This window comes from Oryzias latipes, chromosome 22 (assembly GCF_053564925.1).
Source record: "Oryzias latipes strain Hd-rR chromosome 22, Olatipes_Hd-rR_3.1".
Taxonomy (NCBI): Eukaryota; Metazoa; Chordata; class Actinopteri; order Beloniformes; family Adrianichthyidae; genus Oryzias; species Oryzias latipes.
Window position 1 is genome coordinate 8,823,330 of NC_136258.1, and position 279,248 is coordinate 9,102,577.

General features: G+C 42.7%; 5 protein-coding genes and 1 long non-coding RNA gene across 16 annotated transcripts; 4 read left to right on the forward strand and 2 right to left on the reverse strand.

Annotated features, from left to right (window-relative positions):
* Window positions 1-6,340: 6,340 nt before the first annotated feature.
* LOC105356969 (uncharacterized) lies at window positions 6,341-6,742 on the forward strand. The gene is made up of 2 exons (XR_911006.2): window positions 6,341-6,481; window positions 6,563-6,742. It is a non-coding gene; the product is annotated as an uncharacterized LOC105356969 (long non-coding RNA).
* A 75,712-nt stretch (window positions 6,743-82,454) lies between these two features.
* LOC101163046 (protein jagged-2) lies at window positions 82,455-151,469 on the forward strand. Of its 4 annotated transcripts, none has more exons than XM_020713456.3 (26): window positions 82,455-82,717; window positions 83,196-83,519; window positions 106,414-106,471; window positions 118,172-118,426; window positions 119,090-119,150; window positions 130,388-130,518; window positions 132,208-132,327; window positions 132,397-132,510; window positions 134,805-134,918; window positions 137,356-137,469; window positions 138,059-138,105; window positions 138,441-138,614; window positions 138,715-138,865; window positions 138,955-139,119; window positions 139,627-139,740; window positions 140,210-140,323; window positions 140,575-140,688; window positions 140,800-140,916; window positions 140,992-141,019; window positions 141,789-141,874; window positions 143,174-143,314; window positions 144,337-144,452; window positions 144,543-144,803; window positions 145,304-145,435; window positions 147,605-147,764; window positions 148,774-151,469. In XM_020713456.3, exons 1-26 carry the CDS (start codon window positions 82,649-82,651, stop codon window positions 149,274-149,276), a joined length of 3,783 nt encoding a protein of 1,260 aa, XP_020569115.1. In that variant the 5' UTR covers window positions 82,455-82,648; the 3' UTR covers window positions 149,277-151,469. The 4 variants fall into 4 exon arrangements, with proteins under 4 accessions (XP_020569115.1, XP_011488966.1, XP_020569116.1 ...); XM_011490664.4 differs by having other exon boundaries at window positions 143,201-143,314; XM_020713457.3 differs by lacking the exon at window positions 137,356-137,469.
* An 8,131-nt stretch (window positions 151,470-159,600) lies between these two features.
* tedc1 (tubulin epsilon and delta complex 1) lies at window positions 159,601-171,639 on the forward strand. 2 transcript variants are annotated; one of them, XM_023951394.2, is made up of 8 exons: window positions 159,601-159,901; window positions 160,097-160,181; window positions 162,898-163,100; window positions 163,758-163,895; window positions 165,949-166,011; window positions 166,698-166,784; window positions 168,566-168,703; window positions 170,253-171,639. In XM_023951394.2, the coding sequence occupies exons 1-8, from the start codon at window positions 159,770-159,772 to the stop codon at window positions 170,559-170,561; spliced, it is 1,155 nt and encodes a 384-aa protein (XP_023807162.1). In that variant the 5' UTR covers window positions 159,601-159,769; the 3' UTR covers window positions 170,562-171,639. The 2 variants fall into 2 exon arrangements, with proteins under 2 accessions (XP_023807162.1, XP_023807163.1); XM_023951395.2 differs by lacking the exon at window positions 170,253-171,639 and adding an exon at window positions 169,207-169,440.
* Window positions 170,834-173,564, reverse strand: pth2 (parathyroid hormone 2). Of its 2 annotated transcripts, none has more exons than XM_011490661.3 (4): window positions 173,346-173,564; window positions 172,756-172,860; window positions 172,424-172,597; window positions 170,834-171,292 (listed from the first exon to the last, which is right to left on the reverse strand). In XM_011490661.3, exons 1-4 carry the CDS (start codon window positions 173,465-173,467, stop codon window positions 171,118-171,120), a joined length of 576 nt encoding a protein of 191 aa, XP_011488963.1. In that variant the 5' UTR covers window positions 173,468-173,564; the 3' UTR covers window positions 170,834-171,117. The 2 variants fall into 2 exon arrangements, with proteins under 2 accessions (XP_011488963.1, XP_011488962.1); XM_011490660.4 differs by having other exon boundaries at window positions 172,424-172,600; window positions 173,346-173,553.
* A 1,392-nt stretch (window positions 173,565-174,956) lies between these two features.
* Window positions 174,957-198,932, reverse strand: rin3 (Ras and Rab interactor 3). 2 transcript variants are annotated; one of them, XM_011490658.4, is made up of 15 exons: window positions 198,654-198,785; window positions 196,047-196,136; window positions 188,611-189,127; window positions 186,773-186,884; window positions 186,565-186,637; window positions 185,893-185,984; window positions 183,215-184,181; window positions 181,198-181,375; window positions 180,945-181,113; window positions 180,592-180,713; window positions 180,321-180,507; window positions 179,989-180,120; window positions 179,460-179,626; window positions 177,631-177,745; window positions 174,957-175,706 (listed from the first exon to the last, which is right to left on the reverse strand). In XM_011490658.4, exons 3-15 carry the CDS (start codon window positions 189,004-189,006, stop codon window positions 175,456-175,458), a joined length of 2,961 nt encoding a protein of 986 aa, XP_011488960.1. In that variant the 5' UTR covers window positions 189,007-189,127; window positions 196,047-196,136; window positions 198,654-198,785; the 3' UTR covers window positions 174,957-175,455. The 2 variants fall into 2 exon arrangements, with proteins under 2 accessions (XP_011488960.1, XP_011488959.1); XM_011490657.4 differs by lacking the exon at window positions 196,047-196,136 and having other exon boundaries at window positions 198,654-198,932.
* A 39,096-nt stretch (window positions 198,933-238,028) lies between these two features.
* On the forward strand, window positions 238,029-270,317 carry LOC105356979 (uncharacterized). 5 transcript variants are annotated; one of them, XR_002872614.2, is made up of 6 exons: window positions 238,029-243,950; window positions 246,416-250,328; window positions 259,028-259,151; window positions 260,454-261,326; window positions 261,412-261,545; window positions 265,349-265,488. XR_002872614.2 is itself a non-coding variant. In XM_023951546.2 (5 exons), exons 2-5 carry the CDS (start codon window positions 246,809-246,811, stop codon window positions 265,902-265,904), a joined length of 5,073 nt encoding a protein of 1,690 aa, XP_023807314.1. In that variant the 5' UTR covers window positions 238,029-243,950; window positions 246,416-246,808; the 3' UTR covers window positions 265,905-270,317. The 5 variants fall into 5 exon arrangements, 4 of the variants coding, with proteins under 4 accessions (XP_023807314.1, XP_023807315.1, XP_078797014.1 ...); XM_023951546.2 differs by lacking the exon at window positions 261,412-261,545 and having other exon boundaries at window positions 265,349-270,317; XM_023951547.2 differs by lacking the exon at window positions 261,412-261,545 and having other exon boundaries at window positions 243,658-243,950; window positions 259,028-259,112; window positions 265,349-270,317.
* The last annotated feature ends 8,931 nt before the right edge of the window (window positions 270,318-279,248 follow it).

Genomic DNA, 279,248 nt, shown 5'->3' on the forward strand with positions numbered 1-279,248 from the left:
ATTGGCCATCAGTTCTGTCGCTCAGCCTGTTTAAAGGGAGTTTGGACCAATGGGGTTCAGCTATGGGCCGAATAAGGAAATGTGAGGGCTGATGCGGCAGTGAGAGAATATAAAGTTGGGAGAAGCGCTCTCTCGTCTTGGCGGGAGAGATTCAGGAGTTGCTGAATTAATTGTACGGCGTTTGTTGCGGTCTGCAGTAACCAGAATAAAGAACCTTAAGAGAGGTTAAGTCTCCGTGCCTTAGTGTGGGAAAGGGACACTACATTATTGTATGGCTCTTTGGAAATTACATTTAAAAATATGTGGCGTTTATGGCTCTCTTGGCCAAAAAGGTTCCCGACCCCTGGACTAGCCGGTACTAGCCGGTACACAAATTTCCATCCACCCTGCCACCCACCCTCCCACCCATCCAACAAAGCCAGCCAGCCGTACGTCCCTCCCTCCGTCCGTCCATCCCTCCCGAAAAGGTCCCGGGACAGCAGTCTAAGCAGAGATGTCCAGACTCAATGGGCTCCTTTCAATGTGGAGGACACATTTCCTTTTTTTTAATGCAAAAACGACAGTAGACAATAGCGCTAGGTGAGATTTTGAAACCAATCTTAGGGCAAATTGACCTCTCTGGTTGAAATTTATCAAAGACAAATGTTCCTGTTGTCACACAGCAGACCTCAGAGTGAGAAACAACCTGTTGACTCATCTGTCTGAGGTTAGTGGTTGTGGTTTTTGTCTCAGTCATTCTTCAAAGGTAAGGCAGTTTATTAAAGCAGGCCCCTGCTGTGTGCCGGCAGTGAGGACCCAGCATGAACTTGGTAAAGGACGATGTTGCATGTCAGAGGAAGATGAAGAAAAAGTCTGGGAAATGAATGAGGAGGGGGAGCAGAATGAGAGAGTCGGAGATGAGCTAACGCTCTGAAAGTCAATCCCACTGCAGCTGCAGGATTTAGTATACGAGCAAATGTCCTTAAAACGTGAAAAGAGCTGAAGCAGCAGCTCTGATGGATGTTACATATGGGGAAAAATGACACGACCAGTTGTCCATCCCTGACGGTCCTCAGGGATGGACAACTGTTTTCCAACATGCCCTGCTCTGGCATATTCTAATTGGCTGGACACACCTGAAGCAGGTAATCAGTCATGAGTGGTGCTTGGACATCAGGAAAGGAAATCAAGCGGCCTTCGAGGCCTGGAGTGGCCCATCCCTGCAGGAAAAAGGGCTCTGCATGTGAAGATGTAAACAATGAAGCACAAACATGGATGCTGCTGCATTTCATTCTAAAGACGAAATGAACAACCTCATCCAGTCATGTGACCTGCTTTGGTCCGGATTGGAGCACCAGCAGGTCATGTTTGCTGGCCTCCTCCAGAGATGATGCTCCTCCTGATGAGACGTGCTGCTGCATCTATTAAGCTCACACCAGTTGATCATGAAGCTGACGGCACAAAGTCAAGCTCCTCTGTCCTCAGTGAGCAACACAGCCACGTCCAAGCTCTAAAACGGGAGTCCATCAAATAAAACCAAACGCATCATGTTTTGGAAAAACGCTGACCTGATCACCATATTTTAATCAGCCAACAATGAACCTCCAAGCAGGTTTTGATGCTGTGAAGGAAGCGTGACGGCTGAGAGTCTGTGGGGGTAACGACCTCAGATCAACCTGGATGGCGTTCTCTCAGAGGCCGAGAAGAAAGCTGGAGGTCCGTTCTAACTCTGGAAACGCACAGTTCCCCTCTTTGCAGAACTAAAATGTATGCTGTGTGTCACATCGGGGAAAGTTTCAAACAAGTAGAAATTACTGCCAGGACCGTTTTAACATTTAGATTTGATCTAAATCTATTCCCTCTCTCCTAAATGTTTGTCTGATAAACGGTTGAGTCAAACTCGCGACTTTGGCTGTGAAAGTGGAAAGAGAGGTGTTTTCTTCTCCACAGAGACGCCATGTTTTGTCTCTTGTTTCTTTCATGTTCCACCTGCAGTAATGAATATTCAGACAGAGAACTGCAGTGGCTGCTAATGAATATTCTCTGCAAAGTCTAGGAAATAATTTAGTGAGAGGAGGGAATTGGGTCTCCCCTAAGTGCCTCCTCCCAAGCACCAAAGATTTACTCATCCTGCTTCTGAATGGGACTTTCATTTAATCATGTCATATAAGCAAATAATGAAGTTATTTTACTTTTTCATCACAGGATCTGACCTAATTTTATCAGCATCCCTTCAAATTAGGATTACAGGAAAGGATTCCGATGAGTTCATGGATGTGCATGTTTGCATCTTTGTTTGAATGTAATTTGATGTCAGTTCAGGTCATAAGATTCTCTTTCCGTGGCAGAGAAGGATGCTTCTTATCAATGAGAACAACATTTTGACACAGGAAATCTTGGATTTGCCTCTATGAGCACTTTCACCTGGAGATCCTGATCCTTTCTTTGTCTAGGACGGTTTCTTCAGGCAGCTCTCTGCAGCAGCCAAACATCTACAGATCTATTTATGACAGTGAGTCAGTCCGGCTCTAATGTGCAGCCTGGAGTGGGGGGATGGGGGGGGGGGGGGGGGGGGGGCAAGGCTCCAGAGATTGACTCTGGATGTGTGCATTTTCAATGTGCAACTCCAGCATCACTGATGACGACTTGTCCCATTACTGACAGCAGAGGAGAGGTCCCAAAAAAATCCTAAAACAGAACTTTTCAGGAGCTGCAGATTTGGGATTTTTGTGCTGATGTTTGCAAAAGAAAATCAAACGGATCAAAGTCAACAGAGAGAAACCTGTGAGGATTAGAAAAAACTGTTTTCAAAAGTTTCAAAGCTAACCGGAACCGGCACAAAATCATTTAAAATGTGATGTAATAGTTATTTATAATGAGTTCTATAGACTAGAGTGGCTACACGCTAGCTTCTTGTGTACGCAAATTTGGACGCCATACTGGATAGGTCAAATGCCCACCGCTGTGCTACAACTACAGAAACAGCTGGAAAAACAAGGAAGTGACTTTCCACAAATAAATTCTAACTGCAGCTAATGAAGAAGAAGTTCTAGAAAACATTTTAGGGAGATTGAGTGAGTTTCCTCTCAGAATAGTGAACATTTAGGCTGATCTTGTAGTTTATTCAAATTCAATGGTAGCATTACACTTTTCATTATTTCTACATATTCTGGCAGAACCACTGATATTTTTCTAAGTTTCCATCTGCTGGTCTCAAACCCTGATGAATAAAAAAGGTCTGGTCAGGAGAGACATCCGTTGTAGGTATCATAACCGTTCATAACTACACCGTCAGAGAGGTAAGTCACCTGTGCGAGTCGTCTGGTGTTGTTGTGGGACCACCGTTTCACTTTGTGTCAGACCGTTAGATCACCAGAGCTGATCACCAGAGCTGATCTCCAAGAGCGCTGCAGTGCCATGAAAGTTTCTGAGCGTGGAAACGTGTGGGAGGTTACGCGCTGTTGCTAATTCTCAAAGTCAATCTATTCAATAAAATTCTTCCCTTTTAATTTAAAAGTCTTTCTTTTGAGCTGGACTTTTCCAGCCTCCTTTCTGTCCATCTTCACCTTGTTCCAGCTGTCTGCTGTTCTCTGCCGCTCCACAGGCCCCATCATCAAAGACCCTTTCTTTGTGCCCGTTCTTCATTTAATTACAAAGCTGGAATAATCTGAGGTCCAATCGTTCCTCTTTGAATTCTGCTTGTTTCATAGATTTCTAATTCCATGTTAGGCTGACTGGTTAAGATTCACATCCTGCTTTCCTCCTAAAGTAGCCGTTTCCTGTTGTGCTTCAGCAACACCTGGACTGAGTTTCCGTTTTGGTGAGTCATTCTGACCCAGATGGTACAGAACCACGACTGCCGTGTGTCTCTCACCTGGCTGCTCACAGCATGTGCAGCACAGGGAATTCTATCCCATGTTTTTGTTATTAAGGAAATCAAACCAAACTCCACAGACGCTGAAAGCAAGCAGACAGAAGAAACGAAACGAAGCCGGTCCTGACCTTCTCTGGAGGTGTGTCATGGAGAACAGGCACATCTGTGTGTATCTTTGAAAATAAACCACTCAGTTCTCAGGAGGAACTCCTCAAGTCCTGAGTGGCCTTGCTCTCCGTATCCTCCTCCCGTTGAGCAAAGCTTTGGTGTCATGCTGATTGGAAACGAGTAGCAGCTCTGCCGGCATCTGCTCGTTTTGTTAGGAGCCGCGCAGAAGTAAACACTTTCCATTTGTGACCATCTGTCCATGCTCAGATCTGCATGACAGTTGGTAAACTTGTCTGGAAGAGGAAGTGGGGGAAGAAGCAGAGCAGGCAGACGAGAGGAGGAGGAGGCGTAGGGAGGTCCAAAGGGTGTGACAGTCAAATTTCAGGTACAAATGAACAAAAATAACTACACAAGTGCTTCATGAAAATGTTGCTAGATGTCATACTAAGATGCATATTGCTCGTTTTCTCACACAATCACACCAGCAGCTGTTTTTCTGATGCATTTAGTAAAGAAAAAACTTCAGAGGATATTTGCTGCAAAAGATTTCAAAGTGAATAATTTATAAAACAAAAACAAAAACCTAAAGGTCCAGAAGAGATAAAGTGTCATGGAAAGGCCCGTCTCCTGTTCTCCGCTGTGATCTGTCCTGGAGGCCCTCCCCTTCCTGAGGTCTCCTGCGAGAGTCACAGGTGTTCTGCATCAGGTGTGTTATGTTTTTTCTACCAAGTTTCTTTTTATTTGAGTATTCAGCAACATATACAGTGTAAAAGACATTCAAACTTTTTTTTTTTTTTTCCTTAATACCCCAAACAAACAAACAAACCCCCCCTGTTGCACCCTAAAGAAAAATAATTAAATACAATAAAAAAGGATTTTGCTGAATGGAGTAACAGTGTTACCCCTCAGAAAGAAGCGATGGATCAATATCTTTGATCTTGCTCAGAACTGGCTGCCAGACATTAAAAAACCCTGCAGTACAACCCTTCATTGAATATCTGATTTTTTCTACGGTAAGATGGTACATAAGATCCACAAGATATTTCCTAAAAGTAGGGGGTTGTTTGTTTTTCCAGTGTAGGAGGATTAGCCTCCTGGCCAGAAGTGTAGTGAAAGCGATCACACTTTTGGATTTACTTGGAAGCCGCAGAGAGAACTCTGATACACCAAAAATTGCAATTGAGGCCTCAGGAGCCATGTGCGTCCCCAATGCGTCAGAGAGAAGTTGAAAGATGTTGTGCCAGAAGGCCCTTAGTGTCGGACAAAACCAAAACATATGCAAAAGTGTACCTGGTACCCTATCACAACGATCACAATTAGCATTAAGGTCTGGTTTGATTTTAGCTAACTTTACTTTGGACCAATGCAGTCTGTGAACCACCTTGAATTGTATAACCCTTTGTCTTAAGCATATAGAGGATGAATAAATATTCTGAAGAGCAGTCTGCCATACATCCTCTGATAGGTCCGTAGCCAAATCTTCTTCCCACTTTCTTTTGGTATGAGTCAGTGGATCTGTGTTTGATGAGTTGATTGCAGAGTATATTTTGCTGATGAGTCCTTTTGACTGTGGATTAAAGGTCAAGATGTTTTCAAGAAGTGAGTCTGGTGGTCGCGAAGGGAAATGGGTGAATGTGGTAGATAGAAAACTTCGAAGTTGAAGGTATCTGAAGAAGTGAACATCAGGAATTCTAAATTCACTTTTTAGTCTCTGAAATGAAACAAATTGACCTTCGATGAACAGATCCTTCAGGGTTCTCAGACCATTTGCGGACCAATATGTAAAAGAGTTATCAGTTATGGAAGGGAGAAACATAATATTTTTCACAACTGGGGCATAGATTGACATATTTTTAAGGTGCAGGCTTCTCCTAAATTGTGCCCAGATTTTAAGTGAATGTTTAACTACTGGGTTCTGTGAAATTTTGTCGAGAGATTGTGACAGTGGTATTGTTGAACAAAGTAGAGAGTGTAAAGAGGCAGATTGACATGACATTCGTTCAAAATTTAACCATTTAAGATCCTTATGACTTGATGTCTCTAGCCAATAAAGTAATGTACGGATATTTGCTGCCCAGTAATAGTATTGGAAATTGGGAAGTGACATTCCCCCATAATCTTTGTGGTATTGTAAAATATTTTTGCGAATGCGGGCAGTCTTCCCATTCCATATAAATGATGAAATCAGTTTGTCTAGGTTAGAAAAGAATGTTTTTGTTAAAAATAAAGGTATAGACTGAAAAAGATATAGAAACTTAGGTAGGATGTTCATTTTAACAACATTAATTCTGCCTCCTAAATAAATTGGTAAGGATTGCCAGCGTTGCAGATCTTGTTTTACACTATCTAACAATGGAATAAAGTTTGTTTTGTACATATGTGTCATGGTACCCCCTGCTGGCCCCGCCTCCTCATCAGGTTCACCTGAGGACTCCAGCTGCGCTTCATCATCTTCATCAGCCGGGGGACTCTTAAGGAGAACCAGGACCCTTACTCGACGCTAGTTCGTTGTACTCCACGGTGCACTCTCTGGCCTTGCTCGCTATTCTAGTCCATGTATCATCTGCCTCGCCTAACCTTGTCTTGTCTCTGCCTGCCTAGGATCACGATCACGCCTGTCACGTTCTGGACTCCGACTCACCTTCGCTCTGGTCCCTCCTCGTCGCCCCTCTGGACATCCTTCTGGAAACGCGGTGTTCGCCGCCAAGACCCTCCAACCATCCACAAAACATCCTCTCTTGGAACTCTGTCATTCCTCCATTAAATCCTTTACTACTCGTCTGCCTCGCCTGCCGAGTATTCCTTCCGGGTTTCAGCATCTGGGTCTGCCACAGTCTCGTCAGCCATGACAATATGTTTATAATTGCTTGTGATCCAAATCCCTAGATACTTGAATTTATGCTGGCTTAATTTAAATGGTATGGAATTTGACACATCTTTACGTGCAACAGGATTTATGGGCATCAGTTCACTTTTGTGCATATTTATTTTATAACCTGATATTTTTCCAAACTCACGCAAAAGTGTGAATAAATGAGGAAGGCTGTATAGGGGATCAGATATATATAGTAATGTGTCATCCGCGTACAGAGATACTTTGTGTTCAGAATCCCCTCTCTGAATACCTTTAATAGAATCATCACCTCGAAGAGTAATTGCTAGAGGTTCAATGACCAAAGCGAATAATAAAGGTGATAAGGGGCATCCTTGCCTTGTTCCACGTCCCAGCTTAAAAAAAGGTGAAAGATTATTATTGGTACGAATTGCTGAGACTGGGGAAGAGTAGAGAATACGTATCCATGAGATACACCTTGGGCCAAAGCCAAATTTTTTAAGTGTATAAAAAAGGTAGTCCCACTCCACACGGTCGAACGCTTTCTCAGCATCAAGCGAGAGAACTATTTCAGATGTATCTGGTGGAGAGGGATGATGAAGAATATTTAAGAGTCTTCGAACATTATGAAAAGAATGACGATCTTTGATAAACCCTGTTTGATCATCAGATACGATAGAGGGCAAAACAGTTTCCAAGCGATGTGCTAGTATCTTAGCAAAGATTTTACTATCTACATTTAATAACGAGATAGGCCGGTAAGAACTGCACTCTAAGTGACTTTTACCTTTTTTATGTATCAAAGAGATAACAGCCTGTCTCATAGTCTCTGGGAGAGAACCTGAGAGGGAGGAGTCATCATAGACTGAGAGTAATATAGGGGACAAATCTTTTGCAAAGGTTTTGAAAAATTCACTTGGGAAGCCATCTGGTCCTGGTGATTTCCCACTTTGCATAGAATTTATGGCCTTCTGAATATCTTCTGTTTTAAAAGGTCTCTCCAGATTTTGAGATACTTCCTCATCTACTCTAGGCAGATTAAGCTTGCTAAAAAACTTGTCAAAAAGTACTTGATCCTTTTTAGATTCTGAGGTGTATAACTGTGTATAATATGTATGAAACCTTTGATTAATCTCTAAAGGGTCAGTTAACTTCACATTCTGTTCAGTGTTGATGGCTATAATAGCCTGAGCCACTTGCTGATGACGAAGCTGATGGGCGAGTGTTTTACCTATCTTTTCCCCATGTTCATATGATTTATATCGACATTTATTTAAAAGATTTTCAATCTGCCGTGTAGTCGACAGATTATATTCGGTCTGAAGAGCTAGGCGCTTTTTGAACAGGTCAGATGAAGGGGAGTTAGCTAGCATATCATCTAATTGGAGAATATCATTTTCAATCCTCTTAATCTTTTCAGTTAGAAGTCTTTTCGTTCTAGCACTATAAGATATAATTTGGCCTCTAAGGTATGCTTTTAATGATTCCCAAATTAAGCTAGAGGATATTCCAGGGGTGCTATTACGTGTGATATATTCCTTTATTTCCTTTGAAATAAATTTAACAAACTCTCTATCTGAAAGCAGTAGAGTATTAAATCGCCATGGTCGATATTTATTACCTGGACTTGGCATTTTCAATGTCATTAACAATGGTGCATGGTCAGATATAACTATTGCTTGATATTCACACTTATTGACTAGAGAAAGTAGGTTGCTATCAAGGAAAAAATAATCAATTCGTGAGAAAGTTTTGTGTACTGGTGAGTAGAAAGAGTAACTTCTGCTATTGGGATTCTGGAATCTCCAGACATCAAACATTCCATATGTTTTAAGAAGCTGGTTGATCACTTGAGAGGCCTGTGATGGTTGTGTGGATTTAGGCGAACTACGGTCAAGGGAAGGAGTTAGTACACAATTTATATCACCACCAAGGATGAGATGGTGCGAATCTATGTTTGGTATTCGGGAAAAAATTTCAGTAAAAAAAACACCATTGTCCTAATTAGGAGCATAAATGTTTGCCAGTATAACAGGAGTATTATTCAATCTTCCCACTACTATTATATATCTTCCAGACGGGTCACCTTCTACTTTTGTCATGTTAAAATAAATTGATGTTTTAATGAGAATGGCTGTTCCTCTGGATTTAGAATGAAAGGTAGAATGAAAAATATGTCCCACCCATCCCCCTCTAAGTCTGGAGTGATCAAAGGTGTTTAGATCAGTGTTTTTCAACCTTTTTTGAGCCACGGCACACTTTAACCTTGACAAAAATCCCGTGTCACACCAGCACCCCCCCCCCCCCCCCCCCCCCAAAAAAAGGCAGAAACTCATAGTCTGTTTTGATCTACAGCCCCCCCCCCCCCCCCCCCCCGGCAATCTGACGTGCATTTTTGTGATGATTGTGGCAGAAAAAGCAGGAAGTTGCAGATGTTTTTTCTAAAAGATGTAATAAAAGTTAAGTTACATACAAACTGTATGTTCGTTGTGGTTTCAATCCGTGTAACAAGGACGACTCATTGTACGCTAAGGCGCTGTCCCTTTAAGCCAATGCATCATGGGAGATGTAGTGTGAATACGGCGAGAAAACGGCAGAAACACTTGCGTCTCTGAGTTTCATGGTTTTGTTCACTTGTTCCACGGTCTGATACCGGATTCTGTGGAAAGCTACACCGCTAAAGACGAGCTTTAGCTGGTGTTTTTGTTGGAAATGAGTGAGTTATGAGCTAAATTGGAACAAGGAAGTTTAGACTTTAAACACTTCTGATTGGTCAGACTGATGACATGTGATTAAGCCTTCAAGAATGATTGGTGGAGTCGTGGAGACAGTAAAAGCTGCGGGACTTTTCAGAAAACAGTTATAGCTGCAGGTAAATCGCGGTGCCGTCATTCTTATCAAAATGTCTTTAATAGAATCAGTTAAACACAGAGAAATAAGTATTTTATGATCTTTCATATTCCTAACTACTCAGTGTTTTATCAGGACCTGTTTGGATGAACAAAGAGCTGATTTCTTGGAGATGGTTAATGTTTTTAGATCAGTTAATGAGGGCAATTTTCCACGGCACACTTGACCATCTCCCACGGCACACTAGTGTGCCGCGGCACACTGGTTGAAAAACACTGGTTTAGATGAGTTTCTTGGAGGAAGGCAATGTCAGTATTCAGCTGCTCCAAATGTGAGAGCACCTTCCTACGTTTTAATGGATGATTTAGTGATTTGACATTCCAGCTAACAAAATTAACTGGGCAACAGCCATACTGATTATTGAATAACTGAACTATATAACTAGCCATTTGCTATGAAAAACAGTATTTTTAAGGTATTAATCTGGGCAAGTAAATACAACCTGTAAGACATGAGATCTCATCACTTTAACAGAAATAGATGCAACAGATGAAAATAAAATAACTTTAGGTGCAACAGGTAACCCACCCCACCCATCACCAACAAGAACATGGTGATCATACACAACCCTCTTACAACAAAATCCACACATTATGTGATTGTTAGAACTTTAGCGTCCAGTTTGCTCTGCAAAAATATTTAAGAGTAGAAATACCAAAAAGCCTTTTAACATCTGACATTCAGATTAAATGTCCAAAAATGGTGCAGGTGAAGAGGTCACACAAAAAAAAATATATATATATATATATATATATTGAATTAAAAAAGTTTAATAATAAAAAAAGGGAGGAAAAGGTATGGTTCATTCCGATCATAGTTTACCTATTTATTCAGATTACCATCCTTTTAGTAGTCATATAGAGTGGAAGTATAATTTGTGTGTGACAGATGAGCATTTCCGTCAGTCTCCCGGTGTGACAAAAAAACCCCCACAGGAATAACGTAGATGAGTAAAAAATAGAGGAAAAAAAGAATAAGAGAAAAAACTCAAAATAATCACTCCTCAAAGAATATTTCCCTTCACATACGTCATGGCTTGTGCTGCATCCTTAAATCGTTTTTCAATTCCATTGTGTGTAATCCGCAGCTGTGCCGGGTGAAGCAGCCCATAACGCACGTTCTCCCGTCCACGCAGAAGCTTTTTTACCTCATTGAAGGCCGCCCTGGCGCTGGCTACACTCGGTGGATAATCGGGAAAAATGAGGACGGTGGCACCTTTGTAGAGGAGAGGACCCGCAGCTCGGGCACGGCGGAAGACCTCAGAGTAATCCTGATCGTAGTGCATCTTCGCGATGATCGCTCTGGCTTTCCCATCTGCTTGTCTCGTCTGTAGAGCGCGGTGGCATCTGTCAATCAGCACTTCTTTATTGATTTTCAACACCTCTTTGAGTAGTTTGGAGATTGAATCGGGTGTGGTCGGAACTTCCTCGGGTACATTCAATATGCGAATGTTTGATCTCCGCATGCGTCCTTCCATATCCACACACTTTTCTTGGAGGATCGACATGTTTTTTTCCAGCTGCTGGACAGATTTTTGTAAAGTTGTTATGTCATCTGAACACCCTGAAAGTCCTCGCTCCATCTCTGACACAGTAGATTGAATTGCTTTCAACTCTGACCGCACTGTGGCGGTGTTGTTGGCCAACTCTGTTCGGACCGCTTGCATCTCCATTTTCACCTCCCCGAACTCCTTCGCTATCACTTTTGCGAGCTCCGTCTGGAAGAGCTGGGTGATTTCTGATTTGATCGAGGCCAGTATGTCGCTCTTCAGATCTAGAAGTCCCGTCTCAGACAGTTCACACGGCTCCATTGGTGCTCCTAGCTCTTCAGGTGGTGTGCTAAGTGTGGAGCTAGCTGAGTCTGAGCACGCTTTGCTAGCAGAGGCAGCAGCTTTGCCCGTATATTTATATTTGCGGAGACTACTTGCCATCTCAGCTTGCAGAATAAAATCCAGGCGATGAGGAAAGAGGATAGGTTGCTAAGCCGCACGAGTTTTCTTGGCACTTTTTAGAGTATTATGGCTTTTTTGCTAATTTATGCAGAGCACGCTAAACATGCGACCTACTCCATTGCCTGCTCGCTAGCGCCCCCCCTCAGGTGTGTTATGTTTGTCTATTTAATCTGTGACCATTCTGTGTCGGAGCGTCTTTGCATCTACGCTCCTGGTTTGAGTTATGGTTTTGGCAGTAAAGCCTTATCACTCAGACAACTCATGCAGTAAAGAAGATTTATTCCATATTTCTTTTGGTTTGACAGAAGATTTATTGCATATTTCTTGTAGTTTGGCATAAGGCTCTGTTCAGATACATAAAACAAAGATCTCCATAGAAAACTTTGGGTATTAAACTACCAAATCAAAACCAACAAAATCAACAAAAAACCAACAAAACCAAAAGTGAATGTTAAGATCATTATTATGTGTTTGAGTCAGATGAAGTGTGTTTCGGAGGCATTCCATATTCAACAGACTTACAAGTATGACTGCTATGTGTGACCCGGCACCATTGACCGTAGGGCCGCTCCCGTTCGAGTACAGCGCCACGAAGGGAACACACAATCCAGATAGAAGAGAAAATGAGCCAGGCAAACTGAACGTGGAGCCATGTCCGTAGAGACGCTGTAGGGAACAATAAATTGAAACCTACATGAACCAAACCTGTGAGACAACACAAAGCTCAACATCCAAAAATCCAAGGCTTCCACTGGCACACCATGATACGAGCTTAACATCCATTATTTTGACGCTTCCATCTGAAGTACTAAGATGCGAGCTTAACGGCCATAAATTTGATGCTTCGATCCGCATACTAATAATATGAGCTTAAGTAACATCCAAATTCCAGCTCCATTGGCATACTATAATACAAGCTTAAGAACATCCTAATTTCAAGGCTTCCACCTGGCAAAATATAGTATTTAAACATCCAAAATTTAAGAAATTATTTTCCTTTCTGCTGCTAACATAATGATTTATTTAAGTCTGAAGTCTCTTTGGAACGCGGAGGAGGTCCACTGCCCCATCACTTCCAGTGCAGAAATAGGTACGTGGAGTGCAGTCGTCATTGCAGCACCAGATCAAGGAGTGCAGGGGCAACGATCTGCAGGGAAGCTGCCGGACGAGTAGAGACTGTGGAACCTGGAAGCCAGCCAACTTATCAAGGGTTTTACATCATCCACCAGAAACTTAAGTGCTGACCGGGGAGTAGGGGTCGCAGGCTCAGGAAGCGATGCATAGATAAAGACAAAAGCAGTATTAGTCTTGGCAATGAATATATAAATAACTTAGAACTGATCAGTTTTTAGAATGCTTGAGATGAAGCGAATAAAAGTGCTTCAAAGAACAAATCTGAGAAAGTGAAATCAAGTAATGAGTTTCAAGAGAGGGTGCTATTTGTGTATTCATCGCACCATAAAAAGCCACCAGAAGCAAGGATTCCAACAGAGAATCGACAGTGAAATATGGAACCTGCACGTAATCTTAACACCAACATTTTAAATGCACCAATGGTAAGAGAGAAGTAACACTTTGTCATTTCAGGAGGGACGCACCTCTAGAAGGCCATAGAGGAGCAGGTGAATGGAAAAGTACACGAGGACCAAGGAGATTAATAGATGTAGAAGGTCGACATCTCATGTAGCAATGGACTGCAGCTCGGCTGGATTTGATACTTTGTACTTGATATCAGTGTTTCTCAAATAGGTGGACAACAAGACTTAGACTTAAATAGTAATTGGCAAAGGGGTGTCTGGATACTGGCAAAGGAAGAACAATTTGAGATTGATGAGGGATCGTAGGTTTTGATTGTATTCTAGCTGGACTGAACCTCATGCATTTAGAGGCGGAGTACAACAAGTCTCTAAATGGAGATGCTCTCAGTCGAGTGTCATCTGCTTGAAAGCAGGGAAGACTGAGGATTGGCTTGCAGATACTAAATTTAACTCTTGGAACTGAAGCTAGAGAGCGTCAGTGATATTGTGTCTACGGCCAGGGATAAAATGTACTCGTAGTATAAAGTTATTTAAACACTAAACCATGTCAACCCATGACGCATTAAACTATTCATCATTGCACTTCTTGAAACAACCTTTGTAATAATCTCCACGGCTGAATTCTCTCAGAACCACATGATCCGTTAGGGGACCATTAGAGCTGTGGATTTGGGTTCAACATCCTAAATTTCTGGCGGTCGGACATTCATGAACCACTCTTCATAAAATTCCCCACAAAACCAACGGAGGGCGCAGCCACAGAAAACAAGTGGAGGGAGACTGAAGACAGGAATCAGTCATCGCAAAAACAAAACACCACTCCAAGCATCGATAAGGAGAGACCAGAAACGCAAGACAGAGAAACATCCAGAACAACAGGAACATGGAGGTCCGGGACCGAACTACCTACAACCAGAAAACAAGATGAGGGATAACCGAGGGGAATAACGCACATAGCAAAATTCAGATGGCCCAAAAGCGACAAAAATCCCTTCTCATACATCCAAAGACTGAAAAACCATGCGCGACACGAATGTGAGGGATTTTTATAGTGGGAAGAGAGGCTTGCATCAATGAACCAGAGATCCATGGCAGAAATAAATCCAGATGGGAGGAGGACCATACGTCTTACTTAAATAAAGCGGAAACCCAGATTTGAAATGAGTCGCGACCACAGAGATGAAAAAGACCGGTGATAAAGGAGGAAAATAGAACACAGAGAAAACATCAAGAAGATGCAAAACGAAGGGGAGCCCATAGGATTACACAAAGTCCAGCACACAGCTTCTGACAAATGTAGTCAAAACCATGAAGACTGTTACGAAAGCCGAAAGGTAAACTGATAAACAACACTTTGAGCGCCACCTAACGCCTAGAAGACGCCACTGGGAGGGATGGAGAGGTAGAACAGTGAGAACATCTGCGATATCCGCCTTCCCCAGCCATGCATTGCGTCCGGTGGAATTAATCATGGAGACTACATGGTCAGCCGAGAGCAAAAGCAAACAAAACCGGAAGGATCACGAGGAATTAGGCTGCTGATGCCCAGAATGGATGAACTGCGAGCCGCCGACAGGGCTAATACAAGTCCCGTCAAACCTGAATGCTTCCGAGAGGCCATCCTTAGGGGCTGACTCGAAAACGGGAAAATGGGGCCCTGGAAAGAGCCCATCACATAGCCCACAAAAACCAGCCAGAAACCCCTAAACCAACCAGAGGGAGAAATTAACAAAATATCAGTTAGGAGGAGAAAACGGGGCCGCGTACAAAGTTGACACATTCACAAGGGTGGACTTCCCACTGGGCGAGTAGACGGCTGTTTGGAGCGTGAGGCGGGTCTCCCTTTGGGGCCCTGGTTCATGCCTAGGATTGGGGTAGGGGGGATGATCAGAACTCCCAGCTGCTGTTGGGCTACTTGTCTGGGCTGGGGGCGATTGGATTGAGATTGTACACATTGGAGCTGGTCTGTGACCCCCTGCTCTCTGGTGCTGGGGGCCCTTGTGGTGGTTCTGCTGGTCCTGGTCTGGGTGGCTGACGTTGGGTTGACTGGCAGACGGATTCCCTTGATCTGCCATCCTAAGCAGGTGTCTCAGGATAAATAACTTATAACTTTATTGTGATTGTATATCATACAACCACATTGAGTGCAATGCTGTCCTCTTCCGTTGCATTTGTAAATAAATAAAATCAAATAGACAAATCCGACACACACATCCACACTTCCAGCTCCTGATATCGTGCAAACAAGTAAAAAAATTACAAATCTGTACGACACGCCTGCGTCTCACCCACGTCACCCTTACTTCCCCTCACACAATCTTCAAGTGTTCACTAAAACCTGTCACCCGCTGTGTGCGCCCACAAAAAACATGTTTTCACAGGATTGTCAACAATCGTAGTATTTCCTGCGGGTTCCCTATGTGCTCCACACAGATCTGCCTATTTTTCTGCTGCTGACACATCGACCTATGAGAGCCATTTTAACGAAGGCCTTCAGTTTCAATCTCAAGACGATCCACAAACGGGAAAATGCTTCATTTAGCTTCTTAACAGGAGAATAAAGCTCATTAACTGCTCCGAATGCTGCAATTAGGTGTGAACTGAAGAAGTAAAGATTTCTGAAACGATATGAAAGGCAATCTGCCAAAATCTGAGTGTTAGAGAAAGTCTGTTGTGGCTTTCGTCCATCTGCTCGTCTTCACAGCTGCTGTTGTGTGTCTGTGTGCTGATCACATCCACAGAACAAAGAGAAGAAACAAAAGCATGGAAATGAACGCCACACTTATTCAGTGCTTGCCATCCAAAAATGGGATTTTCAATCTCCAAATATAATCCTAACATCTGCTCTGCCTCTGAGCTTTCTCACAAACATACCCCTGAATATTTGTGTCAAACCTTCACCTGTTCCTAGAATTCATGCTGGCTGGTTCAGGTTAAAACATGTCTATGAAGACGCTGTCAGAATATGCGTGTTCTTTTCATTCTCAGTAAATCTGTGGTCTCTCATGATTCCTGTTTTAGAAGTGAGGTTTGCTGCATCAGCAACATAATGCGTCACATTTTTATGAGCTCTAAAAACATGCTGTGAAATCCCTTCCCCTCCTGCTCCTCTTCTGCCTCCTTCTTAATTAATAAATACCCTTTACACTCTCATTTCCCTCATTAGGCAGAACAATGTGTTTGTCGGCGGCGAGCAGGCAGCTTGTTTGGCGTGTGTGCACAGCTGCTGAGGTCAGACGGGGAGGGAAGATGAGTCACTCAGAGACGTCTGGTGCTTCTTTCTGTTCAGAGCTCCATCCCAAAACTGCAAGAAATGTGTGAATCCTGACACCTGGATCCAGTCATGGAGCCCCTCATTGTCATGTGACCAGGAAAACCTTTTCATCTGGAATGCAGTGACTGTCCCTGTGAGGCTCACTGTTTGGAGCTGCCTACTCTTCAGACACCAAACTTCTCTCCTCCAACCATCTGAAACCGCAAAAGAACTTCTGCGTTTCAATAGTCTCTTCTGGTTTAGAAAAGGTCAGGAACTTTGCTGGATGGGCAATTTTCGATGCATCTCCATGCCGACGGGAGCTTTTGTGGAAATGGAATTCATTTTAGTGACTGGATAATGCACTTTTATGTATTTTTTATTATTTTTTTAGACCTGTGTTTGATTGAGGTATGAGGTTGTACCTCAATGTACCTGAGAATGACAAACAAAGATTCTATTCTATTCTATTCTATTCTATTCTATTCTATTCTATTCTATTCTATTCTATTCTATTCTATTCTATTCTATACTAATGTAGTCTGGTCTAGTCTAGTCTGGTCTGGTCTGGTCTGGTCTGGTCCGGTCCGGTCTGTATATAAATGTGTGTCCTCTTGTTAGGTCACTTTGTTTCTGATGGTTGTTTTTTCAGTGAAGTTCATTTACTGAGTTGGTGTTGTTTCTCTTAACCTCTTTAGTACATTTACTATTTTTCTAATAAAGTATAATAAATGTCTCTGGATAGTGTTTACATTCGGCTGCTTGTCCGTCTCATACAGTCACAGCCAGTAAATCCGTGTCAGTGATAGTTCGACAGAAGGGGATTGGTTCATTTCACAGTCTGAGCACTTTTCCTGCAGGAATCTTTTCCACTATAGCCACAGGCAGCATGCCTGATTTGATTTACCAAAGACGATCAGAGAAAGAGAACTTTCCTTTTTTAGGCTCAGCTTCACATCACTTTCACCGCGCTGACTGGATGCTGTGTCTGCCCTTGTTATGCAGATTGGTGGGTTTCCGTGGAAACGCGCCTGCGTCCCTGCTCCTGTAAAGACTAGCTACTGTCGCACTTTGCTGGTGGTTCTGTCTGGCTAATGTGTGGACAGCGGAGCAAGCGGCTGACCTCTGTGACTCTGTGCTGTGAGCTGAGCTGCATGTCAACTCTGTCAGTTAACATCTGCCTCAGCTGGAACCCACAGGCTGGCATCTGGAGGAACCTCATTTGGAGTGGAGGGACTCTCTTATGACGTGTTTTACAGGTTATCCATGTGATTAATACATGTGTGGATGTTTAGTGGGTCAGTCTCATACAGTACTAGGATGACTGGCAAAATCCTTCAGTCCAGATGCCATGACTCATCTTCAAGACGTGGTCAAATGGATGAACATCCACATGGTGATGCAGACACACGCAAAGGAAGAGGCTGAATGGACTATCATCATCATCACCACTATCATCAGTTAAAGACCAATACTAAGCCGTTTCCAAGCCTACAATGATTTTTTTCACTTTTTTAGGGGCAAAGGAAAGAAAAATGAGATGAAGCATCATTTGCTTCCATTGTGAGTAAAGCTTCTCTTGAACTGGATGTGAGTCAACATTCCTTTTCTGACTTCCCACTCGCATTTGTAGTAAAAAAGAAAAAGAACTTTTGTTTAATGAACTTGTGCCAGAACTTTCACAAGGTGAATGGACAAGAAAAAGAGGGAATGTGAAGAGGAGGAGGGGAAACCTCAGAGGAAGGCGCCCCGCAGTTCAGTACGACCGTGAGAAAAGTGGGAAGGATCGAGCTCGGCCGTCCACAGCTAATTGATTTAAGCTGTTTCTGCCGGGGGATTTATGCCGCCAGTAATTAGCGGTGATTTCTGACGATGCAGCAGATTCCTGGACTGAGAATCGAATTTAAGATCAGGTCCAGAAAATGGAAACCTGCCTGCTAAAGAGACATAAAACAAAACATGGAACTTTAAGATCTTCATTAAACCCGGAGAGAAAGGCTGTTTCCCCTCGGCTTAACAAGATTCAGAAGCAACAATAAAGCTTGTCTAACCTCACCAGCAACACTTCCTGTTTTTCCTTTTTTTAACTTCTGAAAACTCTTTTTTTTTTTTTTTTTTTTTTTAGCTTTGGGCAGATAAAAGCTGTGCAGTGAAAGGAGAGTTTTCCACTTCCACATTGTCAGGTACGTCTTCTGCATCCAGCAGGAACTTGACTGCACACAGAAACTAAAGCCAGAAAGTGGAGAAGTCATCAAATAAACATAAATATGTACACAAATATAATGAAGGTTCTACTTTGATACGTATACAGTGAACGTTACATGATTTGGTGCAGCTTTGCAGTGAATTTTAGCATCCCAATACTAAAATGCACAAATTAAAGTTATTTACACAAGTAATATATATATAAAATATATATATATATATATATTTGTTGTAGTTTCCCTTTCGGCTTTTCCCATCAGGGGTCGCCACAGCGAACGAGTCGCATGGTAAACTTGGCAATGTTTTACGCCGGATGCCCTTCCTGACGCAACCCTCTCAAAGCAACTGGGCTTGGGACTGGCACAGAAGTAGCGAAGGGAACAGGGAGCAGCCCGGAGTCGAACCCTGGTTTCCCGGACGGAAGGCGCCGCAAACCAGCACGAGCTAAACCGGCTCCCTATATAAAATATATATTTGTATGTGTATGAAAGTTTACAACATATTTTTAATATAATATAGATCATAAAACAACCAGCAGGATGCAGTAGTCTCAGGATCTGCATTCCTAAAGTAAAGTATTTCTCCCATTCTGCTTTAAAGGGCCTACATCCTGCATTTGTAAAGCCTTTTATATTAAACTGTATCCACATCTATCATCATAGATCACATTTGACACACTAAAGAACCATTTTTATGAAATATTAGTTATTTTTGCAGTTTTTTTTCCAACCAAGAAGACTCAATCTCTGAGGCTCCGCCTTTGTCTCCTTGTGGGTGCCGCCCATTTCATGACATCATCCTAGAGTCGGCCTCAGCAGCATGTCTGAATTTCTCCCACGAAAACATAACATCTGAACTTTTACAAACATGGATGTTCATATTGTTCATATAAATAAAAGCGTTTAGCCGATCACCACTAGCTCCACGGAGAGAGTAGGCGTGTCTGTTAGCCTGGGGGCGGAGCTGGCAGCTCAGACTCTTCCTGGAAAGGGGCGGTTCCTCACTTTGTGATGTCACAAGGTGAGAACCCACTCGTTTCTGTGGATTGGGAGGGGCTGGTGCTTAGAGAGCAGGTTTTTAGAGGAAAACTCAGAGATGAATGGATCAAAATACCACTTTGGGGTTGTTTATAGTGAGGAATGAACATTATGATACACTTAAAGCTCGAAAAAGAAAAATGTCTTTGGTAAAGTCAGAAAAATAACACATTTGAATCATCTTTATCCTTTATCAAACTCTGTTTACAATAATAATAATTACACATTGAAGTAATGAATGTTGGGGTTTTTGCAAGGTGGAAGGGAATTCTGAATTCTGTTTATGTTGCTCTTTGACCGGGAAGCTGACTGTCTCCTCTGAAGGTCACCAGAAGATTAATGAGCCAACAGAGGAAATGTGTCTGACACTGTGGCCCCTCTGCCTCCCCCCATAATGACCAGCGTTTCCTCTTATCTGCACAGCGGCTGTCTCTCACAGCAGGAGAGGATGAACCTGTCCTCCAGCACGTGTCTCACTCTTTGTCCCACTGTCCCCACCCCTTTTCATTTTCTTGTATTTTTTTCAATAAAGGTTCTTTTCTGAAATTCAAGAATAAAAGTCTCATAATTGATTACAGAGGAGCGCAGGGTTTTAGGTTTTTGAACACAACATACGCACGCACACACACATACATACCAAACACACATGGGAAAAAAACACAGACATACAGAAACACAAACAAACACACCACACCACACAGACTATGCTGTCGTTCTTTCAGGTTTGTTATAAACACAATCCCCAGAAAAATTACTTATGCAGAGATGTAAATTATATTCTGAATACCAGTCCCTTCATGAATATTTTAATTATGTCTTAGAATCCTGGTAAAAATATCATATTTCAAATATACATTATTCATTTGTTGTTTACTGTTTTGAAGAAAGACATTTTTTATTCCCTAAAAAAGACTGATGAGACAGATACTTTTCCCAGTCAGATCCTGATCTGCTTTAAAGAGAAAATGTTCACATTTTATTTCTGCTTCATGTTATAGTTCAACCAGCCAAATGTGAACACACACTTGTGACATTGGTCAATGTCCAAAAAAATTTGAGACAAAAACATACTGAACATTTTCTAGAGGACAAATGTTTTAGACTTTGTCCTTATGGGTTAGAATCTGTGCTGTGAAATGGGAAGTGATCAGAAGACCAAACATTTTACCGCAGCATCGCACAATGTTGCTGAGAGTTTCATGAAATTCTCAAGATTTGGCGCCAAATAATCCACCAAGAAACTTTTATCCCTTGTGCTATCTTAGATGACCCCACCCTTACATTGACGTGTTCTCCCTACCATGACAAAGGTGGATAAAGGTGGAAAGATTTCATGTAATCCATGGACACCAGTGAAGATCACAAATCATTGAAGAAAAAAGGTTCATAGCACTGTTTAGTGGGTCTAGATGACACAACTCCCAATGTTAAAGGGCCTAGGATAGAACAAGGGTTAATGATATTTCTTATCATTTTTATGCTGATGATATTTAGCTTTAAGTGTCTTTTAAACCCCAGCATGTTTTTTTAGTACATATTTTACCCTCTGTCTGAATTCAGTCAAGAGTTGGATAGATAACAACTTTCTCCAACTAAATGAAGCCAAAACTGAGGTCCTAGTCTGTGCTCCTGACAGTTGCCTCCCCCAGATAGTCCAGTGGCTCGGTCCACTTGCGTCCTCTATCAAGCTGTCAGTCATGAACCTCGGGTTGACTCTAGACCTGGTTTTATCCCTTGACTCTCATGTCGGGTCACTTGTTCACTCTTGTTTTTATCATCTTAAAAACATTTCCAAACTGAGTCCAACTGTGTCGCGTTCTGAGTTGGAGATGCTTATCCACACTTTTATATCTTCTCGTCTTGATTATTGCAACTCCATCTTGATGTTTAAGCTAGAATGACTCCAGGTTGTCCAAAACGCTGCTGCAAGGCTTTTAAGCAATTCATCCAAGTTTCCCTACGTCACCCCTTTATTAATCCAGCTGCACTGGCTCCCCATCCGCTACAGAGTGCATTTTAAATCCTGGTTTTAACATCTAGAAATCTTAAGAACCAAGCAGCGGTCTATATAAAAGACCTTGTGCAGCCGTACACCCCCAGCAGGTCCCTGAGGTCACGTGACCAGGGTCTGCTGGTTGTTAAGAGAACCTGGTTAAAGACTAAAGCTGACAGAGCCTTTGCAGCAGTGGCTCCATCGCTCTGGAACTCCCCTCCTCTCAGCCTCAGATCTGCAAACTCAGTGTTTTCTTTCAAAGAGCAGCTAAAAACCTTTTAAAATTTGCTTTCTTACAATTCTTTTTACTCCGTGTTTTACCATGTTTTACCCTTTTTTTTAAATGTGTTTTACTATGAAACACTTTGGGATTTTTATATTGATAGGTGCTTTACAATAAAATTTATTATTATTATGGTTATAAAATATTGTAAGTACTTGTAAAACTAGAATTTTGTGTCACACAAAGCCACATAAAGCTTTCAGCCAATCATGGCCTTTCAGGCCTGTTTCGATATCTACCTTCTGTTGGTAAGGAGACAAGTCGTCTGTTACGACTTAAAAGGTTCTTTTTGGTCACAACTGCACAAGAGGTACCATTTTTGTAAAAATCATTGGTGTTTGTCATGTTAGACTTTATAATTGTGCTAAAACGGGGTGTGTGACTGGAGCCATTATAAAGCTCAGCTCTAGTTTGGTCGGAATTTTTTTTCAGTCCATACATAAAATCTGGTTTGGAGGACATTTCCTTAAGTTCTCAGTAGTTTCTCTCTTTCCGTTGGATGTTTTCAGAGAACACGGTCAGCTGACGATCTTGTTTCTACCTCAGTCACAACTGCCCTTAAGGGTGGATAACGGCTTTCTGCGGGTGAAAAACGGGCAAATCTCTACAGGTGGTCCGCACAAAATTATACAATCAGATTGTAGTTTGTGTGGACATCCTGTGGACGAGTTCCCTGCATTTACATTGGTCTGCCTGTGGTGCGTCTCCGTTAGGTTGCGTTTGGACGTCTGTCTCACAACCGTCAGTTAATTTACGTTGACTCCGTTGGGTCTCTGGTCTGTCCACCATCCCCTCTGGATCCTGGAGGAGTGGTTTGTCCTGTCACCCCTGAGTCGAGTAGTTCCTGGAGTCGGAGTAGTACTGTACTGAAAAAAAATATATTTTGGCCTTGTAAATATTATTTCAGTTATCTATGTAAATCCTACAAAATAAAACCAATTCTGTGCTTTTACTTAAAAAAGCTTGTTTTCATGTAGTGCGTTTGTTAGTCTTTTTTTGTAATTATAAGTCCTCTGTTTTGTATGTAAATTTCCTCCTTCAATCCAAGTAATGTTTACTAAACCAGTTCATTGGCTTAATTAGTTGATATTTCCAAATAAAAGTAAATGAGTAACATCAGTAATTCTAACACGCCTCTCTGTACTGGGAGCACAACGTCAAAGCCCCGCCCCTCATTTGAGCGGTCTTTCGTCAGACAGACAGGTGCGCATGCTCCACATTTCAAATGTTGGCGGACTTTGTTGACTGTGATGTGGATCACAAAGGTAACTTTGAAGTGAAACAAACAAACTGCCCATAAGCAACTACTTTGGACAACTACAGGACACCTGGCCATACAAGTAATATTATAAAATAATGTGCACATCATCTGTAATATATGTACATAAAAATAAAGAAATATCAATCTACATCTATGAGTTAGTATGGAGGTGAAAAACATATAGATAACCCCCCCCCAAGAGCATGGTACATTTTGACTGCTAATCTCGTCTCCATGGCTGACAAGGTAAAACCAAATTATTAGGTTTTTACGGTGGCCCAGAAGGGTCACAACACAACACATTAACTTACCTCACAACACATTAACTTAACACACAACACATTAACTTAACACACAACACAACACATTAACTCACAACACAACACATTAACTCACAACACAACACAATAACTCACAACACAACACAATAACTCACAACACAACACAATAACTAACAACACAACACAATAACTCACAACACAACACATTAACTCATGGCCCAGAAGGGTCACAACACAACACATTAACTTACCTCACAACACATTAACTCACAACGGAAGTAAAGCAGCAATTGAGGTGCTTTTATTCTGAAATTTCCACTGGGCTGAGCGGCTAACTACCTAACAGAAAGTAACATCACAGTGAGCTGTGCAGGGAGCATGATTTTTCTACAAGAGAAGCTAGCAGCAGTGTTGCCAGATTGGGCTGTTTTGGTTTTCTAAATTTGCGGGTAAAAATGGCTTTGGCCGGGTTTGCATAATTTGGGCGGTTTTAGGGTCGGTTCGGCGGGTTTATTTTCCCTTCCTCATGAATATATAATAGCGGACTACGTGAGGCCGTGTGGCTGTTGAACTTCTATGTACTGAAGCTCAGTAAACGCACCAGGCAGAGACGCTTAACGGGCTTTGTCATCTAACCAGTTGGTGGGGATGCAACGCCCCGCCTCTCAGAAATTGTGTTCTTTAAAGCCTGACACTGCGGCTGCGTGTGGGAGGAGCCACCAGCTAAAGTTATGGTCTGATCGCTACATGGATCGGTGTCTGTGTTTATCAATCCTTTTATTATTAGTCTGAACTATCTTTTATTTTGAAAAATCATCGGATCGGGTGCTAAATCAGTCCAGTAGGGGGAAAACTCAATGAAAGCTGTGTTTTCTTCTTTCTCCTGATCTAATAAAAGGAGGACAGTATTGAATATTTCTTCAGCGGACCGGCCTTCTTTCATTCATTTTCTTAACCCGCTCTATCCCCTCTATATGCGGCTCTTTCTTCCGTGTGCAAGGCCGGAGCGCCCCGATTATCGTGTCAACCTATGATGACCGTATTTTGCGCTCTCTGTGTAGGATACACTGGAGGAGCGCGGGGGGAAACAACTCTCAGCTGCAGAGGATGTGCACAGGTGAACAGGTAGAGAGGAAAAGCAGGTAGAGAGGCGGGGGAGGGGCATTGGCTTCAAACTCTGTCAGAGAGATGCAAACACGGCGTCAGATTTAGATGCGGCTTTCACTGCAGGAGTTGAAGCAGAGACTTTCTCTGGGATGATCTCAAACATGGAAATAAGATTACCATGCAGAACTCTCCAAAATACTAAACCCCATCTCCACATTCTTGGTGTCTAGTGTTGCGGAGTGTGTGTGTGTGTGTTGGGGACCGCACGTGCCTGTGTGAGAGGAGGGGACCGGAAGAAAGGAGAGGAGAGGAGCACGCGTGCAGCGACAGAGAGGGGTGTGAGAGCGGAGGGATGAGTGTGCGTTCATATTGTGTGTGTTTAGAGGAAGGAGAATCGTAATAAAGAGAAAGTTTCTGGCAACACTGCTGCTAGCTGCTCCTTTAGAAAAATCATGCTCCCTCCACAGCTCACTGTGACATTACTTTCTGTTAGGTAGTTAGCAGCTCAAATTTCAGAAGAAAAGCACTTCAATTGCTGCTTTACTTCCGCTGTGAGTAAAAGTTTTGTGAGGTAAGTTAATGTGTTGTGTTGTGACCCTTCTGAGCCAAGAGTTAATGTGTTGTGTACTTGTGATATTTTATTGAAGGTCAAATAATCTTTACACTTGGGATTTTTTAAAGAGAAAATAGGTGCATATTTTTTTATATTAGACTTTTAACTGATTTCTTATGCATTTTATTCTCTTACCCTTTTTAAATTTATTTGTAGTCGTTCATTAATTATTACTGTTATTTTCGGAGCATAATAATATTTCAGTTGTACCTTTTTTTTACTGATTTGATCCCTCAGTTTCTTTAGCTCCACTGTTTTTCCCCTGTCGGGACCTTTCACACTAGGGAGTTCTGGTCTACCATCACAGTTGCTGTCCCATTGATAGCTCCTGCCTGGTGACCAGAGGCCTCTGCACCACTGTGTGCCCAGGCCAGGGTTATGGTAGCTGACCCCTCTTGGCGTGGATGGCCCCCAAACATGTCTTTGTCTCAGGGTCAGCCCGTGTGAACTATGTTGTATATGAATATTGTTTCAATTACGCTAAATTTAGTATATCTCTTTCTTTTTATTTTAACATTTTTTTCCTCCCTTAGCTGTTTGATTTTCTTGGAGTCTAGCTTATTTATTTTCTCAGGATATCAGCCAAGATGCAGTGAAAAAGGACTGAAGTAATCGCTTCAAGATTGTTGTGGTCCATCCCAACGTAACCCAGGACAACAAAGACCCTGAATGGGTCAGTCATCATTGAGGGGACAGAGGTTCTGGAGGACTGCAGAAGTGTGACAAACGCCTTCTACTCATGGGTGTCATCTACACGGATGCTGTCAACTTAAGTTACCCAGTGAAATTGAGATATGCATTTGAATTCTTTTTAAATTCTACACTGCTTGACTTTTGTGGTTGATGTTGATCTCTGTACTTCCTTCTTTCATCTATTAGACTTATGTATATTTGCACTGTTTTGAAATGTGCTAACAATACATTCTATGGCCGTGTCTGTGTGCAATGTTATGTAGATGTTTTATCTATGCAACTTCTAATGATGATTTAAAATGTCTTTCAAGTATACCTTAAGCTGCAATTACGGTATGTGTTTTGGGACAATATAGAATTATATTTAATAGAATAATAAAAATATGTACTGAATTCAATTACGATTAACTAATATATCATTTAGAAATATTACTTAATAATTACATAGAATATTAAAATAGTAAAAATGAGTAAGATCCAAAGAGAAACATCAGCAACATTTACTTAGGTTTTGTAATTACATGCGAAAGTAACAAGTGAAATTTACTTGTGTATTTTTTTATAAACAAGTGGTTCTAGTAAGTAAATTTTACTTAAAAAATGAAGTAAAAAGTAAAAAAAGTAAATGACACTCCCAGTTTTTTTCACTGTGCACAGGTTGGTGACTTTATTGGGTCAATTCTAGTGAATGTACTTCCATGTCGGGCAGCTATTTGCCACTCAAGTGGTTCAATTCCAGGTCTGACAGTAATTGTGTCCTCGGTCAAAACATCCAGTCAAAATTGTTATCTTTGTGTGCACGTGTGATTGTGCACGTTTGTTTGTGTGTTTTTGGTGGCGTGAAGCTGTCAAAGGTGGAGAGTGAAACTGCAGCCCAAGCTTTCTTGAATATTTTTTGACTGCATCAGTGACGAGTACAGGGTTAGACTCCAACAGACCCCAGACTCACACAAAGAGGCACGCATTCAGTCATTAGTGCGTTTGCATCACACACACAGTTGTCATGCGAGGATGCTTCCATCTGTTCACACTGGTTTCCTGCCTCATTACTGTGGGCTTATTCTTTTCTTCAGAAATCCATTAATTATTCACTAATTAGGATTATTGTAGTTGGCATCGTTTCAGGGATTGTTACAAACTAAATGCTTGACAATTAAAAGATAAGCTGTATTAAAAAATTATCATTTTTTTTCCTTTGACTTTGCAATAACTGTTGAATTAAAAAAAAATGTTTGAATTTTTTAAATCAGTGAAATCATGGTTAAGTTTCACCCTGTTGTCCCGTTTCAGCCCATCAGGTTGATGTTACCAGAAATGTTTTTGTGCTCATAGAAACGGGATGTCACCGTCTCGTCATGTCATCCAAAATCCCGCCCGTGGTTTCAGACCCGACTGAAATCAGATGTTGCATCCTTCATGTTTTCATCCTTTTGATCAGGACTATTTATTTCAAGCTTGGTATTACAGATAAAAATCTGTAGAGGCCTCTAACCTGAATATCAAGTAGACGAACATGAGATCCGTTTGGACGGGATGCACACAGAAGCACGTCTGCTGTGTGGAGACTTTACAGTCCACGAGAAAAACATTGTATGTGGGGCAGCCATGGTGCAGCAGAAGGGTGCGTTGGGAAGATTGCAGAACAGTGGTATGCAAGCACAGTGACCACAAAACACGATTGCCCCGCCGTGCGGCCACCTGCTAAACTTGCAGAAAAACTTGCATTTATGTCGTGGCGCGTTGGCATTTTGGGAAATGTGACCGTAGTCTAACAGAAACTGTGGACTTCTCAGCTCCTCTGAACATGAAATAAAACCCTTTTTTGCAGGTTTACTTGGCAGGAAATAAGAACAGAACTTTACCTCCTGATATAAGGAGAAAAATGTCAAAGTATTATCCCACAAAGCTTCATGGAAGTGTGAGTTTTTAAGCAACAGAGGAAATTACCATTCCTTTTAATCATTTGTATAGAATCTTTGATCTATCATTTCCTTTTTTATATTTTTTTTGCATTCAGTCTTCTTTTCTGACGGAGCCGGTTTAGCTCGTGCTGGTTTGCGGCGCCTTCCGTCCGTGAAACCAGGGTTCGACTCCGGGCTGCTCCCTGTTCCCTTCTCTACTTCTGTGCCGGTCCCAAGCCCAGTTGCTTTGAGAAGGTTGCGTCAGGAAGGGCATCCGGCGTAAAACATTGCCACGTTTACCATGCGACTCGTTCACTGTGGCGACCCCTGATGGGAAAAGCCGAAAGAGAAACAAGTCTTCTTTTCTGACACCTTCTTCCCTTTATGAATTCAGAGCACTTTCCTGTCAGCGTCTCTTCCTCAAAACCTTTCTTCCGTTGTTCAATTCAAATCCAACTTTATTTATAAGCAGTGCTGGGTAAATTACTCCTAAAGAGTAACTGATTGCTTTACTTCAGTTACAGTATTAAAATGTAATTACATTACTTTACTCAATCCCCAATTTAAAAAGTAATTCACTACTTGTTACTTTACCTTTTCCTACTCACATACAAATTGTCAAAAGAATAAAGCCCAAACGAGATCCTCTTGGCCAATCAGGTTTTTTAGCACCACCTCATTAATTTCACAGCATTGTACCCTAGCCCACAAAGTATATAGACACGTTGCTCATTGACACTAGGGCAGTGGAAAGCGGTTCATCTCTGGGACAAACTTTGCACTTAACCCTTGTGCTATCTTAGATGACCCCACCCTTACAGTGACGTGTTCTTCCTACCATGACAAAGGTGGATAAAGGTGGAAAGATTTCATGTAATCCATGGACACCAGTGAAGATCACAAATCATTGAAGAAAAAATGTTCAGAGCACTGTCTAGTGGGTCTAGATGACCCAACTCCCAATGTTAAAGTGCCTAAGATAGCACAAGGGTTACTTAAATTTGTTATCTCCAGTTGGCGAATGACCCAACGAGTTTGTCCACGTCCATACTTCCTCATCTTTGGCCAACCTCCAACTCTGCATTAGCACACATGCAAAGTGTTTACACATGAATCTGTTTGATTTGGTTTCACTGCACCAAAATGTGAGTAATGAAGTAACAAGGGTTCTGTAGTCTTCTTACTGTAATTTAATTACCAAAATATGTTACTCCGCTACTGACAAAAGTAATTCAATCACAGTAATTCATTGCTTCGTAATTCATTCCCCCCAAGGCCCTTTACATGGCATGGTCACACAAAGTGCTTTACTGAATAAAAACATCTTTCAAACATAAAAACCAAAAGCATAACAAAGACTAAAGAATGAAAATAACATTCCTTCTTTCCTTTTCTTATGCCATTCTTCATCCTTGTTCCTCCTCCTCCTCTCCTCTCTGTGACTCTGATCTCCTCTGGGCTTTGGTTATGTAAGAGCTCAGCGTGTGAACGTGATGTGCAGGGAAATGTTCAGGGGGCTCAGCGCTCACAAACAAACATGCACACTCCTGCAAACAAGCTGGCATTTGGAATCCTGATCTCAGCTTTCTGAGTGCCATATGGAAACAATGCAGCCGGGCTGTAACCCTGAGGCACTTTCACAGATCTACCCCGCTCTGGTGCTGACTTCGTCAGAGGACTGTGGTAAACCCACGACCTCCAATGTCTCGTTTTTGAGGACTGTTGGGGATCATAATTAAAATTTACTGGCTGATCATTTTACAGCTTTTACAGCTTAAGTGAAAGCCCAGTATTTTACTTTTATGTATGTTTTATTTGATCATCGGATCAGACAAATCAAGAAAGGCGGAAAAACAGAAAGTGGAATTGTTTTAAGCTTTTTCATTTTGAAATCTGTGCTTGATTTATTCTCACTGTGCTTCCCTCTGGCTTTAGGATTGAGTGCTTAAGTTGTTTTTTCTGTCATCTTCTTTTTCTTTTTCCCTGTCAGTCACACCAGATTTAGGTTGCCAGTCGTACAGCCGTCTTCATTCCGTGTATCTGGTTTTCCGTTCTTCGTTGTCAGCTCGTCTGCTGTGTCGCCTTTTGTTTTTTTTGTCACATGTAAGTTTATTTATTAAATGTGTCTGCCTCCTGCATTTCGGTGCCGCACCTCTGGTTCTGGCCGCTGACTTTGTTTTCTTCAGTTTTAAATGAAAGGTGAGATTCTGGAGAAGTGTGACTGTTTACTGACGTGTGCTGAGGTTTACTGACGTGTACCGACGTGTACCGACGTTTACCATAGTGTACCGACGTTTACTTACGTGTACTGACGTTTACTGACGTGTCCTGACGTTTACTGACATTTACTGACGTGTACTGACGTGTACTGACGCGTACTGACGTGTACTGACGTGTCATGATGTTTACTGGCGTGTACTGACATTTACTGACGTTTACTGACGTGTACTGACGTTTACTGAAGTGTACTGACGTGTACTGACGTTTACTGAAGTGTACTGACGTTTACTGATGTGTACCGACATGTACCGACGTTTAACCACGTGTACCGACGTTTACCCACGTGTACCGACGTTTACTTACGTGTACCGACATTTACTGACATGTACTGACGTTCACTGACGTGTACTGACGCGTCCTGACGCGTCCCGACGTATACTGACGTGTACTGACGCTTACTGACGCGTTCTGACGTGTACTGACGTGTTCTGACGCTTACCGACGCGTTCTGACGTATACTGACGTTTACTGACGTGTATTGACGCGTTCTGATGTGTCCTGACGTGTCCTGACGTTTCCTGATGTTTACTGACGTGTACTGACGTTTACTGACGTGGACTGACGTGGACTGACGCGTTCTGACGTGTACTGACGTGTACTGACGTTTACTGACGTGGACTGACGTGGACTAACGTGTATTGACGCGTACTGACGTGTCCTGACGTTTCCTGATGTTTACTGACGTGTACTGACGTTTACTGACGTGGACTGACGTGGACTGACATGTACTGACGCGTTCTGACGTGTACTGACGTGTACTGACGTTTACTGACGTGTACCGACGTGTACCAACGTTTACCCACGTGTACCGACGTTTACCGACGTGTACCGACGTTTACCCACGTGTACCGACGTTTACTTACGTGTACTGACATTTACTGACATGTACCGATGTGTACTGACGCGTCCTGACGCGTCCTGACGTATACTGACGTGTACTGACGTGGACTAACGTTTACTGACGCGTTCTGATGTGTACTGACGTGTACTGACGTTTACTGACATGGACTGATGTTTACTGACGTGGACTGAAGTTAACTGACGTGGACTGACGTTTACTGACGTGGACTGACGTGGACTAACGTGTACTGACGCGTACTGACGTGTCCTAACGTTTCCTTACGTTTCCTGACGTGTACTGACGTTTACTTACGTGTACCGACGTTTACTGACATGTACTGACGTGTACTGACGCGTCCTGACGCGTCCTGACGTGTACTGACGTGTACTGACGTGTACTGACGTGTACTAACGTTTACTGACGCTTACTGACGTGTACTGACGCGTACTGACGTGTACTGACGTGTACTGACGTTTACTGACATGGACTGACGTGAACTGACGTGTACTGACATTTACTGACGTGTACCGACGTGTACCGACGTTTACCCAGGTGTACCGACGTTTACTTACGTGTACCGACGTTTACTGACGTGGACTGACTTGGACTGATGTCTACTGACGTGTACTGACGTGTACCGACGTGTACCAACGTTTACCCACGTGTACCGACGTTTACCCACGTGTACCGACGTTTACCGACGTGTACCGACGTTTACTTACGTGTACCGACGTTTACTTACGTGTACCGACGTTTACTGACGTGGACTGACGTGTACTGACGCGTCCTGACGTGTACTGACGTGTACCAACGTTTACCCACGTGTACCGACGTTTACCGACGTGTACCAACGTTTACCCACGTGTACCGACGTTTACTTACGTGTACCGACGTTTAGTGACATGTACTGATGTGTACTGACGCGTCCTGACGCGTCCTGACGTGTACTGACGTGGACTAACATGTACTGACGTGTACTGACGTTTACTGACGTGTACTGACGTTTACTGACGTGGACTGACGTTTACTGACGTGGACTGACGTTTACTGACGTGGACTGACGTGTATTGACGCGTACTGACGTGTCCTGACGTGTACTGACGTTTACTGACGTGGACTGACGCGGACTGACGTGTACTGACGCGGACTGACGTGTACTGACGCGGACTGACGTTTACTGACGTGGACTGACGTTTACTGACGTGGACTGACGTGGACTAACGTGTATTGACGCGTACTGATGTGTCCTGACGTGTACTGACGTTTACTGACGTGGACTGACGTGTACTGACGCGTTTTGACGTGTACTGACGTGTACTGACGTGTACTGACGTTTACTGACGTGGACTGACGTGTACTGACATTTACTGACGTGTACCGACGTGTACCAACGTTTATGTCAAGGTGCAGGGGGTGGCTCGAGAGCCAGTTGGACCCAGATGCAGAGACAGGAGGCACACAGTTCCGGGGCAAGGGGTTTAATCACAAACACAAACGAAAAGCGCTGCAGAGCAGGATGTCAGATCAGGAACAAAGAACTCACTGTGGCGTGGCGTGGCGTGGCAAGAAACATGGGACATGGCATGACAAGACATGAACACCAGAACAGGAATAACTAATGGACCAACACAGGAGGAAGGCAGAGACAAGACTTATATACAGACAGGGCAGACAAGACACAGGTGAACACGATCAGGGCAGATGGGGACCAAAGGAAGTAAAACCCAAGAAAACAGACAAGACAGGATACTTTCAAAATAAAACAGGAAACAGAAACAAGACAGAACAAGGACCAAAAACAAGACAACAAGTTCAAATCATGACAGTACCCCCCCCCCTCAAGGAACCGCTCCGAGGTTCCAAAAGTCACATGAGGGGGGGGCCCCGGAGGATAAACCTCGACGGGCACAAGAGTCCAGAGGACGGCCGGGGGTCCGCGCCGTCCGGCGAGGCAGGTCCGGAGGACGGCCGGGGGGCCGAGCGGTCCGGCGAGGCAGGTCCGGAGGACGGCCGGGGGGCCGAGCGGTCCGGCGAGGCAGGTCCGGAGGACGGCCGGGGGGCCGAGCGGTCCGGCGTGGCAGGTCCGGCCAGGTCAGGCTCCGGCGGGTCGGGCCAGCAGTCAGGCTCCGGCGGGTCGGGCCAGCAGTCAGGCTCCGGCGGGTCGGGCCAGCAGTCAGGCTCTGGCGGGTCGGGCGTGGAGCCGAGCTCAGGCGGGTCGGGCGTGGAGCCGAGCTCAGGCGGGTCGGGCGTGGAGCCGAGCTCAGGCGGGTCGGGCGTGGAGCCGAGCTCAGGCGGGTCGGGCGTGGAGCCGAGCTCAGGCGGGTCAGGTGTGGCAGTGGAACCGGGGACCCATCGGGGCGCAGGCGGCACCCCCCTGGGAGCCGGGACGGGTCGGGGCGCAGGCGGCACCCCCCTGGGAGCTGGGACGGGTCGGGGTGCAGGCGGCACCCCCCTGGGAGCCGGGACGGGTCGGGGTGCGTCCGGGACCACCACTGGACATGGCTGTGCTGCGTCCGGGACCACCACTGGGGGAGGTTGTGGTGCATCCGGGACCACCACTGAACGTGGCTGTGGTGCATCCCGGACCACCACTGAACGTGACTGTGGGGGACGGCGGGGACGACGGCGACGTCGACCCCCCCTCATGGCGAGACGGCTCCCAGTGTAGTCCTGCTCTGCTGGGTCCAGAAAATTTGGTTGGTCCATTCTGTCACGGTGAGGAGGTGGCTCGAGAGCCGGTAGGACCCAGAATGCAGAGGCAGGAGGCACAAAGTTCCGGGGCAAGGGGTTTAATTACAAACACAAACAAAAGCGCTGCAGAGCAGGATGACAAAAACCAAACGAAAACTCACTGTGGCGTGGCGAGGGACAAGGAACGAGGAACAGGGCATGACATGGCATGAACACCAGAACAGGAATAACTAATGGACCAACACAGGAGGAAGGCAGAGACAAGACTTATATACAGACAGGGCAGACAAGACACAGGTGAACACGATCAGGGCAGATGGGGACCAAAGGAAGTAAAACCCAAGAAAACAGACAAGACAGGATACTTTCAAAATAAAACAGGAAACAGAAACAAGACAGAACAAGGACCAAAAACAAGACAAGTTCAAATCATGACAGTTTACCCACGTGTACCAACGTTTACCGACGTGTACCGACGTTTACTTACGTGTACCGACATTTACTGACATGTACTGACGTGTACTGACGCGTCCTGACGTGTACTGACGTGTACTGACGAGTACCAACGTTTACTGACGCTTACTGACGTGTACTGACGCGTACTGACGTGTACTGACGTGTACTGACGTTTACTGACATGGACTGACGTGGACTGACGTGTACTGACATTTACTGACGTGTACCGACGTGTACCGACGTTTACCCAGGTGTACCGACGTTTACTTACGTGTACCGACGTTTACTGACATGTACCGACGTTTACTGACGTTTACTGACGTGTACTGACGCGTCCTGACGTGTACTGACGTGTACTGATGCTTACTGACGCGTTCTGACGTGTACTGACGTTTACTGACGTTTACTGACGTGGACTGACGTGGACTAACGTGTACTGACGCGTTCTGACGTGTACTGACGTGTACTGACGTTTACTGACGTGGACTGACGTGGACTGACGTGCATTGACGCGTACTGACGTTTACTGACGTGTACTGACGTTTACTGACGTGGACTGACGTGGACTGACGTGCATTGACGCGTACTGACGCGTACTGACACGTTCTGACGTGTACTGACGTGTACTGACGCGTACTGACGCGTACTGACAACACTTTCACGTTTACTGGGACTGGCATTCGTTTTTTCTGCATTGTGTTTTGACGTGTTCATTGTGGGGATTTTTGTTGTTTCATTACAAGCTGTTCATTTATGCATGTGACTGTTTCAACAAATGTATTTGAATCATGTGACTAATGACTAAAGATTGAATTATTTAATTAGTGTCTGTGACCTTAAACTCAGTTGGACATAATCCTTGAATGACCAATATACTCACTCTTAGCGAAAACCTCAAAACTTCAATCTTTCTCTCCATAGAAAGAACACTTAATATAATTACAATAAGTCAATATAATTTGTACATTTTGAAATATGTGTTCAAGTACAAAAAGCAACTATTTGAATCCCTTGTGATTTTGAAAGTTCTCACGCTTAGAAATCCTGGAGGGGTCTGCCATTTTCATCTTAGGTGCATGTCTACTCTGTGAGACTTCATCTTTAAAAAATCGGCCTCCAGAAACCTTTGGAGGGAGAACAAACTCCGTGTTTTTTCAGCGACAGCCCAGAAACCAGACTGATCTAGAGGAGATCTGTGAGGAGGAGTGGGCCAAAATCCCTCCTGCAGTGTTTGCAAACCTGGTAAAAAAAACTACTGAACCAAATACTTACACTGATTTTCTCAGGGGTTCAAATACGCATTTCCAACAGTAGCATACAAATTATTAAAAAAAAAATCATACAATGTCACTTCCAGATTTGTTTATTTTAAGGTGATGTCTCTCATCGTGCACATGCTTCGAAAATGAAAATGTCAGCCCCCCCATGATTATTACAATTACAGTGTAATAACTGGTGCATAACAGAAGTAAAAGGATAAAATACAGGATCAAATATGTATAAAAAAAGAATACAGCAGATGGTGAGAGTGTATGAACATGGAAAAAAGAAGGAAATGATCTGTGTTTTTAGCCAAACAAAAAGATTCATCTAGTAATTCACTGCAGACACAAATCAAGCACTAAGCAGACAAGCTGTGGGGATGCTCCAAGCAAAATCTAATCAAAGGGGTTGGAGGGGCTGGGCTCACACATCCTGACAGGCTGCACAGCCGAGGCCTCATTTATCAACATCAGGACAGCAGGATGAAACAGATCCATCTCTGACATGTGTCTGTCTGTGCAGGGGCAGGACATGTCACTCCTCACGCCTCCACAGCCGTCAAGGAAGCAAAATGGCTGCGATTTAACCACACATTAAATCAATATTATACCAGGAGCTCCAATGAAATATTTGTTCTACCCATCAGATTTTTTCCTCATCAGTCAAGCTCTAGAATGGGAATCTGTTATCATCCTGTAAACATGCCTGCAATAAACCTGCTGAGCTTCTTTCCAGCCCTGCTTGTTTTCTGCTTCCTCCTCACAGGAGTCATCCTGATCTGATGGTCTACTTCATCTCCCAGTCCTGCACCACTGAGTCCCCCTAACCACAGATCCTCTCGTTCTTCTGTCTGATATGAAACATTCCTCACAAAAGGAGCTCCACTTGGCTTTTCGACACTGAAGAACACATTCACAAGCATGATGCATGAATGGAGGAGGACCCAAGTGCAGAAGACAGGAGCAGGGGGAAAAAAAGATTAAATGATAAATGAATTCTCTGCAACACAACTTAAAAAAACAAACATAACATGGCGTGTCACATTCCCGACATCACATGGTAAGAAAAACGATTTCTTCTTCCTGGCTGAAGACGCCAGGCCCACAGAGGAAGCTGTCACTTGATTGGTAACTGTTGGCGTGGAGTCGCAGCTCAGTTCTGTGTTCCGGAAACAAAGGACATGGTCGTGGTCGTCAACGTGACCGCCTGTTGCTGCAGGAGCAGGATGACAGCAGCTGAGCAAACAGAGCAACTGAGGGTTCTGCTCAGTGGACCTTCCAGGAACATCTTCCTATAAACCTCTTTTGATTTTGAGAATAAACCTCCTTTCTTTTAACGTCACAGTAGGTTTTAACCATCAGAGAAGTCCTGGACGTAAAGGGCGGCACGGAGGAAAAGTGACAAAGTTAGGAAAGCGGGGATGACACACCAACAAAAACTCAGCGAGATGAAAAAAAATAAAAGAAATGAGAAAATCTATGTGTGGTTTACAAAATAACACTATTATTGCGAAGCAAATGCAAACACATATAACAGCAATGACCACCTTTACACATTCACACTGCATCTGATACACAAACACGCACTGAAGCTCATGTCCATCCCGTTTTCTCCATCCACGATCGTATGAACCCATTTTATAGTTGTACTAGCCCATGTTTTATAAAGATACAACTTCTAGTTTTTGTGTTGTGACGTTGTGCAGTTGTGCTGCCTGAGTTTTTTTCACCTTTTGTGTTTTTTTGAGTATTAATAATAGTGTGATGAGATCGACACTTTTGCTGCAGTTTTTCTCTACAGTGAAGTACTCAAACGTACTCACAGAGTCAGTCCGGTGTCTCAGTCTATTCAGAATCAGACCCTCTGCCACCAGCTCTGCCTTAGCAACCTGCAACCCCCTCACACAGATTACTGTGCACCAAGCCAATAAAAGATGTGCACGCACCACTCTTTGTTTCAGTCACAAAAAGAGGCAATACTGTTTGTTTCAGCTCTGTGCTTCTTTTGCTTTATTCATGCAGAGGTCGGCCATGCAAATGTCAGAAACAGCCCAGAATTCAAAGGGAAGCTTGTGTCCAATGCATAGAAAACAAACACACGTTTATCCTAACCTTCATTTGGAGCAACACAACGATGTGCAAAAGGAGCAGAAAACAAAAGTTGTCAGTGTGACTTTGCGATGACTGCGTGTGTTTGTGTCGTACTTCAAGTCATCATTATTATGTGTTGTGTTGTTGTAATGAATGAGCGTGTGTTGTGTCTCGTGGCCTGTGCACTGGTGCGTGAACCCAGCTCGCCCTGCGTTCGGTTTTCTGCCGACAGATGGAATATGTCACGCACAGAGAATGTACAGGGGAGGTCTTCATCACATGAATCAGACCTTCATCATGCAGATGATGTCTGATAGAACCTGAGGGGGTCTGCTTCTAAAGCCGTCATGACTTTTTACCGTTTTCTTTCTCCAACATTCCATCCTTCGTCAAACTGCTTTCCTTCACAGCAGTGATGGTTTTCTAATCCTGTTCTTATGCCAAGCACCAAATAAATATAGTTTAAAAATAAGTTTAGTTTAAATAGTTTATAAATAAATTCGAGCTGTAATTTCTGAAATGACTTAAAAATGTTGAAAATGCATTCAAGTTTTGTCTTTTTTGATGCTTCAAACCTGCACACGTGGATTTCCCTTTTGGATGAAACATGAGGGTCTTGGATGAGATCTTGTTGAAAAGTGGATTATTTCGGACCGAAAGGGTTAAGTAAGGATAATGGCCGACGAAGTGTGCATTATCAGAAATTAACGCACGCCATGAACGGTTGATTCTGTGAAGTGCAGTTATTTCTGATCAAGCACACCTAACCCGCTTATACCACAGGCACTTGATATAAGCGGTCCACCCCCCGCAAAAACAATGTTTCAAAGAAAGATTGTACGATGGAGTTTTACGGCCAGTTTACGAACTATTTTTTTAAATTAAATTACAACTTTTCTGTCGTAAATTTATGAGAAAAAAGTCATGGATTAACGAGCCTATTGTCATGAGGAACCCTGACTTTGCCTCAACTGTGATCTCCTGGAAGCCCTCCCCTTCCTGAGGTCTCCTGCGAGTCACAGGTGTTCTAAATTATGTTGCTTATGTTTGTGTCTATTTATACGGTGTCTGTCCTTGTTTCTGTGTCGGAGCGTCTTCATTTCTATGCTCCTGGTTCGGTGTTGTGGTTTTTGGCAGTAAAGCCTTTCTAGTGAACAATTGGATCTGGGTCGTTCTTGCTGCTCCTGGCTTTTCTCCCTTGGACTGACCGTCACACCTAGCCTATTATTGGAGCCTAGCTTGATGAAAGATGTGGAGCGTTTTCTGCAGCTTTATTTCCAGATATGTTTAAAAAACAAAGACATGTCGGGAACTCAAAACCAGATTCTTGCCAGTGTAGCCGTCTTTCCGGCGTTCGGTGTCGGTAAAACAGAGTGTCATCTGTAAAATAAGGAACTCAGAGACACGTTTGGGTGTAGAGGACCAATGCTTTATTTTCCTTTTTCATTCACACAGCCAGAAGATCATTTGTCTCATTGCGTTTTGAACCTGTCATGCACAGAACACCAATGTGTAAACAGTTCCATATGCCCCCTCCTCCAGAAGAAACGTCCCGTTTCAACATAAAACAACAAAGATGAATGAAAAGAGTCTGTTATATTAGCGTTACAACGTTGAAAATGCCAGAAAGCGCTCCTCGTTAGATGGAAGTGTCACACAGACTTAGAGATCTGGTCTTTGGAGGAAGAAAGGACTGAAGTGGACAGCTGCAGGGACACCGACGTCTTCATCAACGGCTGCAGAGATCCTGCAAACCACCCATCAATAAATAAAACATGAATAAATCGTAAATCAAACATAGGAGCTACCAAACATTTGGAACATTATCAGTAAACAGTCAGCTCACCTGTTCAGCTACGTTTAGTGGGTCTGCTCTGCTGAAGCGCTGCGTTCACTTGCTGCTCTTTAAGATCACTTCCACTTTAATCTTTTTTTTCTCGTAAATTTACGACTTTAAACCTGCTAGTTTTTTTTTCTGATGGCCTTATAATTCAGTCGTAAGATTGAAATATTTAACCCACAAGGTTTTTGTGATGTTTTAGTCAAAAAATTAACTGTTCTGCAAAACTCCACTGCACCATTTACTCTGTGAGAATAGACTTAGAATGAAGTCCATCCACTACTGGATCATTATCTTCTGTCTAGTTCAAAGGAAAAGAAGCCTGATAATATGAATTGTCTGCAGTGATAACTGCTCTTTTCATTTTTTGCCACTTTCTGTTGAATCCAGTCCATCAAAAGCATGTTTATTCTTTCAGACAGAACATGAGGTCCTCTGTGTGTCGTTTGAGTTTGCTGTGTCATTCAGAGCTTTCGCTGGACTCTGACGTTTGTCATTTCTAGTTGCTGTGTCTCACCGCCACTACGTACATTTGGCACATATGTCACAGATGAAAATTGGTCATACATGAATAAACGTGGAAAAAGTGAGAAAACTTGTGGTCTTTATGTTTACGCAGAGAACACAAAAAACTAACGTGCATGAATATTGTGCTGTTTATATGCAATTCATTAGTGATTTCTGAGTCAATTAGATAAATTGAACGTGAAATGTGCGCCGTATGCGTGATATAAAAGTTATACATCAGTGGTTCATGGGTGAAAAGTCTGTTAGACAAATGTGGAAAGACAACAAGTTGTGTATGTTTCTCGCTAAAATCACGTACAATTGCACACGATTTACGTAATAATTGCATATAAACTACGTAAAATTCGCACCAACTGCATAATTATCAACCAACTAAAAGTTCTGAACTGCCCCAAACAGAATTCACGTAAAGACCCGTCGGCTGAAACCATCGATGAATGACTAACGCAAGAATCATGTATGAATGGCGCTTAGCATGCATGTTATACAAAAGACTGACATTTCACACGTGTAAAATGCACAGCGTGTTTGTAGTAGCTGTGTGACACGGCCTAAAGCTTCATCAGAAGGATGCAAAGGAAGGGATCTGCTGGAAGCAGGGACAATAAGCAGCCACCACAGGAAGACTCTCCTTCCTTCTCTCAGAACTAGATAATCCTTAGCTCTGTTTCCTTTGTCTCTGTTCTCTGAGGCGGCAGCTGCTGATTCATTCCTGGATAAAATGTGGCCAAGCTGAATTATGACAACGTTGCTGGAACACATAATCAAAACAATTGTTGTTTTTTTTTAAGAATACATTTTGTTCTCTCTTGAAAATACACACTAAAGCAAACATCTGAACTGATAGGATTTCATTTTTGTAAAAAATACAATTTTTTTGTTACAGCCAATTTGAATATTTGCTGACCTCGTAAACCCAGCTTAGTCTTTCAAAGCAGACTTCATTTTTGCTGTGAGACCAAATGATAAGTGGCCTCTTGTTCTGCAGGTTTCATCCTGCACTAAGAGGGAGCAAAGGCCCTGCCATTTTATCTTCTAGTCTCTATTATGGTCTATTAATAATATCAAGTTAAGACAAATTAGCCTTTTTGGGATGACTTGGACTGAAGTGGAGTTTAACAACCATAATAAATCTAGCTTGGTTTACAGTTTCCTTCCTTTTCTCTTGTGCCTTGAGGAAACTTCAGTAGGGAACCAATTTTTATATACAAAGTAAATCGGAATGAAGCGAAAAATTCTGAAAACCAAACGTTATGAAAAGAACAAGGCTACAAAAGAGGAATGGTTGGACATTTAAATGGAACTGGGTATTTGTTTAGAATTGCGCAGGTTTGAATTAAATTACAATAATACAAACATGACATGTTGCAATCCATTAAATAATGCTGAATGACAGCAAGAACTGGGATTTTGCTGCATCTTTGCAGACAACGCTTTCATTCAGGTGGGAGTGAACTCAACAGACTGCTGCCTAGCACGGAGGTGGCAGGATCAGGTGGGAGCAGATGGGGCAAATGCAGCCCTCGAGACAGCATAGTTGCATGCTAGTTCATGATTGGCCCCATTGGTTTGTGGCCCTGTCAGTCTATATGCGGATGTTGTAATCAAACAGGCCGGTGGGATTTTAAACTGTCTGTATGCTGATGTGTGACTGAATAAGTCAAGATATGCACATTTTTAAGCCTGTAAACACAAACATTAACAATGTGGAGCATGAATGTGACCATTAACATCTAATTGGTATTTCGATACAATTAAAAACCGACAAAGCAAGAAACCAAGACATTCAGCTGTCAACATCTTCACCAGTGTCCAAAACACAAACTCAAGATTCAAATGTCTCAGAAACGTTGATGATTTCAATTTCAAAATGCTGATGGATATCATCAACAGGCACGTCTGACTGCAGGTTTGATAAAGCATGTCACTCTTGCACGTAAGCATGTCAGCTGCGGTCATAAATGGGTAGGCATTGGCAGAATCTTCAAGATTACCTGCTGCCGCAGATTTTTTGAAAAATCCTTTATCCATTCACCTTCGGAACCGTTTTATCCCTTTCGGGGTCACGGGGCTGTTGGAGCCTTTCCCGGCCACTTGTGGGCGTAGGCAGGGGAAATCCTGGACAGGTTGCCAGTCTGTCGAAGGGCCACAATCACACACCCATGGACACTCATCAGACGATTTTGGAGACCTTGGAGACCCTCCTATCAGTAAATTATTGGTCTGCGGCCTTTCTGTCACTTGCCTGTCACTGGACTGCAAATTTGCCCGGGTGGACACTGACCGATGTGAAAAACTCTTTTGGTCGCCATAAAATATGTACCGTATTTTCCGGACTATAAGTCGCACCAGCCCAAAAATGCATTATAAAGTAGAAAAAAACACAGATAAGTCGTACCGGACTATAAGTCGCATTTTGACGGGAAATTTATTTGACAAAATCTGGGACCAAGAACTAATAACTTTCACAACCTCATGACACAATCATAGCAGACTGTTTATCTCATAATTTCACAGTAATTCTTTCTCATACTTGTTTATTTATTCTTTTCATGAAGCATCATTGGCCAACTAATACTCTGTTTTCATCCTGTATTTGTAGAAACAGTTGTCATTTTTATTGCATTTCTGAATCTATGAAATCATTGGAAAATAGAATATTATGTTTTTAGCCTTCAAGATGTTACTGTAAAAAAGGTTTGCTGATTCTCTGAGTCACTTAACATACTCTTAACACTTAACATACCTGATACATCAAATTGACCCAGGAACATCATCTCTGTTCATCACAAATGAACATAACAGGAGGGTTAACAATGTATTTATTTCAATTTATTTTTAATATAAGTCGCTGTGGAGTATAAGTCGCACCACTTGCCAAACTATGAAAAAAAGGGCGACTTATAGTCCGGAAAATACGGGTACTTTTTCTTGAAACATTTTTACACGCCACACATTTTTGGAGGAGAGTAACTGGTTTTCATGCGTGGAACTCTGCTGTAGAACGTCTCCCAACAGTTTTTAATGCTGGAAAAACAGCAACAGAGCCGGTTTGAAGTTAGCAGTATCAGAATTTGACCTCCAACTCAGTCTACTGATGTTTCCAGGCAGACAGTCCTACTGTTCTGTTCCCAGATGTGTTAGTGGAACCCACACAAGTGGAGTCTGAAAGCTCCACTTTGTCCCAGGGAATGCTTTAATCCCATTTTAAAAGTGTTTTTCAGTCACTTTGTTTGGCATAATCCCATAATCACAGCAAAGGGTGCGAAGAAACATGACTGAAACGTTCACGACTGCTGTTAGCAAAGCAGAGATGAACTTGATTTCTAGAAAGATTAGCTGGATTAATTGGGGGAGTTTCCAGTGAAAGTAAATGTTGGGAAGGAAGAAGGTAATGAAGGAACTCCAAAAGAGCACAGTGGAGTTGTTTCCCTTTTCAATATGAACGTGTGTGCCCTGGCTCTGTAATTCTGGATGTTGTTCTTTTCACCTGGGGATGTCTGCTTCGGTTGGAGCTCCTGAGCCCAGACAAAGACATCAGCGCCGTCATTTCACGCCTCAGTCTGACTGACTCATCCGAGCCCAGCGACTCTGTTAGTGTTTGCTTTGTGTGGAGGTGTGGGCTCTTGGCCTGCGTCTCTCCAGGGACCACACAAGCAGGAGCTGAAGACAAATTGACTCTGTCAGGCAGTTCTGTGTCTGGGGGACAAGACAGCCTAGTGCCAACTCTCTGCATGCTGTCAAGAAGCATAACACACAAACACGTGACACTCTAAGAAGAGCAGACTGGCTTCAGGCTTCCAGAGAAGAAGAAAAGCCTTCCTAATCAGGTGTGCTCTGGTTGGGTCAGATTAAATCTATAAGAATTAGTTTTTCTTCCCCTGCGTTAGAGGATGGATGATAATAAAGCAGCTATGTTTCCCACACTTTGGTCATATCTATACTGAGATTGGTCAAACCCAAACCCAAAGGGTGGGTGTTTGTGTTCAGGCTAGTGTTGCACCTCCCTGACTTCATAAGAACTGTGTTAATCTGTGAGTGAGTTCAGAGGTCAGAAAGCCTGGTCAGATGGCCACTTTGCTTTCTCCTGCCTCCTTTATAAGTCTGTGGTGCCGTCGCATCTGTCAGGGCTCCTCTTTGTTGGAGCAGTGGAGCAGAAGGCTGGAAGAAAAGAGGAGGAGGAGGAGCAAGAAAGGAGCTCGTGCCTTCACACAGAACTCCTTCCACACACTCCTGCTGGCATTTACCATAGCAGATGTTCCATTCACACACACACACACACACACACACACACACACACACACACACACACACGCTCACAGGGTTCAGGCAGACCTCCAACATATACAAAGCAGTGTCAAAACAAACGTTTTTTGAATCTGTAAATAAAAGCAGATGAATCAAAATGACGCACAAATTTAAAAAACGCTACAATTTATAGAACCACACATATGCACAGGTGCCCCCCCCCCCAGGCAGCAGGCCCATCCACAAGTCAATTGGCCCCTCCCACTTGGCAAAGGAAAGCAATTAAAGTGCTTCACAGACAGCCTCCTCCCCCCCGTGCCTTTCACCAGTATACCATCACCTCCTCCTCTCATGTCACCCCCCCCCCCCCCCCAGCACGGACATATTATTAGAAACCACCAAAAGGTCATCATACAAAGGCAGGACCTCCAGACACAGCAGAAATGACAGCTTATTGTGGGCCCCGGCTGAAAGACCCGCCCACACGCCCCAGAGAGTCAGGTAACAATCCAAACAGTCAGTCGCTTTCAAATCACTGTTTTCAGCTACCAGACCTTCAGGTTCAACCATAGCGTTCTTCTAGGTCTGGTAATACTGGAGGCTCACCGTACCCAAACCATCATTCGTTCTGATAACATCATTTATTCTTTTTAATTGATTAATTTAAAAGGGACAGGACAAGAATAACCGATGCCGTGTCCACAGGCCATCCCACCAACAGCCAGTTTACAGACCAGGGGCCTGAGACGAAACGGTAACAAAGAAATTATTAAGACATGAACATTAAGTCAGCATTGAAAACAAAGAAATGAATGGAATGGAAAATAGAAGCAGAAATTGTGTGCAGTTACTTTGTGTTTCTGTATTTTGTTTGCAACCTTTGATTTGTCCAATTAGTGTCCACAAACACACAATTCTCCATTCAATGGACTTTTTTTTGACAGACTCTATCATACTTTACTCTTGGAAATGGTTTGTTAATAGTTTATTTTAAGCAATCCATGCAGAAATTATACAAAAACAAGACAAAAAACAGGAATTTATATCTCTACAAAGAACATAGCATAATTGGTCATAAAATCTGATTGGAAAATATGCATATGTTCACTTACACTAGTATTTAATTATTATAATCATAAATACACATGTTAGAGACAATGAAACTATTAAATATTAGGATTGTCAAAAAGCTCTGAGGTTCTAAGCCATTTGGTAAAAAAACACTTGAAAAGAAATTATTGCAATTTATGAACTCATCTCAACCTAATTCTAGCTTTTGTTATTCAGTTCTCTTCCTGTTTATAAAATGAAACCTGTCAGTATTATTTTTATTTATTTATTTTAGAAACGTTTGCCCTTTTGGGGTTGTTAACTAGTTTCATGACTTTCCCGTGTTCTGATTTCTTGTCCCTTTCAGGACAGCGGGGAGGCGTGCATTCACGGTTCATCTCACGTGTTCTTGTCGGCCTCCTGTATGTCGAAGGTTCTTGCTTCTGTTCCTGAACATCTGCCTCTCATGCTACTGAATTATGGTCTGCACTTTGAGTCCCCCACTCAATCAGAGAGCAGTCAGTGATTTCCATCTAGTGGTGAATTTTGGCACTGCACATCTGTTCATATTCAAACTGTATCCATTATGCCTAACTCGGACGATTCTAAATTGCAGTGCCACTCGATTTCCTATTGTGTTTATTTCATTTTTTAAAATCTCATTTCCGTTTCAAGGTTCTATCACAGACGCTGCTCCGTGTGGTCTCATCTCACACCAAGAAGGTTCTGCTTCAAATCCAAGCTGGGATTTCCTCATGCATGTGTGGGTTTTCTCCAGACACCCCAGCTTCCCCCCAACAGTCCAAAAACATTGTGGCCCTGCAATAGACTGGCAACCCGTCCAGGGTGTGCTCTGCCTTTGACCTATAGTAGCTTGGATAGGCTCCAGCAACCCCATGACCCAAATGGGATTAAGCAGGTTTGGAAGATGGATGTGTCTGCTTTGAAGTTTTTAGGATGTGCTGGCACATTACCACACAACCTTTCTTTGTGACTCTTGTTTCGCGAGCAGTCGTGTGTGAGCATGAACACAACGTGTTGATGATGCACAGACGGATTTAGATGTGTGTGGGAGCGAGGTTAATGCAGTTTCTTCAACTTCGTTAGTTTGAATTAGTACTCTGGGCTTTTTCTTCTCTTGTTTTCTGAAGCAAAGATGACCAGATCTCTTCATCCTAAAACAATAATCTATGAAAGTACATAAATATTGAACATGTAGATGTACAGAAAATAAGGAATTGGAATATAAAACAAGTTTATAAAAAAGAAAATCACAATGAATTCAACATTTTAATCAAATCTGCTTTTCATTCTCCTTGTAGAAAAACACGATACATGCATTGGTAACTATTCTCCTGCCTCCAACAGGTGGTGGTGTTTCTGTAGTAATGTTGACCTTTCAGGTCACTGCAGTAAATTACTTTAATCTTGTTATTCAGTTTGTAAATCCACTCATTTCCAACAACGGAGCTTGGAAATTCCCTTCAAGCCTCCAAAGCTATAAATTGGTACCAATCCCCTTTACAATTTTTCTTCATTCACCTCCTTACACATTTCTAGTAAATGACAGCATATAAACTGACTTTCCAATATGTTAGACCAGCTCAGGGGCCCAATGGAAGCGAATCCTCTAAATCCTCTGCCAAGTCAAATCAAAGACTGAAAAGGGACGCACTATACTATACTATACTATACTATACTATACTATACTATACTATACTATACTATACTATACTATACTATACTATACTATACTATACTATACAGCACAAGAGTTAAGCGTCATGATTGTTAGAATCCAGCGAGGCTATACCATTCTAACTGGCCTCTATAAGTTGTTTTAAGACACCTAGAAGCAGAAAACTGCAATACAAATGTGCCATTTTCAAAACAGCAACTCTCCAGCATCAATGTCCATTCTGTTTGTGTGAACTTTAAAACTGAACGTGACATCATTCTAATTGACAACATTTCATTTGTGGTTTGCATACATGCCCGTTTTCATGCATACACATGCTACACGGTGTTTTGTTAACCAGCATAGACAGATCTAAGAACGAGGCTTGAAGGGAGAACACACAATGAGGTAGGAACAGTTCAAGCCAGGATTCAGAGTCAGAAAAGTTCCAGCTAAAAGTCTTACTGCACAGCTGTCCCCACCAGAACAGCTGGACACACATACTGAGGCTACACTCACTAATGCAGAGCAGTTCAGTATTCATACCCGCACTTCAAAGTGACTGTGGCTTCTGTTCAACAGTCATCATGTCCGTATCTAACATACTTTAGGTTTACAGAGGCCGTGAATCGGCCGACTCAAGCTGACTTACATGTTCCCAAAAGCTTAGACCTCTGATCTGCTGGTCACTTCTTTCATGTCAAGGGAACAAGGTTTGCATGATGAGTGGTGTTTGCTGTTGCACCACAAGGTCAGGGAGCGAACACACACTCTGCCAACCCAAAAGACAAACGGGCAGCAACTGTGGTGGACAACAGACTATCAGCCGATGATCTCAGGATTTCCCCTGAATCCCAGTTAGCTCCACGTTTCACCTGCAGCCCTGCTTCAATGTAGCCCAATTAAACTAAAATGGCTGTAAAATGTTCTAAAATCCAATGTATGATCAGTTCATATGTGAAAAATAAATTCATCTTCTATTTGTGACAGGGTACCTTTGGCCAAATGAGATTTTCTTCCTAATTATGTGCAATCGGCCAAATCAGTCAGTGTTCAGAAAGACAATGCACAGCTGAAGTTGTAGTTTTTATAACGCAAGATTTTTAAAATGGCACAAACAATATAGGAGAAGGCTTTTTTGATTGTAAGTGTTGACAGTTAGGACCGTGTCAAACAGCCACTACTTACATTTTGCGCATATTGCAAGTATGACAATTGGTCATATGTGAATCTATGTGGAAAAAGTGAGAAAAGTTGTGGTCTTTCCGGGACATTTTCCCAAATGTATCAGGAATGAACCACATCAACCCTTGTGCCATCTTAGATGACCCCACCCTTACTTTGACTTGTTCTCCCTACCATGACAAAGGTGGATAAAGGTGGAAAGATTTCATGTAATTCATGGACACCAGTGAAGATCACAAATCATTGAAGAAAAAAGGTTCAGCGCACTGTCTAGTGGGTCTAGATGACCCAACTCCCAACGTTAAAGTGCCTAGGATAGCACAAGGGTTAAAACCACAGAAAAAGTTGGAATAAAGCACATAAAGAACACATAAAGCCCTGTAGAACATGAACCGTGTGAATATCGCGCTGTTTGATTATTGTGTTGGTTATATACAATTGGGGTAATCACATTAATGATTCATGCATCAATTTCATAAATTGAACGTGATATAAAAGTTATACATAGGTGGTTCATGTGTGAAAAGTCTACATACATTGAATAGTCGTGGAAAGACATTTTTGCACAAAAATCACGCACAATTGCATGAGATTGTGTGTAGAATACGTAAAATACATGTAAACTGCGTAATTCTCAACCGACCCAAAGTTTTCAATAGCTCAAAACCAAATTCCCTTAACCCTTGTGCTATCTTAGATGACCCCACCCTCACATTGACGTGTTCTCCCTACCATGACAAAGGTGGATAAAGGTGAAAAGATTTCATGTAATCCATGGACACCAGTGAAGATCACAAATCATTGAAGAAAAAAGGTTCATAGCACTGTCTAGTGGGTCTAGATGACCCAAACCCCAATGTTAAATGCCTAGGATAGCACAAGGGTTACAGACCTGTCAGCTGAAACCATTTTCTGCGCAAGAAACACTCATGAATGACGTACTTCACACATGAGTCACGAAAGACATAAATTTCAAACGTGGAAAATGCGCAAAAGGTACCCAGCGGCTTTTGTGGCACAACCTTCAGGCACATTTCCACAGCTGAGATTTCTGCATGCAGCAGGATTAGAGCGAAGGCACAAACCAGATGCCTGTTTTTCCCCCGCTGAGAGCTGGAGTTAAGGGAGCACTCGCTGGTCATTGTAATCCATTACAACGTGGAGGGGGGAGAAGGGGGTGGGTGGGCAGAGAAGATACTTCAGAACAGGATGAAAAAAAGCTAAAACCTGACCCCATCTCTGCAAACAAAGACCGTGGGTATGTGAGGAGTATGGAAGCAATAATACCCCTGCCTAAAAATAAAGGGGACTAAATGACAGTGGAGGATACGGTTACAAAGAGCTCCAATGGACAAATGTGAGGGCTAGTGCTTTGAAGAGTTTCTCACAAAAGCCCCCCCCCACACACACATACCTTTGCCACCCGCTCTGCTCCCTGTGATCAAATTCCCATTATCATTGGAGATGGGTTTGAAGGGCCGTCAGAGGCTGCTCCTCTGAGCGGCTTGTACAGATGAACACGACTCAAGCAGCGACGCTCACGATGCGACGGATTTTCTTTCAAGTATACATTAGCTGAAGCATAAGGGTTAAGGTTTAAAATCACATTTAGCCACAAATGGATAACAAACATTCCTAAAAGCTCTGCAAACCTTTACAAACTGTCAAAAGTAAGGATTATATTAAGGAAATCGACACTAAAACCTAATGTATTTTCTGAGCTAAGTTATGTGTTGCTTGGCAAATTACACGCTACTTAAAAATTTGAGAACAAGATTTCTTTTTGCATAGTTTCTACAGAATGTCACCTAGTTCTTTTGTTTATAAAAAAAATCCAGAATAGGATATGGATTATAGAATCATATTTGAATGGATAGATGGACTTGTTCTAACTTTTAAAAATACATATATTTACATAGCTGACCTTTTGGATGTTTGTCCCATAGTGTCTGAGCTTCTTTCATTATTCCAAAGAGGACTAAGAGGAGAACCCTTCAGCAGAACCAGACCCCCTAGGGTAGAACTTTCAGCAGAACCAGACCCCATAAGAGGAGAACCCTTCAGCAGAACCAGACCCCCAAGGGTAGAACCTTCAGCAGAACCAGACCCCCTAAGAGGAGAACCCTTCAGCAGAACCAGACCCCCTAAGAGGAGAACCCTTCAGCAGAACCAGACCCCCAAGGGTAGAACCTTCAGCAGAACCAGACCCCCTAAGAGGAGAACCCTTCAGCAGAACCAGACCCCCAGTGGGAGAACTTTCAGCAGAACCAGACCCCCAAGGGTAGAACCTTCAGCTGAACCAGACCCCATAAGAGGAGAACCCTTCAGCAGAACCAGACTCCCAAGGGCAGAAACCTTCAGCAGAACCAGACCCCCTAAGAGGAGAACCCTTCAGCAGAACCAGACCCCCTAAGAGGAGAACCCTTCAGCAGAACCAGACCCCCTAAGAGGAGAACCCTTCAGCAGAACCAGACCCCCAAGGGTAGAACCTTCAGCTGAACCAGACCCCATAAGAGGAGAACCCTTCAGCAGAACCAGACTCCCAAGGGCAGAAACCTTCAGCAGAACCAGACCCCCTAAGAGGAGAACCCTTCAGCAGAACCAGACCCCCTAAGAGGAGAACCCTTCAGCAGAACCAGACCCCCTAAGAGGAGAACCCTTCAGCAGAACCAGACCCCCAGGGGGAGAACCTTCAGCAGGACCAGACCCCCTAAGAGGAGAACCCTTCAGCAGAACCAGACCCCCTAAGAGGAGAACCCTTCAGCAGAACCCGACCCCCTAAGAGGAGAACCCTTCAGCAGAACCAGACCCCCTAAGAGGAGAACCCTTCAGCAGAACCAGACCCCCTAAGAGGAGAACCCTTCAGCAGAACCAGACCCCCTAAGAGGATAAACCTTCAGCAGAACCAGACCCCCTAAGAGGAGAACCCTTCAGCAGAACCAGACCCCCAAGGGTAGAACCTTCAGCAGAACCATACCCCCTAAGAGGAGAACCCTTCAGCAGAACCAGACCCCCTAAGAGGAGAACCCTTCAGCAGAACCAGACCCCCAAGGGGAGAACCTTCAGCAGAACCAGAACGCTAAGAGGAGAACCCTTCAGCAGAACCAGACCCCCTAAGAGGAGAACCCTTCAGCAGAACCAGACCCCCAAGGGTAAAACCTTCAGCAGAACCAGACCCCCTAAGAGGAGAACCCTTCAGCAGAACCAGACCCCCAGGGGGAGAACCTTCAGCAGGACCAGACCCCCTAAGAGGAGAACCCTTCAGCAGAACCAGACCCCCAGGGGGAGAACCTTCAGCAGGACCAGACCCCCTAAGAGGAGAACCCTTCAGCAGAACCAGACCCCCAAGGGGAGAACCTTCAGCAGAACCAGACCCCCAGGGGGAGAACCTTCAGCAGGACCAGACCCCCTAAGAGGAAAACCCTTCAACAGAACCAGACCCCCAAGGGGAGAACCTTCAGCAGAACCAGACCCCCAAGGGGAGAAACTTCAGCAGAACCAGAACGCTAAGAGGAGAACCCTTCAGCAGAACCAGACCCCCTAAGAGGAGAACCCTTCAGGAGAACCAGACCCCCAAGGGGAGAACCTTCAGCAGAACCAGAACGCTAAGAGGAGAACCCTTCAGCAGAACCAGACCCCCTAAGAGGAGAACCCTTCAGCACAACCAGACCCCCAGGGGGAGAACCTTCAGCATGACCAGACCCCCTAAGAGGAGAACCCTTCAGCAGAACCAAACCCCCTAAGAGGAGAACCCTTCAGCACAACCAGACCCCCAGGGGGAGAACCTTCAGCATGACCAGACCCCCTAAGAGGAGAACCCTTCAGGAGAACCAGACCCCCAAGGGGAGAACCTTCAGCAGAACCAGACCCCCTAAGAGGAGAACCCTTCAACAGAACCAGACCCCCAAGGGGAGAACCTTCAGCAGAACCAGACCCCCAAGGGGAGAACCTTCAGCAGAACCAGAACGCTAAGAGGAGAACCCTTCAGCAGAACCAGACCCCATAAGAGGAGAACCCTTCAGCAGAACCAGACCCCCTAAGAGGAGAACCCTTCAGCAGAACCAGACTCCCAAGGGCAGAAACCTTCAGCAGAACCAGACCCCCTAAGAGGAGAACCCTTCAGCAGAACCAGACCCCCTAAGAGGAGAACCCTTCAGCAGAACCAGACCCCCTAAGAGGAGAACCCTTCAGCAGAACCAGACCCCCAGGGGGAGAACCTTCAGCAGGACCAGACCCCCTAAGAGGAGAACCCTTCAGCAGAACCAGACCCCCTAAGAGGAGAACCCTTCAGCAGAACCAGACCCCCAAGGGTAGAACCTTCAGCAGAACCAGACCCCCTAAGAGGAGAACCCTTCAGCAGAACCAGACCCCCTAAGAGGAGAACCTTTCAGCAGAACCAGACCCCCTAAGAGGAGAACCCTTCAGCAGAACCAGAACCCCCAAGGGGAGAACCTTCAGCAAAACCAGAACGCTAAGAGGAGAACCCTTCAGCAGAACCAGACCCCCTAAGAGGAGAACCCTTCAGCAGAACCAGACCCCCAAGGGCAGAACCTTCAGCAGAACCAGACCCCCTAAGAGGAGAACCCTTCAGCAGAACCAGACCCCCAGGGGGAGAACCTTCAGCAGGACCAGACCCCCTAAGAGGAGAACCCTTCAACAGAACCAGACCCCCAAGGGGAGAACCTTCAGCAGAACCAGAACGCTAAGAGGAGAACCCTTCAGCAGAACCAGACCCCATAAGAGGAGAACCCTTCAGCAGAACCAGACCCCCTAAGAGGAGAACCTTTCAGCAGAACCAGACCCCCTAAGAGGAGAACCCTTCAGCAGAACCAGAACCCCCAAGGGGAGAACCTTCAGCAAAACCAGAACGCTAAGAGGAGAACCCTTCAGCAGAACCAGACCCCCTAAGAGGAGAACCCTTCAGCAGAACCAGACCCCCAAGGGCAGAACCTTCAGCAGAACCAGACCCCCTAAGAGGAGAACCCTTCAGCAGAACCAGACCCCCAGGGGGAGAACCTTCAGCAGGACCAGACCCCCTAAGAGGAGAACCCTTCAACAGAACCAGACCCCCAAGGGGAGAACCTTCAGCAGAACCAGAACGCTAAGAGGAGAACCCTTCAGCAGAACCAGACCCCATAAGAGGAGAACCCTTCAGCAGAACCATCCAACATAGTAGCCTAATCACTTCAATCCTTATGATTTTTCCTCTTCATGTGTGGGCCGGAGTAAACCACCTGACGGGCCGGATACGGCCCGCACGCCGTATGTTTGACACCCCTGCCCTAAGGGGAGAACCTTCAGCACCAGACCACCTAAGGGTGATGATCTGCTGTGAAAGGTGGAGTCTACGAGTAAAGACGGAGACAGACAGAAACACTGGAAGATCTGTTCAAAGACAAAAGTTAGCAGAGGAGGAACAGGAAGAGAACCAAATTCAAGTTAAAGGACAAAAAGACATGGGGATGTCTGCCATGAGGACAAAAGTAAAGACTGGTCTACTTAAACATCTGTTGTTGCCATGCCAGCGCTCCACCCTCTTCATCAGCATGTGGGGCAAGCAGGTGGGGACATCACCTGTGCCTCTGCCATGTTAAGAGCATGCAGACCTGCTTCAGTGTCAGTTCGTCTTGACTCGTCAAAGTGAGCTGGTTCTCATGATTGTCCTGCCTCTGAGCAAGCTGTGTGAGTTCTGTCAGCCCTGACCAGTTCATCAGCCCTGGTTCTGAAATCTGGATTTTGGACCTGTTCCTGCCTCTGACCCGTCCTACAGCGACAGCTCTGCTGTGTCCTTTCCTGCTGGGATGTTCTCTGCAGTTCTTCGCCCACAAGCCGCCGTTACAAAGTAAAACATTCATAATAGTACTTCTGCCCAGGCTGTCCTCCATTGCTGCCTCTACGCACCCTCTGCTGCTCAGAAGACGGTACTACCTACCACCTCTGGTTCCTCATCCTGCCTTTAGCTCAAACCTTTCTAACTTCCTCAGAGTCTGTATTCTGTTGGGTCCAAACACTAAGCTCTGCATTTACAGGGCAGAAAAATAAAACATTTGTGTCCACTGTCTTTTGTTCATTGCTGAATTGCTCCCCGGGCGAGACCCTCTTCAGGCACCCCGCCCCACTCCAACCCCATTAGAGACTCATGTGATTTTTGTATGTTATTGCCAACTTAGTACAAAAGAATAGTATATAATATATCAATCCCTACTACAGAGAAGAAAAATCAGCTCCCAGTTGTTGTTTTCAATCCTATGATTGACACATTTGTAGTTATGACTGGTTAAATAAGATTTTGTCACCACAGAGTTGTAGTAAATGATAAATATTCACTTTTAAATAATTAGTCAATTCCATTGACTTATTAGAGGACTCAACACGATGGAAAGAAATAAAAAATAAACGTCACACATACAGGCTCAAAATTAACCCACTTTAACTTCAAATCCCCAATTAACTGGTTAAAGAAAATGTTTAGGCTGCCACAAATGATTATGAAAGTAATGACTAATCTGAAGTTATTTGCCCCGTTAGCAGAATGCTGTATAACCATCACAGCTCCTTCAACATTTATTATCCAACTATAGAATAAAATCTTAGTGTCACAGCAGACACACGGGTCATTGTGTTCAGATAATTCTTCCCATTAACTCTTTTGACTATAATTCATTTCATGGACCATCCGAGTCTTAAAAGAGCTTTAAAGTACACGTGTGATTCACAGACTGACTGTCCTGTTCACTGATGTGTTCTCTGCCAACCTGTTGTCTTAATTCAGGGACAAATAGCAGGGATGTCGGCACACATTTGATGCTGCTGCAGAAAGAGATTCTGTATGTTTCACCAAAAAAGAGTTAGAATACAAAAGGAAAACAAATGATTTGATAGGAAAACACCAGTGAGTTTTAATATGAGAACCCCATCACCCATCCACAAATAGTGGCAGAAAAAAGGAAACCAATACTTTTCTGCATGATATATTGCAAGATATATTCTTGAATGTAAATTTAAAGGGAAAACATCAGTTCAGTACTTTTCTTCAACCTCCATCTTGAATAAAGCAGAACAACCAGCATGAGGCTAATTTACTCTCCATGTCATTTGGAAAAGGATTATAAACAAAGATATAAAATGTTTGTCATTCCAGTAATGCATTTACAACAAGATCCTGCCAAACTAGAAGCTGTTTGCAGCGGAAAGTTTCAGTGTGTACGTGACCAACAGGAAGTTTCAGAAAGCTATGATATGAAGGAGCATAAATGCCCAGATTTCTAATCATGCCTCCCTTTGTCATGAGCATGACAGCTAGCAGCTTGCTCTGCAGGTTTTAGCAACATGCACGTTGTCGAGTCACGTGTTGTGCATGTCAAACTCAACAGAGAATGGATGGGTCTTGTTAAAACACCGGCTAGCAGCTGAGCAGACAGTTAATGCTTTGTAGCTCCTCCCACATGCAGGACTGGACTTGGAGAGACATGCTCAAAGGGAGATGCTGCGTAGGTTCAGTGCTCTGAAATATCACTGTAAAGATTTTTAACCACTCATGCAGTAGACAGTGCGTCGACTGCAGTGTTTTGTTGTTGTTTTTTCTGGCTGATGATTATTGCTTTTCAGCCTGAAAACAAATTCTTTTACCATCCTACAACAATCAAATTGAAAGAACGAGGTCAGTATTTGGATGTCTAAAATCTGGCCAGATCAACTAAACAGCCTCCTCCAACCTTTCGATCAACCTGTAACCCCTGACCTGGAAGAAGCCCGTCTTTACGACACGGGTTTATTCCCAACATATGAAAGAAGCTGTTAAAAACATCAACAGTGTTCATGTTTCCATAACTTTGCAACATCAGACAAACTCTCACATAGTCAGTGATGGAACTGCTTTTAGAAACTTGTATTGAAGCGTCACCTTACAGCTGAAGTGACGGCAGACTGTCGTTTAAGGTTAAGGATGGTTCACGTGCTTTAGGTTTACCTGTGGATGAAGTCTATTAATATTCTTCATGTGGTCCTTTTGGAAAGTTTCCGTGACCTGAACTATAAAGTAACTCTCAGAAAATGTAACTTATTTGCTTCTGGAGACTCGGCCGTCACAAGAAACCATTCACAAATAATGAACCGTTTACTTGATCAGAAACTAGTTAGTGAATCTCAGTACAGGTATGAGTTTCTACCACAAAGCTGAAGTGTTTGAAAGCTTCATGTCCAGACGTGTCTCCTCGTCTTTTTCTCCCACTGCTTTCCTCTGTAATTAAGATCTGGGAGTTGCAGGACCTTTGGCGTTCCTTTCCTGACCAGGAGCACAAGGTTTGTTTCAGCATTGGTGAGGCTCAGTTGCAAACTTGATGTAGAAAGATTTTTGAAATATATTTTAGTTTGATTCATTGATTCAAATCGTTAGGATGGTTTAAGTTCTTGTGAACCTTTTATTGGTTTGGTACATTTTCACCATGCTTCAGTCAATGTTAGCCATTCAAATAGCTGTTTGTTCAGCTGGGGCAAGATGTAGGGTTCTGGTTCTGAAAACTATTGTTATTAAAAAAATAAAAGGCAAGATGCCGATGTATGGAAGTGTATTGCATTCAATAAAAAAAAACAATTTCATTGTGTATTAAAAGGAAAATAAAAGAAAACGGGTGATCTTTGTTCAAATTATTTCCGAAATTAATGTTCCAATAATTTTACAAACTACAAAGGCAAAGAACTCCAAACAGGCTGGACTCTAACCTAAGATGATGTGCAATTAAATGTTGAAAAGGCGCAAAGTGTTCGTGTCACAGACATGATCCGTTTAGTTTATGTGCTCGTCACCACATCCCCAGTCTGTTTTGTTCATCCTACTGACTTCATCTACTAATAAAGATCACCTGTTTTTGAAAAATGTAAAAACGCGAAATACACGGGAAAAAAATGTTTGATTGAATGCAATACGCTTCCATACTGATGGTTATTCCACAAAAACGAATGGGAGAAAGACTTTTAGCGTCTACCAACTGCTTTTTTACATAACGAGCATTTTAGATAAACCAGATGGATCAGACGTTCACTTGTCAGCTGTTTTTAATGCTACGTCTGTAAATTCTACGATCTCATCTTTTTGTTTTTTTTATCCCAAATGGGAGATGCCCCTCATCTAGTTTGATATGTTCTTCATGTTTTTCCTGATATCTGTCTTTCATTTATTGAATAAACCTGTTTGTTTCCATTGCTTTTGCACTGATGTGATGTGTTTTTTTTTGTTTTTTACCAAAGTCTTGTTGCTAATTTAGGGTTTTTGGCTGTGCTTCTTTTTTTTTTTATCTTATGAATATTTCTGTTGTCCCCTAACAATTATTTTTCTGCTCCTTTGTGTTGTATGTTTTGTTTTTTGTATTTCTTCTTTTGCTTCTTTTTGTTTTTTGGGGTCAACCGATCCTTTGGTTGCTGTGTACATGTTTGTTATAGATCCTAAAAGAAGCTGCTAATTGTAGATGATGGAGGATCCATTGAAGCCGACTTTTTATCTTTTTTCTTTTTTCTAAGAAGAATGTTGGGAATTTCACAACAAACCTTGATGTCATCTACTGTAAGGTTTGTGTATGTTTTTTTGAATTCTGTAATTTTTGAGATTTTCCTGAATTACTGGTAATGTGATGTCTATCAGGGTTTCAGTGAACATTGAGTTTAAATCATGTGTGTTGACGATTTTAGATTTGTTAGCAGACATGGTTTTGAGTTCTTGTGCCAGCTACGTTTTATACTGTTTGTCTAAGAATAAATTTTATTATCTCCATCAGGTCCTCTAAAGAAGCTGCGTGTGACCTGATTAATATTGTCCACTGTAGGCTCAGGGTTTGAGTTTAGTCATTGTCCATTTGACCCCTTAAGGTCCTTGGAGTTGGTATGTTCCTTTGAACACATTCGAGTTTTGATGAAATTAAATTGAAACCATTCAGGAATGCATACAACTAATGAACAGCTCACGTTAGGCCATAAGCTCCATAAACACCAAACATGATTTAAGTCAATGTAAAGACGCGTTGAAAGGTCATGCGGCGTGATTTGAGCTTCAGGCCCGGCACGATAGCGGCAGCACGTTTTGGGCATTGTGTTGCACCCATGTTTCCAGAGATGAAACACTGGAACTTGCGATGAATTTATGGGCTTTGGCCCAGAATGTGTTGATGTGATCAGTGGGAGTCCAAAACTAGCATGGAGGAGAATCTGATCATTGCAGTTTGTTCTCCTCCTAAACTTTATTGTTATTTTTATTTGTTTGAGACAATAATAATAATAAAAAAGTCTTCTGAATTACACTGAACAAAAATATGAACAGAACTTTTTTGCTCCCATCTTTTGTGAGGTGAACTCAAAGATCTGAACCATTTTGTAAAGCATGATAATGCATGGCTCCATGTTGAAGCATGATGATGCACAGCTCCATGTTGCAGCATGATGATGCACAGCTCCATGTTGAAGCATGATGATGCACAGCTCCATGTTGCAGCATGATGATGCACAGCTCCATGTTGAAGCATGATAATGCACAGCTCCATGTTGAAGCATGATGATGCACAGCTCCATGTTGCAGCATGATGATGCACAGCTCCATGTTGAAGCATGATGATGCACAGCTCCATATTGAAGCATGATGATGCACAGCTCCATATTGAAGCATGATGATGCACAGCTCCATGTTGAAGCATGATGATGCACGGCTCCATTTGTGGGAGGATCTTGCTCAGCTTGCTCCCATTTGTGTTTCAAGTTTGTGTCATTCCTCACAGTCACACCATTGCTCTTTTGTGCTGTTTAGATTGCTGTTATTCTTCTTCTTATTACTCTTATTTTATCTATTTTATTTTATTATTTTATAAGCTGCTGGCACTGTGGGGCGAGAGGAAAGTAATTTCATCTGTGATGTATGTCTTGTGTTTGCAGCATATTTGACAATAAAGCTGACATTGACTTTGAGGTGTATAGATACGAAAAAGAGTAACTTTTTAAAGCTCTTTAGTACCATCAGAACTACTGGGACTTAATTTATTCAACACTTTCAAATTAAAAGTTTGCAACATTCCATAACTGTTGTCACTGCTCAGAGATATTTCCTTGGAAAAATCAAACATCACAATAAGGCTGTGTTTGGTGGGTGGTATAAACTACTTTAGCACAGTTTGGATGCCAAATGCAAATTTCTGTGGTCCCTGATCTAATCTCTGAATTCTGGAAAAATTGGGATTTCAATTGAGTGCAAATCTTAGAGAGTCTCACCTTACAGTGAGGAGGTTCAAATCCCAGCTGGGTCCTTTCTGAGTGGAGTTTGCATGATCTCCTTGTGTATGTGTTGGTTTTCTCCGGTTTCCTCCCACTGTTCAAAAACATGCTTCATGGGGTAACTGGTCCCTCTGATTCATCCTTTAGGTGAGGGTCGTCTGTGTGGCCCAGCGACAGACGGACAAAACTTGGCTGACTTGTGCACTGGCACAGGCCAGAATACTTTTACTCAGTTATGAAATCAGAGAAAAACATCTGGGAAATACAGTGTCCATGGTGTTCATTTGTTTTTGTTTTTTTACACAAACATCTTTGTTCAAAAATACATTATTTTTCATCAAATGAAATATCCATAAACCATAAGTGTCTGCATTCAAGTTTAACCCTTGTACTATCCTTGGCACTTTAACATTGGGAGTTGGGTCATCTAGACCCACTAGACAGTGCTCTGAACCTTTTTTTCTTCAATGATTTGTGATCTTCACTGGTGTCCATGGATTACATGAAATCTTTCCACCTTTATCCACCTTTGTCATGGTAGGGAGAACACGTCAATGGTCATCTTGACCCCATGGGATAGCACAAGGGTTAAACGATTCATTTTAAGTTCATTTGACTTTGATCGTGGATGTCGGTCACACTAGCAACATCTCCAAGTCCCATACGAGTCCTATTGACAGGATTGTTGAAAACATTCATGTACCAACTTGTAGGATTCTAATGAAACGTATGAATAACTCACAGCACACCTGCATTTATTGAATGTATTGCTCATTTTTGTGTTGGGTTTAACCGTTCAGCCAGATCCAGTAACTTTTGTGATTGTTAAAGTAGTGCAGCATCCCTTTCCCACACAGAGACCTAGAATCTTGTCTGTTTTAAGGCTCTGTATTTGGTGGTTAGTAGGCGTGTAACGTTCATTTTTCCAACAATCATATAATTTGTGGCTGACGATACGATTCATAGTCCACATCGGTTCATTCTGATGGGATCTGATTGACCTACAATCCGATCCTGATCATCTTGATCCAAACTTCAAGCAGTGAGACGGCTGGAAGTTTCAGACAGAAATTCCTGCTACTGAACAGTGAAGTTTTCCAGCTTCTTGGATTTCTTCCAGATCATCAAGTTTAAATGAAATATGTGTTCAAACAAACAAGTAAACTAGAATGAATGTCAAATCCATTCACATGTTAGTTTCCTAAAGTTCACCACTGTTGTTTTCCCACATCCAAAGAATCCAAAGGGAACATTCTTAGAACATTCTAGACACTGGATGGTCACATGACTTTATTCAAAGTCTGTCCACACATTGGACTGGAATGATGGACTGATCCATGTTAATGACATCACATGTGTGTTGTTGCTGTGATTGATCGTTTTTACCTACTGTACTTCAATCCAAATGGTATTTTCCAATATGGATATAATAAATACATTTCATTTTTAACCTTTTTTTTAGGGTCTAGGTCAATTCAATTTGCTTTGATGAAAAACTTGGCTTCAGACAGATTGATCTGGTTGGATGAATTGATTCATTGTTTCGATTAATCGTATCACCCCTAGTAAATGATGTCTAACAGGACAATCCCATGGCAGGTGCTTATCAGACCCTCCAGCTGGATTGCTCCTTGGGCTTGGAACCAGGCCGCCTGGAGCAGGACATGTTAGCCAACTCTCAATTTCACCACTACCTTGTTGTAGCTGGCAGGGTGCTCTACCGGGTCGAGCTCTTGCAGGAGAAAATTGTGTAATTTCCTGACGACAAACACACCCCTTCACACTTTCCTAAGAAAGCCAGGAGCATACATTTCCAGCTCCAGTTTGTCACTCAGTGAAACACAAATGACCATTTATTAACAATGCTGCTGCTCCCACTGGAGATTGTGGTGAGTGATAAACCCACTTCCACACCCAAGGTCGCATTGGGTCACACGGTGTTTACTTTTGTGTCCTTCAATTCAAGATACTTTTCAGATGGCTGATTCCTTTAGTGGGTTTGAGGGGAAACACCTCTAAGACAACAACATGAATAACAAAGTAACCCTTGTGCTATCCTAGGCACTTTCACATTGGAAGTTGGGTCATCTAGACCCACTAAACAGTACTCTGAACCTTTTTTTCTTCAATGACTTATGATCTTCACTGGTGTCCATGGTTTACATGAAATCTTTCCACCTTTATCCACCTTTGTCATGGTAGGGAGAAAACGTCAAAGTAAGGACGGGGGTCATCTAAGATAGCACAAGGGTTAAACACCATTTATTGAGAGAATAAAGAAGAGGGGGCCATATGTATAACTACGTGGTATCTGGGCCTGTTTTGTTATGACTTGTCATATTTTTGAAGATCATTTAGAACATTTGTACATAGTGTGTGCCTACCAACCTGCCCAGATCCATCAAAGCAGTATGAAAGACAGTCATCCATTGTTTTTTTTAAAGCTAAGCAGAAACTTCTTTTAATCCAAAGTTGTTGTTTTTCATTGTTGGTACTTTAAATGTGCATGTAGGTGAAGGTGTGGGTTGATAGAGATTCCGCATGCGGAACATGAGGTGGACCACTGTTGAATGATGCTGCTGTCTGATGCTGCTGTGCACAAACTGCCCGACATGAACTATCTTTGACCCCCAGTAGAAAAATGTGCATCGTAGATGTTTATTTTTACCCATGCACCTATGTTTCCATGCAGGTGCCTCTGTTTTGTCTAAATTACAAGCCCAGTGGGAGCTGAAGTGCGGAGCATTTGTGAGTTTGGGGTTTAATTGCCATGCCGCTGTTGACAGTGACACACCCAGCCCTTCCCTCCACGTCTCAGGAGGATATTTTCACAAGAGGTGGGCACCTGCCTCAGCTTCCTCACTGATTGTTTCCAGGAGCAGGGGGCCTCTGTAGTCTTGACATTTTTTGCAGTGAGGCAGCGTTTCCTTGCATTATGGCCGCAGAACAGCCCCCCCTCTCTATTGTGCAACATGTTAAAACGCCGTATGGATTTGTGAACAGCAACAGGGGAAAGTGGAATCGGGGAAGGAGGGGGATTCTGGGGAATTCCTGTGGCATTCCTATCAGATTGCTTCCTTGCCCTTTTTTAGGCAGTCCTATCGTGTCAAGGCCATGTTAGATCTGTGCTTAAGATATATTGACAAGAAACTGCATAAATCATTTAAAGCACCAAGCGTGTTGTCAAATGTGATGACAAGGTTTGATAAGACAAAAAAATGTTTGTTTGTAGCAAAATAAAAACGACTATCAGTGGAAATGAGAAAAAAAAAGACAAATGACTGCCCCTTAAAACAATGCAAGACAATCACATGTGACTGAGCCTGACACACACTGACAGGTTAAGCAAAGTGCAAATAGTTGCTGGGAAATGGGGAAAGGAGGGGGAAAATGCACGGTTCAATTCTGTATTCGGTTTTAAATTGCATAAAAAAGAATAGCGTCCTACTACTCAAACAGGACTTCACAATCCTGAAACCATGATTTCATAATATTGCCAACATAGAAGGTATGAGGGCTTGCAGGTTGCAGAAGACAAAACTATCTCATTTGACAAGCAGCATGAACCCAAAGTAGAGCAAAGTCAAAGCCCTTCATGTGTGAATTGAACCCAAAATTCCCGCCCTGGTGTTCAAGAGACTATAGGATTTGTCACAAGAGCATGGAATTGTGTCCTTCTCTTACAGGATTACTTTGTGATACTTTTAGCAACAGCAACAACTCATCAGTTAAAAAGTGAAACGACTTGCTGTCGGATTTTCAATTCATGCTTAAATTAGGTCCAGTCTTTGTGCGTTCCCAGTGCTCTGTAGAGCACAAAGAAACATTTTCCCACTGCCTTGTGGAGCCATGATCTTGTCGCCGAGCCGCAGCCATGCTGGTCATTGTATTTATGTCCTGCATATCACTTCCTGCATCAGATTGTGGATTGTTAAGGGAACAATGGCAGGTTTTTCCTTGAAAAGTCACCTCAGTCATTTATCATTGTGCTGTAAATGTACAGCAACATGGCTCAGCGACAATATTCATCCATCGTTGGATGATGGTGCTTGAATGCAGCCTCAGCCAAGAGCTGGTTAAATTCCAAGTGAGTTTTTTTTTTTAACTTGTCCTGTCCAATAGCTGAGCAAACCAATGAGAACTGAAGGCCTCTTGTGTTGGACATATTGTACTGTTACCCTAGGGGTTATGAATCTTCACACAAGGTGTATATTTGAATAAACCCCTTTTGTAATTCAGACTAAACTTTATTTATATAAATTATATTTGTAACAGTTTTTTGTTGGACCGGACAGAGAAGAAGAGGAGGGAAGAAGAGAGAGGGATTGTGGGGGGGGGGTGTAAAATCATAAAGCATCGGAAAGCAACAAGCTGCTGGAAGTTTTTAATCATTACTGTCAAGTTAAGATGTTCCAAGTGGGTTTAATGTTCCTTTTCAAGGTCTACTTAATTACTTTAAATGCCCAATTGTGCTTTAGAATGGGCTGTCAGGATAGCGCCAGTCTGTCCTGCTGCATGACGGAGGATACCAGGAGCGTAAAACCGTTCCACTCTTAAGAAAAGATGCAGGATAATTAAAACAAGTACATTTTCAGTGAATAGAAAAAAAATGATATATTGTCCTTTATTTGCAAAAGACCTACTGTTTTCTGAACTAGCATGGGGTATTGACTTCTGTTCTTAACATGAAATGTTTGTGTTAGCCAATGCAAACTTGCCCACCTCCACAAATATGCAGTCATGTACACACTTGTTGCTCATGGTTTAAGGAGCAACGATGGCGGTGAGAGTGAAGCCTTTCCAGCATCCCATCTCACCTCCCACTAGGGATGTTATGTGAGGCAAAAAGAAGTCTAGAAAAACCAATATATGTTGCCCTGGTGCAAATCTAAGAGGGGAAAAAAGCATGTTTGGACTTAATGAAATTCTTGTGCGTCAGAAGGTTGGTTCTTTGTGTGCCCCGGCTTGTTGGTGCTTCTGCTGTTGCATCATAGAGGGCTGCTCTCTAACTCTCCACGTGGTAAACGATAGAGGTTTGGTTTTTAATGTTTAGTATGAAAACAGACTTTTGCTAAAAGGTCTTTGTATTGACCAGAGCTTAAATTTGCAACAATTTGTTTTGCTCAGCACTCTTGTCATTAATCTTTGAACTCTATATTTTTGTGGGTTTACACAGATGTTTCCCCTTTCAGCCTCGTACACCCCCATCCTGAAGCAACATGTAGGGGTTAATGTTTAAAAGTACACAGTGACACTTGTTTGAGATCATGAAAGGCTGGTAATGTATCACTCAAATGTAAATGTATGGTAAGTAACTCAATATATCCAACAATCATTAACAGCTGAATATAAATAATCCATTGAATAATAAGTCATATTATTCAAGTCTGGGTCAGACTACTACCATACCCCTATCATCTGAGTGTGTAGTTTGGGGTGAAGTTGATGGCCCAAGGCCAGAAATATCAGCTTGAATATCTGGAACAACCCAGACATCCTTATAAACAAAAAAATTATACACTGCCCAGTTTGGCAAGCAGGGGGCGTAACATTACTAGAGCATTTAATTATCAATAGAAGATTCATAACATCCCAGGAACATCCCAGTGAAGTCTCCGGTGGCTTGGCCATGCCAGGTGGAGTCAAGTTGGTATTCCCAAAGACATTCTGTACAGTGAGCTCGCCACTGGTGCCAGACCTGCAGGAAGACCTGTCCTATGCTACGAGGATGTCTGCAAGCAAGACATGAGAGCAGGTGATATCGACCCACCAGGATGGGAGCAGGCAGCTGAGGACCGTACCAGCTGGAGAAGGACTATTTGAGAGGTCGTCCAGAGAAGCGAGGAGTAGACACGGCAAAAGTGGGAAGTCAAAAAGGTGCACAGACAGCAGAAAGCAGAATCAGCACCCTCCACAGAGTCAGACGCAACCCATATCTACAGCAAATATAGCAGGGCCTGCCATTCAAGAATTGGCCTGTACAGCCACAGCAAGAACAGTAACTCTACGGAACAGACCGTGGTGTAGATTCCATTGTCTCCCGAGACAGAAGGATGTCAACAATTAGCTCTGGAAGCAAGTACATTTTGACCACACAAATTCACATAGTGGGTTGAGGCATTTCCTCCAAGGTGCTGAAACCTATTCAGGTTATTGGCCGGTAGTTGGATGGGACTGCACCCTTTGAGGGATCCTTCTTGATCAGGACCGTTCGCCCTTCCGTTCGGGGTGAGTCCCATCTCTTAGCAGCTGGTTAATTTGTGCTGCCAGGCGCTCGTGGAGTCCGGTGAGCTTCTTTAGCCAGTAGGCATGTATCATGTCAGGGCCTGGTGCTGTCCAGTTCTTTATACCTGAGACTCTTTCTTGGATGTCTGCCACTTTAATGGTTACTGGATTCTGTTCAGGGAGGTTCCTATGTTCTTTTTTTCTCAGAGAGACCAGCATACATTCCACAGAATTAAATATATATACATATATATCAGTGACGTGCAGTCAGGAGAGGCAGGTGAGGCACAGCCTCACCTGTCATTATGGGATGAAAAGAGAACAAATAAATTCAATTATTATATTTAATCAGTAATTTGTGCTTTGCAGTCATTTTCCATTTAAATGTACCATTTTTGGGTGTTTTTTCTTTTCAAAATCGCTGAATTTCCGCATTTGCCGTTCAGATACTAAGAAGTGACGTGCGATGAGGCACCAGCCCGCTGAGCCTCACCTTGGATTGCGCAATACCTATGCAGTCAGACGGTACTGCTGTCTCTCTGTATGTCGGTTCAATCACTTGTACTATATGAGCTGAGTTTACATAATTTAGCAGATGTATATGATGTACAGTGTTTGTTTTTATAAATAACTGTATGTGAGGGACGTGCTTCTTAAGCTGAGCGCTAAACGCCGGTGAAAAAGCCGCTGGGTGAGGCCAGCAGTTCTCGTGCCTCATGTTAGGGGGCGCCGGTGAGCCCTGAGATTATGACGCTAAAAAATAATAGATAGCAAGCGGCAAGTCATTTTCTTCAGAAGGAGCGGCGTATGGACTTTATTTACAAGTAAAGGTAAGATGATAATAATGTTTGTGCTTTTTTCTATGCTGCAGTTTGTATATGAAAAAAACACATGTAGAAATGATATTTTAAATAAAACATGTTAAATGTTGTCAATCAAATGGTGAATAAGTTACTCAGTATGGTTCATATGTTTGTAAGTCTGACTGATGACGTCAGTGCCTCACCAGCCATTAACCTCTCCGCACGTCACTGATATATATATATATATATATATATATATATATATATATATATATATATATATATATCATTTTATGTTGAGTGTTTGTAATTGTTCAATGAAACCTTCGTCTATTATACTTATCACACTGCAGTACTACATTTTTTATAGACTCATCTACAGCAAAAAAGTCACATTTCCCACTTGTGTGTCCACCTACCATGAGGATCTGCTTGTTGCGACATGTAACCTTAGTCTGGATTTTACTTTTCCTTCCCAACTTTTACTCCCAATATGCATCCTATTCCCCACTGTCTTCAGCAGCCCATACAACAAGTGGTTGTATGTACTTGGTAGGTGCTGATCAATGTTAATTAATGACAGGGCAGGAAAAAAGGTGCAGTACAGCAGCAGGACAGAACACCAGGATAGCACCGCATTGCAATCTGTTCCAAATGAAAGAAAATAAATGCTTGAAGAGATAAGAAGAAAAAACTTTTAGACAAATAATGTTAAAAAAATATCAATCAAGTTCAACGCCTTCTTTCCCTTTTGCATTAAAATCTTTCGAACAGAGCTTAGACCTATTTATAAACTTTCTACAATTTTCAGCCACTGCTAGGAAAATGAACGAAAAAGAAACAAGAAACAAAAATTCTCCTACAAAAGCTGATATTATTAGAAAGATTTCCAACATTTTGTTCCCGCCATTGATGTGTCTTAATTAATTGACCTTTGAAATGACAGGGAACTTCCCAAATTCCTCACTTTTGAACATTGCGTCTACGACACACTTAGCACACAAAACTGCCCGCTTCGTAACACAGAGAAACAGATTTATGAACAAAAACGGACTGTTAAGTCACAAAATCCTGTTGATACATTTTTGGGGTATTTTCCAGTGATCTTAAAGAAATTGTGGGCCATTTTTTTTTGTAAGAAAATAGCTGCATATCACGTAGACCAGTCTATGAACCAACTCTCTGGAAAACTGTTGGATGGGATGCTCTACCTGTCATACTACCTTATTACCTATCATACCTATTGTGCATTGGTGTGAGGTAGGGAGATGGTACATTGAGAAAAATAATCAAATGTGGCATTTTGCTCACCACTGTGTGCACAGCAAGTCAGTGATTGATGTCATTTCTTTGAACAGAAAGAAAACATTTTCCTGACAAAGCATTTTTCCTAAATGACTTTGAATTCATCAGAAAGCGCAGGCGGCCATTGTTCCAGATCCCAAAGACTTAATGCAGGACGGACAGCCCTTCAGAATCAACCCTCCAAAATGCCGCTGTCAGTCTCATAAGCAACATCTCACATCTCTCTTTAGATCTCTGCACTGGCTTTCTGTTGCAGACCAAAACATCAGGAGAAATCAGACCTACAACTTTTCTCCTGAAGACATTCATCCAGGTCTACAATCTGGCTGCACTGTCACCAGTGGTCAATGCATCACACAGCAAACTATCACATCTTATCTCCTCTGTGATCCCACAAAGGTGAAAATGCAAACAATGTTACATTTTTATGTGCTAAAATACAACAAGAAACACCACCAACCAAAATATTATGGTCTTTCAGATTTATTACAGTTGAGATTAAACTTTTTTTTCTTTGTTGCTTAACTTGCCAAGTGTCTCTAAATGTTCTGCTTCTGTAAGTCAGATTTTAATGGAAATATATGCTAACAGAAAAAATTATGATTGTAAATATAATATCCCCTCTCTACATCTGTGATTTGTGAATGTCTAATTCCTTTGTCTTGATCTTATTTTTTTGGATTCTAAATTGTGTTATTTAAGTGAAACTGCTTTTCTTTGTGTTTTGATTTTTCCTTTTTACAGTGCCGGACCGTGCATAACACACCTGGGCCTTCAGTAGTGCTGCGTCAGAACCCCTAAACCCCTCATGAACTGCTTTAAGATGCAGAAACCAGTTGTGCAAATTCCTGTAGCCACAATAAATGCCTCTGAATAAACTGACTAAACAAAACAGTAAACAAATCTCATTATGCAGCCACAGCCCGCAGAAAAACATAGTAAAAAAACCCAAATTTGGAATTTTATTTATTATAGTATTTATCATTTCACTCATCAAAAATCAGATTGTTTGAAGACAAATTCCAACCTCCTTTCTTTCCTCAAAAGCAGGTCAATCACCCTTTCATGTAGATTATGGAGCTTCAGTTCCGTCCAGAAGTCCTGTTCTATTCCATCAAGATCATGAAATGTATATATAAGTATGTAGTTTGATTTAGCTCAATTAACTACTTGCATCCGACACATCAATCTGTTTGGATAAATAAATAAATAAAATAAACTCATCAATTAAACTTTACATCCGTCATATACATTTATAGCTATTAAAAAGATTTACATTGACGTTATTTTTCATAGTACCGGCACAAACAAAAATCTACTTTCGCCCCTGGTTATGCGTTGGCTCCAGTTTTTGGCAGCAGTGTTTCGGTGTGTGCATGTGTGAATGTGCATGTGTGTGTGTACATGGGTGTGTGCATGGGTGTGTGCATGTGTGTGTGCATGGGTTTGTGCATGTGTGTGTGCATGTTAGTGTGCATGGGTGTGTGCATGGGTGTGTGCATGGGTGTGTGCATGTGTGTGTGCATGGGTGTGTGCATGTGTGTGTGCATGTGTGTGTGCGTGGGTTTGTGCATGTGTGTATGCATGTTACTGTGCACGTGTGTGTGCAAGTGTGACTGTAAAACACTTTGGGCCTTCTGAGAAAGCGCCATATACGTCCATGACATTTATAATTTACTTTCAATAGGGTCATTTAGCAGTTTTCAATTAAAAGTTTAGAGCAGTATTTTACAGGAAGTCCATAAATGGGAATTTTCTGCCACAAGGCCTGTTTGAACAGTGCACTCAAAAAAAGGATAAATGCAAGTGTTGGTAGGCTTGACTTGACTGTTGGTATGTGCAGAGGTGGAGAGGGGGATTGGGCCTGTCAGTGAACCTGCCAGTGATCAAAAAGTGTTTTCTCTGAAGGTGTGAGCCATTAAGGCTTTGAGGAGAGCGTAAAAGTGGAGTGAGGTCAAACAGTCAAGCGAGCTGCTAGGCCGAAGCATCTTAAAGGTATCATTCTGGGGTCTCTTGTTTACCACCGACGCATTACACCCTTCAAACACATGCTTCCCATTTTTCAATTAGGCGAAAAACCTCTTTCATGCAGCAAACATTCCATTAATTTTTGATTAAAAATATGATCCAGCAGCCGTAGACGTTCTTTGTTTAAATTGTTTATTTATTCATTTTTGTTCACGCCGGGTTTTTGCTTGTTTTACTTTTATTCTGTCTGTTTTTTTTTTGTTGTTGATTGTGTCTAAAATCCTGTAGATTTTGTCTCTAGTGTGGGTACAGTTGAGCTAGTTCCCTCCATAAATCTCTACACTGGCACCACCACAAGATTATGATGGACTAACTAACAATCATTTTTTATCTTTGTGACCAAAGTGAACCACAAATATTTGTTGTATAAATCATTTCATTTACTGATTTTGAGTATCATCCTCTTAGTCCACATGTTTCAATGAGGAGAGATCCTTGAAATGTGAGTAGCATTAGGACTGTTTGTGATAAAGAGCTGCATGAAGTGAGTCCCTAATCATTGGCGGTTAGGCTCTGGGCCAATGACGCCCCGTGTGCTGGTGGGATGAGCTCGGAGCTCAGATGAATAAACCCCAGAGCCTAGACGCTGATGATGGTTAGAGGCCAGACCGTGACAAAGCCTTGTTCCAGGTGGAGAACAGTGTGGAAGAGGGCCGGCAAAACCGTCTAGAAATAGAGATGAACGTCTATGTTATTATCAGTGACTGAGCAGGAGTTTAGCTATTGGTTTAGAGCAGGGGTGGGCAAACTATGGCCCGCGGGCTGGATCCGGCCCGCCTCCATCTTTGGTCCAGCCCACTGAACAATATCAGAGACCCATGTTTTTTTTTTAACCTGCCACACAATCAAGACGTGACATTTTCTTCCCCCCTTCTGCAGTCTGTGCTCCAACCTGAAACCCTTTAAAAATCTCTGTCAAAGAGAACAGAAGACAGTCTTCCCTTTCTACGTCGCAGTTCATCTTTCCCGGTTTTGCTCATTCTTTTAGAGCGATTATACTCCTTTTTTTAAACAGCACACCCTGTTCTGTGTCCTGATTGGCTGGAGACCTTGTCAATCAATCTCCCATGTGCCGTGTCTCCTGTACAGAAACGCAGAGCTCTTCAGATCAGAAATCTGTGATCGATCAGATCTTTGTTCTCATTCTAAGATCCTAGATTTTTTTTAATGTATCAGTATATTTTTCCTGAATTTTTGTCTTTGATAATCATAGAGTGTTATTTGGTCATTGCTTTATTTCATAAATCATGTTATTTATTTTATTAAAAGGATCATGAATGAATGAAACTTTATTCATATAGCACTTTACAACTCCTTGAAGGTACCAAAGGGCTTCACAATAAAAAAACTGATCTAAAATGGGAACAAAAGTTTTAAACTAAGAACTCTAGAATTCTCTGTTTTTGAAAATAATTTTCAATCTGAATGTTTTCATCTACATTCCATGTTATATCATTCCCACTCCATCTGCTCGTGGTTCGGTCCTTCTTTCCAATTTTACAACCCAATGTGGCCCGTGAGTTAAAATAATTGCCCATCCCTGGTTTAGACTGAAGGCTTAATTGATGAGTGGCGTTCAGAGTGAGTGACGGATGAACCCGAGTCACGCAGAAGTGAGATAGATCTTCATTATTGTCCCTAAACCTCAATGTCCCTTCTACCCTTGTTTTTACAGCGAGCCCATCTTCTCTGATATTTGTGATTTTTGTTTGAATTAGTAAATGTTTTGTTCTGTGTGGCTTAACGTAAATATCCTGGCGGGGTGTTGCCCTGTTTTGTAGAACTAATTATTTCTAAATGTAGGAAAGTATTTTATTTTGCTGGGGTATTTTATTTTGAAACACATGAGCAAAGTCATTTCCGTTCGCTGGGTAATTTTTCTGTCTGAGACAAAAGTTCCACTTCAATCACAGTTTGATCTGTTGCAAAAACACCAGTTGTTCATAGTGGGCCCAGAGGTAAACCTCGGCTGAAATCCCATCATCCCCTAACATTAGCGTTGTGTCAAAAATGGTGAGCAATATCGTAGCTATCCAGTCATACCGTTTAGATCCAGATTCCAGCTCAGACCAGGAAAACAAAGATGTTCACGGATTTGTCTGACAGAGGATGATCAGAAAGGGGCGGAGCCAGGAGTATTTGACACGCCCATTTCAGTTACCGCATCACAAAAAAAAGCACTTTTTCCATTTTTGCGTCTGCTCCTGATTCCTCCTGATTTGAATAAAGAAAAATACTCAGAAATGCAGTTTTCATTTTTAAATTCCTTTGTATTTGTCCTAAATTTTGGGGAAAAAAAGCTACATGAACACGTTAATAACCCCAAAAATAGCATTTTCATTGGAGTGGGTTTTAAAATAAGTCCTAATGCAAGTTATTCTAATTCTATAACTTGCTTAAGCGATGAAACTTGTATGTGTTCTATTTAATTCTATGCTTGAACACCGTAGATCCTCGTTAAGCTGTTAATTGATGACAAGTTGCAAAGTAATAATTAAAATATCTTTAGGTTTTCTGCTGTGAGCTATGTTTTACAGTCTGTTTACTTCCTTCACAGGCATAAATCAGTATATTACCTCCGTTTTACCACACACACATTCTCAAATACACAATCAAACTGCTGAACACCATCTAAATGTCGTCATCCTGCAAACCAACTCTTCAGGAACTGACTGGCTTCTCCGTGCCCTGCTCTCTGACCGGAGCGCCGTTGGATGAAGCTCAGACACCAGCGTGTTCAAACTCCATCACGCCATACCGTCCTGGTATTAAAAGTAGACTTTCTGTAGTAACTATTGATCTAATCGGATTGATCCCCCTTCAGTTTTAGTTCAAGAATTCAATCTTGGTTTGGATTGCATCAAGAAAAAATAAAATTACGACTTTATTCCTTTCTATTGTCTGTTTATGGGTCCAAAGCCCCCCCCCCCACCCCATGTTATTAAAATGTGGAAGTTAAAATCTTTCAGGTCACATGACCCTGACAAAAGCAGTTTACAAGAACACATGGTGGAACTGCGCCCTGCTGGGAAAAGGGATATCAGAGCCGCGGTTCTAAATGCTGCTCTGCTTCAGACGTTAATCCAGATCCAAACAGGCCTTTTATCTCGGGCTGCTTGGCTGGATTCATGACATATCTGCCTCTCAAAAGATGTTACGACTCGATTTCAGTGTTTACCCTACCCTGAGAGCGCGATGATGCATCACATTTTGAAATCCTTTTCAGGAACTGAAGGATGAATCCGTCGCTCTTTACACTCCCTTACTAACAATTACCATCCACTCCAATCTCTGAGTCATTATTATTGTTTAAGAATGCACACAATTTTTTTTTATTAAGGCTGTTTCTGGGGATCTTGTGTTGAGTTGCAGGCTTAAGCATGAGGACAAAAAGCTTTGAAACTGCAAAACTGCGATGGGGATAAAACCTCCCACTCTGCTGGATGGGAGCAAGCTGCAACACGACTGTCTAAAGTTTACTCTTCTCAGATAAAAGCTGAACTCACTTCTGTTTGCATTCTTCCAGACGGGACTTGTAAATGTTTCTATGGCAGCTGGTTCCGCCCCAGGCTTGTTTGTGTGCCACTGTTTTCCACATCATGTGGACGGAGGTTGAAGTTGCTGCTTCCAGATCCTCCTGAAGCTGCTGTTTTTGAGCACGTCAGGCAGACACACTTGGATCATGCAGGTGAGGCCAGAAAGTGATGAAGAGGAGGCAAACATAAGAAGTGAAGATGAAACTAAACCTATATTATGAAAAGAGATCAAATGAGCTGCTTTGAGCAGCTTTGTTTTTGACAATCTATTCAATTCAATTTTATTTATAGCCCAGTATTTATAACAATAGTCGTCTCAATGGGCTTCATGCCGGTAATTGTATAACAAACATGAATCATAAAGAACACAAAGTCATAGATCAATAGATAATGGCTAAACTAAACTAGAAGGAGCTGCATTTCCAGAAGAAAATGCAGGGTTGAATGCTGTATTGCTGAAAGAAAGCTTAATTTGTAAAAGAAATGGCTGAACTGAGCTGAAAGAGCTTAACATTTTAAAAGTAACATGGTTAAAATAGGTGAAAACCTGTAAAAGAGGTTAAGCACAGTGATTCCCTATGTATTTTAATGGAGCAAAAAATCCTGGAACATCTTAAAAAGTTCAATGATTTGAATGACCAAAAGTAATAACTGTAATAATTTGAAAGATTTGAATATTTTCAAAGTTGAAAGGTAGAAAATTTTGAAGCGTCCGAACCGGGTGCCGAACCGCGAACCTCATGTACCATAAGTTCCCAATGCATTTTAATAGGGCAAAAATTCCCGGAAAAACTGGAATATCTTAAAAAGTACAAGGATTTGAAAAACCAAAAGTCATAGCTGGAATAAGCTGAAGGAGCTGAACATTTTAAAAGTTGAATGGTTAAAATAGGTTAAAAATTGTAGAAGTAGTTAAGTGTCAAAAAACGGCGGAAGATAGTGTAAATAATAACTAGAAGGAGCTGCATTTCCAGAAGAAAATGCAGGGTTGAATGCTGTACTGCTGAATGAAAGCTAAATTTGCTGAAGAAATGTCTGAACTGTACTGGAAAAACCTTGAAAAGTTAAATGATCAAAAGTCCTAGTAGGAATAAGCTGAAAAAGGTGAACATTGTAATAGTAGAATGTCTAAAATAGGTCAAAATTTGTAGAAGGAGTTAAGCATTAAAGCTGAAATTGTTGATAAAATGGCTGAACTGTTGAAAATTTGAAGATGTTGCTAAAATGGCTAAAAGTGCTAGCATTGGAATCAGCATCATCAACCGACTCAAAAAAACACATTGTTTGAGAGTATCATATTGGTAAAAGCTACATGTCTAAGTTGATAGAAAATCCACTTTTTTCAAAATGGCGGCTTTTCTATTAATTCTATCTCCATAGCAACCATTTTATGTTTGGGTCGCCTGGGGATGACGAACCAATCGACGTCAGTTTCAGACAAATCAGAAAAAGTAAACCTTTGGACGTCCATAGCAACGAAGTTTGTTTGCTAACCACGCCCACATTCCTTATATGTCCAGATCCAGTGAATATCAATATGTTCAGTTCCAGCCATGGATGAAGTTAAATGCAATATTTGCTTCAGATTTGGTCAAAAAATGGCCACCAAACAGTAGGTTGTGTCGACATCCCATAATGATTTCTAAACCTATTTTATAGTCCAAAGCCTTGTGATCAATTTAACGTTTGAACGGTATCTCTAGCTAAAGGCATGTTGAAGTTACAATGGTTGAAAGAACCAAAGGTTTTCAAGGATTCTCAATGTATTTAAATGGAGCGAAAATCTTGGAAAATCCTGGAAAATCTTGAAAAGTTCAAAGATTTGAAGGACCAAAAGTAATAGCTGAAAGGAATAAGCTGAAGGAGTTGAACATTGAAATAGTAGAATGATTGAAATAGGTGAAAGTTTGAAGAAGTTTAAAATTGCCTCACATTTTGGCAAAAAATGGCCGCCAAACTGTAGGTGGTGTTGCCATCCCATAATAATTTTGAGCCTTATATTGAAGTCCAAAACCTTGTGAACATTTCAATGTTTGAACGGTGTCTCTAGCCAAAAGAATGTTAAAGTTACAATTGTTTAAAGAAGCAAAGGTGTGGCCAATGGAGCAAAAATATTGGAAAATCCGGGAATAACCGGGACTATCTGGAAAAGTTCAAGGATTTGAAGGACAAAATGTCATAGCTGGAATAAGATGAAAGAGCTGAACATTTTAAAAGTTGAATGGTTAAAATAGGTGAAAAATTGTAGAAGAAGTTTAACTGTGAACTTCTGCACGAAAAATTCTCCATGTATTTCAATGGAGAAAAAATCATGGAAAATCCTGGAATATCTTAAAAAGTTCAAGGATTGGAAAAACCAAAAGTCATAGCAGTAATAAGCTGAAAGAGCTGAACAGTTTAATAGTTGAATGGTTAAAATAGGTTGAAAATTGTAGAAGGAGTTAAGTGCCGAAAAACGGCGGAAGATAGCGTAAGAGGAAAACAAAGGGTTGAATGCTATACAGCATTCAACCAACTAGAAGGAGCTGCATTTCCAGAAGAAAATGCAGGGTTGAATGCTGTATTGCTGAAAGAAAGCTTAATTTGTAAAATAAATGGCTGAACTGAGCTGAAAGAGCTCAACATTTTAAAAGTAAAATGGTTAAAAAAGGTGAAAACCTGTAAAAAAGGTTAAGCACAAGAATTCCCTATGTATTTTAATGGAGCAAAAATCCTGCAAAATCCTGGAATATCTTAAAAATTTTAATGATTTGAATGACCAAAAGTAATATCTGTAATAAGTTTAAAGAGTTGAACATTTAAAAATTTGAATGGTAGAAAAATTTCAAGTGTCCGAACCGGGTGTCGATCCGGGAACCTCTTGCACCATAACTTTCCAATGCATTTTAATAGGGCAAAAATTCCCGGAAAAACTGGAATATCTTAAAAAGTACAAGGATTAGAAGTACCAAAAGTCATAGCAGAAAAAAGGTAAAAGAGCTGAACATTTTAAAAGTTGAATGGTTAAAATCGGTTGAAAATTGTAGAAGGAGTTAAGTGCCGAAAAACGGCGGAAGATGAGCGTAATAAATAATAAAGAGAAACAGAAAAACAAAGGGTTGAATGCTTTACAGCATTCAACCAATAAAGAAATAAAGAGAAACAGGAAAACAAAGGGTTGAATGCTTTACAGCATTCAACCAAATAAAGAGAAACAGGAAAACAAAGGGTTGAATGCTTTACAGCATTCAACCAATGAATGCTTTACAGCATTCAACCAACTATACAGACTAACCTGAGCATCCCTGCCCTCAGACCCTCCTTCTCTGTCATCTCTAAACCTGCCTGGTTTCATTATCCGCGTCTGCCAGAAAACACAGATGTTGGTTTTAGTTTGTGCATCACGGCAAACCAGACAAGTGTTCCAACAACATCGAGTGATTGATAAACTAGCAGCAACAATGAAAAAGCAATGGACATGGTAACCAGTGCAAGGACTTATTAACAGGAGTAAGTCAGTTCCCCTGGTTCTGGTTCTGGTTGTGGTTCTGGCAGCAGAGTTCTGAATGAGCAGCAGCTTTTTTGAAGACTCATCCAGAACCAAAAAGTCAACAGAAGATTGTCTCAGTTCAGATGCATTATGAGTTGTCTTTGTGTCTCCTCCTCCATCCTGACTGTGGGCTTAGACCAGGCATGTCCAAAGTCTGGCCCATGGGCCACATGTGACCTGCCTTCAACCTTCCTTTGCCCCGCAGGCTCCTGTCATAAAATCAATAATCTGCAGCCTCAGAACCTTCTAAGAAATACGATTTCTTTATTATGATGGCTGACGTACATTCCAAGCAGAAAAGAACAGATTTATTTGTCCTCTGATCAAAACCACAGTAGTTTGTTCTTCTGAATTACATCACGGTTATTTTCCTGTTCCCATTATTCAAATTTAGGAGTTGACATTGAGCATTTAACAGAGGAACATATATGACATTTCAAACAAATCCAGATTTAATGTTGACAAAAGCATTTTTTCCCCATAGACTTTTTCTTTTCTTTTTTTATTCCGGTCTTCAAATTAGAAATTCGCAGTAATTTTCATATTTTTTTTAATGTAAATCTGTTTTATGTGAAACAATAAAAAGCACTCCCTTGTAATAAAACTGTTAGTTAAATATTTTCCTTTTCACCTCACCGATTGTCCGTGGGTGTGAATGTGAGTGTGCATGGGTGTGTGATATGTGTGACCCTGCAACAGACTGGCGACCTGTCCTGGGTGTCCCCCACCTTTGCCCATAAGTGGCTCCGCCACCCCTGTGACCCCAAAAGGGATAACCGGAATAAGATGAATGAATGAACCTCACCATTCGGACCCTCTTTGCAAAATGTTTGGACTCCGGTGACTCAACTACCCCTGGCTGGCAGTGTGCAGACAGAGGCGTGGCCTAACGTGGGCGGGGTTAAACGCGCTCCACCCACTGTCTTTGATTTTTCTTCGTCACCGCAATTGCCGTTATTTTCTTAGCATTTTACAAGTTTCCACGTGCAACAATGCCTCCTACTTAAATTACGGTTCACCATGTTCATATTTTTTCAGGAAAAGATTTGTTTTTTTGATTTCAGGATGTGCATACTCCTGCTTTTAGAGTTTTTTGTAATTAATAACAGCCCTTTTTATTTATGTCTACAGGAACAAGAAAGGCAGACTGAACTAAACTGTGACGAGTCGGTCGTGAACGAAACGGCTCTTATCTCGCATAAATAAAGCTTATATTGTGCACTAGACTAAAGAATGCAATTTGCTTCTTTTTTCCCGCCTCTGTATTCCCTGCTCAGTGGACGAACACACCAGCCTCCTCTTCTTCAGCACATTTGTAGACGCAGCAAGTCACTGATCAGAATGACTGGAGACAATCGCCTTGTTTCAAAACTGGAAACGCCGCTCAGACGTTCATATGAGGACTCGCAGACAGTCTCAGACAAATCAAAGCAACACTAGAATGAACTAGAAGGAGCTGTATTGAAAATGAATGAAAATGAAACTTAAAGGGGAATAATTGAAAAAAAAGGAAACAATAAGTAAAGAAATGATCAAAGTTGACTATGAATAAAGTGAAAACAGCACAATAACATAATGGATATTTTTGTGAAAAAAGCCAGAGCCGGGTATCGAACCAGCGAGCTTCTGCACCAAGGATTCCCCATGTATTTCAATGGAGGCAAAAATCCTGGAAATCCTGGAATATCTGGAAAAGTTCAAGGATTTGAAGGACCAAAGGTCATAGCTGGAAAAAGATGAAAGAGTTGAACATTTGAATACTTGAATGGTTGAAATAGATGAAACATTGCAGAAGGAGTTAAGCGGCAGGAAATGGAGGAAGACACTATAATAAAGAAAGAGAAACAGGAAAACTATGGGTTAAATGTTCTATAGCATTTAACCGACTAAAGGCACAATTGTGGAAATGACTGATGAGACGAGAGAGCTTCTTCCTGGAACCTGTTTTTTAAAACTGTCCTTCAGTGCCGCCACGCTGCCGCCGCCGCTGCAGCAGCAGCAGCCTCATGTGGCTCCTTCATCCTGCCATTGTGGCTCTTCAGTTATGTAGAAAAATGCTAACGATTGTGGTTTGATATTAAAATGAACTTAAAGCTCATACAGATTTAAAAAACAATTCTTCATAGTGATGGAAACTGCCATGTTACATTTGAATTTCTTGCACTTTCATTTAAGTAAATCTGCTGCAGCATAGACATTTTTGAAAGAATGTCTATGAAGTGCTATAAAAGTAAAAAATTTTATACAAAGAAGACGACAAGAATTTTATTGCAAATATTCAAAAGGTCCATGTTATGAATAAATAATAGCTTGATGGCTTAATTGGTTTTGGTCAGTAAGAAGCTGGACTGAAGGTTAGAGCTTTCTCACTGAGAGACATAAGTGCTAACCACTACACCACAGTGCAGCCCTGCAGTTGAACATGAAAAGGTATTAGGGTTTTGGAAACAAGCAGGAAAGAGGCAACGCAAAATTAACATCTTCTTGTCCGTTTTTCATCTCCCATCATTTTTTTCCAAAACTATTTTGAGGGTTTTGTTCAGATGAATTTGTCTTGATAAACAATTCAAAGTATTTGACAGTGAACAGATCTCATAATCATGAGAATCAATCACACACACCATCCCTGACAGACGTGTTTCACCTTCCGCAGGGTTCTTGTTTCGTCTTTTCTGTGCCTTTAGATTTCCTAATCCTTCATCTGTCTCCAAAATATCGAAACAAGCCTCTAAAAAAGGATCTCAATGAATTCATTCAGAAATGTTCCATCAGTGCGCACTACGTGTTTGTCCTCTGCACAAGGTGCTGGGACAGCTTTTTAAGGAAAAAGACGTACATTCTGTCAAAGTTCAGTTTCACATCACCTCATTCACATCCATATGCAGTCATAACTTTCAGTTTTAATGACCTGAATGTTTTCTGCCCTTTCAAAACAACAGAGATCTGTTGTTTGTCTATCCATCTATGACAATGAAAAAGTAAAATCTCTAAAATGCTTTTCTATCAACTGCATCATTACACTACAGCAACAACAAAAAAATCACTTGTGGGTTGAGACAATGAACTGTTTTTAACAGCAGGAGATGAAACCAAATCATCGTGTAAAAAAAGGCTGTGCAAGAAAAGAAGGAAGGGACCGTGTAAACAAAGACACAGAGCAGCAATCCTATGCACTCTGTTTGTGATCAGTGCATGTTTTTGTTTTGAATGTGTTAAACCACAATCACATATCAAATATTTATATGCTATCGTTGTTGTCCTTTCCTCAGCTTGTCTTTATAAGAAACACTTTCAATGCTACCATGGTTAATATTTATGCACACAACATTTGTGCGTCAGTGAGCAAGCACCACACAAACTGTCTGTGTGTTTGCACCTGCCTCCTTTAGAGGAAACACCAGCTGCAGAGGCCACCTGTCAGACTGCAGATTACCGATCCAACTGCAGACGGGATTTATCATCTGCACAAGCCGAGCTGCAGCAGAGCGGTCTGTGTGGGGAGAAGCCGCTGTCCATCCATGACTCGCCATGCAAGACTGTGTTGACCCACCCCGTTGGCCCTCACAATCCCTGAGGGTTCAGGTCCGAACGTTTGATCAAATTTGACCCTGAATTTCAACAAAGCACAGCGTTGATGAGTGGAAGTTGTTTGCTTACCAGGTGAATGTGGGGGAATTCAGGAACTACATCCACTGTCTGGCAGCACATTCATGGATTAATGGGAGATTCCAGCCTATTAGTAGTCATTAGCTGCCTTTCCATTAACTATGAAATTACAAAAATTGGATTTTTGATGTGCACGGTGGCGCAGTGGTTAGCGCTCTTGCCTCACAGCAAGAAGGCTCCCAGTTCAAGTCCCGGCTGGGGGATGTAAAAAACAGCTTCAATGGGGGACCTTTCTGTGTGGAGTTTGCATGTTCCCCCCCTGTATGTGTGGGTTCTCTCCAGGATCTCCAGCTTCCTCCCACCATCCAAAAACATGCTTCATAGGTTAATTGGCAACTCTAAATTGACCATAGGTGTGAGTGTGGGAGTGAATGGGTGTGTGATTGAGGACATTCTACCCTGCAAAAAACTGGCGACTTGTTCAGGGTGCCCCCCCAGCCTGATGCTGTGTGGATCGCTCTAGTGTGGAAATAAGCTCTGAGATCTCCTGCTCGCTGTTCCCGCTCCCACCCCTGTTTCTGATTGGCTGTAAACGGTGAGGCTCCGGCAGCCCCGTGACCCCGAAAGGGATAAAATGGTATAGAAAATGAATGAATGAATGAAATTTGCTTGATGAAAACACTCCAATTTAAAAAAAAAAAACTCTAAATGGACACATTTCACAAAACTGCAATGAAAACACTTTTTAAATTAAATGAGTCATGTGACCAACAACCGGATGGCGATGCCCTTCTTGTGTCACAGCTCATCAGAAGTGGAGCATGTCATGTGGAATTGTTGGATCCACAGCTCCTCTGGAAAATCACCAAACATCATCTGTAGTCCCTCCCACATGTAAGGAGCTCGCCGCTCCACGACCTGAAGAAGGCGCCGACGCCTCCTTTGATAGATGATGATGAGCGCTAGTGCCGTGGCAGAAATGTGAATGTATCTGCTGTCAATCAAAGTGTTGTTCACATCCTTACATCGCATGATTAGGATCTAAGGAAAAGAGTGTCATTGATAAATTGTGTAAATTTCATTTTCAAAAAGTTAAAAAAAATTCTAATTTGATCATTAAATGGATTAACAGAAATGCTTTTTCATTTTCAAAATGTAACGGCATCAAATGACTCAAAATTAAAATTAAAAATCAATACTTCAAAATGCTTTTTCATTTTCTACTTAAAAACCGCTTATTCTGTGTCATAATAAAATGAAAATGCAAAGAAGGGATTGCATTTTCATTTTAACATCCACCCTGCGAATGAAATGTCAAATACCCTTTTCTTTATCATCTTAATTAAGTGACAGAATAAGCAGTGTTGAAGAAGAAAATGAAAAAGCATTTTGGTGGATTGCTTTTCATCTTAATTTTGAGTCAAAAAATGCAGCTTTATTTTGAAAATGAAAAAGCATTTCTGGTTTTGACTTCTATTTTTTATTATGCTGCAGAATCGCTTTTATACACAAAAGACATTTCTGCATTTCTACCAATACTGTTGGGAAGGTAGAGCGGCCGGTAGAGGGCGCTAACGGCCCCGTTGTCCTTCAGACCGGCCAGTCTTGAAGAGTCCTTCCGAAACTGGTGTCTGAAGGTTCCAAGTTTCAGTCTGAACGTGATGAGTGATGACCTGTGGTTCCTTTAAAGTTGGAAATGTTTGTTTTCACATGAAACACTGATGCTGAGAATCCATCTGTGCGTAAAACCCGCAGCTGAAGAAACGATTTAGGAAAAAGAAATCCATGAAGATGAAGGAGCATGCAAAGCTGTGAAAAGATGCCCGAGGAGGAGCTGGAAAAAAGTTTGGTGAGGGGCTTCAGGGCGTAAGAAAGAGGGACTCCTGCAACATCTCCTGCAGGAGAGAGAGCAGGAGATTCTGCGCAGCTCCTCGCAGCTCCCTGGAGCTACAGGAGGGTTTTTTCTGGGATTCTCCTCGGACATTGACATTTGTAATGAAACACAAAGAGATGCTGTGTGGATCGCAGACAAGCTCTAGCGTGGAAATAAGCTCCGAGATCTCCTGCTCTCTGTTCCCGCCCCCACCCCTGTTTCTGATTGGCTGTAAACGGTGAGGTCCGCACTGACGGCTGGCCCGTCATTGGTTGGTGGGGTGTCGATCACATCCCACGCCTGGTTCCGTCTCTGACAGCAGAGCCGCGCCGCTTCTCCTCCTCACTGCTGCTCAGAGCCTCGAGCGGCGGCGCGGAGCGGAGCAGACTGTGCGCGCGTGACTGACCGTGTGTGGACCAAACCGCTGCAGCGCGCATCCAACCCTGCAGGCATCCCGGGAGCAGGCGCGCCTCTCCGCCTCCGCGGGACACTTTTCCCTCATGAAAGCCAACACCGGGGAGACATGTGGAAGCATCCCGTGAAACCGCACCGCTTCTCGGTGGTGTGTTTTCTGTTGACAGTGTGGGCAGAGGTGAGAACTTCATGATGACGCGTCCTGGAGACAGGTGGCGTGTTCGCCATGTGGACTGCAGAGAGTGACCTGCCTCTTTCAACACATTCTGCTGTTTTTTAACTTTCAAAATGTAAAAATGTCCTGGGAAGATAAAAGAAAATGCATGCACGCGCACTGTGCGCTCTTACACGCAGCTTAGACAGCTGCGCCTTTGAGAAGGGACCCTAAAGCTGGAGCGCAGCAGAAACACGGCGCTTTAGAACTTGTCTTCACAGTGATGTTGGTGACTAGAATGTGGACAGAACTGAACCGGAGTTCTGGTCCAGAGGGTCAAACTTGGTCCGCGCGTAAAGAAAGCGCACTTTCCCCTGGACATTTAGTTTAGACTTCAGATTCTAACGGTTCGATGCCATCTTTTGCTGTTTCCCGTTACTGTGTGCATGCCATGTGTTCATGAGCAGCTGTGAGCCCCCGTCTCTCCCCCTCTACCCCTCAGGTGTCTCAGTGCACGGGGTACTTTGAGCTCCAGCTGCTGTCGCTGGACAACCCCCGGGGGCAGCTCCTGAGCGGGGACTGCTGCGACTCCACGCGCAGCGCGGCCGGCGGCTTCTGCGGCGAGGACGAGTGCGACACCTACTTCCGAGTGTGCTTAAAGGAATACCAAACCGAGGTCACGACCACGGGAGCGTGCACGTACGGCTCCGAGATCACGAAGGTTTTTGGTGGGAATATTTTTCGCTTCAAGAGTGACCAGAAATCAGGACAGAACCGGAACCATGACGCAGGGAAAATCGTCATTCCCTTTCAGTTCGCGTGGCCGGTAAGTCGATATTGGCTTTATTGTCCAGCATAAAGTCCAAAGTGATGCTTTGATGTCTTTTGTGAGGATCCTGCATGTCCAAACTACATAATGACGCGTTTCTAAGCGGAGCTCTGGCTTTTCTTTGCGTAATTCTGTTCTAAGGTGTAAAGACGGTCCCTCCGTTATGTTTGATTTTAAAAAGCAATTATATGTTAGTTGGATGATAGTATGATGTTTTGCAGAAGGTTTCCTTGTTCTGTCTTGGAGAAACACGGCGCGTTTCAGGTGAAGCCAAAGTCCTGAGTGCGCATGACTTTTACGCACAGCAGAAGAGCAGCGTGTCTGGGTTTGATGAGTTACCACACAGTCAGCTGTCTGTGTGGCTTCATGAAAAGTGAAGGGGTGTTGTGTGGGTGGATGGGAATGCTCTTCACGCGGTGCTGATTTAAAAGTGGCATGTAACAACATCCAGGCTTAATCCAAAAAGAACAACGAGCCAACCAAAACTTGCTCCCGCTTGTTCCTCTGAGGACCAACCTGGGAATACTGGATTGCTGCTGGCAGTCAAAGCTCTGTGAAACTCATGCAACAGCAATAAATCTTCAACTGGGCAGTTTCATGATAGGGAGGGGTTTTTGGGGAGGACGTCATCAGTTCAGTTCTCACATTTGCTGAGCCAGCTGTTACAATGGTCGTGTAAGCTCTCACCCTGCGTCCCTCAAACCAGTTTATCTTTCTCTTTGGATTTTAAGACCTTCCACAACAGTTTAGTTTTTTTTAAACTAGTTTATGCTTAATGTTTTTCAAATTTCAAAACATTTTTTTAAATTCTAGAACTGACAAACTGAACTTTAAGCAGGCAATGTTTGCATTTAATAATCCAAAATGAAGCGTCATTCCTGCAAACATCTTTATTGGAGGCAAACGCAATAAATAAGACCATGAAACCTGAGAAATGTGTACGTTATTACATGTAATGTAATTTTAATGTCACGGCAGCTGTATAATCATGAAAGCACTTAAACCTTGTCCAGGTGTTCATGTCAGAACATACATATCAGTTGCTCCGTGTGCTCACCAGCTACATGACCTCTCCATTCATCACTCCCCATGGTCAGCTGTCAGCAGAGGGTAGATGGAAGTCATAAGTTGGGGCCCCGCAGGCAGATATGGTTACCACTAAGTCGTGTGTGACACGCCGGTGGATATCAGTGTCAGCAAACACTCAAATATGTGAAGATCCCCGGTCAGACTGGGCTCGAGACGCCTTTACCTCCCATCCTCTCAGGTTAATGCTCGCTCTGTTATGGGGTGATTGTGTGCCGAGTGTGTGTGGGGTCAGTATTTACCACTGTCTGCCTGGGAGGGGGTGTGAATGTTGGGGTAGGTGTGGGTGAGGAGCGTGTTAGCAGCTTTCTTCTCATGATGCTGTCAACACCGAAGCAGGCATTTAAGACCCATTTTTCCCTTTATTAGGTAGACATTTTACAAACTGCTCCGCTGGCCTGACCTGCTGTTGGCTGCTTTCACAGCATCCGTGAAGAAAGATGCTAGGAAAACAGCAGTTTTAGAAACCACTGCTTCATTCTGAGCGGTTTATTTTTATGGTGTTTTATTGGAGATGTCATCACTCAGATGAACTCAGAGATCTTGATTTGGTCAAGCAGCCAAATGTCCAGATCAGAGTTTTTTTGTCCCTGATCCGATTCCGAGTCATTTGATTTTAAAACGATATTGAGTCTCCATCTGATACTTTTGTAAAACACATTTTAAAATAGGAAATAAAGTGATCCAGATTGGTCCCTATTTTGTATTTTATTCACTTTATTTTATTATTTAACATTCAAACAGAACACAATTGTGACAATTAAGCAAAAATAGTGCAACTAATAACTAAATAAAATTGTAAACTAGAAACTAGTAAAAATAGGTGATATTTAGTCACGTGAGAACGTTTGTGAACTGCTGTAGCATTAGTTCCTTTGTGTCTTTTTGAATAATAATGATGTTTACTTGAAAAATTTTCTCCCTAAGTCTTTGTTGCAGCAGGACAGTAAAGTAATAATTAGTCATGGGAGAAAGTTTGAGGACTGTAGCTTTTGCCTCTTTACGAATCAGATGTGATCATATCTTCATTAAAAGTGAAAAACAAGGATGTTACAGTGAGTTTCCATGACTAGATCATTGTAACAGTTTATTAGGTTTGGTTGTTTCTGAGAGATTATGCATTCTTTACTTCTCCTGGAGCTTTCATTCTCCGCCGCCTCTCTGCCGGCAGCCGGAGAGCGCCGTATTCATTACAGAGAAACAAGAACCTGACCTTTGTTTAAAGTTAAGACAAAAAGCAAGAGAGTTTAAAACATTTATTAAAGAGTTTCTGTCTGTGAATATCTTGCTAACCTTCCCATTTTTATTAGCCTCCTGCTGCGCTTTACAGCCCTAATATGTCAAGTTCATGATATGCAGACTTCGACCGGGACATTTATTGGAAACAACAAACTTGAAATACACAACATTGATCAAAATATATATAGATATTTATTTAAAAAAAATCCAAGCTTGATTGGGAAACGGCATCTGATTTTGATGGAGTCTGAAAGCGTGTGATCCGATCGGGAGATCCCTACCAAAAGCGAGATGAAAATCTTTCCAACAGGCTCATAGTTTTACCAAAAAGATTGACTATCCCTCAGAATGTCAGGCATCAGCACCCAAACCTTTGGCTCTGTGATAGTTTATGTTGGAAATGTATCAAAAAGTGGGTTTACTCCGGTTTGGTGATGAATGACTCCATCAGCTGTAGGAACGTTTGTCCGTCAGGCGCAGAGCCGTCGTTTTCTCATGATCCTTACATTTCATGACTCACATTTGCAGATTTCTTTCTGTATACAGTCATCGATAGTTTTTTGTATAGACTGTCATTTGGAAGATAATCTTTTATTTTTAAAATAAAGTCAACATATTTTAACATTTTTTTTTGTCATTAATATGTGATATTTAGCAAGATCCTTCACAAAACTGTGGAGGAACTTTTAAAGAATGGAGGCTCAATCTCCAGCTGCTCCGTGTGATAAACCGTCATCTGCAGATCAATCAAATTCCTGCTGTCCCCTTGTTTTTTTTTTGGACTAAAGCAGAGCACGGACAGAATAAAACTACCACATGGGGTTTCCTTACCATTGCTGTTGGAGAAATACCCTCATCTTTCCCTAAGTTCTGCCTAAATACTTGATTTTATTCATCTGGAAATAACATTTTAGAGGGACAACAGTGCCTGCATATATCTCTGTTGTACTGGTAATTATGTTTGTGAAATTTAAAAAAAAACAACAAAATGAATAATACAAGAATAATAAATTAAAATATAAATAAAAAAGATAAGTAATAAAAGAACCTTTAGTCCAGATGTCGTCCAGCATCCAGATCCTGTTTGTCCATTGTTTTTAGAACAATGACCGTGAGTTTACCAAGATTTTAGCCTTTTTTATGAAACCTACAGCAGAGCCTCAAAAAAGTTTTTTTTTCAGCAGAAGGGGAGCTGATGTTGTGATTCACTTTTCCTGCTCCATATCAGTTTGGAGTCCATCCCTCTGCACCGAGAAAGACTATTCCTAAGCCGAAATCCGATCCAACAGGGACTGCAGATGAAAAATAGCCCTTTGTCTAACTCTGGCATATTGACAGAAATGTTTATTAATATGCGCTGTCCCCCCTATTCAAATAAATGATTCTCAACAGAATCATGGATGGAATGATCGGTTGGATCGTGCAATGCTCAGTGGCATTTCATGAAGGACCACAACTGTAGTTCTTTAAGCCACAGTTGGTATTTGACACAGGAAGTCATCAACATTTGATCAAGTATTGCTGAAAACTGCAAGGGGAGAGATGTGGAAAAAATAGTCTCTTCAAATCCAGACGTCACTCCAATCGATGACGTCATCAACAGTCGCCGGTCATCTAGGTTAGCGCTTAGCTGCCAGCGCTTGGATAATACATAATAACATCGGTTTTACAACTTTAAAAAGTCACGCTACGACATAAATGCATTAGTGACACTTAAATGTAAACGTCTGGAATTCAGAGCAAAAACCCATGAAGAAATAGTTTCTCTTCCACGGCACTGTGGGACACGGTGCAGGGATACCCAGCACTAGGTCGCTACGCCTCCTCCTTCAAAAACACTTTCGGACACAGCTACAACACCAGACGCCCCTAAATTAGAGCAACAGGGAGGAGGCGGAGGGGTAAGGGATGAATCTGGATTTGGTCTATGTCTCTTTAGAAGTTCTGCCTGGAGAAAGTGGAGAAAGTCTTCTCCCTCCAAAAACGGCACTTGGTTGGACTGTCTGTAAAAATGCTAGGATCACAGTGTTTGATAGAAAGGCCCAACCTTACGTTCGCACAACAAAGCACAACATTTTAGCGTAAAGACATCAAGCACAGTGAAATGGAAGGGAGATGCAGATGGAAGATGAAGCTCTTTTTTGTACTTTATTCATCACCAAAGGTTAATTTCTTCTGTGTATTTGACCCATCCACCAGTAGAAAGGGAGCAGTTAGACACTACAAGGTCACTTACTCAGCCTTTATGGGGGACCCTGTCCAACCAGCCAATAGAACTATAACCACTCTCTCTGGTCATAACCGCTTCTTCATAAAAATCTACCTCAAAAAGGGTGTAAAGTTTTGGTCCAGATTCCAGCTCAGACGAGGAAAACAAAGACGTTTATGGATCTATATGTCTGACAGTGTCTGACAGAATATAGCGGAGCAGGAAGTTTGTGGCCCAACCAGATTTTATTCTGTCACAAATACGATCTTTTTCAAAAGACATTTTTTTCATCTGCTCCTTCACAACGATTTGTATGAATAAATAGTCAGAAATGCAACTTTGAGCTTAATTCTTTGCATATGTCATCCATCATTAGAAAGAAGTCAAAAGAATTTTAAAAACACCATTTTCATAAAAAAGGGTAGTAAATTTCCTTCATGTTATCAAACAGTTAACTTTATGTAGCAAAAATCCAAAATGTCACAACTAAGGAAGAAGCTGCCCAACCTTAAAGATTTGGGGTGTAACCCTTGTGCTATCCTAGGCACTATAACATTGGCAGTGGGGTCATCTAGACCCACTAGACAGTGCACTAAACCTTTTTTCTTTAACGATTTGTGATCTTCACTGGTGTCCATGGATTACAGGAAATCCTCTTCACCTTTATCCATCTTTGTCATGGTAGGAATAACACGTCCACGTAAGGATCGGGTCATCTGGACCCCATAAGATAGGACAAGGGATACTCAGCTTTTTATGGAGCCATGTTTTAGTTAAAGAAAAGCTTAGAGACAGCTTTTATTTTTAAAGATTGGTATCTGTTAGGGAGGCAGCGATTCACTTCCCCATCATTCTCTTGGGTTGTTCCATCTATTGTTTATTTTTTACAATAAAAACTCAGAAATACCATATTTTAAAGTGTCTATATCCTGCTTGTCTTAAGCCTTTCAGAGTAAACTGTATCCAAATGTATGATCATATATGACCTTTGGCACACTAAAAAACATTTTTTTATGAAATAAGAGTTTTTGTCGCAGCTCATTTTCCTACCAGGAAGTAAAACGACTCGATCTTGCAGGCTCCGCCTATTGCTCATTGTGGGTGGGGCCCATTGCATGACATCATCCTAGAGCCGTATTGTGCATATAAACATAATAATAACACCTCTAGCTCTACGGAGAAAGTGGGTGTATTGGCAGCCAGACTCTTCCTGGAAGGGGCAGTTCCTCACTTTGTGTTGTCACAATGCGAGGACCCACTCGTTTTGGTGAGTTGGGAGGGGCTGGTGCTCAGAGAGCAGGTTTATAGAGGAATACTCAGAGATGAATGGATCAAAATACCACTTTGGGTTGTTTTTGTGAGGAATGAACATTACAACACACTTAAAACTCAAATTGTTGTTTTGTATGATATAGGTCCTTTAAAATTTGGTAATAAGCAATTAAATTCTTCTTACATCTACTTGACACTTTCAACATTAACATACAGGTATGCTGTCAGAATGCAACCATTCACTTTCCCCATCATGTCACAAACGGTTGGGGTTTGAACTGAGAGACGTGGCGTACCTGTAAGTGCGTGTCATTAAACGCTGTTTCCTTCCCATGAAAAACATACAGTAGTTCATTACCATGAAAGGCATTCCTATATTATCTAGATAACAAGCATCGAAACAGAAGCAACTCACAGAAGTCTAGATGGATGAATTCTTGCCATGAGGCATAAGATGTCTTATTTTGTGGTTTTACCTCTGGTGTTAATACCAGAAAATGAATGCAGTTGCTAAAATAAAGAAACCAGGTTTGAGATCAAAGTCATGGTTAAACCAGGACGTTAATTTCTGCAGCATGCTGGGTCACCTGGAAGTTCAGTAGGGCAGAAGCCAAACTGAAGAGTGAGTGGCTCAAGCTGCAACACTTTGTAGTTTCCTGCCAACAAATGCAGACAACCCTTTGATACCAAAGTACTTTAGCTAATAACATGATTTAGATTTGACTTTTCCGCAGTAAGTGCAGCGTCACAAGCACACCAATAACATCTGTGCAACATCTATACAGTACGTGAACTCATTGGTCCGCTGTTGCAAAACAAGATGGAGGACACCATCTCTCCCGCAGCTGCACAACAGGGGTTGCATGTGCCCGAAGAACCTCGGGCCGGCGGCTGAGTGGCACGAGTATGTTCATGCACCGCCTTCTGTGGAGCGGCAAGTAAAAACAGCACTGCTGAAGTTTACAGTTCATTTTTGGATTTGAACGCTTCACCTTGATCCAAAACCTCATTTCAGTCCATCTGAACAATGGATTTCTGTCCACCTCATACCCCAGTCATGTGTTTACACAACCCTAACAGATGTCCACACTGCTCCTTAATGTCCAACAAGAGGGGTTTCAGTTCTCCTTCTGGCTCAGAGCCATCAGCTGTTCCGGACACTTCGTGTGACTTCCTCAGTTCAAAAGTTACTGAGCTGGAAAACTAACATCCATAATAACAGCAGACTTCAGTCATCGCCCTCTCTCTGTTTGTTTGCTACCCTGATAGAGAAGACAAAAGACTAAAGCTGTCACTAAAGCTTAGAGACCTTTGCATAAACCTTCTGACACTTTGATGCCCAGGACTAGGATGCTTTCTGTGAGACACACAAGTATTATAATTGACTTTTGTTTTAAGAGCAGCGTCTCCATTCCACCAATAAACAGTGAGAAGATAGTTTAAGATCTTTTCCACCCAGACAGTTCCAACCCTCCCTGGAGCTACATCACACTTGTCACACCTCCACAGCCTGATCTAGCGCCTCATTGATGGATGTTTTAACAGCTAAATCCCCTTCTCCCCTCACACCTGCCCCCCGCTCTCACCAGCGTGTTGTCAAAAGTCAGGTGAAGTGTCAGATTCTGTCAGCCCCAGAGCCTTGAAGCCATCAGTTTAGTCAAATTCTTTAGTGCCGTTTACACTTGAGCCTGACCACATGAAGGTCGCATGCGGCTCCAGAAACTCCAGAGAATGTATTCGGATGCCTCCACTATTGGTTATTGACACAACAGTCATTAAAACTAATGTAGCTGTGATATTAGGAAGCTGGTCAGTAGAACATGCGGCCCTCAGGATACAATACTCGGTTTCCCTTCACTTTGTAAATTGCAGACCTTTGGTACCAATGTTCTTTGCTTTTGGAGTATCATCTTGAGCATTTCAAAGATAATTTTAAGGGACAGAAAATATGTTTGTGAACTTTTGGAAATGTTGAAATGAACTGATCCACCTTCTTGTTTGGAGAAGAGACAAAGACTACAGATTTATGTACGATAACTCAACTTTATACCATAGAAATTCCCAAGCGACACTGTTTTCAGAAATCTCAATTTGGATTATTAAAAAAGTTTACATATGTGTTTGCAGAAAGATGTTTCAGATTTCCAGGACAAGAGCGATGCTAACCTAAAACATCAAACACTTGTACACTTCTCTCTGTTCAGACAGATTTTTCATAATTTTCTGTCTTGACTGCCAGTATTTTACAAAGGTCGAACTGAGCGCCCACCGTCCTGACCACACCAGGTATGGATGGGGTTGTCTTGGCATTGATTCTTGGAGGGCTTTCCACCAGAACTCTCGTTTGGACCAAGCAGAGAAACCCTGGTTAACCTTAAGGGTCTCTGATCATTGCTAATAAACTCTGGTGCAGTTTAAGTCAGTACATATGCATATCAATTATCCAAAGGATCTATCTGTAAATGTCCATTTTGTTAGAGCTGGGTTGATAAAATCAATAAATCGATCTGAATCAATCCAAGCTTCATAAATCAATAATCGATCCATAAAAGTAAGGATCAATCTTTTATGGCTTTCCTTTTCCAGTGAAAAGGAAAGCCATAAAAGCACTAAGGGTGAAGTCCGCTAGCTTGATGCTAACATATAATGGAATTTCCCATAGGACGGCTAATGCTAATGCTCAGTCAACCTAAACCTAATTGCTGACTAAATGACCAGCTTTTATAGAGTATATAGATATTAATATACTCATTTTCCAAACTCTATTAAGGAAACATTTTTTTTAAAGTAAGCATTTGTGATCTGAAGCACCGTTTTTTCATATAACACTGTATGGTGATAACAATCTCATCGGTTTATTATTTCACTGATAGGTTTTACAGAATGTAAACTGTATCAGATTAATATGAACATCTTCAAAACTTATATATATTATTACTGTATTTCTATACAGATATGTCTAGATGTGTAAACATTGCAAATTCAAAATCGAATCTAACTGATCGAATGAATCTAAAAATAAATTGTGAATGGAATCGATTCTGGACGTTATTGGTGATATCCAGCCCTTAGTGGAACCTGCCTGTAGAGGTGGGACACAGCTGGGCTCACTGCACCTGGTTGCCATTATACCAATTCATATTCCCTATGAGTGTCATATTTTTTCATCACATTGGGTTATACAGAAGAGCCACATTTTTTCCTGTTTTCACCCCATCATAATGGTAACCTAAGTAGCCTACAAAAACCACACGGGGCTCACACACTCATGCTGGTTGGATGAAAGCAGGAGGCACTAAAACGTTAGAAAAGGTCTTGTCAGTGAAGTTACAGTGAGGATTGCTCAGAAAAGCATGATCGGTCAAGGACTTGCAGTACCGGCTGTCTTTTCTCTCCATCTTTGTCAGAATTTATCTTGGACACGATACAGTACATGTACGAAAAGAGCCTCTTTTTGAATAGTAGGATTTTTCCAGACAGCTTGATCCATTTCAGTCTTTTTTCTGCTTTGTGTGAGACCAAACCAAAGCAATTCAAGGTGTAAAATTATCTGCATCCCCACCTAAACCAAGTTTGTGATGAAAGATACATAGCAAGGATTGTTCAGATCAGTCCTCTAGGTTGATGTTGTCACACTTGTCATTGACAATGCTGGTCAGCGCATAATTATTCTTGAGAAATAAAAAAACTTTCATGCCAGTAAACATTTCTTACTAAACTGGTCTTCAAACTGCTGCAATCTGGCTGTCATGTTCTCTGCTGCAAGCATTCGCTCCTGGGGGATTGGGTAAAGGTTCAAGGGTTTTGTCTGCTTAGTTAGGACTAAAATGTACGACATTTGCATTTGTTACACAAGCAACTCCTAACAGAGAAACCTCTGTAACACTTTCCACACTTTTGTAAAGCTCTCCTGGGTCCATAATTTCCTCCACATATCACACAACATAGATAAAATCAAATCAAATCAAATCAAATCAAATCAAATCAAATCAAATCAAATCAAATCAAATCAAATCAAATCAAATCAAATCAAACTTCATTTATAAAGCACTTTTCATATAAAAGTATAACACAAACATTAAAACAAAACAACATAAATAATATAAAAACAAGCTTGAAAATTAAAATAAACAAGCACAAAAATAAAAAAATGTAAAAATAGGGCCCCCCCTCCCCGTACCTACACACAACCCTCCACTTCTTTCACACCTCCCACCCCCCTAACTGATGGGGAAAGACAATGAGAAATAGGCTGAGCACAAAAACAAGATGTTGGAAACGCTAATAATTGGAATCTCCCTCTCTGTGAACAGCTGCATAACCAGCCAAATGCAGCATCACAGGCGGGGACCGCTCCACCACAGATAAGCAGTAATGCAGGTTCCCATCCAAAGTCGCAGTGGCTGAACAGCAGCCGACACAGAAGCGGAGGACCCAACTGAGGAAGCACCAGAAATTAAAATAAGAATGAAAAAGTAAACATATTGATAAAAGCAATAAACAATAAAACATTGAAATAAGGTTAATTAAAATAACACATGAAAAATCTAGTTTAAGTTAATATAAAGATAAAATGGATAAATAAATAAATACATTGATAAATAAAAATAAATAAATAGTGGTAGTAAAAAATAAGCTGAAAGCCAGGTTAAACAGATAGGTCTTTAGCCTTTTCTTAAAAACTTCAATGCTCTCTGCGGCTCTCAGGTCCTCTGGCAGACTGTTCCATAAACGGGGGCCATAGTGTTGAAATGATCCTTCTCTGTAGGTTTTGGTTTGGTTTTAGTGCCAAAGGATCTCAGGGTCCGCGAGGGTTCATACCTTACTAAAAGATTGGATAAATAAGAAAGTGCAAGACCGTTAAGACATTTAAAAACGGTTAAAAGTATCTTAAAATCAATCCTGAAGCATATGGGGAGCCAATGCAGGGATTTTAAAATTGGTGCGATGTGAGCCTGCCTCCTGGTCTTGGTGAGAACTCGTGCAGCAGAATTTTTGAGAAGCTGAAGGTTCCTAATATGGGTTTTTGGAAGAGCAGCAAGCAGGGCGTTACAATAATCAATTTTACTCATGATGAAAGCATGCATTAGAATCACCAGATTAGCAAGAGAGAGTTGTGGGCGGATCCTAGACAGATTTCTAAGATGATAAAAAACAGTTTTAACCACCTGTTTTATATGTGGGAAAAAAGTTAGCTTAGAGTCGAAAATAACGCCCTGGTTTCTGACTTAATGAAAGGTATTTTAACTTCAGAAACTCTTTCTCTCTCTCTTACATAACTAAAATTTCTGTTTTTTCCTGGTTGAGCTGCAGAAATGATTTGCCATCCATAATTGTCCTCAGCGCTACATGGAAGCATTGACTGTATATATGCCTCCATGTGCAGTCAATAATTAGAGAGATTGTTCTCACTTACTAATGCATGGAAGACACTAATCATGCTGGGAGATCAGATTTTTTATGTTGGAGAGCTCTACAAAAGCTCTTCAAAATCATTCAGAGAGGTGAGCTTCACTGACTACTGCAGGAGCGGCATCTGAACGACGGCGCCTTCAGCGATACTTGAGTCTCTCTGCGACCCTGTTTGATGACTTCCTGTCCCGCATTAGTCAGGGAAGGTAATGTAAGAGTAAAACTAGAGGATCCTTTTATTACTGTCTTAGAAAAATATCATAGAGTTCAGGTGAAGAACGACCAGATTCTCCTCCATGCTGGTTTTGGACTCCGTCCACTGATCACTAACACATCACTGCAAAAGCGGAGTCCCTTACTGGGTGACGCAACATGACTTCTTTGCCAAAATTCAGATTTTTGTATTCTCGCCCAAATCGCTCTCCCAAAATGCACTGCACCCAGTTTGTGCTGGATGTGGGTTTTATAACGGGCTTTTAGCACATGGTGTTCACGCTGGACTGGACGAGCACATTTGGAAGAGGCTTGATGTGATGTTGAAGGGATGTAAATGTGCTGAGTCTTTGTCCAGACTTTTTCTTTCACAGCTCTGTTCTGATTAATGAAAGACTTCTAGCCAGGCACAAACCACAGTTATTAATTTCTCCATCATGATGAATTTTCAAACAGTTGAACTTGTTTACACTACCATGCAGGCACCAAGTCCTTGATAGGTCAAAGTTCAACGGGTTTACCTGCAAAATACATGGAGTGTGCGTGGAGCTGCAACGCAATCAAAAACCTGGGTAGCGGCGCGTGAACACAAGAGTTCTGCACACTACTAGAGCTGCCCCGTGTGTGCCGCTGGGTCACTATAAATCCCATAATGCACTGCCATGATCTTAAAAGACTAGGAAAGCCTGTGAGCGGGAGTCCTTGCCTCTCTGATGAAGATGAATAAATAGTCACACAGAAGTGGTCCCTCAAATTTTGGCTGGTCCGGGTCTTGGAGAAAAAAATGTGGTGTTGTAGAAAGGAATTCAGAAAAGCTCTAGAAAGAGTTTCAGAAAAAAATGCATATGTTCCATATGTTCCATATGTGCCATATGTTTATTGCTGTTTTTTTAAAAGCTATAAACCGTCTCAAAAGCTTTGTCAGTTCAACCACGTGCATGACAACAAAGTGTTGAACTGAGCTTTAATACAGACTTCATTTCTGCATCTTTGCTTGCGGCTACAGACACTTCATCTGTCTGTCATCGTTTCTTTATCTGCTGTGTGGGAAAAGTTTTCATTAGAAATTTCAATAGAAATCTCCAGACACAATTTTAAAAGACCTGATTTTTAAGAACCATTTTCACATGGTTCAAGGCCAGTGCCTAGTTCCTAACAAACACGGACGTATTTGTTGTTTTAATTTCACCCGCTGTGTATTAGAGGATGACACCTCTGCCCTACTTGAAAGCCTTAAGTATAAAGTGAGATGCAGTGCTTTTGTTGGATGCGACGTCACTTATATTTCATCTGGCCTGCACATAAAAGGACCCGCCTGCACACAGCATGTTTTTGGAGGGTCTGTCCTCAGGTGGACCAGTTTTGGAGGAGTTGTTCAGCGTTTTCCCACGGCATGAATATCACCATCCCCAAGGCGCTGTGGAAATGAGGCTTCCTAAACGCCTTTGTCACCACACCTTTCAGCAGGAACAATACGTTTCTACCTCGGCTTTTGTGCTTACAGTTATCAGGATCATCTGGGATGCGGGGACATTTCTGAGAAATGGAAGTGGAGAAGAACTAAGAAGGAAGAGGTTTGATTTAAATTTAAGGGCATTCCATGAACGCGCAGCTTTGAAGTAAATGAGACTGAATTTCTTTTTATTTGGGGGCTGGCTGTCAGGCAGAGCTAAATCCTGTAATGATCAAAAATGGAACAGAATACATTTTGGAGACAAATTTGCAAAAGATTGGTTTATAAAGTTTATATAGTTTATATAGTTACTCCTTTCCACATATCACCTCTTTTGTTCATACTTTTCAGTAATATTGCTTGAAAATTTTCACAATTGGGCACCATTCAATTTTATTTGGCTAATTTATCAAGTAATTTGGGGTTTTAGCTTCTCTTTTAGGGTTTCTAGTTCTTTTCATGCTTTTGCAAACCTAACTAACAATGTTTCTCAGGTAAGATCTTTTCAGTCCTTCACCTGCTTTAGCATTTAGCAAACTGCTGTAGTATTTTAAGCTATCAGCGTCTTCAGTGAGCGCACTTATCTTAGTTGTGAACAAAGTTTGTCTTGTATCTGTCGTGTTGCACTTCCTGCCTATCGCAGATGGAAGAGGCAAACATGAAGACCAACACTTAACTAGAAAATCAACAGAACTTCCCAACGGTCCCTTCGCCTGCCCCTTGGCCCCTTTAGGTGTTCTGGGTAGTGTAGTTTGATTACAAATATATGACTGCATTGACTGGTAAATGGGCCTTATAGTTGCTTTTTGGAGAGTTTCTATGGGGAAATTTAAGGCTGTTATGCCCTTGTGTTGTCTTTTTTCAGCTTGCTGGTTCCCCTTCTTCTTCCAAGGTTTTTCTTTTCCTCTGAAACGAAACCCCATTTTTTATTGGCCCTGATGTTTTTTGTTATCTAGATTATTTACAGGCTTTCTTGCTTTACGGACAATAAACGCGGAGAAGCCTAAAAGGTCAGTACATGCCATAAACGTTGCTGCAGGAGAGTTACTGCAGATGTCTCTATGTTGATTTATTGCTTAAAAGCTTAAAGCATGTTATGCGCTGATGTAACACATGTAACAACAGTGTACAAAATGTTGTTAGGTTATGGACAACAAATAGAGCTTGAGGCCTCAGGTGAACCTCCTAGAGCAGCTGGGAATAGGCCTCACCAGGAGTAACAGCAGTCAGTTGAAGGGATACTGGACGGAGGTGAATACGGTTAGGCTGTGGCGTCTGGACACCATGTGACACCATCACCTGGAAGTCATGAGTACGAGCAACTTCCTTTAACCTTATTAATACTTCACGGTACGCTTACCACATGCACAACAACCGCACGTTTCCTTTTCATACGTCCCTTGAGGTGGCTGTACGAGCCTCAAGAGAACTGCAAGACACACCGGACAACCCGAAAAACCCGGTCAACCCCTTTACAGGTGCATGTGACTGATGCTGTGAAAATCGCAAGGTTCAACAAACATGCTTCTAAAAAGGGAATAGTTCAATCCGTAATCTAAAACCACAGTGAAGGGCAGAAACTCGGTCAAGGAAAGAACAGGAAGACTTGAAAACAGGCAGGTAAACAGGTCAGAGAGGACCAGGCTCGACTCTGATAACTTACTGAGACGATCTGAAGGACATGATTTAAGTGGAGGGTGTGCTTAAACTGCATGTCCCAGGTGTGGCTGATGACAGCGATGACCCCAAACAAAACCAGCAGATGAGGAGGAGCAGTGAGTAAACCACTGAACATGACAAACTGTTGGAAAATTTTAAATAAATGTGAGTTTATACTAGGCCTGCACAATATACCGCAAATTTATCGTTATCGCAATATCAAGCTGTGCAATATGTATATCGCAAAAGACAGCAAATTTGCAATAAATGGTTACCTTAGATGTGGCCAAACAATCTTATGGCAGCTTGAAGTGTTTAATGGATTGAAAGAATCCCTTTCTGCATTTGACCAATCAGATGGACCCCTTCACGTTGTTAACTAATCGGATGGCGCCCTATTATGTTGTATGTTCGCCTCCTATGTCAACAAGGGTCATTTGTAGTATAATTTTTAAGCTGTTGTAATATAATGGGAATAATATTTTTGGTTGTTTTGCTAATTGTTTATATACCGCAAATTATATCGTTATCGCAATATTAATCACTGATATCGCATATCGCGAGTTTTCTTCATATCGTGCAGCCCTAGTTTATACTTATATTTACTCTTAATAATAACAATTGAAGCTGTCAGAAGTAAGAACTCTGTCTCCTCCTCTGGTCACCGGCGGGAGTAGTCTCCAGAATAATGAAAGCATGTCATCTTCCAGCGTGCACTTCCTGGATGCAGCACACCTGACTCTCATTCACCCAAACAACCACAGTCTATTTCAGCACTGCACTGAGCCTCACTCAGTGCAAAGTATTGTCTGTGCCACTCTGCCTTCATCACCGAGCGTTACATCAGGCTCCTGACCCTGTATCTGACTCTGTTTGCCTGCCGTACTAATGGGTAGATGAGGCCTTGTGAAGCGTTTCGGCGCATTGCCCAAACTGTATTGATACTGTGTCGATTCTGTGTTACTCAATACTGCGTCCTGGTGGACCAGAAACATCATTAAAGGCAACCAAGGAAACTCCACTGATATATAAACTATTGTAAACACAATATTTGTCATTGTAGTTTCTCATTCCCTTGTCTGGCTCTATGGCCCAGCATTGGGGAAGTTCTTTAAAGTTTGACAGTTCTGCAGAACAAATGCCACATTTGACGTCCCAAACATAAAATGATTCTTTTCAAATAAGAGTCCGTTTGAAATGGAATTGTATTCTGTAGATCAAGCAGAAACTGAGAGGAACAAAAATCACTATTAATAGTATGAGATAATTCCACAAATCTCATTAAAACACCACATTCAACACCTTTAGGAAAGTTGGTGTCCAAACTAACTTTTTTCACTAGGAGCACTGTGGACCCCAACTGAAAGTTTTAGGGGCGCATACCGTAAATCAACATGCTAACCAAATCTACTCATTTCCACTGTATTATGAATAAATACTTTAATAATAGATGCAGAAATTACAATGTGCAGTTTCTAATTCAGTGTCACATTTTAATCTGCACTTTTGAAGATGCAACAACAAGGTAAACTTACAAACGCATCGCTGTCATGACAGTACAAATACTAAACAAAACGGATGGAAATGTATGTTGGTGACACCAAATAAGTGCAGCCAAGATGCGCAATAAGCGTGTTTGAGATCACCCAGGTGGACTCAACGCTGCACAGATCACCTGGTGTGTGACGTATATTTTTGTTTTTGCTCCAACATCACCCGTCAATCAAAACAAAAATATCACGAGAAAGGGGCGGGAGCAAGGCCCCAACCTGAGCGAACGCAGCTGGAAATTTAGTACTGCACTGACTGAAAGCTGCGCTGATAACTGCAAAACAATGCATTATGGGACATGTGTCCTGATGGGTTTTTGTAGTTCAGTGATCAATCAAAATAATTTTAAATACCAATTGAAAAAAGGCTACATACATTACAAAACATTCAAATAAGTATAAATATATAATAACCCAGATCATACTGAGGGAGAGAGGGATATTAAAACTAAATTGAATGGTAAGGACAACTCCAATTTCCTGGCTGTTGTCCTTCATTCGCCTTCAACCCCCCGCCTGGTCTCCCACACGATCCAGGCGCGGCGCTGGTTCATCTCAAACACGTCTATCGTTGCATTTTCCCCAACGTGTTTTCAGTGTGTCTCAGACTAAATCTTGTCACTCGCACATATTTAAAGTTCAAGCCCCGTTAGCTGTCACGCATGTAGGTGTGGGATATTTATTCTCCTCAGCTGACCCGACTCCCGCGGGAGCGGTGAGCTGCCCTAACAGCGGTGCATAAACCGTTTGTGGTCGGGGGTGACACGCCGCCGCTCGCTTAACCAAAACCTAAACCTTCCTCCGGTTCTGTGCGACCCAGAGAAAAGTTCAGCACGGACTGCATGTATTTAGAAAATTACGAGCGAATAGATACGTTCTAAAGAAAAGTAAGGAACTCCTTAATGTGGTCCGGGGAGGGAGGGGGCTGTCAGGTTTCCTGCTTTCAAACCCTGTCATTGTCACGCCCCCCAAGAGTCATATACCCCACTGTGATTGGCTGGTCAGCTCTGCGCACGACAATGAAAAAGTGTCTTTCATACAAACTGGCGGGCCGCATTAAAATTGAACTTTCATATTAAGGCGGGGGCTGCAAAATATCATCTTGGGGGCCGCAAGTTTGAGACCCCTGCTGTAGACTCTGGCCCTGGTCCACTAGCCTCAGGTCGGAAGAACGAATCAATAGTTCACTTAGTTCACTTGCTCAGACGCACATATCAGGTTGTGATGATATTTGTCTCCTTTTCCTTCCCGCAGATGTTTACGCGCGCGCGAACATCTCTAGGCCCCTCCCCCTCCACGCATTTAGCCACTTACAGTGACTTTCCCTATTCTTCTCACACGCATTGGCTGCCTCAGACAGGTATCATGCGAGTGTGTGCTAGCGTTTCATGAATATGTGCGTGAGTGTGTGTGTCTGCCTGTGTGCGTGTGGGCTCACGTCTCATTGATTATTTCATTGATCATTGACGTGCCCCTTCTACGTTGAATGTATTAAAAATACGAAGGGTGGGGGAGGCAAATTTACTGGTAGCACATGTGCGACTGGATGTAAAATTTAGTCGCACACTCTCAAATTTTGGTCGCAAAATACGACCATTTGGTCGCAGTCTGGAGCCCTGGGAAAGACTTAATAGAAAAAAAACACGTCAAACACAGGCGGCGAGGAAAATGGGGGCGCACAATCGCGAGAAACAGCTGGAAGCTAAACGCTACTCTGTTAAACTCATCGGCTGGACTGATTTAGCTCCCAAGTGACAGAAACGTAACCAAGAAGATCCGGTACTTTTTCAAATTAAAATATTTATCAAAATTTAAGATAGCTTAGACTCATAATAATAATAAGTAAAACCACCCAAATGGGCATAAAACTACAGAATCTGGAAACTGCTGGTAGATGCGCTTCCGTGCTTGGCTCCTCTGTGACACACCGACACAGTGGCTTTTCCTGGAGCGATGCGTGTACCGACCGGAGTTTCACTTTGTAAGCTCGACACGTGAGCCGAGGCGTTGGTGTTGCCGGACCCATCCCTAGCCTGCTGCCTGCCCCGACCCGCGCCAGGATCCTGACGACCCGGTCTCTCCTCTGATGATGTCATACCTGTTATTGACCCCTGCCTGCCTGATACCTGATTTAGGTTTGTGGACTTTTAGCTGAGCCAATAAACCTGCTGCATTTGGATCTAGCCGTCTGCCTGTTCTTGTGACAGAAGCATTTGTTTATCTTTGTCATTTCTGTCACAATACAAAAATGCATCTTCAGATTCCCAGTCTTTAGTTTGTTTTATTGGATTTGTTCTTGATTCTGTGAATCAACAAGGATCCTTGCTTCAGTCAGTAAACTGGACATTCACGTCTTACTGCTTATTACCTACATGCATTATGTTAAAGACCTACTCCAAATGAAAAATGTCTTTTTGGTGTTTTTAACGTGTTCTTGTAGCATTTTTTTCATGATGGAGGACATATCAAGTTTAAAACTGTATCTCTGAGTATATCTTTATTGTGAATCAAGATCAGACGAAAAATGTTGCTTAAAAAAGCTTGTAGTTGTTACATTGGTGCTACAGTCGTGGGACAAAGTCTCCTTGCTCTAGCTCCGCCCCTTTCTGATCATCCACCTGCACACCAACAGATCCATGAACGTCTTTGTTTTCCTGGTCTGAGCTGGAATCTGGATCAGAACTGGACAGAAGTTTTTTAGATTTTACCTGAAAACAGTTTGACAATAGAACAAAAGATGATCTCAGGGGGACTTTAAGCTGCTGTTGTCATGTAAATAATACTAAGATCATCAATATAAACTGATCATAAATTGTTATTACATCATCCACAGCTACTTCTCTGTAGCACAATAAATAAAACGGCTTGGGTGAAAGTTGAAGCTCGTCTCATCTCTGAATGTAGGTGGTGACGTCTTTCTGACAGGTTTGATTAAGCTCCGAGGATAAAATGAATCCTTTCTTTAAGTTTGATCTCTGTCTTCTTTCAGAACAAATAAAGAAAACTGGACTGGTGTTAGAAAAAACAGACTGAATAACCTAATTTTATCACTTCTGTCAGTCAGATGACTTACATTTAAACCTGTTTCAGCCATGGATACATGTGTTCCACCAGTTTACAGACGTCAGATTCACTCCGTACTCCTCTCACCTCCACATAAATAGCTTTTTACTTGTGACAGAGATAATTGAGGTCGTTTCTCAATTCAAAGCTCAGTAAAGACCTGATTAGCTTTGATTAGATTAGCTGGCTGAGAAAGGTCTCCATTGGAGCGACTGGCACGGCAAGGCCTCCTCAGAAGGGGGCTGGGTGGAGGGGTGGTGGGCTCGTCTCGTTAAATGAACCATCACGGCTTCTCTCTAGTGGGAGCAACATGCATTATTCATGCCAACAGACTAACAGGTGTAACAAGACAGGTGTTGAAGCTGTTTTTTCTGTCTCTGATCACAACCCTGGAAAAGTTGTTAATTAGGTCTTTGTTCCCCTCGTGAATTTGAACAGTACAGAGACAAAGATTTATTCTGACGATCTAGTAGAAATGTTCAAAAACAAACGGTCACTTTCATCTTTTAACAAATGCAATTAGCTTTTCATGAAACTCCGACTAAAGAAATGCTCAACTGTTGCACTTTTGATTGACCCAAATGCTCTCACCTCATACCCAATGTGCATGTCAAGCAACCTGCTCCTACACCTGGCTGTGGTTCCTGTCTCCGGCTCGACTCGCGCCTTTGACTGTCCCCACAACCATGGCTGGATGAAGCTCGTCTGCTGGACTTTTATATATGTAGTTGTAGATTTAGATAAGTTAATTCTTCTCTAAGATTTCTGGTAAATCGCCTGTCCGTCCTGGGGGAGGATCCCTCCTTCATGTGGGCACCCCTGAAGTTTCTTCGTTTTTTCCGGAATCCGGTTTTTTTGGGAGTTTTTCCTTACCGCGAAGGGGGGTCTAAGGGCAGGGATGCCAGTATAGCTTAGTCAGTTTGTTAGTTCATTTTAGTATTTTCCTATTGAAGTCTTTGTATTCGTGATCCTTTTAAGTTCATGTTTTACTTCGAAGCCCATCGAGACGACTGTTGTTGTGATTTTGGGCTATACAAATAAAATTGAATTGAATTGAATTGAATTGAAAAGTGCTATTTGAAATAATTTTCCCTGATCTGAGCATGGAGTCATCATTCATTCATGACTCTTGCAAACACAGAGCTGCAGAATCCTTCAATGCTCATTTGGCCTTGTGCTGTTTTTAATCCACTGTAATGTCTTTTCCGTCTAAAACAAAAGCAGAAGTAAAACTGCTTCATGTATTCGTGATGACAAGCTGGAGCCGCCCGTTTGCCCTAGACTCACCTGCGACCGTCCCTCCCATGCCACGTTGGAGGTGGAGGTGGAGGGGAGGAGGTCAGTGACCTCCTGTAAGGCTGTTGTATCCCACCGCTCACCGTGTGACGGCTTGGAATGATAGCAGCCGCCTTGGCCTGGAACTCGACAGAAACTGTGGAGAAAAGGACGGATGTGAGAAACACCAACAACAGCATCTCGTTTTTGGAACGTTCCCTCTGATGCTATTCCTCTGTCTCGTCTGTGAGGAGCACAGAAACTGTTGTAATTGTTCTGGGGAGTCCCTGATTTATGAGCACATGGGGGGGGGTCACCTGCTAACTTAAGTTTAAGCACAAGTGCATTCCTCTAATTCCAAGCCGTTTATAGTCTTCTCTTACATCATTTTGCTGACTATTGTTTCCGTGCTTTGGTCCGTCGACTGCCTCTTCGGCTCCACTGTTTAATGATGAAGAAAGCGTGTGAAGGTGACCTGAATCTTCAGAAGGAGACGTCTCTTGGAGACGGCTCATTAGTGAGCGTGATGAGGAGAATGTGCGGCTCCAGCAGTGCAGGGACAATTGTGTTCCTGCTCGGCGCAAAGCAGCAATTTATTCATTAAAGGGACGGAGGAGACGAGCGGATTTGTCCTCAGTTAATGAAAACTCAAACCCCTCTGACTCTTGTAAATTGGTTTGGAGGTGTCAAGTGTCTTTAAGCAAACACCCCCTCTCCCCCGCACGCTAACACATGTGCACAGACCCACATTTGACTCCTGAAGTTGTCGTGATGCAGATGTCAAGGCCGTGAGTTTGGAGCTGCTGTCCTTCACAGACGTGGAGCTCGGCACCGATATGCAGCAAACAGCAGCAGCTGCCTGTTTCTCAGAGCTGCTCTCACTGACATTTCAAGTGATCCCAGGCAGACGGATGAGGACATGGAGACTTTGTTTCTTTACTTTAAGGGTCATAGTAGCTCGCTGCCTCATAAATCCGCTGCTTCCTGCTGTCAGAGAGCGGTCTTAAATCTGAGGCGTATCTTTAACAGCCGTTTCTGGATTAGATTATTGACATCACTCACTTTCTGCCTCCAAGGGAGTCCCCTTAAACCCAGTTTAGAATGATCTCAACATGACGGGCAAACTCTAAACTTGTAGAGTGATCTGCAAAATTAACCTCCAAATAGGTAGGAGTAAAGCTGGTGTAAGAGCTCAGCAATGGCACTGATGACAGGGCTGGACAGGCTGTGTTTTTACATTGTTCACACCGGAACCGGACTCTACCATTGGAATAATGTGACAAACCAGGCCAGACATCCGTTTGTCTCCAGTCATCCTCATTGCAGTCAACCGTCTCGGGCTCTGGGTCGTGGGAACTCACAGCTGCCGTCTTGACCTTATGCGCTCACAGACGGTCAGATTGTGGTCGGTTTGCTGTCGCCAAAAAAGAAAAAAAAAAAAGCTGCTTCTGAATCAATTTATAACTGTGGTTACTATGGGATGTTGGTCTCCTCTTTAGGGTTAAATGAACAGAATTCTGTCTCTACGACAAACTGCTTTTAATACTAACAGAATAAAGCTTGACGTGTTTCCTAAGTTATTAATTGTATTCAATGTTTTAACATTTTATTGCTTTATTATATTTGCAATGAATAATTTGACTACTTTCAAATAAACATGATATCATGATATGAGATCTTTGGTTGTTTTTATGGTTTTATTCTTTTTTATTGTTTTTTTGAGTGCGCCTGTGTGGTTGCAAGTAGCCGGCTAGGTTTAATAAAGCTTTGCTTATATTCTATTCTATTCTATTTTATTCTATATATTAAACATAGAGATCATGTTTGGTTGTCTACCAGTGCTATACTTTCCAAGTGTTCATACTGATTCTCCTCTTTACTGTGCACCTGTGGCAGGGATTGACTGAAAACTTTTTTTTTCCGAAGAAAAATACTTTTCTCGGCCAAAAACGGTGACTCTGTGAAGGTGATGAAACCTCAGCTGTAGAGATGCTGGCCTGTACCAAGAGGAAATACTAAGATGAGTGAAACTGCAGCTTCTGGTTGAGTCATGATAGATTCTGTCATATTTGGCATCAAATGAATTGAAAAACGGAGCAGAAACCACCTGCTGGGTAAAACAATGGTGCAGGTTTTCAGGTGAATGTTTTGCTCTTTGACAGTTGACTGGCTGCACCTGTTAACCAGCCTTAGGCTCATGGTAGCTAATCAGTAACAGAGTGTGGGAACCAGACCAATTTTCCCACCATGATTCACCGCCTGAGCGGAGCTGGGGTGTTTTAAGGAAATGCTTCTATGTGTTTATGAGGGGATGGCGGCTCACTGTCACTATGACGACATTGTGTTCATATCTCTGCATGTACATGAAGCTGATCTTGTTTACGTACGTTTCTGTGTGGATGATGCCACGTTTCTGAAGTGCTGAGTGATAACCCCCCCCCCCCTTTTCTTTTTTCACAGCGAGCGTACACGGTGATAGTGGAGGCGTGGGACTGGGACAACAGCACTCACAGCAGTGGTAAGGTTTCCCCGCTCAATGGTGTGACTGCCACTGCAGAAAGCCACAGGCTGAGAAAGTTTAACTCAGAAAACCTTTTCTACACAGAAGCATTGGATCTTAAATGCATAGACTAAATTCATGATTAGTCTATGGCCAAAAATTTTTTAGGAGAGCACCAATGCTGTCCTACAGACACACATATTAGATCCAACCATTAGCTTCAAATGACATCAGGATAAACGATAAAGCTTTAAAACCACATGGAAATATTTCACATTTCATATCCATCCAAAACTAAAATTTCTAGAAAAAAAGGAGAAATACTGTGGGTGTGTGGTGTACATTTAAGTATAAATACATGCTTTCCCAACTCAATCATTTATTTATCCTCTAAACCCGCTTAGTCCTGTGTAGGGTCATGGGAGGCTGGAGCCTATCCCTACTGGGGTGCACTGCTCAGTTTGTCAGTCCGTCACAAAGCCACAGAGAGACGGATGACATTAAGATTCACGCCTCAGCATATTTTTAGACCGGGGGAGGATGCCCGGGTTCCCAGAAAATATGCACGAGGAGAACATCCAAACTCCACGCAGAGGTCCCAGCAGTAAGGTGAAGGTGCTAACCACTCCACCACTGTTTGGGGAGCAAAATCCAGAAAACAAAGGTGGAGACCAGCAGAGTGGTTTAGAAAAGAACTGAAGACACAAAGAATCCTATGCGGAGGATCAGCGGTTATGTCTGCAGAAAGACTCTTTGTATACGTCTCATAAACTTAATTTAGGATTTACAACATTTTTGTTAATATTTCTTGTTTGTGTCAGTAAACTGTTGTTCATACATAATGTTCAATATGATTTGATTTTTGTATACTTTCCAAGGACATTGTATGTTTACTCAATCCCCAATCAACCGCTAAAAACGGCGGCGTGATTTTACTCTGGATTACACTCCCATGCAGCTGCTGGTTGGCGGAAACCTATTCCTGGAAAGCGCTCTGCGCTGTTCTTGACCTAAACTTTAGGCCACTGAAGGTTGCTGACCTCTGTGAACTGCGTTAAGCCTTAAGGCTGATTTCCGCTGGTCTGTCGGCGGTGTGTCTCCGTTGTGTTGGCACAAAAATGAGAATATTCATTTATCAATCTGAATGTTTTCATCGCCTCCGTCACGTCTGCCTTCCACGTCCGTGCCTCTGCACCACAGCGCAAGCTTTACGCAGGAGTTCCACGTCCCGTCGGTTGACGCGTCAATTTCAGCTCAAAAAGTCGGGGAACCGGAAACAAGTCCAGGTTTCAAAATAAAAACTTCCACTGTATACTTTCAAAATAGAAATTCACAAGACTTCATTTAATAATCACGGTGACATATCACGCAGTAACGCTAACACTGCGGATAACGCCACCACGGCAGAGGTTTAATTGTGGAGGTTCAAAAGCAAAACATCATTTATGACTCAAAGGTGTTTTACAAGGACTCGGTTAGAAAGGAGAGGGCATGGGGTTTGGTTGTTTTAGGGAATGGGAACATGGGAATAACAGGACAAACCCCTCCTCTGTGATCCAGGGGGGGTAGGAACAAAGATGCAACAAAGTTTATGTAAATTAACTGACAGTGGTGAGATGGACTCAACACAATGGAGACGCACCGCTGGCAGCCAATGTCTATTGGGGATGAGTCTCATGCACCTGTGGGAGTGGCTTGTACGGGTGCTTTGGGTTTCTGGGTAGTCTGGGTCCGTGGAGGGTTGTAGAGAAGAGCAGCTGCATCTTAAGAGGAGGACAGGTGTGTCCTGCGGTTTCCCTGAGGCTGTCATGAAAAGTAAATGTGTGACAATCGTAAATAGTTGTTGGGATATTACACTGCACTCGAGTGAGAGGCACACTAGCTCCTTACAGACCACATGCTTTATGCACGGGGTGTGCACGTGGCGCCTAAGTGCCTGTGGGTACCTGCCCACACACACTACCCTCTGATTGTCTAATTTTCTTATTTCTAACAGCCAGGTTGCGTGCAATGAGCGAATAAAGAGCACGCACCTTTCCCTTTGAACAGCACCAACAAGCTCTCTGCATAGTGCAGGGGGAAGGAAAAAAGGAAAAAAATCCATACGACACGCCTGTGTCTCACCTACTTCACCCTACTTCACCCTTACTTACCCCTATGTGTTCAGTACAAAATGATGGCTGTGGCATGCCTGTTAGAATAAATGGGCATAAACCGAGTGGTCAACGATCTTAAATGTCCAGAGTTGCTGCTGTTTTCAACAGCTTTGGCTTTTTTTTTAAATGAAAACTCGACAGCGGAAAACTTGGTTGTGCAGAAATGTCCTGCTTGGACTTGTTGATGAGAGGGATCCCATCGCAGTACTTTACTGGAATTCACTGCACTCCTGAGAGCGGCCTGTTCTTTTCTGGGGGCAGTCTGCATGTGTGGGTGCATGATTCACCTGTGGCAATGAATGTGACTGAAACACCTGAATGAAATGATTGGAACGGCTGAACGGATTCTCATGGCGATATGGGGCACGTCAGGCTGCAGTGGGAAGTGACTGAAGGCCTAAAGTAACCTGATTACTTCATGATGTCATTTACACCGCTCAGAAAAGTAAAAATACATGCAGAGCTAGTGGATAATAAACGTAAAATGTATAGTAGCCATAGATTTTGCTCTAAATGTTCTTAAGATAGAAACCTGCTTTAAAACTGACCATTTTAGCTGAAGGAGTGAACAGTGGTTCACCTACAGACCCGTTAGCTCGGTCCTAACATGTCTGCAGCTTGCACCTGAGTTTTTTAATCACAGAGCTCAATCTAGTTTATACTTGCTATCTGGACTAAAGCTGTTTTTTTCCCAGCATGTCTAGAATTAAAATGTCCTATTGAGGAAATGAAGGAATAAAACACTCAAGTTTTTCCAGAAAGCTTAGTGTCTTGTGGGACATCAGCCATGGACACGCTCACACGAACCACTGAACATGTCTTTTTTCATTCAGATAGTTAGACTAGCATCAAACGATGTGTTGTTATTGTGTGGCCACAAAGTCATCTTTTCCCATCTTTTCAGACTTCATCAACAGCACTGGGTATATTGTGTTACAGGGACAGGCAGCTCTTCACATTTATAATAATAAGAAGAATGGATTAGATTTATCTGCTTTTCCAGACACTCAAAGTTCTTCCAATGTGTCCATCATTCATTCGTACGTGGTGATGGTAACTACTGATGTAGCCACAGCTGCCCTGGGGCAGACTGACGGGGGCGTGGCTGCCAGTTTGCGCCTATAGAAAAACAGTGTTTGCTCTTGGAGGAGGTGAGTTTTGAGGCGTATAGAGATGGACATATTTAGCAAAACTGCAATGGAAAGACTTTTTACAAATTAAACGAGTCACGACGCCGACGTCTCCTTTGATGGATGATGATGAGCGCTAGTGCTGTGGCAGAAATGTGAATAGATCTGCTTTAGATCCATTGTTCACATCCGTCACCCCATCCCGTGGGTTGGTTATTCCCATAATTAGGATTTGGTGGAAACAGTGTGATTGCAAAATCGTGTTTGTTTTTTTTGTTGACATTTCTAGAATTTCAGTAAAGCTTTGCGCATATGTGTGATGAAAATGCAGCTACTGTCTCATCATTTTTGAAGCATTTGTATTTCATCTCAGGTTAGCATCTCCGAGTTTCTACTAAACAGGTTGCCGATCGTTATTAGTTGAAGCCACTTTCATTTCTTGCACAATATTGCATTGGCTTATCAGCATGAGTTGGTTCTGTTTTTGTGGGTTAAGCCCCGTCTTCCCGTCTTCCCCTCTCTAACCCTCATCTGGCCCTTCTCTTCATCAAGATTTGAGAGTGTGTTATCTCCTTGAGCTGTTAATTACAGAGCAGCTCCAGCCCACATCTCTCTGATGTCTGCTTCCTGAATGGCGGCCTACAACCGTCTGGCTGCTGCTCTCTGCTTCCCTAGACACCTCTGTGACAGGCTGGCATCCAGGCGGCTCGCTCAACCACTTGTACGTCTGACGCTGTGAGGGCCAGAGGGCTGTCTCTTCCCACCACGCTGGTCCTGTAGACCTAACTCCGGTTATCTTTTTTTTTGGCAATTTAACTCGGGACTCTTAACAGCAGACAATTGAAACTTATCCTGTTATAAGAGACACAACTTTGACTACAGTTAGAAAGAAACTGTGATAAAAAAATGTACACAACCCATTAAAACATCAAGGATGTCCACTTAGTCCACTATATGGGTTTGTTTCCACCAGATAAAAGAATTGGAAATCATCATAATTGGAAATCATCATGGGGAAAGAGAGGGAAAAATTTCACTGAGTTCTTAAATGATTTTTTATCAGATACAGTTTGTTTTTTGTCAAACGTACCTTACATGTTTCGGCAGAATACCATCCGCCTTCATCAGAGTCATCCAACCTGCATTTTAGTTTGGCTTTAAACAAAAAAACGCTGCTTTAGGCAAGAGCCCTAACCCTAACCCTAACCAGAGGCCTCAAATGGTTACTTTAGAAATGTTTCCTTAAAAGAGTTTGGAAAATTCCTCCCTGTTTGTATATTTATATACTTTTTGTAAAGCTGGTTGTTTAGGTTTAGGTTGACTGAGTGTTAACATTATTTGATCCTTTATTTATCCCACACTGGGGAATGTCTTCTCTGCCTTTTGACCCATCCCCTGGGGAGTGCGGTGAGCTGCAGACTGGCCTCGCTTGGGGGGTGACAGCTGTCTGGGCGGAGCGGGGATCGATCCCCCAACCCTTCGGTTGTTTGACGAATTGCTCTACCGCCTGAGCTAACCTGCCGTCCTATTGGCTGTCCTATGGGAAATTCCCTTATACCCTTTTCTTTACTGCTGTTGTCTGTTAGGTCACTGGAAAAGGAAAAGGCATAAAAGATCCATCCCTACTTTGATGGATCGATTATTGATTTATTAAGCTATGATTGATTCAGATTGATTAATTGATTTAATAAACCCAGCCCTATGTTTCTCCCACTAAAGTATCAAGCCAGATTTCGACGAAATTACTGAACCATTTCATGCATTTTAATGTGTGCTTGTATGTGGGGGGAGTTAGGAGATGGATGGGTGATGGGAGATGATATCTATTTTTTAATGTTTCCTTTTTGTTTTTGTCTTGGTTTTGGTTTTTAAAATTGGAAAATGTTTTTATGTGAAGCACTTTGAGTCACCTCAGTTAGAAAAGTCTCTACAAGTAATGTTTGGTCTGATGTAATTGTTGGAGCAGAGCTGGAGACCACTGAACAAGGAGTGTCCTCTAATTAGCATCACAGGTGTATTCCACCTGCTAATCAGTCAGTCTGCTTTTTCAAGTGGTGACCAGTCCTCCAATGGTGGCATGTTGTGTGTCAAACAGAGAATTGTCTCCTGAGATTATATAGAAGTCACAGACAAACATTTCTGAGGTAGAGGCTTTAAAATCCACAACTCCACTGATTATTCTGAAATTATAACAGTAGAAAACCTCCCTGGACTGGACTGCAGCAGGAACAATGTCATAACAAGTTATCCCTTCATTTATTTAACATATCTGTTAAAATGTAAAAATCATTTGTTTACATTTTGTATAAATCATTGTCCTTAAATCTTCTGGAAGCAGCTCCTGCTGAGCAAAGGCGGGGCAAAAGCCTGGACAGGTAGCCCCTGTAATGCCGCGCCACACAATCACACATGCACCTGTTTAGAATCTCAATATAACATGTGAAGTCAGTTTTTGGGCAGTGGGAGGAAGCAAGAATCCCTGGAGACAATCCACATGTGGAGAACATGCAAACTCCTCACAGACATGTCTCAGCTTGGATTTGAACCTTCTCTCGTGAGGTGAAGGCGCGAACCACTGTCTCACTGGGCTGCCATATTCAGGTAAACAATAGTGGCTTATTTACTCCCACTAATTGTTTTTTCCCTATTCTGCTGGAATTTCTTTTAAACTTTTGTAAAGTTTGTTGATTGATGACATCCCTTGTAAAAAAAAAAAAAAAGACAATGTTGCTAACACCAGAGACCTACAGAACCAATGACCTGCAGGACCAGAGACCTACAGGACCAGAGACCTGCACAACCAGAGACCTGCAGGACCAGAGACCTGCACAACCAGAGACCTACAGAACCAATGACCTGCAGGACCAGATACCTACAGGACCAGAGACCTACAGAACCAATGACCTGCAGGACCACATACCTACAGGACCAGATACCTACAGGACCAGAGACCTACAGAACCAATGACCTGCAGGACCACATACCTACAGGACCAGATACCTACAGAACCAATGACCTGCAGGACCAGATACCTACAGGACCAGATACCTACAGAACCAATGACCTGCAGGACCAGATACCTACAGGACCAGAGACCTACAGAACCAATGACCTGCAGGACCAGATACCTACTGGACCAGATACCTACAGGACCAGAGACCTGCAGGACCAGAGACCTACAGAACCAGAGACCTGCAGGACCAATGACCTGCAGGACCAGAGACCTGCAGGACCAGAGACCTGCATGACCAGAGACCTGCAGGACCAGAGACCTGCATGACCAGAGACCTACAGAACCAGAGACCTGCAGGAACAGAGACCTACAGAACCAGAGACCTACAGAACCAATGACCTGCAGGACCAGATAACTACAGGACCAGAGACCTACAGGACCAATGACCTGCAGGACCAGATACCTACTGGACCAGATACCTACAGGACCAGAGACCTGCAGGACCAGAGACCTACAGAACCAGAGACCTGCAGGACCCATGACCTGCAGGACCAGAGACCTGCAGGACCAGAGACCTGCATGACCAGAGACCTGCAGGACCAGAGACCTGCATGACCAGAGACCTACAGAACCAGAGACCTGCAGGAACAGAGACCTACAGAACCAGAGACCTACAGAACCAATGACCTGCAGGACCAGATAACTACAGGACCAGAGACCTACAGGACCAATGACCTGCAGGACCAGATACCTACAGGACCAATGACCTACAGGACCAATGACCTGCAGGACCATAGACCTACAGAACCAGAGACCTACAGAACCAATGACCTGCAGGACCAGATAACTACAGGACCAGAGACCTACAAGACCAATGACCTGCAGGACCAGAGCCAGGACCTGGTCTGACTCTGAGTTCTGACTGAGATTGACCATCACCTTACTTCAACAACTGCTAACCGTTGTATGAATGGAGTCTTGTCATCATTAGCCTGCAGGCAGAATCACTCAACTTCATTTCTGGAAAAAAGTCCGAATAGGCGGACAGATCAGGTGACCAGAGGCTGATGTGGGTTAGGATAGATCACGTTAACGCTGGTGGGGATGCAATGAGTCCCGAAGAAGAATTACAAAAAAAAGACGACATGTGTCCATCTAAAGATGGACACAGAACTTGTTGCTCTGCCGTTTTTTGTATTTTTTTGCTTGCAGCTGTTTTGCAGTGAGACTGCTTGTTGTCACGCGGCAGCTGCGCACAAACCAGCTGTTGTGAGAGAAGAGATGAGCTCCTAATGTTAGAGGCTGCTGCTGATCCGTGTTAAATTCAGTAACTCGTCTCTTTCAAAGTCTCTGAAAGACTTTATAGAAAATGTCTAAGAAGGACGACAACCTGCTACAAAGATTCTGTTTTGTGTGTTGTTGTTTTTGGACATCAGGGGTTCTACCATTACCCTAAACTGAAAAGACCATTCTGAGGCGGCACAGTGGGGTAGTGGTTAGCACTACGGCCTCACAGTGAGAAGGCTCTGGTCCAAGTTCCAGCTGGGTCCTCTCTGTGTGGAGTTAGCATGTTCTCCTCACACATGCCTGGGTTTTCATGGGCACTCTGGCTTCCAAAAACATGCTTCATGGGTTTTTTGATAAATCTAAATTTTCACACACACACTCAAAGACCATTGGCAAAGTGTCTAAAGTGTACCTCACCTTCACCTGCTGCAGTACTCAGGACACACTAAGAACTTGTATTTTATTTATCGGGAAATGAATTTGTAGAATTAGAAAATGTTTATATTTAACTCATAAGTCATCACCGTCTCATATATCTTCATATCTGTGCCACTTTTTCAAAGTAGCCTGTGACAGGTCGCGACCTGTCCAGGGTGAACCCCCACCAACAGAAGCTCGGTCAGCGGCAGCCCAGTGACCCCAGAAGGGATTAAGAAAATGGACGGATACTCCTTGAAACAGTCATGTGGTTTTTCCATTAGCACTGTGCTTTGACCTGTGCAGTCTTAGGGATTGAATGTTTTTTTTTCTATTAACTCCTATATGGGATCATTTTCCGTAGGGTAGCTGGGCGCTTCCTTAAAGATAGGGGGAGGAGCCTGGTCAAATGGCTCCTCCACATCCACAGGAGTCAGTTGAGGTGGCTTGGGCATGCAGTCCAGATGCCTCCTGGACGTCTCCCTGGGGAGGTGTTCCGGGCATGTCCCACTGGGGGGGGACCCTGGGGAAGACCCAGGACATGATGGAGAGATTATGTCTCTCAGCTGGCCTGGGAACCCCTCGGGGTCCCCTCAGAGGAGCTAGAGGAAGTGGCTGGGGCGAGGGAAGTCCCGGCATCTCTGCTTAGACTGCTACCCCCGCGACCCGGCCCGGATGAGTGGAAGAAGATGGATGGATGGATGGAATCATTTGATTATCCTCTCTCAAAAAGCAAAGAGCCACTCTAGCAGGATGTTGACTGGCTTTCACCAGCCTTCATCATACAACTATGTGCATTGTGGGATTTGTAGTACCATTTTGGGCCAGCTCCAGCATTGATCAGACATTTGGGTCTTTATTTTTCCATATGTTATGTGGAGGGAAAAAAACCCTCAAAGGCTGTCTAAGCTTGAGAAATCCAGTTTGTTGAAAAACATAACACAAATAATCTGATAATACCAGGAGGACGGAGATCCTGAAATTGATGTTTAGAACTGTAAATATTTTTCAAAGTAAAAGCAGACCAGTCCCTCTGGTGCTAAAAAGATGTTTGGTAGCTTTAGCTGCATTATCTGTAAAGCATCCAAAGTAAACCATCCAATTTATTGAATCGTTTGAAAGACCCACTCCAGGGAAAATTGTGTTTTTAACAAGTTATTGAGGCCTTTTTCTGATGATATAGGACATAAATTAAGAAAATTGAACTTAAAATTTCATTTCTGAGAGATGCTGGATAGCTCTGATATTGTTGCATCGCTAATGTTAGCTTGGGGGTGTTAGGGGCTGTTAAGGAGGAGGTGATGGGCCTTACTCCACGCCAACAGTCCATTGGCGTGCAAATCTCTGATGAACTCCTGCTGCTCTGCAGAAACTATGTCCTAGAAAAACGACAGAAGTTTTTGGATTTTGGCTAAAAACGACATCATCGTAATGAGAAGACTGCTGGGAACGCTTTGACAGCAGTTTAAAGCATGCTTAGAGAAAATACAGATTTGATTGCTGCATCAACATGTGAACATGCACTCACTTCTGAAATAAAATGTTATCTGGTAACATTGTCCTCTCTTAGATTCTTACTTATATCATAGAATAAAAAAAATGTGCAATAACCCAATAACTGAATTTTGCATGTACTGTAATGCACACCTTGCAGCCATTCATTTTCAAGCCTTACCCACAATCAAACATAACTGAAGGTAGTTTCTACGCTGCAGTTCTGAAGTCTGAACAGAAAAATGCCTTCTTAAAAGCAGCCTGGACTTTCATGTGCTGGAAAAGCTCTGTTGTTGACGTGAGCTAGTTTGAGGTGGGTCTCTCTCCGCTGGTCTTCCTAGTAACAACAGCCTCTCTATGCATGTCTCCTTCACGCCAGAGGAAGCTTGTGATTGGTCTATATTTTTGTATCGAACTGCTGGACATGAACAGAAGTGACTGTCTGGGTGTTTGGAGTGGTGGGTGCAGGACTGAAATCTGTGGCAGTGTGTTAATTCACAGTGAGACTCATTTCATCAAAATGGTGCGAAAATGGATTCTCAGTCTCAAGCTGAAAACTCCAAACTTAAGAAATTATGCTCATCAGATAAAAGGCACAAGGAGATCTGGTTATATTTGACAGAAGGATAATAAACTGCAGCTGATGAGGAGGGTAACATGTAGACATATAACTCAGTATAAACACTAAATGTGTGCATTTAACATGAAAATATGAGGAAATACATGTTATATATACAGTGCCCTTGCCAAAGGATTCGGCCTCCTTGAACTTTTCAACCTTTTGCCACGTTTCAGGCTAAACATGTCGATATAAAACTGAAATTTTATGTGTAGAATCAACAAGTGGGACACAATCATGAAGTGGAACCAAATTTATTGGATATTTCAAACTAGTTTTACAAATAAAAAACTGAAAAATTGGGTGTGCAAAATGATTTAGCCCCCTTATGTTAATACTTTGTAGCACCACTTTCTGCTGCTGTTACAGAGCTCCTTCTTCCACATGTCCAGGTGGCTTGTGGGTAACTTTAAACAACACTTTTTATTGATATCTTTAAGCAATGGCTTTCTTCTTGCCATTCTTCCATAAAGGCCAGATTAGTGCAGTTTACGACTGATTGTTGTCCTATGGACAGACTCTCCACCTCAGCTGTAGTTCTCTGCAGTTCATCCAGAGTCATCATGGGCCTCTTGGCTTCATCTCTGATCAGTCTTCTCCTTGTTTGAGCTGAAAGTTTAGACGGACGGCCAGGTCTTTGTAGATCTGCCTTCCATTTCAATATTATCAGTTGCACAGAGCTCCTTGGGATGTTTACAGCTTGGGAAATCTTTCTGTATCCAAATCCGGCTTTAAACTTCTACTCAACAGCATCTAGGAGTCGGACCTGCCGGGTGTCTTCCTTGTTCTTCGTGATGCTCTCCGTGCTTCAAACGAACCTCTGAGACGATCACAGAGCAGGAGCATTTATACGGAGACTTGATTACATCCAGGTGGATTCTATTATCATCATTAGTCATTCAGGTTCACTTTTGATCATTCAGAGATCCTCACTGAATATCTGGAGAGAGTTTGCTGCACTGAAAGTAAAGGGGCTGAATCATTTTGCACGCCCAATATTTCAGTTTTTTCTTTGTTAAAAAAGTTTGAAATTTCCAATAAAGTTCATTCGACTTCATGATTCCACTTGTTGTTGATTCTTCGCATAGAATTACCCTTTTATTTATTTATGTTTGAAGCCTGAAATGTGCCAAAAGGTTGAAAAGTTCAAAGGGGCCGAACACTTTCACAAGGCACTGTATATAGCCATGAAAAGCACTACAATCCTTTAGATTTTTTATTTTTTTTGCCTTTAGCAAGTTCTCAAAGTCGTAAGTCACAAAGACAGTCATTTGGACTTGGTTCATCTTCTATCAATAAAGATATTTGACTTCTTCTCTGTGAATTCTGGCTGCTTAAGCTGCAGCAGTACCTTCAGTGGCTTTCCTTTTAAGCGGGATGTCTTTTCTGTCCAGGTATACTTTGTAACGGGGCTTTCTTTCTGGAAAAACCAACTAAAAGGCGCTCTCCATGCCTCCCTTTCCTGGCCTATTCCCCGTCTCCTATTGGCCAAAAACCAGCTAGCCTAACGTCATTTCAGTAACCTAGGATGAGCATATGACATAACCTTAGTTTGGATGGTTTTTGACTCTGTTACCAGCTTTCGAGCAAAACTGAACCACACAAAAGGAATGTGTATCCTCTGTGTCTTTACATGTTACTTATGGTCTGCATGTTCTATAGATGAGGAGCTGCTTATCGAGCGGAGCATCCACAAAGGTATGATCAACCCCGGAGAGGAGAAACAGACTGTAGAGCACAAGACTTCGGTCACCAGCATGCAGTACACCGTTCGAGTGCGTTGCCATGAGCACTACTATGGCAGCAAGTGCAACCAGGTGTGCCGTCCTCGCGATGACTACTTTGGCCATTATGTGTGCGACCAGTCGGGAAACAGAAACTGTATGGAGGGATGGACGGGGCCAGACTGCAAAACAGGTGAGGGAGAAATATCAGCTCAGATACTTTCAAATACGTGTTTTGGTTCAGTTTCAGTCAGTACCAAGAATGTTGACTGGAAATTATGTGCTCAACATCACAAAGAGAAACGGAAGTCATGCTTTATTACCTGCTTAAATTTCACAGCACACAACTACAATATCACAACAACAAGACAACATTTACATAAAAACCTAGCCATTAATCACTCACTTCCCCTGAAAGAGTGTTTCCTTCATACTTCATGCCAAAAATACAGTCATATAGGCTCTGTGAATGACTATAGATGTCATTTATGTAATGGCAAACATCCATGTGTTAGATAAAACATAAAACACTGCCTGTATTACCATCATCCATGTGAAATGTGGCATACTTACAGAAAGTACACCAAGATGAAAAAGGTCAAACAAAACCAGTTCATCAATGTGAGACAAAGTTTGGCTGGAAGAATTTTGTGTCTCTCCCAGGGCTGAACACCAGAAACTGACATGTCATCTACTCCTTCTTGTTGAAAAAGGAGGGATTTTCTGCTTTGACAAAGATAACAATGTTTAATTTAGGGAATTAAGGACTCCAAGTTCTTACTAATAAAATGTTGAGATAAGGATTTTATCATAAACAACGTGTACTTTTTTCTTCTGTTCCAATATCTCCTAACAGCCATCTGCAAACCAGGATGTCACAGCATTCATGGAACCTGCAGCGTCCCAGGGGAATGCAAGTAAGACAGGATTTCTTTCCCTTTGTTCTGCTTCGGCTGCAGCGTTTGCTTCGTCTGGGCCGAGCTTGCGTGTGTGTCCTCCTAGCAGCAGTCATGTATGACCAGACAATGACAAAAAGCTGACCTGCGACTGACCGTGTGCTCCTGACGTTTGTAGCCCTGCAGAGCAGAGCTTTTGGCTGCATGTGCTGATCTGTGGAGATTAAGTGGGGGGGCAGTGTCACAGGGACTCGATGCTGTTTAAAACATGGAAAAACTGCAGAACTGTCAACCTGCAGTTACTTTTAGAAGCAAAAAATGAACCACAGCTGCCTCTTTTGAATTTAACACACAAAGAACTCTGTGCTATTGTGGGTATTGATAATAATAACATTCCTGATGTCTGTTTTAAACTGATCCTTTATAACATAAAACTGTCCATTTTGTTACAGAGTAGCTAGATTATTTAACATTTTCTGTTCAGAGATTGTGCTCAGTTATTATACACAAAGATGAGGTCTTCTTCTTTGGAATAAAACCAAAAAGTCCATGGTATTTGTGAAAATTGTATGTGTGAAAATGCAATGACACATCAGGAATAATCATAAAAATGAATCACATTCTAACAGAAAACAGGGATGCTAAAACTGCAGAAGCCAATTCAGAATTTTCTGCCCGACAATAAAACCTTCTTTTCATCTTTGATGCTTTTACTGTTTATTAAAGGTCTCTTTAGCCTTTTATAGTAAACTATCTTCATATATGATCATATATGACCCTTGGCACACTAAAGAAAGATTATTTTATGAAATATGGATTATCTTTGCAGCTCCTTTTCCTACACAGAAGGAAGATGCCTTGATTTCTGAGGCTCCGCCTTTCGCCCAGTGTGGGTGCCGCCCATTTCATGACATCATCCCAGCAGCGTCTTTGTTTTTCGCCCATGTTTAGCTGATCAGCGCTAGCTTAAGGGAGAAAGTGGGCGTATGTGTTAGCCTGGGGGCGGGGCTGGCAGAGGAGACTCTTCCTGGAAGGGGCTGGACCTCACTTTGTGATGTCACTATGTGAGAACACACTCAACTGGGAGGGGCCAGTGCTTAAAGAGCATGTTTTAGGAGGAATACTCAGAAATGTGTTAGTGGATCAAAATACCGCTTTGTTGTTGTTTTTAGTGAGGATAAACATCATAACACACTTTAAAGCTAAAAAAAGTGGGTTTTTCATGATATAGGCCTTTTAAGAAAATGTGGTAAAATAGAAAAATGGAAAACAGTTTTGTGAGGCTGGTACAGTTATTTTGGACTTGTTTCATAGTGATCGTGTTCTTCATTAAGTTAAGTGCCTAAAAGGGAGGGGGGTATGTTTAAGTGGCCACTATGAGCCAAAGGCTGTTTCTGTGTTGACATATCTGGCGGTGTGCAGATGGCCGACACTCTTTCTTTGCAATCAATTTTTAATGAACTGAAACACTAAAAATTAGTTCCCTGAAGGCGGATCTTCCCTGTGACTGCTGTTACGCATTCTTGACATTGTAGTTATGCTTTAAGGTTGGCCCTTAGAGGCCCCGTATTATCTAGGGCCCTAAACATTTGTCTGTCTTGCCTATCAGCATGTGGCCCTTTGCTGCACTGCTGCCCAGTCATGTCAGATGCAATGTTGTTTGGAAATTCAGTTTTGTGGGAGAAGAAGATACAGACTTAGTATAAACATTTTTTTTCCCCGGTACTCGTGATAAAGAAGAAGCTAAGGATTCTGTGTGGATAATCAATGATTTTATCCTGAAGCTGGTATGCATCCTATTGACCATAATTAGATCTCCAACCCGGTTCTGGCACAGTCTTGCTGCATCTCTTTGGAGTAGAGAATCTCCTTCAAAGTTCTTCTTTTCAAACGTTGGCAAGCTGAAACAAGCTATGTGGGTTTTCTTTAAACACTTAGCCAAAATGTTTAATAAAAATATGAAAAATTATTTAATTGTTACAGACCACATCCACCCAAAAGTTGGGCCACAAACCTTCCAAAGGACATTCCCACCAGCCAGTCAGGCATTTTGGTTTTTCTGACCAAAGCTGCAGGGTTTCACACAGGACTCCACAAGACACCTGGACTGAATTTGCAGCCTCAAAAGCTCCCTCCGGGATGAAACCTACCCTGCTCTTCCCGGATGTGGGGTTCAACCATCAGCTGAATCTCTTCTCTGGTTCTCTGTCCTAGACTCAACCAGGGAAGCTGAGATTTGTGGACCAGTTGTTGTGGCACACGCTTTGGCCTCGCTAAAAAAGGAGAAAGGGGAACCCCCTCCTCAGTTTTCCAATGTCTATGGATTATTGGAAAGCTCCAGGTAGGGGTGGCCCAGACTTCTTAGTCCACAGGCTCTGATTGGGCTTTCTTTATGGAATTGGGATTGAGGTATTCCAATTTTTTTTATGCCCTCCCCGCCTTGTGACATGAAGGTCAATAAATCCCAGGGTTGTTCTTAAATTGATTGGAGGTATTTTTGAATCATCTCAGCCATGTTTACACTTAAGTTTTAGTTTCGGTTTCTCAGTTCTCTGCTAATAACAGCACTGCTGTAGTACAGACTCCTCCCAGTCACACCTGTCCAGGCTTTTCTTGTTCCCACGTAACCCTAGTCCAGGCAAACAAAACAAAATTTTTCATCTACATTTCATGGCTTCTGGGAAACACATCAACTTAATTGGTCACGGCTAATGTCTTGTTCTTGGCATTTTTCAAATGAGATGTGGTGAGAAGCTCGGTCACCCACGGAGAGCTCGGAGTAGAACTGCTTCGTCTCCACATCCAGAGGAGCCAGTTGAGGTACTTGGACATCTAGTCCGGATGCCTCCTGGACGCCTCCCTGGGGAGGTGTTCCGGGCATGTCCCACTGGGCGGGGGCCCCAGGGAAGACCCAGGACACGCTGGAGAGACTGTCTCTCAGCTGCCCTGGGAACACCTCGGGGTCCCCCCAGAGGAGCTGGAGGAAGTGGTCAGGGTGAGGGAAGTCTGGGCATCTCTGCCTAGACTGCTGCCCCCCGGTCCCGGATGGAAGGATGGATTTCAAATGAAAATCTCCAATATTTAAGATGTTGGTTATTTTTCAGAAACAAGTCATCCCATTTAAGTAAAACTTTCCTTTGCAAGTTACTGTAACTTACATCTACAGGCCCGGGGTAATTTTTGGACTTGAAATTAGATCAACATACTCTGTCAGATTAAAAGTTTTAGCAACTGTGATAATTGGGCTTTTTCTGCAGAAAGTCTTTCTGCTGCACCCTCTCACTGAAAGCTGAGAATTACAGCAGGATGGAACCAAACCGGCTTCCGGAAGTCCCGCATCAGGCCTGGAGATTAGATGTGGTAAATAAGGAGCTCCTGATCTCACAACCAGGAAGCCGTTGGTTTGAAAACATGCAGACTGAAGGGAAAACTGTCCTTACAGATCTGCCTTTCCAGACGTCGTCATGATTCATCTAAGCCCAAAATGTTCAGTTATTACAAATATCACAAAAACACTGACTTGTTTGCAAACTCGACCAAGATTAGAAGCAGAAGTCAGTTTTCTAGCGTGTGAAGGTGCAATTGCGTAAGTAATGTTTTGATGGACTTACCGTCAGACTATCCGGGAAGTTTTGGAAAACAGAAGCAGTTCAGGACCACAGAGGTGTGCAGGAGAACAGTTTAGTTTGAAGGCAGGCGTTTCTTCAAGCTGCTACATGAACGCAGGACTCTGGAGGGAAATATGGAGTCAGTTTGAGCTGAATTGTGCAAATGGACACTATGGATCAGGGATCTTAAGAAACATTCACTTCTTTTTGCACAAACAGTGCCAAGAGCTTGAAGGGAAACCAAAAGAAAGGGGGGTGTTTTTTTTTTTGAGGATGCAGGATTGATTAATGAAGGCATCATAAAAAAAACAAAAACCTGACATTTCTCAGAGAAAATGGCCAGAGGATTAGTATCGGGAAAAACATCTTTGAATGTGTCTCAGCATGTTTTTGGAGCTTCCCTGGGATCAAAAATGCACCCATGCAGCTGAGAAAAGAAAAGTAGCAGTTCTTCATTCTCAGTGGGTTTGAGGTTTATGTTAGAACATATCATGATCATACCAGAATGTAATAAGGCAACCGTATTGATAAAAGTACAATCAGTCAGAACATCCAGCTGGGAAAAGGGAAGAGTTTCTGTGCACTCGGTATGCAAATGAGTCATTCCTGTCTGTGTCTTAAAGCAAATGGGACTTATTTTTCCCGGAGTGTCCGGACTTTAAAAAGTCCGTCCTGCCCGTTCCACTTAAAGAGGCCAAAAAGTTGAAGTTACCTGGGAACTTTAGAAGCAGCTGTTTCCTGTTTAGGCTAAGCTGTTTGGAGTTCACTCCTCCAGTCTGTCATTTGCAGGTCTTTGAAGGCTTCTGAACAGTTTCCAATGTCTGACTGTGAGGTTTCAGAGGGGAACCTCTTCACAACATTTACAGCTTCTAGGATACTGATATGGGGGGGGGGTGTTCTGGTTAGAACTGTACAAAGGAAATAAAGACAGAATACTTCAACTCAGTCAATGTGCAGATAATGTGATGCTGTCACATACGTGTTTCTCCCCTCAGCAGCTGAAAGGCAGCCTTTATGCTTCCAGATTGACAGATGAACAGGTGGTTTGCTACACAAACAGGTCCGTTTGCATTTACTGAAGAAAAAAAAAGGATTCGGCTGCTTTCATGAACTTCTTTGTCTCTGTGCCCATTTATAATAAATAGAACCAAAAGGGTCAAGAAATGAATCAGACCCAACGAGAGGAGGAACAGCGAGTTTGGAGATGTCTAGAAGAAGACCAGAGAGGAGGTCATGGGTGTATAGGAGGAGGACAAGAGAGTGGCGGGTGTGAGGGAGGAGGGTGCAGAAGAAAGGGTTCGATGTGGCGCCCCCTAAAGGGAGCAGCCAAAAGTTGTAACCTGCTTCATTTGAGCTAAAAGACTAGAAGTCAGATGTTTAGAATGAACTAATCCAGTTTGACTTTTTGACCTCAGGCTCCATTTGTCACTTATTGTTTGGACAGAGAAAAACTTTAGCACTAATTCTAAAAGAGAGTGCGCAGAAAAGGAGGTTGGAATTCCTCACAGCCTTATTGAAAGGTGTGTGCTTCTTTCATACTTAATCACTTTTCCTAGAAGGTGATGTGCCTCGGCTCTGGGCTCTAAGACGACCCCAGTTTCTCAGCACCAGCCAGAACAGTTGTGCAGCCCTTCCATGTGTCTTGCTTTTTCTGTGGTCGTGTGTTTCATGCAGACATAGCGTGTCCGTGGGCCGTCACAGACATGATCGAACATGAAGTGAAGCTGCTCATGATGGGGATTTGTCTGTAAAATGGTCTTTCTCTCTGAGTTTTCACACTCTGCCAGTCCGGTCAAACTGTTTTTTTTTTTTTTTAAGGGAAAGTTACAACTACAGAACATGAAAGATTCGGATTGCTCATCGTTGCTGCAGAAGGAGCATGTGTTTGTGTTCACGTTTAATTTATTGACAAGATAATCTAGTCAAATAGTTTGGGTGCTTTAGGTCCCTCTGTTAAAGCCATCAGTGTGTGAATGGATGAATGGGACTGTGTCTGAGAAGCGCAATGCAAAGACCATTTGACCAATCGGACGGACGGTTTCACGTTGTTGACCAATCGGATGGAGCCCTTTTATGTTAGATGCTCGCCTCCCACGTAGACGAGGGTCATTTGGAGAATAATTTCAGTTATTTTGACTCTTATTTAAAGTAAACTGTTCCAGTGAAATAAAAATGTTTTTGGTTATTTTGCTATTTGTTTATGTATCAGTAGTTATATCGTCATCACAACATTGATCATTAATATTGTAAATTGTGAGTTTTCCTCATATTGTGCAGCCCTAGTGTGGTTTTATGTGGAACTTCATCTAACTGATGCTGAAACTGCACCAGTTTATGCAAGAAGATGCTGATTGGAGGATCTCTAGCAGCAAAGGTTAATGGGAAATGGCTGAAAGCGACATAAAAGAGATAAATATTGAGACAAAGGATAAAAGGGTGAAAGAATTTCAACACTTTTTTATCTGATGACCAAAAAAAAAAAGCTTCTTTCTTTGGTACTTATTTGACTGATGATGCTGACAACAAAAAAATCACTCTTTTTTTCTCATTTTGTACTACTGTGAAGCGGCTTAGCAAGTAAATTCCATGAACATGGGAACAATGAAGCTTTATGTCATGCTGTTGTCTCTAGTCGTAGCTGATAAACATGTTTGTAGGAAAGCCTAAGAAATTGTCAAAAATGATTAAGACAACATAAAAAGAGGAAGAGGGGTTGATCGCCCTAAAGAGCAGAAACAGGAGGAAGGAGAGAGAATCAGGAGAAAAGCCTGGTAGTTTGACAGAGGAGAAACTATAAATGGGTGTTTGGGATCTTGTTTCTTGCACACAGCGCTTTCACAACCTACGCTCGCTCATGTAATACTACTAAGCATGTAGCTAGGCAACAGCAGGCCATGTCTGTCTTTTGGATTTGGGGGTGCAAGACTGGCCTCTAAATAACTCAGTGTTCCCACACATCAGCCCCCCCAGACCTCTGCCCCTGTCCCCCATGGGTGTGGTGTGTCTGAGGGGTATTATGGGCAGCCGAGATATTTTAGGCTCCTGCCGCCCCCCCCCCTGACGGGTCAGTCGGCAGGAGCCTGGTGCTGGGGCTTGTGGGTTCTGCCACCCTTGTGTTTTCGCTGCCTAAACCCATTTTCTTGCTGCTCCACACAGCAGCCAGACAGACTGTCCACACTGCAACCACCGCTGCACCAGCGGCCCGAAGCCGGGCACCGCCGCCGACCGCAGAGGGAGACGGCGGCAAACAATGCAGAGCCCGACACACACCCATGCTGCCACAAACTCGCTGCATCTAGATGGCTGTGTTAGAAGCACACATGTGTATGCGGGGTCCCTCAACACCATGTCAAACTTCAAAGTTCTGTAATTGCAGTCTTGTCTGCAGTTAGTGATCAAATACTGGCGGCTAAAATGATCATAAATATGCTGCAGCAGTGATTTTTGCTGCACAGTAAAAACAAATTAAAATAAAAAGGAAAAAAACATTTTAGGCAGTTTTTGTTGTATATTTATGTAATTGTTACCCAATGAACCAAATGATGAATAAATGTTTTGTTAAGATTTAACTTTCTTTAGATCATCCAAGTGAAGCCACATGTTCTATCATCATCTGAAGATATATGTGTCACCAGCAGATGCATATTTTTTTGTAAACGCCCTCCCAGCCAGCAGTAGGCAGTTGGGCGGCTAAAGAGGAGGAGAATCCCTCGAATAGAGGAGACGAAGAGGAAGTCAGTGTTGGAGACTCACTGTGAGCAGAGAAACACTGCAGCAGCTGATGACAGAGGAGACGACAACAGTCTAACAATCATCAAAGAAAGGCAATTTATGGAATCGTTTTAGTAATGAAGCACTTACAAAACGGAATGCAAGTGCTGTACAGCTTGAAAACAAAACACAATTTCAGTTAGATGCAGTACAATTGCAAACATTATTTTAAAGACATTTATATGATTTCAAAGACTAACATGTTAGTCAATTATGACAATAGGTGGGAAATGGAAGTGGAATAAAATGGCCATTTAAAATAGGATAAAAAATGTCAAACAAGCTAAAAATAGAACAAATACAACAATAAAAGCCAGAATACCATGGCTTATGATTATGCATCAAGTAAAATCATTTTTAATTTGCTTCAGAGTTGAGGCAGCTGTTTGTGGGGCTGAGGACGGAAGCTGCTTGGATGCAGCGCTCTGCCAAAGGTGAAGCATCAAAGGGTTAAGAAGACTCTAGTGGTGTAGAAAGAAGCTGAGGTTGCAAACAAAGTTGGTGTTTTCTAAAAATATCCAAGGAAACCTTCGACTAACTGTTTTCATTTTTGCTCAGATTTCCTTGTAACCTGCAGAAAGCAGAGCCAGGAAGGTTTTTAGCTTTTTAGCAGAGCTACAATTTTAAAAAGTCCGAGCAGGTTGAATCAAAGTCATCGACTTTTAGGACGGAGAGAGTCTGCAGGAAAGTGAAAGGCATCTGAAGGAGTAATAGTGAAATTACAGATTTAAGGCAGAACCAGAAGAAAACATCACACGTTTGCCAGTTTCATAAAACTCAACAGGTTTTGCTCAAATCAAATTTGCAACAGTTTCTAATAACTATAACTGTAACCAGAAGAGGCTGTGAAGACCCTGAAGTTAACATGATTTCAGCATTTGATTGCAAGACCAGCTTTTTGAGCGCTTCCTTTAAAAGTGTGTCGTCCTGGCGTTCTTCATCACTGCTGGTTTAGTGGTCGGTCACTGTGCTTCACTGCAGCCCACTCTTCTACAGTGTGACATCACATGTGTGGACATCACATGTGTGGACATCACATTGTAGGTTATAGTACTACAGAGGTGGATTCTGGAGTCCTACTGATACCAAATTCATAGAAAAGCTCGGGTCTGAAGGGGTTTTTAACATGCATCATTGTGTGATGCAACCTGGAGAAATCCTCAGGGATGTTACCTACCATCATGGAGTGTTTCAGGCCTTTCAAACATCATACACTCTCTCCCAGGTGACTGATCCCGGCTTGTGTCCAGGTAGCACTACTCACCCACGGTTGCCCCCTCCTCATCCACAGGGTGCTGCTGCCTCAGTGACCTCTTTGATGACCCCAATGCTACCCAGCATGTTGAATGCTCTGCACGGCGACTGGCGTGTGACCTCGATGGGCTTGCCACCCATTGTTCTGGCACTCCTGTGTTAAATCAGCACACTTTGGCCTCTCCTTGACGATCCGGTCCTCCAAGGAGAAGGTCAATTCCACGAGAACGATTTGCTTGGAGGCTTCCGAGATGAGCAGCATATGTGGCCTCAGGGTTGTGGTGGTTTCTGGACATTTCAGCTGCTTTTCAAGGTCAACTTTTTCACCCAGTCTGGTGCTGTTAGCAGCCTGAACGGACGGCTCTAGCAGCTAGTAGCGTCTTCCCAGGCCGGACAAAGGCGAGGATATTCCTTGCTGGGTGGAGGCGAGGTGTTGGCTATTGCCTTCAGGACCTGGTCATGGCGCCAGCGGTAGCACCCCTCGCCCAGGGCTTTCAAGCAACAGCAGAGGATGTGCTTCAGACACGGTTTGCATGCTGGAGACTCCACCCATCCCCAGCAGAACATGTTGGTGGGGCTTGGTAGGACGCTGTAGACAGCCTGTATCAGGAAACGCATGCGGTCTGGCTCAGATTTCTACAACTGTGCTTATGTCCTATGCTCCCGCCTTGTCCAGGCTCACTGCTGGAAGGTGGGGAAGCAGCAAAAAATGATTCATTGAACTTAAAGCAGGATGGTGGTCATTGTTCTGCATCTGCAATTTGCACACCTGAAAGGCAGGTGAACAACTGGCCCAAACAAACACAAAACTGTCTGCGTAGTTTGAAACGAGAGGACATCCTCTCTGCTCATGTCAGACATCCTGTAAGTAATGACAGTTTCAGCATTGCAGTGATGTCCTTCTGGGTGAGCTATGGGCTGAGCTCTGCTTGCCGCTCTCCTCTTTCTAAGCTCCGGCTGCTGTGCTCGAGAGCAGCTGAGCGGAGCCCCGTCCCCGCCTGTACCTCGTTTTTGATCCCCCGTGTGAGGACATTATAGTCCATCATCAGGGCAGACACTAGATGATCAGCTGCTTGGTTTGTGTGGCAGTGGCCTGATCAGCATGTCTTCAGCTCACATCTCAGAAAACAGCGCCCACCTTGAGTGTAGTAGATGTCAAAGCGTGTCAGCGTTTGCTTCCTTCTCCATCTACCTGGTTGACTTACCCATCTGTTCTCCTCTTTTGAAACCTTTTCAAGCTGAAACAATTTTTCAAAGGTGTAAAGAAATGTGGCGTTTTGGTTTTTGTGGGGGTTCGTCATTAATCTGCTGCTGTGAGCGACCAGCTGCCCCAAGTGCTCCTTTGCAGCTCGCTGCAGGGCAACAGGCAAGGCTACTCGATCCACGTCTATTTTCAAGTGGTCGTGACAGTAAAGTGGGAAGGAGGAGGGGGTGGGGGTTGACTTGAAATAGGCCGAGAGAGAAATGACAGGACAGGTGGGACAAGGTTGCCGCTAGCCTTAGAATAACAGCGTGCTGACATACACCAACAGATTAGCTAACCCCTGTGCAGGCCTCTGCTCCAAGATGACAAACCATCATTACAGAAAGGAGCTGCTCTCCCAAGTTTGAGCTCATGACATACAAAGAATGCCAAAAGAAAACATGCAACACTTGTGGGGAGAGGAAAAATAACCTCCATCTTTCTGCTCACTGCCCCACGTCTGATCAAGTCCAAACCAAATAGACAACACGAATGACTAACTGGAAGTTATTTCATGTGTTCAAAAAACATTTTTAATCCAGGGGATTTAAACCGACTAAATAAACCTATGTGATATTGTTGAATTAATTGATAGAACATTATTGGTAATATTGAAAACAACATCAATAATGTATACCTTTTACATGTTATCATTTTATCACACTAATGGATTTCCGTGGTTTCATTTATGGCGGTGTACCAGACGGTTCTTCCTGACTCTAGCTCCTCATCCAAATATGTTTTTGCATTTTTATTTACCAAGCTGTGGTCAAAATCCAACCAGGCGACTGTTAGTGATCCCTTCAGACAAATGAAAAAACGTCCAGCACCGTGTTTTCTGGGTTTTTCAGAATTGTGAGGAATCTGGGAATTGGTGACCAACATTTTCAGAGATAAGCCGATGAGTTACAGCCACAGATCCCAGGGCTTCAGCTTAACCATTATCAGCTTTTCAACATTTAACATTATAGCTACATTTAGCTTATTATGCTCTTAATGTAAAGCAGCCTTTTTTTTAAATGATGGATAACATTAAGCAAAGAAAGACTATGACGAGTTTCATTATCTGCTGGTGGAAACTATACACATTAGAGTCTACATCCTTTGTTAATATTTTGTTTTCTGTATATTGTAAAAATCATTGACTTTTTACACTAACGTTACATTTTTTAATATCTAAATTTGCCCTTTGTAGAAAGGGATTTATTTATTATTTTCTCTGTTATTTATTCCAGTTTGGCTGCTTATGAAAGTGATAATGTCAAAAAGGGGCTGATTAATTCTGCTCCTACTTTCAGCTTTTCCAGAGTCTGGTCCGGTCTGCCACATATGTCACCGGTTTGTGTCTGAATAAAAAAATCTCTGGGTTGTTATGTTTGTAGATGCAAGTATGGATGGGACGGCTTGCTGTGCGACCAGTGCTTGCCTTACCCCGGCTGCTTCCACGGTACCTGCAACGAGCCGTGGGAGTGTTCCTGTGAGAAGAACTGGGGAGGTCTTCTCTGTGATAAAGGTCAGCGCAAACTTATTTCATTGAGTTAAAACAATGTCACAACTTCCAGTGTCCTTGTACATTCAATGTTTTTTCTGTTGAAATATCTCTTTAAAAGTTATTTTCAGAAGTGCAAGCACAAAAACTGATTTGATTCCAAAATGACCAAGCCTTTGTGGTTATGTTAAATCTAGTATGTGAGACATGTACTGCATCATTCCCCCCTGGCTCGTCTCTGCTCCTCTACCTGACCGTGAACCTCCTCTCTGCTCCTGCTCCTACACCTGGCTGTGGATCCTGCCTCTGGCTCGTCTCGCACCCCCAGCCGTCCCCCCACTCCATCTAGATGAAGCTCATTTGGTGGAATTGAAACATGTAGTTGTAGCGTTAGATAAGCTAATTCTTCTCTAAGAGTTCTGGTCCATGGCCTGTCCGTCCTGGGGGAGGATCCCTCCTTTATGTGGACACCCCTGAGGTTTCTTTGTTTTTTTCTGGAATCTGTTTATTTTTAGGAGTTTTAACTTACCGAGAAGGAGGGTCTGAGGGCAGGGATGTTAGTTTAGTTTAGTCAGTTTAGATTTTTTATTGAGTTCTATGCATTCATGATCCTTTTGATTTCATGTTTACTTCACAATTACTGGAACGAAGCCCATTGAGACGACTGTTGTTGTGATTTGGGGCTATATAAATAAAATGGAATTGAATCACAATTTTGGAGGAATGAAAATTAAATAAGAGGTTGGCTTTGCACAATCCAGCCCACAACAGCAGGGTGCAAGATGCTAGCAGGTAGGGCATGCATAGCCAAATGGCTGGTATAGCATACAGAAGCATCTGTGCTGAGAATGAGCTGAAACGTCAAGATGGGAATCACATTAGTAGGTAGTGTGGAAAGACCAGGGTAACCTCCTGTGGGACGTCCAGGTACAGAGAAAATGATAACAGACCGGACCGAGCAATCCTGGGCGAGTAGGAGAACAGGGCCCAAGTGATAGATCCCAAAGGATGGTAACTTCAGGGGAGAGTATCAAGAAACACCAAGGACTGAAAGAGGGAGGTGAAGGCGACAGAGAAGACTCAGGGCGGTGACCCCCTCACTGGGAGAATGATGATCTTAGTCCAGAAGGACTAAGGATCAGCTAAGATCCTGCACAGGACCTTCAGGCCCCAGGGGACCAGACCACTCACAGAGCGGGGGGGGTTTGGGGTTATACACACATATTTAAGAAACTAAAAATCTTTATATTCATTCATTCATTTTCTTAACCGTTTTTCCCTTTCGGGGTCACGGGGCTGCCTGAGCCTATCCCGGCCACTTGTGGGCGAAGTCAGGGGATGCCCTGGTCAGGTCACCAGTCTGTCGCAGGGTAGAATGTCCACAAACACACACCACTTCACTCTCACACTCACACCTAGGGACAATTTAGAGTTGCCAATTAACCTATGAAGCATGTTTTTGGACGGTGGGAAGAAGCCGGAGACCCCGGAGAGAACCCACACATACATGGGGAGAACATGCAAACTCCACACAGAAAGGTCCCCCGTTGATGTAGTTTTTCAGGTCCCCTAGCTGGGACTTGAACCGGAGGCCTTCTTGCTGTGAGGCAAGAGCGCTAACCACTGCGCCACCGTCTTAATAATCATTGTAAATATATCTTCTGTCCGAAAATGTTGCATGTGATTAAATGAGTGTTTAACTTTGCTGTGCAGATTTGAACTACTGTGGCACCAACTGGCCGTGCAAAAACGGAGGAACATGCATGAACACAGAGCCAGACGAGTATAACTGTGCGTGCCCAGACGGCTACTCAGGAAAGAACTGCCAGATTGGTGAGTGGGCAAATCAAAAACCAGGAAGATGTTGGAGAACGTTTAAATTTGACACGGCTCTTTGTGTAGTTGAACATGCCTGCGTGTCCAACCCCTGTGCTAATGGAGGGACATGCCATGAGGTTCCTTCAGGTTTTGAGTGTCACTGTCCTCCTGGCTGGTCTGGGCCCACCTGTGCTAAAGGTGAGAGACTCGAAAATGCACCAACTGTTGTTAAAATAAATTAAAACAAATGTTTTTTTCTGTTTCAAAAATGTAACCATATACTGTCATCTAAAACCCAGTAGCACCAGGAAAATAACCAAATACATTTGATTTTCCTTAAAGCCGGGACAGGATCTGGCAACCCTGTGACCCTGAAAGGGATGTAGCAGTTTAAGAAATGGATGGATGGACTTTCCTACATTAGATGTTTTTATTTTAACATACAACTATACTGCTTTGGTGTACCTCTCTACCAAAAGAGTAATATATGACACTGGTTATTGTAATGTAATGCTTTACTTTAGTGACATTTTACTCAGGAAATGCTCCGTATCATTATTATTATATTGACAACAAGTATGAAAACTAAGAGAAGCATATGCTTGATGAACAAACAGTAAATCAAAGATGTTGTCATCACAACGGGTCCGTATGAAAAGTAACTGTAATCCAAAGGTCCATGACGTGAACTGTTCCTGTAGGCACCTTCAGATTTTCCTGCTTAAAGCAGTTTAGCCACAAAAGGTGGTGCTGCTGCATCAGTCACCCTTTCTACTGCTCAAGTTTTGAAAGACATGCCAGATTAAGACGAGCTATTGACAGCAATGTTTTCTCAGCTAATACATTAGGTGTCAGTGCAAAATTATTCACTTACTTACAGGTGAGAGATCAAAAATGTTGACACCCCTGGTAAAACGTTCTGTCATTGGGCATAAAAAAGCCAAGGAAAGACATCAGATTACAGATTCCTTACATGTCAAATTCACTTTTTTTCCTTTCAAAATATCAGAAAACAAAATAATGGCGTTGTAAAAGTTTGGGCCCCCTGCAGAGACAGTGCCTTGTCCTGCCCTCTCTTTATTTTCGGATTTTTCTCAGATGCCAGCATGTTAGGGCTGAAATCTGGGTGAATCTAGTCTTCCTTCTACTCGTGAAATGTCTCCTGTTCCGCTCGCTGCACTCCAACCCCAGAGCATGATTGCTCCACCCTCATGCTTAACAGTTGGACAGAGGATCTTTTCATTAAACTCTGGTCCCTTTTTTCTCCAAACGTACCTTTGCTCCTTCCGACCTTAAAGTTCCATTTGAACCTCGTTGCTCCACAGAATGTGTCTCTAAAATGCATCAGGCTTGTTTCTGTGTTCATTTGTGAACTTCAAAGGTTGAAATTTGTGGCAAGGACGTAGGAGAGGTGTTTTTCTGATGATTCTTCCATAAAGACCATATTTGTACAAGTATGTCTTTACAGTAAAACAGTGTAACTCCAAAATCTGCAGGTCTTTCTGGAAGGATGGTGCAGTCTAACATGGGTTTGGACTTGCTTTATCGCAATCCTGCGAGCTGCTCTGTCTGAGATTTGTCTTGGTCTTGTTCCAGATCTTCCTTCAACTTCCACTGTTCATGTTGATGCCATTTCTTACTTACATTCTGAACAGAGGATACTGGCATCTGAAAACACTCTGTGGTTTACTTGTAGCCGTCTCCTGCGTTGTGAGCAGCAATTGTTTTCAGTTTCAGGGCTCTAGACAACTGCTTGGAAGAACCCATGATGCTGATTGTTGGGGCAAAGGTCACATGACTCAGATTATTTCAAGTCTTTAAGATTGAAGTCACCGGGTCTTCACAAACGATGATTAGGAACAATCCATGACACGGTCAGGTCTCCGCTTTTCCAAAGGGCGCAGGGCATGCAATAAATACTGCAAGGGGGCACAAACTTTTGCACACCATTGTTTTGTCTTCTGTTCATTTGAAAGTGTAAATGACAGAAATTAAACCTTTTTTTTTTTTTTTACATATTTCAAGAATGTCTCATCTGTTCTCTGATGCCTTTTAAAGATTTTCCCATTTTTCCTTGCCTTCTTTATTGCACATTAATACAACGTTGTACCTGGGGGGGCCTGACCTTCTCTACCCACTGTCCTTAATATGGCAGCAATCCACTGTCACTCCATTTGTTCAGCTAAGAAATGTTAGCAAGCTTGAAGTGGCCTCAAAGCAGCAGAAAGCTGCACACAGCATTGCCTTCATTTGTGCCTTGGGCTTGTCTACATGGACAAGATCCAGAAAGGTTACCCATTGAAGGGTCATCCATTACTCAGCTAAGCCCCACCAGAAAGGCTTTTGATTTATAAGAAGACATCTTTGAATCAGTATTGCTCTCCAGACTCTTCTTTTGTTTTATTGTGAGGGATGACAGGTGTGTACAGCTAAGGAAAATGCACCCGCTTTATGCGAGTGTGACGTTGCGTCTAACGTGAGCCCTATTTCAGACACAGACGAATGCTCCTCGAACCCCTGCGCTCATGGTGGGACCTGCATCGACATGGAAAATAACTTTGAATGCCTCTGCACTCCGTCGTGGACCGGCAAGACCTGCCAGATCGGTACGTCTGTCTGTCATGTAAAAGGATCTTTAATCCGTGCACGTTTGGATCTGCTGCCAAAAAATCACGAAAAACAGCATTAAAGGGTTCGCCATGAAAACCACAACCATAATACATGCATGTCGGTTCAGAGTTGCTGTAAAAAACCCAGTGTGTGTGTTTATGTGCATGGCACTCACGTCGACTCATGCATCATAACTCATTATAGGAGTCTGGTTTGCACAGTTACAGCATATCAGGCTGTTCTGTTGGCTAAACATTGGTGCAACTGCTTCAGTGTCATTTCAAACTTTTCTGAGTTTGTATATACGCACCCCCAGCTGAGACACTTTCTGGGGATCATCTGCAACTCAGGCCAGGTGACTTGACTGAGGCTAAAAATATTCCACAGCCTGGCAACTGCTGGCCTTGCGGCCAAATATTCCCTGCTGGGGGGGCTATCTTTGGCTCCAGACAGGCCATAACAGAGTAATAGTAAGGCTACGGTGAGGAAAACAACCCTTTGGCTTCATACAGGAAGCATTGTTCTAAGCTGTAAACATGTGTAGAGGAAGGCAGATGAAAAGCTGGGGTTAGGGTTACAACTGTCCAGAGCTCTTCCATTTTCAGAGGTGGCACTGGTACCTGAGGGAGAGCAAAAGGAGACAGGGCAGTAGTCAAGGGGGAGGTTGGGTTTTCAGGAAAAGGTCCGGGTGTTGCGTTTCAGCAGCCTAACAGGTGCCGCTTACCTCCTGGGACTGGTATAAATGCACTGTGATGGTCTGAGTGGGCGAGGCGGTGCGGCAACCGCTGCCTCTGAAACTGACCACTTGGAATGTGCAGGTTGCCCTTTAGGGAATGCAACATAGACATTAACCCTGAGGGAGGGGTATGTATAAACAGGGGGAGGGGGTGGGGGGGTGGAAAACAGTGGAAAACTTAGGAAAAAAATAGTCTTGCCACTAGAAAGTCATTCTGAAATTTCTCTAGGAAGTGCTAGCAAAAATGTTGTAGTATTTCATGGATGCCATTATGTAAAAGGATTGTCATATAAAGGCCGTGTCCCACAGCCACCACGTACATGTTGTGCATATTGCACGGAGAAAAATTGGTCATACGTGGACAAAGTGAGAAAAGTTGTAGTCTTTACGTGAAATTTTCACAGATCTATCAGGAATGAAGCACGTTAAAACCACGGAAGAAGTACAAATAAACCAAGGAAAGAACACGTAAACCAACATAAAAGTCAGATCTGGCTCAAAATTCATACATCAGTTACGTAATTTTAAAGTACCGGTTATCTGAGTCCCGTATACACGATTTTGAAGTTATACATCGGTGCACATTATTTCCAGTGAAAGAAACTCTGAATGCTTCAGGATACCCAAAACATTTTGGACAATTCCAAGCTCCCAACCTTGTGGGATCAGTTTGGAGCGGGCCCCTTCCTCTTCCAACATGACTGTGCACCAGTGACCAAAGCAAGGTCCACAAAGACATGGAGGACAGCGTCTGGTGTGATGAACTGGACTGGTCTGCATAGAGTCCTGACCTGAACCCCATAGAACACCTTTGGGATGAATTAGAGCAGAGCCTGAGAGCCAGGCCTTCTCCACCAACATCAGAGTGTGACCTTATCAATGACCTCTTGGAAGAACGGTCCTAAATTCCTAGAAACGCTCCTCAACCTCATGGACAACCTTCCCAGATGAGTTGAAGCTGTAAGAGCAGCAGAAGGTGGATCCACATCATATTGATCTCTAGGGGTTAGGGATGGGACGGTAGTTCAGTTCATATGTGAGTAAAGACAGGTGAGCCAGGACTTTTGGTAATATAGTGTACATCACGAACAAATCATGAAAGACGTGGAAAAGGCACAAAATGTACGTAGTGGTTGTGCTGGGTTGAAATGTGATTTTTTTTTTGTGGATATTATTGAAATATCCACTAATATTTTAAGGACTTTGAAAAAAAATTTGAAACAATGTGTATTTTCACTAATGATTTGTCGCCAAACTGAATGCCAAATCTATCAGGGTGTTAGATTACAAAATAAACAGGAATAGTTACAATGGAATGGGATTAAAAAAAACATTTTATGAAAGCAATTCTGCAAATAAAAATGTGCATCTTTAATATAGATCAACCTTTTAAAATAAATCATATGAATGTATGCTTGATCCGGCTGTGCAAATCAAGTGGCAGCGCAACAGTTTTCGTGCACCAGTGTTGGTCTGCAGGAAAAGTACCGCTGATAAAACCAGAGGACCTCAGCAACTTTAAATGCAGAACTCTTGTGCGTTTTTTTTTGTAGCTTTGAAAAAAACAAAATAAATAGTGAAATGTTTCTGTCATTTGAGAAAATCTCAAATCCTTGGCTGGTGATGTGTTGGGAATAAGCTGTTCTTGGTGACTGGGTAATCCAAGTGTCTTTGTTCATCTCGTCCTCAATTTTCAGACATTAACGAGTGTGCGGGAAAGCCTTGCCTCAATGCTTACTCTTGCAAAAACTTCATTGGTGGATACCACTGTATCTGCTTTCGTGGATGGGTTGGCCAGAATTGTGACATCAGTTAGTATGAGTCCAGAAAAGCTTCGGTTTCAGCCCTGTCCTGCCTGTCTGCTGCACTCACAGCTGAAGCCCAGCTGCTCAGCCCGCCAGCCTCTCTTCCACTTTTCTAAAGTTTGCTTTCTTCTCAAAACTACCAATGATAGAGTCTCTAGTTCCAGCTAAAAGCTAAAGAAGTGTAGAACTGAAATGAAATCACTTCCCTGTGATTGTGCGTTTGCGACTTTTTATTGCTGTAAAACGATGACGTTGTTTCTCAAGTGGAAGAGCAGTGATTGAGCCAGAAATGCTGGGCTTCAGCTCCATTTTCCATCTCCCACACCTCTCTCTATTGATCATTTAAAGCTGCTCCAGGTAAGTAATAGCAGAACATCGTCTCACACTTTAAAAAGTGAACATTTAAACCACTTTTTCCTCTGCAGCTCTGTTTCACTACCTGCTCTCGTAACTGTCTGCATGTCTGCTTTTGCATCACTTTGAGTCCTTGAAAACTTAACCCTTAATGGCACTAAAACGTTTCCACTCTGTAGCTGCATGCAATAGTGAGTAATAGAAATTCATCTCAATATGAAGCCCTGCTTTTCCCCCACAGATCTGAACAGCTGCCACGGGCAGTGTCAGAACGGAGGAGCCTGCAAGGTGAGTCCCCAGAAAGTTTTCTTCACAATGTTCTGCTTTTATTGCTTCATATCAAAGTGTTCATTATGTCAAACGTTTATCATTTCATATTATACCAAAAGAAGTCCTTAAGAGCATTGAAAGTTTTGCACAAATACAAAAAATACAACAAATCATTTGTACATTTTGCTGAAATATAAAATCTTGTTGAAACCTTTCCTTGTTTTTTTAAGGATTTCCAATGAATCTATTATACAGAGAAAAGCACACATAGGGGTCAACCGGGTCAACATGCAGCAGGAGTACCCCACTTATTTCCAAGTAGCCCTACATTGAATTTCTTGTCTCTACATCAGGAAAGCGCCAATGGCTACCAGTGTGTCTGCCAACCAGGTTTTGTGGGTCGCCACTGCGAGGTGCAGAGGAACCTGTGCTCTAGCGGTCCATGCAAAAATGGTGGCCACTGCCACGCTTTGTTGGATCACTTCCTGTGCGAATGCCCTCAGGGCTTCACAGGGGCAACATGCGAGGTAAGCCCTCCACACATGAACTCCAAAACGGCACTTGTACCTATTTTGAAACAGAACAGAAGGTTTCAGATCAGATTCTGTGTTTTTTTACCCCTTCAAGGTGCAGAATGATCCTTGCCGGCCAAACCCCTGTCACAACAAGGCCCAGTGTTTCCGCCGGTTGAATGATTTTTACTGTAGCTGTTCCAATGAGCATGAGGGCAAAACCTGTTCAGAAGCGAAGGACCATTGTAAGACCAACACATGTCTTGGTAAAGTCCTTTTTTTCCCAGGATGTTAGTGACTTCCAACTCTCCTCCTCTGCTCACCGAAAACCTTCTTTTCATTTCTTTCATTCAAGCAATTGACAGTTGCACTGTTGGTGTTTTCACCAACGACACCCAACAGCTTGTGCGGCGCATCTCATCCAATGTGTGTCGACCACACGGACGCTGCATCAGCCTGACTGCCGGGAACTTCAGCTGCTCCTGTGATTCGGGATTCACCGGCCTCTACTGTCACGAGAGTGAGTCATTATTCCCCTGGCTAACAGCCCAAACGCATGCACAGTCTAAATGTAGCATGCAGAAGAGGAGGCACACACACCACAGCATCCATGATACCTTTGAGTATTTTAACACCCCCAAACCTTTCTATGAAAAAAAATGGTTTGTTTAGCTTTTGTTAAAGATATGATTAGGATTATCTGTTGATGCTACATTTGGGATTTTTTAGCAGCTGTTATAAGAAATGATTGTGGCAAGAAAGTTGGAAAAAGGTCACATCAGTCTTTGCTCTGTCATATTTCACCTAAATGCAAGCTGCAAATGTTTTAATAAAACCCAAACAGCTGAGGCTGTTGGACTTTCAGCTCCTTCCGCTCGGAACTGATAGATCTGATTTGTGTAGTTTATTGAATAAAATATGACCACAAAGCTGTTTGGAATAAGGTTTTGTTTTTTTCCTTTACTTTAAATGTTTTGTTCTTAAAAACCCAGGTGACCAAACCCCAAAATGAACTCTTTGCCTGCAGACATAAATGACTGTGCCTCCAACCCCTGCAAAAATGGAGGCACTTGCATTGATGGGATCAACTCCTTCCGGTGTATCTGCCCAGGCGGCTGGGAAGGCCTCCTCTGTGATTCTGGTGGGTGTGGGGGGTGCAGCGGGGAGGTGGAATGGGCTTAGCAGGTATCAGTGTGTCGTTTAGGTTAGTCTCTGAGACAAAAGGAGCAGCTTAAAACCTCAGTGAATTCCAGTGCACTGTTATTAAAAGATGTTTTTTTTAAAAATGGTCAGATTAAAGTAAAACACTTCTGCCATAAAGAGATGCCAAAGCATCTCATTTACGGTAGCTGGGTGTAAATATCCTTGTTTTTTTCCCCAAAGTTGTCTTGCTTTAGGATAGTCAAATGTTTTCAATATATTGCAGACTCCTTAAAATCAAATTCTTTTTTTTGTTAGTATTTTAGATTTTTAATTACAGTTTTATATAAAAAAAAGATTACAATAAACTTACAAAAAAATAATATGCTTTTTACCTGATAAAAAGGTGTTGCTTTTGCTAACACAAGAGACTTTGTGCTTCTTTGATTTGCTGATGCGTCTGCTTTCAGAGGTGAACGAGTGCAGCAGACTTCCCTGTCAGAACGGCGGCCAGTGTGTCGATCTCCTCAACGACTTCTACTGCAACTGTGTGGACAACTGGAAGGGGAAAACCTGCCACTCACGTGAGCCTTTGACACTTTTAAGAAACAGCATTAAATACGTCTGAAGAGGGAAACTGAGTATTTACACATATTGGGAGGTAGAAAGAGTTAGCGGTAGTATTTGTGCTTTGTTCTAAGATGACGATGCCCTCACGCTCTGTTGTTCAGACATGTTTGTCTCCTCTGATGTAATCCTGGCTTCGGTAAATGCCCACCAGCGCTGGAACACAGCGAAACATTTGCAATCGTTTAGTCATGCTGTCTCTGTTCAGGTGAGAGTCACTGTGACTCCAACACCTGCAATAACGGAGGGACGTGTTACGACCACGGCGATTCCTTCGTGTGCAGCTGTCCTGCAGGGTGGGGAGGAAGAACCTGCAGCACAGGTGAGACACCGGCTGGACGGATCATGATCAAGCACTTTGATACCAGCATGGAAGCTGAATTCGTTGCTGTAATCCTAACATTTTAAAAAATGACATATTTCGAATTGTCAGGCAAAAACAACTCTTGTGATTCGAGTCCGTGTGAGAATGGCGGGACGTGTGTCGGGGCTGGAGACTCCTTCACTTGCATTTGCAAAGAAGGCTGGGAAGGGCTGACGTGTACACAAAGTAGGCTCTCTTCCTTCATCTTAACAAAAGTGCAGTAGCTCTGTTTTGATGCATAAAACATTTTATCTTTTGCAGATGTTGATGACTGTAAACCACATCCATGGTAAGACTGATCACTTTCTCCATGAATTGTGCATTTCCTCTGATTATCAACCATCATTTATGGCTATGAATACTGTTAAAATGCACATTGGACTGGGTGGAGATTTCACTTCTCTGCTTTTCTCCACATTTGCTGGGTTTAGTTGATGACCTGGAGGTTTACAGCTGTTTATGAGTTCCAGATGTAGAACCTTATAGTTACTAAATAATGTTATCCCTGAGCTCCAAAACCCTAATTCACATTTTCCCTAATATTTTATTCTATTTGCTAACAGGGAAAAACATTTTTTGACATTTTCACATTTATTACTAGTTTGATTGTTAAGCAGTAATAAAGTGAAATAAAAACAACCTATTTTTTAATTGATCAAACATATTCTATGCATATTTTCAGCATATTTCACTAGATTTTTACAATTTAAAAGTGTCTTCATTCCGACCGTTAAGGATATGATAATGACCACTTAGGGTTTCTTTTCACCAAAAAAACATTTTATAATTCACAGCTGAGCATGTCATCAGCTTCTACAGTGACTTTGGGGCTGAATGGGCCAAATATACAATTTCAAATGTGTTTGTTCATAGTTGTCTACTTTTTTGTGTCACATGTCTTTCCACAAAGAGTATTATCTGTACACCTTATGTCCTCTTAGCTACAAATTTTGTATCTATTTATGGGAAGCACTTTTAGGGGTGTTCAACCCAAAAAGACAGTTTGAGGTCAGTTTGACACCCTGCAAACCGAGCGTTTTTCCATGTCTTCCAAACAGCTACAATGGTGGCATCTGCATTGATGGTGTGAACTGGTTTCGCTGTGAATGTGCACCAGGATTTGCAGGACCAGACTGTCGCATCAGTAAGTATCTAGAGATATCTACACGCACCGGCACACCTGTCCACCTGCTCATAAACGCAAATGTTTAATCAGCCAATCAGATGGCAGCAACTCAATGCATTTAGTCATGTAGACATGGTACAGACGATCTGCTGCTGTTCAAACCAGCATCAGAATGAGGAAGGAAGGTGATTGAAATGACTTTGAACGTGGTTGTTGGTGACAGACGGGCTGGTCTGAGGATTTCAGAAACTGCTGATCTACTGGGATTTTCACCCACAACCATCTCTAGGGTTTACAGAGAATGGTCAAAAAAAGAGGAAACATCCAGGGAGCTGCAGTTCTGTGGATGGAAATGTCTTGTTGATGCCAGAGGTCAGACGAGAACGACCAGACTGGTTCCAGCTGATAGAAAGACAACAGGAACTCAAGGAAGCACTGGTTCCAACCAAGGTCTGCAGAAGAGCATCTCTGAATGCACAACATGTCCAACCTGGAGGCAGATGGACTACAGCAGCAGAAGACCACAGCGGGTACTGCTGCTGTCAGCTAAGAACAGGAAACTGAGGCTACAATTCCCACAGACTCACCAAAACTGGAACATAGAAGATGGAAAACATTGTCTGGTCTGATGAGTCTCCATTTCTGCTGCCACATTCAGATGGTAGGGTCAGAATTTGGCCTCAACAACATGAAAGCATGGATCCATCCTGCCTTGTATCAATGCTTCAGGCTGGAGGTGGTGTCATGGTGTGGGAGATGGCACACCATGACACCACTTTGGACCCCCCATGGTGGAACGGGAGATCGCCGTCATGGATGTGCGACAGACAAATCTGCAGCAACTGTGTGATGCTGTCATGGACCAAACTCTCTGAGGAATGTTTCCAGAACCTTGTTGAATCTATGACACCAAAGAAAAATGCAGTTATGAAGGGAAAAGTTCATTGGCTAGAACCGGGTCCAACCCAGTATTAGTAAGGTGGACTTAATTAAGTGGCCAGTGGGGTGAGGGTGGCTGGGCTGTGGCCGGGGTCAGGTGACCCTGGCAGTAAAGATTGTTCCTGATTCCATCTGGATGACGAATTTCTTGAATTAGCAATTGGTAGCACTTCTAAAGGCACTAAAAATGTGTATAATGAACTAAATAAAATAAGAATTCCTCACTATGGTGAAGCAAATATACAGTATAAAGTTTATCGTCACAGCAATGAGAAAAAAAAATCAGTTTTGCATCTGTATTTGCTCTTTTAGGGAAACTGAAGTTTTTTACTCACTCTCCATCATCTGTGTTTTTGAAGTTCACTAAAGTACCGGTAGTTTCTTTTCTTCTCTATTCTCTTGAAGACATAGATGAGTGTCAGTCGTCTCCCTGTGCTGATGGTTCTACATGCGTCGACGAGATCAACCGTTACCTCTGTGTTTGCCCTCCGGGAAAGGCTGGGCCTCGCTGTCATGAGAGTAAGCAAAGCAAATCCCTGTGGTGTTTATAACTGCCTAAATAATTGCATCCATAAAGACTGGTTTAATGCTTCCTTTATTCAGGTTTGAAAGATCCTGTAAGCATGAGAAATGGGATTTGTTGCATCAGATCTTCATTTATTCAAACCACAGCAACGTTGGTGAAATGGCCACCTATTAATCAGCCATCTATGAAAGAAAACCCTCTGATACATTAATTGATGTGAGAGAGAAAGGCTGTTTGTCTAAGAAATTGACTTTGGTTTTTTCCACTTTCCTATCCAAATAAGTCCAATTTCAAATTGGCTCCTTGAGTAGCCTGTAGAGTGAGGCACAGCCTTTCCTGTGTCATGAAGGCCCATCGGCCTGCAGTGACAACAAACCACAAGAACCAGCCGATATAATGCAGGATCTCAAATTGTACTTTTGTATATTTCAGTTGCTGCGGCATATTTAGAGTTGGTTTTGATCCAACTGAGCATCTCCAATGCACCATCCTGAGTAACTTTAATGTCTTTCTAAAAAAAACCTTCTCTAAATCTCTAAGCTGAAGTGTTCTGAGGACTGTGTACCACCTCCTGGATGCTGTCAAAAGAGCATCTCCTTAACCCGTAGGTGTGTTCTACGACTGCTTTGAAACCAGTTTCATAGATGAGTGGAAGCACCCCAGCGTTTAACACGCCTGTTTTTGATGGAGTTTGATAGAAGCTCCTGGTTCCATTTTTAGCCATTAGCCTGATGTCCTTTTCCCCTAAAACTGTTCCACTGGGATGTAGGACAATGAGATGTAACCAAAACTCTTACCAGTATGTCATCACATTCTTACGTAAAACACAAGTGGTTCACTGCTTTTAAAATGCATTCTCCAAATGTGCTGCTTTTTCTTTTACTAGCATAACAAAGCAACGTTTAAGACTATCATGTGTACTGAAAAAAAATTCAAAGTGATCACAAAGTATCGTTAAGCGTCCTAGGTTCCCTCAATTTTTAAGGCGCACATTTCTAATTTTATTCTCATCCAGTGATTGAAGTGGTGAAGCCGTGTCGTCACAGTGGGCTGCAGTACCCTCATGGCAGTCAGTGGGAGGAAGAGTGCAACTCCTGCCAGTGTGTCAATGGAGATGTCCACTGTACCAAGGTAGATGACATATGATGTGTGCTTCAAGGGTCCTGGTGTTCATGAAAAACCCCGTTTGGGCTCTAAACCCACCCAACATCTCTTTTCCAGGTGAGATGTGGTCGGCGGCCCTGCCTCCTGGAAAAGTCTTCATCAGCAGCTGAAACCAGTGCCCAGGCCTGTCCTGGGGGTCACGAGTGCGTCCAGCATCCGTTCCTCACTTGTCTCTCACCACCGTGTCGTCAGTGGGGGGTGTGCTCAGCACCTGACCCCTCCCCAGCCCCTCACACTCAGTGTGAGCCCAATAGTGGCTACCTGGACAACCGTTGTGCTCACGTCACGCTCATCTTCAACAAAGACAAAATACCACAGGTAAAGCATTTCCATGGATTCAGTGTGTCCAGTGAACAGATGGAGGTCTTCCCCCATTTTTTTTAGCAGGCACACCTGTATTAATCAATTCCTAACATTGCTTTTGCACACCTCATGGTTCTCATTCCTTCTCTTCCTGCACACATTGCCAAGTTTTCCATCTTCATCCTGTAACGTCTTCGATCATAACCAAGCAACACACAGAGAAATGTTTTTTTTAACCAACTGAGTAGTAGGTTTGTTTTTTTGAAAGATGAATAATTCCCTGTACAGATGAAAGGAGACTCATCTGCTCTGGCAACCAGTGCCAACCGCCAAATGATTAAGAAAAACGTAAGAACACAAGAGGTTCTGCTGAGCTACTTCACATCCATACTCATGCTCCAAACCATCAGACGGATGAGGGGGGGTTCAGTCAACACACGCCACTGGGTCTTCGATCGTCCTAAAGAGAATCTTTGCCTCGTCAGGCACTGAAGCGTGTTTTGTGTGGATTTCAGGGAACCACAGTGGAGAGCGTCTGCTGGGAGCTGAAGTACCTCCCTGTGACTCGGATGCTGGCTACGGAGCATGTGCTGCTTATCCTTTGTGATCTGTCGTACTTGAGGAGTGACGCTGTGGAGGTTGCCATGGTGAATATCCCGTTTTCCATGCTCTTTTCATGTTTGTTTTTTTAGTAAATCTAAATATTTTTCAAGTAATGTTTCCAAAAAAAAAAAGCAGAAACAACCTGATGCCTTTTGTTTCTTTAAATCTTTGCTGTCAGCTTGTATTGAACTGGAGCATTTAATTATTTTCAAAGCATTGCATTTTTGTTGTTGTTGTCTGTCTCTCCTTGCTGGGCACCAGATTTTAGCTGAATCTCTAATCACATCACTTAAGCTTTGGAAACCAGTCAGTACTGAGCAGGAAGGAGGAAAACACAAAGCCTGCAGGCTTCTGTTATTGAACCAAAATAGGATAGACCGCCCCCCTACAGACTCATGTGGTTGCATTTATACATAAGCGGTTTGTAATTGAAAGTATTTCTTCTACTATTCAGTGAGATAGTAGTCTAACCCAAATCATCTTAAACATCTGATCCCCGTCTCTAAAGTAGAGAGGCGATAGCCGCCATGTGTTCATACACTTTGGTTTTGACTTTTTAAAGACCACTCCAATCAAAATTGTGTTTTTAACGTGTTCTTGTAGCATTTTTCTTATCATGGAGGACATTTATGAAGAAAGTTACGATTAAAACAGCATTTCTGAGAATGTATTTAAACAGTTGTAAATAAGGAGCAGACGAAAAAAACACTGTTGGAAAAAGCTTGTAGCAGTGATGTAGAAGTTACAGTGGGCGGGGCCAAAGTCACGTGGCTCCGCCCCTTTCTGATTATCCACCTGCAGACCAATAGATCCATGAACTTCTTTGTTTTCCTGGAAACTGGATCTAAATTGGACGGATAGATAGATCTGATATTGCTGCCATTTTTGTTGCAGGGATCATGTTAGATTGGGAGGGGTTGTAAACTAGCAGGAGAGAATGTGTAAACAAGGGGATGATGGGACAAAGGGAGGGGCTTACTACGCACCAACATCCACAACTCAGAGGGGACTTTCTAAAGATCTCCTGCTGCTCTGCAGAAACTATGTCCTAGAAAATAAAACATTTTAGATTTAGGCTAAAATGACATAATAAGAAGGAAAAGATGACTGGGAACACTTTGAAAATAAATCAGAAGATCGGAGTGGGACTTTGATTACATGTTTTTGTTTAAATAAAATAATTTCCAAACGCAAACATTTCTGGAATGATGATTGCTCGAGGGGACTTGGGCTCCTAATGGTTCAAACATGACTGAACTTGAAAAGGAGCGTGTGGAAGAATTTAGAACCACTATTATATTGTTAAAATATGTAACCATGAATAAAAGTTGTTATTTTTGTTAGTGAAATATTGTTTTCTTGTTTTAAAATTGTATTATTTTATAATAATTATTACCAATAGTGTTGTTATTGTTTTATCTTGGGGTCAGTTTCCAACAGTCATTGTCACTCGTCTAGTAAAATCAATAATTTACCTTCTGTTGAATTATTCTTATGAAAATGTCCTAAAATTGTTTTTAAAACTTTCGGAGCTGTAGATTTCTGACATTTGTCAGCTTTGTCCTTTAGTAATTAGAGGTTGAAATCTTGTGTTTTTGGATCTCTAAGGATCTACACGTAACTCGTTTCTGTTATAGTATGAAGAAGACCTCTACTGCCACCTACTGGACATTTAGAGGTTCTAAACTCTGTGTTGAAACAAATAGAAAACTATAAATGAATAAGAATACTAAGCTAAATGTAAGATACAAAACATAAAACCGGAAAAAGGTTTACAATCTTTTAAATCTTTTCAATGTCAAGAATCCTTTTAACAACGAAAACTTTGTAATAATGAATTATTACAAAGTTTTTGTTGTTAAAAGTATCAGTCAAGGTCTATATGTCTTTGGTTATTCCTAATAGTTTAAACAAAACTCCTGGATTCATATAGAAAACTACTGATTAATTCTAGGAATGATGCTGTTTCATGGCAAATATTGACTTTCAGCAGCAGCTTTGCAGTATTAGTGGATATGAACGTGTATGGAGGACAGTAACTCCCAGCTTAGACTCATGCAAAGGCACATCAAATGAACTAAAAATAACTAGAAACATTGCTTCTGACTCTAGTGCTATGCAGAACTTTGTCAAATATCAGACAAAAGATTTGGGATTCAACTCTCACTTTTTGCATAAATCCCTCTCCTGTCTTCTTTTTTTCATCCCTTTAGTCTTTTGAGAACAACAAGCAGCTGAAAGAAAGTGACTGCAAACAGGTGGAGAAGGCCGTCGGCGCCATCACCGGAGCTCTGTCCAAACACCACAACAGCAGCATCTTTGCTGCTGTGATGGAGGTCAACGTTGAGATGAGGGTGGAGTGTCCTTCTGTGGGTGAGTCACCCACTTCCATCAACCACATGATTTTAGAAAGTACTGCGAAGACATACACAATCAAGACGGACAGTCCTGTATTGTTCCAACCCGCTAACCTAACCTAACCACCTTTTAGTAACACAAATTAAGATAAAACCGACAAACTTTGATTTTTGTTCGTAGGGCTGTAACAATTCATTTGGTTGACGAAACGATTCATAATCCATATCGGTTCGTTAAACAATCCAATTCTCTGACCAAAAGAGGATCCAGATCATCTTCATCCAAACTTCCAGCAGTGTGACTCAGACAGAAATTCCTGATACTGAACAGTTTTCCAGATTCTTGGATTTCTTCCAGATCATCAAGTTTAAATGAAACATGTGTCCAAACAAACAAGTAAACTAGAATGAATGTCAAATCCATTCACATGTTAGTTTCCTAAAGTTCACCACTGTTGTTTTTCCACATCCAAAGAATCCAAAGGGAACATTCTTAGAACATTCTAGACACTGGATGGTCACATGACTTTATTCAAAGTCTGTCCACACATTGGACTGGAATGATGGACTGATCCGTGTTAATGACATCACACGTCATGTTGCTGTGATTGGTTGGTTTACCTTATAGGGAAATAAATCTACAGTACCTCAATCTAGATGGTATTTTATAGGATCGATATAATCGATTTATCTCACTTTGAAACAAATTTATTACGGTAAACGTAGATTTGGTAAACAACTTGCCACAGACAGATGGATCTGGTTGGATCGTATGAATATCGATCGATCTGTGGATTAATCGTTACACCTCTAGTTGTACTTCCGTGAATAAATTTTGAGGTGACAGTTTAGGGCAAACGTTCCATGTGTCACCCTGCCGTGTGTTTTCTGAGGAGCACAGGCTTAAACACTGTGACGCCTCCATGAGTGAAGGGATGATGTCTGATTTTCAGACTGTAATAGAGGTGGTTTTCCATCTAACCATTGACTCGTGGCAGTTTCAAATCTGAATCTCTGGTCTCCAGGTTACCTGGTCCCGGTGCTGTGTGTCGTCTTCAGTCTTCTCTGGATCTTCTGCATTGTCATTTGTGTCTGGAGGATCCAAAGGAGAAAGAAAGGCCGGGAGAGACCAACGTCTGAGGAGATCCAGGTCAACAACCAGCTGGACCAGAGCAACTCCCCCAAAGTGAACCGCGACATGGACATCTACTACGAATGCAAGAAGCTGATGAGCCCCTCCGACAGGACGTGTGACGAGGGGCCGGGGGAGCGGGAGGACGAGCACAGTGGGGAGAACCAGGAGGGTGAAGAGAGGGTGTCGGGTTTGGAGAACAAGCTGTCACATCAGAAGTGCTACGTAAAGGAACCCCAGAACACGGCGGTGCTGATCAGAAGGGGGCTGATCTGCACATCACACAGTGGTCCCGGGAATCTGCTTCCACGGATGGCTTACAGCCCCAAAGACAACCGCTGTAAAAACTTGAATGCTGCGAGGCTCAGCGAGGACGTTAAAGACCAGTATGTGTGATCTGATAACCAACATGGATACAACCAACTGACTCCTGAAAGCACCTCAAGTGAAAACTACACACGCTTTAACTTTGGATTTTGGTTGGCACTCCTTATTTACATTTGTTAGGCACAGTGGCTTATTTAAAAAAAGAAAAAGAAAAAAAAAAAGAAAGAGGTAGGCATGAAAGTATAAGTCCCAGCTTTTAGATTTGTAGGTTTTGTCGTCTGTGACAATACTGGGATGAGGAATTTCTGTTGCTTCAGGTTTTTGTCATTTCTGTTATCCGCCTTAACCCAAAGCAGTGGGCTACCCTGTGTTTTTTTGTTTTTTTTACAATCTCAGTAAAAGAAAATCTAAGTTTTTTTAATCAACGCAGAGTCCAACATGCGATGCTTGCATGTCCATCTTTGCTTCCCTTTTTTCCCTTTTCCACTTTTATAATTCTCATACTTGTCATTATTTCTTTTCTACAAACCAGAGAGTTTCATGCCCTCAGTTCACATGTCTGTCCTTTTCTTTCTTTTCATTCACTCGCTTGATTTTTTCCAACGTCAAAAGGGAAAACGTTATACCGACAAACATTTAAGAAAGCAATACAATTTTTTATTATGATGTACATATGTAAATATATAGAAATGTTTGTGTATATTTGAGTCTAGTAAGTTAAGTGAGGCTTTGTACTATAGTTTTCTAAAGTGTAAGAAGTTTTTTTGTCATTCCGTTTATTAGTTTCTACTGAGACCATGACAGATTTTATGCAGCTTTTTTCCTTCAGTCAAACTCCATCGTGAGTCATAATTTAAGAGAAAATACTTTGGAATTGTAGTAACTGACAGGATGTAATTTATATGTATAGTATTTGGTCCTGGTAAGAAGCAGCATTGGAGCTGTTTGTGTGGACAGCTGTGAGTCACTGGAAAGGTTGTCTTCATTATTACAAAGTTTTTGTTGTTAAAAGGATCAGAATATGGTTTGGGAAGGGTTTCCACAATTCCAAAGAACTCCCTTTCTTTAAAAAAAAATTTAAAAAGTTTCAAACGGTGCCTTTTTTCGTTCAGACTCAGGCCTCTGTAAAGAGAAATGAAACATGTGGATTTAGAGGACATGCAGTTTTCTAGAAAGGCTTAGTAGATGCTTTTTGGTCTGTTTAGCTTTGTTTCTTGATGAAGTAATGGAATGGCATGACTTTAGTTAGCATGGATTTCATTTTCTTTTTTGCAGATAGTATCTCATCCAAAACAGCAGAGATGCACCTCATCGAACACCTCACGGGCTTCCTCTGATCGACACAATTCTGTGTCGCTGATGCAGATATCAAAAGTATTTAGCTGCAGAAATTGTGCAAAGAAAAAAACAACATATTTGTGTTTTTTAGTACTCCTGGCTTTAGAAAAACATCACATTAAACCTTTTTTTGGCTTTTCAAAATTGAAGATCTGGTTGATGCATCTGACGCAACTGAAAGAGCATCACCAGGAAAAGAAAGGTGCAGTGCCTGTAATGAATGTTATTTTGCCTTTTTTTTTACGTTTTTTATCTTTACAAACTTTTTTTTTTAATCTACAGTTTATTTAAAAGAATGAAAATGTCCGATAGAATTTCAGTTCTAGTTGTTGTCTGTTGCACTCCAATGATGTTGAAAGTTGTGTAGTTGGTTCTTGAAACTACCCTGATCTGAGCTGTTTTCAGTACAAGTTGACGAGTAATGGGGTCCAAACACTGTAAAGCGCGTCCTCCGCTCTCACTCCACCGATCCTCTGAAACGTTTGGCGGTGGACAGACGAGGGGCTCAGGAGCCTTTCCTCTCATCACGGACGACGCAGGGGCGGGAATGAGTGTGTGCTTTAAAAAAGGGTCTCTTTTCCACTTTTTCATTTGTAACGATGCTTGTGTGTTTTTCTGGTTTAATGAAGGGAACAACGTGTGTTGTATTTGATGCGGTTTGTGCTCCAAGGATTCTGGGGCAGACACAAATGTTAGGGATTTCCACCACTGCAGTAAAATAAATGTTCTTATTTGAGTATGAATGTGCTTTTTTGATTTGATACTTTTTGACGATCAAGGAGAACGTACGCTTGTTTCTGTCTTTAAATTTGATATTGTGCTCGCCCTGCTTTACCTTTTCCAAAACTTGGTGATGTTTTTGGTTTGCTAGTTTCCTTTTTTCTTTCAACACTACTATTATTTATTAAAGTGTTTTATACCTAATATGATTTCTGTTATTCTTTTAAAGCTAAGGTGCCACATGACAGCTTTTGAACTTTTTTATAAGTTGACACAGCTAAAGGAATTGTTATTTGCTTTGCACAGATTGTGACAGCAGGTGGAAACAGATGCAGGAAAAAAATCCAAAGTTCAGTTTAAATTATTTTTTTTAAACTCTATGTAACCAGGATAAAAAATTCATTGAGATTAAAAATCTCTTTTGAAAGAGCGTACTGGCCAAGAGGCAGCAGAACAACAATAACACACATTTCTCATTTACACTCACTCTCAATCAACATAAAAAAGTCTTAAATAAAGCATTTACAGTTTGATAGTTTTGTGTCATGTTCATTTAAACGTAATTTGAAACAGACCAGAGAAACAAACTCATTTGATTTAAACTCTTTGTGGAGTTCATTCCAAAACTGTGCTGCAGCGAATCTAAAAGCCTTTTTTCCATCTCTGTGCTGCACTCTGGGCACAGAGAGCAGGAGCTGGTCCTGACAGCGCAGTCTGTAGCTGCTGCTGCTCTTCAGTTCCAGGAGCTGCTGGAGTTAAAGCAGTACCAACCCAAGAATACATTAGTAAATTAAAAGGTACCAACGTTTTAATCTGTGCTGTGACAAGGAGGGCCACTGGGACATAGCCGAAACCACAGTCAGAGACCTGTCCCCCACCCGAAGGCGGAGGGACATGACCCTCTCATCCGCCGGGGTGAACTCCAACACTTGGCGACTGAGATGGGGGCTCACGAGTAAGCCCACACCAGCCTGCCGCCTCTCACCATGAGCAACTCCAGAGTGGTAGAGAGTCCAGCCCTCTTTAAGGACTGAGTTTCAGAGCCCAGGCTATGTGTGGAGGTCACCCCAACTATATCTAGACGGTATCTTTCAACCTCTGGCACAAGCTCAGGCTCCTTCCCTCCCAGAGAGGTGACATTCCATGTCCCGTAAGCCAAGTTCCTTGACTGGGGTTAGGGTCGCCGAGGCACCCGCCTTCGACTGCCACCCAAATTACATTGCACCAGCCCCTTTTGAGGTCTCCTACGGGTTGTGGGCCCATGGGAGGGTGGTCCCACGTCACTCCTTCGGGCTTCGAGTTCGAGTCCGACCAGGGACCGTGGGAAGGGCACCAGGCGCTCGACTGCGAGCTCCAACCCCTGGCCTGGCTCTAGAGTAGGGCCCCAGTGATGCCAATCCGGGGAACGTAATTGAGTCCTGGGTTTTATTCTTTATCAGAGGCTTCTGAATCGCTCTTTGTCTGACTCGTCACCCAGGAACTGTCTGCCATGGGAGACCCTACCAGGGGCTTAAGCCCCTGACAGTTTAGCTCTCAAACTCCCCCACCACGTTAAGGTGGCGGTTCACGGGGGAGCAATTAACATACCAAAGTATTTTTATTTGGTTACTAGTTCGATTAAATGTCCTTCTTTTGTAGTAATCGGGTGCAGGTTTTGGAGTTTGGTTCTGCTTTTAGAGAACAGCACATATTTAGTCTTGGTAGAGTTTAAAACCAGTTTTAAATTATTAAAGGTGTTCTGCAGTTGATTAAAAGCTGATTGGATTTTTGATATAGCAATCTCAATTGAAAATGCTGAGGTGTACAAGACGGTATCATCAGCATACAGGTGCAAGTTATTGATGGTACTATTATCAAGGTCGTTTATATAGATGGTAAAAAGAAGCGGCCCAAGAATCAAGCCTTGTGGAACCCCTGAGGATACTTTTAAAACATTTGATTTTTGGTTCTGAACCTTTACACACTGTCATGTCAGACAGGTAGTTTGCAAACCAACCGACGGTGTGCCCTGACAGCCCAAAACTGATGAATGATAAAATCCTCATTGGAAATAGAAAAAATGCTTAAACAAACCAACTAGAACTAGAGTGCAGACACTAAATTAGCAATAGTGTGGTGTTTATAACTGGAATGAACTAATTCACAGATCCAAAGGACTCCAACACTGAGTGCTCAAAGTCAGCCTGCACAAAGCAAACACAACAAAACAACACAAAAGTTCTCATAAGTCTGGGTCCCAGACAGACGAGAAGGCTGATCAACCCAGTGGAACTGGATAAGGAATGTCCTTGTGCAGAGAATTTGGGGAACTCACTGATGATCTCTCACAATACAAAGGTACTGGATCCCCCCCTAACCTTCCTGAAAGCGGTGGATGGTCCTTCAGTCCACCCAAAAGGCATAGGCATGAACTCCTAGTGGCCTATGGGTGTATTGAATGCAGTCTTCCATTCGTCACCCTGTCTGGTACATACTAAATGAAAAGCATTACGAAGATCTAAGGTGGAGAAGACGATGGTTCCCTGAAGGAGCCCAGCAGCCATTGATATTATTAGCAATGGGTACTGCAGAAGGACGAATCAATCGGGACACAGCTGACTGCGGGGGGAGGTGAGGGGGGGGGGGTTATCAGGCAACAGCTTAATGCTGATCAAATGGTCTATAGGGGTCATGAAGTGGCTCAGGTTTTACTGAATACCTCCTTGAGGTATTCATTCATTCATCTTCAGTTTTGTTTCAAATGTGATTAAAACAAAAGCATGATCAGTCTTACACAATAGACTAGACAATGACATCCACAACAACTGCAGCAATTAAATACATAGACCCTATTTTCAATTAAAATAAATGCATAAAAAGGAGTTAAAAAAAAGTCTCTCTCTTTATGAAAGAAGCCAGAAAATGATTAACTGTTTCACATTGAACTCATCCCTCGGGTTGCATTGCTTTGTTGCCTCTCTCTGTGACCTATGGTAGTTGCAACAGGTGAGCTTATCATAAGCAGGCACTCTAGCCCTCCTCCTCGCTCTGAAGCCAAGCAGCCAGCTGTTGCTGCAGTCCTTCATTAGCTGCAGTACAGTCTCTGCTCCCCTCCTCCTCCCAGTCACATTACTGCTTTCTTCATGTTACGCAAATACACACAAGCATCTTGCTTTGACCTCGTGTCACCTGACCCACCTACTTACCCGTCTCCCCTGATCTTAATCTGCTTAATGCTTCTGTAATTATTACTTGCAAGGTCTGTAGTAGCTTTTGTTTTACCATCAAACAGGCCCAAGCCATGGGAACCCTGTCATTAATTACCCTTTGATTAATGGTTCTGGCTCTGTGTCTCGTCTCACCACCAGTCTATCATTAGGACTTTTCCGACTTCCCAACCCAACCTCTTCCAGTGAACAGCTAGCCCACACAGCAGTCGACCCTGCTAAATCCTCCCACCACTACAAACAATACGTGAAGAAAAGTATAGATATTGTGTGTTTTACATATCTCTCTCTCATCATTTTGATATGATTGTATTACAGTGGGGTTACATGGTGGAGTACTGGCTAGCCCCCTCACAGTGAGAAGTCCCTGGTTCAAATCCTTAAGTGTGGAGTTTGCATGTTCTCTTCAAGCACGCATGTTTTGTTTTCTCCAGGCACTATAGCTTTCCGCCCCGGACCAAAAATATGCTTCATGGGTCGATTATCTGTTGGGTGTGAATGTGTGTGGCTGTTTGCCTTTGTGTGGCCCTGCAACAGACAGGCAAACTGACCAGAATGTACCTCACCTTCACACCCAAACCTGCTGAGATAAACTGTGGTGACATGAATGCAAAAATTAGATTAAAGACAGAAGTCTTTCAGGCTGTCAAGGAAAATGATGATCTTAAAGTACAGATTACTGAACTAGAGACAGAAATGAGACCCTCTGGAACTTCAAAATCCAGGGCATGAAAGTAAAGAGCAACCAAAACACCTGTGAAGAGGTCCTCAGCATCCTGTCTAACGTCGCACCACAGTGGGCTCAGCGTGAAGAAGGAGAACCCATCAAGTGATAAAGCCATTTGCTGTGAGGTATTTGGGATCTCATTAACACGAATCAGTCCATCATTCCAGTCCAATGTGTGGACAGACTATGAATAAAGTCATGTGACCATCCAGTGTCTAGAATGTTCTAAGAATGTTCCCTTTGGATTCTTTGGATGTGGAAAAACAACAGTGGTGAACTTTAGGAAACTAATATGTGAATGTTAGTTGTCTAGTTGACCTGTTTGTTTGGACACATATTTCATTTAAACTTGATGATCTGGAAGAAATCCAAGAATCTGGAAAACTTCACTGTTCAGTAGCAGGAATTTCTGTCTGAGTCTCACTGCTGGAAGTTTGAGAGATAAAGATTATCTGGATCCATTTTAGGTCAGAGAATCGGGTCGTTCACCATGATTTAATATCCATCATTAATTGTATTAGTAATCACAAATTGTGTTGTATCAAATTTTGTTAAAATAATCCGTTTCACTCTTACAATCACTCACTGGCCACTTTATCAGGCCTACCTGTCCAACTGCTCATTAACACAAATTTAAAAAATCAGCCAATCAGATGGCAGCAACTCAATGCATTTAGTCATGTAGACATGGTCCAAACAATCTGCTGCAGCTCAAACCAGCATCAGAACGAGGAAAAAAGGTGATTGAAGTGACTTTAAACATGGTTTGGTGTCAGACGGGCTGGTCTGAGGATTTCAGAAGCTGCTGATCAACTGGGATTTTCACCCACAAACATCTCTAGGGTTTACAGAGAATGGTCCGGAAAAGTGGAAACATCCAGTGAGCTGCAGTTCTGTGGATGGAAATGTCTTGTTGATCCCAGAGGTCAGAGGAGAACGACCAGACTGGTTCCAGCTGATAGAAAGACAACAGGAACTCAAAGAAGCACTGGTTCCAACCGAGGTCTGCAGAAGAGCATCTCTGAATGCACAACACGTCCAACCTGGAGGCAGATGGACTACAGCAGCAGAAGACCACAGCGGGTACTGCTGCTGTCAACTAAGAACAGGAAACTGAGGCTACTATTCCCACAGACTCACCAAAACTGGACCAAAGAAGATGAAAAACATTGTCTGGTCTGATGAGTCTCCATTTCTGCTGCCACATTCAGATGGTAGGGTCAGAATTTGGCCTCAACAACATGAAAGCATGGATCCATCCTGCCTTGTATCAATGCTTCAGGCTGACATGGTGTCATGGTGTAAGGGGATATTTTCTTGGCACACTTTGGTCCCCTTAGTACCAGTTGAGCATGGTTCCAACTCCACAGCCTACCTGAGCATTGTTGCTGACCATGTCCATCCCTTTCTGACCACATTGTTCCATCTTCTGATGCTACTTCCAGCAGGATAAGGCTCCGTGTCATAAAGCTGGAATCATCTCAGACCGGTTTCTAGAACATGACGATGAGTTCCCTGGACTTAAACGGCCTCCACTGTCACCAGAACCCAATAGAGAACCTTTGGGATGCGGTGGAACGGGAGATCGGCATCATGGATGTTCAGATGATAAATCTGCAGCAACTGTGTGATTATATCATATCAATGTGGACCAAAGTCTCTGGGGAATGTTTCCAGGACTTTGTTGAATCTATGCACCAAGGATTAAGGCAGTTCTGACTAAAAGGTGGACCTAATGAAGTGGCTGGTGAGAATAAATGGGAATAGGGTCTCTTTAGACACCTACCTATACAAAAGCCCATTGAGACGACTGTTGTTGTGAATTTGGGCTATACAAACAAAATTGAATTGAATTGAATTGATTGACCAAACAATCAAACTGGAAAATCTGCTACATTTTTGGGAAATAAGTAAAGTAGTGATCTCTTCAATGTTTCTTGATGTTCAGTTTTAAAGTACGCAGCTATTCCAGATAATTGAGCTGCACTGGCCTTCATATGATTAGTTTTAAGGTTTATTTGGTCTTTCAGTAGCTGATGCATTTATTTTAATTGAAAATAGGGTTAAAAAAAGAGAATGTCATGTTCATTTTCATAGTGCATATTTTATGTGAAATGAATTGAATTAAAATAATCAAAATCTTTACCATCATTTTTTACTCAGTACATCATAACTTTTGTTAACCCTCTCCACTATTTTTTCCTATGTTTATTCCATCCTGTCTATTTTTATTTCTTAGATAGATTTTTACTTTTAAAAAAAGCAGACTGTTATTCTGTTCAATACAAAACACAGCAACTATACTGACTTAAAATACTGGTCAAATGAGGTTGGAGATAACTATTTTAGCCATGGTCGCCATTCTTCTTCACAACTTGGAAATATGTGCCACTAAATGTAGACGTTTAGGTCAGGTTACATCCCAACCAACTAAAGCCACAAAGGGGGGCCCCAAGTCTGGGTCTCCCTGTGCCGGTCCCCAGCCCAGATATAAAATGGGGTTGTGTCAGGAATGGAATCTGGTGTAAAACCTCTCTGCCAAACCACCTGTGTGGATCAGTGAAAGCTGATTGGCTGTGGTAACACCTGAAGGGATACGCAGAAAGGTGAACATTGAATACTATTTGGAAACCCTTTCTGGCTGTCATGACGTGGCCCAAAACAAAAGCCCAGTTACAGAATTATGGAATGAATGGAAGAAAATTTCTGCTTGATATCTTATTCTGAAAATATTCTTGGAGGTGAATACAATAGATCGGTTTTTGATTTATTTCAAGCAATGTGTATGATGACATCATAATTACTCTTAACCGTTGTGCTATCTTTGATGACCCCACCCTTACATAGACGTGTTCTCCCTACCATGACAAAGGTGGATAAAGGTGGAGAGGATTTCATGTAATCCATGGACACCAGTGAAGATCACAGATCATTGAAGAAAAAAGGTTCAGCGCACTGTCTAGTGGGTCTAGATGACCCAACTCCCAATGGTAAAGTGCCTAGGATAGCACAAGGGTTAATCGTAAATAGACATATTTGCACATATTTCTGCAGCGCACACACATGACATGCTGATTTCCTCTCAGGGTCACAGACACCAATCCAGCTACTGTTGGGAAAGGGAGGACACGCTGAAGAGGTCAGCAGTCTGTTGTACACACTTCCAAATATATGGCAGTTCCAGGTATCACCTTTAAAAAAGCCCAAAGAAATAGATCAAATGTTCCATATGACAGGCTTATCAACTGAATGATGCTTCTAGGAAAATGTGTTGTCCACAAAGAGATTTTTAAAGTGTAAACTTTGATTTTCTTTCATAGGCATTTTTTCTGTTGTAATGTGTATGAGATGTAAAAAGCTGTGAAATAATTTTAAATGGTTGAAAAGATGAACCTAATGGAAACACCTGAGGATTAACTTTAACATGGATTTGATCCGAAATCATTTTGATGCTGTTTAATTTCCTTCTATTTTTATTTGTTTATTGTTATTAAAAAATCATAAAACATATCAGCATAATTATAAAACAGTTGGAGTAATTGAACAAAAGAAGATGGCAAAACAAAGACATATACAAACATATATGCTGATTCTAAGGGTTTTCATATGATTTTTTGTTCTTTGAACTGTGGCAAATTTTTCTGCTTTTTAAGTTTTCATGAATATCAATAAATGAAAATATAAATAAATCTCCGTATGGAAAAATATTTAAAAAGGGTTTAAGTTCTGAAAATGTACTTGTATGAACACAAAACTTGCCCAATATTATTAAAACATTATAAACTAAATCAAACAGGATGTTGTGTGAAATTACACCAGAAAATGTTTTTTCATTACTAAAACAGGACATTTCGAAGACCTCCCACAATGAAAATCACCCCAAAAACATAGAATATAAATTGATTAAAAAAAAGGTCAATATTTTCAGTGTTTTCAACACAGAAATGCAACTATTTTCCCAAAATCCAAATCTTAGTCTTAATTTTAAAAGTTCTTTACAGGATATACATTATGATTTAAAATTTACTTCTTCAGATTTTGGACTGGTTGGGAATTTTATGAAATTTGAAATCAGTTTGCTCACATTCTTTTTTGTATAGTGTTGTAAAATGTCAGTGTTTTTATTTTTAATTTTTAGATAAAAACAACAGTAATATGTCAAAATATATCAAAACTATTGTTGTTTTAAATTGTTGCCTGGCCTTCTTGCCTTGTCCTTACCTATTTTTATTTTGTTATATTTAATTTTATTTTTTGTATGCACATTTTAAATGTTTGCTAGCCCTAACTTGGTTTGTATATTATTATTATTATTATTATTATTATTATTATTATTATTATTATTATTATTATTAAAAACATGTGGCGGTTCCCCTCCGGAACAGCAGGGGGCGCTGGTAGCACCGGTTGCCACCGTCGACATACCTCAAGAATTTAAAGTAGGAGAGGAGGGAAAAGAGGAAGAGAGACAGCAGGAAAACAGTCCCTCACGGCTTTTGGATTTGGGGTGTAAAATGTGTGAAGTCGTCCAGCCTGTGCGCGTACTGTGCCGGTTCTGAATCGGTACCGTGATGCAGCGGGGTGTCGCTGTGGAAGTGAAGCAGCAGATCCAGACCCTCTGCAGACTTTTGCTGACTTCCGGTCTGAGCGACGTTCCCACTCCGGAGGCGTTTAGACAGGCCAAGTTTGGTGGACGGCTGGACGTATGTCGGCATATTTGTTCTGCTCTGTTTAGTTTACAGCTATGAGCTTTTTAAAGGCTGCATTTCAGCGTAAGTGAGAGCAGTCCTCACCTCCTGCAGGCTGAAGAGTTTCTCTGAAGTTTGCAGGCGGAAGGCTGCTGTTACTGGACGTTCATCAACAGAACTGACTAAATCAGCCTCTGCTTGTGTTTCCAGGAGGATCAGTTCTGGAAGCTCGTGGAAAACCTGATCCTAGCCACAGGAACCGTTTCCTCCACGGGTCAGGAACATCTGAAGGCGGGTCAGTGAGGTTGACCTCATTTTCAGCTGCAGTTACTGCTGGCAGAAGGCCGGACTGAGAAATCTGACTTTAGTGCAGATGTTTGTTTCCACGTAACCCCCCCCCGAGGAGGCTGAACGCCTACAGTCCTCAGTCTTTCACTTTCGGCTTCTCCTATCTTCCTCCTGCCTCCTCATCATCTTCATCTGCTCTTCCTCCTGCCTCCTCATCATCTTCATCTGCTCTTCCTCCTGCCTCCTCATCATCTTCCTCTGCTCTTCCTCCTGCCTCATCATCTTCATCTGCTCTTCCTCCTGCCTCCTCATCATCTTCCTCTGCTCTTCCTCCTGCCTCATCATCTTCCTCTGCTCTTCCTCCTGCCCTTCATCATCTTCCTCTGCTCTTCCTCCTGCCTCATCATCTTCCTCTGCTCTTCCTCCTGCCTCCTCATCATCTTCCTCTGCTCTTCCTCCTGCCCTTCATCATCTTCCTCTGCTCTTCCTCCTGCCTCATCATCTTCCTCTGCTCTTCCTCCTGCCTCCTCATCCTCTTCTGCTCTTCCTCCTGCCTCTTCATCATCTTCATCTGCTCTTCCTCCTGCCTCCTCATCATCTTCATCTGCTCTTCCTCCTGCCTCCTCATCATCTTCCTCTGCTCTTCCTCCTGCCTCCTCCTCATCTTCCTCTGCTCTTCCTCCTGCCTCCTCCTCATCTTCCTCTGCTCTTCCTCCTGCCTCATCATCTTCCTCTGCTCTTCCTCCTGCCCTTCATCATCTTCCTCTGCTCTTCCTCCTGCCTCATCATCTTCCTCTGCTCTTCCTCCTGCCCTTCATCATCTTCCTCTGCTCTTCCTCCTGCCTCATCATCTTCCTCTGCTCTTCCTCCTGCCCTTCATCATCTTCCTCTGCTCTTCCTCCTGCCTCATCATCTTCCTCTGCTCTTCCTCCTGCCCTTCATCATCTTCCTCGGCTCTTCCTCCTGCCTCATCATCATCTTCCTCTGCTCTTCCTCCTGCCTCATCATCTTCCTCTGCTCTTCCTCCTGCCCTTCATCATCTTCCTCGGCTCTTCCTCCTGCCTCATCATCATCTTCCTCTGCTCTTCCTCCTGCCTCTTCATCATCTTCATCTGCTATTCCTCCTGCCTCCTCATCATCTTCCTCTGCTCTTCCTCCTGCCCTTCATCATCTTCCTCTGCTCTTCCTCCTGCCTCCTCATCATCTTCCTCTGCTCTTCCTCCTGCCTCATCATCTTCCTCTGCTCTTCCTCCTGCCTCCTCCTCATCTTCCTCTGCTCTTCCTCCTGCCTCCTCATCATCTTCCTCTGCTCTTCCTCCTGCCTCATCATCTTCCTCTGCTCTTCCTCCTGCCCTTCATCATCTTCCTCTGCTCTTCCTCCTGCCTCATCATCTTCCTCTGCTCTTCCTCCTGCCCTTCATCATCTTCCTATGCTCTTCCTCCTGCCCTTCATCATCTTCCTATGCTCTTCCTCCTGCCTCATCATCTTCCTCTGCTCTTCCTCCTGCCCTTCATCATCTTCCTCTGCTCTTCCTCCTGCCTCATCATCTTCCTCTGCTCTTCCTCCTGCCTCCTCATCCTCTTCTGCTCTTCCTCCTGCCTCTTCATCATCTTCATCTGCTCTTCCTCCTGCCTCCTCATCATCTTCATCTGCTCTTCCTCCTGCCTCCTCATCATCTTCCTCTGCTCTTCCTCCTGCCCTTCATCATCTTCCTCTGCTCTTCCTCCTGCCTCATCATCTTCCTCTGCTCTTCCTCCTGCCTCACCATCTTCCTCTGCTCTTCCTCCTGCCCTTCATCATCTTCCTCTGCTCTTCCTCCTGCCTCATCATCTTCCTCTGCTCTTCCTCCTGCCCTTCATCATCTTCCTCTGCTCTTCCTCCTGCCTCCTCATCATCTTCCTCTGCTCTTCCTCCTGCCCTTCATCATCTTCCTCTGCTCTTCCTCCTGCCTCCTCATCATCTTCCTCTGCTCTTCCTCCTGCCTCATCATCTTCCTCTGCTCTTCCTCCTGCCTCCTCCTCATCTTCCTCTGCTCTTCCTCCTGCCTCCTCCTCATCTTCCTCTGCTCTTCCTCCTGCCTCCTCATCATCTTCCTCTGCTCTTCCTCCTGCCTCATCATCTTCCTCTGCTCTTCCTCCTGCCCTTCATCATCTTCCTCTGCTCTTCCTCCTGCCCTTCATCATCTTCCTCTGCTCTTCCTCCTGCCTCATCATCTTCCTCTGCTCTTCCTCCTGCCTCATCATCTTCCTCTGCTCTTCCTCCTGCCCTTCATCATCTTCCTCGGCTCTTCCTCCTGCCTCATCATCTTCCTCTGCTCTTCCTCCTGCCTCATCCTCCTCATCTTCTGCTCTTCCTCCTGCCTCCCTCATCAGCCCTACAGCTTTCTTTCCTGTCTATTTTCCCTGTTTCCACACGTCTTTATCCATCTTCACTCCCTTTTTGCCTCTTTTCCACACATTCAGTTTCTCTGAACAGCTTCTTATTTATTATTTCATCTCTTGTCATTTCTTATCCTCCACTCAGTTTCATCAGCGTCATTTCAGCCACACACACACCTCCAGACCCTTTAATCATTTTAAAATGCTTCAATCTTTCAGTTCTAACTAATTGTCTTGTCATTTTTTAGGAACACTGTCTTTTTCATCATGAAATCCTTTGTCCTGCTTTGCATATTCAGACACGGTTTTTGTGCATCAGTAGAAGTTTTCTTGGTGTGATTCAGATCGCAGGAAGCTGGTCGCTGCCGGTCTGTGGCAGACTGGATACCACGCTCCCTGGATGCTTCAGGATGAGGCCGATGGAGGAAGTTTCTCCTGCAGAGACCTTCTTCTGGCATCGGGCTGGCTCCTCGCTACAGGAAGTCTTGAGAAACTGTTAGTCCATCAAGTTCAACAGCTAGACAAGATGCTACTGACGCCCGTTTTGGTAAGAATGCATCACTGTGTATGGCAGGGGTCGGCAACCTTTACCACTCAAAGAGCCATTTGGATGACATTGTTGGGACACCGGGAGTCACATAGAACTTTACTCAGAAAATGTCTACATTCAGATTTTATTTTTTTAAACCTAATAAACAGCCGGTCAGTTTTTTGTTTTATTTTATTTATTGTTTTATTTTTTAAATGATTTTTATGAACCTTTCCTGTTTCCTGCTTGCCGACCGTAGTCGTCAGCTCAGGGGAGCCGTTCCAGGGACGAGCAGCTCGCCTGGTTCCGACCCGCTTCTGGTTCAGATCTGCTCACAAAAATACAACAGCTGGTGGACAGACGAGCCGAAGATATTCTGCATGATGAGGCTTTAATTCCCTGTGTCTTTTTAGAAGAACTTTCCATCCCATAAAAAAAAAACTCTGGCGTTCACAGCTGTAGACACACCCCCTCCACACGTTCACGCTGCTCTCTTCCTCCTGCCTGCTGGCACGTCCCAACACTGTTAAAGGCGTCACAACGATGTAAGAACATAACAGTTATTTTATAAAACCACAGAGAGCCGCAGGTTGCCGACCCCGGTCTATGCATTACACCTTTCTGGTTTGATAAAGTCTCCGCTCAGTAATATTTTTTACACCTTTTGTGTTTTAGGTGAAGTCCAAGCTTTGCCCTGAGCTCCAGTTTGATGCTGCGTCCCTGAGAAGACTTCATTGGCTCTTTGGGAGTTTAAGACACCAACGACGAAGCCTGCTTTCCTTGCTCCGTGTGCGAACTGGAGCCCTTTACAAGGTGAGGCCTCTTCCATCTCTGGGAGCGGGCAGCTCTGCTGGAAGTGATGCAGAGAAAATCAACTGTTTGGACCCACAGCACCCTGTTTTCATGGTGACCACATCTGCTTCATGTGAGCGGCCCGTCACTGTATTACAAAGACACTGTGCTGTGTACAACAACGGATGCACCTTTGTTTCATGAAGTCACTGAATACCGACAGCTCTTGCTAGCGTATGGAGTAAAAAAGTCATCGTCCAAAATTCACTCATAAAAAGCGGGGTGGGAGAGGCGGCGGTGAACAGTTTTACGAGCAGATAGACGAGACTTTCTGTGCACAGACTTCATGGACGACCTGGTGGGTCAGCTTTGTGGTGTGAACAAAACAGGACTTCCTCAGAGGAGGAAGCTGAGGATCCCTGTCCTAAGTCCATCGCCTCAGTCCAGAGTCCATCGCCTCAGTCCCGAGTCCATCGCCTCAGTCCAGAGTCCATCGCCTCAGTCCCGAGTCCATCGCCTCAGTCCCGAGTCCATCATCTCAGTCCCGAGTCCATCGCCTCAGTCCATAGTCCATCGCCTCAGTCCCGAGTCCATGGCCTCAGTCCCGAGTCCATGGCCTCAGTCCCGAGTCCATGGCCTCAGTCCCGAGTCCATGGCCTCAGTCCCGAGTCCATGGCCTCAGTCCCGAGTCCATGGCCTCAGTCCCGAGTCCATCGCCTCAGTCCCGAGTCCATCGCCTCAGTCCCGAGTCCATCGCCTCAGTCCCGAGTCCATGGCCTCAGTCCCGAGTCCATGGCCTCAGTCCCGAGTCCATGGCCTCAGTCCCGAGTCCATGGCCTCAGTCCCGAGTCCATGGCCTCAGTCCAGAGTCCAACGCCTCAGTCCCGAGTCCGTGGCCTCAGTCCCGAGTCCGTGGCCTCAGTCCCGAGTCCGGGGCCTCAGTCCCGAGTCCGGGGCCTCAGTCCCGAGTCCGTGGCCTCAGTCCCGAGTCCGTGGCCTCAGTCCCGAGTCCGTGGCCTCAGTCCCGAGTCCGTGGCCTCAGTCCCGAGTCCGTGGCCTCTGTTTCGGGTCCGTGGCCTCTGTTTCGGGTCCGTGGCCTCTGTTTCGGGTCCGTGGCCTCTGTTTCGGGTCCGTGGCCTCTGTTTCGGGTCCGTGGCCTCTGTCTCGAGTCCGTGGCCTCAGTGCCGAGTCCGTGGCCTCAGTGCCGAGTCCGTGGCCTCAGTGCCGAGTCCATGGCCTCAGTGCCGAGTCCATGGCCTCAGTCCCGAGTTCATCTCTTCAGTCCCGAGTTCATCTCTTCAGTCCCGAGTTCATCGCTTCAGTCCTTAGCCAATCATCTCAGTCCCGAGTCCATCATCTCAGTCTCGAGTCCATCATCTCAGTCCCGAGTCCATGGCCTCTGTCTCGAGTCCATGGCCTCTGTCTCGAGTCCATGGCCTCAGTGCCGAGTCCATGGCCTCAGTGCCGAGTCCATGGCCTCAGTGCCGAGTCCATGGCCTCAGTGCCGAGTTCATCGCTTCAGTCCCGAGTTCATCGCTTCAGTCCTTAGCCAATCATCTCAGTCCCGAGTCCATCATCTCAGTCTCGAGTCCATCATCTCAGTCTCGAGTCCATGGCCTCTGTCTCGAGTCCATGGCCTCTGTCTCGAGTCCATGGCCTCAGTGCCGAGTCCATCATCTCAGTCCCGACTCCATCATCTCAGCCCATCCCCCACCCACACACTGATGGCTGCTCCACTGGCACCAACCTGTAACAGTCAGGAGCAACGTGGGTTTCCGTGTTTTGCCCAAGGACACTTTGGTAAGTGGTCAGTGGTCAATGGCGTTTACTTATAAAGCGCTTTACAGTCACAGACCATCCTCCCATTCACACACTGGTGGCGGCTCATCTGCTGAACACTGGCGCTAACCTTCCACCAGAGGCAAGGTGGGGTTCAGTGTCTTGCTTGAGGACACTTTGACACATGGGGGGGGGGCAAGACGGAAATTGGTCCTACAAGCCTCTGATCAGAGGTCGACCCCTGTACAAGTAAACAATTGGAGCCTTGTCTTCTATAGTTATCTTTTTTTTCCAGGTTCTTTCTGCGAGTGTTTGGTCATGTGACTCTAGTGGCCAAAGTTCTGAAGCGCTGCAGAAGGTAAGCATGGGATCTGATCTAAAAATGACTCTGTGCAACAATTCGGCAATATTTCTGACAAAAGATCAAATGTACTTCATAAAATACATGTTTCTAAATACATGCATTTCTAAAGTCCTCGAGATCACATTAAAGGATTCGAAGCAGAAAGAGTAGATTTGCTTCAATGACTTGATCCAATTATTAAAGAATGAAGTTTAAAACGATGCTTCAATGCGGAAGTCTGTCTGTCGGCAGCAGTTCTCCATGTTTTGATGTCACAGTAAATCTGATCCAGATCAAGAGAACCATGAAGAACAGGAATGTCACACGGATGAAATCCAGCCTGAAGGATTTTTAGACTTGATGTAAATTCTTGGCTAAACTTTTCCTTTTTATTTCATGGATATGTTGTATTTTTTCAGAATGCAGAGGCTTCATTTGACCACAGTCCCAAAATGAAGCCTTTGCTGCTGTTTGTCTGTTCCGCTAATTGATGGAAATCATTTCCTAAAATACTTACGTTGCTACTTTTTTATTTGTTTGGAGGAGTCTGGCCTAATTGGACCAGAAAAGAAAATGTACAGTCTGAGCTTCTGGTTTTCCCTGGTGTGTCCTGTGCAGGAGCAGTATTTTGTGCTTGATCACTTCCTGACATTCATTTTCCATCAGTGACAGTTGCATTCTTGTGCTGTTCTCTGCTGTAGGACTTGGCTGGTTTGCAGAAACTCTGTGGTCTTCTAGAATTATATGTGAGGTGGAAAGAGGAAGAGAAAGTCTTCTGGACTTGGATGGTATGGAACAGTTACTCTCTGAAACACAAAACACATTTTACACTCGGGTGAAGCAATATTTGGAATATCAGCTGGCTGCTTTGAGGCCCTGAATGAATTAATGGCTCTAAACCCTCCCCCACGGCCAAACAAGTGAGGGGAGAGATTCTAGACCAGAGGGGTCCAGTCCTGTTCCTCTAGACTGGACCAGTTTTCAGAACCCCTCCCACTGCTGATCACCCAATCCAATGAGAAGCAGCAACACCAAGGGCGAATGGAGGAGCAAGATCCTGTATCTGGGGAGCTCCTGAAAGCTCAGAATGTTTTCTGGAACCAGTTGGAACGATTTCTGGAACCAGTTAGAAGATTTTCTGGAACCAGTTTGAACGTTTTTTGGAACCAGTTAGAACGTTTTCTGGATCCAGTTATAAAGATTTTCTGGTTCCAGTTTGAACGTTTTCTGGGTCCAGTTAGAACGTTTTCTGGATCCAGTTAGAACATTTTCTGGGTCCAGTTTGAACGTTTTTTGGAACCAGTTAGAACGTTTTCTGGATCCAGTTATAAAGATTTTCTGGATCCAGTTTGAATGTTTTCTGGAACCAGTTGGAACGATTTCTGGAACCAGTTAGAAGATTTTCTGGAACCAGTTTGAATGTTTTCTGGAACCAGTTTGAATGTTTTCTGGAACCAGTTTGAATGTTTTCTGGAACCAGTTTGAACGTTTTCTGGATCCAGTTATAAAAATTTTCTGGATCCAGTTTGAACGTTTTCTGGAACCAGTTAGAACGTTTTCTGGATCCAGTTTGAACGTTTTCTGGAACCAGTTTGAACGTTTTCTGGAACCAGTTAGATTTTCTGGAACCAATTTCAATGTTTTCTGGAACCAGTTTGAACGTTTTCTGGAACCAGTGAGAAGGTTTTCTGGAACCAGTTAGTAGGTTTTCTGGATCCAGTTAGGTTTTCTGGATCCAGTTAGATTTTCTGGAACCAGTTTGAATGTTTTTTGGAACCAGTTTGAATGTTTTCTGGACCCAAATAAAACGTTTTCCGGAACCAGTTTGTACGTTTTCTGGATCCAGTTTAAACGTTTTTTGGAACCAGTTAGAACCTTTTCTGGATCCAGGTATAACGTTTTCTGGATCCAGTTATAAAGATTTTCTGGAACCAGTTCGAATGTTTTCTGGAACCAGTTTGAACCTTTTCTGGATCCAGGTAGAACCTTTTTTTGGAACCAGTTACAAGATTCTCTGGAACCAGTTTGAATGTTTTCTGGAACCAGTTTGAATGTTTTTTGGAACCAGTTAGAACGTTTTCTGGATCCAGTTAGAACGTTTTCTGGATCCAGTTAGAACGTTTTCTGGATCCAGGTAGAACGTTTTCTGGATCCAGTTATAAAGATTTTCTGGTACCAGTTCGAATGTTTTCTGGAACCAGTTTGAACGTTTTCTGGAACCAGTTGGAAGTTTTTTCTCTGGAACCAGATAGAACCTTCTGCTCTCTCTGTGAGCCGTGTGGGAGAGAAGCTGCAGGAGAATGTCTGGACGATCTCATGAACCCTATTGGAGACGTGATTACTGATGTTTTAGACCAGAGGAAATTTCCGAATAAAAGCACTTCCATTGTATATATACTTCTGTTTTGAGTTTAAGTATTGTGAGTTATTGTGTTGTTGAGTTATTCTGTGGTGTTGTGAGTTATTGTGTTGCGTAGTGGGTTAATTTTTAAGTGTTTAAACAAATTGTAGTGTGTTATGTTGTGTAGCTAAAACTCCTTTTGGATCTTCCCTGATTTCCCTCCTTTAGGACAGTGTGGTGCAGTGTCATCTGAAAGAGTCTCATGGCGAGCCGTCTTCACAAACCCCCAGTAGGAGCACGACGGCTTGTTGCCATGGAAACCAGGCCTGGGAGAAACTGGAGGGTTTGCTTTTGAGCGTTGAACAGGTGTGTGGCATTTATGTGGCGTTCTTGCAGACGTTTGAGTGAAAATAAACTGCAGGCTTTAACTGAAGGCTGTTGACGTGGTTCTGTTAGGACAGCAATCGCTTCGTCATTTGGTTCATCTTATGTTAAAGTAAAAAGTTAAGCAGTAAATTACGTCACAAACTCCAATATTTTCTAAAAGTGGTTCAGGTTTTGGAGTTAAAAACCATGAAGCTTTTATGGAGATGTGACGTTTGCAAATGAACCAAATCTCTTAAACAGCTCCTTATCGAGCCGGGACGGACTGGGAACCAGTCAGCCCAGTCGTCTTTCTGGACTTGAAGTCAGGAGTTTTTGAGTTTTGCTGTTTAGTTAAAAATCTTCACCAGAAGCTTTGGCGTGGAGCTTTAAAGTAGCCTGATTTGTGTTTTGTATCAATGGTAGGTTTCTATAGATTCCATCTATTGTAAGAACTGTTGATTACAATAAGTTTCCAGCACATGTCCTTATCTTCATGTGTTCAGAAGTTCTTCAAGGACAGAATCGTGCTATAAAGGGAACTGCAAGAACATCTGCTGCATCAGACTTTGATTCTGGAAAGGAACTTGTGTTTGCTTCTGTCAGAGTAAAAGAAATCAACATTGTTACACGGCCTTATAAAATAATGGAATTTCATTATTGTCAATATTTCAAAGCTACGTGTTACAAATAAAAGGTGTAATAAGCACTAAAACACAAATAAAGTGCATTTTTATAAACAGTGTGGTGCATTCAGGGGTATCAAATCAAATCAGATCCCACTTTATTTATAAAATAGCGCTTCTCATGCATGTTGCGCAGCTCGAAGCGCTTTAACATTAAAAACAGAAAACACACATTACAGTAAAAACCCAACCCACCCTTCCCCCTTCCCACTGCCCTCCATTAAAACATATGACCCATGACAATATTGACTATGCAAGTTTGAATAACTAAATAAGCAAACAAAAAAGTAAGTTAGTGAGAAACTGGACCGAATGGTTGTTTTAGCGTTAGGTTGCAGACCCGGTTTAGCTGTTGCAGTAGTGACACAACTCAAAGTACACAAACGCACTCTTTTTACAAAGGCTACATAGTGATCTTGCTGTCAACTCAGAGGATATGGAAGTGGAATATTTACCATGACTTTAACATCTTGTCCACACAAATAAATAAAGCTAACTGAATTACAGGTAGGAAATCTGAGTTTGAATTATTCTGATCCAGATCTCAGCCCATCAATCCTCCCTGTGATTATTTCCAGGACAAAAGGAATAAAGTCCAGACTGGCTTCTTAAAAGTGACTAAATATGAAATGAGCCAAAGAGCCAGTCATTTGAATGACTCTCTGAAAAGATTCAGCTCCCTCCAAAGAGCCATAGATCCCATCTCAACTCTGTTCTGCGTTTGACACCAAACAGGGTTTATTCTCTGACAGAAATGTGATTTTATTTCAGCCAATGCTGTGGACTGAGGGGGGGCCTTTTCTGCTGAGGGGGGCAGACTAGGTCTGCTGCATTTTAAAGCGATTTTTCTCTTCGCGTATTCACAGAACAGTCGTGCGGAGCGGAAACGTGGAGACGGTGGACGGGGAGCCTCCTCGTCTTCCTCTTGGGGCTTCCTCTCCTCGCCTCCCATCACTGCCGTGTGTTTGGTCAAGCTGCAGACTGAACGCCAAGCGGGGCGCAGCGGCCGCACGGCAGAGGACCGGCACGAGCTCCCAGCATGCCGAGCTGCAGAGCTGCTGCGGAGCACCGAGGAGCAGCTGCTGCAGAGGCGGCACAGGCGAAGGCTGGCCAACAGGATGCAGCTGCAGGACGTGACTGCGAGGCTGGAAGAGCTGCTCATGATACCACTCTGAGCCTTTGTGACGCTCAGAACTCGCCTCGATATCCTCAATATTTCTGTGAAACTCGACTTCCACAGAACATTAGACGTAGACCTCTGATACTTGACAGAAACTGTGTCCCATGGCGTCCGTCACATCCGTGTACCTCTCTGTTTTGGCGGCAGTTGGTGTATTTCTGAGGCTCCTCGTGTTTCTGCAGGTAAACGCTGCTCTGGACTCTCGTCCTCATCGGTCCACAGACCCGGCTCTTTTTTTTTTTTTTTACACAAAAAGTAACAGAAGGATCAAAAGGTTTCACTTTATTTAAATATGATTCTGTTCCAAGTCAAACACAAACCTCATTATTGCACACAAGAATTTATTAACAGGAATAGCAAACATAGTTTTTATTAGAGACGAGGAGCTCCTGTGCCGTGTGCAGTCAGCACGTCTGCTCATGCAAACAGCCTCTCAGGAGAACGAGAGGCGGCGTTGGCTCCAAACGCTTGGGACTCCGAACCGCATCTGAACTGTCCTTTAAAGGCGTTAACCACTGAAATCTTCAGCAACTAGTTTCAGAAGGAGCTCTTTAAGAATTAACCACCAAAAGCTTCTGCATGTAGGAGTTGAGCCACTTCTGCCTCTCCATGGCCGTCAGGAGTTTATTCTTCTCTCTGAAGGCGGCGTCGTCGGCCACCACCATGTTCCTCTTAAGCAGCCGGGCGCCGTCAGATGTCCACTCGGGCGGCCACATCCCGTCCATGCTGCACGCAGAAAACAGAGACTCGCTGACACGTTTCTGAGGAAACGGAGCAGCCTGAAGGAAATCACAGTCCCTCACTTCCTCCTAACCTTACATTTCTTAGAATCTCATTTTTTAGCTCCTTTCTGATGGAGAAAGCCCCGCGTCCCGTCTGCCTCAGAGAACTTTGTCTGAATCTATGAATATATGATATATTTCTGATCAACATTAAGTGAGAATCGTTTCAATGTATCTGGAAAGCTGTGGAAACGGACAAACGGACAGCAGACGCTGACCCAAATGTTCTTTTGAGATAATCTGTTTACAACAATTCCTATTATTTTGATAAAATTCAAAGTATATCAGAAAGGAATTTGCATTGTGTGTGTGTGGGGGGGGGGGTCATCTGATATTTGAAAAATCAAACTTTCCATTCGTGAAACAAAATCTCCATTGAATTCTCATATTTTGAATCCATTGTAGACACAAAAATGGCTCGTCGCGTCACCTGACAGGTGAGAGCAGACCAGCAGGAGCTAAACTCTACAGGGAACACATCTGCCTCCTGTTCTTGTAGTTTTATACAATAACAACCAAACTGCCACTTTATTTACCAGAGTTGGACGTCCGAAATTTAAAGACAAAAGGAACAGAAAGTTAAACGGATAAAGACGGCTGTGCATTTATCCACTGAAGGTGTATTTGGACGATAATAATAATGGATTAGATTTATCTGCGCTTTTCCAGACACCCAAAGCGCTTACATTGCGGCCATTATTCATTCACTCCTCATTCATACTTGGTGATGGTAAACTACAGTTGTAGCCACAGCTGCCCTGGGGCAGACTGACAGAGGTGTGGCTGCCATTTTGCGCCTACGGCTCCTCTGACCATCACCGGGATCATCCATGCACATTCACACACCAGTGGAGCCACACTGGAGGCAAGGAGGGTGAAGTGTCTTGCCCAGGGACAAACGACATTTTTGGCTGGTGGGAGCGGGGAATCGAACCGCCAACCCTTCGATCATTGGACGACCCGCTCAACCACCTAGGCCACTGTCGCCCCTGATGCTAGTGTGGGATTTCTCTTCTCCGAGCAGTTCCAACTACGACCTCTGAATCCCTGAGGACACAGCAAAGCTCACAGCCACCTGGAGTCCGTCCTCTCTGGGGTGAAAAGCCACGCCTCCCTCAAAAGGCCCGTCTTACTGGCCGCCGCTCGGACGCTCGGCGGTGACAGCATTTGAATATTCCAGTCGTGGAGGGAAATGGAAGGGAAGACCACGTCCCATTCATCCTGCTTTGGATTCTCTGGATCCTCAGAGCTTCTAGAGTCAGGAGGAGAGAATAACGTTAAATGTGTCATGTTTTTGGTTTAGAATACACGCAAGTCTATGCTAATGTGCAAAACCTCACTACAATGTAAACGTCTCTCGCCTTACAGGTTCAGAATGTGAATGTAAAGACGTGATTTCATAAACACCTGAGAGGGAGACGAGTCTGAGGAAAGCCAGACACCATGGAGATCATACCCATAATGCAAAGCAACAGGAAGGACATGCGAGGAAACACAGGAATCCTAGACATACTAAAAAGACAGAACAAATACACGTTAAATGAACGACTTTCATTTCTGAAGTAGTGGTTGTTCCTCCTAAAGCACACTAAAAAAAACAAGCTTTCCAACCCCTCATTTCTGTAGAATACATGTAGACAGAAAGGATTTCATCTACATGCCAGACGACACACTATATATAGTCATACGTTTGGATTTGGGGTCATTTTTGATGAAGTTTTGACCCAGTGAGAGAAGAAAAGTGTGCAGGACGTCAAGACATGCAAAGACACAGAAGCACAAGTAGAAATTATAAATAAAGCTTGATGTGCGCTCTTTACTTTTTTCAAGTATTTAAAGATACATACATATATCAACAGAGAGTATCCCAGAAAGTCTGGGATTTGCTTTTCACTATTGCAAAATAGGCACATTTTTTGTTCTCTTCTTACATAACAAATGTCAGGTTTGTGAAGTAACTTTTGATCCATGCTTGTAGGATTTAGAGGGATTCTTACCTTTGAGGGTCTGATGGATGGAGCTTCAGCTGAAACACTGACGGAGACGAACTGCAGCCAAAAAGCAGCAAAGACAAACGTCTATTTATGGAAATTCTTGTATGGCTTTTAGGATTTATCATGAATTCCTCTGGATCTTTTCCAGCAACGTGGAAGTGGAAGGTGGTCAAGCACGACCAGTGTCCTGTCTTTTATACCAGTACACCCTGGACAGAAGCGTAAACCCCCGTCAGCCACGCCCACTCACAAACGCACACCTGCTTCCCAAGATCAGTCATTTCAGCTTCTGAGGCGACGAGTACTGTGGGAAAGTTAAGGAGCTTATTAGTGTCCCGTTTCTAAATCTGGTGCTCCTGCAGGACAAAAAATGCATCTTATTACTGAATGTCAACACAAGGCTGTGTGAGGATGTGTGCACATGCTGGTTCAACATAGAGTAAAATAAGAGAGAACTTCATTGGAGCAGAGCTGTTTCATCTCGAGCAAAGAGGGAAGAAGCTGGAAAAACAGCAGCTCATTTATCTGAACACATGTAACTAAAAAGATTTTCATGCTTCATTTCTGTCCTGTAACCTGATTCCTATTGCACATCTGATCACTTTATTTTTCATGTTATTTGTAATGAATGTCTCTTTTTCAAAGGGTAAATGTAGAAAATGAACCCCTTCAGACCTGGCGTCCAGGTGACGTGGACGTCACAATTAAATTACCACAGAGGTTAAGTAACGGGTAAAGTAGCCAAAGCAGTGATACAAAACATTTACGCTATGTGACCGGAACTTCTTTTTTAGACGTGCGGTTATCACTTTTCAATGCACACGCAGCATCCAATGAGAATCGAGTATTCAGCCAGACTATGGTGTAATTCTGCTTAACTGGAGCCATGTCAGAGAAATGAAAATGGTCCAATGAGAGCTCAGGTCTTCAGGGGTCAAGGATCGGATTGATCTGACGGAAAAGCCGAGACGTCTGTTCACTTTAAAAACCCAGAACGGCCGCGTGAAAAAGCTTTTCATCGGGGGAACCAGCACAGCGACAGACTACGCTCTACATAGTAAACAGATGCTGGATGTGCTTTGACAGCATCTCTGTGTTCTCTCACAGAGGTCAACCTTCCCCGCTGAACGACCTCATCAGCCAGCAACCCTCCACGTCCAAATTGGACAAATCCATTGACATGAACACGACGCGCGTTGGCGTCAAACTGCCTCTTTGTGCAGTCGGCTGCGGAAATAGAAACGGCACCAAAGAAAACTCCGTTAGTCGTCTTCAGAGCTCGCCACGTGAACGCCTTGTTATGGGCCCTGTTGGAAATAATGACCTGCAGGCAGGAAGCAGCTGCTGTTAACAATGAGCTCTGGACCCGCTTTTTGACTTAACATAGAATAACTAGCTTCCTCCCAAAAGCCCGTCTGTCACGCCGCTAAAGGGGCCATCAGGAACTCTGAGTTCTTTCCTTCATTCATTCATTTGAAACTCGAGCTTTCATGTCCATCCTGTTGTCTGGAAGCCGCTCATTTGCTGCAGTTCTATTTGGCATTGATGTCAATGACGGGAGTTGAACCAGCAGCTGGATAAAATGTGGTGAGAGGGAGGCCAAAGCAGACAAACTTTTTACGATTACAAAATCTGTTTTTACTCACTTAAAAAAAAAGAACGTGTTGAGAATTTACACAAGTTGGACAAACATCCAACAAAGCTGTGTTGTGTTTTGGCAGCTATACAATGGTGCCTCTGAAAATCAGGTTAAACAAATCAACAACATTGATAAAAATACTGTCTGGAACTATCAAGTACCTCTACTCCTGCTGGAAGGAAAACCCCAGAATATTTTACTGTGGAGTAAAAACACTGATATAGATATAATAAATGTGCATGCTACACGTCACTTTTATGTGATAAAATCTTGCTGATCTTTCAAGTAAAATGGGATCAGATTATCTGTCTCTTTGCAGGCTTTAATCCCTGTCTGTTATGCTTTCTGATTCCAATCTGACATGGGTTATCAGTTCCAGGGAGAACTAAATTGGAAGCTTTTATATCTTTGGTTTTCCTTGTGAAGGAGCAGCAGCATCCCTTCCTAACGTGCTGCCACCATGGTGCCAAGCAGTTAGAGGTTAATCAGAGTCTCTTCTACTTCTGGCTCCGTATTTCTTGTGAGGTTAGCTGTGGGACGGCTTCCTGCGGGTGGATCCGGGGGAGGGTCAGTTGGGCAGGAGCGTTGGCCGCCGGGTTGATTGACAGGATGAAAGAGGAAACAGTAGGCGCCCGGCAGGCAGCCATTCTTGACACTGAGAGCGAGGTCTGTGGGGGAAATGGGCTGCCGAACCCCATCCATGTACACGCTAAGGATGTAGGAGTCTGAAAAACACAAGAAGAGATTTACCAATATGTGTTAATATACTGTCTTACATGCCTGTTTTAGAATAGTCCTTGCTGTCATAATTCCAGCTGTAACTATATTCTCTTATGAATCCTCTTCACCCTGCTGACCCACGACTGCGCACCGACACACAGCTCCAGCATTTAAATCAAGTTTGCAGACGACACTACAGTGGTGATGCTGATGAGACAAACTACAGGAGTGAGGTGAGCCACCTGGCCGGTTGGTGCAGAGACAATAATCTCCTCCTGGAGCATGCTCCTCTGACCATCAACAACTCAACGGTGGAAAGAGTGAGCAGCATCAAGTTCCTGGGTGTGCACATCACAGAAAACCTCTCCTGGTCGGATAACATCGCATCACTGGCTGGGAAATCACCTGAAGAAACTGAAGAACGCCAAAGCCCCTCCTCCCACCCACAGTGCATACTTTCTGCAGAAGCGCCGTGGAGAGCGTCCTCACCAGCTGCATCACGGTGTGGTATGGCGCCTGCAACGCGTCCTGCTGGAAGTCCCTCCAACGCATCGTGAGGGCAGCTGAGAGGATCATCGGTGCCCTCCTCCCCTCCCTCCAGGACATCAACAACACCCGCCTCAGCCCTCTGCATTGCAGATGACCCCGCCCATCCGTCCCACAGCTCCTTGAGTCTGCTGCCATCCGGGAGGAGACTATGTAGTCTTCAGGCCAGGACCAGGAGACTCAGAGACAGTTTTCTCCACCAGGCTGTCTGGAAACTGAACTCTCTCCCGGCCCTGCCCCCCCTTCCCCTCTTGTTGCCCCGTTGCCCCCCTGCTCTGACATACAGACGTCATCAGCACTAACTGTACCTTCACCAGTCCTCCAGGAACTAAACCACAGTCACTTTATTTTTTTCTCATTTTTACAGTCATGTTTATAGCCTCTAATATTTATAGTTTGTTTATTTGTTTATTGTGTAATTTGAAGTTGTTTCCCGTTTAGACTACAGTTGAAGAGAAACGGAATTTCAATTTCTATGTATGTGGAAACATTGTAGAGATTGACAATAAAGTTACTTTGACTTGACTTTGAATTGTTAGTTCATTACCCAAACAATTGCCCATGTGGGAGGAGGGGGGCCTTCTTTGGCCTCTTTATCAAAAGACGTTTTATTCAGAAGTCTTGAATTTGCGGTTTGTCCAGTGTTATTAGTAGAGGCGTAAGTTGATATAATATTCTCTGAATATTTCATTAATTTCTTGAAGTGAGCTTGTCAGCTTTCCAGCTGAGTCCCTTAAAGTAGAGATCATTGTTCTTTCTTTATTTAGTTTAATTTGGTTTACCAAATATCTACCTGATTTGTTTTCATGGTGACATTTTTCTTGTCTTAATCTTTGAATTAAAAATTGTCTTTTTTTGTTTATTATTGTGTTTAATTGAATTCAATATTTTCTTTATTCCTTTTGTGTTTCTTCTGTTGGATTACTTGCATTCAATGATTCAAGTATTTCAAACTTGTGCTCTAGTTTCTTTTCTTCTTCTTTTCTTTCTTCTTTTTATAAACAGAATATGATAGGATTTACAAAAAAACCTTTTCCTCTTCCCTGAAACTCAGTCACCTGAGGCTACAGGTGAGCACAGATTTCGAGGGAGGAGTCACGGTACATCAGAATCTAGTGTCATTAATAAAAGTATGAAATACAAATGATCTATTTCATGATATAATATGGTTTTAAATTTATAAGTCTGACATAATTGCAAACTGTAAATGTAACTGGATTTGCCTCCAACTCCTCCACACTTTAGTCATCTTTAAATAGGAATTAATTTCATGATGTACATTCAAATTAAATGTACTCACAAATGTTCATTCAATGTTTCCTGCTTGTGTTAGTCTTGTAAAGTCTTAGAATGTTCCCTCTGTGAGCATGAACCAACATTTACCTTGTTCGTAGCGTGCTGCACACTGCTCAGCGAGCTGCTGCATGGTCATACTGGGGAAGATCCCCATAGTTTTGGGGTTGGTTCCAAAGGCAGGACAATACACGGTCAGAAAATCCTTTAAAATACAGATGCATGCAGAGATCAGCACACAACAGCTTTGTCTTCTGAATTCTACAGTATATATCTGTGTTCTGTATTTGTATTTTGCTTTAAAATGCTACAGACTGAATGTTAAATGTCTTTTTCCTGTTCTCATTTCATGCTTCCTTAAATGTATCTGACTTTAGCGTCAGTCACATGCACCCACACGGGGGTGACCCGTACAGGTGCTCCAGGTTTTTGGGTTGTCCGGGAAGGGTCATAGAGAGGAGTGGCTGCACCTTAAGGGGAGCTGCAGGTGAGTCTCGCAGGTCTCTTGAGGCTCAAGAGACGGCATGAAAATGGACAGTATGACTGTTGTGTGTGTGGTAAGCGTGTTGTGAAGTATTTGTTAGGATGATGGAAGTTGCATGCACATATGACATGTGAGTGATGTTGTCATGCGGTGTCCAAACGCCACGCTCTAGCCGTTGGTAAGGAGCGAGGACTGGCTCCTGCCTGACTGCATACGAATGCTGCACACGGGATACGTAAGTGTCCCCAGGACGCCCATAGGATTTCCACACAAACGCGCACGTATCACGTGAACAGCTTTAAGGGGCTTCTTGAGCACCTAGCTAAGTGTAGCTTAAGTGATCGCTACGACCTGTTGCTCACAGCATTTTCGAAGAAAAAAAACGTGCACGAAGACGTGCACATGAAAAAAGGCTGCGACCTTGTCATTTCGTGCAATCTACCTGCACGGCCCACACAGGTTCTCCGATTTTTCACCTGCGGACAACCCAAATCCAACCGGAAGGGCAGTTGTGACTCAAGCTGCGTTCACACCGAAAGCGGTTCACTGGTCAATACCTGTCCAAAAATGTGTTCATAAGCTTGATGGCCCAGATGGGTGTGGGAGGAGATGCCACTAAATGGTTTTAGCCTAATGGCTACATGGAGCAGCATCTGTATGTTTCATTTACCACACATGGAAAACACGCAGGATGTTTAGAGATCAGGTTTGTGTATTCAGACAGTGAACTTCACACATCAGACAAGCAGGGAGCGGCAGGGAGCAGCTTCTTCTTTTTTAGTTTTTTACTGTTTACCAGTGCTTGTTTGCCAACTTCAGTGGGATGAGGAGTCCCTGATTGGTCACAGTTCAGCATCATCGCAGCCAAGAAGTTCAACCGGTTCAACTTTCAGTGCATGATCAGTGAACGCCCGAATGGTACGTAGAGTCTGGACTTAAAATGTTGAACGTGAGAGTTCTGAACCCAGACGCCTGAAATTAAGGTTGACGCACGTTTACATCGAGTTTTCATTGAAAGTGGGAGCTTGAACGTGAGTTGATGCAGCTGGTGTGTCTGTACCTGAAGGATTTTGGCTGTCTTGCCTGATACTGAAAACCAGCAGTGAGTACTGAGGCGGTTTATTACAGATTAGAACTGACAGACTGGTTCATTGGTTAAAGCTAGTCTGGTCCAGCTCTGTCTCTATGCCATGATATGTTTCCGGATGTGAAGTGATGTATAAACACCTTGGATTGATGTATCTGAAGTGATCCTGATATGTACATAAATGCTCAGTTTCAGTTTGAGTTGGACTTTGTTGGTTAACCTGTTGCAGGGCTGATCTTTTGTGTGTGTTTGCGTGTGTGCCTGTCTTTGTCTAAATGTGCGTTTGCGACACTCTGTGTGTGCATGTGCTGTGAATGTTTACATGTCTTTGTGTGTGTGTTTCCGTACGCGGACAGATCCTTGGCCGCTTTGCTCCTGGTTGAGGGTGCGCCGTCTCTCCCAGCGGTGGATGGAGTCCTGGACCTCCCTGCTCAGCTGCCGTGTTACTGACCTCTGCTGGTCAAATGTCTTTATGTGCTCCAGAGCCCCGTAGGTCGTGGTCAGGTAGTAAGAGCCTAAACACAGACAAGCACAGTAAACCACCTTAAATGAAATAGATACACAGGACCCTGTTTTAAAAAATGACCTTTTGTGTCATTTTATTGTTCATATTCCCACACATTATGTTGGAGGTGTGGACGGTCAATACTTGTACAGCACTTTTCTACCTTCCTCTAAGGCCCAAAGCGCTTTACAGTCACAGTCCCCATTCACCCACTGATGGCGGCTCCACTGCCAATCACTGGCACCAACCTTCCACCAGAGGCAAGTTGGGGTTCATGCCCATGCAAGGCAGGAAATCGAACCTGCAATCTTACGAACACGGGTTGATCTCCCTACGGCTGCCCCACGGCCGCCCGTGGATGTGTGAGCAAACCTTCTCCAAGTGTTAATGTTGGGTCCATCAATTCCATCATGTATTCAACATCCAGCTGTAGGGCAGACAGATTGGACCTGGCAAGGACGTACATCATGACGGGCAGGAAGTCATCAGCACCGTGGGCCCGCCCTAAACACAAACGCACATCTTCAGGTGAAAACACTTGCTTTTAGAGTTTGATTAAGACTGTGCACATGTTTTAGTCTTTCGACTTGTGTCAGAATGGAAAAAACAAAACAACAACAGAGGAAACACATAACCCCTTCAATGAAAGGCTGTGTGGGAGGAGCCTGAATGAAAAAATGTTTGGCATGGCTGGACGTCCTGACCTGGATGGCTCACAGACATGGAGTCATAGATGATTTTGCAGGTTTTCAGCAGTAACTGGATCTTCCTCTGAGGAGAATACTCCTGATGAAGATCGTTCAGCTTAATGCTGATCTTCTCCAAAGCGGGGGCCTCAGGGACCGAGGTGGTTATTCCTAAAGCTGTGGTGGTGCTGCCGAGAATAGCAGACTGACACCAAACACAGCAACGCCGTCAGCACCCTTTACTCCTTTCAGGCACTAATTGTAATTTGTTTTAGCCACAGAGCCTTACCTGGTTGCTAGCTAGCTGCTTTGTGCAGCCGGCATCCGTGTGAAGTTTCTCCAGAGTTTTGTAGATGGGCTCACGCAGCGGCTTCAGGACACTCTTGCACAGAGCCGCTTCTACAATACTCTCTGCAAAGGGACAAGAAATCCGTTCACATCGAAGAACTGCCAAAGGTAAAGCAGCAGAAGCTCGCTGGTCCTTTCCTTCTCCTTTTCTCAGTTATCGTTTGATTACTGAGTCTGACGGACTAAACTTCCTAAGGGGCGGAAGCCTGAAGGTTTTGTTTCTTTTCCACAACATGCAGGGTAACGGTCAATGACACACAGGCTTCTCTGATCCACACACAAACACATACAGACCTAGTTTGTCCTGAGTGCACTGCTGAGGCTCCAGCATGGCCTGCAGCTCTGAGCTTTGGAGAAGGTAATTCTTCAGCTGAGTCATCATCAGTCGGATCTCCTGTAGCAGCTCAGTGGAGGTCATGTGCTTCATCATGGTCTCCAAAGTGAAAGCTCTGTGCTCTTTGACCTGTAAGGCATTACAACTCATTTGTTTTTGGTTGTTTTACAAATCTTATCTGTGACATTTCCTGCCCTGCGTCAGTGCACTCACTAGGTTACCAAAGTAGCTCAGAGGGTCTCTGGCCAGCTCTACAAGGCGCTTGGTGAGGCGGCGGTCATGACTGATCAGCCCACTGACCACTGCAGAGAGGTGACGAGCTTTGTGCAGCATGAAGGTAGTGGGGGTTCTCCTGAGGACAGTTTTGGGGCTGCAGCTCTCTGTGAGGTTCCTGAAGAGAAATGGAGCATTTCAGACCGTTTTCACCTCTCCAAGGCCGGAGGGACACTGGGACACAAATGTTGCTGTAGATGCTCGGTTTTCTTTATATGATTTAACTTTACAAGCTCTTTAACCATTCACACGGGTGAGTTGGTGGGACCCTGGAGCACGTGACTCCCACCTGGTCCACAGTAATCTTGGCATGTTGTTGACTTGTTGTGAAACTCCCAGAGAATCACTGCAGAGTGAGCACAGTTACTGAGAGAGGCCATCAGACATGGTCATGATGTTTGCTCTTATTGAGCTCCGTCAGTCAACATCCCTGAAGCCTGGCCTGGAGGATCCAAAGATTAGGAGCCCAAACAAAAAATGATATGATATGATATGAGGTCTATCGGGTTTCAAGTAAAGTGAGGTTGCAGCATGTGTTTTTTCAACAGAAAGTTTAAAGGTCATGCAAAATCCTCGTTTTGAGCTTCTAAGTGTAATATAATGTTTACTCCTCGCAAAAAAAACAACCCCAAAGTAGCGCTCGGCAAAAAAACAGTACCGATATAAATCGGAATATAACTTTTTCTCAGTAAAAATGACGACTTTGTAGAGTCCGAAATAAACGCTTGCCCCTCTCGAGCATTTTCTCACATGGCGAGTAACAGTTTGTGTAAAACAACAAAGGTCAGACAGCAGCAACAGTCTAAACCACCAGAAGAAACTCTGACTATTTGCTTTTAGTTCCTAGATTATTCAATTCAATGTTTGTTCTCTGAAACTTGAAACCTTTAAAATGTAATGTTTTGTTTTTAAATGGAACTGATCTAACAGTTTAGCCTTCGGTTTTCTTCATGTTCTCTTTTGAAACTTGAAATCTTTTGCTTTAATCTGTTCCTTAAGTGCTTCTGTTATGTTTGAAGTATAATGGGAAATGAATATTGAAATCTAAACAACCTGCTGATGATTACACATTTGTCTTATGCGCAGTGTTCAAATTAGACAAATATAGTTTTTTGTTTACATTGTGATATATTTTGTTATCGCCTGATATTAAAAATCTCTATTGTGATATAAAAATTCTATATCGCCCAACCCCAAAGTGGTATTTTGATCCATTCACACATCTCTAAGTGTTCCTCTAAAAACCTGCTCTCTGAGCACCAGCCCCTCCCAATCCACAAAAACGAGAAGTTCCTCACACTGTGACATCACAAAGTGAGGAACAGCCCCTTCCAGGAAGAGTCTGTGCTGCCAGCTCCGCCCCCTAGGCTAATCCATCTTTGTAAAAGTTCTGATGTTTTGTTTTCGTGGGAGAAATTCCGACACGCTGCTGAAGCCGACACTAGGATGATGTCATGAAATGGGCGGCACCCACAAGGAGAGAAAGGCGGAGCCTCAGAGATCGAGTTGTTTCACTTCCAGGTAGGAAAGTGAGCTGAAATTAACTCATATTTCATAAACAAATGGTTCTTTAGTGTGCCAAAGGTCATATATGATCATATATGTGGATGTAGATTACTCTGAAATGATAAAAAAAAGCAGGATATAGACCCTTTGAAAAGAAAGTGAAGTGATCGGATTCATCCTCTTTCCCAAATTCACAAGCAAACCTCAAAAAATCTGACCATGTCAGTAGAATCAGGAACTACTGCCGTTCTGCCAGCTAAAGCTTGTGGTTACATTTTCATGTTTTTGTCTAGAACCAAAAGCTTGAAACGAAAACACTTTCCAATGTGTTTGTGTAACTGAGAGTATTTTTGATGGTTCTCTTTGTTTATTCTGGCCTCCTAAGATAAGAACAGAACTGACATGTTGATGAGGGGAGACCTCAGGGAGTCAGAGGGAGGAGTGCACCCACTTGCAGTTTGGGCCCTGTTCCTGGCTCGGTTCTCCTTCCTCCTCGGTGCTGCTGGTGTCACACGAGTCCTGGTCAGCTCCCAGAGCCGCCCCTCCCTGCGGTGAGAACAGCGACACGTCCGAGCGGCGAGCAGCTTGTGGAGGCTGTCCTTTCATCCCAGGACCGGTGGAAATGGCTTTTGTTCTTGGGGGAGGGATTGGCCGACTCGGCCTTTTTGATAACTGTGGACATGGAGAGCTGGACTGCTGCTTGTCCTCCGTCAGTTTCACTTCTTTTTCCTCCATCTTTACCTCTTGCTCTTCCTTGGTCAGCTCCTCCTCCTCACATGGACTCCTTGCTCCTTGTGTGGCGTTTTCAGTCGGAGGGCCTGCTCCTTCGGTTTTTTCCTCTCCTTTCTCTTCTATTTGTTCTTTCTTGGTTTCAATGGCGGGATTTTGGTTTTCCTCTCTGCCTGTCTTCTCTCCTTCATCCTGATCTGTTTGTTTTCTGGGGCAGACACCTGGTAGAGGAGCAGGAGGCAGACAGGGAGCACACCGGCCCTGCAGGGGAACGGGGGGCCTTGATGGAGGTGGGACTGACCTCCTCTCCTTCACCTTGCCTGCTTGCTCCCTTCCTCCTTCCTTTGTCTCAGTTTGGTGAGTTGCATACGTGGAGTTTTGAGGAAGAGAGGAAGAAGAGAAGAGAAGGCCCACACCCGAGTCTAGGCTGGGGGGTCGGGGTGGGGGTCGCTTGAACCTTTTTGCTGAATTGTTGCCATGAGCGCTGACGCTCTGGGAGGTTTGTCCATTCTGCAAACAGGAGGTGACATGTTCGCCAGTTGCAGAATCTCTTTTGGGAGTGCGGGGCAGGTTTAGCTGGGTGGTTGACCGCTCCTCCACAGTCACTGGGCTCACGTGGAGATAAGTGATCAGCTGAAGGGCGTTTGTCCTCTCCTTCAGTTTTTGGTTCAGCTCAGACGTCCAGAAATCTGCAACAGAAAGATTGACTGTTTTAGAAGGAGGTGACTGTTTTCGTGGTTGCTCTTCTGGGGTTTAGAGACAGAGTCTTCGGATGTTATCCAGTCAATCTCTATAAAAGTTGATTTTTTCCTTCTGCTCCTCAAGCGGCTCAACATGTGTAACACTTAGCCTGCATTGGCGTCGATATATTAAAACTCTTTTTTATCTTTGGTGGGTATAATCTGTAGCAGGAAAAAAAATTCCCAGGTTAAAACGGTTAAAAACCAAAGAGAATCTTCTGAAAACCTGCTGGGTGCTGCAAAGAGAATTACAAATGAAACAAACGGAACTGTCAGCTACACGGTCTTCTTTCCACTGTCCACCTACAGTACCCATAATGCTCCAACCATAAGACAGTATGGGTTCATAGTTTAGCAAAGTCGTGATAAAACATTGAAACAGTTTTTGGAGCGCTGTGTACCACAGAAGATCAATGGGAGATCAACAAGCACAGCCAAAATTCATGCCTAAAGCGTGCCGGATTTTGTGGCGGCTTTCCGCCTTGTTTCCACTGAGCGGTCTGGTATTTTGAGCATCTCCATTTAAGAATTGACGCATTAAGCCTGACCGATTTGTACCATTTTTGGGCCCCTGTTTGTTGTAGGTCCATAGAAAAACGGAACAGATTGGTCAAGGCGGCTGCTGAAACCCGTTGATTGGCTGAAGGTCATTACGACAAAAGAAAGCGGCTGTATTCGTTTTCGCTGCCCGTGAGCTTCTATCAGACAGCATTTCATGTTTAGCATCTACGAAGTACCACGAATGAGTTGCTGGATGACCTCCATTGTTGTGGTTCGCTTCACCCCCCATGTGCCGTGGCGGTCCAACTTTGAGTGGGAACTCTCACCTGAATCACCTGGACCATTGTGGACCGGACCGCTCAGTGGAGCTAACTAGCGTTAAGTAAGTTAACGACTAACCTAACAACTTAAGTTAGTTCTCAATAACAAATGTCATGGCTGAGATGCACCAACAATGACAAATTGTACATATATTTTTCTCACTGCTGACATCACACTACGACTAAACTCGCTGCATGAGATGCTCCAACATGGGACTCTTATGGACTTTTAAAAGTTATAAGCTGTTTCATATTTAAAAAAAAGGCTATTTTTCTTTTATCTTTATGTTTTATTTGCGCAAAAAAGTTTGATTAGAATTGATCAAAATAGCAACAATAACATAAATACAAATCACTTTTCTTCACCCTTTAGAAAAAGGGGAAGAAAAGTCAGTCAGAAATGAATTCCAATGACTGTTGAAGAAGTGTTGACGGTTGCAGACCCTGAATTAGAGGGTGGGCAGACTAAAGGCATTTCTTGAATCCATCTTCTCAACCTTTTGCCTGAAATTAAACATGTTTTTATTCTTTAGCGACCGTTTTTAATTTCTATGTGCACAGTTCTTGGTTCAGACTTGCACAAAGCCCAAAGCTTTACAGTAACACAAGAGGTGACAGCTGTATTTTTTTGTCATTTTGTGTACCTGCAAAGTTCAAGTACACAGACTTCACTGACTTCCAGTTTCCTGAAAGTCAAAGTTTTTATGTTTGAGGAGAGGCCAAAGCTACCAACTATTTTAAAGTTTTACATTATTCCTCCGTTGTGATTTCCTTTCCTCTTCCTTTCACTGCTGAACTCCCCGTCAACCTCAGTGGAAAACAGTGAAGTTTTTGTTTACCGGCACCCATGGCTGAGATGACTTGCAGCTCCTCTCTCTGAGTCGTCGTGGTAACGGCCTGAGGTAATCTTAGCAAGACGGTCAAGATGTCCCTGATTGACCAAGCAAAAAAGATCAACTCATAGAAGATTTTGTAAAAATCACGAAGATGCTGTCCAGTTTTTTTGTACATTTTTGATTTTACACATACTGCTGGTGTATGTATGTGCATGGGCATTTGTGCGGATGTGCACTTATTTTGTGTGTTAACACTAGTTTTTGTGTCTACATGTGGGTATCTATTTGTCTATGTTTATTTTTGTGCGTTTGTCTCTTTGTTTGTGTAGTTGTGTGTGTGTTTGGGTGTCTGTGCATGTGTTCGTGTTAATGCATCTGTGTGTTAATGCATATGTCTGTGTGTTTATGCATATGTGTATGTGTGTGTGAGTTAATGCAAATATGTGTGTTAATGCAAATGTTGGTGGTGTGTGTTAATGCATGTGTGTGCATGTTTGTGTGTGTTAATGCAAATATGTGTGTGTGTGTGTTAATGCATGTGTGTGTGTGTGTGTGTGTGTGTGTTGATGCAAATGTTTGTGTGTGTGTGTGTTAATGCATGTGTGTGTGTGTTTGTGTGTGTTAATGCAAATGTGTGTGTGTGTGTTAATGCATGTTTGTTTGTGTGTGATTTACCTGCTGGAACAGTAGAAGAGGATGAGTTGAAAAATATCATCAAAGACCAGAGCAGAACCCTCTAAATGGATGACTGACATGAGAAAAGAGTCAAAGAGGAAACGACTTAGTCATGTATTCTGTGTGTCCTGAGCTAAATATACGCTGTTCAGTGACACATAGAGCTGCAGCTGTCACAAGAGGAAGCTGCTCGCTGTGCAGCACATACAGTCCCTGTGCTGTGTGAGCATCAGGCTGAGCACGCGCGGCGCTCCCTGCTCCTCCGGAAGGCGTACAGAAACCGCCGTCGCCTGTCCGTCTGTGCTGTGAACCAGGAACATCTGCAAGAGGCAGCAGCAGCTGTTAAATTTTGTGGTCCCAAAAGAAACAGCAGCTGTGAAACCCAACAACAAGAGACCATGTGTGACTTTTCCCACACACGAACACAACATGACCCCCATGCGGAGCCCCATGCTGTCTGTTAGGACCTGGCATCTTCATTAGATTTGTATCCGCAAGTATAAAGATGTCATACAATAATTCCCTCAGACATGTTAGAATAAAAGTTTCACTAATTCCCCGACTGCACTAAGAAGACACTTTGACTCCCACTTTCCAGCCATGACAGCGTCAGAGCCTCAATGCAGCGTCTCCAGGCCTGCATCCAGACACAGTGCTGCTAAAGGCAACCGTAGTATTTAATAAGCAACACTGTTGATGACAGGAATGGAGGACTTGAAACCCGGTGGAAATAAATGGTTTAGTTTAGATAAATACTTCCTAATTAGTGTGAGAGTCCCCTCCCTGCAGGCTCTCCTGGTTTCATGACTTCATCTCAGGAGAAAGTCATGATTGTTTCAGATCCGCTTTGATGCCGGTTTTTGTGTAGAAATGTAACGTAGCTATCAAATAATGCTGTAAACAGAAAATGAAGAAAGTATTGTTTATTTTTCACAAGTATAGAACATTTTAAGTGACCTAACAAAAGGAAAAAGTGGACTAAATTAATATTTCACGTTTTTAATTGTTGCCTATAAACCAGCATCAAATCCTAGAATTAGACTTGCACAAAGTCAGGGATTTTCAGGGCTTATAGTCAGGTTAGTGATCAATCAATTCTACTGCTAAAGACCATCAGTCTCTCTTTTTGGCTCAAACTGAGTCAGAGACTGACAATAGCAGTCTGAAAATAACCGCCAAACTCTGCTCCCAAGGCAACTCTGTGAAAGACGACACAGCGACTCGACTCAAGGTAGTTCCACGCCATCGGCCCATCTCTCCCAGGCAGAGGTCTCAGAGCAGACTGGGGGTTGTAGGAGGGTAAACTCTTTTGTAGAGCCATGCCGAGGATGACGCAGTGGTCTACCACATCAAGTTTACTCTCCTTCTAAATTAGACAATGTCTGCCAATGCCTGAACTGACAGAATCAGGGGGTCCACGTTCAAACTGTTCAGAGAGGTCTAACCAGAAGGGTCTTTGTGGAAGAGTTGAAGCTTAGCTAAGGAGACAGGGCCTGGCCACTCAAGAACCACGGAAAACACAGGAAAAGTGACAGCATCTGCTCTGGACTGACATGGACATTGAAAACATTCGGCCTTAGCAGACGGCAGTTTTTGGAAGGACTGCAGAGCAGAACCATGGAGTGTCTGTGATGAAGACCGGTGGAGGGTTCTTGAACTTTTTAAAGAACAAGAAGTACTGGAAGTGATGGTCTGACCCGCATAGAGTCCGGATCTTCACACCGTTGTGTGTCTGGGGTGACAGGGTTTGGGTTTGAGACAGCAGGATGTGAGAAAACTAAGTCCACAGAAGATGTGGGGTTAGTCCTCCAAGATGTTTGGAACAGCCTAAAACCTAGAAGAATTGATGCTGATTTGAAGTGAAAGGGTGGTCAAGGCAAATATTGATTTGATTTAGATTCTCTTCCGTTCATTCTCCCCCTTTTAATGATTGAAAATGATTGAAAATGAAAATATAATTGATACTTCTGTTTCCAGTCTTTTTGCACACCTGCCTAAACTTTTGCACAGTCTAGGAAGGAATGCCAAGAAGAAAGTGTGTCTTACCCCTGCAGCCTCTTTTTCCAGAATTCCCGCTGTCTTTTCTGGAGTGAGTCCTTCAAGCTGCCAAATAGAAACGCTCCCAACCAGCTTATCGAGAGAGCTGAGCACTGGAGGAGCTGGGGAGGGTAAGGGGATAACAGGGCCTGGGGGAGGAGACTGTGAGGAGCACGGAGTAGGTGAGTCTGTGGGAGATAAGGGAGGTGGTAAGGAAAGTGGAGGAGACAGAAAAGGCACTGGACCTGAAGAGGACTGCTGAGGAAACTGGGTGACTATGATGGGAGAAAGAGGAGGAGGAAGAGATGGAGGAGGAGGGTTAGAAGACAGAGACATTGAACGGATGGAAGCAGAAGGGAGGTTAGCAGCGCTGGAGGCAGGAAGAGGAGGTCTAGAGGGAAGCATGGAGGACTTTGACGTGCTAGTTGGGGGTCTGGGTCGACATGGTCGTCCTGGAGGCTGTGGGTGGATTGAAGGAGACGGGATGGCTGCAGATTCTAGGGCTCCCGTCACAGGTCTTGTAAGGCTGCAAAACAAAAAAAAAAAAAAAAAAACCTGTTTGAATTCCTACCTTAGCTTTTGCTTAAGACCTGGGGGACATTTTTGTATTTATGAGATGTTCCTGCAAACCCTGAAATAAACCAAGACACACTGAGGTTAAACAGTGTTTGAGCCCTGACTTATGGAGCTTTGCGTAAGCACAGTTTTAGGGTGTAGTTAGACTGGAAAGTCTGTTGGTCCGGATTGAGTCCTGAACCTTGCGTTTGGTCTCTAATCAGACTTCCGTCAACCAGATATTTCTGTTCCAGACCAAAGCTTGTAAACAAAACCAAGAGACTAAAGATCTCTTCAGTCATTGGCCATTGTAATGTGCATTAAAAAACAGCTTAAAAAATGCAGACATTAAATAAGTGAATATACTTTTTTACTATTAAAAATAAAAATCTAATATTTTTTAGACATGTCTATCCTATGATTACATTTTTCTGTGTGGGGTTTCAATGCTTCTATGGTTAAAAATAAAAAAGTTGTGAATTCACAAATTTCCTGTTCAAATACACTATAAAGCGGTGGGTGGCGCCGGCAGCCCGTGCCTCACCTGCACCCACACAAGCTGCAGCTGACACATTTTCCTTATTACTTCTGTCTTATCATCATAATAGACGCATTATTTTTACTTCATTTTCTTATTTCTGGCCAACTGTCTGATTCCATTGGTGCCAGTTTGTGACTCATTTCATCTTTAGACAGACAGTAGGTGAGGCCTGAGGAAACGCCTGCCTGAAGGCAGAGGGAGCTGGGGATCCCAGAGACTGTGACACTGGAGAAAAGGAATAATAGATTTAGTTGCAGCAAGTGCAGCCAAGATGGGTCAGAGAGTGGTTCCTGGTCCCGGACCAGGATCCACTTGGGTGAAAATGTGTTCCGTTTTCTCGGGGTAAACAAACTTTGGTTCACTCTAAGTAACCCAAATGTGGAAACCAAATACCGGTAGTTCCGGACCAAGTCCGCTTCACCCTTGTGCTATCTTAGATGACCCCACCCGTACATTGACGTGTTCTTCCTACCATGACAAAGGTGGATAAAGGTGGAAAGATTTCATGTAATCCATGGACACCAGTGAAGATCACAAATCATTGAAGAAAAAAGGTTCAGCACACTGTCTTGTGGGGTCTAGATGACCCAACTCCCAATGTCAAAGTCCCTAGTATAGCCCTCTAATTTGTTCTGGTTCGAGTCCTGAACCTTGCATGTGGTCTGTATCCAGACTGGCATGAAGCGGAACATTTTGTTCTGTACCAAAGCTTGTAAACAAAACCATGTGACTATAGATCTCTTCACTCATTGGCCATGATCTACGAGGGTGGGTCAAAACAACAAGAAAAAGACGGATGTCTTATCGGGATATTACCAGTTCTGAACACCGGGAAGAAGACTTTTTACTTGTTACTTTAGTACGGCGGAGGCGTGACAGGAGGCGTGGCGTGAGTGGTTTAACTCAGAGGATGCTAGACACTGCAATGATGAGGAGGTGTTAGACATGAAGGTACGCTGATAAGTGTTTATGACGTATAGATTGTTGGGAAAAATGTGAGAAGACGTGTGTCACGTTAAAAGTTGTTTAAATAAGCCTGAATTTTTCCGACAACAATTCAGTGAGTCTAACTTTAATTGCAGTTTCACTTCAGTGCAAAGGTTTTATTCATAACAGTACTACAGGCGCTTAGCTGTTATGAAGAAATTCTTCTTCCACTGTGTTTGGAACCTCTGTCTTTAGTGAATTTGAATTTGAGCTTTAACGCAAAAATGCTCGAAAAGGCAACAAATGGGGCTTTCAATGACCTATTTCCTTAAAAAAACTATTATTGTTTTAAGTCTGTTTTTTCACATTGAGGGATGTACAGGACATTATCTGCTGAAGCTCCATTTTTTAACAATCATGATTTCTTCCAGAGGAGTCTTTACATAAATCCTTTTTATATCTACGAATGCGAAGCTTTTGGATTTTCAATAAAGTCCAACACTGTAAGAACAGCAATAATTATAATGGAATCTAATTTTGTTCACATCTACATTCATCTACTTTGAATAACATTTTGTTTTATATTATTTATTGTGGTGTACAGCACTTTGTGTTACCAGCTAGGACAAGTGATAGACAAAAAATGGTTGATGTGAATTGAAATAATTAAATGTAATTTAATGAAATGTAATAAAAAGGAATTGAATTGAACTGAACTTAATTTAATTTTGGATTGGATTGGATTAGATTGGATTTGGTTTTGTTTGGTTTGATTTGATCTGTTTTGCTTTGACACAGCATGGCTGTGTGAAAGCCTCTGTGGTGACAGGGCCATCTTTCACTGCAGATCTTTCACTCTTGACCTAAAATCTGTTAAATTGGACTAAGCTATTTTTTAGCCTAACTCACCAACTTCTTGCTAAATAACATTTTCTTCTATTTAAAATAAAAGGAAATAATCATACTGAATAAAGCAGTTCTTGATGACTGGCCAGTTGTTATCTCAAAGTTCTTGAATGAGATGGTAGTGTGGTAATGCATTTATTTATGCTGTTTCATTAGCATTGAAAGTTACCAAAGCAGAAGTTAAGCTGTAAAAAGCTTCAACATATTAAATAAATCTTTATAGTACTTTTTTTAAAGGATGTTTTTTTTGGACAAAGAAAATGTGTTCAGCTTTTTCCTGAATACACAAGAAACACAAGATTAGAGGACATAACAGAGAACACTTAGATTGCACTAATTACTGCCCATTGTATAAAAAAACTAGGTAACTTATTAACTTAAAGAAACTTGAGTGAATATTTTGCATCAAACAAAGTGAATATTTTACTATCAACCTTTAAACTCATCAATTCAATATTCTGTGTTATCAGCAACTTCAAAAACATTAAAGACTTCTGTTTTAGTGTTTAAGTCCATCCATCATCCATCCACCCATCATCCATCCATCCATCCACCCACCCATCATCCATCCATCCATCATCCATCCATCCATTGCCTGAACCTGATGCATTCCTGTATGGGGTCACAGATAATGAAGGTGCGATAAACACTGGCCTGGACATTTCACCAGACCATCGTAGGGCCACAGGAAACAGTTTTTTTATTCAGTTTTCGTGCTTTATGATTTCTTCTTTTCTCTACAGCTACTCTTGAACCTACAGCTGTTTACTATTGTGTTGTGTTTTTTCATATTAAATGGAATTGTTTGATTTAATCAAATGAAGTAAAAAGGAGTGAGGAAAGGTTCATATACTCCGCATAGATCCCTCCATTTCAAACTGCTTTCTGCCTGTTGGCTGGATGACTTTTGTACCAGTGCGCTGATTCTCAGCTCTTTCTCAGAAAAGTGGAAGCCAACAGTCTGCCACAGGGTTTCAAAAACAGGAAGTCTTCCCACAGCTGTACATTTAGGAAGAATGGCACAGCGCACAGGGCTAATGAGGGCAAAGGTGTCACCAGAGACTCATCACAGCCACGTCACAAGCACTTTCAACTCCTCCACTCAAGCAGCAGTTATTGGACTTTGACATGTTGATTAAAAGACCGTTTTCATCCAGAAGCAATCATTTCCTTCAGTAAAATTTAAAATGCATCAAAATGTGCAATAACCCGACAGACTGCACTACGGTTTATGAAGAATAATGGGAATCTTGTCTTGGCCAGCCTTGTTGCATGTAACATTGACAAATTGGTTCAGTCCAGGCTTGTTATAGTCTAGTCTGTTAAGTACACGTTTAGTCAATATAAGAGAGCAGGAAAAACCTAATTAAGTGTAAATAGATGAGTAACATTCAGGAAAAGAGGCAGGCGACCTCTAGTGAGAGAAAATATGGATGAGCTAACAGGATGTTACTGAACCGTATTGTTCAGACAACCGCACAGGAATTAGGATCCCTGTTTTACTTATGAAGAGATGTTCATGAGGAGGACAAGGTGGTTGGAGCTTTGTCAGGATGTAACTGGATACCTTCAAAGCCAGCCCGACAGCAGAAAAAAGCGATGGTCAGGAGTTTTTTTTAGTTTCAGTTCAAAAATATGTTTTTATTGAGAGAATGTTAAAATTCTCTAAGAAAAAGGAGTCGTGAGTGATGATTAAAGTTAGGTAGCAAATGGAAATAAAATGCTTTCCATGTTAGCACTATTGGGGTTTTATTTTCCAAGCAACATCAACGAGGTACTGAAAGTATTTTTCTATCCTTTGAGCTTCCGTTTCTTAAAACCTCCTAATTTCTGACAGTGCGGAACCATTAGAGCTTTAGGCCGTGTCACACAGCCATTATGTACATTTTGCGAATTTTCCACAAATGAAATTTCGGTCTTTCGTGATGTGATACATGTGTGATATATTAAGTTATACGTGTTTCTTGCGTTTGTCATTCATCGATGTGTGCAGATGTCCATTAAGGGTTTCGGCCGACGGGTCTTTACGTGATTATGGTTTTGAGCTGTCCAAAACTTTTAGCCAGTGGAGAATTACACAAAACTCTATTTTAGAAATCAGCCTAGCACATGCAGATCAGTTATCTAAATTATATGCAGATTATTTTCAGTAGAAAAATCATGACTATGATTAAAAATAACACTATATCAGAAAAAATAGGCATAACACTGTTTCAGAAATCTTCAAAGCATATGCAGCTCAAGTATCAAAAATATATATAGATTATTTTTTCATTAGAACAATCATGAATATAATTAGACACAATGCTATTTCTGAAATCATCATAGCACATGCAGATCAAGTATCAAAAGTCAAAAATATTTGCAGATTATTTTCCATTAGAAAAATCATGAATTAATTTTTCGGCCAAGTTATGTGATATAATTAGAGATCAATCACTTTAACCATCTTCAGTAATTGTTTTAGCAATTTTATTAATATAAGGTAATGCTGTGAAATAAAAAAGGGTCCATATTCTGACCATTGTCCAAGGTTGGTCTTCCATCTTCTGCTGATTGACAGCCATCCTTCTGGTTTAAACAGAGTTTAAACAGAGTTTAGTTCATTTTGCTGTTATGTCTGCAGACTTGGACTAAGGTCCTTTTCTTTCTGCAGCAGTTATCAGCTGCGCTGAAAGTTGAGGTCAAGTTGTCTGCAGGTCAGAAAATCAGGGTCACTTTGACTTTTAGAGATAGCGAAGATCCCAGACGCCATATTTCTTTAAATTATATTTTCCTCTTTGATTTATTACTGCATTTGTTGACTCAGACGTCCATGATCAAAGTCTTCTCAAAATCCTTCGTGGTGTTAACAACCAGAATCCTTCATGGTGTTAACAACCAGAACCTTGGACTGGTCCGGTGGACCGAATGTTGACGTAAATCCTGCTGTCTTTAACCCAAGTGTTCTCAATCTGTTTACGCTTCCTGAGAAGCCTGGCATGTTTGGCGATTTCAGCATTCCTTCTGGTCAGATGGTCGTTCACATAAGCAGCAGATCCCTTCAGATTCCTCCTTTGATTCATCAGAGCTAGCTTGTGTTTTTGACTCACAAACCTGATGAGGATCGCTGGTTTATCCGTCTCCTTTCTCCTGGGGAGCGGGTGGCAGGTATTTACATCCAGGGAAATCCATTTAGACGTGAGAAATGATTCCACTTGGTGTTCCAGAGACTCTCCATCACTCCCCGTTTCAGAAGAACTGCTAGCAATGCTAGCGCTATTAGCATTGGCAATGCTAACTCCAGCACGACGCTGAAGTTGGTTTCCGATTCACAGCTTCCGATTCGAGAGGGCACTAAAGAAACATTCCGCTGCATTTTTCGCACTAAGATCACCTAAAACCGGGTCCTGTTCACAAAACGCTGGACCTGGACTGCTCAAACCTGGATTAAATTATAATTTAGATAGTAAAGGACACAGTAAATACAGTTTCTGATTTGTGAAAACTTCCTTTGATTTGTGAAAATGTGAAATAGGTTGATTTTTATCGCATTTTACGCAGTGACTCCACCTTAGAACAGGTCCTGTTCAAAAACCGCTGGACCTGGACTGCCCAAACCTGGATTAAATTATAATTTAGATAGTAAAGGACTTTTACTATCTTTACTATCTAATGCATAATTTAATCCAGGTTTGAGCAGTCCAGGTCCAGCGGTTTTTGAACAGGACCCGGTTTTAGGTGATCTTAGTGCGAAAAATGCAGCGGAATGTTCCTTTAGTGCTCTCACGAATCGGAAGCCAACTTCAGCGTCGTAACTCCAGCTGCAGTTGGCTTTGCCCGAGGTTTCATCTGTACTCCAGTGAGAATGAAATTATTCATCCTTGCTTGTTGTTCCACATTGTCCAATGTTTTCTCCAGAATGTCAACCCGGTTTTCTCTTTGCTTGTTTTGAGCTCGGAGTCTTTGAGATGAGGTTGGTTTGGCCTGGATCTGGTTCACTAGCTCCATGAGAGGAGTTAGCTTAGCCTGGATCTGGTTCACTAGCTCCATGAGAGGAGTTAGCTTAGCCTGGATGTTTTCGAGGATTTTTTTAATATCGTCATAGTCACTTGATGCTTGGTTCTTTCTTCTTGTTGGCTCTCTTTTTTGGAGATAATCAGTTTTTAAGTCGCTTGAGGGTCGTTGTGAGAGCTGCCGACAAGCGTTATGCGCCCGAATGTTAACCCGGAACCGTAACAATTTATACGCAAATTTGTGGCTTTTCTAAACGATTCCAGGTACCAGACTAACAGACAACCACCTATGGTGAACCACCTATGTATAACTTTTATATCACGTATACGGTACACATTACGTTCACATTATTCAATCAACGGACAAATATTGGGTCAGATTTTGCTTGTACGTCAATTTACGTGTTCTTTGTGTGGGGTTCTTCCGTGGTGGTTCTTCCGTGGTTTTAATGTGGTTAATTCATGATACATCTGTGAACATTTCACGTACAAACCACAACTTTTCTCACATTTCCACGTACCGGTATGTTCATGTATGACCAGTTTTCATCCGTGCAATATGCGCCAAATGTAGGCAGGGGCTGTGTGACGCGACCTCTAGCAGAGAATCACTTGATGGAAAAGCATAATAGATATAAAACAACGGGTCAGTCCTTTTACCCACATCACAGAATTATAGCTCAGTTTACCATTCATTTAGTTTCTGTCTAACTTTTTTGGCATCCATACCTAACTTTTAGTGTTGTTAAGGTCACAGAATGCACATCACCGTGGGATTTGTTTGGCAGAATTTAAGATGGTTCTGAGATGCAGCTCTGATGTTTTTTAGCTACAGCCAATGCCAAAAGCTACGGAGCCCGTGTCCTGACATTAAGATATAAAAATATATCTTGTTCCCACAGATTAATATCTTGTTCCCACAGGTTATTATGTCGTTCGCACGAAATACTATTCCGTACCCACAAGATACTATTCCGTTCCCACAAGATACTATTGCGTTCCCTCAAAATACTATTCCGTTCCCTTGAAATGATTAACTCGTGCGAACGCTTTGTGCTTTTTGAAATAAATAAATCTGTTCTCTAAACATCCTCCGTGTCTTCAATGCAATGTAATGAGACATACACAGACAGAAATGTGAAGGTATCTGCTGTAAATCTATGACGTAAATTAATAACAGGATCAATGATCGGCTAGTCAGTTAGCATGTATCCTTATATCCTTCGAATGTAAAGCGACTGACTGCTAAAGTTAATAAAAGACAAGTCCTGAATATTATTATTCCTATTCGACCCTAAACTACAATATCAGCTGTCTGACAACAGACCAGCCAGTTGCCCAAATGCCGGCATACATCAAAGAGCTCTGCGGCGGCGCTAGTAGTAGCCTAGCAGGAGCTATCGTATGACAAAGCAGCCTAGTTATCATAAATCTTTTGATATTTTTCTTATATTCATTGAGACAGTATTAAAGTGATCATTTTTGTTTTTCATGTTCCTTTTTTGAACGAAAATGGGTCACAGAGACACGGAAGTTACCGCTGAAAGCGGCTTAGTTTTGCCGGCGTACAGAGAGCATATCCGCGTGAATGACTTATGACGTGAATAATTACTGCGTTCGAACGGATTAATTATTGCGTTCGAACGACATAATTATTGCAAACGCACGAGTTAATCATTTCGAGGGAACGGAGTAGTATTTTGAGGGAACGCAATAATATCTTGTGGGAACGGGATAGTATTTCGTGCGAACGACATAATAACCTGTGGGAACAAGATATTAATCTGTGGGAACAAGATATATTTTTATATCTTAATGTCAGGACACGGGCTCCGTAAAAAGCTGTCAGACTGTGCACCAACCAATAGAAAGGCAGAAAAAAAGGAAAAGGGTAAAAAAAAGAACCAAGGCTCACTAAGAAAAAGCAGTGCAAAAGCAAAACACAAGGACGTCCAACAAGATCCGCTTTTAAAGAAAACTGTCAGTTCACACGTGAGCACTTCAAAGGTAAAAGAAATCAGTCAGTGCAGTGGATAACGATGGCCTCCAAAGGCTACATGCAAGAAAATACGTTTCAGCCTCTATAAAAACTGCTGCGACAACTTTAAACAATGACTAAGAGGGAAAAAAATCTGAAAAATATTGCTAGTATACTATCACACCAAATACTAATCTAAAGATTGAACTGTAACAGACAACTGCACACTGCCTTTCCTCTCCAGGCCGGTGGGTTAGAGTCACTTTGGTTCTGAGACCTGAAGCTTTTAGTGCTGAGTTGGAGTTTATCGGGTCCTGAGAGCATCCAGAAGGATTTCTGTGCCAAGTTTTCTAAACATATTTAGATCATTGAAAAACCTTGGAGTTTGTCTCAGAGAGAAAGAAGATACACGCTCTGTGTTCAGAGGAGTTCTGAGGAAAAACCAGCAGTGTCTGACGGTATCAGTGTCCAGAGTATAGAAAGTGTAATTGAACCAAAATCAAACAGGAACTTTCAGTAGGACAATGCAATCCTTTCACTGTCTTTTGCGTGTACGTGATTTTTCATTTTGCTATAAAAAGTGAGCATTACTGTCTATAATGTGAAAAGCAGTAATGGTAAATGATGAGTTCTTAATCCAAGGACGTTTTTTCATCAGCAGCCTAAACTGTTTTTGCAAATAATATCATAATGAGGACAAATGAGTCCCATTTCTTCCACCAGTTTTCCAGGAAAACTTCACAAAAATCTATTTTTTTACAGCATTTTTGTTTGGAAAAACTTCAAGTAGCCCTTTGGCTTTCCTGCCTACAGTTCCTTCTTGTTTTTACGGTGTGTTATGCGAGTTTTGATGAATGTCTTCAACATTTGAATGAACGTACACGGCATTCTGTTTTCCAGTGTCACACACTTAGTTAGTCTGATTTAGTCATCGTGAAAAGCAGAATTCTCCCGTGTCTTTCAGAAGTCACTGACCTACATATGAGCCAGTGAGTCATCACATCTGTTTTTCTCTCTGTGGTTTTCTGGCTTGCGACCCCCAACTCCCCCTTTTCTCTCTGGCAATCCGCCCCTCCTAAGGCTTGACAAAAACCCTGCCTGTGAGGCGCTTTCACACAGGTACATTCTTAACCCCCCCCTGTGAACTCACCCTGGGTCCTGAGAAACAATGCTGGCCTCCATCATATCTCCACAAACTAAAAGTAACCGACTGCTCCGTCTCTCTGCTCCATCAACGGCCCGCCTCTTCCCAAACCCCCTCCCCCTTCTTCTTCCTCCTGTTGATCGCGGCGGGACCAGAGGAAGACAAACTGGAGGGCTACAGTAGAATGTGTTTGTCTGTCAGCCCTCTGCTCTTTTTCTGCCTCCACTTCCTGAGAAGCAGGAAGAGGCCGAGTGCTTTGGTCAGACCTCCCTGCCCCTCCTGTTCTTTGGCTTCTAGCCTCAAAACATACTTCTCTCTAGTTCTCTCTCAGTGTGCAGCTCGTGGTTGTAGTGCTGCTGTTTCAAAATCACTTACACTGACAAATACAAGTGTACCTGACATTGTTTCAGTGTCTCTGTTGCTATACCCTCCTTCCTTCTATCCCATTAGACGTTTTCCAGATGCTCCACCTTTTCAGACTGTGGAATGCCGACCTTAGCGTTTCCTGCAGGCAGCACATTTTTCTGATCCTTCTCAACTTGTACTCACTCGACTTTTCCTCAAGTAGACTACAAAGTATTTTAAAGTGCAGCTTTCTTTATGACGTGCCTCCTTTGTGGTTTGGCAAGAGAAAAACTTAAGCTAAAAGGCTAAAACTAAATGGCATTGCTTCACAGCAGGCTGGAGTTAAAGTCCTGACGTTGTTTACAAAGGACCCTTCACATTTCAATTTACCTAAGGCTTTTTCTGCATTTCACGATGCATCTGTACCTAGATGCAAAACTACCAATTATTGGCTGCAGAACAGTCAGGCTCACTGCAAAAGCTGCATGTAACACTCTACGCCTCCTTTTACTTTGAGTTGCTTTAAGTTTTTTTAAGGACATGTCATAGCCTGTTGGCTACACTTGAAAAATTACATTGTACTCAGAAGCTATGAGGTACCTTGGTTATTTATAGGGAAGATGTGAATCACCACAAAAACTATTTACAGGACAAAATGTGAATCTTTGTGTTCAATTTAAATATATCAGTCAGTCAACAAGAAGAAAGGTGAGCATTGGATCAGGCTGTTGAGCTGCAGTAAAGACCAGAAAGCCATTAACCCACTAGTCAGGTTGATTTAAGTATACTGCTGCTTCCTGTGTCAAAACCTCAAATCATACAGACTCTGCCTGCATACATTCAGCTGCTGTCTTAACAAACTATGAGCAAAATAAACCACAACCCCTTTTTTCAAAGTCCTGCAGAGCCACTAGAGGGAGTCCTCACACAAGCTGTCAACTGTGGGAACTGCCTCCAAAGTCATATTCTATTTTCCAACAATAAACATGCTTTGAGGTAAAAATGGTTGACAGCTGGATGATTGATCAGTGTGGCCATTGAGTTTGACTCTTCACCACGGCACAGACGCATTAGCTAACAGCACTCTGAAGAGTATCTCAAATGTCTCCACATGCAAAAACATACAAATATTAGAGTTTGAATGTGGCAAAGGGGAGAAAGGGTTCATACATTGCCTTTAACTGATGTGTACGTGTGCACGTATTTGTCAGTTTAGGTCACCATATGCTGTGCTTGGGACCTGCTGCAGTGTTCCTGAATTGAATTTTTGAACCACTGTTTAAACTGAAGATACTGAGCATGTGAGCTATGTGTTTCAAAGTCAAAGTCAGCTTTATTGTCAATTCTTCACATGTGCATCACATACAATGAATCAAAATTCTGTTTCTTACTCTCTCATGCCTGTCCAAGAGAAAAAAAAAAATAAAATAAATAAATAAAAAAGGAAAGACAAGAAAGACAATTGACAGTATTAGCCAATAAAGTGTGAGTGGACAGGATGCTCTCAATGGTTCCTCTGTAAAATGTGGTCATGATGGGTTGTGAAGCACCTGATCTTTTTAGTTTCCACAGGAAGTAGAGACGTTGCTGACCTTTCTTTGCCAATGATGTGATGTTGGCGGTCCAGGAGAGGTTCTCATTGATGTGTACCCCCAGGAATTTTGTGCTGCTCACTCTCTCCACAGCAGTACTGTCGATGATCAGTGGCAGGTGTGGAGTGTGGCCCCTCTGGAAGTTGACAACAATCTCCTTTGTCTTGCTGACATTTAGCAGGAAGTTATTATCTCTGCACCATTTTGTCAGCAGATCTACCTCTTCCCTGTAGTTGGTCTCTTCGCCCTTGGTGATGAGACCCACCAGAGTTGTGTCGTCTGCAAATTTCACAAGGTGGTTGGTACTGTGGGTTGTTGTGCAGTCATGTGTCAGCAGGGTGAAGAGCAGCGGACTAAACACACAGCCTTGGGGTGCCCCGGTGTTAAGAATGACTGTATTTGAGGTGTTGTTGCCGGCACGTACTGTTTGTGGTCTTCGGCTGAGAAAGTCCAGCAGCCAGTTGCAGATGGGGGTGTTAACTCCCAGCTTGTCCAGTTTGCAAATGAGTTGCTGTGGTGTTATTGTGGTATTATTGTGTTAAATGCAGAGCTGAAGTCTATGAACAGCATTCTTACATATGTGTCCTTTTTGTCTAAGTGGGTGAGAGCTGGATGGAGAGCAGAACAGATGGCGTCTTCTGTCGATCGTTTGGGTCGGTATGAAAACTGAAAGGGGTCCAGGGTGGGGGTAGCGTTAGTGCTATGGGGCGGAAGTCATTGAAGCAGGATGGTGATGGTTTCTTTAGCACAGGTATTATGGTGGTAGCCTTGAAGCATGATGGGACGATGGCTTGCTCCAAGGAGATATTAAAGATGTCTGTGAAGACATCCTTTAGCTCTTCTGCGCAGTCCTTCATCACACGGCCTGGGATACTGTCTGGACCCGCAGCTTTCCATGGGTTGATGGTGGAGAGTGTCCTCTTCACGCTGGCAGTTGTCAGGCGCAGAGTTTGGTCGTGGGGGGAGGGGGGTGTTTTCTGTGGGTGTGTGCTATTTAGTCCTTCAAAGCGTGAAAAGAAGCTGTTCAGGTTGTTGAGAAGAGGGGTGTTGTTCTCACAGCTCTGTGGTGCAGGCTTGTAGTCTGTGATGGCCTGGATGCCCTGCCACAGGCTCTGTGCATCTCTGCTGTCGTTGAAGTGAGAAGATACCTTGTGCATTTAGTCCATTTTTGCTTTCCTGATCCACCGGGACAGGTTGGCTCTTGCTGTTCTTAGGCCAGCTTCATCCCCTGCTCTGAAGGCATTGTCTCTGGCCCTCAACAGCCCTTTGACTTCCCCTGTCAGCCATGGCTTCTTGTTGACTCAAATGATGATGCTTTTTGTGTGTGTAATATCATCGATGCACTTTGTGATGTAGGAGGTTACTGTGTCTGTGTACTCCTCGATGTCTGTAAGGTCATTGTAGGTGGCAGTTTGTTTGAACATGTCCCAGTCTGTTGTTTCAAAGCAGTCCTGAAGGGCAGAGGATGCTCCCTCTGGCCACACTCTTACTTTCTTCAGGACTGGTTTTGCAAGTTTCACCCTTTGTCTGTATGCAGGTGTTAGCATAACACTGTGGTCTGATGTTCCGATGTGGGGGAAGGGGTTGCTCTGTAGGCTGTTTTGTGAGGAGTGTGAACAAGGTTCAGTATGTTATTTCCTCTTGTTGGAAAGTGCACATGCTGATGAAATTTTGGTAGGACTGTTTTGAGATCAGCGTGGTTGAAGTTTCCGGCGAGAATGATAACGCCATCTGGATGTGCTGTCTGTTGTTCGGCAATGGCCTGGTGTAGTTCATTTAGCGCAGCATTCCTGTCGCTGTTGTTGGTTGTTGGGGGGGATGTATACTGCCACTAATAATATTGCAGTAAACTCCCTCGGTAGGTAAAAAGGACGACACTTCAGGATCATGAACTCCGCCCGCGGTGAACAGTGTTTGCTTACCAGCTTAGCGTCCCGGCACCACGCGTCACGGATGTAAACACAAACCCTGCTGCCGCGAGTCTTTCCTCCGTCTACGAGGTCTCTGTCCGCCCGATAGCATGTTAGTTGTTCCAAATGTATGGCAGAATCGGGAATGTTGTCCTTCTTGGGGTGGGTGCAGTTGGCAAGTTCTGTGTAGTGATTTCTGGCTGGCGTAGTAATCCCAGCTCTTCCAGCATATCTGGCTTAGTGTCCAAAACGTTGCATATTTTGCTATTTCCAATCTCCAAAGTCTCTGTCGACTGTACATATGTTCTACTGTAGGCTGGTGGGGAAAAAGCATCATAAATAGACAAAATAGAAATAATAAACAAAAAGCAAAAAAACAAGCACAGACACGCGCACTGAGAGAGCAAGGGGCCGCTGCGACTTCTCGCGTCGCCCAAGCCAGGAGTCAGGAACGTTAAATCTTTCCCAAACCAAATATGTGAATCAGACGTTTGATATCCATACTGCATCGGTCGAAGCCCGGGTTAACAGCAGCCGCCATCGGTGCTGTTCACCGACAGGGTGCCGGTGGAAATTGGACTACTGATGGTCAAAGAAGGAAGACGCATTGGTGGGAAGAGCAGAAGTGAACATTTGTAAGCAGCAGGATGGTTTCATGCAAAGACAGAGCACTACAGATGCAATCTTTGCTTTGAGGATGTTGATAGGGAAGTACAGAGAAGGTCAGAGAAAGACACACTGTCTCTGGAGATCTGGAGAAAATTTGGGTGTCCAGAGAGGAAATGTGGTAACGTATGAGGAAGTCTGGACTGACAGAGAAGAATGTTAGAGCAGTGCAGGACATGCATGAGGACTGTAAGACAGTGGTGAGCTGTGCTGCAGGGGAGACAGAGGAGTTCAAGGTGGAGGTGGAATTACATCAGGGATCAGCTCTGAGCCACTTCCTGTTAGCAGTGGTGATGGACAGACTGACAGATGAGGTTAGACAGGAATCACCATGGACTATGATGTTTGCAGATGATATTGTGATTTGTAGTGAGAGCAGAAAACATATGGAGGAGAAGCTAGAGAGGTGGAGGTTTTTCCTGGAAAGGAGAGGAATGAAGGTTAGCGGCAGTAAGACGGTGTACATGTGTGTGAATGAGAGGAACCCAAGAGGAAGAGTGAGGTTACAGGGAGAAGAGATGAAGAAGGAGGAGGATTTGATGGATCTACGGTCAACAGTCCAGAGGAATGGAGAGAGTGAAAAAGAAGTGAAGAAGAATGCAGGCAGGTTGGAATGGGTGTAGAAAAGTGTCAGAATAGAGTTTCAGCTGAAATGAAAGGAAAGGTGTAAAAAAGTGTGGTGAGAGCAGCCATGTTGTTTCCTAGAGACACCGAGGAAGACAGGAAGCAGAGATGAAGATGCTGAGATTCTCTTTGGGAGGGACCAGGATGGATCAGGAATGAGGACATCAGAGGGACAGCACATGTTAGAGGTTTTGGAGATAAAGCCAGACTGAGATGGTTGGGACATGTCCAGAGGAGAGACTGAAGGATGCTGAGTCTAGAGCTGGCAGAGAGGAAGACCAGAGAGGAGGATTCTGGATGCAGAGAAGGAAGACATGAAGGCAGCTGCTGGTAGAAGAGGAGAAGAGAAGATGGAGAAGATGAAGAAGACAGATTAGATGTGGCGACTCCTGAAGAGAGAAGCCAAAAGGAAAACACCCTCCAAGGTGTTTCCTACCAAGTCCTACCAATGGCTAGAAAGGGCTGGCCTACAGGACAGCACTGAAGCACTCATCCTGGGAGGTCAGGAACAAGCCCTGAGCACCAGAGCAATAGAGGCTTAGATCTACCACACCAGACAAGAACCAAGGTGTAGGCTGTGCATTATGTAAACCACTTTGTTAAATATGAATTGAACATAAAGTCCCACAATTAAGCACACTTACAATTAGGCAGGAAACATGCAAATGAAAAAACCTTTCTACATCTGGAGCTGCTAGCAGTGGCCCTATTACATCCCACGTCATCCCGCTCTGTGTTTACATTCCTCCAACAGCTGAAGCACAGGCGGCTATGGAGAAAATAAACAACACAACCACAGAACTACAGTCTAAGCACCCAGGGGCGTTCATCATTATTTCTGGTGATTTTAACCATGTATCCCTGTAAACCACTCTGCCCAATTTCCACCAATATGTTGACTGCCCCACAAGAAAAAGCAGAACTATTGATCTCCTGGCCATCGTCCCCACCCTGCTGGCCATCCACACGCTGCTGTCTGTCTGGCCACAGATTTGCGTCTACATCACAGCGTATATTCTCCCTTGCGATGCAACGAGGGGAAGAAAAGGCGTGCATGTCGCAACCATCCCCTACACTGATCTCCTGTAATATCCTCACACGCAGCATCCAATGCATGGAGCAGGGTCCTCTGATCTTGAGCCCAATTCTCATACACTCTCCACCTCCAAGCGGAGAAAAACTCCTCAATAGGATTGAGGAAAGGAGAGTAAGGTAGTAGGAACACTATGACCATCCTTGGATGAGTAGTGAACCAGGCCCTGATGAGCGGGCCACGGTGGAAATTCACGTTGTCCTATACAATAACATGTAGTGGTAGGTGAGGCCCTACGATACCTCTCTCATTTTCAGGGATCAAATCAAAATGTAGGCAGTCTAAGAAGATGAAGAGCTTCTGTGTATTGTATGGGCAAAGACTGGGGATGTGAGTTGCCATACCATTCTCAGATATGGCAGCACACATAGTTATATTGCCCCCTCGCTGGCCTGGGACATTCTCCTTCGTTAGTAAAGTTCTAGTTTCACCTGACTGTCAATTGCTGTGATAAATGTATCAAATGTTCCAAGGGATTCACATATCAGCATTCATGGTATTATGTTCTTGACTAATTTTGAGGATTGAACAGACTATTCTGCATGTGATGACTCACACAATGAAATGATGCTGACTCATTTTGGAGACTGAGAATCAACAATCAGTTTAGATCAACAAGATCTATTCACTTGGAAATTGTGCTAAATATAGGCTACCTGTACTTAATCAATTGCAAAGATGTACTGAGTACTGTACTAAGATATTTGCAATTTGATGAAATTAATTCGAAATTCCATTCTGTTGTGAACAATTGTCAAGTGGTTTGGAGGTTTGTCCATGTTGTTTGAGAATGTAATTTCTGTTTCAAGAAATGAGCCAAACCAATGGAGAAAAACTGTAAGAAAATTATATTTAGATGGTTTTGGATAAAGTTTAAGTGTCAATCATCATTAGCAACATAACCCCCAAAAATGTTCAAAGGTAAAACCAGAATTCCTGCAGCTTCAGCTTTTTTGCACTCAATGATCATTGACGGTATAAGAGAACTGGACTGAGTGGCCCCTCCTCCTGTGTTCCAAACAGGAAGTGGCTCCCAAATTCCAAAATCCAATAGGCTTCTATTGAGAAATGAACAGCTGTCAGTCATTCTATAGGTCAGAATAACCTCTATTACCTCTTTTTCATGCTTTTGCTAATCATGTTCTTTTCATTATACATTTTTTCTTTATTGCAAGTTATTCAAGTCATAAACCGACCAACCAAATGCAAAGCATGTGGTCTCACGTTGAATTCAAAATGTTTGATAGACGGATTCTCCTTAGCCCACTTTCAGTGGTAGGGACGTTGTCTTCCAACAAGCTCACCCCTGATTGGCCAGGGTGGTTGCCATAGAAATGCTAACTCACTCCCTACTGATGTCAACAGGTTCCAACATGGTGACGTCCTGGAAGTAAACCATTGCCTATGGGTCATGTCAGAATCACTCAGTCCAGTTCTTAGACACAGTCATTGGGTTGTTTTCAGCATAATGACTGAAAACAGTGTAGACACAGATTTGCAGCTTTTCATTCAGATTTTTCATGCAGGAAAATACCTCTTTATATTTTACAAGTTGACTTTCACCTTGCTCATCTTTTCCTTTTCTCTCACTCAGGGTTTATTTCAAAAGACAAAGTCAAGATCGCTTGAGCCTGCACGAAAGCAATCTGCATGATGAGTGAGTCACTCTGTGTTTCTGTCAATCACAAACCACATCATGAATGCGTCTGGACGGATCTTAGCACCTTTGCTTTTAGAAAACAAAAACAGGCTGTGGTGCAGTTAACTAAAAGCCACATTTGTCAGTGTTTCTCTGCAAGAATGTAACTGCACTTTCATTTAAAATAGCAGCGTTATTTCCCACAGGCCACGCCTTCATGGCCCTCTCCTCACTGGCTGCTTCCTCTCCCCCCATCTGTCTGTCACCCTTGTCACATGACAAATTGACGCCTTTCAAAATCCTTAGAAACAACATTTTTCGCAGGTAGCTTACCAAATGATGCTTGAGGAGTTATGATGCAATAGTTTGAAATCTCTATGAGGACTTTAAATTTGTTGAAGTATTAAAGGTTATTTTTTGTGGGGAAAATTACACTTTGACCACTTCCCAAGGTCAAAGGTCAACAAAACTTCAGCTGTGGTTGTAGACTTAACCTGTTGGTCTCTAATAATTATAGACATAATATTCTTATTATGGCTTCCAGCAGTCATGGACTGTTGTTCTTAACAATTATTCTTTTCACTGTGTGTATCACTCCCACCACATTCTCATAAACTCACTGGTTTTGTGTTTACATTTCCATCCAATATGGGCAAAGAAAACTTTGGTTCAAGCAGTCTTCATGAAATTAACACACGTGCTGACCGGTTTAGTCTACAGCCATAACTGAAATTTTGTTGACCTTTAACTTCGAGAAGAGGCCGCCATCTTGAGTTTCCCAGAAAAACCACCTTTAGCACCCTCTAAAAATGTGAAACCTCCTCAAGCTGAAGAAAACGATGTGACACACAATATGAACGTGTTAGGAATGCGGGTGTGGATAGCAAAAAAAAACACAGTTGCCAAGGAAATCCAATGGTTTACTTCAGCAGCTTCTTCTAAAAATGACATTGACCTGTTCGTCACCCTCAGGTAACCAAAAAGGAAAATGATTGCTACGGAGATAAAACTGACAGAAAATCCCCTATTTTAAAAAAACGCACTTGTTTTCATGAATTTGAATAGAACATTAGTATAGTTATCACTTCTAAGCAAAGTGGATTTTGGGCGCGAGGGGCGTGAAGCTGTCGCTTTTCAAGGATTCAAGGAGTAATTTATTGCCATTGTCAGTGAACAAAGCACTTTCACAGATTTGGAATTTGCTGCGGTGCCAATGTGCCACATACAACACTTAAGAATAAAAAATAAACAACAGTAAACAAAAAAATAACACAATGGTCAGAACAATAGATAGAAGTACAATAGTGCAAACAGTGCTAACAGAGGATGAAGAAGGTACAGGTAATGGACTGGTAACTGGGCATATAAGTTTAAGGGGGGAGGAATTAAAATGCGTTCATGAGTCTGACAGCAGAGGGAAAGAAACTGTTCTTATGACTCTAGGTTCTGGTCCAGAAGGACCTTAGCCTCCTGCCCGAAGGGAGTGGTTTAAGTAATCCATGTCCAGGGTGAGAAGGGTCGGCTGCCATCCGACCTGCACGACCCCGGGTTCTGGAGGCATATAGGTCCTGGAGAGATGGAAGACTGCAGCCAATCACCTTCTCAGCTGAGTGCACACTACGCTGCAGTCTGTTTATGTCCCTGGTTGTGGCTCCAGCGTACCACACTGTGATGGTGGAGGTGATGATGGATTCTATGATGGCCGTGTAGAACTGCACCATCATCTGGGTTGGCAGCCTAGCTTTCTTCAACTGCCGCAGGAAGTACATCCCCTGCTCGGTCTTTTTGAGCAGGGAGCTGATTGACGGCTCCCACTTGAGGTTCTGAGTGATGGACCAGGAAGGGCAGGTACAAAGGGGTCTGTGAGGACGGGGGCATTTAGTGGCTGCAGAGTATACAATCCTGCTGACAGCATAAATGTTAATGAGCGACCTTGGGCGCCTTTCAGGCAGACAACTCAATGCACCCCGTTTCCTTCTCACTTTCTCAGCGTCAAGGTCTTCCCCCGTTCTTCTTAGGATTTGATGTTTCCCCTTCTTCAGATCTGCAATTTCAAAGGCGTTGCGGCTCCCCCGTCATTCGGTGCAGCAGCGCCCAGCGTCTTAGGTATGCGTCTGCGGGGGGGGGGGGGGGTGTCCTGCGGTGTGCGGGTTGTCGGTGGCGCTCGTTTGGGAGATGTCGGGCCCCCCTGGACGCTGTGATCAACAGTATAGTGAGCGGCATGCTGGCTTTTCCTCTGCGTTTCTGTGTTGAGTCTTTTCCTCGCTCTCGGATCTTCCTGGTTCTGTGTTTTTTACCTGGTCGCCGGTGACGTCATGCCCCTAATGACCCTGGGATTTGCAGTTCTTGTTCTTAACATTAATGATTTGCTCCTGGTTTGGATTTTGCTGTGTGTCTCTGCGTCGTGTGTTGTTTCGGGGTTGTAGGGTCTTTTCTTTTCTGTGGTCATGAAGGCTGGCGGTCCTCGCCTGGACGGGTTTCTCATGCTGGCTGAATTTGTTGTGGTTTTTGGCATATTCTCTGTTGCTGTGTGTTGTTTAGGAGCCGGATTTGAATTTTGGCCATCATTCTGTGCTGGCTTTGTTGTGGTGGATCTCTCTTTTGTTTCTTTTCTGTTAAAGCTGTGTACATTCGATAGTTTAGCCTGCATTTTGGATTGGTCCGTCTATGGACCTGTCTCATCTGTGGACATTTTACTCATGATTGGTCTCTAATGCAGCATTTGTGGCTAGCTGTAAGTTTGGGCTTTTTGTCAGTTTAAAGGTGTTTAGACAAAGTTCTGACCAGAACATCCCATTTTGTTATTGGAACTGAGATGGTATTATCTAGTTTGCATAAAAGTTTGTATATTTTGGTGAGAGTTTTATTCATTGAAAAATTAATCAAAGAGGTAACTACTTATGGTAGCTTTAAGTCGTTGTCTTTGTATTTAAACTTTTTGGTAATTATAGATTTAACTTGCTGGTATCCCAAGAAGTTATTTATTCCATATTTGTCTTGTAGTTCCTGGGGTGTTATGAATCTTTTATCAATAATTAAATGCTCTAGTAGTGTTACGCCCCCTGCTTCCGAAGCTGGTAAGTGTAACATTTTTTTGTTGACAAGGATGTCTGGGTTGTTCCAGATGGGTGTCATTTTGCTCGGTTGAAGTGAGGAGTTTGACACTTTAAGAAATTCCCACCAGGCTGTTAAAGTGGCGTTTATATTAATACTTTGAAAGCAGTCCTCTTTTTTAACTGTTTGGCTAATAAATGGTAGATCTGACAGGTTGATCTTTTCACATAACACATGTTCCAAGTCCAACCATGAGTTGGTTTCTGGATTGCTTTTTTAACCATTTTAAGATGTATTATAATGTATTTGCTAAATAATAGTTGTGGAAGTTAGGTAATTCTAAGCCTCCACAGCTTTTTGCAGATTTTAAAGCTTTTAGACTAATTCTTGCAGGTTTATTGTTCCATAAAAAGCTTGATATGGATGAGTCTAATGTTTTGAACCACTTTAGTGGCGGCTGTGTGGGAATCATCGAGAAGAGATAATTAACTTTAGGCAAAATTGTCATTTTAACCATGGCTACCTTGCCCAAGAGGGACAGAGGCAGGTTGACCCAGCGGGTTAGATCATCCTGTATGCTTTTCAGTAGTGTGGTGTAATTTAGTTGCACCAATTCTGATAATTTGGGGGAGAAATAAATACTTAGATATTTTATATTGCCTGATTTGACTGGTATCATGAGTCTTTGTTCTGCGTTACTGTTCAGTGATAATAAAACAGATTTACTTCAATTAATTGAGTATTCTGTGATGGAAGAGAATTCATTAATAATTGTTACAGTTTCATTTACAGAACGTGAATTATTTGAAAAAAAGTAATATGTCATCTGCATAGAGATTAATTTAATGATGGCTGTGTTTGGTTTTAATTCCTTTAATGCTCTCATGCTGTCTTACTGCTGCAGCTAGAGGCTCAATAAATATAGCAAAAAGAGAGGGGGAGAGTGGGCAACCCTGTCTGGTTCCTTTTCGAAGAAAAAAACTTTTGGAAGTCTGTCTATTAGTTCTGACTGATGCATTGGAGTTGTGGTATAATATTTTAATCCAATTGATGAATGATACCCCAAGCCCAAACTTGTGGAGGGCAGCAATGAGGAACTGCCAGTTTACTCTGTCAAATGTTTTTTCAGCATCCAATGAGAGTATGGTCATTTCCTGATTTTTGATAATGGCAAAGTCTATTATGTCAACAAGTCTACAGACATTATCGCCCAAGTGTCTGCCTTTGATGAAACCTATTTGATCAAGGTGAATTATGTGAGGAGTGATTTTTTTCTATTCTCTGTGCTAGTGCAAATTATTTTTTTTAGTTTTTGTGCGAGGCTGTTCCTTGCATAAATAAATACTTACCAAAGGATGCGTTGCTTTTAGGTGATTTACAGATGAGCAGGGGGATATGGGGGGGACTAAGGAAAAGAAAGAAAAGAAGAGAAAACAAAAACAACAAAACCCCACAGAAACATGAGTGAGAGGTGAAAAAAAAGACTGTTTTCCTGAGATCGAGGTGTGGATTATTGATGATCCAGTTTTCCATTCATTGAAATGAGTTTAGCGGGTTTTCTTCTGGGCAGCGCAGATATTCTCAGCGCGTGTCCGAAAGCTTTCAGCACAGCCAGGGGGTGATCTCTGGGTCCCGGAACAGCCGGCCGTCCACGTACAGCTTGTCGACGGCCACCACCGCTCTGGACCCGGAGGTGAGGTGCTTCCTCCTCAGCGGGAAAAGGATCTTTCTTCTACGGAGGATTTCTGCCGGGAACTGGTCATTCACGCTAAAGCGCGTTCCCTTCAGCTTCCCCTTCACCTCGGCCCTTCACCAGCTCCTTTTGTTTAAAATGTTCAAATTTAGCAACAATTGGACGCGGGCGCTGGTTGTCGGACCTTCTTCCTCCGAGGCGGTGAACCCTGTGGAAAGAGATCTTCTGCACCTCCTCCTTGGGGAACTTCAGGTGGGCCTCCATGAAGGTTTTCTCCGTGGCCTCCGGGTCTTCCCCTGCCTCCTCTGGAATCCTCGTTGTGGAGGATTTCCAGATTAAGGTGGCAATCAAGGCTGGAGAGTTTTTTATCAATTGAATCAGGGCGTCCACGCTTGGAAGAGGGGGTGTTGGTGTTGGATTTACCCATGACGGAGGTATTATGACACTCGTCGATGTATTTCTCTAGGTCCTCCAGGCTGACAAAAACGTAATAATCTTATCAGGTTATGTTAGTCTACTGCAGTGCTTCTCAAACAGTGGGGCGCCACTATTTGAGGGTTTTGGAGGCGGGGTAGTGGCAGTTTTAGGCACAGGCACCGGCAATTGTCCGTTGCACAAATTTAACATGGAGGCGGTGGTGACAGCGGTTCAGTGCTTGGAAAAAAATCTGGTCCACTATTCGGTTCCTATAGGCTCCGTGCACATAACTAAAGAGTTCTACTTCCGCCGCCTTGAGTGTGAGACCGACCATTTCCGGTTTGCGACTTCTATAGCAGCGACACGGCAGATTTTGATTGCGAAAGATGGCATATTTCACCCGTTGTCTACAAGGTCTCCCGAAAATCGACGTGAACGACATCTACAGGATTTTCGACCAGTGCGTGGTTACATGGGCAAAATATCGTATCGAAAAAATATAGTGTCGAAAATACCGGAAGGGAAATGTGTTCCGTTGTAAACAAACCTTTGCTGTCACATATTTATGCAGCAGCTCGGTAATATACGAGGTGATCTTCCAAACGTGCTTTTATTAATGTTATGAATATTATGAAGTGCCTGTTCGCTCATCATTTTATATTTAATCCTAGTGGTCAGTGTTTTTTTTTTTGTGGAAGAAGAACCCAGTGTTAGGCTAACAACACGGGCTAACAACATTAGCCTTTTGATGGACACAAAATCCAGGACGAACCACGTAAATGTCTGGGAATAACATCAGCCTTTATTTTGTCAGGGCACAACTAGAAACACAATTCCGTGTGATTTTTTTGAACAGTTTCTAATGACTGAGACGGCTGTGTAAGCTGGCGGCTCGAGCTCTGCTCAGTTCTCGTGAGTCCGACAGCCGCTAACCGACAACAGGAAGTTGTCGGCCTTACACTCGAAACACGGAAGTTAACCGGAAGTTCTATCGTGCACGTAGGCTATTGTCTGTTCTATCACAGTTTGTAACAGCCTGAAACCTTTGAATCCCCGTCCGTGCAGCTGCTCCCGTCTACTGTCAGACGCGGCTGCGTGTGTGAGAATGAAAGGGGAGGGGGTGTGTGGGCTCTGTCTGCCAGGTAAAACAGGTCACTCAGAAAAAACAGGATCCCCGCGTGCCTTTAAATATGGAAGCGATTATGTAGCACTCAACACACAGAAGTTAACCGGAAGTTCTATCGTGCACGTTGGCTATAGTTCATAAAGAATGACATTATTAGCATGAGTTGAGGAATTTAAATATGGAAGCGATTATGTAGCATAAATAAAAAGCAAAGTCAAAACCAGAAATGCTTTTTCATTTTCAAAATGAAAAAGCATTTTTTGACTCAAAAATATAATGAAAAAGCAAACCACCAAAATGCTTTTTCATTTCCTTCCTCAACACAGCTTATTCTGTCACTTAATTAAAATTAAAATTAAAATGGTATTTGACATTTCATTTTCAAGACGTTCCATGGTAAATCTGTAGCATAATTCATTTAGAAATGTCTAATTTGACAATTAAAATGGATTAATAGAAATGCTTTTTAATTTTCAAAATGAAGCTGCATTTTTTGACTCAAAATGAAAAAGAAAAAGCAATACTTCAAAATGCTTTATCATTTTATACTTCAACACAGCTTTTTCTGTCTCTTAATTAAAATGATAAATAAAATGGTATTTGACATTTCATTTTCAAGACGTTTTCTGGTAAATGTGTACCAAAATTCATTTAGAAATGAATGATTGCAGCAGGCATTTCCAAAAGGGCGATTTTGTTAACAACCCCAAGAAAGTTGAAGAAAGGGGCCATTCCTACTCTTTTTTCCTGGAATGATTTTCAAATACCGGCACCGAGGGCGAGCGTGTGGGAGCGGAGACCCAGACCAGATAGGCCCCCTCCTCCTGTCCATGACATCGACTCAGAAGAAGAGATGGAACTGGATACCCTGGCACCAGATCATGATTATTGTATTACTCCTACAAATGCAATGGTCGCAGATCAGCTAGCTGAGGAAAACGATACACTTCGCCAGAAAGTTAAGGAGCTCGAACTACACATTGAGGCTCTCCAGCTGCGGAGTTGTTTTGGACTAAAGCGATTTGCAGGATCAGACGAGGACATCCGATTTTATACCAGGTATGTCATAATTAAGGTTTTTTGAATTGCAGGAAGATGATGCCTTGTGCCATATTAACAGTGATGGACAGAAAATCATGTACAAAGTCATGCACTTAAGTGAAAGTAAAGACGGGCTACCACACATGTAAAATGTTGCTCCACTAAAAGTCCACCTTACAAGAGGAAGAGTATTTTCCTTCAAGTGTACATCAAATATCCAAAGTAAAGTAGTTTATGACTGACATAGTCAGATGCGTAGACACAACCTTTTATTGTCTTCATGTTAAACAAATGTAGTAAGAAGAGTGAAAATTAAGATAATTGATTATGTGTAACTAAATTAGCCTACCATGACTAACAACAATGTTATTTTTGTGTATTTGTTTAAAAGATTCCATTCTTATGACCACCTGATGGCATTCTGGAGGCTTATCGAACCAGCAACATCAATTTTTAATTAATAAATTATTTATTTGAAATCTATATTACCTTGGTCTCCTTTTGTGTTCTTTAATTTCCCCTCAAGTCGGCCTGACTTACTGAATATTAGTTTAATAAAGGGACACTTCGCCCAAAAATGAAAATGAGTTCATAATTTTCACACTCTCATGTTGTTACAAAGCTGTAAAAATGTCTTTGTTCAGATAAACACAGGTAAATATTTTTAAAAATGTTTGTAACCAAACCGTTTGTGGACCCCATTCACTTCCATGGTAGGAATAAAATTAAACTATGGAAGAGATTGGAGTCCACAAATGTTTTGGTTACATTTCTCAAAATATCTTCCTTTGTGTTCATCAGAACCAAGACATTTTATACAGGTTTATAACACGAGGGTGTGTATATGATGACAGAATTTTAATTGTTGTGTGAACTACCCCTTTAACATCTAGCAATACATTGGTGTGTGTTCACCTTTGCTATGTACACTTTAAGTCAAGTGGTAAATCCTTAAAGTATTACAACTCTGTTTAGCACATATTTTCTAATGAGTTACGTGACAAATTTAAATAACTTGAAACAACTCACATTATAATGAGATATCAACAAGAACAGGAAATGTGCAAATATTACAGCAAATATTTACGTAGGTATGTGTAGAAAAAGAAGTCTGCTCTCTCTCTCTTATTTTTTGCATCACATCACTGTCACGGTACATTCTTTGAATCAGGGTGTCTTCCTCCACAAACACCACAAAATCGCACCACTCCACCCCTGTTAGGAGCAGCTGACCCTGCACCTCCCATTAGTAGCCATGACCCTGCTTCAATTCCAGGTTGCCGTCTTTCATTTTCAGATGAGGATAATCCAGATGTTCAGATGGTTGGTGCAGAAACAGGGGTGAACTCTTTGTAGGTCTCTGACACACTGAGAGTGGACAGGTCCAGGAACTGTCCACTGATGGCTTTGTACATTGTGGACCTATTTGAAACAAATTGAGAAACACAAATAGATATTAGATATTTTAAAGAATGTCGGTAACTAGACAGTTGAAAGTTGACTTCCATAGTATTTTTTCTAACTATAGCCTATAAAATTCCCACAAAAACCTCAAACCAACAAAATGTTTATTATTTAATTATATGTTGGTATATTTTTGTACACCTACAAAAAGTACACCTGTTTTGACCTGACGTTTATTGAAATGGACTTAAAAATTACAATTAAAGCCAAACATTTTATTTGGTCTCAATTATAGAAACTTAGTGAGCTGGAAAATGTACTTTAAGATTTTTCAGAAACTTTAAACAATTCAGGTCTGAAGGGGTTAATTTAGGGCGGTCAAAAGATTAATCACATCCAAAATAAAAGTTTGTGTTTACATAACATGTGTGTGTAAGGTGTGTAACTTATGTATATATAAACACACAGAATCATGTATATTTTCAAAAAAAAAGGTTATATTTATATATAAAATATTTATATTTATATAAAATATAAATTATATAAATGTATATACAGTATATAAATGCAAATATTTCTTAAATGTATACATGGATGTATGTGTTTTTATATATACATAATATTTACACACCGTACACACACATATGTTATAGTGATAGTTCACCCATGTTGTCATGTTGTTACAAACCTATATAAATCTCTTTGTTCTGGTAAACATGAAGGAAGAAATTTTGAGAAAATTTGTAACCAAACCGTTTGTGGACCCCATTTACTTCCATACTATTCTTTTTTTCTACTATGGAAGTGAATGGGGTCCACAAACGGTTTGGTTACAAACATTTCTCAAACTATCTTCCTTCATGTGTGTTTCATCAGAACAAAGAGATTTATACAGGTTTGTAATAACATGAGAGTAAGTTGATGATGACAGAATTTTAATTTTTGGGTGAACTGTCCCTTTATGTAAACACACACGTTTGGATACGATTAATCTTGATTAGTCTTTTGACAGCCCTAGGTTAATAAATAGATTACTAACTACTAGCCAAATTCTCACTTTACTCCCCCAATCATGGTCCTCTGCTTTTGTTTGGCAGACATCACAGCCATCTTCTCGACGGGACCTGGTTTAACACCCTGTGAATATAGACAATAAGCAGTGATGAGCGTATGTGATGTGTGTGTAGATGTAGTATTGAAATTATTGTTACATTATTCCAAGTCTTGCCAGGGTTCTTGGCTTGTGCCACTGTTGTTCACTCTCCGTACAGCTCAGCACTGGTGGAACAACTGGAATGTCAAGCTGAGAATAATGCGCAGACTGGAAAAGTAGAGCCACACAATGGTTACAGAGCACTGATCCAGCTACACATGTACAGCTGTGATGGGCCAGCTCAACAGGGATTGAGTCCTTCAGACCCACCTGTAACAAGTTAAAAAAATATTTTTTTAAAAAGTGGCATAACTGATTTGTCATAAATTTATATGGACTACTCAAGTAAGCTACTATTTATATTTGTACACTGTTAAAATATCTAGTAAAATCTTAACTTTTTTCTTGTAAACACTGTTAGTAAAGGGATTAATAATCTTTTTCTTTTAATGTGGTCAGTTGAGCAGTCTATTTGATTTGCAGGTACACTCTGTAACGATCATCTATTTATTTATAGTGCTCATTACGTTTTTTAGGGTAATTAGATTCTTTAAATGGATATATTTACACACAACAGTTTTTTCTCTTTGTTATTCAGATTCTTTTATATAACACAAGTAAACCAAACAACAGAAAAACCCAAATAATATAATAATCCTTAGTCTCTCAGAACCGATTTGTTTTCTTTAAATGTCCCGTTAATGTCCGTGCTGTAGCGTCTTCCTTTTCAAAGTTCACGGTCACTCCCACTCCCGACACGAAGGCATTCTTCCCAATGAAACGATATCCAAACGAAAAAAAGGAATCCTCTCACCTAAGGGTTGACTGTCCAAGTTTTTCCAAACAGAAATAAATCCCCAAAACGGAATCCGATGCCTCGGGCGTTAGATGCGCTTCTTTTTTCTTAGACTCCCTGAAGTTCCCCCCCCCCCGTCACGACAGGATGCGCTGCCCCCCCCCCCCCCCCCCTACTTTGGTCCCCTTTATCAAATCAGTCCCCGGTACCGTCAGTCACATGACTTACAGCTGACGTGTCCTTAATACAAAAAAACAAAAAAATAACAACACATTTCTGAATGACATTTCCTGAAGAAATCGGAAATAGGACTTTACAGTGTTATGGAACAAATGTTTTTGACACAGAATTTAATCATAATGTCAATTCCTTATTTTAAATACTTTTGTGGCTACATATACCCCCCCCCCCCCCCCCCCTCAGCCAAAGGCTTTTAAGGGAAAACACCATGATAGGGCTTTAGGTTTACCACATTTACAGTATCTTCTTTCTTTTGTGGGTCTCCCCAAATAACTCTGTAGTTGATTGGCCCTAATTTCTTTATTATTTTTGCTGGTCCTTTCCACTTCGGCGCTAACTTTGCTGAAAACTTTTCAGTAGCTTTAGAAAGAGGATGTGACCTGACCCAGACTAAGTCTCCCGGCAGAAAATGCGCATCTTTTCTTCCTTCCCGGCAGAAAGTGCGCATCTTTTCATCTTTCTTCTTTCCTCCATCAGAATCTTGATAATTCGTGGTGTTTTACTGTCTCTTAAGGGGAACAATTCAACCCACTTTGAATAGTAGTCAACCACCACAAGAAGAAATACGTTTGACTTCTTGTTCCTGGGGAAAGGCCACATGAGATCTATTCCGAGCATCTCTCCAGGTTTGTTGACTGTGATGTTTTGTATTAAACCCGAAGGTTTGCAATTGCCAGGTTTGTACTTTTGGCAAGTTTCACATTTCTTGGTGTGTTCCCAGACATCTTTGCGTACGCTTGGCCACCAAGCTATATCCAGGATCTTCAGGAGGGTTTTCAGGCGTCCAAGATGGCCTCCCAAAGGATTATCATGAAAGTAACGGAGAAACACTGGGACTAAGGCCTGAGGCGCTACCAATTGGAACCGTTCTCCTTGGTTCTGCAAGGGAATTCTGCGATACAGAACACCCTGATGTTCCGCAAAACCGATCCTTTGGGGAAAAGTGTTGATGTCACTTTGAGTCTGTTTCATTTCATTAAGTTTTGGGTCATGATCTTGTGCTTGAGCGATTTCTGCTAAACTGGTTGGCAGATCTGAAGGACTCTTCAGGGTGACAGCAAAGCAAGGAGATGGCTTTATTATAAAGGGTGTATATCCTCGAGACAATGCATCTGGTGCAACATTGAGGCAACCTTTTCTATAGAGGACCTTGAAGTGGAACTGTTGCAACCGCAAAATCCAGCGCGTCAAGCGAGAGGTTGTTTTAGGACAATTGAACGCCCACGACAATGCAGCATGGTCTGTGGAGACAGAAAACTCCTTCCCTTCAAGATAGTGTCGCCATTTCTCAACCGCCCAGACGACAGCCAAACATTCCTTTTCTGAGGTAGAATAATTTCTTTCAGGTCCACGAAGCCCTCTGGAAGCATACGCAATAACACGTTCTCCATCTTTTGTCTCCTGTGAGAGAATAGCCCCAAGGCCCACCTCACTGGCATCTGTATGAACCTGAAAGGGAAGTGACATATCTGGCTGTGCTAGTATGGGTGGTGAGGTTAGAGCTTTTTTTAAAGCATCCATACTAGCTTGACATTCGGTAGACCAGTGCCACTCTACCCCCTTCTTCTTCAAGTGATTAAGAGGAGCCGCAATATCAGAAAAATTTGCAATAAATTTATGATACCAGCCTGCAAGCCCCAGAAAACGTTGAAGCGATTTTATATCAGTTGGTACTGGAAACTCTGCAATTGCTTGTGTTTTTGCTGGATCGGCTGCTACTCCTTTTCCTGAGACAACATGACCAAGAAATTTTAACTGTTTTTTAAAGAAATGACATTTCTCCATGTTGAGACTGAGGTTGGCCCTATGGAGTCTCTGAAACACTTCTGCCAAATCTTTCAGGTGGTCTTCTTATGTTTTAGAATAATCAATGATGTAATAAATATATACAAAACACAACTTCCCTTTTAGTTCTCCTAACACTTTTTCCATAAGCCGTTGGAAAGTGGCTGCAGCATTACGTAATCCAAATGGCATGCATTTGAACTGGAAAAGTCCAATAGAAGTTATAAAAGGTGTTTGTGGCTTACTCTGTTCATTCATAGCCACCTGCAAATATTCTGATTGCAAATCCAAAGTGCTGAACCAGGATGCACCATCCATAGATTCCAAGATGTCATGAATGAGGGGCATGGGATAAGCATCAGGCAAGGTCTTGGCATTTACTCTTCTGTGGTCAACACAAAACCTATAAGATCCATCAGGCTTGTCTACAAGGACTACAGGAGAGGACCAGGCTGATTGTGATGGTTCAATAATGCCACCTTTCAACATTTTAGCCACATGTTCCTCGATTATATATTTTTTTAAAGGAGAAACCCGATATGCTCTTGATCTCACTGGGATTTCATCTTGTGAGAAGATTGTGTGTTTTTCTACAGTGGTTTTCCCCAGAATGCCAGAAGTAACTGTTGGCCAGTCCTCCACCAATTTATGTAGAAGTCTGGAACTGTCAGGGTTATCAGTGTCACAGGTTTGAACCATGTCTGTGGCAGTCACAACCGACCAACAAGGAGGAAACTCCCCCGGTTGGAGTGCATAGTAGAGACTAACAGGAGAAAGGCAAGAGGAGATGGTGGATTTTTCCCACTCCCTGAAATCTCCTGTCTGATGAAAAAATGCATGGAATTTATAACCATGATCTGTTTTCACTCCATAACTGTTTCGGGACATATCAAGAATTGCTCCCGACTTTGATAGAAAATCCAGTCCAAGCACTAGAGAAAAAGCCAAGTGGCGGTCTTCCATCACATGCACATTTATTGTCCATTGATCCTGATGCCACTCTACACACAGAGTCTTATGGCTCAACTCCTGGTGAACGGTTCCATCAGCCATAATGAACCTTTGTCTTTCTGTAAGTTGAAATATTTCTTCAGGACGTGTCAACTGGTTCCACAAGCTCTCTCTCATTAGAGTAAAGGTACTACCAGTGTCAACCACTGCTTCCACTTGCATCCCTCGGATTGAAACAGGGACCATTAAGAGGTTTGGCTCTCTAATGGTATGTTGTGAAACTACAGTGACACCTACTGTCCCATTTTGGCTAGCTTTTCTGTCAGGAGGTTTTTTAGGGAATCTGTCAGAATTAGCATGAACTCTCTGCCAATAATCTTTTGCTCCCGTACAGTCCTTTTCAACCATGGCTCCAATTTTCACAAGTTGTGCAACTGTAGAGACCGTTCCCCTCAGACATCCTGCCACTTTTGGATTGATGTTGTTTAGTATGCGTCGCACAACCTTCTCTTCTGACATGTCCCGCTTCCACTTAAGACATAGAGCTCTGTATGCAAAGTCTCTCAGACACTGATCTGGCTTTTGGACTGTGGTCCTCAATTTCTCCTCTACTTCTGTTAAATAGTCAGCAGGGAGAAAGGCAGCCATAAATGCATTTTTAAAAGACGTCCAGTCATGTATTTGATGTTTTGTGGCTTTCCACCAACTAAGAGCGGGTCTTTTCAATACTGCAGACAGGGCTCCCATCAATTCATGGTTGGACAATGGTCGTATGTCTAAATAGTTTTCGCATTGCTCTATGAAACTGACAACATCTGAAGATTCACTGGAGGTTCCAAAAGTGGGAAAGTCTAAGCGAACCGGAGGTGTGGAGTAGAAAGGGGTCGCACCAGGCTGACTAGGCACTATAAGACGAGGTTCATCAGAAAGAGTTGAATACTGTAATTCAGTAGAAATGGCTATGGACCTTTGGGCAATGGGAGTGCTCTCTGTCTTAATATTTTTAAGTTGGTTTTTCCATTTCAAATCCCTTCTTAACATACAGTTCACCACATCTTTTTCCAGTTTTTCTACCTTGGAAATAAGGTTATTTTCCATTTTTGCAAAACAAACATCAATATATTTACTTTCTCGATTGAAAGAACTTGTAATGGAATCCCTCAGTCTTACTTCTAAGTTATGGACCTGCTCTTTTAAAGCAACAACTTCATGGGTTACACAGTTTAGGTCGGCTTTGATGTTCTGCTCCTCCTGATCCTCTGATCTTCTATACTGTTGCTCATCCACTGCATTAGCACCATCATCATCCGCGTTAACATGAACAACCTCAACATTGGTTAGAAGTTTAGCTTTCCGGTGTCTGATGTCTTCAGGAGCGATACATTCATTTTCATCCTCTTCATCATCTAAATATAATGAACCCAACATAGATGTTATTTCACTTGGAGATTTCTCTCTTATGGTTACAAATTGACCAACAGTAAAATCCGGATCAACAGACTCATGATCTTTCAAAGCATCTGGATTGGACAAGCCACTTAAACCCGCACTTGTTCTACTTTCCATGATTTTTCAACAAAACATGTACATATATCAAAAAAAATCTTTCCCCATACTGGCCACCATATGTAACGATCATTTATTTATTTATAGTGCTCATTACATTTTTTAGGGTAATTAGATTCTTTAAATGGATATATTTACACACAACAGTTTTTTCTCTTTGTTATTCAGATTCTTTTATATAACACAAGTAAACCAAACAACAGAAAAACCCAAATAATATAATAATCCTTAGTCTCTCAGAACCGATTTGTTTTCTTTAAATGTCCCGTTAATGTCCGTGCTGTTGCGTCTTCCTTTTCAAAGTTCACGGTCACTCCCACTCCCGACACGTAGGCATTCTTGCCAATGAAACGATATCCAAACGAAAAAAAAGAATCCTCTCACACAAGGGTTGACTGTCCAAGTTTGTCCAAACAGAAATAAATCCCCAAAACGGAATCCGATGCCTCGGGCGTTAGATGCGCTTCTTTTTTCTTTTTTCTCCTCAGGTCACTCGTAGACTCCCTGAAGTTTTTCCCCCCCCGTCACGACAGGATGCGCTGCTCCCCCCCCCCCCCCCCCCCTACTTTGGTCCCCTTTATCAAATCAGTCCCCGGTACCGTCAGTCACATGACTTACAGCTGACGTGTCCTTAATACAAAAAAACAAAAAAATAACAACACATTTCTGAATGACATTTCCTGAAGAAATCGGAAATAGGACTTTACAGTGTTATGGAACAAATGTTTTTGACACAGAATTTAATCATAATGTCAATTCCTTATTTTAAATACTTTTGTGGCTACAACTCAGAATCCCCACTTAAAAAGTACCAAGATTGCAGTATACCTACTTAAACTTAGCATGTTTATATTACTATACCCATCTTATGTGTTTCACCTTTACCCTGGGATGTTCAGTATACCTGGAAAAACAAACTATACTACACCACTGATTCCTGTAAGTGAAAACATAACGTAACGTAGGACTAAGCGTACACTGTCCGTTTTTAACGTGAATGGGGAACATGGTCAACCAAATGAACGTGGTTAACCTAGAGCAAAAAACAAAAGAACACGATTAGCCCAGGAACATGGGTAACGCAAAGAACCAAAAGAATACGATTAGCCCAGGAACATGGGTAACGCAAAGAACCAAAAGAACACGATTAGCCCAGGAACATGGGTAACGCAAAGAACCAAAAGAACACGATTAGCCCAAGAACATGGGTAACACAAAGAACCAAAAGAACACGATTAGCCCAAGAACATGGGTAACACAAAGAACCAAAAGAACATGATTAGCCCAGGAACATGGGTAACCATCTTAACGCTACACTCATCCCACTCTTAAAATGTGAGGTGGTTTAGATCTGTCCATTGATGGACGCCCTCACACACACTACTCCTGTCACTGGATCTTTCTTGGACACTCAGAGGAAATACAAATCGTAAATAAAAAATACACACAACCACTTGATAATCAGATAAACGTAATGTATTTAATAACACTAATAAAGTATGTTGTAATATTGACACGATTTAATAAGAGTTAAAATACTTAGCTGCCAACTAATCAATGTGTAACGTAACAGCTGAGGTATTGCTACTCACCTTCAAAGTTGTGGATGTAACTTGAAATGTACAATCAAAATCCTTTTTCACGCTTCAACTACTCTAATGGGTGAAATAGTTTAAATGTAGTCTAAAGGCTTAAATGAGTGTAAAGGGTTAAAATGGTCTACTGGTTTAAACTAGTCTAGTGGTTTAAACTAGTATATTTATTTAAACTAGTCTAACTGCTAAAACTAGTCTAATGGCTTAAACTAGTCTAATAGTATAAATTAACATAATAGTTTAGAAAAAGTATTAGTTACTAGTTTAAACTAGTCTATCGGTTTAATTTAGTCTAGTGGCTTAAACTGGACTAATGGTTAAGAATAGTGTAATGGTTTAAATAGGTGTAGTGGTTTAGATAGTCTAATGGTTTAAATTAGTCTAATGGTTTAAACTAGTACAATGGTTTAAACTATTGTAATGGTTTAAACTAGTCTAATGGCTTAAACTAGTCTAATGATTTAATTTAGTGTAGTGGTTTATGCTAATATAATGGTTTAAACTAGTCTAATGGTTTAAATTAAAGCAATGGTTTGGACCAGTATAATGGTTTAAACTAGTATAATGGTTGAAACTATTACAATGGTTTACATTATTGAAAATGTTTATACTAGTGTAATGGTTAAAACTAGTCTAATGGTTTAAATTTGTGTAATTTTAAACTAGTATATATGGTTTAAACTAGTCTAATGGCTTTATTTAATGTAGTGTTTTATACTAGTATTGTGGTTTAAACTAGTCTAATGGTGTAATTATTGAAATGCTTTAGACTTGTATAATGGTTTAAATTACGAAGGGTAATGGTTTAAACTTGTATAATGGTTTAAACTAGTCTAATAGTTTAAATTAGTGTAGTGGTTCATACTAGTATAATGGTTTATACTAATCTATTGGTTTAAATTAGTGTAGTGGTTTATACTAGTATAATGGTTTAGAATAGTATACAGTAAACCCTTGTTTTTTGCCGGGGGTTACGTTCTAAAAAGAACCTGTGATAGGCAAAATCCATGAAGTAGAAACCTTTATTTTTTTTTTTACAATAATTATACAATTAAATACTCTATTATACATTGAAAAGAAAGCACAAACCATTTTACAGGCTCAAGCATTTGTTTCACAAATAAAAGTACTTTAGAAACGTTTTTTTAACAAATAACTTCCGTACTATTCTGACAAATAATAATTTTTTTTTTTTTTTTTTTTTTTTTTTTTTCTTTAACTTGTCCTGTCCAACAGCTAGGCAAACAGATGAGAGCTGAGGGCCTCTTGTGTTGGACATATTTTATTCTAACAAGAGGGGTTATTCATCTTCAGACAAACCAAAGGTATGTCTGAATAAACCCCTTTTGTAATTGAGGCCAAACTTTATTAATTTCAATCATGTTTGAAAAATCTTTGGTGTTGGACCGGACGGAAAAGGAAAGAGGGGAACAAGAGAGAGGGACGTTAGAGAGAGGGGGGGGGTAGGAGGGTGATAATAGGAGGGGAAGGGGGGTAAGACCATGAAGCAGCATAGAGCAGGCAGGTTTACTGGTTGTTTATCGTTACGGTACGGTTCAAATGTAGTACAAAAAGGGCGGGGCCTGTTCACACACACTCAAATATTATCAACACACCTGCTAGCCGCAGAAATGTCCACATGTCAACATGCACACAAAACAGATAGTGTTCACGAACGCATACTTATGCCTTTAAACCAACTAGTGTGAAATCTTTCATTCATTCAATCATGCAAACTATTAGTGCAAAGGTGAGCTAACACCTGTGCTCAGGTGAGTGTTTATGTTCTTCTAAAATGGATGGTGGAATGTGAAAAGAAGGAGGAGGAGCGCCCAGCCACCCCCACACCCATACCCCCGCCGCAGCAGCAGCGGCAGCCGGAATTCCCCCAGCGCCACACGGGAACAGGCAGGGAACAACCGCCCCCCGGGCGACCAAGACCGCCACCCAGGCCAGGGCCAGCAGGACCGCCGCGAGGCCCCCAGAGCCAGAGAGCAGGGAGGCGCAGAGGGAAAGAGAGCGCCGCCCCAGCCCAGCCAGGAAAGCAGCCCCCCGCCGCGCCGGAAGAGCCCAACGCAGGGCCCCACCGGAGAGGGACGCCCACAGCCCCAGACGAGCACCCCACCACCACCCAGGAGTTCCGGGCATCCCCCCGCCCCGACCCCAGGTACGAGCCAGGACCCCCCAAGGGAGACCCGCTCCGCACTCCAGGCAGCCACCCACCCGGCCCACGGTTGGTCCAGGTAGGAGCAAGGCAGGGGCCCGCCGCCCCCGCCCAGGAGGGGGGAACCCCGGGGAAAAAAAGGGCGGCCCATAAGGGATGTTATAAATATGGCCCGACCAGGCTCGGCCATGTTGGAAGTTTGGCGGGGCCCAGCGCCCAGGGGCAAGGACCAGGACCCACCCCCCAGGGACACGAACACCCCCGGCTCAGGTGTAATATGAACCCCCCCACCGTGCGGAGAGAGCACCGCCGGGCCCAGGGAGCCGGCACCCAAGGGACACGGCCGCCATCGCCAAGGGGCCCACACCCCCCACCAGGGACGGGGTAGGGGACAGATGGACCCAGGTCCCACCTTCCTTGTAAAATGTGTGTGCGTGTATGGGTGTTTGAGAGGGTGTTTGTGTGCATGTGTGTGTGTTTATGTTTGAATGTATATATTGAATGGGGAGGGGTGTGTGTACTAAGGGGGGTGCAGTTAAAATTGGCGAGTAGGGCACTAAGGGGACATCTCCTGATTACTCACAGTGATGTCCCCTCACCCTCCACACCAAGGGGCCCTAAATGTCTAAGGTGCGGTTAAAATTGGCGGGTAGGGTGCCAGGAGGACATCTGCTGCTTGCTGGCAGTGATGTCCAAGCACCCCCCCTACCAAGGACCCTACGTGTCTAAGGTGCAAATAAAACCGAAAGAGGGGGGGCCCACTCCATACGGCAACCATAGGAGGGGGGCCACTCCCAAGTAGCCCCCCCCCAAGGCGCATCGCAGGCTAAACCCCCCACCCCCTCACCCTAATATGAGGTTATATAAGGAAGGGGGTAAGTTGGGGACAGCTGGTAGACTGTCCCCCGGTGGTCAAACAGCCGTCCCCCAGCCCACCCCCAGCAAAAGGGGCCAGGGCCACCCAGCCCAGGGGCCCACCCCCGGAGGCGCCGACACCCCAGGCCCGGCACCACCCACCCCACACAGAGAGAGAGGAGCCAGAAAGCGTCGCCCCCCCCCGGAGCAAGCCCAGGCCCCCACCCCCAGACGCCGGCCCTAGAAGAGCTCTGGTCAGGCCTCGACGGGACCGAGGAGGCCAACCGGCCGAGGCAACCACTGATTGCCTCAGCGGAGACCCCGACCCGCTAGCCCCCCCGACCCGTACTAATAATGGGCCCCCCCTCCCCCCCAGAACGCCCCCCCACAGGACAGGGCCGACAAGCCCCCCACCCCACCCCACCCCAGACCCCGCAGCCGAAGCGGGTGACACCCAGAGCGACCGGGGGCCCCGAGAGGGTTGTCCCGTCCCGTCCCAGAGCCAGGGAAGGGCCGATCCCAGCCCCAGGTGCAGATGGGCAGCCCATCCGGCGCCGCTGGGCCCCCCCCACCCGAGCAGGGCCCCCCGCCAACCCCCCCCAGCACAGGCAAAGGGACCACCCCCCCAAGCCAAGCCAGACCACCACCCCACCCCCCCACCACGCACCCCCACACCCAAGCCCAGAGGACCACGCAGCGCCCCAGCCCGCCCCACCCAGGCACCGGACCCGACCCCCCGACCAACGGAGCCCCCCACCGCCCCCGCCAGGCACCGGAAGCCCCGACCCCCACCCCAAACCACGGCAGAAGGGCAAGGAGCAGCGACGACCAGGCCCTCCACCCCCTAAGTCATGGAGTCAACCACAGGAGACCAGAGAGACTGAATTCTTTCAAAGTTACTTGAGCTTTGGGCTGACATTTTTTCCAAGCTGATATGATCAAACAGCAGATTTCTGTGTTGACTTATGTTTATATTTTTCTTGTTTTTCCAATTTATTAAAATAGTTTTTTTGGCAATACAAAGAGTTATGAAAATGATAGATGCTAATCCTTCTTCTATATCGATGGCACTCATGTCACCAAGCACACAAAGTGACGGTGAGGCAGTGATTGAAACCTTAAGCCAGACTGATAAATCGGCACATACCTGCTGCCAGAGAGCCCTGACAGGAGTGCAGAACCACAGTGCGTGCATGTAGCTGTCGGGTAGATTATTATCACAGTGCTCGCAAATGTCTGAGTTACTGAGACCCATCTTGAACATCCTCTGTCCAGTGTAGTAAATTCTGTGAAGAGTTTTGAGATGGATTAGCTGCAGATTTGGACTTTTTGTCAGTTTAAAGGTGTTTAGACAAAGTTCTGACCAGAAGCCTTCATCTGTGCTGATGCTCAAATCTGCATCCCATTTTTTTGTTGGAAGGGCAATATTGTTATCTAAATTACATAAAAGTTTGTATATTTTGGAGAGAGTTCTATTCATTGAAAAATTAATCAGAGTGGTAACTACATCTGGTAGCTTTAAATCGTCGTCTTTAATTTTATACTTTTTAGTAATACTTGATTTAAGTTGCTGATATTCCAAGAAGTTATTTATTCCATGTTTGTCTTGAAGTTCCTGGGGGGTTATGAATCTTCTATCAATAATTACGTGCTCTAGTTGTTTTATGCCCCCTGCTTGCCAAGCTGGGAAGTGAATCATTTTTTTGTTAATAAGGATGTCCGGGTTGTTCCAGATGGGTGTCATTTTGCACGGTTGAATTGATGATTTTGATATTTTGAGAAATTCCCACCAGGCTGTTAAGGTGGCATTTATATTAATGCTTTTGAAACAATCCTGTTTTTTAACTGTTTGGCTAATAAATGGTAGCTGTGACAGGTTGATCTTTCCACATAACACCTGTTCCAAGTCTAACCATGAGTTGGTTTCTGGATTATTTTTTAACCATTTTAAGATATATTGTAATCTATTTGCAAGAAAGTATTTGTGGAAATTAGGTAGTTCTAATCCTCCACAGCTTTTTGCAGATTTTAAAGTTTTTAGACTAATTCTTGCAGGTTTGTTGTTCCATAGAAAGCTTGATATGGATGAGTCTAATGTTTTGAACCATTTTAATGGCGGTTGTGTGGGAATCATTGAGAAGAGATAATTAACCTTGGGTAAGATTTTCATTTTAACCGTGGCTACCTTGCCCATAAGGGACAGAGGCAGGTTGGTCCAGCGTGTTAGATCGTCCTGTATGCTTTTCAGTAATGGGGTGTGGTTTAGCTGCACCAGTTCTGATAGTTTGGGGGAAAAGTAGATACCCAGATATTTGATATTTCCTGTTTTAACTGGAATTGTGAGTCTTTGTTCCATATTCCTGTTGAGTGGTAATAAAACAGACTTATTCCAATTAATGGAATAGTCTGATATGGAGGAGAATTCATTTATGATCATTGCTGTTTCATTTACAGAATGTAAATTCCTTAAAAACAGTAATATGTCATCCGCATAAAGACTAATTTTATGATGGCTGTGTTTGGTTTTTATTCCTATAATGCTCTCATTCTGTCTTATTGCTGCAGCTAAAGGCTCAATGAATATAGCAAAAAGAGAAGGAGAGAGTGGGCAGCCCTGTCTGGTTCCTCTTCCAAGAAAAAACCTGTTTGAAGTCTGTTTATTAGTTCTAACTGATGCATTGGGGTTGTGATATAATATTTTGATCCAATTGATGAATGCTTCTCCAAAACCAAACTTATGGAGGGCAGCAATAAGGAACTTCCAATTAACTCTGTCAAAGGCTTTTTCAGCATCCAGCGATAGTACCGTCATTTCCTGTTTTTTAATGGTGGCAAAGTCTATTATATTAACTAGTCTACGGACATTATCATCCGAGTGTCTGCCTTTGATGAATCCAGTCTGGTCGAAGTGAATTATGTGAGGAGTGATTTTTTCTATTCTCTGTGCTAGTGCTTTGCAGATAATTTTTACATCTGCATTGATTAAAGAAATGGGGCGATAGCTTGAAGGACTAGTGGGATCTTTGTCTGGTTTTAGAAGAAGAATTATGTTGGCTGAGTTCATGTTAGGTGGCATTGATTGGCTCTCATTAATAGATGTGACAGTTTTATAAAATGTTGGTGCCAGTTGTTCCCAGAATTCTTTATAAAACTCAGCAGGAAAGCCATCAGGCCCTGGTGCTTTACCATTGGGCATAAGTAACAGAGCTTCATGAAGTTCAGACGGCAAGAGCGGAGAATCTAAGTTTGTGATTTGATCCTCATTTAGCCTGGGTAGGTTTACATTATTAAGAAATGAGTCAATACTTTGCTCTGACGGATTGATCTGCGGTGTGTACAGGTTTTTATAAAAGTTTTCAAATTCGTTATTAATTTTGACCGGGTCATGGGTGACATTTCCTGTTTGGTCCATAATAGAGGTGATTGATGATTTTTCTCTGTTAATTTTAAGCTGATTAGCCAGAAATTTGCCAGATTTATTAGAGTTTTCAAATCTTTCAAGTCGTAGCCTTTGTATTTGAAATTGTGTTTGTTTATTAATGATGTCATTTAACTGCAGCTTTAAATTTTTCAGATCTCCCAGAATGTGTTCCTGTGCAGAAGCAGCATAAGCAGTCTCCAGGGTTTTGATTTTATTTTCTAATTCTAATAAATCTGCTTTCTCTTTGCGTTTTTTGTGCGTTGAATAAGAAATGATTTTCCCTCTCATGACTGCCTTTGCTGCTTCCCAAAGAACGCACGGTGGGATGTCTGGAGTATTGTTGAAGTCTAAGAAGGTTGCCCACTCTTTTTTAAAGAATTCAAGAAATTCCTGGTCCTTTAACAGAGACGTATTAAACCTCCAGGTTGTACCAGAGGGTGTGGATTTTTCCCTAGAAATGTTTACAGAGACTGGTGCATGATCACTGATAATAATTGGATGGATATTGGAGCTTTGAATATTTTTTAAAAGAGAGTTACTGATTAATAAATAGTCTAAACGGGAGTGTGAATAGTGAACTGGAGAAAAAAAGGTGAACCCTTTAGTGCTTGGGTGACATGAGCGCCACGCGTCGCAGAGACCCAGATCATTCATGTACTGCTTTAGAATACTTGCAGACCGCCATGTACGCTGGTTTGCTGCTGTGCTGAGTCTGTCAAGTTCAGGGTCCAAAACAAGGTTGAAGTCTCCTCCTATAATGATTGTGGAGTCAGAGTGAACTGAGAGTGAGGTGAAGAATCTGTGAAAGAAGGAAGAGTCGTCAACATTAGGACCATAAATACTCACTATACAATAGTCCTTATTCTGAATGGATATATTAATGATTACAAATCTGCCTTCTGGGTCAGTAACTGTATCCTTATGAGTAAAATTAAGATTTTTATTAATTAAAACAGCAACTCCTCTTTGTTTGGAGTTGTAACTGGCAGAGTATATAACTGGAAATTGTAAGCAGCACATAAGGTGATTCAAAGAATCTGATAAATGGGTCTCCTGCAGTAGAGCTATATCTGCTTTTAGACCATCCAGGTGATTTAACACTTTCAGTCTCTTTGGCTCAGAGCCAAGTCCACGCACATTCCAGCTAACGATGTTAAGACTGTTCATAACTGCTCTGACTGAAAAGGTGTAAAGCTAAGTAGTGCTTGTGTGCCAGTCCGTGTGCGCGTGCCCGCATTTGAGAAGCGCTGTGCGCGTGAACGTTTTCTGGTTATGTGAGCTGCGTGTCGCGTGCGTCCTATGAGAGCCTGTGTGAGGTGATTGCAGTATGTCAGCGTGTGTGTGCGGGATCGCATGTGCACGCCCCTGTGTGCGCTTGTGTGAGCGCGCGCCCGTTCCGTGCATAAATAAATACTTACCGAGGATGAGTTGCTTCCAGGTGATTTACATATAATGAGGGGGGAGAGGGGGGGGGGAGAGTAAAGGAAAGAAAAAAAGAGATAGAAGGGAAAACGAAAACAACAACAAAACAACAATAGAAACATCAGTGGGACTGAAGTGACGAAGAAAAAAAAAAGACTGTTTTCCTGCGATCGAGGTGTGGATTATTGATGATCCGGTTTTCCATTCATTGAAGTAAGTTTAGCGGGTTTCTTCTGGGCAGCGCAGATGTTCTCTGACAAATAATAATTTTAATCATCACCGTGAACATGAAGCTTCAATGGCGGAGATTAGCACCGCCCACCGCGACCCGAGTAATTGGATTAAACGGGAGAAAATTTAAAATGATTATGAAAAAAATACAAAGTACAGTCGGACAAATAGTGACTCGGGTGTATTTCACTGCTCTTCAGACTGAGCCGCTGCATCCTGACTCCGCTCTGCAGTGTTTCCTTCTTTTGAAGCCCGCGGAGCAGGTGTGTTTGTTCGGGAAAAGAACATAGTGATAGACAGTTGTTGTCGCTCCTTTTTTCAATGGGTTTTAGAAAAACTCGAAATTGCAAGAGAATTTGCTCGTACGTAATGTAAATTTGGCAAGCTGTTTCACGTACGTGTACATATTAAACTGCAACGTTATTGACGCACAGGTAGAGAAGAAGCGGAGTGACTTTTTAGCCAATCAGAATGCAGAACACAATGCACGATGCAAATCCGGGAAATAGCGAAACCGTGAAAAGTAAACCGTGTAATAGCCAGGGATCACTGTAATGGTTTTAATCAGTGTAATAGTTTAAACTAGTACAATGGTTTTAACTAGTCTACTGGTTTAAACTAGAATAATGGTTTAAACTAGTCTAATGGTATATTTTTGTGTAAAACTAGTATAATGGTGTTAACTGGTGTAATGGTTGAATCTAGTGTAATGGTTGAAACTCGTCTATTAGTATAAATTAGTGTAATAATTTAAACTAGTTTAATAATTTAAACTTTTCTTGTATTATAAATTAGTGTAATGGTTTAAGGTAGTCTAAAAGTTTAAACTAGTCTAATGGTATAATTTTGTGTAAAACTAGTATAATGTTTTGTGTTAATCTAGTATAATGGTTCAAACTGGTGTAATGGTTTAAACTGGTCTAATAGTATAAATTAATGTATTAATTTAAACTAGTGTAATGGTTTAAGCTTGTGTAATAATATAAATTTGTGTAATGGTTAAAACAAGTCTAATAGATTAAACTAGTCTAATGGTATAAGTTTGTGTAAAAGTAGTATAACATTTTGTGTTAAACTAGTATGATGGTTTAAACTAGTCTAATGGTTTAAACTATTCTAATTGTTTAAAGTAGTCTATTAGTATAAATTAGTGTAATGGTTTAAACTACTCTAATGGTTTAAACTAGTCTAATGGTTTAAATTAGTGTAATGGTGTTAACCTAGTCTAATTGTTTAAACTAGGCCAATCGTATAAATTAGTTCAATGGTTTAAACTAGTCAAATGCTTTAAACTAGTGTAATTGTATTTTTTTTTGTAAAACTAGTATAATAGTTAAAATTGGTTTAATGGTTTAAACTAGTTAAATGGTTTATACTAGTCTAATAGTATAAATGACTGTATTGGTTTAAACTAGTCTAATAGTTCAAACTAGTATATTTGTTTAAACAAATATACTAGTTATTATAAGTATAACTGGTGTAATGGTTTAAACTAGTCTAATAATTTAAACTAGTCTAATTATATAATTGGTGTAAAACTAGTATAATGTTTTGTGTAAAAGTAGTTTAATGGTTTAAACTGCTGTAATGGTTTAAACTAGTCTAATGGTTTAAACTAGTCTAATGGTATAATTTTTTTGTAAAATTAGTATAACATTTTGTGTTAAAGTAGTACAATGGTTTAAACTGGTGTAATGGTTTAAACTACTATAATGGTTCAACGTAACTGGTAAAAATGGTAAATGGCGTATACTTATATAGTGCTTTCTATCCTCTTTTCGAAGGCCCAAAGCCCTTTCACACACATTCACACTGTTGGTGGCTCAGCTGCTGAACACTGGCGCTAACCTCCCACCAGAGGCAAGGTCAAGTTCAGTGTCTTGCCCAAGGATACTTCGACACATGGGCGTGCTAGGTGGGAATCGAACATGCAATCTTACGATCATAGTTCGACTGCCCTACCGCTGCACCAGGGCCACTAACTAGTATAATATTTTAAATTAGCCTAATCGTATAAATTAGTGTAATGGTTTAAACTAGTCTAATAGTATAAATAAGTGTAATGGTTCAAACTAGTCTACTAGTTTAAACTAGTCTAATGGTTTAAATCAGTCTAATGGTATAATTTGTGTAAATCTAGTATAATGTTTTGTGTTAAACTAGTCTAACCGTTTAAACTAGTCTAATTTTTTAAACTAGTCTCATGGTTTAAACTAGTATATGTGTTTAAACTAATCTAATCGTTTAAACTAGTATATTTGTTTAAACTAGTCTAATTGCTTAAACTAGTGTAATGGTTCAAACTTACTAACATCAAAGTGGATGGTAGTGCCTCTGACTGATGGATAAATAAAGCAAAATAAAAGAACTAAATTGTCATAAATCCAGTATTTTTTAAATATAACATTAACGTGAATCTCGTTTGCAACTTTATTTTCTGAGTGTGTGAAGCAACGGAGAGTTAGTCGCCATGTATTATTACACAGAGCGGCTTCTGGTCATTTTTGAATGTTAAATATTGTTTGACACGGAGTTTTGAATTATGACATCAAAAACCCATGACAATTTCAAATCCAATGGGTTTTTCTTTTATTAAAAAATTAATTGTTATATTTAATTGTAAATTTTATTTTGAATTCTGAATTGCTAAATATATTTTCATATTGTAAAACTGACTGAAAGGTAGTGAAGGAAATTATATTTTATGGATCGAGCCGGTGACGTATTTTTCGTATTTTTTGAGACTTTCAGTGTAAAGTCTGGGCACGCTTCCTCCCGTCCACTTGGTCGACTTCTCACGCGGCCGCATACAAAACAGGTAAGCAGAAGCCTGCTGCAAAATTCTGCATATTGATTAAGTTATCTCATAGTTGAATAACTCAAATTGAACGAGATCTCGAGTGAGTGGGCGGTAGAGCTTCCCCCGAAAATAAATAAATAAATAAATAGATAAATAGATAAATAAATAGATAAATAAATAGATAAATAAATAGATAAATAAATAAATAAAAGTTGACCCAAACTTTAAAGGGATGGTTGACTGTTAGTTTGTGACACCTAGTGTGCAACAACAGTACAGAAAAGGTATCCTAGGTTTATCGGTTGTGTTTGAGGTAATGTATTCAAAATGCATAAGGTTCCGTCTGTTTGTCCTAGAGACGCCCAAGGCGTAAAAACAGTGTAGTTTAGGAACTAATTTTTGCGCGTTTAGGTAATTTGGAAAACACTAACGGGGCAGCGGCCTCGACAAATTATTTTTTTAGATGGAGAGTGACCAGAGAAGGATTCGAAATTAACATCAAAGGGAAATATGAGAAAATATGAGGTATATGATGCATTTTGTCCGGACAAAATACGACTGGGGTGGAACAGACAATACGACGACGGACGACGGTGACGATTTGACTTGACAACAGCGGTGAAAATGACTTGAATGTGGATGAATGGAATGGAATGTATGAGATTTTGGAAAGAATGGGATGAAAAAGTGTTTGAAATCTGTGAATTTAAACTTCCACATTTCCTTGTTTATTGTGTCTATGGCCGCAGCCATCTTGTTTACGTCCAATGAACCAATGACTGGAGGTTTTAGTTGCTTTCGAATGTGTCGATGTCTATGATTGGCTTTGTCAGTACCACGTGGCCGGCGAGCCGGCGTCCCCGGAAATCGTAATGGCGAAACACGCTAGACTTTTACAGTTAGAGTTTGGGATCTAATCTGCGGTAAAATCATGGCGGGGATCGTCGTTATCGAGCGTGGTCATGACCTCGGTTGTAAGACGTCGTTTAAAAAAAACAAATTTCAGTGGGTTTTCAGTTCGCAGAAAAAGTTTTTTAAGTAGCGCTGCGCTTCCGATGGAAGCCTCTGCCACCAGGCGAGGATATGACTGCATGCATGGCTGCAGCAGCCGGCTCTGTTCGAACGAAAACTACTTTCTCGGGAGGTTCCCCAAATCTTTTCAAAAACATGGTAAGGTAGCATCGGTCTAAAACATTTTGTGTAAAATATTTTTGCAATTATTTCAGTTTTTGTATTTTGAATATCTTTCTCTCATTTATTTGTATTTCCTAATTACCAAGGTTTAGTTCAGTTTTGCTCAAAGACGTTTTATTGAAATAGTTATAAGCATTTGGTTCGTTTAGACTCAGACTCCCTTAAAACAGAATTTTTGCAATCTTTGACTTTGTTTATATGTTTGTTTTGATATTTCCCAGATCGTTAGGATTTTTGTGAAGTGCACAGCTGTGAATGTTTGAATGTGAAGCTCATGACTGGCGGTTTTGTTCGTTTGAATCAGAATCAAAATTATTTGAAAATTGTTATAAGAGAAAGATGAGAAAAGAGAAGGGGAAATATTAACACTAGTTAGAAAAGATTCATTTCAGTGAAATGGTTTATTTTTGTGTGTAAGGTACCTAATTTGTTTTGTCTTTTGGTTTGGTTTTGAGAAAATTGTTAGAAGTTCTTGTCTGCGTCTTGATTGTCTGTGTTTTAACAAACCTGTTGTAGTTTAGAGTGTGAATTGTGTTTTTTGATTAAATAAGGAAAACTGAATAGAGAATTAGGAGAATAGAAAGGTTTAAGCAGTTCATTTTTCACAGAAAGAGGTTGGTGCTGTCATCTTCTAGGTGACAAAGAGCAGAGGTTTAACCATTACCCAATGTTGTAACATTCAATTTACACTAATTGGAATTCTTAATTCCCATGATGATCAGAATGAAAGGTGTACAATTTTGTATATAGAACATGGACAGTGCTCAGCAACAGCATTGAACAAACAAAGGCCTTCTATGACAGTGTAAGAGAAGTGTTTTAATTGTTAGCAGGAAAAAGAAGTAATTACAAGACATGATGACCCCCCCATGTAACACCCCCCCCTCTTTTCCCCTCTGTAAGCAGTTCCCGTCTGTGGCATGGATGATGGTAGGATGATCTGCAGGTCTTAAAAGTGCTGTAGTATAAAGGATATTTTGTGTGTTAGAACATTTACACTTTGTAGAATTTTTGCGATCAGCTGCCACAGTATGAACTGTGGTGGTTAGTACTAAGAGGCACTCAGTTTTGGTTTGCATTCAAGTTTGAAAGATAAAGTTGTTACTGTATTTTAGCAATTGTAGGTTCTGCAGCTTTAAGGAAAAGTTTGGATTGGTCAGATTGTTATTTTTAGCAATTATCTAGATTCTTATTAGGACCAGCAAGCCCTTCAGGACAAGTCAAACTAAGGGTGTTAATGTTAAACTGTAATGCTCAATTGATCTTGCTTTTTGATAAAGAACTGAATAAATAGCTGTTAGAATGTGTCTAAGAAAGTGTATTTTTTTGAACATTTTGCTCCGCACCCGTTATATTGGTCACAGACAGATTTAGGGATTTTTTCTTGAATAGGCTTTTATCGCTGATCAACTGACTTTTGCAGTCACGGTGTTGGCATTTAACCTGAACAGGACACTAATGATTTTTCTAAATTTTTGTCCTTGGAAGCACATAACTTTATGTTTGCAGGAAAGGCAGCCCAGATAAGAGTGAAGTCCAGACCCCTCCTTAACCCTCATAAATCTTCATGCAGAACATTCTTCTGCCTAAGGGACACAAGAGCATGAGCAGATGCTCACACCTCCCCCAAAAGGACCTCAGTTAGCCTGAAGGGGGCCCAGTCAGAGGTGACTGACCCTGAGGTTAAGATAACTACTTCAATCATGTAAAGTATTACTGCACATTTGCAGGTTATAGAAAGGAGAAAGGGAGAAGTTGAGCAGCTGAAAAATCCACACATGATAAATGGTGTTTAAAAATAATAACATGAATTTTCAGTTTTGATGCCCTCAGAGACAGCAGAAGTGACGTGTCATGCTCAGCCATTCGTAAGTCGGGGACAGGAGAACATGGTGAAAACCCTGGGACACGTGAGCCGCTCAGGAGACCCTAGCAGCATCTGGAAATGGCATCTGTGGCACTCCAAACCCTTGGGCATGTGATAGCCCACAACGAGGTACCCAACAGCAGAATGCACAGACCCAGAGGCAGAGGGTCTGGAGGAAAAATGAACAGTACCCACGACCACTCCAAGCCCCTGCTCCACCGTGGCGAGGACCACAGGGCAAGTCGGACAATACCACTTGATGATGCAGGAGCCATTGTCTTTTCCAAGATGAGAGGTAACCACTGATGACTCTAGTGGACACTACCTGCTCTGACAAATGAACAAATGACTCCTCAAAACCTGCAAAAGGCCATCCGACTGACTTTTGACCAGATGGTGGAACATTCATGTATGCATTCACTAAACACGCCTGTGAATCAGTTGGGATGGGACAGTCTTGTCAAAACAGGAGACAGCAGACTGGATGCCATGCTGGACACCACAGCCAACCCCCACTGCAGACAACCAGAGGGCCCTGAAACGCCAGGTGGTTTCATGGGTTTCAGGCGTGAAAGCCATGACTCCTGTCCTCAAAGCTCTATTTCCGCCTCCGAATGGTCTGACCTGTACACTCTAGGATTGACAGTACACGGTAATATTTCAGCAGGTAGAAGGCCACACGTGGCATTTGAACTACACTGACATATATTAGCCCTGAGGGCGAGAAGCTTTACATTCATACACTCACAAATGCAATGATACTAGCTGTCAGACACAGCTGTATCCCACATAGGATTAGCACCCCCTGGTCATGAGGCTCTGCAACTCAGTCCTATGACTAAGTGGGGCATTAACAACACAGATTGGTACGATTGTGTTTTTTCAGGTGTTCACTTTCTTCCCTCAATAAAAATGTACAGGTTAACCGTTCATCCAACGACAAATTCCTGAGTTCTGGACCATTTCTGTATTGACAAACATCGCAGCAGACAGAAGACAGCTCATGAAGATGCAGAGGTGCTGTTAAAACACGCTCTCTGATGCTTCATGCTCCACAGGTTCATTTGATGTTGGTACATGCTCCACCGCTTCCCTAGTGATGATTCAGGTAATTGCAGGAGCACAAGTTTTTAGATCTCGGTAATGCTGGTGCAGGAAGCTGATGGAGGGATGAAGGAAACTTTGACGGGTTTGTGAAACTCTGGTGTAGCATTCATATTCTTCGTAGTACTTCTTTTAGACTGGTCTTGAAAGCAGATGGTAAAATTTATTGCATAGCATATGATTTAAGGACTGTTAATTATGTCACTATTACTCTAGTTCTACCCGTTCCTGATCCATATTGCATGCTGTCAACTTTAGCTCAACAATGTGTGTTGTTCACTGCCATTGATTTAGCAAACCCTTATTTTTGCATTCCATTACGTGAAAATAGCAGACAGTTATTCGCATTTTAGTACATAGGTGTTAATAAAATTTCCTGGCATTTTCAGTCACTGTTTGCAGTCTCTCTGACAAGATATTGTGCTACTAGAGGGTAGCAGCTAGCTGAACAGACTGTTGAAACCTGCCTGTGAGTAATAAAAGATCTTCTGTTGCAGTTGTATGTTTGAGTTTTGAAATGCAACAGGAATTTGCACTTTAGCAGAAGGGAAGTCTCATTTTTAGGCAGAACTGTTTTTAGCATAGGTTGTTCAATGTATATAGAGCGTAGGATGTCTACTTTGCAGCATAAACATCTGGAAATAGTTTGGACATGTTGGTTTTCTTGTGGTTGTAGTAGACACTTCTTTGTTTTGTGAAGCACATGGACCCCTTGAGGTTGATGATAAATGACGATGGTGTGACTAACCTTACGGCAGTAAGGCAACGACAATACGTGGTTTCATTTCTTTATGTTGTCATCTTGCCTTCCATAGGAATGTGGACAAACAACTTGTTCACCTTACCGGTGCACAAAACTGTTTGCTATATTTTTACTTTCAATTGCTCTAGTTTGTGTATTTATGCCTTATCTTTGTTTGGATCTGCATGGTTTCACCCAACTAGTGTCCTGGGGTTTCCCCCAGGCCAAGAGAGGGTGGAAAGAGGTATTAATGATTCGTTGCAGGAAATTGTTTTAGTACTATCATGGTTTCAATTATCTTTTGATTCGTTGCAGGAAATTGTTTTAGTACTATCATGGTTTCAATTATCTTTGTTTCAATTATCATCGTTTAAATGTATTTGTTTAGAAAGAAGGTTTAAATGTTAATTTTGATAGACCTTTTTACCTTTTTAGAGCTTTGTGTGTCTGTTCATCTGGTTATCTCATCCACAGCGAGGATGAAGGGGTTTCTGTCCTGAGGTGATAAGTAATGCTGGTGGCGTTAGAATCCACCACATGGGTCATTAGACGACAGCCCCTAATAAACTTGTCTTTATCTTGAATTTGCATACTCCCACCTATGTTTTTCATGAAAACGGCACGAGGAGAAGCAGACTATGGAGAGGACAAAGTGGTGGACATTTCCATCACATCTCTTCTGTGCATTTTTATTCTTGTCTTGTCGTGTTTTGTCATTGTTTTATTTTATTATTGTCTTTTGTTCTTGTTTTATTTTTTAAGTTTCTGACCCTAACCCTAATCAATATTTAGATCCACAGCAGACTCATCTTGGGGAGACATCCCAAGCTCTTTTGCAGTCGTTCTGTTGTATCACATGTGTCAGATTGAATAATTACCAGGCTTATTCAGAAGTCCATAGGAGGCCAGGTCCACGCTTGCCAGAGCTTGTGGGACATGCAGGAGGAGGACACGAGTGGTCAAGGCCCTGAATGACTTTTTGGATTTTGTTGCAATACTAACTAACTAACTAACTAACTAAGAATATTAACTAAGAATATTGCTATTCTTATTTATGTGGGCCATATGAATTGCAGCTTCTCCGATGGGACCCCCATGGAGGACATGGAAGAAATTTTCTGAATTAGGCTTGATGTCATGTTTAACATTTCTATTTTTACTCTTTCGTTGCCTGTGTGATTTTTGATTCTGCCTTAATATGTCTCAATTTCTCCCCTTAATTCCAGGTGTTCTTTTCTTACAGGAAGTGTTATTTTGATTGTCTTTGCTCTCTTTTTATATTTTTATACTTTTTATACTATAATATACAAGAATGCTTCTGTCTGAATGTAGGCTGATATGTTTTGATTGTGTAATGTGATAATGTGTTTTTATTTTTGTGTGGCCTCACTTCATGAGGCCAAGAGAGGGAACTGAAGGAAATTATATTTTTGGTCCTCACTTTAGAAGGGTTTCTCTGTCTTATTTTATTACGTTTTCTGTTTTACATATATCACTTGAAGTTTATTCCATAGCTTAAGTGTGTGCTTTAACTTTGTGCATCCTGAGCTCACATTCCTGAGATGTGACCTATGGACAGCAGCTGTCACTCATTCCCCTACAGAGGAGGGGGATGCTGACCTCTCGGGCACTGGCCAGCAGAAATGGAGCCAGCACTCTAATCTAAACCACGAGGAATAGATTATAGCTGTGAGAACTTCTGTAGATGTCCGGTTCCAGGGAAGAACAAAAAGGTTGATCTTTAACCTAGGCTCTCCATGGATTTCTTGCTGTCAATCTGATTTGTTACGGACAGGAAGAGTCTGAGTTTATCACAGCACCAGGCGTACCTTTGAAGTCATCCCCTGGGGAGATGGATTGGGTCCGGAGAGTGACCGTCGACTATTGGCTGATGGACGAAGGCGGATCATCAGTCACCCAATCCAAGTGTTCCAGGGTGGAGATTCGACGTCATGTTTTCCATGGGAGGAGGAAATCCGAATTGTCTTTAAAAGTCTGAGCAGAGCATAATTTTATTGTCTTCTTCTCCCTTGTGGCCTTTCATGTAAAACGCCTGTAACTTCTTGCGTTTTGAAGGCCTTCTAAAATGAGGACCCAGATCTGTTTTAATTCTGTCTTAGAACTTTTGTTAGGGAATAAACCTTCTGTGACTTTATCCGGCTGAATCTTGGTCTTTTATCTCTCCCGACTAATAGAACATGCGTGGAAAAATCTCAGAGCGAAAGATATTTTCCTACAGTAGCTTGCCATCTCTCGGTGGGTGGAGTATCCTTACCCCAGGTGGAGGAGTTTAAATATCTGGGGGTCTTGTTCACGAGTGAGGGAAGACCGGAGCGTGAGATTGACAGGCGGATCGGAGCGGCGTTCGTAGTTATGCGGTCGCTGTATTGGTCCGTTGTGGTGAAGAGAGAGCTGAGCCGAAAAGCAAAGCTCTCAATTTACCGGTCGATCTTCGTTCCAATACTCACCTATGGTCATGAGCTATGGGTCATGACCAAAAGAACGAGGTCCCGAATACAAGCGGCTGAAATGAGCTTCCTCCGTAGGGGGGCTGGTCGCTCCCTTGGAGATGGGGTGAGAAGCTCGGTCACCCGCAGAGAGCTCACAGTAGAACTGCTTCTACTCCACATCGAAAGGAGCCAGTTGAGGTGGCTCGGGCATCTAGTCCGGATGCCTCCTGGACGCCTCCCTGGAGAGGTGTTCCGGTCATTTCCCACTTGGGGGAGGCCCCGGGGAAGACCCAGGACACGCTGGAGAGACTACGTCTCTCGGCTGGCCTGGGAACGCCTCAGGGTTCCCCCAGAGGAGCTGGAGGAAGTGGCTGGGGCGAGGGAAGCCTGAGCATCTCTGCTTAGACTGCTGCCCCTGCGACCCGGTCCCGGATAAGCGGAGGAAGATGGATGGATGGATGGATGGATGGATGGATATTCTAAAACTGAACTGAATACTACTTTGAATTATGACTCAAAAGAATTCCAGAGAGGCACAGCTGTTTTTGGTCATTCTAGAAGTCTGTTGGATTTTGGCTTCTTGCAGTCACTTCCTGTTTGGAACGCCAGGGGGACAAGGCCACTCCGTCCAGTTCCCATATACAGTCAATGTGAGGATCAGAAGCAGAAATAGTGAAATGGAAAAATAAAGGAAACATGGAGTGCAGGGCTTTCTGAAGGCTGTGGAGGACGCTGATATTCACAATACTTTTACATTATGTGCTCTGTCCAATTCTCAGTGGAGGCACACGGACAGTATGACCTAAATAATGCTTCAAAGTAGGCTACTTGCTTAGTCGCTGCTTTCTGCTGTGAGTTTTTCCTTCACATGGTTTTCAGTGTTTTTGTCCACCTCTGAGGTTGTTTTAAATGTTGAGGAAATTGTGTTTATTTGCTAATATGTTAAAGAATTCTAGCTTTCAAACAAGAAATTATCTTTGTTTTTTTTTACATGAAATAAAACACAAATAAAATTTGAATTAAAATCATGTTTTTTTTATAAATCTCTAATTTACCATGGTTTTCTGAAGATGTAGCAAAGAAAAGCCATCAAACCAAGCAAAGATAAAAATAACCATGACGTCAGAATCCAATTCCTTCCAAATGTTCAACATTGTTGATCGTTCCAACATGACTAATTTATCTTTTCAGCTCTCTTGATCAAATTCTGTTCAAAATAGGAGTAGTACTGTATTTTCTTTCTCACACAATTTGATCTTTGATCATGGAATGAAATAAAAGCAGACTCTTCTACTGGTAATGTGAATTATGTAGGTGATATACTTTGTTTTTAACGCTCAAACCTGGCTGCCCTTTTCTTCTTTCCAACAGTCATCAGACCTGGAGCTGTAAAATCCAGAAATGCTGTTCCAGGCTCCTCACGACTGCTGCATTTGGACAAATGATGGAGCTGCTGATAATGCTTTTAAGTTTGGCTGAAAAAAGTGTGTCCATTGTTGCTCTTTCTGTTTCACTCCATCTCCCGCCTCCACAGTGATGCTTGTTGCATTAATGCTGAGGTGAAGAGTGGGAGGAAGAGGGCAAACTGAGAGGGCTACAAGAGGGACAGAATGAGCCAGAGGAAAAAAAACGTGTGGGAGACGGAGAAGATAGACAGATAGAGAGACGTGCAGGCAGACAGGTACGAGTGCAGATCTTTGCCGTGTCCTTTGTTACCACATTTATAAAATGTGTGAAAGTGATGATTTCCCGGGGGGGCCCGCACAGGTCAAACTAAAAGTGGAAGTGAAGGCCGAGAGGAGATGACAGAAAGGTAAAAGTGATTGAGGAATAAGTCTGGGAAATGAGAGGCAGATGGAGAGAAGTTTGCTCCTCCAAAGCTCCAAAGCTGCTTGGAGTGCAAATATATGGCAGAGAGCAGAAGAGATAGAGGAGAAGGAAAAAAGAGAACTGGGAGGGAGGCTGAAATGAGGTAAAAAAAATATAGAAAGCAAAGGGAGACGAGGAGGAGGGTTTGCGTTGGTGTGTTGGTTGACAGAGAGAGCGCTTTAAAAAACCTTTTTCCAACAGAAGGCATGATTCACAGCAGAGAGAGAGGCTGAGAGGGAGGGAGGGAGGGAGGGAGGAAGGGAGGCAAGCGACAGTAAAAGAGAAAAACGGCAAAGGTAGAGAGAGAAAGAAAGGCGAACGGCAAGAGAAGAGATGGCAAGGAACAAACACAAATGAGGATTCAGGATTGAAAGAGAATAACAGCACGGTACCAGGATGGAACTGGGAGCAACGCAGCGACCGACTGATGGCAGCGACCGACTGATGGCAGCGACCGACTGATGGCAGCGACCGACTGGGATCGTGTTGATAAGGTTCTGGCTTTCCTATCGATTGGGGGGAGGGGGGAGAGCAGGTGGCAGCAGCAGTGATGAAAGAAATGAAGAGAGAGGAGGAGAGGATGCAGAATAACGATGGCCCAGTGAAAAGACAAAAAAGCAGAGAGACTGAGAGATTCCTGATCAGGGAAAGGCGGCTGCTGTGACACAGACGGATTGGATTCACTGGGATGTACGCAGAGAAGACTCTTGCTACATTTAAGATTGATCAGGTTCTTCATGACCAACCTTCTATGTTTCTAAAATCTCACTGTTCTGTAGATTTTACTATGATAAATGTTGGCGGGGTGCATTTATAATGCTAAACTTGGCATGTCTCTGCAGATCCATAGTGCATGCAAACTCTTCAAAACTTAGACATGATACTGTGTCTGCACATTTATGGCTCATCGTGACGTCTCTATGGCATACAATCACAAACCACACTTTCTGTTTTTTCGTTTAAAAACACGATGAGTTAGAAAGACTAATGATGTCGTCATAACTTTATGTGTGGCCTTAGATTTGAGGTTCGGTGCTGTTTCTTCAGGCACATGTTTGATGTGGTTTCAAATCTGTCCTCCCTTTTTTTTGTCACGTGTGTATCATTATCTAAAAGAGCAGAATCTCTGCTCTTTTAGATCTTTGTTGAGTTTCTTTGGTTTGGTCACTGGTTTTAAATGGCTTTCTGTTGCATGTTTCCACATTATTTGCCTAATGTACAATTAATGGGAAACCAGGAAATGTATATAATGCGGTTTGTGGTTAAAAGTAGACAGTTTGAACATATAAATGGAAATACTGTAGATGTGAGGGCATGTTTTGTTTATTCAAAATATGTAGCCCAAAGAAGAATACCGTTTATGTACAAATACTTACTAGAATGAAGTACTTCATTAGTGAGCATGTTTTTGCTAGGCTAGCTTTAAGTAATGAGACGCTGCAATGCTATTACTCAGGTAAAAGGGCTCGATCAAAAAGGTTATAATTTAGAACTAACCAAACCAAGAAGTTTGGTTTACCTCCACCTTCCCCTTTATCAGGAGCTTGGTGCTTATTACTAATTTATTATCTGCCTGGACAGCTGTTGTGTTTTTAAATACATTTTATGTTTGCATAAATACTCTTTTAGGAGGGAGAAACCTGTACTATTGCAGATACCATTCATTTCTGAAACTTCCAGGAGCAGTGAACAAGTTGGTTTGGTTCTCTTTAAACGGCTATATGAAATACTCAATAATTACCAACCCTGTCAGTAATTTAGCATGTTAAAGAGTAACAGTGGAAACCATTGTTAAATGGTTATTAACAGGGAGTCCCAGTTTAGTTAGTTCAGTTTAAAATGTACCTATTGAACTCTATAAATTCATGTTCCTAAAGATTTTATGTTTACTATACAATTACTGGCATGAAGCCCATTGAGATGACTATTGTTGCAATATTGGGTTATAAAAACAAAATTGAATTGATTTCTGATTATAGTGTCATTATGGTTATGGTTAATATGTTATTATTTATGTATTTATTTGCCTATTTGTTTGATCTGATATCTAGAGGGCTGTAATCGTACCACTGTCATTTTTCTTTTGAGCTGCCACGATGAGTGAATTTCTCCCTGATATATATTTTACAAGTTCAATTCAATAAAATAAAACTAACAGTACAGATTTCTTTGGATAATCTAAAAGTAGTGAATGGATATAGTGTGTGGGGATGTGTCCAAAGTCCTTAGCTGTTCCAGTTTGGAACAGGACAGAAAAACTTCCATCACATTCTACCAGTAATTAGGAAATGTCCCCCATGGAACAGGACGTCCAATGTGGGCCTTGCTGTGCCCTCACAGGAACAGCGATGATGGTGCCTATGATGTTTTAGGCTGTAAAAAATGTGTCATAGAAAGCTTTGATACATTTTTTCATCTTCCTGTAGCAATGAGCATCACGAGACTCCGTTCCTTCAAAAATGATGTTTTGAGGACAGTGTGCTCAAACCTTGGGGTTTTGCAGACATTTGATGTTCTTTTTTAATTTAAAGTTGGTAAAGTCACTACATCATCAACCTACTTGAAAGAAATCAAACATCACAGAAAAAAAGGAGTTGCCCCTGAAACCAAGACGGTGCTCTGGCTTTAGTGCACAGTATATATCTGCCTCTTCTCATTTGAAAAATGCTTTTCAAAAAAATTGGAAATTGACATGAAATCAAAAATTTAGTTTTCATGATTTTGTTAGATTAACAAAACATCAAGGAAATAGCAGGTAGACATATTTGCAGAAAATAATAGATTTTCTTTCTTGGAAAATAATCTGGAATCTGAGCATTGCATATGAACTAAATGAACTGCATTTAAGCCTTTCTAAGGTTCATCAGACGTAAAGGCCTACTGTTACAAACTAACTGGTCAGTGTCCAATTTATTTAATTATTTTATTCATGTAAATGTTTGTCTGCTTTATTTTCCAGAGCCAAGAGGAACCAATCAACAAACACAGTCAGAATGAGAAGAGACGCTGTGACTGGATCTAGTCCTCCATCCGCTGTCCTCCTTCTCGCTGTCACTTAGTGTCTGACAGGCTAACGCTCTGCTGGATAGATGTTTAATTGGCTCTAAACACACATCGAGAACAGAAAACAACCAGAATTCATAGCATGTTGGAAAATGACTGGAAGATAATTGGAGCTGTTGGATCTAACTTACTGTCTACCACGGACATAACCAGGATCAACAATGTATGATTACTACCAAGACATGACATGTCCAATGTAAGGCTGGACGGACTTTTCAGAGAATTTTTTTGCAGGAGTTTCATTCTTTGAGCAGACTCCCCACTTGACTTTCTTCAAAACATAAAGTTTATGCTCCTGTACTCTACCAAAGAACAGAGACGAACATGTGACATTGATCTACAACATCTTCATCAATACCAGGTCTCTCGCTTTTTGAAAGAGTTTTTACCATTTTTTTCTCAATTTTGTGAAACAAAAGACTTCACAATTCATTCTTCAAGCTTTACACGTGCCTCCCACCAACCCCCATCACCTTGGGACAGCCAGCCAATCATGGGCAAGCCACTTAGCCGTCCTGGATGTATCAGGAAGAGCTCTTGTTGCCTGGAGAAACACAGGGCTGGAGAAGGGGTAGTGGGAGGGCGAGATGTTGGGATGGAAGGAGGATACGGAGATGGCTACATTCCCCAGCGATCCATTTACGACACCATGTGCATCAATCAGCAAATTGACAGCCATCACCACCATTCCAGAGGATCAGTGAGGCGAGACGGAGGAGGAGATGGGAGCTTTACCTACTCTGCAAGTGGCTCCCTCAGAGCCAGCAGGTCTCCAGTGGACATGTTTGATCCTCAGCCCCGTTCTCTAACTCCAAATCCATCCTTTGTCCGTCGGCTGGATGAAAGAGCCATCTATGACTCACTGAAGCTCGGAGGACAGGACGGAGAAGATGGCGGATGCCACTCGCCGGGACACTTCAACCGATCAGTTTCTCCCTCTGTGTCCTCATTCTCAGCTCCAGGGGTCTCTTCCTCCTCCTCTAAAAAACACCACCATCACCACCACCATCACCATGGAGACAGCACAAAGAGCAGAGACAGCCGACATTCTTGGAAAGTCTTGGCACCTCCAAAACATATGGAATGTATGGAGCTAACAACGGCAGAGATGATAGACAGAGGAGGGTTTCTGAACCCAGGGCTTTATCCTCCCGGGGGGCAATCCTCATCTCTCACTTCCCCACTGATTTCCCCCTTCTCTGGCTCGCCCATGTCATCAGGTTACCACACTCCAGTTTTTTTCTCCCCAGCCAAACCCCGCCCCAGCCAGAGTCAGAGTTTACGCTGTTCACCTCCCCACATCATACAGCCAAGACATTACTCCCAAACTCAGAGCCTCAGGCTGTCACCACCCCATGAGCTCAGACGATCGCCCTACAGGGCCCCACTCGTCCAACTGTCTGCTCATGACCTTGAGCACGACCTGAGGGAGCGAGGAGGAGGGTGGGGCCGCGGCGATCGTGACAGGGAGTGGGAGAGGGAGAGAGAAAGGGAGCTGGAGCGAGGCTGGGCACAAAGAGAGTGGGAGAGGGAGAGGGAGAGGGGGAGAATTGAGAGGGAGAGAGCCCGCGAGAGGGAGAGGAGGGAAACTTCGAGTTTTGGCACCTTTGGTTATGGCCAACCAGTCCCTCTGCGTTCAGATTCAGTGTTTTTAGAACCCGACCACGGTCTGGACACAACGCCCTTATTAATTCCCCAGCCCTCACCATCACCCTCCCCCAATGCTGCCCCAAGGATGGGCACTGGGGTAGTTGGCAGAAACAGGGCAGGGTCAAAGGTTGGTCCTGATAGTTCAGGGGGAGGGTTGACCTCTAAATTTGACAATGGAAGTGTGAATTTAGTGTTAGTTGATAGCAAACCCGGATATGGGACAAGGATGGTGAGTGAAGTTGTGACGGAACACATGTCAGATATCGGAATCCGGGAGGAAATCCAAGAGCACTGCAGAGCTGAAGCCTGGAAGAGACAGGAGAGTGGATCCAGGGGATGTGTGATGCACGGGTCTGAAAGGAGAATGGGTTCCCAGGTGAAAACTACACCAGGGGGCCGAGATCTGGAAGGAAAGGTGCAGTCGGGTGTAGAGATCAAAGAGCGACGAGGAGAAACAAAGAATGGACAAAAAAACGCTAAGGCTGTTCCAAAAGCAGAACCTGCAGAAGCCTTGCCTCCAAACAGGAGGAACACAGAAATATGGGCTGGACGTTCAGATACAGTCCCGCAGGAAATTGCACCTATTTCTGGAAAAAAGCCAGAAGAAGACACAGGACTTGAAGAAAAAGTTAGTTCTCAAAAGACGGAGAAAAACAACAGGACAGAAGCAGAAGTTAAAACTCAAGTAAATGAAAAATCGGGATCAGCAGTTGAGTCACGGGAGGAAACTAAAGTAGGAGTAGATGTTAGAAGTGTCCCGGTGTCTAAGTGTGAGGACGGGCTCAAATCTGGAGCTCACACTGTGACAGAGATCGAAAGTAAAAATGAGACCACAGTTGTCAGCAAGCCCGCAGACAGCTCACAGACCAATGCTCAGGCGAAGTTATCTGCCTCGGCTGAAGATAAAACTGAAGTGGCTCCTTCAGGCCTAGAACAAAAGAAGTTGGATGAGAGTTTGAATGATTTCAACCAGCCTCTGAAAAGTTCAAGATCCAAGTCAAAATCTTCCAAGTCCTGTTCCAGGACTCGTCCTGGAACAGCCACAGGGATGCGACCTGGTGCGCTCAGCCCTCGGCAGAGCAAAAGAATTGAAGACTTTGAGTCTAGGGGACCACCTGAAGGCATCGAGTCCACATGGCCTCGCAGGATCATGGTTCGAAAGAGAACTGTTCGTCAGGGAGGGGCCCTCCACAATCTCCCAATACTTCCCCCACTTCCTTCTGTAATTTCAGCTTTAGAAAAAAGGCGTCCACACCTTCATCTAGATTCAGACAAACAGTCAGCAGGTATGGTGGGCCGATGCTCGCTGAGGGAGCCCTCTCATCCGGAAACAGGACTCGGGAGCAGCTTGTTGGGCAGAGCCTCTCTGAGGGAGCAAAATTTGGAGCACTGGAGAGTCTACAGAGACCAAGAAGAGCCCAGGAGGTCTAGAAGCAGGGAAAAACAAGGAACCCAAAGTAAAGAATATTCTGAAAAAGAGGAAAAGAAGGGGGAAAATCCAGAGAAAGAAAAAAAAGCTGAGAAAGTTGGGCTGTTGGAAGGCATTAAGAAGTCAAAGGTAGAGAAACCGGAAGAAGAAGAAACTCAAAACAGTTCAAACAGAAAAAAAGGAGATAGAAAAATGCAAGCTGTAGGGATTAAATCAGAGAAAGTAGAAGTTAAAGACATAAAAGTTCATGATCAAACACGAGAGAAACCCGATTTGGATGAGGTGATGGCCATGTCACACAAAGACGAAAGTGAGGTGGAGGAAAGAGAAGGTGGGACTTCTGGGGAAGAAGAGGCGGTGGAGGGCTGGGATGCAGTCCTGGATATGGTCAACACACTGTGGGACAATTCCTGGGCAAAGCACGAAGCAGAAGGAGGAGGAGCCGACACGGATTCTCTCCCAGGTTCCCTGCAGCGGTGGCCTCTGCTCCGGCCTCCAGTTGGGTTTGGGGGTTCACATCCTCCCTCCTCCGCAGCTTCAGAACTGAGCCTGACCGAATTAGAGAGGAGAGCCAGGGAACTGGACTCTGATCTGGAGCACCTAGACCTGTCACAACCCCACAGGGACCCCCAGGATTTATACCAAACTCTGCTCGAGCCGCACAGGGAACGCGTTGCTATGTACCAAACACACCCTGGTCCTCAAAGAGAGAAGGCTGCACTTCTTACAGGTGGATATTTTTAATTTGCATATGTACATGTGGATATATTTGAAAGTTCTTTTTTAAACGTATCATATTGTGAACAGCCCATTATTGCAGAAAAACCTACTGAAAATTTAGAATCTAGTTTTCGTAAATCTTTACATGTTAATACAATAAACCTGAATAGAAGATAAATTCTGAGAGCTGAAACTGTTATGGATGGCTTGAGAATACCCACCCAAACAGGCTCCACATCTCCTTAAAACACTGTTTTTATTACCATAACTGAACCAGAACTTGGCCCCAGCTCTTCATGAGTCACTCTCCTCAATCATATTCTGTCATATCTCAGTGCAACAAAGCTGTGATTCCAGCAGGATGCAGAATGCTGCAGGATACGTACCGTGTTAACAGAGACCACAGTTGGCTGGCTGTAGGACTGTCTCTCAGGAAACCTGTATTTCAACCCCCCCGGCATGGAATGAGCACAAAATCCAGTGTGGGTCCTTAGACAAGACCCTTTATGCTTAACCCTTGTGATATCTTAGATGACCCTACCCTTCCATTGACGTGTTCTCCCTACCATGACAAAGGTGGATAAAGGTGGAAAGATTTCATGTAATCCATGGACACCAGTGAAGATCACAAATCCTTGAAGAAAAAAGGTTCAGAGCACTGTCTAGTGGGTCTAGATGACCCTACTCCCAACGTTAAAGTGCCTAGGATATCACAAGGGTTAAAGATACGGTGAAATAGATACAGTGAAAGCTGATTCGCTGTAGTGCCCTCTAACAACATAAGCAAAAAGGTAAACAACAACAATGCACAGAGTCAGCAGAAATAAACAGACATCAAAGTAAAAGTATGTATTTATATGCAGTTAAAAACCAAAGAGCATAATAGAAAGATGTATTTTGTCTCTCCAAATGGCATGCCATTTGCATTGGTAGTTCACCCTCATTGTTTTAAAACTGTCAGTAGTTCAAGTAGGGGAAATCCCGTCTGTTCAACCTGCAACTGAATTCATGAGATCCAATTTGTTTTCGTTTTTACAGCCGATTCTCAGCAGCGATGGTTCTGAAAGGATGATTTCCACAGGACCGTTTGCAGTGCGTCGCCGCTGTGTTCACAAAAACAAAAATTAGATTTATCACGTGATTGGTCACGTCTGCTAATCTCGGCTAACACTCCGCACTACAATGCAAGCTCTAAGAAGGAGTTCATTTCCAGTCCGTTGAAGCGTCAATTTCATAGAAAAAAGCCAGAAAAACAGCAAACATGTCCGTGTTTCAACATAAAAACTTCTGCTGTACTTTCAAAATAAAATTTCATAAGAATAATTTGATATTTATGTGTTCACACAATAATGTTAACACCGTGGATAACACCACCACAGATGACGGAAGATTAACTGTGGAGGTTAAAAAAAACAAAAAAAAACACCATATGCAAAAAATGTGTTTTACAAGGACTCGGTTAGGAAGGAGAGGGCATGAGGTTCGATTGTTTCAGTGTTGGATGAGGGAAGACAGCGGGATGAACTACTTGACACGGAGGTAACAGGACAAGCACCTCCTCCGGGTTCCAGGGGGGTGAGGGCATGGACCAGAGATGTTATGGAGTCACTCCCCACGATTCACAACGCAGACGCACCACATGTGCACCGCAGACAAACCGCAGACGCACCGCAGACAAACCGCAGACGCACCACAGATCCACCCCAGACGCACTGCAGATGCACCGCAGACAAACCGCAGATGCACCGCATGCGCACCGCAGACGCACTGCAGAAGCGCCGCATGCACACCGCAGACACACAACGGACACAGCGCAGACAAACCGCAGATGCACTGCAGATGCGCCGCATGCGCACCGCAGACACACTGCAGACAAACCGCAGACGCACTGCAGACGCACCGCATGCGCACCGCAGACGCACCGCAGGCGCACCGTATGCGCACCGCAGAATAAACCGCATGCACCGCATGCGCACCGCAGACACACCGCTGACAAACCGCAGACGCACTGCAGATGCACCGCATGCGCACTGCAGACACACTGCAGACAAACCGCAGACACACAACAGACACACCGCAGACACACCGCAGACGCACCAGAGATGAACCCCAGACAAACTGCAGACACACAACAGACACACCGCTGACAAACCGCAGACGCACTGCAGATGCACCGCATGTGCACTGCAGACACACTGCAGACAAACCGCAGACGCACTGCAGATACGCCGCATGCGCACCGCAGACACACGACAGACACACTGCAGACACACCGCAGACAAACCGCAGACGCACTGTATGCGCACCGCAGAATAAACCGCATGCACCGCATGCGCACAGCAGACAAACTGCAGACGCACTAGAGATGCACCCCAGACAAACTGCAGCGCACTACACGCACACCGCAGACAAACTACATGCGCACCACAGACAAACCGCAGACGCACTGCAGACGCGCCGCATGCGCACCGCAGACAAACCACAGACGCACTGCAGATGCGCCACATGCGCACCAGAGATGCACCCCAGACAAACTCCAGACGCACTGCAGACAAACCGCAGACGCGCAGCAGACGCACTGCAGACACACCGCATGCGCACCGCAGACACACGACAGACACACCGCAGACGCACTGCAGGCGCACCGTATGCGCACCGCAGACACACCGCATGCCCACCGCAGACAAACTGCAGACGCACCAGAGATGCACCCCAGACAAACTCCAGACGCACTACAGACACACCGCAGACAAACTGCAGATGCACCGCATGCGCACTGCAGACACACGACAGATGCACTGCAGACGCACCATATGCGCACCGCAGACAAACCGCATACGCACCGCATACGCACCGCATGCGCACCGCAGACACACGACAGACACACCGCAGACGCACTGCAGGCGCACCGTATGCGCACCGCAGACACACCGCATGCCCACCGCAGACAAACTGCAGACGCACCAGAGATGCACCCCAGACAAACTCCAGACGCACTACAGACACACCGCAGACAAACTGCAGACGCACCACAGACAAACCGCAGATGCACCGCATGCGCACTGCAGACACACTGCAGATGCGCCGCATGCGCACCGCAGACACACGACAGACACACTGCAGACACACCGCAGACAAACCGCAGACGCACTGTATGCGCACCGCAGAATAAACCGCATGCACCGCATGCGCACAGCAGACAAACTGCAGACGCACTAGAGATGCACCCCAGACAAACTGCAGCGCAATACACGCACACCGCAGACAAACTACATGCGCACCACAGACAAACCGCAGACGCACTGCAGACGCGCCGCATGCGCACCGCAGACAAACCACAGACGCACTGCAGATGCGCCACATGCGCACCAGAGATGCACCCCAGACAAACTCCAGACGCACTGCAGACAAACCGCAGACGCGCAGCAGACGCACTGCAGACACACCGCATGCGCACCGCAGACACACGACAGACACACCGCAGACGCACTGCAGGCGCACCGTATGCGCACCGCAGACACACCGCATGCCCACCGCAGACAAACTGCAGACGCACCAGAGATGCACCCCAGACAAACTCCAGACGCACTACAGACACACCGCAGACAAACTGCAGATGCACCGCATGCGCACTGCAGACACACGACAGATGCACTGCAGACGCACCATATGCGCACCGCAGACAAACCGCATACGCACCGCATACGCACCGCATGCGCACCGCAGACACACGACAGACACACCGCAGACGCACTGCAGGCGCACCGTATGCGCACCGCAGACACACCGCATGCCCACCGCAGACAAACTGCAGACGCACCAGAGATGCACCCCAGACAAACTCCAGACGCACTACAGACACACCGCAGACAAACTGCAGACGCACCACAGACAAACCGCAGATGCACCGCATGCGCACTGCAGACACACTGCAGATGCGCCGCATGCGCACCGCAGACACACCACAGATGCACTGCAGACCCACCGTATGCGCACCGCAGACAAACCACAGACGCACCGCATACGCACCGCATGCGCACCGCAGACACACCGCAGACGCACCGCAGACGCGCAACAGACACACCGCAGGCAGATCAGTGTAAATCCAGGGTTAGATGACATCCTTGTAAAATTATTCAGATTTTATGGAGAAAGAGAAAAATGTTTTCAGGGAGAAAGAAAAGTTGAACAAAACTAGATGTCTTTGTACGATGACAAAGTGCTGCTGGTGAAAGTGTGCGATGTACATGACATTTTGGTACCAAGTAACAAATTAAAATCAGCTGTAAAATCAGCAGGACTTTTCAACAAAAGCTACAAACCAGATCCTTGTCAGTGAAAATGTTTTGTATTCAACCGAAGAGTAAATGCAAGCAGGGACTGTCTCACGGAATACAGTCCTTTAAGTCCTTTAAGACCAATGTTGACCCAACACTATTATAAATGTTTCTTAGCATCGAATAAAAACTTTAACAAGTTTGGTGTGGAAACGTAGAAATCTGGAGTTCTGGGCAGATTAATCTTAAGTAGAGTCCAAATGACAACATTAAGCCAAACTTTTTAAATGAAGACATTGTTTATTCATAGTTCTAATCTGGTGTGCTGTTTCTGCATACAAATCAACTGTCCCGCTGAATAACCCAACATGCACAGTGATCATTAGCTCAATAACGTTCATAGACTAACCTTCATAATGTCTGTATCAATAACTGACTTCTTGTGTTCTTCTTATATCGGACACAGTTGTGTTTTTTCACATACCTTACATGTTTCGACGGAAATCTTCCGCCTTTGTCAGAGTCGTCCAATAGTAGTGATGTGATGTATATAAAAACAGATGATTGTGACTTTGGCGTAGTCACCTGTCAAACTTTTAACAGGTAACTCCGCCCCTTGATGTCAGTTTGCTGCTGGAGGATGTGATTCCAGGTGTTATAGAGCAGGAAAGCCCCTTCATCTCGGTTAATGGAAGTGTGGGCTCGCTTTCGGATCTCCATCCATGAATCATCTGCAGTATCTGTAGTCTGCAGTGAGGAGGACTTTGGAATTTTCCCACTCCATGATGTGGTTTCATTGTTTGCAGTGGTCCGTTATAGCTGATTTCATGCTTTCTTGTGGTGCCTGTTGTCGTCTTGCTCGTGTTAGTTTCTTCTTCGTTTCCTTTTTGCATCCTTTTTTTTTAAATTGTTTATTCATAATTTTGATGTTCTATTTTTCTTGTGATGAAGGTGCGTCCTGTTTCTCTGATGTATGTTTTGTTGCAGGTGTGACATGGGATTTCGTTGATGTTGTTGCATTTATTGTTTTGTTCCATCTTGTTTTTTATACGGTTTGACTGGGGTGCTGATGTGATGTTTTTTCATGGCCCTTTGGAAGAAAATCATATCATGGACTGGGAAAAGGCCAAAGTCCTCCTCACTGAAGACAACAGACACCGCAGATGGATCATGGATGGAGATCCGAAAGTGAGCCCACACTTCCATGAACCGAGATGAGGGGGGCCTTCCTGCTCTCTCATACCTGGAGTAACACCCTCCACCAGCAAACTGACATCAAGGGGCGGAGTTACCTGTTAAAAGTTTGATAGGGGACTCTGCCTCAGTCACAATCATCTGTTTTTATATACATCACATCCATCTGATGATGACTCTGACGAAGACGGAAGACGTCCATTGAAACATGTCAGGTTTGTGAAAAACCCAACCGTGTCTGATAACAGAAGAACCTAAGATGTCAATCATTTGCTCTATGTAAGTAATGCTGAGTTCAGGATAAATGGGAAGTTTGGTTTTTAGGTCCAGTTTTACTAAAATGGCACTCAGTTATGGAAAAATGAAAAAAAAGTACCAAACTAACATGAGTAGAGATTCAAGACTGAGAGATCATACACCCACAGGAATATGCAAAATAAAAAAAATAAAAACCACATGGCTCAGTCTCTATGGCAACCAAGAAGAGACATTAACAGCTAACCTCAAACAAGAATCCATCAGGGCTCTCTTTGTCATTTAGCAAGATCTATTTTTGCTTTAATAAAGGAAATGGTTAAAGTTGAATGTAAACAGTCAATTACAGAAGTGAAAAACATCAGCAGACAACTCCCTGCTTCTCTACACAAGAACCTCCATCTTAGTTTAACAAATGACCTTTTCCCTTTATTGTTTAAATCACTTTCTTATTTCTCATAAATACAGATTTCCAATTTGAGGCCGTTTTGAAAATCTTAAATTCAAGCATGTCAGTGTAGATTGTGATCAAACCTGGTTGGTTCAATAATGCGAGTAAAAACCTGCCAACTTGACTTGGTTTATCTTCTGTGTTAAAAAAGCTTCCCCTCTTTTCCAAGAGGCTTTCTCATTTCTGAAATACATGCCTAAAGACACGACACCTCATTCTGTAGGAAACCAGATCAATAGGCTAATAAAACAAGTGGTAATCTCTTGTGTTTGTCTTCAGCTGATACTCATACTCTGTAACTTGGACTTTGATCCTTGAGGTGAACCAGTTTCTGTCTCAGAGACTATATAAAGGTGTAAAATAAGGTTCAAGTCAAAGTCAAGTGAAAGTAACTTTATTGTCAATCTCTACAATGTGTCCTCATACATAGAAATTGAAATTCTGTTTTTCTTCAACTCTAGTCTAAACGGGGAAAAAACGTACACAATAAAACCAATAAACAAACTATAAATGTTGTATTGGACAAAAATCCTTTCCAGTCTCTCAGCAAGTTTGGAGGTGTACAGAGGTACACAGACATTTCTAAGGTAATCAGGGAGAGAAAAGAGGAATCCACTTGGTTCAAAAAGACCAACCTTCCCTCCTTAGAATGGAGGAACAACCAAGGTTGTGGAGGGTCTGCAGCTGCCCCCACCACCCCCACAGATTAGGACAGAAAGACTTAGAACAACCCAAACACTGTAAAACTTTACACAGCATATTTATAGTAATTTACTGGCAATAAAATCCTGTAATTTATTTTACAGCAGTTTACTGTTAAATAATTACAATAAGATACCCTATAGTAAACCTATATTAAGCCTTTAATCCTGGTCTCATGTACAGTAAACCCTTGTTTTTCGCGGGGGTTACGTTCCAAAAAGAACCCGTGATAGGCAAAATCCGTGAAGTAGAAACCTCAATTTTCTTTACAATTATTATACAATTAAATACTCTATTATACATTGAAAATAAAGAACAAACCATTTTACAGGCTCAAGCATTTGTTTCACAAATAAAGGTACTTTGCTACAAATAACTCTGTACTGTCAAATAATTTGAATCATCAATGTGAACAGAAGGCTTCAAATTGCGGAGATTAGCCCCGCCCACCGCGACCCGAGTAATTGGATTAAACGGGAGAAAATTTAAAATGATTATGAAAAAATACAAAGTACAGTGGGACAAATAGTGACTCAGGTGTATTTCACTGCTCTTCAGACTGAGCCGCTGCATCCTGACACCGCTCTGCAGTGTTTTCTTCTTTTGAAGCCCGCGGTGCAGGTGTGTTTGATCGGGAGAAGAACATGATGATTGACAGTTGTTGTCGCTCTTTTTTCTATGGGTTTTAGAGAAACTCAAAATTGCAAGATGATTTGCACGTATGTAATGTAAATTTGGCAAGCTGATTTACATACGTGTACATATTAAACTGCAACGTTATTGACACACAGGTAGAGAAGAAGAGGAGTGACTTTTAGCCAATCAGAATGCAGAACACATAATGCATTTCTGCTATTTCCAGGAAAGACCTAACAAGTTTGTAGCTGCCAAACTGACATGAAATGGCTGGGAAACAAATTAAACGTCTCCAGAATGTTCTTGGGTAGTTGTTTTTTAAATGGGAAATGGCGCGTACTTGTACAGCGCTTTTCTACCTTCCTCAAAGGCCCAAAGCGCTTTACGGTCAGTGCAATTCACCCATTCTCCCACTGGTGGCGGCTCCGCTGCCGAACACTGGCGCCAACCTTCCACCAGAGGCAAGGTGGGGTCCAGTGTCTTGACCAAGGACACTTTGACACATGGGCGGGCCCCTCCTTCTAACCAATAGAACGAGGGGCCGTGTAGTAAATGGCTTCAGCTCTTGTACCACTGAGTTTCAGAAGTGAGAAAACCTCCATGTGAAGGAATGAAACTTCTGCAATAATAAAAGATGAACAAAACTTTTGTTTACCCACAACTTTCACTTAAGTTCAAACAATGCAAAGAACGCATGAATAAACTTAGCACAGAACATTTTTAAAACTACCTGCAAGAAAAACAGTTTGGCTTGAGACTCTTTTTTTTATTAGGATGCCAAACATAACTCGATTGAAAGTTTTTTTTGTTTTGTTTCAGACTTTCCAGTGTTATTATTGGTACAAATATAAGATCTTGAACAGAAAGTAAATCAGCAGGAATATATCTGTATTACTTAAATGAATGTAGTGAGCTTTCAATGACTTAATACAACCAGATACACTGTGCCAGATATTCATCATATGCATTGCTATACTTTTATTTGCTATTTCAAAAAAATATTGTTCTGTTCAAGCTCTGCTGTAGTAGACCTGAAATCAAATCTTGGACTGGAGGAGATACTTTACAATGCAGAGGGTGTGTGGTGCTGTCACTTTTCTTAACTTTTGCAACATTTTGTTTCTTTCTTTTGCACAGTCTTTTAGAATGATCTCAGAGTTATCTCACATAAGTAATGCACATTCTACTTTGCAGGAGTGAGCAGCAGATCCCAGGTCAGTTTGGAGCTCAATGCGATGGAGTCACCTGCAGTTGACAGTGACAAACTTCCTGCTGACTGGTCAGTGAAATCTGGGGGTACTTCCTGTATTGGCACTGGGTAATTCCTGCAACATGACCATGGTCCCAGCTGAGCCTGTGATAGAATGTTTCTGTCCGTTGTTAAATGTATAATAGATGCTCTTGACTAAAACTTGAGCCTCAATCATAACTGCCCTAATGGGTGGATACAGGCTGTAAGAAAAGGGCAAATCTGGTGGCCTGCATGAAATGGCAAAGGTTTCAGACCGCTTGGTGTGCGACAATGTTCATGCACATTTTGTGAGCGACAGGTCGTAGCAAACACTTACACAACACACAACAGTAAGTAAGGGGGACACAGGTGGGACGCAGGTGTGTCGTTTGTGCAGGCATCCTACGGGCACATATGTGTTTATCCTGTCCGTGCTGCTTTCATGTGGGCTCAGTAAGGAGCCAGGACTTGAACCTTACTAACGACTAAACCCTAAACCCAAATCCTGCGGACTCCACAAGGAGCCTGTTGAAGCCGTTGCGCATGTGATACGTGCGCGCTCCTTGCTGCAGCCTTACTGTCCGAAATTACCAACGACTAGAGTGGCGTGGGCACCATACGGCAGCGTGACCCGTACATGATAGGTGCGTGCAGCTTACATTAACCATTTGAATAATTCACAATACACTTTCCACATGCACAACATTCAAACGTTCAATTTTTACAATGTCCCATGAAGTGGCGGTTTGAGCCTCAAAGGAACGACTCCCCTGCACTCCCATTAAGATGCAGCCGCTCCTCTCTACGACCCTCCACCGACCCGGTAACGTAGAAAAAGTAGAAAGTAAAAAAGTAGAAAATACATATTTTACATTCTTTCCCATTTTCTTGCTTTTCTTTAAATATGTTATTATATCTATTTCCTTGTCTTATTTAAGTTAGATGTTTTATTTTGCTCAGTATTTCATGTTATAGCTTCAAGAACTTTTGTAATTCATACTTTTGGAAATACGCTTTATGAAGATAAATTAATTTACACAACAATATTTGGCGCAAACTGGTAATGAAAAAATTCACTATAGAGGCTTTTCTTTGATCAGATTACTGACATTCAAATTAGATTATGTGGATGTTGTCATGGAAAAATGAACGTCGACACTTGGCAAGACCTGAGCCAAATTACAACGCTAATGTGTTGATAATGAGGTGCCCATCATCCGAGAAATCGGAGCCTGCGTGACTTCTTTAAAGCTCTGCAGCAAAAACAAAGCGATGCTTTCGATCCGAGGATGCGGCTTATTACAGGCATCTTTGGCAAGTGTGGCAGAGACCCACAGGAACCTCACGGACTCAGGGGGATGAAGCAGTCTGTCTTGTCTTTTTTTTCAGCTCTGCTAAAGAGGACAGCTCTCCTGACTCCAACCTAACGCTGGAATCTGATTCCAGCGGCGTGTTCCTTTCCTTATCCAATCAGAGTCAAGAGGATGCTGGTTCAGACAGTGACCAGCCAGTCAGCGGATCGGAGCTAGGCAGCAGTAACACATCTCTGGAGAAAGACGGGGATGATGGAGTGCTAAAGGAGTGGGGAAGAGAGGAAAGTGCGGAGCTGCAGTGGTGCTATCCCACACTCCTCGGCACCATGTCGCATGAAGACATGCAGGAAGATGGTGAAAGATTAGAGTCTGAGTGTGGAAGTATGGGGGTAGATAAAGAGAGAGAGACGGATGACAGGCAAAGGAAAAGTCATAAGTTGGGTGTGGTTTCCATCAGTAGGAGTAACATACAGTACACAGGCCAGAAGGGCTTCATAAATGTCCCACAGAGTGAAAGAAAAGTGAACACAATAGGATATGACTCCCCCCTATCTTTGTCCCCCTCCAAACAAGCAGTCAAACACCTTTTAGATCCCAACCAAAAACCAATCAGAAGCTCCGGACTGGACTGCGGTGACCTGGATCCTTTTGTGCAGTCAGACAGCTTTGTCTATCTGGCGGTGTCAGCTCGACCGCCGTCAGGAGAAGAATCTAAAGCAGTGACAGGGATTTCCTCGCAGGATAGTGAACGAGAACATGTTCAGCTCAGTGCAGAGAGTACAAAAGCTCACTTCGGCATAGCCAATACAGAGCAGGACACCAAGCCAACCCACCTTGTTGCTCATAAACCAGAGGAAGGAGACTTTCTGTGCACGGACAGTTTCGTCTACCTGGCTGCTCCAGCCTGCCTCCTGTTAGGCCCTGCAGGTTCAGCACCCTACAGTGGCAAGTATGTATGCGTTTCATGCATCTCCACATTCACCATGGGGGCTCCTCCATCTGTGCCAACCCATCCATCTGTGTTTGTCCATCAGCTTGGCTGCCATAAAGATAAAATGCATCTGACATCCCAGCAGATGTCTCTGTGCTCATGCTGTGTCCACAGCATAGCAGAGAAACAACAGTGCTCGCAAAATGTCTGATCAGCACAACAATGCAAGAAGACTTGGTAAGAATGAGCAACTGTCACCACAAAGACAACTCCTTACAATTTACCAGAAAAGTAGGAGATGTAGCAGCTTTAAACCTGCTATGCTGACAGAAGAATGGTAAATGGTGTACAGTGTCTATTTCCTCTAAGGCCCAAGGTACTTTACATTCACAGACCCATTCACCCATTCACACACTGATAACGGCTCCACTACCAAACACTGGCACCAACCTCCCACCAGAGGCAATGTGGGGTTCAGTGTCTTGCCCAAGGACACTTTGACGCATGGGCGGGCAAGGCGGGAATCGAACCTCCAATATTCCGATCAGAGGTTGACCACCCTACCGCTGCACCACGGCCGCCCAAAAGAAGAGGACATCAAGCTTAACTGGAAATCTAACAAACAACAAGAAAAGTATTTTTAAAGATGTATCAAAATTCGGTAAAAGAATCTTTGTGAAATTCAAAAGACAAATATGTAAACCCATTAACATTTAAAACTTAAAACAAATGATAATGAATAAATGTATCTTTACTGATGTACGACTTTACAACACCTTCAGAGGAACAAAGTGCTTCACACAAAAGAGAGACAGAAGAAAGTTTAAAATTAGGCCAGTGAAGAACAAAATTAAAAACCACACAAATTAGTAAAAGCAATAACCAGTTTAAATACATTAAAGATAAATAATAATGTAATAAAATAAAATGCCACCGACTACTGAGCATTAAAAGCTGTTCTACAAAAGTACGTTTTTAGTTGACATTTAAAAACTGTTAAGGTCTGACACAATGGGCAGTCATAAAACTATTTAGGATTATTAAAACAACAACGTTAAGTTAGGATTGTTTTAAGAAAATATATGAAATTATTTTGTTTTGCAAATTCTATTGTTAGGAAATGAAACTAATGTGAAATCAAAGCAAAATCACGACCAGAAGTTCTACACTAGATTGGTTGTGGTTAACGGCAACCACCTCCAGTACTGGGGTAGCCATGGGGATCCCAGGTTTGGTCCCCATCCATGTGGAGAAGTGTCCTTGGGTAAGACACCAAACCCCACCTTGCCTCTGGTGGTTGGTTGGCGCCAGTGTTCGGCAGCGGTTTGGGAATGTGTGTTTATGGGTGACTAAGAGAAAAACTTTATAGTTGAATATAACATTTGGTTTCAAAGCTTCTCTTTTGTCAGTAGCACAGGGGGGGCGGGGGGTGGGATTAGATTTCCTCTAGTGGGGGGCCAATAAAACCACTCAGCAGTCTTGGTGACCCGCTGCAGCTGTTTTTTCTTGGATCTAGAGCTGTTAGCGTTCCACACTGTACATCTGTAGGTCAGGACGCTGTCTACTGTTCATCGGTAGACGATCTTCAGCAGGGTTGTCCAGAGACACTGCTGGGCCTTTTTTATAATGTGAGCGGTGTTTACTGGCCAGATCATCATTTTATTGTTGCCAGTGAACATTACACTTCTGTTGGTTAAAGTAGGACAAAAAGGAAGATGTGTTTTTTTCGAGATATAATCACTTGCAGGATGGGAGTTGGCCTGTATGGGACCCATGGAGGGTCGCAGAGAGAAGCAGTCCCAACTTAAGGGGAGCGCAGGTGTGTCTCGCAGTTCCCTTGAGACTCGTACAACCACTTTAAAGAAACGGCAACCCAAAAACCCACAGCACCCATTTGGATCAACTCCCCATAAATGTGCACATGTCTAAGGGCTTAGTCACTAGACAGAGAGAAAAGGAAAGTCAGGAGTGCAGATCTTAGAGTAGAAACTCTGGATGGAGAGACTTTGACAAAAAAAACTGGTCAGCATGATATAAAAAAACGATAAAAGTCGATATTCTGTGTGTTCAAGAGACTAGATGGAAAGGGAGCTAGACTTCAAGCTATTTTACCAGGATGTGGATGGAATGATGAGGGATGGAGAAGTGATCCTGAAGAAGTAGACTAAAAATGTTCAAGCGGTGAAGACGGTGTCAGATGGGGTGGTGAGTCGAAAGCTGGGAGTTGAAGAGCCAGAGGAGAAGGAGGAATTCTGGAGGCAGATGGATGAGGAGTGCTGTGAGGCCTTTAGGCAGGAGTTGAACAGACTCCTCCTTAGCAACAGTAAAATGATCATCTGGGCTATAAGATAAGGGGGTTCTGAGGAGGAAGGAACTCGGTGTGTCATCTGGAATGATATCAGCAGATAAGGACACATGGGGGTGGAATGAAGACGTGAGTGAAAAGGTTTGCTAAAAAAAAGGAGAACAGCAGATGCAGCTCAAGCTGGAGGTGTCAAAGGTCAAACTTAGGGTACATGAGGACTTCTATGGCAGGTCGGACACAAAACAGGGTGGATCTGTGCAGGTGAGGCAGAGAAACGGAGATGGAAGGATCTGCAGCAGGTTAGGATGATCAAGGATAGAGATAGAAATGTGTTCCAAAATGTGATGGAAAGATGGAAGAAGAACTCTGAAGAGCTGATGAATGAGGGAAATGTTACAGTTAGACTGAGGTCAGATGTGAGTACTTGTCAATCAGAGTATAGTTTCATGCTGAGACAGAGAACAACAGATGCAATATTTGCTTTGAGGATGCTTCTGGGAAAGATCAGATCAGAACTGCGCTGTGTCTTTGTAGATCTTGAGAAAGTCTAGGATCCAGAAGGAGGAGCTCTGGTCCAGGAGTTCAGTACATGTATAAGAACTTTAGAACAGTGGTGAGATGTGCAGTCGGTGTGACAGAGGAGTTCAGAGGTGGTACTGCACATAGGATCATCTTTGAGCTCCTTGTTGTTCGCTGTGGTGATGGACAGACTGATGGATGACGTTAGAATCTCTGCAGATCAAGATGTTTGCAGATGAAACTGTCATTAAAAAAATGTTACAGCCAAGAATTTGGTCTCACGTGAGATTTCCCTGTTATTTCACATTTACGTTTTTTTTAATTTAGTTAGGAATTTTTTAAAAATTATTTTTAGCTTTAATGAAACTTTTTTAAATTAAAGCGGTTTATAAATAAGGATGATGATGATGTTCTAGAGGTCGACCAAAGGAGGTTCATGGATGTAGAGAAGGAGGACATGATGGTGATTGGTGTCTCCAAGGATGATGCAGAAACGAAGATGAGATGGAAGCGAATCATTTGCAGATGCTAATGCTACATTCACACCGGCACGTGTTGCAAGTTCAAGAACACAGGGAGCGGGGGGAGGGACCTCTTCTTCTTTTATTGTTTTACGATTTACCAGCGCTTGTCCACCACCTGAGGTTGAAAATGGTGTGAAATGTTTAAGCGGCGCACATCTTGTGAATCTTTGTTCAGGCTTTCCCTTTCTCCACTCTACTCTGAAATATGAAAGAGCTAGTGTTATAGAATTCCAGGGGCGGAAAAACAGCTATTGTGAACTTGTCCCCCATGATCATGTTTACAACAGGATGCTACCCGCACATCACTAAGTCCCTGATTGGTCAAAGTTCAGCTGTTTAACATTCAAGCAGAACTTTTCCGTTGGTGCAGACACGTCTCTGCATCGTTTTTTATGGTTCTAGCCTGTTAGAGGGCGGGTTTTGTTATGTGTTGTCTGTACATTAACCTCTGGTGCTGTGTCCTCACATGTTCTTCATCCATGTCCACTTTTGTGGGTTTACATCAGACCCTAAACAATAGCTACTTTTACTTTTCTAACAGTGTCTGACATAGTAATTCTCACAAAACATTTATCATCCAATTGTCCAGTTTTTAAGGTATTGACTTGGTTATTGCATGTATGCAGCAGTGATCAGCCAATGAGAACAGCCTTTTCTTTCCCTTTCCTGTCTGCTCTGTTGCCTTTTTCTAGGGAGTCCGACTCTGAGAGCTCTGGCTCTGGACCTGTCGACGTGTCGGTTCTGGGTTGTGGCTCTGTGGCAGGTGACAGCGACTGGGACTCAGACCTGTCCGACTCTGATCCCAGTCGCTCATCAAGAATGTCAGCCTCCTGTAATAAATCCTCCGTCGTGGCTCGGCCCAAACGACTGCCCGTTGAACCCGACTGGGACTCGTCTCAAACTGAATCTGAAGTGCTCCATGAGATGTTTACTGAGCAAGACGCATCCACCACTGGCAACTCGGGGGTTTCTGGCGCCGCCCCTGCTGCAACATCACCCATTGCTATGGAAACGGAGCCCGTCACAAGCACTGAGAAGCCAGCCTCGTCCCTGGAGCAGCTGTCAACCACAAAGAAAGTGACGTGGCAGTTTAAACCAGCCCACAGGTCTGTGTGCACAGGAAGCAGGAAGGAGAAGGAAAATGAATTCTCATTGGGGAGGCTAAGAGAAATAGAAGATGGTGAGACATCCAGGCCCTCGCCTTCCTCTTCGTCATCATCTTCGCCATCTTCATCATCGTCTGGATGATTTCTGAAAAAAAAAAAAAACAGTTGTCTGACTCTTGGAGAAAAGCTCAGAGGCTGCAGTGCAGACAGGTAGAAAAAGTATTTGTTGACTTGAATGTTTCTTGCCTTTGCGTTTTGTATTTTTGCTGCCATTGCCTTCTTGGAGTTCGTAAAAGCTGCTTTAAACTTCTTACATTTAGCTGACACAGTTTACTCTTTAGAATTCAGAGGCTTAGACTCCACACGTTGGAAAACGGGACATGGTACATCATATATTAAATGTGAAGAAAACAGTTGGAGCTTTCTGTCATATAAACACGAGATTCTCACAGCAACAGAGAATGGATTCCTTCACCAGAGTCTGTTGTTTGGTTCCAAAGTAACCATCAACGTTTCGTCACATCAGAACCTGTAAAGAAACGCAAACTGCTTTGGAATGCGTTTCCCAGGATCTAATCATTTAAATTAAATGAATTCAATGCCCCCCCAAACATGAGACACTAACAGAGGTTTACAGTGTACAGAGTGTTTTTTAATCTCAGTGAATTTAGCAGTGCTTCTATAATATATATTTTGAAATAAACACATATTTAGAAATATACATGATGAATGTGCAAACAGAAACATGCTGAAGGACTGGAGATCAGTGTTTTACCTATGAAATAAAATGAAATAGTGAATGTGACATTGAAGCAATATGCATACGGATACATGCTATATTTTATGTTTTGTATGTGAAAAGTGTTTTTATAACAACGGCTGTCTTTAGTTCTTTCTGTGCAGCCAGTTGTTGATTGTAAATACAACCTGAAGCACATATAGGAGTTTGGAGTGACTTGTTTTGAAGCATTTATCAGGTACTTTCGCTCCGAACAGCAAGAACAAGACTGACACGACTGACAGCCTTTAAGGATTATTGCAAAGGTTGACGGAGCTCAGGGCACATCGGATGAACGCTTTTGCTTCCCAGCACTCACAATTCAGTTCTATAGGTCAACGAGTTCACACACAGTTTATCACAGACAATCTGAAAGGAGTTTGAGACCCACAATGACACATTTGTGAGGATTTAGGGTAAACGGTTGTTTTGTGGGCTGAGCCATGACTGATATAAAAAAGGTTTTGAAGCTTCTCAAATGCTCCTAAAAGTCCTATTCTATCCTAAAGGAAGCACATTGGGAAATGATGGGATCTTCCTACAGTTTGTTCAGAAAATAAAAAAAAGTCTTGTCAACTGAATTTATGCATTTTTAAGTTATTTTGGTCAGGAAAGCATAAACTTAACAATGACATGTTGTCATTTTAAAATCTTCCAAATGAGATAAAACAATTCTCTGAAATCACAAGGCTTTTTAAAGACAAGGTTTAAAGTTCAGTTAACGTTTTTGTCTTAGTTACCGTAAATTAAAAGACCATGTAATAAAATGTCATTTTCTGAGCGTGAGTCACTGCGTGACGTTTACCTGATGTGTTCATGTTAGAGCTAGTTTGTTGGAAGCTTAAATGAAGCCAAAACCAGAAAATGTCTCAAAAACATCAGAATTCATGGATGTGATCACCACAAACCAGTCTCTTTAGATGAATACACCAGAATTGCTGCACGGCGGTGTAGTGTAGTGTGTCCACCTAGTGACTGGAAGGTCGTGAGTTCAAATCCAGGCCGAGTCATGCCAAAGACTCTAAAAATGGGACCCAATGCCTCCCTGCTTGACACTCAGCATTAAGGGTTGGATTGGGGGGTTAAACCACCAACTGCTTCCCAGTGTCAGCAGCTCATCACTTCCCCAGGGGAGGGGTTAAGTGCAGAGAACAAATTTCACCAAGGTGTTGGCAAGATTATGGGACTTTAATGTTGAGAAGGCCCTGGGACCCTTCTGTGTGGAGTTTGTGTGTTCTCCCCATGCAGAAATAGGCTGATTGTGTGTGACTGTTCAGGCTGGACCCCGCCTTTGCCCAACAGCAGCTGGAACAGGCTCCAGCCCGAAAAGGGACATCGCAGGTTAAGGAAACGGATGGATGGAAATTTAACAGACCAAAAGGGATGAAGATGTTGCTGCTGGGTTTTCTTCTTTTATACTGCGGTGCAGAAAACTTTATCCCTTGTGCTATCCTAGGCACTTTAACATTGGGAGATGGATCATCTAGACCCACTAGACAGTGCGCTGAACCTTTTTTCTTCAATGATTTGTGATCTTCACTGGTGTCCATGGATTACATGAAATCTTTCCACCTTTATCCACCTTTGTCATGGTAGGGAGAACACGTCAATGTAAGGGGGGGGTCATCTAAGATAGCACAAGGGTTAACTAACATCAATTCCCTGAACTCCATCTTTCCAAGCTCAGCTTTTCTACTTGAATTTTGCTTATAGAGACTGGGGAGGACTTTCTGCCTTTTTTTGTCCAGCGCCTGTCAAAGAGAGAGGATGAGACAGTCTGAGCTGGACCTGCACTGAATGTAAAACAAGCCTGACAGAGTTTTCAACAAATCTGGTTTGACCGCTCAAAACGTAGAAAAGCTGCAGTGAGGAGGCTGGGGGGGCTGTCAGTCTTGTCAGGATTGGTCTTGTTGTTGACTGTCTGTACAAATATTTCATGATAAATGAGACATTCGTGCTTTTAGCGGCAAATGAATGAATCTATGTTTTTTATTTGATCATGAATATCTAACAGAAGAGACGGTTCATGGATTTACAGCTTAAAATCAACATGGCAATAGCTTTGGAAACATTTATGAGAAACTTGGCCTTTTCCAGCTTAAACTGCAAACATGAACACAAAGACTTTGTCATCTTTTCTCAAATGCACATGCTGGGTTAATGATGGAGCAAAAGAAATTGTACGACATTAAGATAGTTCTATTTTTAAAGTTAGGTTTTATTTTCTAATGGATTTCCTGATGCGTGAATGTCAACAAGAGCAGGAAATATGGCTGACATGTGTCTGACAAAAGTGTGAGAGGATGAGAGTTGTCTCTTTGAAAGCATCCAGGCTGCACGCTTTGGCTTGGCAGGATTCAAATCAACCAACAGGTTTTTTTTATTTAAGATCATTTAAAAATATTGTCTTCTTGTATTTTTTTAGGATCAGTAAATTACCTTTTTCAGAAATGCGATAATAACACATAGTATTGAAAAGATCATGGGTGTTGTGGCATCCACTAAATATTGTTAGAAAGGAAAATAGCATTTTTCTCCTCACAGCAACCGGAGCTCATGATCCAACGGCGGATTCAGCGTGGGCAGGTCCAGATGTGCTGAGGCCCGTCCTCTTCTCTTTTTGCTGCATCCGCTGAAACGTCTTCCCTAAAGGATGCTAATGAAACAGAAAATCGACCCTTATGAAGAGGAATTGAAAATTATGATACAAAATATTTGTGTTTGGAGAAAAGAAATCAATAAAAAGGTCGTGTGAATCTATCATAACCCACAATGACCTTCAATCTGCATAAAAAGCTATTTTTTCTGTTTGTTTAGAGTGAAACTAACAAAATACTTATTCTTAAAGGTAATAAAAGTGCTTTTTAAAGCAATTTGGAGTTTAATCATATTTTCCAGAGTAAAACGGTCAAAAATCCGAAATAGCCCAGAGGTTGAAAGAAGCAAAAACAACAACAAGCTAATTAGGAAGTTCACAGCAGAAGTGATACAAAACAGTTAAACTAAAGTGGGAATGATGTTTGGGAACATGGTTCGAAAATATCAGAAACCACGTATTTGATAGAGTTTTTCTCCTCCGATTCCTGGAAAACAGCCGTCAGAACAGCCATCTCCAGACAGCCAGAGACCCAAATGCCATTTTCTAATTTCTGCCCCCCACCCTCAGACAGTCAGTGCAGCTTTTCCTCCTTTCTGCCGGCACACATTCCTGACGTTACCGTCTGTGTGGATGCTGGTTTCTTCACAGGAAGCCGTTGCTGCAGTGTTTTTACCGCTGGCTTTTGCACACATGACCAGGAACGTGCTGTGAGTTCAAAGCTGGGGTTTATGGTGCATACCTTTTTTCTGACTGCTGTGCCATTTCAGAAACAAATGTGAGGGGGGTCCTCATGTGTACTATTTGAATCTGCTTGTCAAAGCCGTTTGATTTTGAAAGTTTATGAAAATAATCAGATGAAAGGACATTGGACTGAGAGGCTAATGTACATTTTTTAACTACAGTGTTCTCACTCGAATCAAACTGTGGCAAAACTTCTAGTTTCACTGTGAGACATTGAACAGATATGATCTCAAACTTTTGTGAAATCCAAATGTGTATGTAACGCTTTATATCGATGCAGACCACTGTTTTGCTTATTGATAACTAACAGCATTGATCTGGGATGGATTTTTATTTGGGAAATGTTGCTGTATGTTAAAACCCTCCTGTGTGCCATGTTTTCCTTTAGCCTGAATGGAACGCATCCACGTACATTAAAGACTTTAGTTGATGTTGAACTGTGACTCATTTTGGGTTGTTTCTTTTGTTTTTTAGAAATGTAAAGTAAAAAAACAAATATCAAACCCAAGCATCTTAGTGTGATTTTCAGGACATTAAGGCCGTGTCACGCAGCCACTGCATACATTTTGAATGAAATGGCGGTCCTCTGTGATACATGCAGGCTATACGCCGTTCATAGTGTTTCCTGTGTGTCATCCATCAATGTGTGCAGATGTCCATCACGGGTCTTTACGTGAATTTGAGCTGAAACAGCAGTCTAGGCAGCAAGACTCCCTGGCTGGATGCTTCATGAAGAATGCAGAAATGTTCAACAAATCCAAGGAGGAAAGCTGGGTCTCTGACACTGAGCAGCAGATTTGACTCTGCAAAGTCTTGAGATTTCATGGAATCTGCAAAAACTGAAGGCGCTCTGTGTCAGATGCACCAAAGTATCAAGGACCATACCTGAGCCGTCTCCATGTTTGACAGTAGGGACAGTCTGCATCAAAATGCTGTGATTCCAGCATGTGAGCATGGAGTTGTTGGGTTTTCTGTCATCATCAGAGACGCACCAACAATCTGGTGCCTGTGTTAACATTTTATTAGACAGACTTAGGAGTCTAGTGGGCCTCTCTGGAAATTTTCTCAAGTGGTTTTACTCTTACCTTACAGGGCGACACTTTTATGTAAGTATGGATACGTGCTCTTCAAGAATCCATGAAATAAGTTGTGGGGTTCCCCAGGGGTCGATTTTAGGGCCAATACTTTTTAATTTATATATGTGGCCTCTTGAGGAGTTCATCAGGAGACACGGCGTTGACTTTCACAGCTATGCTGATGATACACAGCTTTCCTTCGCCGTGTCTCCTGATGACCTTAAACCTGTTAACGCTCTTTTAAACTGTATCTTAGATATAAAGTCATGGATGGCAGAAAACTTCTTACAGCTCAACCAGGATCAAACTGAAGTTATAATCATCGGTTCTTTTAATGGTTTATAAATGTTTATAAATGTTTTTATGGTCTTGGGTCTTCTTATTTAAATTATATTCTTTTAAAGTATGAGCCCTCGTGGACCCTGAAGTCCTCCGGTGCTGGCCTCTTAGTTATTCCTAAGGTGAGGCTTCGTTCTGGCATCATGGTCCTCGCCTGTGGAACGGCCTGCCGGAGAACCTCAGGGCCGCAGAGACGGAAGTTTTTAAGAAGAGGCTCAAGACCCAACTTTTTAATTTAGCTTTTAGTTGATTTTAACTGCTAATTTAATCTATTCGTTTTAGTATAGGCTATTTTATGTATTTATTTTCATTGTATGCATCTTATTCTCAATTTTATGTTTTTATATACATCTTATGTTTTTAATTTTAGTATCTTATCATGATTTTAGCCCCAGTGTTTCTTGTGGGGATCTTTTCTGCCAGGGCTTGCCAGCTTGGTCGGTGGTTGTTGCTGCAGTTGTCGCCCTTGCTGGGGCAGCTAGGGTCTAACTTTGCAGCTTCATGGCTGTGAAGTGGACCCCAGTGTTGTCCCGGTCTGGGAGGGGACGCCGTGGCAATGCTCACATGGCCGTGCTGGCTCCTGGTATAAAAGGATTCCCAAATACTGTTTCCTCACAGCAGAGCCAAGTCATACTTGTTTGTTTGTTTGCTCATTTATTTATACATTTATTTATTTGAAGTTACATAGTCCTTATTCTTTGTACATGGGGGTCATGGGTCATATGTTTTAATGGAGGAGAGTGGGAAGGGTGGGTTGGGTTTTTACTGTAATATTGTATGTTTTCTGTTTTTAATGTTAAAGTGCTTCGAGCTGCGCAAAATGCATGAGAAGCGCTATTTTATAAATAAAGTTTAATTTGATTTGATTTGAACATTTTAGTAAAGATGTGCTTCTCTTTCCCATATATGAACAACAATAAACATTCTTGTAGTTTTCTTGTTCCAGATTTGGTCAGCTTACTGTCATCAGCTTGATCTGGAATGAGTCCTTGTCAATACAGGATTTATTCTTAACAGAAAGGCATGCAGGCTGTTCAATTTATCTGGAGTAATTTCAAAAGACGTTGCTCACAATTCCTTCCTTCCGGCTTTGTGGAAACAGTTTGGAAATGAACTCCCGTGTTTGTCTCACTGGGACAAATTAGAGCAAAACTGGTGGATAATTTCTGGTCACATGACCCTATTAGTGCTGAAAGACAGGAGTTCACTCAATTAAGTCAACTCTAAATTTGTTTTGCCTAAAGAGTGTTTTTCTAAGTTCTTTACAAGATATTTAAAAAGACATAGAAAGACATTTAAAGTTTATTTAAAGGTTTATGAAAACTCCATTTTCTAATAATCCAATCTCTTCAAATTTACATCTACGTGGTAGAAATCCCTTACCTTAAATCCATCCATCCATCCATCCATCCATCCATCCATCCATCCATCCATCCATCCATCCATCCATCCATCCATCCATCCATCCATCCATCCATCCATCCATCCATCCTTTTTCTTCTGCTCAGCCGGGCCATGGAGGTAGCAGTCTAACCAAAGATGCTTAGACTTACTGGCTACTTCCTTCATGTGGAGGAGCTGCAGTTCTCTCACGGTGACTGAGCTCCTCCCCCTATCTCTAAGGACCACCCAGGCCCCTTACGGAGGAAGCTCATTTCAGCCGCTTGTATTCGGGACCTCGTTTTTTTGGGTCATGAAACACTTGACCCACCCAGAGAGGACAATCTACCTTTCTCCGGTCAAGAACCATGGCCTCAGACCTATTGGTGCTGACCCTCATCCCAGCTGCAAACCGCCCCAATGCACGCTGGAGGTCTTGACTCGATGAAGCCAACAGGACAACATCATCTGCAAAGAGCAGAGAGGAAATCCTGTGGTCCCCAAATCAGACCCCCCTCCAGCCCCTGGCTGCACCTAGAAATTCTGTCCACAAAAAACTATAAACAGAACCGGTGATAAAGGGCAGCCCTGCCAGAGTCCAACATGCACCGGGAACAGCTCTGACTTACTGCCAGCTATGCAAACTAAGCTCTGCTCCAGTCATACAGAGACCGGACAGCCCTCAGTAAGGCTCCCCGGACCCCATACTCCCTGAGCAACCTCCACAGAACACCACAGGGACGCGGTTGAACACCTTCTCCAAATCCACGAAACACATATGGACTGGATGAGCGAACTCCCACAATCCCTCCAGCACCCTAAAGAGGGTGTAGAGCTGGTCCACGGTTCAACGACCAGGATGGAAACCGAACTGTTGTTCCTGGATCTGAGGTTAAATTGTGCAGAAAACAGAAAACTCCAGACAGTTCACTTTTATTTTTGATCTGGGTGAGTCAACAATTCCACGATTCAGGTACTAAAAACAAATAACGTTGTCATTGTTCAGTTTCCTTAAGTTGTTCAGTCCAGTACTTTCAAACAGAATAAAGCCGCTCAGCATATGATTTGATAGGAAGTGTCTTGACCTAAATGACTAAAAAAGCCTAATGATTCTATGCCCCTGTTTATTGATAGCTTCATTAATGTTTGTCCAATAAGGTCTGGTGTCAATGTAAACAGCCTGATATCAGCCAACTAGTCACAAGAATAAAGAAAAGTTATGAAACAACCAAGAAAAAGATTACATCACAAGTAATTCACCCACTCTCATCTTAACGCACACGCACAGCCTGGGGTGCCATCTGTGTATTAAATAGTACATGATGATGCAGGAGGCGCTGTGTCAGTAATGTAGGTCTGTCCATCTATTTAAGGCTGATTAATTAGAACACTTTCAATAAGGTCACTGAGAAAGAGCAATGCCACCATGATGAATGTTTCATGTGTGTACCAGTTCCACAGCCGCCATGGGTTCTCTGCTGAGCTGCTGGGCCAGACCTCAGTCAGTTTGTCTGCAGAGAACCAACTTCACTCCCATTTGTGAACTAATTTCCTCAATCTTTTGATTTTTTTTTTCTCATGGACGCTCTTTGAGAGACCATACATGGTGGTTAAGATGCCATTGTTGATTTTATTCAGTTGGCAGACCAGCGGTCCCTCGCTGTATCGCAGTTCAGCTTTCTCTGTCTCGATGTTTGCAGATTATTTTCAGTGCAAAGGTGCATGTATTTATAGCGCACTCTGTTCTGCTTCCTGATTGACTGTAGACCTTGTCAATCAATCTTCTCTTTGCTGTGTCTCCTGTACAGAATGTGTTCAGTTCAGTAAATCTACATAAATCTCCGATCACGATCAGATTTTTGTTTTTATTCTATTAAATTGGCCTTTTTTTCTATGAATGTTCAAAATTCAACGTGTAACCCTTGTGATATCCTTGGTACTTTAACGTTGGGAGTTGGGTCATCTAGACCCACTAGACAATGCTCTGAACCTTTTTTTTTCAATGATTTGTGATCTTCACTGGTGTCCATGGATTACATGAAATCTTTATCCACCTTTGTCATGGTAGGCTCAAGACCCAACTTTTAATTTAGCTTTTAGTTGATTTTAACTGCTAATTTAATCTATTCGTTTTAGTATAGGCTATTTTATGTACCGTAAATTCCGGACTACAAAGCGCACCCGATTACAAGCCGCACCCACCCATATTCACGTGTTTGACTGCTTTTATACATATACAAGCCGCGTCAGAGTACAAGCCGCACATGTGATAACCGATATTGACATCCTGACAGATCACGCCCAGCATCCCAGAGTGAGTGCAATACATTAGCACATTGTGGGTGGTGCCAATTATGCCTCTGGGTCACGTATTTGAGTGTATCGACATCTGACAAACAGCATGGACCTATATTCTGTTCACAAGTCCCTCAGTTATGGTGTTTTTATTTCATTTTTTTTTTTTTACTTATTGACAATCTAGGTATCTAACATAAAATTACAAACAGTAACCATATAATCAACATTACATCCCTCAGTTATAATGAGGAAATTTACATCCGCGATTCCACATTTCCCATGAGTCTTAGGGGCTAAAGGCGGGGCCAACGCCCGGCTCGCCATTCTGTTGTACGTGTTTAAGAATGAGCAAGTAGCAGCAGTGCATGGAGGGGTGAACGGGAAAAGCTCTCCTTCCGCTTGTGTCGCAGCAGCGTTATGGGAGTAACAGGACTGGTTAGAAAACACAACGGTAAAATACAGCAGCAGCGGCGACTGAAAAGCGCGCGCCTCAGCGCGATACGCGCGCCTCAGTGCGGCGCGTGCGTCAGAATTCAGAAGCCTCTGCACTCCGCCGACGCCTCTGCGCTCCGCTCCCGCCCCGCGCGCTCCTTGTCTCCCCTTCCTATCTACTCCGACACCTCTGGCCAGCGCGGCTTCAAGGAGGAGCACTTCGTCCCCGTTGCGCCGGTGGACGGAGCGAATCGTGTCTGTGCAAAGCAATCGGACTTAATACTGTACGTTTTGTGTATGAGGGGCGGGTGCGTTGTTACGTGTGGGAGCCATCAGACTGCCATCGGCCCCGCAGCTCAATCAGCAGGAGAAGATGTCTCCAGCTCACACGGAGGCTGTGAGTTTTTCAAAGCAAAATTCCGCTTTTACGGTTTCCTTAGAAACCGTAAACTGAGTGTACATTCACTCCATGCGCTGTTCTCTCCGTCACGCAGCAAACCGGCTTTTCCAAACCCGTTGGTGACGGTGGACTTTTTTACGCTGCTTTTAACGATTGCTTTTAACTTGAAAGCTTCATCATAATGTAGCGGCGATCACGTGCACGTTGGGTCTAATGGCCCCAAAGGATTCTGGGATGTGGCCGGGCATGCGTGTTTCGTTTTGTTGAACCATGACTGAAGTGTCTAAGACCTGAAGTCAAGTCCATGCTGTTTGGCTGCTAAGAGGTGTGTTGAATAAAAATGCCTCGTGCTTGGTGTTAGATAGAAAATTCAAACTATTCACTGAGTTCGAAAATACGTGCATGGCGGCCGCTAATTAAATCCATAAATTAGCCGCGTCACTTAAAAAGCCGCAGGGCTGTAAGCGCAGGAAAAAAGTAGCGGCTTGTAGTCCGGAAATTACGGTAATTATTTTCATTGTATGCATCTTATTCTCAATTTTATGTTTTTATATACATCTTATGTTTTTAATTTTAGTATCTTATCATGATTTTAGCCCCAGTGTTTCTTGTGGGGATCTTTTCTTCCAGGGCTTGCCGGCTTGGTTGGTGGTTGTTGCTGCAGTTTTCGCCCTTGCTGGGGCAGCTAGGGTCTAACTTTGCAGCTTCATGGCTGTGAAGTGGACCCCAGTGTTGTCCCAGTCTGGGAGGGGACGCCGTGGCAATGCTCACATGGCCGGGCTGGCTCCTGGTATGAAAGGATTCCCAAATACTGTTTCTCCTGTGTCTCCTGTACAGAATGTGTTCAGTTCAGTAAATCTACATAAATCTCCGATCACGATCAGATTTTTGTTTTTATTCTATTAAATTGGCCTTTTTTTCTATGAATGTTCAAAATTCAACGTGTAACCCATGTGATATCCTTGGTACTTTAACGTTGGGAGTTGGGTCATCTAGACCCACTAGACAGTGCTCTGAACCTTTTTTTGTCAATGATTTGTGATCTTCACTGGTGTCCATGAATTACATGGAATCTTTATCCACCTTTGTCATGGTAGGCTCAAGACCCAACTTTTTAATTTAGCCTTTAGTTGATTTTAACTGCTAATTTAATCTATTCGTTTTAGTATAGGCTATTTTATGTATTTATTTTCATTGTATGCATCTTATTCTCAATTTTATGGTGTCCATGGATTACATGAAATCTTTATCCACCTTTGTCATAGTAGGGAGAACACGTCAATGTAAGGGTGGGGTCTAAGATAGCACAAGGGTTAAACAAAGGGGAAATTGTGAAAATGTTCATGTCTGTCTGTCTAAACGGGACTAGGGATGATTATCTAGAATCCTACTTCACAGATTTAATTTATCGCTGGTTGTTTTTAGATCATAACTCCCACAATAGACAAGGGAACATTGTTATATATCTGCATCACATTTTTTTGTCCTAATTTTTGGTCAAGTGTAATATGTTCAAGTTCCAATCAACACTTTGCTACCACAAGGAAGCTTATCCAACTTCAGCATTGTAATGGTTTTTATGTAAACCAGACCCAGCCTGGACTTCAGCTGTGGCTCACACTTTTCCATTTCTAAGGATGTTTACTACCACTTTTGCCATGGAACTAAATCAGAAGTGGGAGATCTTCATCATCCAGTCACGCCTCCTATTGTGATTATATAACTAATATTTGCTCCTCATGTGACCTTTAAAGAACAAACTGTTGTTCCAACTCTCAGGAAATGATCCCAGGTTTCTAGAGCCGTTCCTTTCACTCTTTCTTCGATGACATGAAAAAAAAACAAGTTTGGCTTTATTTTCTACAAGTGCCCCGCAAACATTTTGTACAAGTAGTGAACTCTTCTCTTTCAACTTCTCCTTCAGCTTTTTGTTTTTGTTGAAATTATAGTGTGTGGGCATGTGTGTGTGTGCCCGTGTGTGTGTGTGTGTATTCTGGCTTTTGTTGTGTGGGAGCTTAGTTCTATGGATGCCTGTTGTTTGTGTCCTCAGCAAGGCAAACACAGAAGAAGAAAAGTATCACAACCGTCTCAACCGTCCAAGATGACATGAAGATCAGCAGCTGTCAGCAAACACACATACACACACACACCCACACACAAACACACACACACCGACACTCACCAGCCACTTCATTAGGTCCACCTTTTAGTCGCAGGTTGGACCCCATTTTCCTTTCAGAACCACCTTAATCCTTGGTGCATATATTCAACAAGGTTCTGGAAACATTCCTCAGAGACTTTGGTCCACATTAACATGATACAATCACACAGTTGCTGCAGTTTTGTTGGCTGAACATCCATGATGCCGATCTCCCGTTCCACCACATCCTAAAGGTTCTCTATTGGGTTCAGAGATGGTTTTGGGTGAAAATCCCAGTAGATCAGCAGCTTCTGAAATCCTCAGACCAGCCCATCTGTCACCAACAACCACGTTCAAAGTCACTTCAATCAACTTTCTTCTTAATTCTGATGCTGGTTTGAACAGCAGCAGATCGTCTGGACCATGTCTTCATGAATGCATTGAGTTGCTGCCATCTGATTGGCTGGCTAGACATTTGCGTTAATGAGCAGTTGGACATGTGAGTGTATGGTAATAGGGAATCAGGTAATAAGAAACTTCATTGGCAGGTTGGTTGGAAAACATTTAGGACACTGGCCCTTTTGGCCTGGAATTACACACCCCTGGCATATTTACTGTGCAAGACACACAAGCTTTATTATTTATTTGTTTGTCTTTTTATTTGTTAAAGTTTTACTAAAGTAATAGTAATAGTAAAGTATTTTTTTTCTTAAATGTATTTATTTATTATTACACTGGCTGAATGGCTCAGTTGGTAAGGTCCTTGTCTGGCTTAGAGTGAATACAGTTTGACTTGGGGTCCTAAGCTAGTAGGGGGCCCTAACGTTGCATGTTCAGCCCCCTCTGAGGAAAATTAAAATGTCCAGTTTCACATGTAACCATCTCCTGTGTTTGTTACACATCTTACATGTTTAGAACTGAATGTTGGCTGTAAATGAAACTGGAAAAATATAAATTGGGGCAAACAAGTATTTAGTTAGCCACCAATAGTGCAAGTTGTCCCACTTAAAAAATGAGAGAAAATCCCATTGTCTGATTTTTAAATAATTTATTTGTAAATTATGCTGGAAAATAAGTATTTGGTCACCTACAAAGAAGCAAGATTTCTGTCTCTCACAGACCTGTAACTTCTTCTGTAGAGGATCATCTGTCCTCCACTGGTTACCTGTATTAATGGCTCCTGTTTGAACTTGTTATCTATAGAAAGACACCTGTCCACAACCTCAAACATTCACACTCCAAACTCCACTATGGCCAAGAACAAAGAGCTGTCTAAGGACACCAGAAACCAAATTTTTTGACC

Bases quoted from the DNA above. Each gene is read 5' to 3' on its own strand.
- LOC101163046 (XM_020713456.3), top strand. From the start codon at position 82,649: ATGTGGAAGCATCCCGTGAAACCGCACCGCTTCTCGGTGGTGTGTTTT. The intron at 137,470-138,058 runs GTTAGTATGAGT...TTTCCCCCACAG, and splicing joins TGGCCAGAATTGTGACATCA to ATCTGAACAGCTGCCACGGG. The intron at 140,917-140,991 runs GTAGGCTCTCTT...TATCTTTTGCAG, and splicing joins AGGGCTGACGTGTACACAAA to ATGTTGATGACTGTAAACCA.
- tedc1 (XM_023951394.2), top strand. From the start codon at position 159,770: ATGCAGCGGGGTGTCGCTGTGGAAGTGAAGCAGCAGATCCAGACCCTC. The intron at 159,902-160,096 runs GTATGTCGGCAT...TTGTGTTTCCAG, and splicing joins AGTTTGGTGGACGGCTGGAC to GAGGATCAGTTCTGGAAGCT. The intron at 163,896-165,948 runs GTGAGGCCTCTT...TTTTTTTTCCAG, and splicing joins GAACTGGAGCCCTTTACAAG to GTTCTTTCTGCGAGTGTTTG.
- pth2 (XM_011490660.4), bottom strand. From the start codon at position 173,467: ATGATAAATCCTAAAAGCCATACAAGAATTTCCATAAATAGACGTTTG. The intron at 172,601-172,755 runs GTGTTTATGAAA...TCCTGACTCTAG, and splicing joins CAGACTCGTCTCCCTCTCAG to AAGCTCTGAGGATCCAGAGA. The intron at 171,293-172,423 runs GTGGCTGTGAGC...TTCTGCGTGCAG, and splicing joins CCAGAGAGGACGGACTCCAG to CATGGACGGGATGTGGCCGC.
- rin3 (XM_011490657.4), bottom strand. From the start codon at position 198,688: ATGATGGAGGCCAGCATTGTTTCTCAGGACCCAGG. The intron at 184,182-185,892 runs GTAAACAAAAAC...TTTCTGTTGCAG, and splicing joins CATCTCAGCCATGGGTGCCG to ATTTCTGGACGTCTGAGCTG. The intron at 180,714-180,944 runs GTCTGTATGTGT...GTCCCTTTGCAG, and splicing joins GTGCACTCAGGACAAACTAG to AGAGTATTGTAGAAGCGGCT.
- LOC105356979 (XM_023951546.2), top strand. From the start codon at position 246,809: ATGCTCCTGTACTCTACCAAAGAACAGAGACGAACATGTGACATTGAT. The intron at 250,329-259,027 runs GTGGATATTTTT...TCTACTTTGCAG, and splicing joins GAAGGCTGCACTTCTTACAG to GAGTGAGCAGCAGATCCCAG. The intron at 261,327-265,348 runs GTATGTATGCGT...GCCTTTTTCTAG, and splicing joins TCAGCACCCTACAGTGGCAA to GGAGTCCGACTCTGAGAGCT.